Source organism: Acomys russatus, chromosome 6 (genome assembly GCF_903995435.1).
Source record: "Acomys russatus chromosome 6, mAcoRus1.1, whole genome shotgun sequence".
NCBI lineage: Eukaryota > Metazoa > Chordata > Mammalia > Rodentia > Muridae > Acomys > Acomys russatus.
In genome coordinates this window covers 51,669,266-51,957,623 of record NC_067142.1, presented here as the reverse complement: position 1 = coordinate 51,957,623, position 288,358 = coordinate 51,669,266, and the positions used below count along the sequence as shown (strand labels likewise).

The following is a 288,358-nucleotide window of genomic DNA, read 5'->3' as shown; positions in this document are numbered from 1 at the left end:
AGGTCAGGGACCTTAAAATTTCAAGATCGGCTGCAAGTCAGAGCAGTGCCTGTTTGGGCAGACTCCTGGTCAGGCCTGTAGTCTGGTAAAGGATACAATACCAAAGGTTCATCTTGTCTCCAAAACCCTCCCTGAGACTTTCTTCCTTGCTTAACAAAGGCACAAAGACCTAAACACTTTTGGTCATCTTCAGCCTGATTGATCAAAGGCAGTGCTTCTTGGCCTTTCTTGACACTTCCTGCTTACTAAGCACTGACAGCACACTGCCCACTGCTTACACGCTGGCATGTTTGTGGACGCAGAGCATCCATGACATTACCTGGTTCCAAGTTCTCAGATTCTCAGTTTAGCAAGAACAGAGATCTCATCTGGAAAGTCCACCCTCTCACCTGTGGGACCTTTCGGAGTGAGGGCTGGCCCGCAAAGATGGCACCTAAGCTGAAGGCTACCTTAGATTCTGTCCTTTGGGTGAGAGGTAAGGATGAGGGAGAGTTAGGCATTCCGAGCCTAAAGAGCAGTTTGAGTTAGGAAAGACACAGGAGGCCATGACGCATTTAGAGCATTCCTGTCAGTATCACTGGGCTGCAGAATGTGTGAGGCTAGGCAAGCCTTGAAAACGAGACTACTGGATAGGCAAAGATCATGAGTAACTGAGGTTGAGGCAGGAAGATTACAAGGTCAAGGTCAGCCTGGTTGACAAAGTGAGTCCAGGACAGCCAAGGCTACACAGTGAGTGTAGCCTGTTTCAAAAAAGAAAAAAGAAAGAGAGAGAGAAAAAAAAGCTGTGATCCCTAGGAAAAGGCAAAGACATCAAACACAGACGTGGTCCGACTGGATGAGCTTTTTGTTGGTTTGGGTTTTTTTGGTTTGGTTTGGTTTGGTTTTTTCTGAGACAGGGTTTCTCTGTGGAGACTTGGCAGTCCTGGACTCACTCTGTAGACCAGGCTGACCTTCTCTTCCATGTCCTGAAGGTGGGTGGTGGGCTTCTGAGACCCTCCGCATGCTGTGTACCCCTCAGCATGCTGTGTACCCCCTCCGCATGCTGTGTACCCCCTCAGCATGCTGTGCACCCCCTCCGCATGCTGTGTACCCCCTCAGCATGCTGTGCACCCCCTCCGCATGCTGTGTACCCCTCTCCGCATGCTGTGCACCCCCTCCGCATGCTGTGCACCCCCCTCCGCATGCTGTGTACCCCCCTCCTCATGCTGTGCACCCCCTGCATGCTGTGCCCCCCCTCCGCATGCTGTGCTCCCCCTCCGCATGCTGTGCCCCCTTCCGCATGCTGTGCACCCCTCCGCATGCTGTGCTCCCCCTCCGCATGCTGTGCCCCCCTCCGCATGCTGTGCCCCCTCCGCATGCTGTGCCCCCCTTCTGCATGCTGTGCACCCCTCAGCATGCTGTGCACCCCTTCTGCATGCTGTGTACCCCCTCTGCATGCTGTGCACCCCCTCCGCATGCTGTGCCCCCCTTCTGCATGCTGTGCACCCCTCAGCATGCTGTGTACCCCCTCCACATGCTGTGCCCCCCTCCTCATGCTGTGCCCCCTTCCACATGCTGTGCACCCCCTGCATGCTGTGCACCCCCCTCCGCATGCTGTGCACCCCTCAGCATGCTGTGCACCCCTTCCGCATGCTGTGCCCCCCTCCGCATGCTATGTACCCCCCTCCGCATGCTGTGCACCCCTCTCCTCATGCTGTGCAGCCCCTTCCTCATGCTGTGCGTGTGCGTGCGTGCGTGCGTGCGTGCGTGTGTGTGTTTTCTTTCTTCCTTTGGAAGTACGGAGAATAAAGAGTAAGCGCCTTCTCTCAACCTAAACAGTTTGCCCTGTGGCCTCTAAACTGCTTTTTGGGTTTGCACAACTAGGTAGGAGATCCTAACTACTAAGTAGACAGATGATAGGCCATTCTGAGACGCAGAACACAAGATTTGACATTTTTTTCCCCACTAGGGTGGAGTTTATCCTCCCTTCCTGTAACTAGGACATGCTATGACTGCTATGACCCCATGGAATCTAGCTTGTGACTTCTGGGGCAGGGTCATGAGAGATTGAGAGAATTTTACTCCCTGGGGTGACACTGCACCTGAGGTACGGAGCTACCACGAGACAAACATGCCTACCCTGAAGCAGTGGGGGGGGGGGGTGCTGTCCCTCACCATCCAGTTCTTCAGCACCCCAGACCAGGGAGGAGTTCAAGCAAACAGAGGGGACACTGCCCAACCCCTGCACTCTGTCTCCAGAGCTCAGGTCGCGAGAGGCCTAGTTAATAAGGGCAGAGAAAAGCTGCCTGGGGTTCTGCCTGCTCAGAATTCCTGACCTGCGGCATCTGCGAGCACTCTAGCCTGATGGCTGCTTTGGGCCAATGTGTTTTTGGGTGGATTGTCACACCAAGACAGTAAATAAAAACAGACTTCATATCAGGAAGGGCCTTTTAACGGCCACTGGGGAGAGAGAGAGAGTAGAAGAGAGCAACTCCGAGGCAGGAAGACAAGATGTCTGGCTTTTGCAGAAATTCACATGTGAAACGAGGGTCAAGCTCAGCAGGGAAGAGAGAGGGACCTATTGAGAAATACTGAGGCTAGCCCTTCCGACCCACATCCTAAGTAGGAAACATGAGAGGTGTGGTGGCACATGACTAATCCTAACTCTTGGGAGGTGGAGGTAGGAGGATCTGCTTCAAAACTAACCTGAACTCCAGGAGCGCCTGACTACAAAACAAAAAACAAAACGTGCTGGCCACCGCTCTTACAGCTCAGCAGGAAGATCATGAGTTCAAGGCTAGCCTGAGCTGTGTAGCTAGATTTCCCATCTCAAAAAGGGGTGGGGGTGGGGGTGGGGTATAAGACATAAAAGATAGGACACTGGGCTTTAAGGCAGGAACTTTTGTTCCCACTAGGAATGCATCACTCCCTCCATGTGTCTCAGCTTTTCTCTCCACCTGTGCAGTTGGCTTTCTTAGCCCCAGGCTATGATTATAAGGTTTAGTTTCACAAATGGGATGCTCTGAACGTTTAGGCTGTAGATCACACCAATCGATCTGTTGTATTTCATCTTACATGCTTGCTTAAAAGCCTCTTATGCTTAGAAGGAAAATATATGCAAAGTGAGGTACAAAGCAGAGCCTTGTTATTATTTTAGGCTGAACCATTTACCCTGTCAATGAACAAGGGGCTCCTGGGTCAGTCGACAGCAATCAGCCTTGGTGACAGTGACCTCCTGTACCCCAGCAAGCACGTGGGGTGGGAGAGAGGAAGTATACAGAAATCACACAAAGATAACAACTGGTTTATCAGCATGTTTCAAGATACAGCTTGCTAGGCTATAGGACAGTGTGTGTGTGTGTGTGTGTGTGTGTGTGTGTGTAGTATTGTTTACGTTCTTTTATTTATTTATATTTGGTTTTTCAAGACAAGGTTTCTCTGTGTAGCCTTGACTCTCTTGGTCTCCGTTGTAGACAAGGCTGGTCAGAGGTCTCCTGCCTCTGACTCCCTGAGTGCTGGGATCAAAGGCGTGCACCACCACGCCCGGATTCTTTCACATTCTTATAGTAATCTGTACACAAACAAATATAGGGAGACAGGGGACCAGAGACCTATATGCCCCAAATGGCAACGATTTTTACCTTCTGTTTTTGCTACTTTATTGGTTCCTTTGTGCTTCCTATGTTTTCCAAGTTTTCTGCATACACATTATCTGAAACAACGGAACAGTCCTGTTGGGAATCCTGCAGAGGGCGATTCATTAGTACTGCAGTGCTGTGGGGAGATTGGGATGTTGCAGGTCCACAGGCTAGTTACTCTCTCTTGGGCTACTTCCAGCTCCCTGGAACAGCCATTCCTTGCCCACCTCTATGTCAGAGCTATCTATCATCCTGTCACTAATAGCTTAAAAGTTATTTGGAATCTGTTAATCTAGCAGATCACTAGCTTCCACTGACCCAAAAGCTCAGATAGCATCTTGGGCCTAGAGAAAAGATGCTCCCGTCTCGCTGTACTTGCCTCCCTGATGTGCCCACCAACTTATTTTAAACTTGCTGGGGCTTTTTGTTTGTTTGTTAATTTCAAGACAGGGGTTCTCTGTGTGATCCTGGTTGTCCTGGAACTAGCTCTGTAGACCTCATGAGTGCTGGGATTAAAGGCGGCGCCACCACCGCTCAGTTGACCTTGATTAATGGTTTCCTTTTTTTCTGTAAAACTAGAAAAACTGTATAAAACTGCTATGAAACTTGGAACATGGAATTCTGGGTAACCTAAATCAGTGTTCCTGGGCCATTATCAGTCGAAATGGCTCTAGAATAAACTGTTTGTTATTCATACCTTTAAGGTGAGAGCTGTGGGCCAGGCGGTGGTGGCACATGCCTTTAATCCCAGCACTCAGAGGCAGAGGTAGGCAGCTTCCTGTGAATTCAAGGCCAGCCTGGTCTACAAAGCGAGTCTAGGACAGGCAAGGCTACACACAGAGAAATCTTGTCTTGAAAAACAAGCAAACAAACAAACAAAGATGAGAGGTGTGGTTTTTGCATTCACAATTTCATCCATCCTGTCCGTGTTTGACAGCGATTCCTGTAGCTTCCACCTTAGATCACGTTGCATTTATTTTATCTAGGTGATCACAGAGCCAATAAGGGAGACCTTTGCACACAGCTGGGGCCCCTTCTGCTTCTTTCAGAATTGCCAACATTTCTCCACTACTCATCTTCTGTCCCAAGTGCTCAGCACAGACCCTACCCCTATTCTCCCCGAGTCCCTTCAGAGCTGGTGCGGTGGTCTTTAATAATTCCTGTGTCTCCAAATCACTTTGTGTCCGGCACTCCCCGCTTTCCCACTCTCCACTGGCTTCCGGGTCGGACATCAGTTTGATGTTAGAATCAGGAGCCAATACATAGTAAGTGTATTTGAGTAGTTAATAGCTTCATACTCCCTGGGTTTTTAAAAGACGTTGCCCAGTTCACATTACAGTGTCTCTAATTAGTAATGTTAAAGCTTCAGTCCAATGCAGATTTTCACGCTCCCATTGAATTTGTGTGCAAATAGGTCACAACCTCTTTTAGCAAAGCAGGAAGGTTGCCTGTAGCCAGGCGCCATCACTATTAATATCAGATGGTGAAGCAACTAATTCAGTCCCGTGGACGGATGCCGAGATAGTGTCCCAGACTCCTGCAGTGGGGGCGACTGAATATGAGAAACCAATTTCCTCCCAGCCTGAAGTGCTCCAGTTCACCCTGGTTGCAGAGAAATGACTGTGTCTCCTAAGCTATCTTAGCCAGAATGGTGTGTACGGCTGGGCAACAGCAAACCAAAACCAAAACCAAAACCAAAGCCAACAACACTAGGTGTATGTGGAATCCAGGATGTGTTCAAAAATCTACTCCAATTTCTCAGGGTGGGGAAAGCAATACTCAACAGAGCCAGCAATATGGAGCAACTTCTGAGCTCTAGCCACTGAGCCAGCCGACTCAGAGCAAGGATGATCGTGCCCTAGCGAATTCCTTCCCTGAGGGACAGGCGTAATAGTTTGAAGGTTTCTCTATCCCCGCCTGTCTGCACCCACCATCTCACACCACAAAGTAAAACGTGAGGTTTATGTAAACATCCTGGCATATGGGGACATCTCCAAACATCTCTAGGTTTTGTTCATTAAACAACCCGTTCTTAGGACCCACTATATATATGCTCTGCCCCTACTGCGAGCGAAGTGATGATGATCTCGTTAGCAGGTGCCAAAGGGGACTGGTGCACATGATAAACCGCGAGCTTCATCGATGGAGTCCTGCAAAGACGGAAGAGCGCTTCAGTCTCTATGCCTGGCCTGGCGGGAGCTGGGTGGTGGAGAGCACGGAAGCTGTGAGGGAGTGAGGGACAGGGGAACCTGCAGTAATGACTCCAAGGATAATTAGTGACAAAGTGCGGAAGTGAGGTGCAAGAGAGGAGGGGGAGATGTGCAGCCGGCGTGAGTTCCCACTGAGAGAAGAGCCAATTGTACTTTTTATATCCCTTTTTCATTCATTGCTCTACTCTAAAATCAGAGCTGAGTGGAAGTCACATTCTGTAGCCCTTGAAACTGGAGATGGGACAAGCTAATCCAGGGCTGTCACACAGCCATTTCCTGGAGTCTTCATTTGTCTCTCAGCCTTTTGGATTTGCCCTTGTCCTGCAAGCTAGATCAGAGAAAGGGCAGGAAAAGGTGACAGACACCCCCTCTTAATTCCTTGGTTTATGTTTTCATGGTCCACTTCTAAAGAGACTTAGAGGAAACGGTTCGTGTATGTGTTCAACTGATTGGGTTACAATGGCCAGGGCAAGGTTGGAAAGGACAGACTACATTTCCTGGCTGTCCTAAAACTTGATTTGTAGACCAGACTGGCCATGTCCTACCACTGCCTAGCACAAAAAAATTTTTAGTGTTAAAATGTCAATGAGCCATGAGTTTTTTGTTTGTTTGTTTGGTTTGGTTTGGTTTTAGGTTTTTTCGAGACAGGGTTTCTCTGTAGAGCCCTGGCTGTCCTGGACTTACTTTGTAGACCAGGCTGGCCTCCAACTCACAGAGTTCCTCCTGCCTCTGCTTCCCGAGTGCTGGAACTAAAGGCGTGTGCTACCAATGTAGCCATGTTTAAGACCCAAATAGATTGGTCTTTCTTGGCTGTAAAGCTGCAAGATTCTGGGAATCTCAGGGCATGTTAACTTCATATTTATGAAAGCTTGTCTTAACCCCCTTGTGACTGTGGCTTTATCTTCCCAGCCTCTGATCTTACCCAATTCCCCTCCTGAAGTACCTGTGAGAAACCCTGTGACCACTGTAACTAAAATTGTATACATGGCTGTTGTTAAGATATGAAGTGCAGAACACTCACAGAAGCCATGCCTATCCGTGAGTGTGTTCTTTCTTTCTTTCTTTCTTTCTTTTTTTTTTTTTTTGGTTTTTTGAGACAGGGCTTCTCTGTGTAGTCTTGGCTGTCGTGGACTCACTTTGTAGACCAGGCTGGCCTTGAACTCACAACATTCTGCCTGCCTCTGCCTCCTGAGTGCTGGGATTAAAGGCGTGCACTGGCTTTGTGCACTTTCTTATGCAGCTCACCTTCCACTAACACAGGCGCTTAAATCTGTCAGGAATTTCCTAACAGTCTCCACCCGTGCTTCAGACTGAGGGGCCCTGCTCTTTTTTGTAGTGCATGGCAGCTAAACCAGAAGACATCTGAGAGAGAGGGTAGATGCCACTACTTATCACACTGGAAACACATGCATGCACCAGGACAATGTAGAGCAGAAAGGAACGATTCCTTTCCCAAATAATTGCCAATACAAGCGCTAATGAAAATAAAGTCTCTGAAAAATCTGGCAGCTCCTCGGAAACAGCTTAAGAAACTTCAAGTGTTTCCCTTCTGGCCTCCAAACCTACTTTGTTTCTTCCAGAACATTGAAAGAGTATATGAACCTTCTAGCGATCTGCTTGTTGGAACTTGTGTTAATGGCACAAACAAAACATTTAGTGATGAGTGGGTATAATTAGCTTTTAAATATATTTGCGCTATTAAACTTCTCAGTTAAGAGAAGGGAGATTCACAAACCACGGATTACAGTAGAATATAAAATTTTTCCATGGGATGAAAACATAAGGAGGGGCTGGAGAGATGGCTCAGTGGTTAAGAGCACTGGCTGCTCTTCCAGAGGTCCTAAGTTCAATTCCCAGCAACCACACGGTGGCTCACAACCATCTATACTGGGGTCTGATATCCTCTTCTGTCCTGCAAGTACACATGCAAATAGAGCACCCATATACATAAAATAAATAAATATTTTAAAAAACATAATAAGGGGAGGTATTTGGGAAAATTGTAATAGAATACTGCCACAAAAAAAATATTTATTTCCCCTGTCACTGCCCTTCAGCATCTTCCATAAGCACAGACAAGAACATAACAGATCCTGTATCTACCGTCTATGGCTTGGAGGTGTTAGCAGGCCAGATTTCAGGTATTCCTCAGACCGATGTTGATTTTGGGGTGCTCAACTGAGAACCTGCATTCTGGTTGGCTGGTTTCTTTTGGTTCTTTGTGGGCAGGTCTCGCTACCCTCTGTGTGTTCTAGCAAATAAATAGATCGCTTCTCCTTTCCAAGACAGCTGAGGGGTGGGTGGGCTTATTTGGCTCCCAGGCAGGATCAATTCTTGTTGGAAATCTGTGTGATTTTAAGGGACAACTGGTCATTCCAGATGGGAGAGGAAAGCCCATCTCGAGTCTTGTCTGTGTGTGTTCCCTCCAGCAGCTCTCCTTATTTCTTGTTAAGGATTACTTTCTTTTCTCCATGGGTTATCCCCTGCTCAAGAAGAAAAGCCCTTGATGGGTTAATGAATTGCCTTGCGGGGGTGCGGGGGCGGGGGAGGGGAGGCTGGGCGGACGGGTGGGCGGGTGCGTGCGGCGCACTGAATCATCTGTCTTGTGTTTCTCACTAAAGAGAAGCTTTAACAGCTCAGCGCTGAGGTGTTGAGAAGTGTGCTTCTAGCTGAGAGCAAGCTGCTGAAAATGCCGGAGCCTGTCACCCTACCACCTCAAGGCAATTCCACAGGAGGGTATTTTCCAAAGTAGTCCTCATTTCAGCTTTTGTCCATTGGCTGTTAATTCAATAGGCATATTTAATTGCCTGGGCTTTCAGAGTCTTAGTTACTACAGCTTACTGTTTTGCATTAGCAACTAGTAATCTACTTTGAGCCTCCTCCCCCAGGATGGTGACTGGTACAATAGACGACTACATCGTCGCTTTCTTTTTCATTCTTGCTACATTGTTATTTATTTTCTCCCCCTCCCACCTTCCCGCTCTCCTGTCTCTCCCTCCCTTTCTCCTCTCCTCTCCTCTCTCTCCTCCCCCTTCTCTCTCTCTCTCTCTCTCTCTCTCTCTCTCTCTCTCTCTCTCTCTCTCTCTCTCTCTCTCTCTCTCCCCTCCCCCCACTCTCTCTCTCTCTCTCTCTGCGCGCACGCTTGCCATAATGTACGTGTGCGCAGGTTCCAGAGACAGAGCTTAGGTTAGCTGGCTTGCAGACAGGTGCCTTTAGCTGTTTGGCCCCCAATAGCATTAGTTTCTCATCTGGACCTTACTTTAATTAAGGCATACATTGGTAAAATATTAGCCATGTATTCTGTTTTTATTAAGTGTCAAAAAGCTGAGATTAGTCTATAGGTCCTGACAAAGATAGTTAAGCTGTTGGGTGAAAAATAAACAAAAATGGCCAAACAGTATGCACGGCAGATGCCATTTATATAAAATATGTGAAAATACAATATGTGTTAGTATACATGAATAGAGGAAATGTGGGGAAACTGCATACCATATTATTAATAGCTGTTAGTCTGGGGTGGGATTGTCGGGGCTTTTTACTTCCTAAGACAGCTGGAATGTTTGCCTTTTTACAATAAACGTCTGCTATTTTTCTAATCCAAAAAGAAGGAGGGACACCAAAATAAACTTACTCAGAAGGATTCGATTGATTTCTTAGCCTTATAACCAAACTGGCTGAACTAACTAAATGCAATTAAAAGCAGTTCACCAGTGGAGCGTGAACAGACACGATGTGGAAGGCAGCATGGGTACATGCTAATGGATATTATGTATATGTCTATCTGGGCAGAAGAAAGAGACAAATGCCATAGAAGAACTTTCTGTAGGTGTTTTTCATGAAAAATAAAATAAACTTAGAGCTGGAAAGATGGCTCCCTGGTTAAGAGCACTCTGTCGTTCCTGCAAGAGTATTCAGGTTTGGTTTCGTTTCCAGCATCCATATGGTGGCTTATAACTGTCTATAAGGCCAGTTCTAGGAATCCAGTGCCCTCTTCTGCCCTCTGAGGGCACCAGGCACACACCTGGTGCACATACAGACAGGCATGTCAAGCATCCATACACATAAAATACAATGAATAAATCTAAGAAAATAGTTTTTAATTTAAAAAATTGCCTGCATGTATGTGTCCATGTTTCTGTCATATATGTGCATGGGTACCTGAGGAGGCCAGAGAAAGGTGCAGGAACCCTGGGAGCTGGAGTTTCAGGCGGTTGGGAGCCATCTGATGTGGGTGCCTGGGAGAGAATTCAGGTTGTCTGCAGAGCAGCAAGAGCTCTTAATTGCTGAGCCATCTCTCCTACTGTGAAAAATGTAAAAGAAATATACTGTCTTTTCTATCAAAGGGTTACATAAAACAAACTTTTTATTAAAAAAAATTGTAAAGAAGCTGCATTGCAAATTCAAATTCCTCCAAGGTCAGTTAACTAATTATGTGCTCAGAGCTGTTGCGTTCTGCTCATCAACTGCATTGCTTTAGGTTAATCAATAGCATAAGAATGTGAGGCTGGAGCCAGGCAGAGGTGGTGCATGCAGAGGCTGGCGGATCTCTGAGTTCAAGGCCAACCTAGTCTACAAACCAAGTCCAGGACAGCCAGGGCTAAAGCAGAGAAACCCTGTCATGAAAAAAACGAAAACCAAAACAAACAAGGAGTGTGAGGCTGAGCTCTGACCTGGAGGGCGTGGCACAGGACTCCTGCTGTATGTGCTGGCTGGCTTGATTTGGCGTAGTTACATACTCTTCTGCAGAAACAACACTGAAATACTTTGGATTCCGGAGTTGCCTTTGTGGGATCCCAGACCATTTCTCTCTGTCTCATTCTCTCTCTTCTCTCTTTTCTCCTTTCTCCTCTTCTCTTTCCTCTCTCTCTCTTTCTCTCTCCCTCTCTCTCTGGGGAGGGGGCTGTCTGTCTGTCTCAGATTCTCTTTGTCTCTGTCTTTCTTTCTTTTTTTTTTTTTTTTTTTCAAGACAAGGTTTTTCTGTGTAGCCTTGGATGTTCTGGAACTTGCTCTGCAGACCAGGCTGGCCTCAAACTCATAGATTTCTGCCTGCCTCTGCCTCCTGAGTGCTGAGATTAAAGGCGTGCGCCACTCAGCTCCAGACTTGTTTTCTTTTCTTTTTCTTTTTCTTTCTTTCTTTCTTCTTTCTTTTTTTTTTTTTTTTTGAGACAGGGTTTCTCTGTGTAGTCTTGGATGTCCTGGACACCCTTTGTAGACCAGGCTGGCCTCGAACTCACAGTGATCTGACGGTCTCTGCCTCCCAAATGCTGGGATTAAGATATGTGCCACCCCCTCCTGGCTTCCAGACCCATTTCTAACACCTCAGCCCCAGGGAGCATTTTAAGTCAAAAATTATTTGGCTTATGGTGTGTGTGTGTGTGTGTGTGTGTGTGTGTGTGTGTGTATGTGCAAGCGTGAAGATCTTAGTTTAATTCCTAGGAATCATGTGATAGGAAGGAACAAACTGACTCCACAAATTTGTGGACTGACTCCACACCAATTTCTGCTTAGGAAAATGTCCAGTTAGAAAATGTCAGATACTGGTCCATAGTACCTAGTGGCAATTGATAGGCTTAGTTCAGTTACTTATATCAGGTCTAACAGACTGTTTTTCTATGTTTTGTGATTTATTTCCATATGGAGTCATACTTGCTTTTAAAGACTTGAACCTGGGCTGGAGAGAAGACTCAGTGATTGAGAGCACTGACTGCTCTTCCAGAGATCCTGAGTTCAATTTCCAGCAACCACATGGTGGCTCACAACCATCTATAATGTGATCTGATGCCCATTTCTGGCCTGCAGGTGTACATGCAGGCAGAACACTGTATACATAATAATAAATAAATAAATCTTTAAAGAAACTCATTTTTAAAAAAAAAAAGACTTGAACCTGTTTTCTCCCCTTACTATTCTTGCAATTTGCTTTTGGACAAATTCTTAACTCCCTTGAGTTTCAGGTTTTGAAACCAGTGCATTATGGTGAATGATATTGCGTAGGGTTGTTATAAGGCTTAAACAAAGCAGCCTGTAAATAACCAAAGTGGCCTGTCTTTCAGAGAAATTAAACAATTTGCCTGTTGACATTTGTAGAGTGAGTTTCCTTAGTGATAATGCCCCAGGGTGAGCATTCCATGAACCAAGTTTGTAGGAAGGATCTTCTGTTTTATTGTTTTAATTTCTGAATGAAACAGTAATTGTACATACTTAGAGAGCAGCAGTTATCCTTGTACATACCTACAGAGTACAATCTTATGATATACATACACTTTTGCTAATGATCAGTTGGCAGGATGACAGAGGCAGCATTCAAAGAAATCGAACGGTGGTCATTGGTAACCTCTTTGAAGATTGCCAGACAGGCTCGCCATCCTCATCTCTCCTTCCTCTGTAGGGTATGTGCCATGCACCTTGAACTCCTTCAGTAGCTTGGGAGTCTTTCTGCTGGGGTCCTCACCCAGGCCCATCTGGGATCTATTTCTGTCTTTATTTACAGATCCTTAAACCCATGCCTTTTCCCCTCTCTGCCTAGAACATTTTGGATTGCTACAGAACATGACTGTCATGTTCTCATCCTATTTTTCTTGGGACACTGGCTCCAATTCCTTTTTTTGTTTTATGAATGAATTATCACCCCTCACACACACATGAGCAGTTGAGGCTTGCCCCTGAGTCTTCACGGTGCCCAAATTTAAAGAATATTTGGTTCCTAAGAGAGTATGTAGGGCACACAGTAGGGAAGAGTCAAAGAAGGGGTCTGCTTGAGACCGGGCAAGAGAAACGAACACTAGATGAAGAATGGAAAAAAGAGCAAAGATTGATGGGACAAGCACGTGTCCAGGGAGAGAAGAGGCTTAAGGATGCAGGTAAGTGGACAAAAGGGAAAGATATGACAGGATAGGTAGAGTTAAATTTGTAGATGAGGGTTCTCCTGAGAGTGAGGGCTATAAGAGGCTGGGGACTATGTTCAAGGGCTTGTTAAGGTTAAAGCAGGGGCTCGTGGGAAAGGCAGAGTGACCTAAACAAGAAACAAGGTTGTAGGCAGCACCCCGAGGCTGGTGGAACTGAAGGCTTAACGTTTGCAGAGGTGAGCAATATTCTGAGGACTTTGGGGATTGTCTCCTACAACCCTGGCTGCCTCAGTGTTCCTGGTGAAAGTTCACAGGGCCTGCCCAAGGGCCAGACTCTGCAGGAGCCCAAATGAAAAGAGTCGTAATGCCCCTGCAGCTCGACTCTGTGCTGAGTGAAAGGAAGCAGGCGCTCTGCTGGCAACATACAGGAACCTGGGTGAACAGTACATGATATGTAGGAATCGTTATTTTTCACCTGATTGAGGCCTCACTTGGGGCATAACTGGTCCCATTCCAGTTAAGCCCAAATCTAGACCCTGCCTGCTTCCTGCTACAACTGGAAATTCTCATGGTTCTCATGACTCAGCTGCTTCTTTCTTAACGGAGGTGAAGCATATGGCTTTCCTGTTCTCTCTGTCACACAGAAGAACACGGGTGCTTTTTTTTTTTTTTTTTTTTTTTTTTTTCATAGGCCAAGCGTCAAGTGCCGAAGGATGACTCAATTGGCATGCACTGGCCTGGCCGTTAACAAGCTCCAGCAGGTTAAACCCAGGTCAGCTGCTCTGCAGCAGGACTCTGGATCCTGGCCCATGACCTGCCTGGAAGAGCAAGTGCTGACTGTTATTCCTCCCTAGCCTGGCTGAACCCTCATGATGAGCTTTGTGAGAATGCCCAAGGGCTGAAGGCATAGCCACTGTCATTTGCTGGGCCCATGTACTGCTCTACACAAGGGTGCCCTGTCTGGAGGAAAACCTACATCCACCACCTAGAAATACGGTGCTTCCTCAGTAGGAAAGAAATGCCAGCTAGAACTGAGGGGATCCTGCCTGCTTCCTTTGACTGTCCACATTACCTTCCTAAGAATGACACTCCTAGCCGGGCGTGGTGGCGCACGCCTTTAATCTCAGCACTCGGGAGGCAGAGGCAGGTGGATCGCTGTGAGTTCGAGGCCAGCCTGGACTACAAAGCGAGTCCAGGGCAGCCAAGGCTACACAGAGAGACCCTGTCTCAAAAACCAAAAAAAAAAAAAAAAAAAAGAATGCCACTCCTGTGGCTGCCCGAGGCCCAGTGAGCTCAGCAGTTGCCCTTTGCTATTTATTGCATGCTGATCTGGATACACAATTACTTGCTTACCAGAATTTATGGCCTCCTTCTCCTCTACCTCTTTTGTGTGATTGAATGCCTATGTTTATGACCACCCTGACGGTCAGAGAAGATCAAAATGTATTAGCCACATTTTTGACAGTGTTACGCCTAAATTCTGGCGAGCCCAGCATGGCTTCCTCTGAATAGACATACCATATCTTGTATCCTGAGCAGTCAGGTACACAACTTAAAAATTCCCCAAACATATGAGGCCGGTTCTATCCAGACTGACCTGGCTTCTGAGTCGATGAGCAACATAGGAACGTGATGAGAAAAGGGCCAACGAGGCTTACCACTCACGTGAAAGCAGACTGGAGGCGAGGAAGGCAGCTCAATATACAAGGTGCTTTCCACACAAAAATGAGGATCAGAGTTTGCCTTCCAGAACCCATATTGAAAAGTTTGGCAAGGTGGCAGGTGCTTATAATCCCTATGCTGTGGAGTCTGAGACAGGCAGGCCTGTGGGGCTTGCTAGGCAGTCAGCCCGGCCTAATGGTGGAACTCAGGCCAGTGAGAGGCTTTGCCTCCAAACATACAAGTATGCAGGTAGAAAGAGGAGCTGGGAAGAAAGTGAGCTGGTGCATGCACAACTCTACTATAAGGCTATAGGGTATATAAGTGTGTTTCTCTCATCTGCATATGCAATAAGTTACCTATGTAATCTATTTGACCGTTTGACCAGACATGGCGGTGCACACCTTTATTCCCAGCCTCGGAAGGGAGGGACAGGTAGATCTCTGAGTTTGAGGCCAGCCTGGTCTACAAAGTGAGTTCCAGGACAGCTAGAGATGTGTAGAGAATCTCTGTGTCAAACCAAACCAAACCAAAACCAAAACCAAATCCAAATCAAACCCGATGCTACTGGGCTCTTGGTGAGATGTTTCAGCAGTTTAAGGGTGAGGTTGTTGGCCTGGAGAGATGGCTCAGGAGTTAAGAACACTGTCTGCTCTTCCAGAGGTCCTGAGTTCAATTCCCAGCAGCCGCATGGTGCTCATAACTGGCTATAGAGAGAAATGGTGCCCTCTTCTGGTGGGCAGGGACTCATGCAGGTGGTACACTGTATACATAATAAGAGAGAGAGAGAGAGAGAGAGAGAGAGAGAGAGAGAGAGAGAGAGAGAGAGAGAGAGAGAGATGTTGCTCTTGCAGAAGACCTGGATTCAGTTCCCAGCACCTACATCAGCTCACACTCACCTATAACTCTGGTTCCAGGGAATCTGGCACCCTCTTACAGCTTCTGCAGGTCCTTGGACACACGCTGTGCCCATAAACTCACATAGTCATTCATGTGTATATGTAAATGAATAAATGTATAAAAGGGAGCTGGAGAGGTGTCTCAGGAAGTAAAGTTTTTGCCACACTAGCATGAGGACCAGACTCTGGATTCCCGGCAGCCATTCAAAAAAGCTGAGAGTGGCGACACATGTCTGAGGAGGCAAAGACAGGAGAATCCCTGATAGTCACTGTTCAGCCAGTCTAGCCAAACCTATGAGCTCTAGGTTAAGTGAGAGACAACCCCCCCATCTCAAAACAAACAAAAACAAACAAACAAGCTATATATAGCAATCAAGAAAGACACCAAACTTTTCTTGGGGTTAGAAAATAGCCTGCACTGACCACTCAGACACCAGACTCAGAAAGATGATAAGTTTACTGAATGCTAAACAAAGATTGACTTGGTAGTGGGCTCGGGGGCCAAACTGTGGCACTGGTCTCTTTCTAAGGCAGGCTTTTTATAAAAACAAAAAACAAACAAAGAAAAAAATGTAACCAGGTAACAAGGTATAGGAAGCACAGAGAGCAGCATTACATTGTTTTGTTTGTTTGTTTGTTTTGTTTTTTAGCTTAAACAAAGCATCTTAAGCTGCTTGGCTAGGATATAAGGTAGGGGAGCAATTTGGGGACTTTCCAGTTCCCCACCATTCCTAGGGAAAGGAACATAGCAGGGTATTGTGGTTTTGTTTAAGTAGAACATATATCATTAATTCAAGCAGAATGTTCAATAAGTATTGAATTGTAAGTAAAAGGCAGAGCCTGAGAACTTGAGCTTAATTTCACCTTATGACCAAAATTAAAAATTAAAAATAAAGCGGCAAAAAATAAAAAATAAAAACAAACAAACAAACCGAAATGGCTGCAGTTATGCTAGCAGTAAGGCCTAGACATGTCTGGACATATCTCAGTGTTGGTGTGCCTCAACATTTTGACCTCCAGCCTTCACATGCACAGCCACAATGCACCCAGGTGCACATGTCCATGTGTGTGCACACACACCAGATAATATGGAGCTTAATTTCCACTGTGTAAGCAGCTAATTTTCATGTGTTTATTCCTATATGCAAACATACTCAGAAAGCCTCCCGAAATGTTTCCTCTTTCTCCTTTCCCTCCCTTTTCTCTGTCTTTGTCTTCTCTCTCTTTCCCCGTGTTATACCATGTAGCCCACATAAGCCTAGAATTTACTATGTGACCCAGCTGACCTTGCAGTTCTTCTTCTTTTGCTTCCCAAGCGATGAGGTTACAGGCATGCACCTTGCCAAGCACCTTCCTCTAGTACACTCAATTATAGAGTTCCAGTCCTTTAGGGTCTTACATATATGGAGGGTTTCTATATATCAAGGAGTAACAAGATACTTAAAATGGAATTCATTTGTCACTGGTTCAAGGTTTGCAATGAGAAGGTGAAAAGAAGAAGGAAGAAGAAGAAGAAGGAGGAGGAGGAGAAGAAGAAGGTCAAGTATCCCCACATCCCAAAACAAAGTGCTGGGTCACCCATTGAACCTGCCAGCCCAGCCATCACCCCTCTCTGTCCTAGACAGGGGTTTAGTGGTCAGGAGGGCTGACTATGAAAGAATGGGCAGTGTGATGTGCACCCGCCCCATTCCTGTGGTCATTCTCCTTGGTCTCAGGCACAGGGAAGAGACCTCAAAGGCAACAAAGTTAGGTTGACACTTCCTGATAGATGGCTAACTGATTTGTGATGCCCAGGGGGAAATGACAACTCTTGATGAAAAAGTAGAAGGGAGAAATGGTATTAAGAGTACTAAATTAGTAAGGGAAAAAAAAAAAAAAAAATGGGCAGCGCCCTTAGAAACAAGGCCTGGCCTTGAGGCTCAGTTCTGGCAAAATTCCAAGGCATTCAGAGATGAAAAGCAAGCACTCTTCCTATTCATCGTTTGCAGTGGCTTGAGGGCTATAGGTATCTTGGCTGTGTTGCTCTGTTTAGCCTTCGCATGAATACTGGTTGAGTTTCTGGTATGTTTTGTAAGATCCCACAGAAACCATAGATAGATAGAGATGGGATATGGGCTCAGAAGAGACAGGCTGCAGCCTCTGTGCTCTCTCTACTGTATTTCTCTCATTGCCCTTAGAGGAGGAGACATCATAGAAGACTGACAGTGTCTGAGCATCCGCAGTGTGCTTAAGGCCATTAGTCCTCCCTCTGGCTGCTGGAGAAGAAACCTCAGCTTCTGAAGGAGCCTTTCTTGGCTGTTCAGATATGCACATAATCTCCACTGTTGACCTCAGCAGGCTAACCATTAAGGCAGAGCAGCTAGCCACCTGATGGAGAAGAGTCTCGTCGTGTCCTTCGCGCTCTCATCCGTGTCCTTCCATTCATGTATTTAACTGATCTCTCCCCCTTTGCACCCCTGAATTCCCAAAGCAATTCTTCTTCCTTCTCTTTCCTCCTCCTCCTCCTCCTTCCTTTCTCTGTCTCTGTCTCTCTCTTGTCTCTGTCTCTCTCTAAATCTTTGTCCAGGGCCAGCAGAATTTAATGAAAAGGCAACTTAGAGGTTATACACATGATGAAAGGAAAATAAATTATTTCAGGATAACAGGCTTTCTAAAATGAGATTTCAATGTATTAAACAAAATTTTTAAAAAATGAGCTGTCTGGCCAATTATCATTTTGTCCAGGAATTATTTTCTTCCTCCATTTAGCCATGCGGTCCGTGTGTAATGGCTAATGCATACAACAGAAAGAGTCACAATTAGGCACCTGCTGAGCAGTGAGGTTGGTGATCTTTTCCCTTAAGGTTATGATCTTGGAATATGTGTAAATTCATGGCCACGTTTGCCGTCTTGTCTGAAATATGTTCAGAAAGAATAGAGCTGCCAGTAACCTTGGCAACAAAAAAGACAAGGAGATTGGCTTGTAGAAACCAAAGATCCTACAGCTGAAAGCATCACAGTGTGGCCATTTGGTCCTGTGCTCTCTTTTGACAGACAAGGAAACTGTGAATGAGAGAAGCCAGATGGCTTTTTTAAAGACACAGAGGTCCTTAAGGCAAAGTTGGGCCAGGACACCACTTCCTAAGCTACAAGTCCTTTTCCTATTACACCCGGGAAACTTGCCTATGCTTTATTTTCAGCTTGTATATTCACTAGCTTATTTATGTTGGAATGCTTTTGTTTTCATTTTGTTGATCTCAAAATTATGAAAGTGATATATTTCTTACTGTAAAAAATTTTTTTTCAAAACAGAAGCATAGAGAGTAAAATGTGAGTTTCTCAAATGTATTTTTCTTTCTAAGAGAAACCCCTGCTGGTGGATCAGTGTGTGCTCTTCCTGATTTTCCTCTGTGCAATTACAAGCACATCTGTCTTTTCTGTTTCATAAGGGGAAGCTTGCCTATTTCATTTACTACTTCTTTTTTTTTTTTTTTAGCTTGCAGTTACACTGCTCTTTTCTTTCTGGATGGAAGTGAAGGGTTCAAGACAGGATTTTTCTGTGTAGCCCTGGATATCCTGGAACTCATTCTGTAGATCAGGCAGGCCTGGACCACAGGGATCTGCCAGCCTCCACTTCCCAAGTGCTGGAATTAAAGTCGCGTGCCACCACTGTCGGGCTGTTTTTGTCTTTTGATACCAGGGTCTCTCTATGTAGTCCTGATTGTTCTAGAACTTGATCTGTAGACCAGGCTAACCTCAAAACTCAGAGATCCTCCTGCCTCTGTCTCCTGAACACTGAGATTAAAGGTATGTGCCACCACACCCAGCTCTTTATTATTTTGAAAAGTGAGATATTATTCATAGAACATAAAATTCATCTTTAAATGTACAATTCAATGACTTTTAGTACGCTGTTCAGTCACCACAGTAATTCCAGAACATTTTGAAAACACACACACACACACACACACACACACACGCACACGAGCAGCAGCAGCACCATGGTATATATTAGATTTTTCCAGAGAAACAAAACCAATAAGATAAATATAGATAGGTTGTGGGTAAATGTAGGCAAGGGGGAATTTCGGGCATAATCAGCTTACAGAATCCCCGGAGACCTAGATGTTCTGCAGTGTACTTTCTGTAAGCTAGAGGAACAGAAAGGCTGGAGGGACACTTATCCCAGTACTGTGATAGCTTTCCTAGGGAGATGTGAATAGGCTTTTGTTTACCCAAGGTCAGACATGAAAAACCAAAAAAAAAAAAAAAGCTTTTCACCAGAGTTCATCTTAAAACCGATGCATTTAGCGGAACTAACTTACATCGCATGCAGGGGCCGTTCATTACAGGCCTGTGGTTGGTGCCAGAACAGCTGCGCATCTTCACAAAGTCCCATCCTATCCCAGATGAGGACCTCACAGGAGCTGAAACGAGGGCTCTCATCTTCAGTGAACCTGCCGCCTCCTACATAGTCTGCTGCCTCCCAAAATCATTTGCAACTAGTGGGGAGTAGAGTGATGGAGGGAATAAAGGTGGGAGATTTCCAGATGAGGGTGCTGTGACCCTACTTCTCTACCATAACCTTGGTTATCACTGTAGTGTTGATTATTTTGTTGCCATGGCTACCGGGCCAAGGAAGTATGCATTCTAAAATGGCCATAGGATGATGCCGTGACTGGATAAAAAAGCTGTGCTGTCACTCCCAGTCAGGCTGACACATAAAATTAACCATTCCTTGTGTCTGTTAGCTGTTAGTCCCTGTTCTCAACTGACCACTACTAAACTAGTCTGCTTTTCTGGATTTGCCTGTTCTGAACGCTTCATACAAATATGGCAACAAAACATGGCTTCTGTGCCTGACTTTTTCCCCTTTGCATAATGTTTTCAAGACTCATCCATATTGTAGTATGTAATAATATTTCATTCCTTTTTACAGCTGACTAATATCCATTGCATATACACACTAGTTTTTTGTTTGTTTTCTTTCTTTCTTTTTTTATCCACTTGTTAGTGACATTTGAGCTGACCCAAGTTTGGGCTTGTATGGATAATGCTACTATGAATTTGTGTGACTAGTACTTTAAATTCTTTGGGTTTTGTTTTGTTTTGTTTTGTTTTTCGAGACAGGGTTTCTCTGTGTAGTCTTGACTGTCCTGAACTTGCTTTGTAGACCAGGCTGTCCTTGAACTCACATCGATCCGCCTGCCTCTGTCTCCCAAGTGCTGGGATTAAAGGCGTGCACCACCGCCGCCCGGCTAATTCTTTGGGTTTTAATCTTCTGAATTGCTGCCTAGTGTTTGAATGTTCTGTGATAAATTGTTGTATAGCCATTTCTCAGGTCTGCGGATGTTCACATTCGATATTTTACTTGTTACAAGTAATAATGCAATAAATACCTATGCATATTTACTTGAGAGTGACAGTACAAGGATAAAGACCATGTTTTGTACTGGAGTCCTTCCATCATTGCTTCCTGGTTCTGTTAACTAAAGTGACTTGCTCAGCCTCTGTTTCCTCATCTGTAAAATGGGACATAAATTGAACTTGGCTCGCAGGGCTGGTTAATGTAAGCAAAGCAGTTACAAGGGACTTTATGCATGACTTATTTTCAAATGTTAATATTAGATATAAATATTTCTACAAATTAGGGATCAAATGTTTATTTTATGATTTTGAAAGATAATATAAATAATTACCATCCAATAAAATTCTAACAGCAGTAAGAAGAAAAATGTCTATTTTCCCACAGCTTAGTCAATTGTGGAAATTTTAATTTTATCTGCCTCCTAGATAAGGATGGCATCTTGTTGGCATATGCATGTGTGTGTGTGTGGTGTTTTACATGTGTGTGTTTGTGTGGGGCTGTGCATGTATGTGTGTGGGTGCCCACACGTGTGTGCCAACTAGAGGTTGATGTTGACTGTCTTGTTCAATTACTCTCTATTTTTACTAAACCTACAGCTCACCACTTGGCTAGGCTGACTGGCCAATGAGCTCCTCAGATGTACCTCTCTCTGCCCTCCCTTTCTCTACCTTTGTGCTGGGATTGCATGCATACCATTGCTTCAAGGTTTTATATGAGTTCTGGGGTTTTGAACTTATGCCCTCCTGCATGCACAGCAGATACTTTACCAATAGAGCCATGTCTCCGGTCCCTTGCTGCTATGCTTTCTGTTTCTCTAGTTATTCCTGAATTGTGTCTTTTGATATGTTTATTGACTATATATTTCTCCTACAGTAAAAACTCCTATGACTGAGGCAAACTTTCTGTTACTAATGTTTCACCATACAATTTAAAAGTCTCTTCACCCAGTTCTGTTCTCAGCATCCATGTCAGATGGCTCACAACTGCCTGTAACTCTAGTTTTGGGGGATCTGGCACCCTCTTCTGGCCTCCTCAGGCCCCCCCCTCCACATATGGTATGTATTCAAACACACACACACACACGCACGTGTGCGCGCACACACATATGTAAAATTAATTCTTAAAAAACTAAATACAAAAATATACTGAATTTTTCCTGATTCTTCTAAAATTCTGTTTTTACATTTGGCCTTTACAATCTAGTTTGGAGTTTTTGTGTTAAGATTAGAATTTATCTAATTTTTTAATGGAAATAGCCAATTGTTCCAATCTATTTCTCCTTAATTATTTAAGTCATTTATACTATGTAATTACTTATTTATTTATTGGTTTTTTTGAGACTGGTTTTCTCTGTGTAGCCCTGAATGTTCTGGAGCTCACAATGTAGACCAGGCTGGCCTCAAACCCACAGATAGCCACCTGCCTCTGCCTTCTGAGTGCTGGGGAATACAGTTGTGAGTCACCACTGCCCGGCTTATATCCAGTATTTTTAAAAGGTTTATTTATTGTGTTCTAGATACTATGAACATTCTAAAACTGTCATTCTATTCATGTAGTAGAGTTTTCTCTTTTGACAAAGCTTATATCTAAGCAGATTAAGTATTGATGTTATAATTTGATACATACAAATGCATGCAGACCTACTAGATGGGACGTGTATTTATATTCTATTCAGACCATATTTTACCCAGCTTATTCTATTAAGACTATACTTTCATAATAGTGAAGTTTTCAAAATCAGAATTATTGTTTTTGTTTTGTTTTGTTTTTTGTTTTAAGACAGGGTCTCAGAACTATTGTTTAGACCACAGTTAGACCTACATCTGAGTATATGAATATGTGGCATTTTGGGTGAAAATTACTTGATTAAAATGCTCTTTTTAGTTTTCAAAATACTTTGCAACTCCCTCTAATTTAGACTTATGTCAACTTTAGCAACAACCAAAAATGAAGAAATTATCTGTGAAAGTTTGAGATGAGAGCCAGGCATGGCAGCATGTGCCTTTAATCCCAGCACTCAGGAGGCAGAGGCAGGTGGATCTTCGTGAGCTCAAGGCCAGCCCGGTCTACAAAATGAGTCCAGGACAGGCAGGGATATTACATAGAGAAACCCTGTCTTGAAAAACAAAAACAAAACGAAACAAAACAAAACAAAAAAAGGAGACGAAGAAGAAAAAAAAGAAAGATAAAAACTGACATCATGAGAAGAGGTAAGATCTCTCTTCTGATTTTTTTTTTTTTAAGATTTATTTATTTATTGTGTACACAGTGTTCTGCCTGCATGACAGAAGAGGGCACCAGATCTCATTGTAGATGGCTGTGAGCCACCATGTGGTTGCTGGGAATTGAATTCAGGACGTTTGGAAGAGCAGCCAGTGCTCTAAACCTCTGAGCCATCTCTCCAGCCCTCTCTTGTGATTTGTTAGAATAAGAGAGAGAAAGCCTGAGGAATACAAACCTGTGTGGCTTCTGGCAGGGGGGCCCCTTTGAAGGTTGGGTCATCAGGGGTTTCTCTTCTCTTAAACCACTCTTGCCCTCACCTCACCTTTGTTCCTTCTTTCTTACCAGCTTGCAGGATCGTCATGGAAGTCCGACAGCTGGTGTCCTCACCCAGGGAGTCCCACACATCAGGCATAAACTCTGTCCTCAAAAACTCTCAGGTCTCAGGCTGATGGAAGGTCTACTATTTTGAAATTTTCCAGTTGCCTCAGCAAAGGAAAGGGAAGAGATTTCTAGAAGGTCTCACAACTGCCTGTTGAAGATTAACTTGAAAATGACATAGATAATAACTGCTTACAACTCATTGATCAGGAGTGGACACACAATCACACCCTCCCCTAGAGGGCTTAGGAAGTCGTATAGTCGTAGCCTGAATCCAGAAGGGGAGAAGTAGAAACCGCTAACGGCTGTTGTAATGATCTAAATTAGAAAGAGGCAGCCGCAAACAAGGAAGAGCTGATAGAGACAGAAACATACAGGAGGCGTTTCCATGACTGCAGCTGTTGGGTGAAAAGGCCATGATCCAGTGATATAGGACTGATTCTATATTGTGTCAGGATGATGTACCTTCAGGAAGGCATTTTGCATGAACTAGCTGTAACAAGATTTCAATGAAGGCCTCTTTCTCTGAAATGTCCCCGATTCAGAGACGGTTCTTAGCATTCAGAGTGCACGGAGGAATTGCTGGTTTTGCTCATCAGCCATTGATTTATTCCCTATGTGAGGAGTTTATATAGATCACCCAAATATGAAGTCACCAAGCCAGAGGGTATTTTGAATGCATTTGGGGAATGGCAGAGTTATCTGTTCTTGAATAAGTGTCTGCCCAACCCCCATCTTCCGTAAGCTCTCTTTGTATGTGTGTGTGTGCTTCTGTGAGCGAAAAATCAATACCCTCTTGGATAGATGGAAATCGAGCTGTGTCAAGGCATACATGCATTGTCTGATAGCATCTTCCTGCCAGGAATCTAATATATTGATCAAATTTTCCTCACAGAGTATCCATTCAATATACAATAACAAGACAAGTGAATGGTAGAATATAAGCTGTGCATTAAAAAAAAAAATGTCTCCTAAAAAAAAAAAAAAAAGAAAGAAAGAAAAGATACTAATATGTTGGAGACTTCCATGCAGGGCACTGCCCCTCCCAATGAATGTCCTGCCCGCCTTGTAATTTCTGGCAGAGGGTCACCAACGCTGTGCAATCTGCTTCCGTGTTATACCTGCTTCTTGCTGCGAGTGAGAAATGATTTTCTCAGTTGGAGTACTCCCTCCAAACACAAGCGTCTATCTCCTGCCCTCCTTTCCCTCCCCCCTCTTAGAACCAAAGCAACATTCTCTCCCCTCCCCCTCCCCCATACCCCCATGCCCCCTCCCCACCCCCAAGCTAGCAGCAGTCAATGCGTGGGAGGCTATCTGTCTGCAGCTCTGTACAGCTACAGAGAGGTTGTACCTCTGTATGCTGATTCTAATCGCAGTTAACGCTTTTGCTATTATTGTCGTCGTCGTTAGAAGGCTAGCACGACAAGGAGAGCAGGAGGACGACTCTGTGCGGCTCTTTTAGACCTGTGGTTCCTTGCTCAGAATGGTGACACACAAGCACAAGGGGCACTGGCTGGCTGACACTCTGGCTATCGCTGAGGAAGAGACATGAGGAAGCAGCGGAGGGGGCTGTGTCTGTGTTTTTAAATAAAGTGCCTTGTGATACAAAAGGCAAGGGAAGCATCTAAGATATGGAATCTCAGATACATGGAAAATTACTCACATGGTTTTTTTTCTTTTCTTTCTTTTTCTTTTTTTGGTCTCTAATGACTCTAGTAATCCAAAGGAAAATAATTCCAGCTAAATGACTCATCTGGAACACATTTTCCAACTGTATCTTGGGCTAGGAAGAGTCTATTCTGAGATAACAATTTATTATTTAGCATTTTGACAGGTCCAAAGAAGTACAAGTCAATTGAACAAATGAAAAAAAAACTGTTCTATTTTTAGCAATTTCTGGATGTTCTCACAGAACCCAGGTCAGCCTTTGTTAGAGGAAAGAACAGGTTTGGAATTTGCTTTGCTTTGTTTATTTGTTGTTGTTTTTTTATTCACATTTTTATTGAGATTTGATAAGCAGAATCTTATTTTAAAGGAAAAGTTAAGAAATAGAAATGTTTATTAAAATATAATGGAAGTGCTAGCAGGAGAAAAAAGTAGTAGGAAAATGCTATGCCAGGGAATCAGAAATAGATGCTCTTGTACTTTTATTGGTTCATCTCTATTACTGGATAAGTTGCTAGAAAAGATCATAAGCATTATAATATGATTTTGTTGCTCTACAATAAGGGAATTTTGTTCAGGAAGGTGAAAAAAATACTGTCCCATCAGAACTTGTCATTTAAATGTGCAAAACAAATTAATAGGATTTTTATATTCAATATTTTCATGTGTTCAGATATTATTGTTATGTTATATAAAGGTTGTGCATTCTTGTCAGATACATGGATATATGTTAATATCATTGTTTTATTGATGAAGCAATAGTCACATGGAAAGCTGTCATAAAATTGGATCATACCTCGAATTTATTATAACATACATAGGCCTTTTAGACACTAAAACCAGATTTGGGGGCAAACACACCCTTCATTTTCTTCCCTTTTCCTTGGCATCAATCCCATAGAAGACTTTGAGAGTTTTGTTTGATGCATGAAGTTTTTAATCTTCCTTCTGAGGGAGTAACAAATGAAAGCTTGATCCCCACCAAAGTGAAGATGGATATTATATGTATTTTTAAGGCTTATAGGAGACAGATTGGCCCAAATTTGCATTATATCACCTTTTAGTGGTATAATTTGACTTTATCTAAGGTTAATTTTAACACCAAATGAAGCAATTAATACAAGGGCGTCCTAATAATTGAACATAACATTCATAAAGCCAGTTAAGAGCTTAGTGGTAAACACAGAACTGATTTTGCTTACATTCTGCTTAAGTCATTTTCCTCATAAATGAAACGTTTGAAATATTTGAAAGAACATGACTGTCATCTGACTTAAGCTTAAACAACGATTGCCACGTACAAGATCGTCCTTAGACAAAGGCAACCAATAAATTTGGGGAGGTGGCTGGATACTGAATGCTCCTGAAGCTGTTAAATATTTTATCAATATGCTTAGTTTTTTCAATAGGTTGATATATGCTTGTCATAATGTCAGGAAGCCATAGGTGGGAATCAATATACACTCTAAATGGCAGCAGAATTAACAGAAAAATTAAAAAAAAAAAAAGTGCATAATTGTTTCTATTTTTGTTTGAAAGTCTGCCTCTGGTTAAGCCGAGAAACCTTCTTGGGAAGCACTGGGGCTGTACTAACATGCGCTAACCGCTTTTGCTTGCTGAATTTTTCATTTGCAAAGATAATCCGTGCTTTAAAACCTGGAAAGCTTTGAAATATGCATCAGGCAGGAGGCTGGTGTGGGGACTGCCTTGAGGTCAGGGCTTTCAGTTCCTTGGCTGCTGAATCTGAGGTTTGTGCCGAAGGCCACGAAACATCCCTTCATTAGCTGGCTCTTGGCTGCAAATGTAATCAAGAGCTAGCCAGAGATCAGGATTTTGTAAAAGGGTAGACGCCTCCTGTGGTGTGAAAAGAGGACCAAAGATGCTGGTCCTATGGCAAGAGTCCTGAACAACTACTACCCTTTAGTTGGCAGGGATGCGATTTTGCAAGATGTGTGGAATAAAGCACCTGAGTGAGGCTCGTGATAACGCAGTCTGTGGTTCTCGCAGTGGTCGGGTACAGTTGATGGCGCCACGTGTTGACAGTTCCTCGGTTTTCCTAAATCTCCTTTCCAGAGGACACCCACAGCAGGCCAGTTAGGTGTGTGTTTATGGAGGTGGTGGGTCAGCTGCTGTCACTGGAAGTCATCCTCTTTTTTTTTTTTTTTTTAATGTATTTATTTATTATGTATACAGTGCTCTGCCTGCATGTACACCTGCAAGCCAGGAGAGAGCATCAGATCACATTATGGATGGTCATGAACCACACTATGTGGTTGCTGGGAATTGAACTCAGGACCTTTGGAAGAGCAGCCAGTGCTCTTAACCTCTGAGCCATCCTCTTTTTTTTCCAATTTTCCCATTGAGGGTCACTCAGAGGTGAGAAGTTTATGCTCCTTGAAGGCTGAGCCGGCTGTGGCTGCCAAAGCACAGCCCAAAAGAAATACTGGGCTGAACCTGGCTTGCCTACTGCTGCCTCTAGACTCCCTGGCACCACTGAGTTTGGAGAACAAAAAAAAAAAAAAAAAAGTAGCAGGTAGCACTCCAGACTAGAATTGTGACGAATTTAGAGTGCCCAGATGCATCCTTTCAGAAGGATCAAGCGGGTACCCAGGAAGCCCTTTGAGGATAATACATTATTTACTTTTTCCAAAGCTTGTAGGAGTAGGAAATCTTCAATTGTGCTCATAGAGATTTTTTTTTTTTTTTTTTTTTTTTTTTTTGAGTAGGACGTGGCTGTTTGTGTTAAACAGAGTACACCACAATTGATCTTTGTTTTCACCTGGGTCATTAGTGCACGGTTCTGATTATGGCCAGATCCCCTGAGTACACCAATTACACTTTGCCAGAGTCTGCAATAACAAAGTTGGACCCTGTGGTTAAATGAAAATCCAAAACCATCTTGGCCTGGGAAGGAGGCATTTTGAAATGCTAATATTTGCCTTTGTAAGATTATATACCGTTGATAATCTCTTTTACCGTGCACCTTCATTTGCTTGCTGTGCATACTTGAATCAAACCCTTGCTATTACTCCAACTCCCTGCCATTTCCTGCACATAATAGCCAATAAATACTTATCAAGTCCATATCTTGTTCCAGATACTATGTTGTATGTCCTAGATACACAGAAGTGCTGCAAGGTAATTAAAATTATCTATCCTTTAATTTAATCAGAAAATCCTTAATGGCCGTCTACTCCATGTCAGGAAGTCTAGATGTGGATGTGAATACAGCGGACAAGGAACTTTGGACAAGGAACTTACCAAATTGATAAGAGAAGACAAATGTTAAGTAACAGTAAGGGAAGAAAAGGAAGACATAGGATGCAGGAAAAGGAGGTCTGACCTCAAAGAAGAGATGTTTTCTCTGAGATGGGAAGTTACGGGAAGCAGGCAAGTGAGGAGGGCAGAGATGCTGCTGCACAGGGAACGGTCCTGAGGGACAGAGACAAAGACAGAGAGTGACAGTGATGTGAACTGTACAAACACTGTTCTTGATTCAAAACCTGGCTTGTCATACCCGAGGCAGGTCACTTAGTTCTGTGCCTCTGTTTCCTTGTTTGCTTTTGTTTTGCTTTGAGATAGTTTCCCATAGCCCACGCTGACCTCGCTATCCAGCAGAGGACAAACTAGAAGACACACTTGCTATGTGGCAGCAGATGACCTTGAACTCCTGATCCTCAGGCCTCCACCTGGAGTGCTAAGGTCGCAGGTGTGCACCACCTTGCCCAGCTATTCCCTTTTCTATAAAGCAGCAGCATTAAGCTAGCTGTTGTCCCGGTAAATGAGTTGCTATGTGCCCAAGATACAGCAAGCATCGTACAAAATATAAACAAGACAGTGAAAGTATATTGAGTTACCCGTAGCCTAGAGTGTAGTGCGCAGGCGCTACAGAGTAAGAGCTGAGTTTAGGAAAGGAAAGGATAGAGTTAGGATTGTGAGAACCCAGCCTAGAGGGCGGTCAGGTAAACCATGCGGAGGATCTTATTGCTATGTGAGGCATATTGATATGGTTTAAGCAGCCAGCGACACAATATGATTTGTATAGGGCGAGGGGGATAGGCCAGTGCGTAGATTGCAGATACCTAAAACAGAGAACTAACCACTTTTGGCTATGGGTTGAAATTGTGAATGAAGGAGAGGAAAAAATAAAAGGAGCCAGCACTTTTCAAAGTTGTTTAACTACAAGGGGACAATTCCAGCCATCGGGAGACACAGGCTGTCAAGAAACAGCTGGAGTTTTCTTTGGTTACCTCCCACCTAAAGATTTATCCACCTGGTCTTTTGTTAGTTCCGATGTCCAAATCATGGAGAAAGACAAGACAACTGTGGCTCCATATGGGTTGATAGATTAGGGGAACTCTGTTTTTGTTTGTTTGTTTCATTTTTGTTTGTTTTTTGAGACAGGGTTTCTCTTTGTGGCCTTGGCTGTCCTAGACTTGGTTTGTAGACCAGGCTGGCCTCGAACTCACAGCGATCCACCTGCCTCTGCCTCCCGAGTGCTGGGATTAAAAATGTGCGCCACTATGCCCGGTTTCCTTTCTTTTTTAGCCGCGTGTCTCTCAGAGGTGGGCATGCTCCTAATGCAGCTGCCGGGGTGAACGAGTGGTGGTGGGAGTAGAGTTATGAGCAACTATCGAAAGCCACGCTATAAAGAATGGACAAGAGGGTTTACTAGAGAAAGTGAGGGAGGCTGGAAAACGGCGGCGAGGCTGCTGGTGTTTGGTTTTTAGTGGCACTATATTGCCTAGGTGTGAGGTTTGACCAACTGGTCTCAGCAGCGGCTGGTTGTAGAGGAGACAGAAGCATCCTTAGCCGAGAACAACACCACTGACAGGTACTGTGACACTTACTAAGGATTTACACCACGCTCAGTGCTGTTTTAAGACCCTCATAGACATTATCTCACTTAATTAGGTGCAGACACGTCTTTCAGGTGTTTCTGTATGAGGCCAGGTGGGTAGGACTTTAAATACAAGGTAACTAAAGAAAACAGCTGCTTCTTGCCAGCCTATGTCTCCCAATGGCTGAAGTGTCTCCTTCATAGTTAAACAACTTTGAAAACTGCAGTTAGGTTCTTCCTGTTAGAGTGGAAACTAAGACACCGGGGCACTTTCTCAATTGTCATAAGTGCATGGGTTTTTGTTTTGTTTTGTTGGGGTGTTCGTTTGTTTGTTTTCTGAGGCAGGGTTTCTCTGTGTGGTACAGTCCTGGCTGTACTTGTCCGGTAGACCAAGCTGGCTTCAAACTTACGTTCTATCTGCCTGCCTCTGTCTCCTGAGTACTGGGACTAAAGTCATGCACCGTTATGCCGCGTGGCACCCAGGCATACTAAGAAGTCTCTGTATCCTCAAAACAGCCTGGCTTTATTAAAATATCATTTGCATTGTGATTTTAATGCAACCCCACTCCTACCTCTTTTAGGCTTTCCAAGGGGATTAAGGAAAGAATTACTCTAAATGAGAGATCTGGTCCACCATAATTTAAGAAGGGAAAGGGTCACCTGATCCATATAAGTATACTACTCACCTCATAAATATTCCAAAAACCTGTTAATAATCTACTACACAGGCCAGACTTGGTAGCACACGACTTTAAGGCCGGCACTGGGGAGGCAGAGGCAGGTGGTGGATCTCTGTGAGATCAAGGCCAGCCTGGTCTATGTAGCAAGTTTCAGGCCAATCAGAGTAACATAGTAAGACCCTGTCTCAAAAACAACAGTAACAATAACGACGACAACAAAAATCTATAGTTCAGAACTTAATGCACCGCTAAATTCCCCCAATGTCCCACATCTCTGGAGAGTATGCTTAAAAAAATATTTTTGATTATGTGTATAGGTATGTGCACACAAGTGCCAGTATCCACAAATGCTAGAGTCACCGGGGTTCCCCAGAGCTGGAGTTACAGGCAGTTGTGAATTGACTTCCTGATACGGGTCCTGGGACTCAAACTTGGGTCCTCTGCAAGAGCAGTTAGTGCTTTTATACTCAATCTTGATTGGTGAGTCACCTCTCTGTCCCTCAAGTGTACTGTTGCTTCGTAAACAATGTGCTATGATTTAAGTGGCTTAAAACCGGGGCAAGTTATTGTTTTTCAGCTTTGGAGTCTAGACATTTGAAAGCAAGGCGCAGCAGCAGTGTTCCCTCGGAAGAGATTAAGAAGATGTTTCTTAGCTCTCGTGCTGGCTGTCTGTCACTAGGCTCACAGCTGAACTGCTCAGTTCTCTGTTTCTGCTGACACAGCCATGCTTCCTGTGTTTTTGTTGTCAAATAGCATTTCCTTGTTCTCCTCTGTATGGGAGTATGTGTGTAGGCTAGAGTTCAAGTCAGGTGTCTTGCTCAGTTACTCGCCACCTTAGTTTTTGAGACAGAGTTTCTCACTGAACCTGGAGCTTGCTCTTTAGGCTAGGCCGCCTGGGTATCCTCCTGTCTCAATCCTCCCAGGTTTGGGAATGCCTGGCTTTTTCTTTCTTTCTTTCTTTCTTTCTTTCTTTCTTTTTTTTTTTTTTTTTTTTTTCTTTTTCTTCCTTTCCTATGGACTCTGAGGAATTGAACTCTGGTCTTTTTGTTTGTTTTCCTTTTTTTTTAGACCGGGTTTCTCTGTGTGACAGAGCCCTTGCTGTCTTGGACTTACTTTGTAGACCAGGCTAGCCTTGAACTCACATAGATCTGCCTTCCTCTGCTTCCGGAGTGCTGAGATTAAAGGCTTGCACCACCATGCACCTTTGAACTCGGGTTTTAATGTTTACACAACAAACACTTTACTGAGAAAGATCTGTCTTGCCAATCTCCATTCCCTTATTCTTACCAGGAACATAAGATTAGGGTCCACCCTAAAGCCTCATCATAACTTGATTACATCCACATTGACCCTATTTCCAAAGTCACATTAGGAGGTTGTAGGACTCAGGTCTCTGATACATTTCTCTAGGGCATGCCACGTAATGCAAAACCAATTCCTTCCAATTATCTCTGCAGGCACACACAGGAGGGCTCCTGCACGGTTCTGAGCAGAACTCTTTGTGTCATTGTGCATGTCTCTCTCCTGCTTTTGTTTGTTGCAGTGGTGTCTTTCAGGGTGGTACCCAGGTCAATGTGCTGCAGACCTACAAAGAAGCTTTGGATGGATGAAACTCTCTCCTTGATGTCCTTGCATCCTCTTGTGCTGTCCTGAGCTGTTTCTGCTCCGGCTCTCGGTCGTCTCCTTTGGCAAGTCTGAACTCCTACATTTCCCACATCACTGCCCTGCCGCCCCCACACTTACACATCTCCACTCCCTTTGTAGATGGCAGAGTAGTGTTCTACCTCCTGTTGAACTTCTGTCCACACTTCTGTGGGTCCCAGTCCCTAAGCTCAGCTGGGCTAGAAACCAAGGCTTACTCCTCCCTCCTGCTGATACTGACTTTGAACCAGAGTCCTTGAAGCAACCCTGTGAGTCTCATCTTTCTTTTCCCCTGGTACTGGTAGTAGTTATGTGATCAGTTGGTACAAACAAAACCTCAGCTGTTCGCCCAGACATCATAGGCGTTGAGGCAGTGTCACATAAGGGTCTAACTCTTGGGGTAAAACAAGTATGTTTGATCTTTTCTGAAGAGATCTAATGTTTATTTTTATTTATTTATTTATTTATTTTGAGACAGAGTCTCACTTTGTAGCTCTGGCTGTCCTGGAGCCAGGGTGGCCTCAACCTCCCAGAGATCCACCTGCCTCTGCCTCCTGGGCAGTGGGACTGAAGATGTGTGCCACCACACCCATCTGAGTTCTAGCATTTTCTCCTTATTTCCTAGCACAGCAAATCTGTTATGGAAAAGGAACGCAGAGCTTTTGTCTCAGTCTTTTACAGGACTCACACAAAGCCCGAGATGGGTTTTTTGACCCTATTAACTCAGAGCAGAACACAAAGAAGAGACAAATAGATGTTATTACTCCATGACCACGTGTCGTTTTCAGCATTTTCTTTGCTGCTTCCAGCCAGGGACCGTAGGTCTAATTAGCACATCTTACACATGCGTACACTGTTCTGAATCAGGGGCGTGAATGGGTCAGGAAGGAGAAGCAGGGAACATGGGATAGGATTGAAGCATTCAACTGAGCACAGCAAGACTGGTTATATTGTTTCTTTTCAAAGGTCAGTTAATTCTAAACAGGATATTATTAGCTGGGTTATTGGCTGAGTTGAGAGTTTGATTAGTAAAAGCAAGCTACAAGAGACGTTTCTCAGAAAAATCGCTGTCACCAGGAGTCCTACGCTGAGTAGCAATTAGCTTCTCAAGCTACAACTATGGCTTCCTTCCTCTGATAGCCGTTTGGACTAATTTCACTAAAAATGGAACTGTAGCCTGAGGTTTCTCATTGACAACCATTAGGTTGTGCTAGTTATTGGGTCTGCTGCTGAAGAGATGAAAAGAATTGCTCCCTTTTAGAAAGCCTCCACCCTGCCAGGTGTTCTGGCACATGCCTGTGATCCCAGCACTCAGGGAGACAGAGGCAGGCGGATCGCTGTGAGTTCGAGTCCAGCCTGATCTACAAAGCGAGTCCAGGATAGCCAAGGCTTCATAGAGAAACCCTGTCTGGAAAAAACAAAACAAAAGGAAGGAAGGAAGGAAGGAAGGAAGAAAGGAAGTCTTTTCTTATGCACCTCACATTTAGTTTTAACACTTCGCTTGCCAAGACTGCTAGATCCACTGACTGGGATGTTTGATACCAGGCCATAACCCTTTCAGCCAATCATAGTGCCTCACCATAGGACAAGACGAGCATGTCCAGCAATATGTAACGAGAGTATGTTTTGATTTGTTCTTTTTATAAGTATCCCTGTTATTAAACTAATTATAAATGTCTGTACCTAGTTCTCAACTATGACAATTTCACCACACTAAGAAAAGAATTGATTATAATTCTACCTGCACGCCTTTGTTCCTATCTGCCTCTAAGATGTGATGCCTCTCTTCCCATGCACGGTGTCAGTTTACAGTTAGTTATTTAGTCTATGTACAAAGATCTATTGAGGGCTCCTCGTGTACCTTGGTTTTTTGGGTTTTGTTTTGTTTTGTTATTGTTGTTTTTAAAAAAGATTTATTTGTTATTTTGTATACAGTGTACACCTGCAGGCCAGAAGAGGGCATCAGATCATGATGTAGATGGTTGTCAGCCACCATGTGGTTGCTGGGAATTGAACTCAGGACCTCTGGAAGAGCAGTCCGTGGTCCTAACTTCTGAGCCATCTCTCCAACCCCCTTGTTGTTGTTTTTGAGACAGGGTTTCTTTGTGTAGCCTTGGCTGTTGTGGACTCGATTTGTAAACCATGGTGGCCTCTAACAGAAATCTGCCTGTCTGTGCCTCCCAGAGTGCTGGGATCACAGGAGTGCTCCACGGTACCTGGCTTTGTTTGTTGTTTTTAAATGCTGTCATCAGAGTTCACTTTCCAGAGGTATTCAGACAGATGGAAATAATGTTTTTGTTAATAAATTAAATGAGCTGGGTGTCGTGGCACGCGCCTTTAATCTCAGCACTCGGGAGACAGAGGCAGGCGGATCATTGTGAGTTCAAGGTCAGCCTGGTCTACTAGGACAGGCAAGGCTACACAGAGAAACCCTGTCTTGAAAGACAAACAAACAAATAAATTAGATGTTTCCCTTCTTGCTGTCTATTCCTTTATTCTAGGCTTCTTCCTTGATTCTCATTAGCAAGAACCTACAGAAATTGTCTTCAAAATATACCTGGCCAGTAAACTCCTTTCACAGTACCAATCACATAGACACACTCCTTTTTATATAGGTGCACACTTCTCCCTGTCTGCCCAGATCTAGCTGATTTTTTTCAAGCCTTCTTCTCCACAACTTCTACCCAGGTCTTGGCTCTCATGATACAGCTAAGACAAACAAAACAAACAAACAAACAAACAAACCTGTGTGTTGTGAGGAATTGTAAAATGTTTGCCAGACATGCTGGGCTTCCCCAACAGGTTTTCTCTAAGGCTAGTCTGCTATAAAAGAGCCTTCTTTTCCCTGCAGTCCAGACATGACTGACTTGGTTTCAGGTTCAAGTCAGAGGCTTGTGGTAGCTTGTGGGGGTATCTACGAAGGGGGAGGCTCTTCCCTGGACACTTGTACCCTGGTGTCAGGGTCACTAAAGATTTTCCTAACTCTGAAACCCTGTAAGCCCAAAAAGACAAAACTACGCCCAAAGGTTGATATTTATTTCCTTCTAGATGATGCAATGGGAGCTTACTGTGTAGTGTGTTAATGTGTGTACGTGTGTGTGCGTGAATGAGTGTGTGTGTATATATGTGTGTGTGTGTGTGGTGTGTGTGGTATGTGTGTGTATGTGTGTGTACATGTGTCTGCCCGCACACTTGTGTGTGTGTGTGTGTGTATGTGTGTGTGTGTGTATGTGTGTGTGTGTGTATGTGTGTGTGTGGTGTGTGTGGTAGTGGTATGTGTGTGTATGTGTGTGTACATGTGTCTGCCCGCACACTTGTGTGTGTGTGTGTGTGTGTATGTGTGTGTGTGTGTATGTGTGTGTGTGTGTATGTGTGTGTGTGGTGTGTGTGGTAGTGGTATGTGTGTGCATATGGTGCTTTATACTTTCTAGACACTCAAAATTCTCTACAACTAAGATATATTAGCATTAACATGATCACTGAGAAACAGCCTAAACATTATAGCCAAGTGAGATCAGGACTTTTAATTAATTAAGTTGTTAATCAATTAATTTATTTGTGTGTGTTAAGGATCCAACCCAGGGCTTTGCTCTGCTACTGAGACCTTAATTTTATTTGTATATTTATTCATTTATTTAGTGTGCATATGTGTGTGTACACACATGCTTAGGTACGGCGCTCATGTGGAGGCGGAGGACAATTGTGGGAGAGGTTTTCTCTTGCTGTCTTATGTAATTCATGGCTAGAACTCAGGTCATGAGGATTGGTGACAAACAGCTTAACCCACTGAGCTAGTTTGTCAGCCTCAGCTCTTTTAAAACATTTGATAGTGGAAGAGTTTTTTTGTTTTTGCTTTTGTTTTGTTTTTATTGAATATACTGGCAGCTAAATATGATGCTTCATGAGTTTTAGTAAATTTGGTCCAAGACTTCCCACCCGAAGTGCTTCAGACTTCTGGCTTTCTAGAGTGTCTCTTTTCCTCCCTGTGCTTGTAGCTATCTCACTCTAGCAATTTCCATCTGTCCTCAGAGCTGGGAAAGGACACAGATTCTGATGACATATCTCTGTGAAAAGAGTGGATCTTCATAGATTCAAAAATTGTCACTCTGATCACTCCTGGAGGGGAAAAGAGAAAGAACAAGCGAAGCTTCCAATGTTAGAGAGCCTACTTGTGTTGCTACGCGGCCTCTACTATGTTAAGCGCTGTTAAAAGTGACTAAGATAGGCATGGTGTCTGTCCCTAAGGAGCCAACTGCAATTCGGGAAAGGTTAACGTTAAAGCATTAGCAGAAAATAGTGATTCTTCTCCTTTGATCGAGACATCTGTGAGCGTAATGAAAGACAGAGCCCTGTCAAAGCGAGCTGCATGATGGCCTGCCGCAGCTTTCATTACCTGAATAGAAAGCAAAAGGCTCCCGTTAGTAGCCCAAAACAAATAAGCTAGGCCACTGCTTCCTAATCATTTTGATCTAAAACCAAAATAACCTGACGTATGCCTTTTCATTCATGCAGGGTTGTTTTATTTGTTTTACTCTTCCTATCTGGGCTTGTGTGCAGATAACAGAAAGCTACCTTAGCGATTTAAGGCAGGCGGGACTAACTTTAGGGAATGGCGTGTTTACAGCTTCCTTGGAAAGGCTGGGGGAATGGGCTGCCGGCTAAGAGGAACTTTTAGGGGACCTGCAGTTTGGTCTCAATACCTTTAAACTAAGGGTTGACAAAAAAGTTTACAGATTTGAACAAAATCATAAGAAATATTACAAGGCTAGGAATAGCTCAATGGTAGAGTGCTTGCCTGTCATGTGAAATGCCTTGGGTTTGATCCTGGCAACACACACACACACACACACACACACACACACACACACACACACACACCAGGAAAGCTAGGGAAAAGAGAGTGATGTGATTAACCTGTTCCCTTGTTACTGATTGGCCAAACCCCGCTCTACTGTAAACCTGTGTTAAGGACTCAGCACTGGTCCCTGTTGGCTGTCAGATTTGCACTGATGCAGGACTCCTCCATCCTTGTTACAATGGCTACTTTATTCCTGAGCCCCTAGCCAAACCACAGAGTGACCGGTGAAATGGACTGACTGACATCCATAGAAAATCACTGTATGTGTGTGTGTGACTATTAACTCTTTGGTAGCAGCCATGGGTGCATTTCCTTAATCCCTATGACCCGTTCAGGATTCTTGGCTACAAGCAGAATAAGCTGACTCTGGTTACCTTAAAAAGAAATAGGTTTCATTGCATGGCTTTGGGCAGCTCATAATATCAATGTGGAAGCAGGTTAACAAATTTAAGAAAAAGGCAGAAGCCAAGAAAAGCTTACAGCCAAGAGCAGAGCTGAAATGCAGCAGCAATGGTACCCTATCTTTAGCAGTCGACTTTGGACACTTCCTTTCTCACTGAAGGACTCCTAAGTCTGCCTCACCCTCTAAGGATCTGATCTAGTTGTTGCCATGTTTTTGGCTACTTCCCCATGAGGCAAGATCCCAGCAGGAGCATGCATGTGACCAAATCCATGCTCCTTGTTGAGAGCTGGGGTATGGTATGCTTATTTTAAGCCTAGAGAGAACAGTGGTTCTCTCTGGCATTAGACTTAACAGATGAGGAACTTACCGTCTAAGTAGACAGGTGCAGTGAAGATAGCCCAAACCTGGTAAGTGTCTAGCATGTCCTCTAAGCCTCAGTTTCCTTATCTACACAATGGAGACCAGAATAGCCTTTTAAGATCCTTGCCCTTTGTTGCAATTCTTTATTCTAATATTAGTTTCATCATCCATCAGCACGATTAAAGAATGAATACAAAATACAACAAATCTTAGCTATTAGCATCCGTCATTCCCTCTTTGTTTCTTTGCCTTGAAGGATGGTTTGCAATTTCTAATCTCAGATCAATCTACCCTTTCCCTCAATGTCTGTTCTGAAATGCTCAGGCAATTCTGTTACAATCAGATAGTCCCTTACTTCAGGAGACTTCAGAGGGCTCCCACAACCCCTGCTCAACTCAACTCTCACTCCCATGAGCAAGTGGTTCCATTGTGTCCTTCAGAGAGAATTTATATGTGAACTGTTTTGGCTTCCCTCCCGACCATCAGTTAACGTTTGCCCTGATTCTTATCATCATCATCATCATCGTCGTCGTCGTCGTCATCATTATCCCCACCCCCAAGACTGAACTGGAGTCAGGTCTCTCCTCTCAAGCTGGTCCCCTCCTTTGGCTGTGCTTGGCGTTTGTATGTCCTGAGCCATGCTTAAGCCCTAGCTTGAGCTTATGTGCCTGGATTGTCTCTCCATCCACTGGCTTCTGCCCTGTAGCTTGTGCAATCAAATGCTACAGGGGCACATTTCTACACTCATTGGATGTCACTGACTCTGCAGTTATTAAAATTGAACTCATTGCTTTTGTAGATTTAATTAAAAACAATGCCCGAAACGTGCAAAGAATAAAAATTACTTGGACTCTCTAACCCAAAGAAAGCCTTGCTCCTGTCTGTCTAGACAAACACATAGATATTTATGGCTGGTTTCATGTCGAGAAAATTTATGTTTCCTCTCTCTCCTGCATAATCACTATCCCCCTCTCTACACTAAATCATTCCCATCAATACACACACACACACACACACACACACACACACTATTATTTCTCCTATCTTGAATGATTATCTATTATTACATTCTAACCTGACTATCACCTTATTACTCTTCTCCCTTTTAAGGAGACGTTTCTTAAAGCAATGATGAGTTCGTGCTGTATTGAATTCCTCTCTCTTGTGCAATCAGTCAGCCCGGGAGTGCCCCAAGGATCAGTCTTTAGTGGTCTACTCTTCTCTATCCACACTCACTTCCCTGAGTGATCCCATGGAGACTCATAGCTTTAAATACCATTTTTATCCTGTTGACTCATGAGATTATGAGTTTATATCTCCATCCAGGGCTTGCATCTCTGTTGACATCCAAACTCCAAGTTGCCTGTTGGACATGCCCACCTAGATGTCTGACCAGCATTCTCAATACAGCACATCCAAAGCAGAATCTGTGCGTCCACCCTCTACCTCAAACTTACCCTTTCTGCAGTGTTTCCCAGGCCCCATCCTTCTAAATACTCATGCAAAAGGCCTTGGAATCTTCCTTGGTACCTCTCTTTTTATTAATTTTTAAATTTTAAAAAATTTATTTATTTATCTACATCCCAGCTGCATCCCCCCCCCCTTTCCTTTCTACCCAGAACTCCCTCCCTCCCTCCCATCCCCATCCATTCCTCCTCCCTTTTTGTCTTTAGAAAAGAGAAAACCTTCTTTGGCCCTTGATATCTCTCGTTGACTCACATCCACTACATCAGCAAGTCTTATTCCCTCTGTCTTCAAAATATATTTCAATTTCTTGCTGCTTCACATCACCTTCCCTGTTTGCTTCCTGGCTGCCCTAGGAGAGGGTATGCTTATAATCTCTGCATGTTGTGAGTTGACTTGCCTCAAAAGGATATGTTGAAGAATCTGAGACTGTGATCAGTAAGACTGGTATTTTTGTGAGAAAGCAGAAAGAAGAATGGCCTGTGAAACACAAACTCAGGCAGGTGAAAGGTCATGTGACAATAGAGACAGAGAGGGGCTGGTGTGTAGTAAGTCAAGAAACACTGAACACCTCTCCTCCTCCTCCTCCTCCTCCTCTTCCTTCTTCTTCTTCTTCTTCTCCTTCTTCTTCTTCAGTTTTAGCAGAAGCTCAGGGAGGATACAGCACAGATTTCCACCAATGTCACTGAGTGAATACAGACCTACTGAAACCTGGGATTTTTTTTACTCCTAGCCCCCCACAATTGTGAGGTAAATTTCAGTTACACACTCACCTCACTTTTTTCTTTTCCCTCCTCTTTGGAGACTTGTTTTTCACACAATAGAAACAGAAACAGATATGCCTTATCTGGTTGATGATATAAAATTTTTTTTCTCCAGAAAGTTCAACATAGAAGCATTACAGGATTCAAGAAATCTGCTAGAGGCCCACAGAAGTTTAAAGCAGGGACTCAGGTAGGTGTGTGGACATCAGCATGCACAGCAGCAGTATGCATCATAGTCAAAGCACAATAACAGTCAAAATGCATCAGCAGGTGACTAGGTCAGCAGTGCATGCAATGGAACATGTTCAGCCTTTAAGGAGAGTGAAATGCTGACGTATACTACAACCTGGATAAACCGTAGAAAGAACATGCCAAGCAGGAAAAACAAAACAAAACAGCTGAAACTAAAAAGAGAAAAATTCATAAAGTCACAAAGTACAACAGAGATTTCCAGGGGTTTGGGGAAGGAAGAATGGAGAGGTATTGTTTAACAGAGAGAGGTTTCAGTTTGAAACTGACAAAAGGTTCTGGACATCGATGCTGGTGATGGCTGTGCAACATTGTAAACATACTTAATAATGTATTGAGTATCATTATGTACAATACATCATTACAATACAAACATATATAATGTATACATTGATGTATACGTGCAAATAAAATGGTAAACTGTTACGTGCTACTATTTTTAAATGCATAGATGCATTAAAAGAGGTGTTATTGTGACATGTAAAGTTTCTCCTCCCCCTAAAAGGTGAACATGGACAAGGCCCCAAAGGCCTCACTTCATTCCTCTCTAGCCTAGCCCGTGCAGCTCCCTCCTCTCCGTGTGGCATTACCGCTTTCCCGGGGACACTCTCGGGGACACTCTCGTCATACTGATATTCTTGCTGTTCTGCCAACACTGCACATCTCAGTCTCAGGGCTTTGCCCTTTGCAGAATCCTCGGCGTTGCAGACTCTTGTCACCTCCCACTGCCATCTCCACCCTCTCTTTCCGTAGTTCTCACTCTGCCTTCCTTCAGCTCTCTCACTCGAACTAACCTTATCAGGAGGCCTTGCCTCATCACCCTATATAAACTTGTACAATGTCCTTTCTTCCTCCACCCTCTCTTCTTTTCCTCCACAGTGTATTTCCAGGTAACCGGTTATACAGTGCTCTGTTTTGTTTGTGTCTCAAATTTCAGCAAACTCCTTTCAGTCCTGCCCTACCCACAGTGCCCTGTAGATAGCCTGGTAGCTAGTACTTTTTATGAGGATTTGCTGAATGGATGTTGAGTAAAAGTACATATCATAAACATTGTGTGTGTGTGTGTGCGCGCGCGCGTGCGCGTGCGTGTTATAGTTCAAAACTAGGGGCATATGTATGCTAAGAAGGCATTCTGTTATGGAACTGTGACCCTGTCCATGAATGCTCTTTTACAACTTGCAAAATACCTTACAACAACAACACACCCAAGTGACTGGGGCATGAGTTTGAATTTCCAACACCCATTTAAAAGCTTAGCTGGGCAGGGGAGTGGTGGCACACACCTTTAATCCCAGCACTTGGGAGGCAAAGGCAGGCAGATAGCTGTGAGTTTGAGGCTAGCCTGGTCTACAAAAAGAGTCCAGGACAGTCAAGGCTACACAGACAGACCCTGTCTCGAAACAACAACAACAACAACAATAACAACAACAGCTTGGCCAGGCATGGTGGTGCATGATTGTAATCCCAGAACTCTTGGAGGCAGAGGCAGGAAGATCTCTGTGAGTTCGAGGCCAGCTTGATCTATAAAGTGAGTCCAGGATAGCCAAGGCTACACAGAGAAACCCTGTCTTGAAAAACTAAATATAAAAAAAATAAAATAAAAATAAAAGCTAGGTCTTACACGTTGTGTCTGTAACCCCAGTGCTGGTTACCAGGAGCTCATTAGCAAAATAAATGAGCTCCAGGTTTAGTGAGAGACTCTGTCTCAAAAAATAAGGTGAGGAGCAATAGAAAAAGACAAATTATGGCAACCTCTAGCATAAATAGGCACACAGCACACATACAAACATACATGCATATATACCACACAGACCTACAGACACAGACCCTCCTGCCCCAGAGACGTATACCTAATTTCAGTTGTGTTAAAAATAAAAGTATTTCCAGAAATTACCACTGACTGACTACTTTGAAACTGTATTTGAAATTCCTAGCGCTGTTTTGTTTTTTAATTATTTTTTGAGATTTATTTATTTTTATTTTGTTTGCATTGGTTTTTGGCCTACATGTATGTCTGTGTTAGATTCCCTGGAACTAATTATAGATTGTTGTGAGCTGACATGTGGGTGCAGGGAATTGAACTCGGGTTCTCTGGAAGACCAGTCAGTGTTCTTAAACGTGCTTTTGCTTTAGAGGAAGGCATAGGGAAATTAACGCCCTATTGGTCTCAAAATTATTTTACTGGGCAAACTTCTGAGATTTCAGTCTTTCCAGGAAAATGTTCAAATAACAGGAAAAATTGTGCATTTTTTCCATGTCATTATAACGGAGCAGCTGATCACTTAAAACCCTTGTATCGAAGCTCAACCGAGTCTGTAAAGCGACCATATTTTAAAGCTGCATCAGGCCTTGCAGGAACATGAATCTGGACTGCACCTGGCCCTGCATGAGCGCAAATCTGGGCTGTACTTTGAACACGAGCTGTACTCTTACGATACCATGGCTTGTTCAGCCTCAACGGGAGGCATACCACAAGACTTGCGTTCCCAGCAGCTTGGTCCCTCTGCTTTCAGCATGATCGCCAGTCTGTTTTCTGTTTTCTTTTCTTTTTTTCTTTCAAGCAACAGTTTGGCTTTATATTTATCACACATAATTCTAAGGTTTAAAACAGTTACTTTGTGGTAAGTGTAATTGTTCCCAAACTTAGAATTATGTGTGATAAATATAAAGTGTCCCGAGTCGATACTTATGAATTTCTAGATAAATTGCTGGGTATACTATTAAGCCCTCCCTCCCGGTCTCACTCTGCAACAGGCACACAGAGTAAGTACAATGTAGGACAGACAGAAACAAAGCGCTTTGCATCACCCACTCTCCGCCAGCTCTTCACGTTATCTTTTTATGAGGTTATTAACAACATTCGGCTTGTTAAAGCAAGGAGCTTAGAAGTCGTACAGCTCAACTTCTCTGACATTTGGCTTATCGATTAGTGTCTCTTTTATGAAACTTCCATATTTTTTTTTTTAAAGATTTATTTATTATTCTGTATACAGTGCTCTGCTTGCATGCACACCTGCAGGCCAGAAGAGGGCATCAGATCACATTACAGATGGTTGTGAGTCACCATGTGGTTGCTGGGAATTGAACTCAGGACCTCTGGAAGAGGAGTCAATGCCCTTAGCCTCTGAGCCATCTCTCCAGCCCGAAACTTCGGTCTTTTTACAGCTTTCTTGACATCATTCACATCATTGACGTCATTCAGAGCTGCCCGCTCTGGCCACATCTCGGCCTCCATCCTTGATCCTTCATCAGCTTCGGCCTCTTTTCCCTTCCAGTCTACGCTTTATCTCTGGGCAGCCTTCTTGCACTTCATTTTCACTGAAACGTGAATCACTTCCCAGTCTTCAGTCTCAACCTGTTAGAAGCTCTAGATCTCAGCTGGAGATGTCCACATACTGAACACATCCAGTGATACCCCTCCCCCCAAACGCCCTCTCTACTTGCATTCCTCATCTCAGTGTTCCGGAAACATCATCTCCCCTGTCCTTAGATCCATATGCCACATCTGGCTTGAACTTTTCCATCAACAGACGCATGATGCGATGCTCAAAGTTACTCTGGAGCTGAGTGGCAGTGGCTCAAATGGAGGTCTACCAACTTACTAGGTGGATGATCTCCTCCTGTAAAATGTTTCACCCTCCTCTCAGCTCCAAAGTGAGGATAACGATAGCTACCTTTTTCAGGTTCCTGTGAGGATTCAATTTGCATTTGCAAAGTGCTCAGACCAGTGCCAGTACATAGTAAGTGCTTGCTGATACATCAAGTCTTGAGTTTGTGCCCCCTGTAGTCCCTCCCTCGCCCTGCTGACAGAGGTTTTTGAGAGGCTACCAGTTACGGGAATGATCAACCAGGGCCCATCTTCACATAACCACATTGTCAATGCTGAATCTCACCTAATCCTCAAAATAGTCTATTAGCGAGGTGTTCGAATTGCCTTTGGAGAAATGTGAAAGCTGGGGCTTTAAAGGCTAACGTACCTTGCTCAAGGCCCTATGGCGTGTGAATATGAGAGTTACTGCAGTTTATTCCAGTTCTAGGCCTGGAGCCAGTGTTGGGAGCCTTCATAGGCACTGCTCACCCAGAACCTAGTTAGGCACTTACTAAAAAGTCTGCCAAGACTCCATGTTGGTGTTGTGATCAATTTCTTTACAGTATTGCGGTCCTGTTTTCTATTTCCATCCTTCCTCTCTTCCTTCTCCCTTCTCCTCATCCTTCCTTCTTCTCCTGCATCTTTCCTCCCCTACTTTCTTTTCCAATGCTTACCGAGTGCCCAAGTGCCAGGCACTAGGCTCAATTTTAGAAGACAAGAAAAACGAGCAATTTGTCCTCAAGGGCTCACGGTCTGATCAGCTATTGATGGTAATAACAGAGAAGCAGGAACACTCAGACCAGGGAGGAGAGGGGACGAAGCAGACAGTTTCAACCTTTTGGAGGATATTTGGGTCAGGTAACGTTGGGTCACTTTAGCAATCCTGACACCCTGCTATTTGCCCTCGAGGTCTCTGAGGTGTCCCTTCTCACATGTCAGACCATTGTCTAAGAACGGACTTCAAAATCATCTCCGTGACACCATTTTTTAAATTTTCTCCTCAGCTAGCTATTTGTTTCCTTATTAAACCTTACTCACAGCATAGATCACACTGTAGGCTTTTAGTCTGGCTGCGCGTGACTTTGACTAGCCTGTGATTTCCTTCAAGGAAAAGGCAGTTTTATGTAGTTTTGAGCTGTCCTTCATTCCCAAAGGGCATGACTGGAATATTATAATGCTCCCTAGGCAGAGAGTCAGTAAGGAAAAGTTATGTTCACAAGGGAGGTCTTAAGCATAGGGCCCTTCTGGTTCAGAGCAATATTTGTAATAATGGTAGGAGAAAAGATACTCTGCTGGACTTCGCGGTGTGTGCCTTGAATCCCAGCACTCAGGAGGCAGAGGGTTTCTGTTGAGCTAGAGGCCAACCTGGTCTACATAGAGAATTCTAGGCCAGTTAGGGCTACATAATGAGACTCCTGCCTCATTTTTTCTCCTTTCTTTCTTTCTTCCTTCCTTCCTAGACAAGGCTGGCCTCGAACTCCCAGAGATCTGCCTGCCTCTGCCTCCCTGAGTGCTGGGATTAAAAGAGTGTGCCACCATGCCCAGCTTTTTTTTTTTTCTTCCCCTTATCTACTTTGTGGACAAATAAAGACTTTGTGTCTGGCTAGGTGGCTGGGCTTTGAGTCAGACAGGAAGAAAACTACGAATTACTGGTTTTAGAGCTAGTACTAAGGATTTCATTTTTTCCCCCAACTGGACCACAGTTCCTGCATCTTATATACAATCAAGGCAGGAAGGACTGTGCTGTGAAGCAGTGTACTCAGTGTGTGATGTTCCCCTTTGCCTGTGGTTTCCTCCTGGCACTGTACTGTTATAGAAGAGGGGGCATTTTTCAGTGGGCAGAGTGGTACCAGGCTGCAGAGGACTCTTCCTTCTCCTCTGGACTTTCTCTTTAGCCTTGGCTATCCTTTCTTTCTTTAAAAAAAAAAAAAAAAAAAGATCTACTTTTATTATTTTTAGTTATGAATAAGTTTGTGGGTCTGTGTGTGGGTATGTGCACACGTGTGCAGGTCGGTGCCACAAATCCCCTGGGAGTTGGAGTTACAGGTGGCTGTGAGCTGCTTGGCATGGATGCTGGGGATCAAGTTGAGGCCTGCTCTTAATTGCTGAACTTTCTCTCTAGGCTCTGATTACCCTTTCACCAGAGGTTGACACTTTTGGGCAAACACTGCCAGGAAGACTTAGGCTTTCTTCTGGAGCCTCAGGCCTTATCTTTCTCCTAGAGACACATTTATAGAACGTTATTGGTCAAAATTTAGTGGAAGGAAAGGACAAAAGAAATATGGTGTGTGTGTGCGTATGTATAAGTTAGGTGAAAGGGGTTTAGAACATATTTGGTACAGGGGCAAGGACAGAAGTACTCAAAAAACTTTGAGCTACTTATATTATTCAGGGCTCCTTCACTCAGGGTGGAACCTGTGCTTTTGCCTCAAATAAGGCCTGTCACTTTCACACTGAATGTGGTACTTTGCTGTCTGAGTGTATCTTTCCAGAGGTCAGCCTGGATACCGGACTGTCCGGAAGTGGATGCGAATAAGATTCTCTTTCCTTTCAGGCTTGTTTTCCCTCTCAACCCTCGCCCCCAGTCCCAGTCCACTGGATCACAGACTAGTTTCAGTCCTGGTTTGTATCCAGGTGTTTTGGCCTTTCTGATAGTTCTAGGACTAACTAGACAATTATACTAAAATACAGGAACAGCACAAACTTTTTAGCACAGACATTTTCAATTGAATTCAACAAGCATTTATGGAGCACCTCGAGCGTACAACTACAGTTCCTTTAAATACATTTGGCTCTCTTAACTGTTTCAACTACTCAATTTGGATTAGTGCTGATTCATCTTTAAGGGTTTTATGAAGAATCAATATTAAAATGGAAAAAATATTCTCACAGTTCTCTGCAAATATAAGCGTCTTGCGTGGATTATTGTTGCGCCAGTACTTATATTAACTGCAATAACAACAGCGTTGCTTCCCAGGCAGGCTGGAGAAAGCAGCCACGCGGAAGAGGTCAGGGGAGGTGCCTTCACCACGTCCGGCCCAAAGGGGCGGAGCATGAAGGAAAGCCCCTTGAGGCCCCACCTTGCACTCCGCCCCCTCCGTCGGAGCGGCGTAGGCGGTTACCATGGCGATGACGTCTAGAGGGCGGGGCGGGGCGGGGCTATGAAGAGGAGGAGGAAGATGGCGGGAGGGCGGCTCTGAAGAGACCTCGGCGGCGGCGGAGGAGGAGAGAAGCGCAGCTTCGCGCAGCGCCAGGGCCCATGTGGGGAGGAGTCGGAGTCGCTGTTGCCGCCGCCGCCAGTAGCTGCCGGAGCCGGGTGGGAGTGAGGGGAACACGGCAGGATGAAGTTCGCCGAGCACCTCTCCGCGCACATCACTCCCGAGTGGAGGAAGCAGTACATCCAGTATGAGGTACCCGTGGCGTCCGGGTTTGGGGCGGGCGCCGAGGGGCTGCCGTGTCCCCAGCCGCGACCTCCGCCGCCGCCTTGAGCTCCCGGGCCGGAGCGGACTTTGACCCACCGCCGCGGGGAGCCACTGCGGCATCCCGGGCGCTGCTGGTCCCCGGCGGCAGGCCGTCCTTCCCCTCCCCCGCAGCCCTCTGCCGCTGGGGTAACGGATATGCAGGCGGCGGGGAGAGGAAGGGCACAGCCGGGCTGGGGCTGGGGAATGGTTGGTGGGAGGCCGAGCCGCAGGTGCGACGGCGGCCCCGGGTCGCGGCGGTTCGGCGCCACCCCCTCCCCACTCACCCTGATCTCCGGTCCCCACCGCCGGAGATCACCCTCTTGTCAAGGTTAGGTGCTTCTCGCTGCTCACCTCTCGCCTAGGAATCTTCCTCTTGTAAGATAAGCCCCTTGAGCGATTGCCATTCCACCGAGCCCGTCGGCTCATCCCCACTTGCCCACTGTTGACAAAGGCTTTGTAACAGGGTTGAAACTTGGTGAACTGTGTATCACCTAATGCAGTGGTTATAGTTTCCAAACGCGTTGAACCAGTAGTTGTGTTTTGATAAGGAGAGGGTGTCTCAGTCTTTGTACTGATTGCACGAACTATGCAGAATAATCACATCTTTGGATTTTTCACTCTCTTTTGGAATGGAGGGAAGAGGATGGAGGAAAGAGAATTATTGACAATTTCAGGGTTTCTTCTAAGTTTTTGTTAGGGACAAAAAAAAAAAACCCACTGTAATATAAATACTGTACCTTACTTGTGTATTGCACGAGACACGTCCCTTCTTTCCTTTCAGTTTCTTCTTCTTGCACAGCTTTTAGAGGGTATTTAATAGATAGTGTAAGAGACCTTGCATCAATATTGGGAAAAGTAAAGACAGTGAAAACCACTTACATACTTAGAAGGTAAGATGCCTGAAGGGTTTTCAGCCTGAAACAGGTTATTCTCAGAAGCTAGTAGGTCCAGCTCCTGAAGAGAGAGACACAGCGGATCTGTAACCACCAGGAATTCACAACTATGGTATGAACAGAAACAAAGAGTATAAAATCAATAGGAACATGCACACACATACTAGCTAGGCTTTATGAATTCAAATATTTTGGATCTCTTTTTAACCATTATCTAAATTTAGTGATAGGATGTTTAAGCAGCAACAGTCAGTTAATTTATTCATGTGGCCACTAACTGAAGATGGAGAAAGGGTGGAGTTAGTGTAAACACAATCTTGACGATTGTAAAATAAGTTTACTTGTAATATACTGTATTTAATGGCTTATTATTAATACTCTCTTGTCAGCTTCCTTGTAGTCTTCCTTAGCCACACTCTGTAAGAAAAGGGTCTAACATTTCAGGCTGTGGAATTGTTGATTTATTGTTTGTAATAACGTTCAGTCAGTTTTAAAACCTTGGCTAGAATCCAGATGGTGGGTTTCATTGAAAGAAGGCCACTGGCTTTCCATCTTTCTACCATCTTCAGCACCACTGCCAGCTCTTCACAGAGGTTAGGCTGGAGCATGCCAAAGCACGTACTAGTATAAAGTATGGAATGCTTGATTTTTGGTCAAAGTAATCATAGGTGAGTCTTACGATTCGTTTCAAGTATTTCAACATTTGACTATTTTATAGAATTAGCATGGGATATCTTGGACTGGAAAAGGAGGCATAATTCAGTTTAAAAATGCAATTAACCCCTGATTTATAATGTCAGCATTGTGGCTAGAGTAACCACAGTGACCCTGAGCCTCCTCACAGAGGGACAGAATTCCTATGCTTCTGAGTGACTGCAATTATCTTTCTCTCACCAATTATAAATTACTTTTTGAAAGATTCGGTTATTGTAGATAATTGAAATTGGATTCTACAAAGATTCCCCTACTAGTATGTAACTTCTCTTCTTGATAAATTCATTGTTCCATAGGCAAGATGAAAAATACAGTTTTTTTTTTTCCTCCTTTGTAAATTGGAACCATTAAAGACATTTGCATGGGATTGCAGTCTTTTGTGTTGTGGATTATTTCTAAAGATCTGGTGCTATCCCTCTAAACATAGCTTAAAGGTATGAGTAAGAAATTTTGAGGTCTGGAAATGTTAGCTATTTAAAAATGTCAGGGAAGAGACCCCATCTTGAAAAATGTCAGGGGAAAAAAGGTGGCTATATTAAAAAGTTAGCTTTTGCTAGAGAAAAAGACCTTTGCTTAATTTTTTTGTAATATGCATTTTCACATAGTTGAAAATGATGCTCTCTAAAACAGTTAGCAGAACAGACTTGGATTTGTTTTTCAAGCATTGGTGAGGAAATTTTCATGTACTGCCCTTAATTCAAGCCTAGGCTGCCTTCTAGTGCCCTAAACCAACATGAACTGTTCAGCTTCTTTGTTTATGTCAGTTTATTAAGTACTACCTGAATCATGTGGAGCTTTAGATAGAATTGCTTACATCTGTAATTCTACATAATATTTAATTAGCTACAACATTATGGATGCATTGTAAGTATTTCTTGTGTATGTTAGCTGTTAGGCCCTGGAGAGGATGTTTTTGCTCTTGTTTTTTTTTTTTTTTCCAATTTAAAAAAAACAAAACAACAACAACAACAAAAACCATATGTGGCCAAAGCCTTTTAAGGCCCATTCTATTTCCTAAGTGTTTGGTTTAAACTTTTAATTTTTTTATTTCTTGAATTGCTAAAATTATTAATGTAGTAGCACATCAGTATCCTGAAATCATTAGTCTTCACCTGAAAACAGTTGTGGCATTTAGAGGCAGAATAAACACAAAAGAGGAGAATCATGGGGAAGACCATATTCAGGACCTCTAGTCGGTGCTTTGTGAGTAGTTTTGCTAGGAATAACCACAAATGAGCAGAGACCATCTTTGTTTTTAATAACCTGAGTACAAATCTCAGTGTGGAAAATAGAACAATAACTATTCCTAACAGTACTTGCAAAAAAAATTGGAGTCAGTGGTTGTGTATTTTAAAGACCTGTAATAGGTTAATCAAAATCAAGCCAGGCCAGTTTCATCCAACTAGACTGGTATGATCAGTTAATATTTTACATAGTATTTGTAAAAGAAGCAAATATATTTGATGCTGTTGATTGCCGATGTGATTTTTCTCTCCCGAGGGGGCTGTTGGTTGGTATCTCAGGAACTAAGAACGACCTTTTTCAGTGTATACTGTAGTAAGCATAGGATGCTAATACAGTGAGCTCTCCAGTGTTCAGAGATTGGAAGGAAGTGTTTTTGTTTTGTTTTGGTTTTTCCGAGACAGGGTTACTCTGTGTAATCGTGGCTGTCCTAGAATCCCTTTGTAGACTGGGCTGGCCTTGAACTCACAGCAATCCACCTGCCTCTGCCTCCTGAGTGCTGGGATTAAAGGTGTGTGCCACCACACCCAGCCTGGAAAGAAATTTTAAACATTATCTACCTCCTTGGTTTTTCAGGCAAAGAAACTAAGGTGTAGAGTTAAGCCACTTGGCATCATGTAAACGTGTGGGGACACACACACACACGCACACACACACACACACACACACACACACTGCTAGTTTCTTGAGCACTGTATACTTTAATATTGGAAACAGGTCACATTAGCTGTGTGACACTGATGAAGTCACTTCCTCCTCCTGGGCTTTCAGGTTGTTGATCTGCATGTGGTGTTGGAGAACTGAACGTTGATGGTTTCTCCGTAAGCCTCATGTGATCTTCCATTCAACTCTTCATTTCTGTACTTTGTTATAGTTTAATTATGTTTATGAGGAGAGAATATAAGAAACTATTTTAAAATTTAATATAAAATTAATGTTCAAAAATTACCTTTTCAGAAAATGTAATGAAAAGTCAGACATAGTGGTGCACATATTTAATCCCTGCACTTGGAAGGCAGAGGCAGGAGGATCTTTGTGAGTTCAGGTCAGTGTGGTCTTCATGGTGAGTTCCAGGACAGCCAGAACTACATGGTGAGACCTTATCTCAAAACCAAACCAAACCAAAAACCAGAACCCAAAATAAATAAATAATTTAATAAATTTAAAAAAGCTAAATTTCTAAATTGAGATTTTGTTCTGTGACTAGAAAACCCAGTGAAACTGTTTGTTTCCATTGAACCGAGGGCTTTGGGCTTGCTAAGCAAGCCACTGTCCCACTGAGCTACATTGCCAGCATAAGAGTTTTATTTAACTTAAATAAGCAAAAAGTAATGGTCATGACATGGAAAGAACACTGCATAAACTGCACTTCCCTCATTTCCCAAGATAAGGAAGCATTGCCATAGTGTTGTTATGACTTTCTTTTCCAGAGTCCTCCCATGGGAAACTCGTGTTGCAGGCTGCAGTGTCTCAAAGGCACTATGTTGATTAGCTACGGTTCACTTGCCTTGCTGAGACATGTTTGAAATTTCCAGTTTGACCACCCGATGGAGCACAAGCCACACTCTTCCTTTTGGGCCTTCTGCAAATAAAAATACAGTACATGTATTTTAAATAATTCTTGTACATGAGTGTTAGTGAGATGCCTGACATTTACAAACATGGTTTAAATGAGTGAGTAAAAATAGAGACCGGAAGCCATGACTGTTCTTTATTGTCTCTGTAAAGTGTGTTAGGGTGAATACCCTGGTCAGACCATACATGCCCATCCATCCCTGAGGTTGGCTTTGGATCTGCTTTTGGGTGAAGGCCCAGATCATAAGAACCCAAGAGTCTTACTTGACCTGGGGTGACCATGGAAAACTAGTCCTGGCTTCACTCCTCATTTGGGAAGACATTTGCGAGTATGAGTTATACTAGCTGAGGGTTTCAGGTGTATTTGAATTTTAGGCCCCAAACCAGTGTGTTCCAAATTCTGTGGAGTGAGAAATGATAGTGTTAGAACTGTTAGTTTAGTTAATTTTATGCATATGAGAAGGAGGAAATAAAGATTTCCAAATGTATAGTAAATGGATTGGTGGCCTACTCTGCTAAGGAGGGGCTCAGGGTTGTCAATGACTTGCCCACTTCTTTGTTGCTCACTGCCAGCAGGTAGCAGTTAGTGCTTTGTGGGTGCCTAGGTAAATGCTGTGTAAGTCTCAGCTCCATCAGCCCCTCACAAAGTAAATAAGACTTAAAAAGACCCACATAGAGGCGCTGGGGCCCTAGTGCCAGTAACGCAAGCACCGTGAACAATGGCAGCTGACAAAAGGCCACCAAACTGTCTCAGCTGTGACATCAGGGTCACCTTTAAGCCAGGATTTGCATCCTCTGGCATCCACAACTACCTTATATCTCAAGTATGCCTTGTTAAGTTCTGTTTTTGGTTCATATCCATCACAGTTAAGTTTAAAATGTAAACAGTCCTGAGCCTCAGACTAGCCCTTTGAAATACTACGATGCATTATTAGATCAAAATATTCATACAGGAAATGTTTTTAAAAAGCTTTATTTATTAAATGAGGCCTGTACTATTATAAATAACTTAGATCAGAAACAAGGAGCTATTAATCTTCATTGAATATTCATAAATAGAGAATAAATGATCGTGTGTGCGTGTGTGTGTGTGTGTGTGTGTATTGTTCATGTGTACAGGTATGCATCCACATATGTGTACTTGTGTTTAGAAGCCAGAGGTTAACATCAGTTATCTTCTATTGCTTCATCTTACTTATTTTTGAGATGGTCTCAAAATGTGGCTCTAGCTGGTCTAGAACTCACAGAGATCCACCTACCTCTGCTTCAAGAGTGCTGGAATTAATGGCCTGGCTTCTCCTTGTTTGTTTGTTTATATAGTCTCTCTACCTTGCCCTGGCTGTACTGGAACTCACTATGTAGATCAGGCTGGCCTCTCAAGTGCTGAGATTAAAGGTGTGCACCACCAACCCAGCTCCACCTTAATTTTTGAAGACTGGTCTCTCTAAACCCTGGACCTTGTGGATTTGGCTAGACTGGCTGGCCAGAACACCCTAAAGACCACCATGCTTTCCTTGCCCTATGCCCTGGAGTTACACACACATGTTGTCATATCAGGCTTTTACATGGATGTTGGGGATCCAAACTCAGGTCTTCATGATTGTGCAGTGAGCTCTCTATCCACTGTGCCACGTCCCCAGTCCTTAGCCCCAACAAGTGGTCTTTTGAAGATAGAAAGACGGGAGGCAATCACAGGGCAGTCTCTCTCTGTCCTCCTCTCCCTCCCTCCTCCCCCTGACTCTCCTTCCTTCTTCCTCCCTTCCCCCTTCCCAGAAAGGATTTCATGTGTTTCAGGTTGACCTTTACTCTCTTTGTTATCAAGGATGACCTTGAACTTCTGATCTTCGTGCCTCTATCAATGGGATTATAGGCCTGAGCTCCCACTCCCAGTGTATGCCTTACTAGAGATGGACCCAGGGTTTTCACATGAGCTAGATAAGCACTCTTAGCAACTGAGCTGCATCTCTAGCCCCAGAAGTGCGCTTTTTGGGATTTTATTTTAATGCCTTAGAACAATAGTTTTCAAGCTTTTTATCCTCAGACAGTTTGAAACTCTTAAAATTATAGAGGATGCCTGTGTCTACTGCTATACTATATTAGACATTAAAACTGAGGAATATTTAATATACAGTATATAAGTGCATCTTTTACTAGCTACTTGGCTTATAACCACTTCCTACAGCCCAAAACTACTTTTTGTACCTGTGGGAGAAGGAAAAAAAACCCAAAAAACAAAAAACAAATGAGTGATAGGGTTATGAAGGGTTATTTTGTTTTGTTTTGTTTTAGCGTTGGAATTAAAGTCATTTGCCATCATGCCAAGCTCAGAAGTGGCTCCTTTGAGCACAGGACTTCTTTTAGGAAGTTAGGAGATGGCCTGAAAAAGGTGTTCTGTTCTTGCAAAGCATGTGACAGGATGAAAAAGACTTTGTAGGTTGAGGATTTCTTGGTGTCTGCCATCCAGCGAAGGGCCATAGAGAAGAAAAATTTGGCTTCTCTGGATTTCATTGTGTTTAGTTCCCCGCTCTCCTTTGAATGAGCAGAAACATGGTCAGCCTGTCTTAAGAAGAGCAGTTACCCATTGCTGAGTACTTAGGAACTAGATATTGGCTGCTTTAGGTCATGGTAGCATGGTGTACTTGATGAGCTAACCCAGCATGGAGAAGTTAGTCAGTTTGCACAGGCCTAGCCACCTATTAACTTACGGTGCTAGAATTTGAAATCAAGCCTGTCATACTGTGCGCTCTCGGCTTTTGTGAGGGAGTTAAATAGGAACAGTGGGGGTAGTGAACGGCTGTAATAGCAACAGCTGCTGCTTATTGATTGCTTTGTTGATTGACTGATTGAGGGTTTATTATGTCAGGCATTGTGGTAAACACTTCTAAAAGCCGGCTGGTAGGTAGGACTTTACCAGCTATAGGCTGAGCCTGTAAGTAGCTATGTTGGTCCTCCTAGTTACAGGTAGCACAGATGAGACAAGACGAGCCCATGCTCTTAACTCCCATGTGGTATTGCTTCATGAAAATAAATGTTTATACTACATACACACACACACACACACACACACACACACACACACACACACACACACACATGCATGCTACATAATACATACATTCAGGCCTCTTCTGACCTGTTCTTCAGTACCATTGACCTGTTTGTGTAGCCTATTCTATAGCACGGTGAAATAATGTCACTAATAGGTTTGGAAGGTAGTAGAGTCCTCAGGAGGACAGAAGTCACCTGTTAATTATGTTTCCTCAAAGTGATCATACCATTATGAATAAACAGCTAACAAAGCACCGTATGACAAACATAAGATAAGGGAATGTTATGGAACAGAGAAAGGTGAAAGTGGATATAGCTATGGCCTCGTTTGCGGCCGTTGCCTTCAAGGCTTATGTCAGGATGTTAGACCTGTAAGGAACCGTCAAGTTATATTATAGTTCAATTCCCATTTCTGTTCAAGTGAGAATGGACTCATAGAGATTAAGTGATGAAGGTCTCTTGGCTTGGTCAGTGGCTGAGCTAACCATTACCCTGATTTATATTATTAGTTTATAGCACAGGCTCTGTGTGTTAACGCAGAGAACAGTCCCTGAAGCCAGACTGTAGGTTCAAATTGAAGCTCACCAGCTTAGTGCCTTCAGACAAATCACTTGACATTTTTTTCTCTATTAATAAGTGTGTGTGTGTGTGTGTGTGTGTGTGTGTGTGTGTGTGTGTTGTGAGTGCACTTGTGGAGCTCAGAGGACAACTTTTAGGAGTTGGTTGGTTGCCTGTTTCTACCTGGGGATTGAGCTTAACATTGTCAGGCGTCATGGCAAGTGCTTTTAACTGCTGAGCCATCTCCCTAGCCCAAACCACTTGACATTTTTGTGCTTTGGTTTCCTTTTGTGTAAATTAGCAATGGTGATGGTAGGTTTCTTGTAGGACTACAATGAAACTTGTCATTTCCAGTGCTGATTTGTTCAGTTGACATTTCCAGAGTCATTCCAGAGACAGTCTCACTATGTAATGCAGGCTGGCTGTGACATGCTAGGTAAGAACTCCACTACTGAACTACAGTTGTAGCTGGCTTTGAACTCTTGATACTCCAGTCTCAGCCTCCTAAGAAAATGCTGGTATTGAAGATATGTGCATGTGCTTAGCTGTTGAGGATTAAATGGGCTGAACATGAATAGTTCTTAGAACAATGCCTGGCACAAAATAAGAAGGTTATATTAAAATAATTTTTTTGGAAAGAGCTCAAGGTTATGTAGTGCTTGGTTAGCTGTGTTTATAGTAGGGGAATGGAGCCACAAGCTTTATCTGTCTGATGTCAGATGTGGGGTTTTCTAGGAAATGACTGTGTTCATTTGAGCTAATACTTCAGCCCTATATAGTATTTGTTCTAATTAATTGTTCTTAGCTATTTTTGTGTACATTAAGGAAGCCAGGCATAAGCAATGATGTGGCTGCAAAATAAATTAGGTGCGATGGTCATTTGTGACATGCGTTTATTTTTGGCTATCCTGTGTCAAGGTAGTCTTAATTTTTAAATTGAGGTGCAAATCACATGTGCATTGCTAAATGTGTCCAGGTGGTATAAGTGAGCCTCAAGTAGCTGCCTAACTTTAGTTCTTTGCTGTTTTATAGTAGAAACAATATTTTATCTTAAAATTAGTTTTGGAATTGAAAAAGACCTTCTCAATGGCTTTGGTTTTTGAATGGATAAATAGAGGACATACAGGTGATGGCATGGGATCAGTCTTACAAATAGCTGCTGGTAGAGCCTGCTCTAGGAGTGTGGTCTTCTGCTTATGCCTGGCCCTCACTGAGGCTTAGCAAGGCCATATAAATAGTGCCTTTTGTTGTTGTTTTGGCTTAAAAATTCAAGGGTGAATTTTCTTTGTAGGAATTAATAGATGTTCTGTACTGATACATTTATCTGAATCTAATCTATTATATCAAACCAACAACCTAAAAGGTTTTTCTGTATGCTAATTGACTCAGTAAACAATGAGACTCAGATATTAATGACGCTACTTACCTACATAAAATTAACCATTGCCCCATTTATAAGGTATGATCACAAGTAAAAAGCCATTTGATTTAGGAGATAGGTTTGAGTGATTATAGTAAGGCTTGAGGGGTCAGGTAGAAATCAGAGGAAGACTCAAGGTTAAAAACGACTTGCCTGTACCTCCATAACATACCTCTGTTTTGAAGCATAGGTTACAATGTGCCATTTGGACACTATATCTCCTTTCTTCTATAGCCCAAGTTCTTAGCCAAAGTTAGGCAAATGTGTTTAGAGCAGTGGTTCTCAACCTGTGAGTCATGACCCCTTTGGCAAACCTCTGTCTCCAAAAATATTTACATTATGATTCATACCAGTAGCAAAATTACAGTTGTGAAGTAGCAACAAAAATAATTTTATGATTGGGGTCACCACAACATAAGGAGCTATATTAAGGAGCTGTAGCATTAGCAAGGTTGAGAAACACTGGTCTAGAGGGTGTTAGAGTATTTATTAAGCATATTTATTATTCATGAGTGCTCCTCTTCCTTTTAAAAGAACAGTAAAACAATAATGATGATAATAACCATAGCTAATGTTTATTGAGTACTCTGGTTTGCCAGGCATTTTACATTTAATCCTTATTATCCAAAGTAGGCTGTATTATTTCTGTTAGGAGAAAACATCAAATTTTATGCTGAGTAGGTTGACCAAGGTAGCATAGCTACAAAGTGCTTAGTGCTAGAAAGCAAAAGCAGGTGTGTTTTATTTTAGAGGCTAGGTTCCTAACATGGTGATACACACTTGGGATCATGTGGGTGTCATTGAACACTAACTAGTCTTTACCTCTGAGGAGTTTTTTTTAACTTACATGGTCTTCTAAATATACACATATGTAAGTATACATATACATAATACATATACATAAGTATATATATACTTATATACACATATATACACATATAAACACATAAGTATTATATTTAAGTATTATATATATAAACACATATAAAGATTATGTGTAAACATATGTACATATTTGCATATATAATTTTATTACAGAAGAATGGCCAGTTGCTTTTCTCATAGAGAGCAAAGGCATTCCATTAGAAAGTTGTATAGTGGTATTATTTCAGTAGGCTACAAGAGATTGAGCATAATTTTATTATACAGTTAAGAGGGGAAAGGACACTAGAGCAGTGTAGGCAGAAAGAATGAAGTTGAACAGTGGCATTGGTGGGAATATCCAGATGTACATAATGGAATTTGATTTTAGTAGATACATTCGACAGTTTTTGTTGTTGTTGTTTGTTGTTTGTTTTTCGAGATAGGGTCTCTCTGTGTAGCCTTGGCTGTCCTGGACTGGCTTTGTAGACCAGCTGGCCTTGAACTCACAGCGATCCGCCTGCCTCTGCACATTTGACAATTTATAGAAAGGATCTTGGGAGGAATTAAAGGGCCTAGAACGCTTTGTGAAAACACTAAGATATTTTCCTGGATGTGAATTGTAAATATTTATTTACATACTGACAGGATCCTAGTAAGTAGGCCAGAGTTGCCATTCTCCTGCCTCAGCCTCCTAAGTGCTGTGATGATAAGCATGTATTACCATTCTTGGCCTGTACAAGATTTTAAAGGGGTAACACAAAGTGATTGTGTGTGATTTTTTGTGTGTGTGTGTGTGTGTGTGTGTGTGTGTGTGTGTGCGTGTGTGTGTGTGTGCATGTGTGTGTGATTTATATCTTAGACGATGCTTTATATAAATTATGATCAAAGATAGGAAAACTAAGTAGTATAGTAAAAAAATGTTGAAGACTTGAATCAATGCTTTCTTTAATCAGTTTTATATGTAGTCCACATCTTAAATGAAACCGGGGTGTGTTAAAATTAATGCCATATCGTTTTCCAGTTGGTCTATAGTGTTTTAGTCTTAGAAGTCGATGGGACAATGATGTGTGCTGTCAGTAGTGGCTGTTCAGATCTGACGTTATCATGTAACACTGGCCAGATGCTTGCTGTGTCTCAGGCAGTAGATACTGTCCATCTAGCGTCTAGCTCACTGCCTGTCACATTTAACTGCTCCTGTGCTCCTTGAATGAGTTATTTATGATCTTGACAGCAGGCTTGTTGACATAATAGGTGTTTGTCCTAATTTTGAAGAAAGATAATTTCATACTTTAGGTGTACAGATCACACAAGTGGTTTAGGATGGATCAAGATTATGAACTCAGATTGTCTCAATTCAGATTCTCTTCTTTTTTTGATAGATTTTTTTGAGATTATAATTGTCATTCCTTTTTCTCTCTCCTCCCTGCACTCCCTTCCATGTACCACATCCCTTGCTGTCCATCAGGTGCGAGTCTCCTATTATCATGGTAGGTTTCCTGGGCAGTGGTTCTCCTGAGTGGGAACAGGGTTAAAAGGAAGAAATGGTTTGTGAGAAATTTGGTAGTTAGGACTCTCAGGGCATTTGCTACTGGGACAAATAAGTGCTGCTGGAATTTGAATAAAAAGTGTCATTTGAGGTCAGTGGCTTGTTTGGGAACACTATTTCACGGCTGCCAAGAAGCTTCACAGGATGTCTGTACTTTGGTGGATTCACTGTGCCCCAAGTTCCGATCTGAATTTGATCTTTTCAGTGACCCTAGATTGATGGGGCTTGGCCAATGGTATACAATTAAATGCCTGACTGAATACTGTAAGCTCACAAAGGAGTGATGTTTAAATCCCCGTGTGCCAAATGGCTCATTACAATTGGAGATACGCTTAGCACTCAAAACAGGTGTTCCTTGTCATCCTCTTGTTTCTCTGTTCTTTCCACTTGCCTATTGAGAGGAGATAAATTGTGAGACTGGCTGAGTATGTGATTAGAAAGCTGGCCTTAATGATGCACTCATTTCAATGTACAAGGCCAAGGTCCCAAGGTCTTGCACTGTTTGGATGGTTCTGTTCTTTGTGTGAGATGTCTTTTTTACTGGAATATGCCTGGATATGCTTCCATAGTTATTGTTTTCACGTGTCCTTTCACCTTTCCTCTTACTGCTGACCTCCCTTACTCTCTCTCTCTTTTTTTTTTTTTAAGATACTGTTAATGCTGGGCTAGAGAGACAGGTCCGAGGGTAAAGGCACCTACAACTAGCCTAGAGATGATCCAGCTCTTTTAGGTTGCCCTTTGACCTCTACACATGTGCTCACACACATAAATTTTGAAGAGTGTTTTAAAAAGACAATGTTAATATCTGCACTGGTATTTGAGTGCTTTGTTCACAGCTTTGTTTTTTTTCCGGTACTAGGACTTGAACTGAGGGTCTTGTGTGTGTTATGCAGACATTCTATCACTGACTTACACCCAGCTTCAGCCTAGTTGGAGTTCAAGAGATTAACTTGAAGGCTTTATTATTTAATAGTTATAACCTTTTCGAATCTTAGATTCTACCTGCAGAACAGTGTAAATGGCTTTCTCAGTAATAGTGATACTCTATGTTAAACACCTGGCCTGTATATTGTAGGCAGTGATAATTTAGTATATTTTTATCTAACCAGGGCAGACACTTGACTGTTACAGGTTTTATCACTGGAAGGCATTATTGGGTTCTAAGGAAAGTAGCACTGGCAGTTATCTTGATAGGTAAGCTGCAGCACAGCACCATTCAGTAGATTTTTCAGTGATAAAGGAGATGTTCTGTATCTTTGAATCCAGGATGTGGCCACAAGTCACATATGACTGATGAGGCCTTAAAATGTGGTTTTTGAGACTGCAGAACTGAATATTTAATTTTAGCCAATTAAAATTTTAATAGTAACATGTGGCTAGTGGCTATTGCAAAGCTCTCAGACTTTTATTATTCATGCTATGACAAGGACAGAGTATCCCAATTTAGATTCCTTTTACTACTAATTCACCTTTTTTCTGTCCCAAATCTGGGTTTCCCAGCATCCATGGTAGCAGAGGCCAGTGTTGTAAGTTTGTTGAATCAAGGTCTCATTTTTGAATTATTATAGGTTGTTTCCCAAAGATTGGTCCAATGACTCTTTGCTTTAGAGTTTCCCAGGCTTTTTGTAAAAACAGCAATGCAGTCTAGAGAGATGGTTCAGCCTGCAAAAGCACCTGCTGCCAAGCCTGATTACCAGAGTTTGCTACCTGGGACCCACACATGAAAGTAGAGAACTGACTCTTGGAAATTTGGAAATTGTCCTATGACCTCCACTGGCACACTGTGGCACTTGTGTGCTCCCAACCCTGGAGACACACACACACACACACACACACACACACACCCACACACACACACTGAGTAAAAACTAACAGTCCCTATAAGCCAAATCAAGCAGGCTTGAGTTCTAATTCTGACTCAGAAAGATGTAGTGCTCCCTTTTCAGATTCTGTTCAGTCTTTTTCAGCTGCTGGCCAAAACTTAAGCACAGCCTCTTTGCGCTCTCTTAGGCTTCCTCACCTCCATTTGGCTGTTGCCTCCATGGCAAGTGGCATGGCTTTTATCCCTTGCTCCTCCATTTCCTTCCTCTGGGTAGCTGCTTAGATGGACAGCTTGTCTACTCCAGGGTGTTTTTCTTTTAGACGCTAATAAAATTGTTCTTGGGTTTCAAAAAAAATTAAATAGTGTAATTTTAAAACTTCAGAAATGCAAGTATCTGGATTCCACGAAATTCTGTGGAGAGCAGAATTTCTGGAATTCAGACCACATATTCTGATTTAAAAAAAAAAAAAAAACTTTTTGTAAACCCCTGAGATGAATCTGATTATTAAACTAATTACACCTGCTCTTTTCTCTTCTGAAAACTTACGACAACAAGACTTAATGTTTGTTATTTCAGTGTGTGTGTGAGTAACTTTACAGCTAGCATTTTTATTAGGAAGACTTAGTTTGTGATATTGCTCATGTACTGGGTCGTGTTTCTCACAGTTCTTAGAGGTGTACAGGAGAAACAAACAAATCTCCCTTGTTTGTAAAACTAGAATAGCATTTTCTAGTACCAAGTCAGTGGCCTCTATACTTTGATTAAAGACTTGAAGATGGATAACTACTTTATAGCAAACTCACAGGAGAATTCTTCATCTAAAATAAAATAGTAAGTGCTTGACTTTAGAGATCACGCTTGAGTGATATATGCAAATGAGCTCTGTTGAGGCTGTTAGCTAATTGCCATCATATTCGTGTCATTGTTTAAATAATGGATATTGGAACAGAGAGACAAAGAAGCAATATCCTAGTTTTCTTCCAGTTGTATTCATTCTCTCTCTCTCTCTCTCTCTCTCTCTCTCTCTCTCTCTCTCTCTCTCTCTCTCGTGTGTCCGTGTGTCCGTCCGTGTGTGTGTGTGTTGTTTGCTTGTTTGTGCACATGTGCCAGTGGGTGCTTGTACCTGTGTGTGCTCAGAGGTCAGAGGAAGTTGCCAGTGTTCTGCTCTAACACTCTACTTTATTCCCCTGAGACACAGGGTCTGCTCTCTGAACCTGGAGCTTGGGGATCCTCTTGTTTCTATCCGCTACAGTTCTGGGATTACAGGTGCATGTAACTACATCTCACTTTTCACATAGGTGTGGGAATTTGACCTCAGGTCTTCATGCTTGCCCAGCAAGCACTTTTACCACTGATCCTGTTCCCACCCCCTGCACTTATATTTTCTTAGTCGGCATGCTTTTAGTTATGAGAGTTAGGGGAGGAATTGGTTTGGGATCCTACTGATAGTGTATACACTTCATTTTCAGTCTCTGCCTGGCACCTCTGTCCTCTGCTTGGTTTTGAGTCAATATCCTAATCTTTCCTTTCTCCTTTAATTCAGTTTCTTGGTCTAAATGATGTTAGTGTCTGGTGAGGTGTGTATGGAAAGTGTTGTGGTAAGCCAGGAGTAGACTTGTTAACTACTTTATTCAAGCAACCCTATATTTAGCCTTTTAAAAAACTCTGCCTTCTGAACCACATGGTACTTTCAATTCCTGGCCTGTTACAGACTTGTATTGGCTTGCTTCCTGCTAGAATCCTACTCTAAAGGTATTTGAAATTTTCCATGTTGTGTGCTAAGTCAGTTTACTCTTCTACCTGCTCTCCGGTTTTGGCAGATGTATTAAGCCTGCTGCCTACTGTCTCCTTCATGCTTTTTTTCCTATAGCTTTATACTTAAACTAATTCCTACATTGTCATTAAGCTTTGAGAGGGAAAGGAGATAAATATATGTAGTCAACAAGTCCTATTACTGGAATACACATGCCCTCACTGTTAACTTAGAGTTACTCTGTTACCTATATTACTACTGTTACTTGGCACAGCTAGGAGAGCCATTTAAAAAGTACTTTTGGGGCTGGGAATCATAGCTGGTAGATCATGTGTCTAACAGTAGACCTCCTGGCCCCAGTGCCCCACCCTCCTCAAGTAGAGAGTGGTGCTATCTTTCATGATTTATGTTACAAGTATTTTCATCTAGTGTTAGTTAAATGTAAACTAGTTAGTAATTTGCTCTAAATTAGTATGGAATCTTCCATACATAGTTTGGCTTGTTTGACAAAATTTAGTACATTGAACATGAAGGGAAAAGTGAACAAAAAATTATCATGGGATTTGTTGACAGCTGGAGATGTGAGATTGTCTGTCTAACCTGGGCAGGGGCCTGGGTCCAATCTCCAGCTCCAAAATCAGAAATGGAAAGTGAGGAGTTGGGGGGAAAGGAGGGGGAAAAGGGGAAGGAAAGAGGGAGTAGGAAGGAGGGAGGGAGGAGGAGGAGAAAAGGAAGAAGAAGACGGAGAAGAAGTTGTTGTTAATCTGATTTTACGTGGAAACTTTAAATTTCTTTTAAAATGACTAAATGTCAATAAGCTCTGATGTTATGAGGAAGAGCGATTTAGAAGAGGAAGAGAGGTTGAAGGCAGTGAGCAGCACAGGGCACATTTCATAATTTTTTTTCCAAGACAGGATTTTTCTCTATCTCTGGCTGGCCTGGAATTCACCTGGTAGACCAGGCTGGCCTCATAGCCAGAGATCCACCTGCCTCTGCCTCCTGAGCACTGGGATTAAATGCGTGCTTCACCATTGCCCAACCAAAATCAAATATCTTCCCTACTAAGAACTACATTTTTCACTCCAGAGGCAGAAACAGTCAGATCTCTGTAAGTTCTAGGCCAGCCTGGTCTACGTACTAAGTTCTAAGACAGCCAAGATTACATAGTAAGACTGTCTTAGAAATTAAACCAAAAAAAAAAAAAAAAAAAAAAAAAATTTAAAGGGCCCTTGGTATATTCTGTCCTTTCCAGGAAATACTCAGTAGCAGAACAGTTTGACACAGCACTGAAATTAAAGTTATGGGAGCTCATCTAGGGCAGGTCATTGTGCCAACTGTGTCACAGTTTTCTCATCCATAAATTGTAGATAGCAAGGATGTCTTTTAGGAGGGTTATATGGAATGAAATGATTGATAAATATGAGACATGCAGCCAGTGTCTGGGTACATAGTATGTATATTTGCCTTGCTGGATTGTTGTAAGAAATAGATGTAATGATACTTGAAAGTGCTGAAAGAGCTGACCTATAGAAGGGTACAGTGTATGTTTATATACTGTAATAGACCTGACCTATAGAAGGGTACAGTGTATGTTTATATACTGTAATAGACCTGACCTATATATAGAAGGTTATAGTATATGTTTAGGCATGTTGCTACTCAATCTTTTTATATAATAGTACCCCTTTTCAATGTCAAAATGGTTCTTAGAAACCAATTGTTGACTGCTGGGCATTTAGACTCCATTCACTATGCTGGGGATGTAGCAAAGCTTCATGTGGTGGAAGCTCGGTTTCTGGTGGTGGGATGGGGTTTTAGAACCTTTAAGAGGTGTTTAGGTCATTGAGGATGCCATCTTTGGGAGAGATTAATGTAGTTCTCATGTGATTCAGGTTAGCTCTTGTGAGAACATTGTTATAAAAAGACCAAGCCTGCCTTCTTCTCTGGCTTCCTGTATCATCATGTGCTCTTTCCCTGTTATGTGCTCCAACACAGTACCATCTGCCATGCTTTGATGCAGCCAAAATGTCTTCACCCCAGCTAAGCAGATGCTGGCACTGGCTTTTGCATCTCCAGAACTGTGAGCTTTAATGAACTCTTAAAAATGGAAATCCCTGTACCAATGCATTTCCTAAACCAACAACAGTGGCATTGCCACATTCGAATGTCTTCAACCTTGGGACATATCTTACATATGCCATGGTTTAATTGGTAATGTTTTCCTTTACTAACAGTGTCTCAGGTTTGATGAGGTAGTATTTTATTAATACAAATATTGTAATATATCTTGAAATGTAGTACTAAGTTTGTAGGAAGCAGTACCTTACAGGTAATACCTAATCTCTTAAATGATTTTAACATTTAAACTTGAGGCATGAAGTAGTCTGAGATCCTGGATTAAAAAGAGAATTTATAGGCATTTAGGCAATAGCATTGTAAAATTTAGTTCCTTTTAAAATTTATTTTTACTTTTTTGGTTTTCTCACCTATAAAATGACAAACTTTTACTAAGAAGAGCAGTTAGCAGTGTTATGTTGTGATAACTATTATATTTGACCAAAATCCAACATCTTTTACTAAATTGAATAGTCTTAGTATCTATTTAGGAAGTCTAGAAGGCAGAACCTTGGAAATTTTCCTGTGTCTAGTGAATGAAAGAGATCTGAATTTTATATAAAAATGAAATTTGGGATTACTGAGAAATACTTTGTAATACATCTCATGAAATTGGAAACACTGTAAAATATTTTAATAAAAGTAATGATCAGGGATATTCAATATAGTTTATAATATAATTTGAACTTATACTATGTTAGATACTATGGCTCAGTACCATAGGAATATATGAATGAGCCATATAGATTTCAATGGTAGAAGAATGTATTTTACCAGTTTTATGTTTTTCATCAGAATAAGATCCTTAGTCAAAGACAGTGTTGTTTATGTCTTCTGCAGATCTGTTCTAGCTCGGGAGTGAGTGACTTTTCAAGGGCACTTGAATTGATGTGAGTTAAATTATGGTACTGGTAGCTTTGATATAGGGATGTATTTTTTTCATTATTATTAAATAAATAACTTGAAGTCGCCATAGTTTTCCTTTCTGACTTTTTGTTTTTTGTTTGTTTGTTTTTTGTTGTTGTTGTTTTTTAGTTAAACGTTTTTTTACATAATATATGAGTGTTTTACTTGTATATATCTATGCATTATGTGTGTGCCTGATACCTGCAGCCAGAAGGAGGCATCAAATTTACCAAATCCACTAGGATTGGACATACAGTAGGTTATAATACACCATGTGGGTGCTGGGGATCAAGCCAGGTCCTCTGGAAGAGCAGCCAGTGCTCTTAATTGCTGACCCATCACATCTGCCCAGACCCAACAGTTTTTTTTTTTTTTTAATTTAAAATTTTAGATCTTATTTATTTATTTTATGTGTATATGTGAGCACCTGCATATATGTCCTTGTACCATATGTGTGCAGGTACCCATAGAGGCCATAAGACGATGGGGATCTCCTGAGCTGGTGCTGTAGGCAGTTGTGAGTTATGTGATGTGGGTACTGGAAAGTGAGTCTGTACAGGAGCAGCAAGTGCTCTGAGCCACTGAGCCTACTTTCCAGACTTACTTTTTAAAAATAGTCTTTAATTTTATAGAATTAAAACTTTTAGCTACTTTGATCAGAACAAACCAAAGATGTTACGATGTATTAACAGGTACATTTGGGGCTGGGCATGGTGGCACATGCCTTTAATCCCAGTACTTGGGTGGCAGAGGCAGGAAGAGCTCTGTGAATTTGAGGCCAGCCTGGCCTACAAAGTGAGTCCAAGACAGCCAAGGCTGCACAGAGAAACCCTGTCTCAAAAAACAAAACAAAACAAGCAAACAAAAAACCCCCTTAAAACCCCCAAACAGGTACATTTGGTTATATAACATTTTTTCAAATCTAGCTTATTATATTATCTATTACATTATGGCAAGTTGCTACAAAACGTGCTGGCTTAAATTAATAAACCTGTCTCGTCTCACAGTTTCTGTGTGGCAAGAGTTTGGGAGCAGCTAACCAGGTGGTTCTGTGAAATTGCCAGTGCCTATCTGAGCTGAGAATGCAGTGTGTGGGAAAGAGTTTGGAGGTTTTTGCTATATTTTTTACGAGGCCTCAGCTCCACCACATGGAGTTCTTGATAGGGCTACTTGAGTTTTCTTGGCTGCCTTTCTCCAGAGTGGGTGATACTAGACAGACAGGAAGGAAAACACTGTATCTTATGATCTGTCTTTGGAAGGCCTGGCCTGGCATCTTTGCAGTATTGGGTTGTTTCACAAGCCTGCTGTCTGCAGTGTTGGAGGGCTGTGGCCCTGTAGTACATAAAGGGCTACTTCCAGGAAGCAAGGGTCACCACACCCGTTACAAATAAAACAAAACAAAAACAACCAAAGACAGAAAAAAAAAAAAAAAAAAAAAAAAAGAACTATATGGGAACAACTAGAAAAAAATTGAGGCCAAAATAGAAGCTTGTTTTAAGAAATAAGATATTATTCTTAATCATGAGCTATTTATTATCTTTCTCAAAGAAATGTTGATTGTAAAGTAAATAACACTTATCAATAGTTGGGCAAAATAATTTAATAACCTTTCTGAGGCTCAGGTCTTTAATTGGTTAAATGAGAGTCACATACTTACAAGTTTCTCTTAAAATAGTAAATTACAATATTCATAATATCCGATGGCAGGCATTCAGTAAATGTAACTATTTTTACTTTTATAATATTGATGGTAATCTTCATTGACGGCTTAACTGAATTTCTTTTCTTTTCTTTTTTTTAAAATTTATTTTATATATATGAATGCTGTGTCTTCATGTACACCTGCAGGCCAGAAGAGGGCATCAGATCTCATTATAGATGGTTGTGAGCCACCATGTGGTTGCTGGGAATTGAACTCAGGACCTCTGGAAGACCGGCCAGTCCTCTTAACCTCTGAGCCACCTCTTCAGTCCTGACTGAATTTATTTTCACCCAAAAGATATACCTCTGTAGGAGTGTTGGTTAGGATATTTCTAGAAAGGTTTAGCTGAGTAGGGCAGACCCACCATGACAGTTGGTGTACCATTCCATGGGCTGCAGTTCTAGACTGAATGAAGGGGATAAAAGAGGAAGCCCCAGAGCAACAGCTCTGTCCTTGACTGACTTCTGGCTGTGGATGTCATGAGACCAGCCACCTCAAGTTCCTGCTGCTGTCTCTTCCCTCTGTAACGAACTATGTCACCTTAGCCTCTTTCCCCTTAAGTTGCTTTTGTTACAGCAATTAAAAAAAAAAAAAAAAAGTAATACAGAAAATTAGTTCACAGAGTAATTGCTGCCATGAGCTGACAGTGTGAGTTGTCGGCTGCTAGGAGTTATTTGTGGGAGAGATGTCCAAGTGTTTGGAGCTATGGACTAGAAACAAACCGTATATATGCAGCTATATGCTGTAAGTGGAGCTTACGGGGCCACGTTGGTAGGAGTTCAGAAAATCAGAATTCTAGGAGAGATGTGGACAATGGAGGCATGGCAGGTTTCAGAGGGGGAACTAAATTCTATTGGGGAGCTATTTAGGGGTCACACGTTATATCCTGGCAAAGAATCTGTTTGCATGTATGTATTTGAAATATTCATAGATGTCAGGAAACTAGTAAGGAGCCATAGGGGGAGCTTTCAAGGGAGCTGTCTCAGTTTCGTTTCTGTTGCTGTGAAGAGACACCATGACCAAGGCAACATACGAAAGAAGCACTTAGTTGGGTCTTGCTTTCAGTTTCAGAGGGTGAGTCCATGACCATCATGGTGGGGAGCATGGCAACAGGCAAGCAGGCAGGCATGGTACTGGAGCAGTAGTTGAGAGTTCACATCTCATCTATAAGAGAAGTGGGGGAAGAGAAGTGGGGGGTGAGGAAGGGAGGGCAGGAGGGGCGGGGAACAGGAATGAGACTGAATGAAAGAGAATGAAGTTGGGCCTGGCATGGCAAAAGCCCATCCCCACTGACACTCCTGCTTCCAACAAGACCACACCGGATCCTTCCCTCAACAGTTCTATGTGCTAGGAGGCAAGCACTCACATCTATCAACCTTTGAGGGCCTTTCTCATTCAAACCACTATATAAGGGGAGATAGAATGTAGTGGTATTAAGGGTTAATGAGGAATAATGGAACAAGAAGAGTTATTTTCAGTGGAAGAGGGAATGCAGGGTAAAGTAACAAAGATTGTTCAAAAAAGTCACCTGGAAACCTAACATGCAAGTTTCCACATATGTATATGTATGTATGTATGTATGTTAACACAGAAAAACAGTGTCCCTACTAGGTACCACAGGCTAACAAAAATCCAGTACCATGTTTATTTGTTTTGGCATTGTTGGTAGGTGAGGTCCCATGGATGCCGAAGATATTATAGGTTATAGCTGAAGATGCCACATTCATTCCTTCTTCTCTCCCTCCCTTCCTTCCTCCCTCCCCTCCCTTCCTCCTCTTCTTCCTTCTTTTTTTCTTTTTTTGAGACAGTGTTTCCCTTTGTAGCCCTGGGTGTCCTGGAATTCTCTCTGCACACTAGGCTGGCCTTAAACTCTGAGATCTGCCTGCCTTTGCCTCCTGAATGATAGGATTAAAGGCTTGTGCCACCACTGCTCTGTAACACCACATTCTTGAGTCATAGAACATGGAGAAAATCAAGTTGGTACTGACTTGGAAGCTTTCTTCCCACTGGCTAGCTTTCATAGTGATGGAAGGTACTGTGCATGCTACCAGAGGAGCAAAAAATCATCAATCTTACCTAGCTGTGAACCCTGCAAGTTGCAATAACAAGTGGCCTGGTGAGCCATATCCACTGGTGCAATAGTGGCATGAACATTGTGGGAGGAACCACCACTTTCTGTTTGCATCTCAAGACCCACCCCACTAGGTAAAACTCATACTTGGTACCATTATTAGGCTGAGAACCTATGGCTAGGCAAGTCATAGGCCTTAAGGGAGAACTTTTCTGTTATTCTGCTAAATGGACATAGTATTCAGCCGACTACTAGTGACCTATTGTTAAACCCATGGTTAAGTGTATCTCTCAAGCCTTATTAGAAGAGCTTTTATTTGCAGTACAGAGTGATTAACATAGAATAAGAGGCCATGGAATGCTCATCCCTAAGTGAGGGTTTAAGACTCATGGATCACTGTGGAAGAGTAGGTGGAAAGAATGCGGAAGCCGGAGGTGGTGGATGACTGCAAAGAAACAATGCCTTCCAGACACAGTGAGGAAGCTGTATATATGAGCTCACAGTGGTTGTGACATGTGCATGTGACAACATGCACAGAATCTGTGAATGCTCAAGCCAGATCGAACCCCAGCATGAGGAAGAGAGTTGGGCACATAATCTTACTCTTAGCTGTGGAACAGTTGTTAGCTTCTGGGAGAGGGGGAAACAAAGAGTATAGCCCCTGGGAAGTTGACCACGTTCCAGTGGAAGAGCATGCATGCAAGAACATATGAGTAGCACAGATTGAATGTGATGGATGAAAGCTTTTTGAAAAGGACATAAAGTTGGGCCAGTAGGGAAGGGGGAAGTGGATCTGGGAGGAATTGGGGAAGGGAGGGTAAATATCATTAAAACACATTGTAGAAAATTCTCCAAAAACTTAAAAAAGACATACAAATACAAATTAATTTAAAAGGAGAGAGACTAAATTGAGGATGCCATTGAGGGGGGGCCTTGCTCCAAAATAACTGCCAAGGCAAGTGTTTTCCCAGATTCAGCTGCCAAGGTGTACAGAGGGCACTACAGCTGTGATAGGAGGGGGCAGACTATGGCCTGAGCTGAGAGCAGGACTTGGCAGTGTTGTGCATGCATGCAGAATATTAGACAGAGAGTCAGAGAAGCTCCTACAAAGGCTCCACACAGCCACATGGACCTCATGTGGCAGGCTAGATTACCTGTAAGGATGCTTTGGGAGGCCATTTCATAACATTGTGAAGGTGAAGCTGAAGTTGCAATGTTACATCAAAGAAGTGAGAAAAGTGCTTGATAACTGTTTTGTTTTGTTTTCTCAAGACAGGGTTTATCTGTGTATCCTTGGCTGTCCTGGACTCACTTTGTAGAACTCACAGTGATCTACCTGCCTCTGCTAGGATTAAAGGCATGCGCCACCACCCCCTGATGACTGATATATTATTGACAGTTTTTGTGTCTGTCATTTCTTTAGCTCCAACACATACAAAAGAGTCTCCTATAGCAATGATTCTCAGACATAATTATTTTTAGTTGTTTTGGTTTCTAAATAACTTTTGATTTCTTTCTATATTTATATCTATTTGTCTGTCTATCTGTCTATCTATCTATCTATCTATCTATCTATCTATCTATCTATCTATTTCCGGGTGTACACATCTGTTTAGAAGCCAGAGATTGATGTCAGGTGTCTTTCTCTATTGTTCTCCATCTTATTTTTTGAGGTAAGTGTTTCGCTCAATCTAGTGCTGGTAGATTCTGACTGATTGCTGCTCAACAAATCCCAGAATCTGCTTTGCCCCTGTGTCCCCAGTGCTAGGATTGCAAATGTGCACTACTTTTATGTGAGCTCTGGGTGACTGAACTCAGGGTTTCATGCTTGGAGAGCAAGTACTAGCTCCCCAGCTTCTCCATTTGTCATTCTCACCAATAGTGTACATTCCTGCTAACAGTTGCCACCAACAGTGCACAAGTTATCTATGTTTTTTCCAGAACAGCTGTTGATGTTGTGATAATAACGCTATCTTGCTGTGGCTTTGTTTTGTATCCTTTGTCAAAGAAGCATTGTTGCTTTCATTGGATTTTCTCTTGTTTTCCCATTCTATGTCATTTGCTTATTCTAATAATTTTACTTTTTTATGCTAGCCTTGGATTTAGTTTGTTCTCCTCTTTATAGTTCCTTAGGTTGTAAAGTTAGGTTAATTGTTTGAGCTTTTTAAGCTTTTGTAGGTATAAATCTTTCTCTTTGCAACTGTTATCACTATGTCTCATAAATTTGTGCTTTCCTTTTCTAATTTACTTTGTGATTTGTTTGATTTGTTTAAGGGAATGTTCTAAATTTTTAAGTTTTATTAATTTTTTTTGCTGCCTTCTAATTTTATTATATTATAATCAAAGAAGATACTTTGTCCACCATCTTTTAACATATGTTGTGTCTTGAGTTTGCCACATAAATAACGTGAGAGCCAGATTGACCCTGAGACACTAAGAGGGACAGTAGCTGCTGTGCAGACAGCTCTGGAGGACCCCAGGTGCTTGTCCAGTAGAGACAGAGCATCAACAGAGACCAACAGAAAGACAAGTGTCTACAAGCTGAGCTGGTCTTCCTAGCCTTCTGTGTGTATAACTAGCAATTTCCAGTTCTCAAGGACCCAGAAAAGATGCTCCCTAGCTCCTTCCCTCCTCCCAAGCACGTCTCTTTTCTACACATTTGGGAGGTATCATTGCACAGGCATGGCTGCCTGTAGGGAATGGATTGGAGTTTTTTACAATACCTGCCCTCCCCAGAGGTTTGGCGCTGGGGCTGAGAGTTTTAACCTGCTAGTCACTTCCTATTTCCATCGACCAGCCTCCATCCTGATGCTGTCTGAGAGTCTCCTCTAACCTCTTGAATGATCTTAGTGTGTAAAAAACAGTGAAGTCTAAAGCTTCAGTAGTGTTTGCCGAGAAGTATAAGTATGCTGCTGCTGCTGCTTCTTCTTCTTCTTCTTCTTCTTCTTCTTCTTCTTCTTCTTCTTCTTCTTCTTCTTCTTCTTCTTCTTCTTTTTCTCCTTCTCCTTCTCCTTCTTCCTTCTTCCTTCTTCCTTCTTCCTTCTTTTCGAGACAGAGTTTCTCAGCGTAGCTTTGGCTGTCCTGGACTCACTTTGTAGACTAGGCTAGCCTTGAACTCACATTGACCCACCTGCTTCCGGAACACTGGGATTAAAGGCATGAACCACTATGCCCAGCCCAAGTATGCATTTTAAAAATTATACCTCAGCCGCATTACTATAATGTCTCAAATTCTACTTATTTATTTATTTATTTTGGTTTTTCGAGACAAGGTTTCTCTGTGTAGCCTTGACTGTCCTGGACTTGCTTTTGTAGACCATGCTGGCCTTGAACTCTCCGAGATCCACCTGCCTCTGCCTGTGGAGTGCTGGGATTAAAGGCGTGCGCCACCACCACCTGGCTCAAATTCTTTTTTAATTTTTTATTTTATGTGCATTGGTGTTTTGCTTACATGCTCATCTGTGTAAGGGTGTCAGATCCTCTGGAACTAAAGCCATAGACAGTTGTGAACTGCCATGTTGGTGCTGGGAATTGAACCTGGGTCCTTTGAAAAAGCAGCCAGTATGCTTAACCTCTGAACCATTTCTCCAGCCTCCAACATTGCAGCAAATTCTACACAGCGCATCTTCCTGAATACTTAAACATGTGAAAAAGTTTTTGTATAGGTAATTTTCTTACACTTTTATAAAACAAATTAAAGTGAACAAAGATGAATTTAAGAATTTTAATTTTTCTTGTTTTGTCAGAGAACTTTTTACTCTATATAGACTTGGATAGATGTAGAACAACAGGCTGATTATTAAAACAAAGCAGGTAGTAAATGCACTTGGGAAGACTAACGTGCTAGATGTGAATACTCTTTAAAGAAGGCGGGCCACCCTGGAGGTTTATTTTTTCCTTTTCAGTATTTATGTGCTTGAAAGTGTAGGTGGGTAGTGCTGGGGAAGTGTGATTTTGTTTGCCAGGAGACATTTAGCAGTATTGCAGCTGGGCGGTGAGGCCTGATGCTGGTGTCTCTAGATGCCACTAGAGATGCTGAGAACGCCTCCCCTTAAATTATCTAGCCCCAAATGTCAATTATATTAAGGTTGAAGAACTCTGTCATATACCAGTTTGGGAACTGGCAGTAGTTAGCTGGTATTTGAAACTTGAATTGTTCAATTAAAGTCACTCAGCTTATGGCTGGTTCTTCAGCCCTGGAACCTTGGCCACTTGATAGGTTAGATATTTTGATTTATATGGAGAAATGCATCTCTCTCTCTCTCTCTCTCTCTTTTCTCTCTCTCTCAAATTATTGATCTTTTAAAAACATTTTATTTATTTTTTGTGAGAGGGAAGCATGTGCCACAGTTCGTCTGTGGAGATCAGGGGACAGCTTGGGGAGTTGTTCTCTCCTTCCACCACGTGGGTCCTGGGGTTTGAACTCAGGCCACCTGGTTTTGCAGCAGTAGCATTTACCTGCTGAGCCATCCCTTTGGCCTGAGAAGTGCGTCTTATTACAGTTCCCACCTACTTACTGAGAAACTACACTGTCACTACCCAAATTACCTAGATGTGGTTGTTAGCTAAGCTGGTATGTAATTTTGGGGGGAAACTGTATAATCTTGGCTTTTTTTTTTTTTTTTAATAGTTCTAAGCTTGTAAGAGTTTCACTGATGAGCCAGGCAGTGGTGGCACATGCCTTTAATCCCGGCACTCGGGAGGCAGAGGCAGGAGGATCGCTGTGAGTTCAAGACCAGCCTGGTCTACAAAGTGAGTCCAGGGCAGCTAAGGCCACACAGAGAAACCCTGTCTCAAAAAACAAAAAGCAAACAAACAAACAAACAAACAGTTTCATTGATGAAAATTTGCATCTAAAATAGAGATATCTGGGGATTAGGTATGGTGGCTCAAGCCTGCAGTCCCTGCACTCAGGAGGCCGAGCCAGGACTGCCATGACTTCTAGGCAAGCTCAGCCTACAGGGTTTTTTTAGTGTTACACATTTTAGTATGTAGATCTGGTGTTTATCTTTAGGACCTTTTTATTACTACATTTTGTTTTTTTAGTGTGCATGTGCATATGCAGGCATGTGGAGATCAGGCAACAAACAACTTTTGGGAATTAGTTCTCTCTAGTATTTGGGTTCAAGGGATAGAGCTCAGGTCACTGGGCTAGGAAGCATATGTCTGTCCAGCAAGCCGTCCCACCAGGGCATTTTTCTTAGTCCAGAGGGTTTTTGATCTTTCAGGTGTGTCTTCATTTTAAAACGTATGAATGAGCGCTCATCCTAAAGATTGCACAATAGTGGATGGATCACTAAAGTTACCTGAAATAGTTCACTAAATTCTTAATTTAGAAAACTAAATGTAGTTACTGGATAAAGAAAAAGAATTGTTGAGCCTAGATGCTTTCAGCATAATGTTAACTTGGGATTTCATGTATGATTTTTCCTTCTTTCTGATAGGCGTTCAAGGATATGCTGTATTCAGCTCAGGACCAGGCACCTTCTGTCGAAGGTAAGATGGGTGAACTGACTCACAGAACAACTTCTTTTTAAGGAAAAATACTTTAAATATCAAACTATGAAATGAATACTGTAACCTTATTATGCATATCTTTCTGGTTTTGGGGTATGTTTTGGGGGTTGTATTTTAGCGTTTGTTTGTTTTCTTCCCACCCAATCTTATGATGGACTTTTTATTATATTCTTAAATCATCTGCTATTTGGATATGAAGTGCCTCTCATAGGCTTTATCCTAGCTGATGACACTGTTGTGGAAAGTTCTGGCAACTTTTGGAGGTGGGCTGGGATCTATTTGGAGCAAGCACGTCACCGCGAATGTGTCTTGGAATGACAGATCTTGTCCTCAGCCCTTTCTAGCCTGTCAGCTAGTTTCTGCCATGGACTGAGCTGCTGTGTTCCACCAGATGCTGCCTGCCATGACCCATGGCCAGAAACAACAGAGCTAGCCAGTCATGGACTAAAGCCTCAGAAGCTGTGAGCGAAATAAATTTGTCTTCTTTTTAAATTATTTGTCTTGGATATTTGGCACAGTGACCCCTCAAAAAACAGAACAAACAAACAAACAAAAAACCCCAAAAACCTAATGAACACATCATCTTAGGATTGTAAAACATACTGGTTTAGTCCATTTTTTTCTCTGTTACTTTCCTCCCACAGTGCTTATATTCATTGTCCGTCCGTCCGTCCGTCCGTCCGTCCGTCCATCCATCCATCCATCCATCCATCCATCCAGTGTTAGTCCATAATTAGACAATACAACTTTCCTGTGTATGCAGCATATGAAATTTTATCAGCAAAGTCTAAGACAAGATTTTAACTTCAACATTTTAAAAACATTTATGTATTGTAGTAGCAGGGTATGCCATTGCATGCGTATACAGAAGTCACAATGTGGATCCCAGGGATTGAACTAAGGTTATCAGACTTGGCAGCAAATGTCTTCACCTACTGAGCTAGTTCACCAGCCTCAACAGTTTTAAAGGGCAAATATTTAGTAGAACTAGATGATATCTAAAAAGTACTTCTGTCTTCATTTTCTTTTTCTTTTCCACACAGACCTTAAGTTTTAGTATAGTTAAAAGCTTTGGTGCCAGAGAGTTAATATTTTTATCTTAAACTCATGATACCCAGTTTGTCTCACATTCAGGAAACCTGAGGGTCTTTCTGTTTAACGTAAACAATACTTTTTTTAAAAAAGTGACCCTTTGTCCCTATCTCAGACCAATTGAGATAGGATCTTGGGATGGGCCACAGGGTTTGTAATGCTCGGGATAGGCACAGATCCCCCTCCCCCCCCCCCCCCATCCCCCAGACAAGGTCTCTCTGTGTTTCCCTGGCTGTCCTGGACTTGCTTTGTAGACCAGGCTGGCCTCAAACTCACAGCAATCCGCCTGCCTCTGCCTCCCAAGTGCTGGGACTAAAGGTGTGTGCCACCACACCCGGCTTCAGATTCTTAAATTTTTAAACCATCTCCCAATGATTCTTATGTATATTTGTATAAGCATAGTTGAGACCTTTTGCTATAAATCTTAAATTCTTTTAGGTCAGTAACCCTCCTTTAGACATTAATTAACTAATAGATTAGTAGGTTTTTGTTTTGGTTAGTAGGTTTCTTAAGTTAATTGATATATAACTATTTTTTATTTTTATTTTATATTGATTGAGGCAGAGTCTCATGTAGCCCCTAGCTGGCCTCAAACTCACCAGATACCCCAAACTACCTTAAGTTGGATCCCTTCTTCCTCTGTTCCCTGAACACTGGGATTATAACCATGTGTCACTACATCTGGTTATAGAAAGAATTTTTGAATAGTATATAGTGGCATTTATTTTTTAAATGCTTATTATTGATGTAACTGATGGCTATACCTCATTATTTAGATATGTTAAATGTTTATAGCTTATTGTTAAGATTAAAGAACATTTATAAAATTTCAGAATTTGTCTTATTCTCCAATCTGAAATCTTTGAGGCAGCACTAAATCAAGCTTTTAAAAAGTTATAAAAAGTTATATAACAATAACTACCATAAATATAAAAAAGTGAAAGCCGAGGAAATCTCAGTAAATTATGAACTTTGACTAATAATGTGCCATTATTACTAATTACTAATTGTGATAAAGTGTTATATAAGATGTTCATGACAGGAAATGGGTGGAGGTGTATGTGAGTGCTCTGTACTATTTTTGTAACTTTTTGGTAAATTTAAAACTATTCTAAAGTGAACTTTTTATGTAAAAAGAAAATAGATACCATAAGGTTTTATATAGCCGCCACAGCTAAATGTAGATTCAACTCTGAGGTTTTCTAGAGTTCCAAGGATAAGGCAGAGGAGAGCAGAATTTCAAAGTGCACATGAGAGGGCTGGGACCTCAAACTCACAGAGCCCAGCCTGCCTCTGGCTCCAGCGCTGGCATTAAAGGTGTGTGCCACCACACCTGGCAAGATATTTTTTCCAAACAGATTTATCTAACAGATGTATTTAAAATATACATGACTTTTACACATTTACTTGAATCACAAAAAAGTAGAAATACGTGAATTCTTACCTTCAATTTTATAGAAAGCCAGACTATTGTTATTAGAGAAAAAGAACAAACCTAGTTTGTTTCTGTATGTAGTGATTTGTTTGTTTGTTTTCCTTTACAGTACAACATTTCATCTGCTGGTTAGATGATCAGACATTTTGTTTGTTGTTTAGTGTTTTATAATGTTGACATTGTAGTGTCATAAAATATTGTCTGATGTGACAAGTAGCTTTTTAAAAAAATGAGTAAAGCATATGAGACAAGATATTAATTTTAAATTTCTTAAGTTTTTTGGGCATTATATTGTTTTGATGCCCAAGGCATGACATTATTAAGACTATTTTCTTTGATGGGCACTATTTCTTTTTATATGTTTGTTATGTCTCCTTTCAAAGATACGTGAAATGTAGGTCAGGATTTGAAAGATTACATGTAAATTATTAGTTTTTGTTTTGTTTTGTTTTTGCATGTGTTCACTCAGTTAAGTTAAAGGTTTAAATGATACTGAGTTAAGCTAGAAAGGGCTGGTGCGATGCAGGCCTTTAATCCAAGCACATGGAGGCAGAGGAAGGTGGGTCTCTCTGAGCCAACCTGGGCTACAAAGTGAGTCCAGGACAGCCAAGGCTATTACACAAAGAAACCCTGTCAAGGCCCCCACCCTTGGTGGGAACATACTTGGCCACCCTTAGCTAAATACAGCTGGTTGGTTATTGTGACACAGCTGTCTGCCTGCCAGACTGTTGTGCTTTCCTACCACCTTTTTTTACTCTCCCCACCTTCTCTCCAGTCTTACACATGGGCTTTGTTGGAACATTTCACTTTCCAAGTGTTTATTTTTCATTAGCAGATGCGTTACAGTTTCCCTAAGTGCCGTAGGATTGAGCTTCTATTGGCATTGAAGATAAAAATATGCTTGTAAATAATTCATTCTGATTATCTGGTTGAGTGAACAGAGTCCACTTTAGGCATTTTCTCGAGTCTCACCTCTGTCCCTAGATCTTTGTTGTTTTCACAGATGTGAGCCTTTTCTCTCTGAAGATTCGATTGCATTTCTAAATTCATGAAGTAGTTTCTGCATGTGTAGGTTTACTGTCGAGTGTACATTCATAATACATTACTTTTTCATGATGTTTATAATCTAGTCTCTTAGTCTCCATTTCACTTTTGGTTAAGTTGTCTCATTATCTCTGAAAATTATTTTTCATAGGTTTTATGACCTAGAAAGAAACTCACTGACATTTCTAAAAGAAAGAGCTGTATTAATCTGCTACCTTTTAAGCTGGGCAGCTGCAAAGACTAGCTTTTCCTGTTTTGGTTGGCATTATTTTGTCATTATGTTTTCAAACATCTTTTTGCTTGAGTCGAATTTGCTGCCTAAGAACACTAAGCTAGGGAGTGGTAATGGAAAGCTCGGATTATTTCTAGCAATTTTGAGGGCCATGAAGAAATAAATGACTAAGAATTAGAAATTGAGATAAGAGCCAAACCATCTATTGTCATTTATTTAAAAATAAAATAAAATCTTTCACTGACTTCCATTAGAAAGGATATAAGGTCCTGATTGATACTTTGAGTCTTGGAAGTAGAGTTAAGGTTATGCCTTATTTATCCTTATTTCATGTTTGTATTGAAAAGGATTTCATATTTATTTTATTTTCATTGTAAACGACAGCTTGTAGATGAAAGCAATTATTCTCTGGAAAACTGGGCTTATATGTTCTTTGAAAATGCTACAACCTCAGTGTGTTCCGATAATAGAGTGTTTCTGAAGAACAAATAGCATTACTGCTCTCTCATAGAAAATGAATTAGAGATAATTTAATGTTCATTCTTAGACATTAGCTAATCATATAAATAGGTAACAGAATTCTATTATAAAAATAAATGCAACTGAGTAGACTATAGATGGGATGCTGGAGGAAATGAAATGTTCCTAATGCAGGTTTTTAATCTTGCTGGTCCTGGAGAGTAAAGTATTTTCAGTATAACATACAGAGTCACTGTTAATCATACAGTGTTGTTTTCTCACTTATGAACACAACAGAACAGACGACATTAAACCATATACTTGCATGTAGGGAAGGCATTTATAAAAATAAAGTGAGTGGATGGGATCTTCTGTATGATAAAATGCCACAAGCACCATTTGTTGGCCATTAGTGCAAAATTTATGTTTGAAAAATAATCCAGAGCTGGCAAGATGGCTCAGCAGGTGCCATGCAAGCCCGATGACCTGCTTGATGTCCGTAACCACATAAAGGTTGAAGCAGAGAACGCACTCCTGAAAGTTGTCCTCTGACCTCCACATGCATGTGTATGTGCACATGTATACACACAAACGCACACCAATAAAATACGTTTTAAAAATCTTTAAAAATCCAAATGCTGGCACTATCTAGAAAACTGTAGCAGGCATAACAGTTAATATTAGTTCTCAATTTGACAGAATCTATAGTCACCCGGGATATAGGTGTCTGGACATGTCTATGGGGGACTGTTTTACATCTACATTAATAGATGTAAGAAGCCCACTTTTTGTTTGTTCGTTTGTTTTGTTTTTAAGTAATGGTCTTATTATGTAGTCCTTGAACTTACTATGTAGACCAGGATGTCTTGAACTCACAGAGATCTGCCTCTGCCTCCTGATCATCATCATGCCTGGCTGAGAAGACTTTTTTTTAGGGGGCCGCAGTTGAGACAGGGTTTCTCTGTGTAGCCTTGCCTGTCCTGGACTCACTTTGTAGACCAGGCTGGCCTCGAACTCACAGTGATCGGCCTATCTCTGCCATCAGAGTGCTGGGATTAAAGGCGTGCACCACCTCACCTGGCTGAGAAGACTCATCTTAATTGTGTACACAGCTTGAGCTAGAAAAGTGAAGAAAGAGAACTGAGCCCTAGATTACTTGTAGGAATTCCTCTTTCCTGATTGTAGGTGTCAAGTTACCACTCCCTTAAGCTCTCTTGCCTATGGCTTCCAGGCTATGCTAGACTGTAACCACCAGCAGATCGAGTTGTGATCTAAAATAAGCTCTTTCTCCTCTAATTTGTATTTGTCAGAGTATTTTATTACAGTGATGGGAAAAGAAACAAGACAGCAAGTTTATTTATAATTGTTAGGAAGTTTGAACCAAGCTCAAGGAAACATTTTGATTTGCATTAGTGCTTTACACCCCATATTTATATTAAAAATCCACACACAAATGAAACCACAGCCTGCTTTCTGTCCCCTGCTTCCATATACCTGGGTACCTTTTGACCCCATGGGCAGAGGAATCTTAACATTTAGAACTATCAGTAACAGGAAGACTATGAAAAAATTGTTTTAGATTGAATTGTTTCCCTCAGTGTATTCTTCAGCATGTTCTCCCTAGTGTGGCTGTGCCAGCTGGATGGGTCTTGGCATAATTGCTACATTTGGCATGGATAACACACAGGTTGATATCTTCAAAGAGGCCACTGGCCTCCTGCAAAACACCAGTTGGCTGATCTATTTTTGAGGCCTTGATCAATTTTTCAGACCAGAGGCTGGAAGTAGTACTTGTGAGTTTTGGGCAGTGCCATGGCAGCAAGCCTGTCGGTGGAGATTTTTTCACCCCCCCACTGGAGGGAGTAGTCTTGATAGCAGCTTTTGTAGCCAGTTGCTTTCCGTGGGTGCTCTACGGCTCTGGGTCTGCCAGAAGGCTGCTGTGTAGGAGCTATGGCAAAGAGACCTTTTCACCCATTCTCCTTCGGCCAGAGCTTGGTGAGCTAGAGGAAGCCCTGGCTTTAGAGAGTGGCAGTGGCTATGGACACACCCTTCTGTTTGAAGTAGGGTCAGCAAACAGAGAAGGAATAACTACAGAGCGTCACACAATGAAACAAAGAAAATGACCAAACAAACATGAGAATTATTGGTGTCGACAGTATTACAGAGAACATGGAAACAAGCCAGACAGATAGATGTGATGGCTTCAGGTACAATGTTCTGTGCTAGTGCTGACAACCTGCTGCTCCCTGCTTTTAACTTCATGCCTTGTTCCACCTTTCTTGATGTTCCTGATTTACTGAACACTCGTGGTATCTGTACCTGAGGGAAACGAAGTAGTCCGAAGTCCTTCTGCTTAAACCTGACTGACTAAGCTCTCACAGCTGCAGGCTCTTAGTGCCTAATGCAGGACACTCCCTTGAAATAGTCAGTTACACTTTAAAAATCATTTAGTAGAGCTTAGTTTTAAAGGGTAAAAATCAAAAGTAGATCCTTCAAACATAATTTCTTGTGGATGCTGTACAGTTTGCCACAAACTGCATGGCTTAAAATAACAGAAAATTACTCTCTAACAATTCTGGATGGCGTGTGCACACATATGATAATCAAGGGTTTCTCCCCTCATTTTGTCTTATTGTTACTAGTTATTCAGTGCAACTGCCTGACATGAGGGCCATTAATTAAGAGGTGCAGAGTGAGTCAGTTCTAATGATCCTATGTGCACCAGCTCGACCTCTGTAAAGAGAAACTTACTTTTGTCAGTGGATTATTCTTAGATACAGGTTGTCTTAAGAAATGTAGTGTAAATGTTTGTTTCTTTGTCTTTAGTTAAATTTTTTGGTGTGTGTTTCTTTGGTTTTCAAGATAAAGTTTCTCTGTGTAACAGAGCCCTGGCTTGTCCTGGACTCGTTTTTGTAGACCAAGATGGCCTTGAACTAACAGATTCTCTTGCCTCTGCCTCCATCAGCTCTGGAATTAAAGGCCTGCACCACCATACCCGGTTTGTTTACAATTTTAAAAGCAATTTTGGTTATCTAATATTTTACCCAAATTAACAGTGAAAAGTTTTATTTTTAAAGTATTTTAACAAATCTATATATCTAAGCATACTTAGAAAGTTTTATTCCCGTGTAGTTTTATGCCTATTAATTATCAAATTCTCAACCCTTGCCATTGGTAGTTTTCTTTTATGTCACTTCCAAAGGCCTTTTGATATAATCTTACAGTCTTCAATAGCCTTTCTGTATATGACAAACTGATCACACTTCACTCCAGTCGGGACCCAGATAGATCTTACCATTTGATCATGGAGACCATCTTTTGAAACTGTCGCTGCTGCTGGGCTATTCGTTAGGATGAATACTTGCATATATACCGAAAACATACAAAGATAGATGCATGTGCATCTGTTTAAAAAACAAACTGCTTTATTTGTTAAATGTTAGATTCTTAGTAAGTCCACTTTGGATTTGAAAAATATGATTTAGATGATTTGTGACTTCATTTTTTTATTTTTTAAGATTGGTAATATTCTCAAACATGGCAACCGCAAGCACAGCTCTTTAGGGCTGAAGTGTTGAGGATAGGGAACCTGTATTGATTGAAATTTCATTTTCTTAGTCCTAGGGTGAGAGGTGAAACACTGTTTATCACCTAGGATATTGAGTGGCAATTTATGCCTCCTAATGAGAAACTGACCTGATATATGCTTGTTATAAGAGATGCAAACAATGGGATTGGAAAAGGAAATTGAATTTATATTGGTGTGTTATCACATACAATTAATTTTGCTTATACACCAGAGGCCCATGAATCTTTTCCAGGTTGAAATAACTAAGCTCTGACACACCATGACAGATATATTTTAGATTTCTTTTCTTCTACAGCTGTTGTACAACCTTAGAATATGAAGTTCTCACTAGGCTTTCTATAAAGGAATGGTTTTATCATTCTATGAAAAAAAAACCGGGTGTATGCATTTCTCTTTAGAAAAAGATAACTCATATTCTAAAATGTATTACTTTATATTTCTTTTCTATAAGAAATAAAAAAAATGCAGATCTCTGTTGTGTTAGTAAAATATGTTGTCATCATTTAAGACTAGCTACTTTTCACTTTAAAAATGACATGGTATATAAGTTGAGTAAATAGCATTATGATAGAAAATCAAAATACAAAAATAATATTGTAGATTAGGAAGATATCTTATGGGAATTGTATCCAGTGACCACAGAATCCCCTTGTCTTTATAGGTGAAGTAGTAAGAGAGTGCTTAGTAGAGGAGATGGGAACTTAATTGGGTCTTGAAGTCTAGGTAGTGTTTTGAAACACCTAGGCACAGAGAAACTATACACAGACCACTTCCATGCGTAGGGAGACTGAGATAAGAAGATTGTGAGTTCAAGGTCAAACCTCAGCCGCACTATGCCTCAAAAACAATTGTAGTTTTTTAAGAGGCAGGTTATAAAAAAATTAAAACTATTCTAATTAAGCAAATTAGTAACTGTGAAACTTGTCAAACCATTTTGTTGCGTGGCATTTTAACTTTCTTTTATGATCTTACATCTTGTTAAACAGATTTGTAGTTAGGTGGAAATAATTGTACCTTTGGCATAGTTAGTATAATCATTGGCCCCTGTAACTGATTCCATATATACTGTGAATGTAGCTCACATTCACATTACAGTTCTGGTCTGTGGACAAATGAATTACTTTTGTATTTTTAAACATTCATGCATGGCTAGCTGTGTTTTATAGAATACACTTTCTCTAGAAATGCTACTAGCAACTGCTACTCCTTTAAGACTCAGCTAAAAGTCCTACCCTTTTTGATCTTTAAGGAGTTTATGATGAACTGTGTTACCATATATTTTTAATGCCGCTGCTGTTATATAATGTGGAGGTAGACCAGAAAAATGAATGAAATTACAATGTACAGTTACATCTGGTATCTCAGGCCTGTAATCTCAGCCCATTAGAAATGGAGGCAGGAGGATCCTGATTTGAAGCCAGCCTGGGCTACCGTAAATAAAAAGTTAGTCTGGGGGCTATATCTGAGAGTCTGTCTAACCTAGCTTCATCTTTAAAAATGTTCAGGGTACTGTAATAGCTGACATGGCCTCATACCATTCACGCCACACCGATTTCTAAACAAAGTGGCTGACAAAGCCTGGAGAACTGCAAACCATTGCCCAAGCCTTTAGAATAGTTGGCCTCAGGAAAAGTTTTTATACATGTCTCTTTCTGTCTCTGTCTCTGTGTCTGTCTCTCTGTGTCTGTTTCTCTGCCTCTGTATTCCTTGTCTCTATCTGTCTCTGTCTGTCTGTCTGTCTGTCTGTCTCTCTCTCTCTCTCTCTGTCTGTGTGTGTGTGTGTGTGTGTGTGTGTGTGTGTGTGTGTGCGCGCGTGTTGGTTTTTCAAGACAGGATTTCTTTGTATAGCCCTGGCTGTTCTGGAACTTGATTTGTAGACCAGGCTGGCCGGCCTTGAACTCACAGAGATCTGCCTGCCTCAGCCTCCTAAGTGCTGGGATTAAAGGCATGCACCACCACTGCCCAGTATATCTTTAAATGCATAAGGGAAAATGTGAGTGTCCAGTTATGAGAAAACAAACACTATGGAGGAAAATAGAGATTTGAGGATACAAATAGATAATCAAAATAATGAAAAGTAGTAAACTAGTCTTTCTTTATACTGCTGCATGGTGAGCAATTACTAGCTGGCAGAGCAGATTGAGTGCTAGGAAGCACTTAGTGATGTGTCCACATATTTAATGCTGTCCAAGAGATCCAATTTTGAGCAACAACTATTGCTCATGTTTACCTGAATATTAGATTGTCTCCCCGAGGAGATTGTCAGTTTATTGGGCATGGCAGGGGTGTAATTTAAACTTTATTATGCCTCCTTTGGTTTGTGTTGAGGCCATGATAACTGCCAACCAATTAATTTTGTTGATCAGCAAGGTTCCTGATGGGATTTAGATCTTTGGCTCTGAGAAGGCCAATAATTACCCTGGCCGCTCACACCTTTTGTTCTGGGAGTCAAGTTTAAGACCTAGAGGATAACAACAATTTATTTATTTATTTTTTTTTTGGGTAAGAAATATGACCCAGGCGTGGTGGTGCACGCCTTTAATCCCAGCACTCAGGAGGCAGAGGCAGTGAGTTCGAGGCCAGCATGGTCTACCGAGTGAGTCCAGGACAGCCAAGGCTAACACAGAGAGACCCTGTCTTGAGGGGAAAAAAAGAAAGAAAGAAAGAAAGAAATCTGAGACTGTAAGGAGCAGAGATAAGGAGTTTGTAAGGGGCTTACAATTCTTACAGTGCTCTTGTCTTACAGGAATATGTTTCAGCTTCCAGTGTGGGCTTTTAATCTATTGCTGCAGGTATTACTGTTATTACTCTGGCTTTCAAATCTGTTTCGTATCTCCTGAATATCACTTTGAAGAGTAACATGTTTGTTACATAAACTAGAAATGAATATGGATTCATGATGGAAGGGTGATGCTGGTTCATGGATGCCGTATCCCATTAAGAACTCTGATCCTGCTTTGTCGGAGGTTTTATCAGCACCGTATGTTGTACATGCTCAGATATTTTTCTTATACTTAATTGGGACAGTCCTAAGTATTTTTTATTTTATAAGATATAAATTAAATTTATTATGTATCTGTTTCTGCAAAATGCTTTATTTGCATTTGGTTTAGGTTTTGGATAAGACTCCAGAGTAATTTAAAAAAACTGTTCAGAAGCAGGGCAATGTACGCCTTTAATCTTAGCACTCAGGAGGCAGAAGTTCAAGGCCAGCCTGGTCTACAGAGTGAGTCCATGACAGCCAGGCTACACAGAGAAACCCTCTCTCAAAACACACACACACACACACACACACACAAAACCAAACCCCAATTAAACAGAGGCTGTGTTTGTGATAGCCTGCATGCTGTAGTAAGACCCAGTCTCAACAGAAGTTTTTTTCTTTGTTTTTCAAGACAGGGTTCCTCTGTGTAAGCCTTGTCTGTGCTGGACTCACTTTGTAGATCAGGTTGGCCTTGAATTCACAGCGATCTGGCAGCCTCTGCCTCTTGAGTGCTGGGATTAAAGGCATGTGCCCCCACGCCCAGCCTCAACAGACTTTTTTTTTTTTTTTTTTTTTTTAAAGAAAAACAGGAAAAACGCTTTCTGGGGGGATAGAGAGGAGATCAGGAAGAAGCCCTGGCACCTGAAGATGCAGAACAATTAATTTCCCTGGGGTCACTGGACTGTAGTGGCTTAGTCTTGCGTGCGGGAGAGCATTACTAACATGTCTCGGGGCTGTCAGTTTGTGGAGTGAGTCAGATGGTCATTCATCCTCTTGATGCTGTTGTAGGAAGTCACAGAGTTGGGGTCCAGGTGGACAGAACCGAGGGTAGGAAGATTGACAAGGTTCAGGTTCTTCTTCAAGCCACAGTGGATTCTGTGGTACTGAGGGGCTGGGTTTTTATTGTTTGTTCCTTTCTTGTTTTTTCCCTTCAAGACAGGGTTTCTCTGTGCAGCTCTGGCTGTCCTGGAACTCACTCTGTAGACCAGGCTGGCTTCAAACTCAGAGCAATCCACCTGCCTCTGCCTCCCAAATGCTGGGATTAAAGGTGTGTGCTGCTGTGCCCAGCAGTACTGAAGGTTTTGACTCAAATCTTAAAGAAGTGCATGAGGAAGCCTTTAATTCCAGCACTTGGAAGGCTGAGGCAGGTGGATCTGTTCGAGGCCAGCCTGGTCTACAAAGTGAGTCCAGGACAGGCAAAGGTACCCAGAGAAACCCTGTCTCAGGAAGTCCCTGAACATTCTGGAAGAGGGAACAGCTGGTTTTTTATGCTAAAGAGATGCTTGGTGTCTTTGGTTTCCACACATGGTAGAATAATTCCAGTAATCTGAGAGGTCATGGTTGTTTCACCATAAGGAAGTCAGCCAAATACATGGATACCCATCTGTTTGCATGAGGGTGAGTGTGTGTGTGTGTGTGTGTGTGTGTGTGTGTGTGTGTGTGTGTGTGTAAGTAAGGCACAGTGGTCTACAGTTTCATGTTATTTTGCTTTTAACTCCTCCTTTTTTGAATTGGGTAAATGTTGGTGGCATATCATGAGTTGGTATTTTCCCTCCATTTTGTGTTGAATTCTTTGTACAGAGTAGTGTTTTCCTTGTAGCTTTCTTTTCTTTTCCTTTCCTTTCCTCCTCCTCCTTTCTTCTTTTTCTTTTCTTTTCTTTCTTTCTTTTTGTTTTTTTGGTTTTCCGAGACAGGGTTTCTCTGTGTAAAAGCCCTAGCTGCCCCGGAACTCTCTCTGTAGACCAGGCTGGCCTCGAACTCACAGCAATCCACCTGCCTCTGCTGCCCAAGTGCTGAGATTAAAGGCGTGTACCACCACTGCCCATCTGTAGTTTTCTTTATAGTAAGTGTCCCCTCCAGGTTCTCAATACCCCTGAGCTACATCCTCCTTTCTAAATGCTGGTTTTCCAGGCTGGCCTCCCACTGCTTGCTTTCTTTCTCTCTTTCTTTCTTCCTTCCTTTCTTTCTTTCTTTCCTCCTCCTCCTTTTTAATGCCTCTAAGATCTGTAGTTATAGACTTTTGTTTCCTTTTTCTATCATCAGGTGTTTTTTTATTTTTCTTTTATTGATTTTTGCTTTTTAATATTTACTTTCCTTTTTTGGATTTAATTTACCTTTATTTTCCTATTTTTTTAAAGTTTTTGTCTGCTAAAAATTCTTGCTGTGTGTGCTCTCTGTGCATGTACAGAGTCCAGGTTTCATGCTTGGTAAGCATGCCAGGCTGAGTGCGCAGAAGGGCAGCTTGCCTCTCTTTGATTCTCTCTCTCTGGAATTAGGTGCTTCACCTATAGTTTTTGCTCTTCAGTTATTTGCTACTTTGAAGTAGATGCCTGAAGTAAATTCCACTCTCTAGTTGTAACCATGTGAGTGCTGATTGGGCTTGAGCCTGCTTCTTACCTGGACGTAACCCTTCTAAAACAGATGAATTTTGGACTTTCAGCAATGTGTTCAACTTCTAGCAGTTCATACTGGCTCACAAAAGCAAATCATGTGACTGTTGACCTAATTTTCTTTTGAAGTTGGTTTTTCTAATTGCCTGGGTGAATGCTAGAGGCATGTCATCTCAGGTCAGATCCTTCAAGCCTGTCAGGCTCTGCTTAGGGAGGATAAAATGTGAGCTTAGTGAAAATATAATTAGAGGGACTCTTAGCTAACTGGACAAATTCCATTCAAGGAGTATTGGCAGTTTCATGGCAGCAAAAAGTGTTTTTATCTGATGTATGCGTGCCTTAGAGATACCCGATGAGTATTCAAAGTGCCCAAGAGCCTGAGTCCCGGCCTGTACTCGCTGTAGCAGTCTCTTGGAGACCAGTTGCGAAATGTTAGTTTCAAAATGCATTTGGGGAAACTGTAATGGGAACTTCAAGCTAAAATAGTGAATTGACTTAGTGTAGTCCCTGAGCCTTCTCACACAGCTGTGGTCATTGCTTGCATCTCTTGTTAACCTTGTATTTAGTGTTGGTAGCTTGAAATTAGACATGATGGAGTTATTTCTATCATAGGAATCGGTAAAGTCTGCAGGCTAGTTCGTCACACTGGAGAACAGCTACTAGGACAGTATTAGTTAAATTGAGTAAGATTGAATAGAGTGAAGCTATAAAAGCCTGTGGGAATGAAGAATAATAGCATGGTTACGTAGAACTTAAAGATGTCTAGGGATTTCCTGTCTCCTTGGTTTGAGCCAAGAGTAAAGGCCTAGTCATTGCTATATAGTTTTACAGAACAACAGTAACAAAAAGTGCAGTGCTCTCCACCCATGCCTGGAATATTGGGTGTGATAATGGGTACCATGGCTGAAAAGATTACTGATCTTTTCTAGAAATGAGCCATCAGCACATGGGAATATGCGTGGAGTAGCGTGGTTGAAGAAAAGCTTAGCACAGAGTACTCGGGGATACATGGGTGATGAGCAGAGCCTGGACGGTGAGCAAGAAGGAGGGCTATTCTGTATGGCCACACAAAATGCAAGCTTTGAAGCGGGGAATGTGGAGTAGTAATTTTTGCTTTTCAGAACTTCCAGAAAGTTAAAATTGCTCCAAACTTAATTTGATGGATATATAATAGGTTTACAGATTGTATGTTGGGTAGATGCTGCAAATGGATTTTAGAGAAAATTTTTGCTTTAGGTAGGGAGATGGATAAAATTGGTGACTCTTAGCTGTGGTTGCACATCAGAATCACCAGAGAATGTCTAAAAAAAGAAACTGGATGTAGTCTGGTATGGTGGCACATGTCTTTAAACCCAGTGTTCCTGTGGCAAGTGAAATGGGAGACAGGGGCAGGCAGATTGCTGAGTTCAAGGCTAGCCTGGTCCGCATAGTGAAACCCTCTCTCAAAAACTAAAACCAGAACCAAACCAAACCAAACCAACCAACTACCAACCAAACAACCAACCAAACAAAAAAGAAGCTTAATGAAGCTGATAAAGCTGACTAAAGCAGAGTCTATGGACTTGGCATCTCTGTCTTTTATAGGGCTTTTCAGGTCACTGTAATGTACCACAAAGTTTGAGGATCATCAGAACAGATAGAGCATAGCGTAATTCTATCTATACAATGGTCCTACTTTGTTTTCTAGGACAGACTTTGAATAATGTGTTTTGTAAATACTTAGAAACACGAATATTATAAGTACCTAGAAAATGCTAGAAACTACATACGTATCTGCATGATGGTTTCATAATGAATAACAAAAGTAATTGATTTTTAAGGTTCCTGTTTAAATAAAAAATGTATTTATAATCAGTGAAACTATTATAAAGAAAAGATTTTATTTTTAGACTTTTATTTTCTCAGTATAAACTGTGATGGGATAACATTTGCAAAATATTGATTAATATCAGCATTGGTCAAGTTTAGGCTTAAATATCCACAACTTTTTTCTTTTTTGGTTTTAAAATTTGATAGAAAAATAAAAACAACAATAATAACATACACGCATGCAAACACACATTCACACCACACACACACAATCACACACACACACACACACACACACATCTCCCAGCAAGATGAAGTTCTAATCTGGTCTTACAGCACAGTGAAGCAGGATGTGAGACTGATATGTCCTAGAGATTAAATTGCTTTATTATTCGTTATTTTCCTCTTTTAAAAAGTGGTTCCTATATAATTTTATGTGGTTATAATCTTTCTAGAGAAAAATGAATTATTGATATACTATATTGAGTGCTTGGAGCAGAAACCCTTGGAAGCACACACACCTTCTCCCTGAGAGTATTAATATCCGAAATAAGAAACTGTGGATTATAGTTGATAGTAATATGCAGAAAGAGACCCTCTGGGCAGAGAAATACTTAAGTGTACAGAGCTCAGTGCCACTGATAATGGTTTTGATAATTCAGAGTTCTTTTTCATGCACTAGTGGACTATAGGGATCATGCTTTTAAGTAATGAATTAATAGGTTCCCCAGGGTGGAGGGGGTGGACAGAGAAGCTCTCCCACTCCAAGTTCCTTGCTCCTTCCTATTCAAGTACTGGCCAGCCTGACCCTGCTTATCTTCCAGGATTAGATGAAATTGGTGCTTTCACTGTGGTGTAGCCTTACCCAACCTGTGTTCTTTTCTTCTTCCTCTCTCTCAGGTTGTGTCCCCTGGCTGTCTTTCTCCAGCTATTCCTGCTCTGTTCTAATGTCTGCATTGACTTGTTTGTTTTTCTCTTCTCTGTTTTTTTTTTTTTTTTATTATTCTGTATCTCCTTTGTCTGATCCTCTTTTGTTTCTTCAATTTGTCCATCTGTTTCAGTCTGTGTTTCTGCCTCCTTGACTGTTGCTCGGTCTCTTTGTGTCTGTCCTTATCTTTGGGTTTTCTGTCTCACCTAGTCTGGCCATTGTCTTTGTGGTTGTTTTCACTCTCGTTTGTCTTTCTCTTTCTCCTCGGCCCCCTGTCTCTTTGTGGGGTTCCCCTTATTATTTTCCCTTCTGTGCTCTGCTGTAAGATCTCCTTGAACTCATGCATGCCCCAGCACCCTTGATTGCTTTCCCTTTTTGAATATCCTTTTTCTGTCTCCTTATACTGATACCCTGATACGTCATGTGTGCTTTCATGGCTTAGAGGCATTTCTGAGAAGTACTTCAAGTGCTCAAACTGAGACTTGTCCTGGGGTGGCAAACGAAGGAGTATTAGTGGAATGCTTACATTGTGCAAAGTGCTAATAAAAGATAGTTTTACAATTTCAGTATTATATTTTACTGTGTTCCTTTTGTTGCTTTCATTTATTTGAAAGATGGAATTTGGGGGATAAAATGTGGGTACTGTGTAAAAATGATCAGGATATGTGATTGGTGATTTTAAAGTTTCAGAAGTTATGCAGAATATTACTGGCTGGCTGTAGCTACTAAGCTGTGCACTGAACTGCTTTAAGTAAGCAGAAACAGCCATTTCTTGAGCTTAGAGTTACCATAAAAAATTAGGAAAAATTAGTATGCTTCAGAGAGGTAATAAAGCTATGTCCTTGGCCCTGGGTCATAGTTTTAAATTGGGTAAAGTGGTTCAGTGCTTACCATTGCAAGTATGAGTTTGGATTCCCAGAACTCATTCAAAGCTGGGCAACTGACTTGTCACTACTGTACAGTGCAGGCTGCAGTCTTGAATTATTGTCAGGTCTCATAGGAATTATTGCTTTTAAATTTACTTTCCGGTACAATCTGGGCATGGTGATACATGCCTTTAATCCCAGCTCTCAGGGAGAGAGAAGCAGGTGGATCTCTGTGAGTTCAAAGCCAGCCTGATCTACAAAGTGAGCCCAGGACAGCCAGGGGTACACAGAGAAACCCTGTCTCAACAAAACAAACAACAACAAAACAAAACCCCCAAATTTTTTTCCTATACAAATTCAGAACCTTTACCTTTGTCAGGCACAGATTTAGTTCTACATATTAAATTCCTGAGAGCACTATAGCCTTTACAGTTAATATTCATTTATACTTTTCTTGTATCCTTTCTTTTTAGTGAACTTCTGTTTTTCACTTGGGATAACTTTCCTTAAAGAACTGCCCTTTGTGACTCTTTCACTGAAGGTCTTGTGGCAACAAATTCTTTAGGTTTTCTCTCAAAAGAAAGAAAAATAATAAAACACCTTTATTTCATCATTATTTTTGTTTTGTTTTTGTTTTTTGAGACAAGGTTTCTCTGTGTATTTTGGCTGTCCTAGACCTCACTCTGTAGATCAGGCTGGCCTTGAACTCAGAGATCAGCTTGCCTCTGCCTCCCAAGTGTTGGGATTAAAAGTGTGGACCATTACTGTCTGATTCACCATCACTTTTTAAAGATACTTTCACCATGATTGTAAGGCAAGCTGCTAGCTGGTTTGTGGGCACTCCACAGACTGACCCACAGCCACCAGTCTTAACATTGCTGCCTTGAAGATGATGCATCTTTTTTCCTATTTTTTATTTTATTTTATTTTTTTGTTAAATTTCTAGCAGTTTTATTATAATGAATCTGAATGTGAAATTTATTGAGCAAGTCTTCCCCTACCTCTCAGTTTTCTTAGATATTACCTCTTCAAATATTGCTCTATCCCACTCTTTACCCCTCATGTTTTCTTTGCTATTTTCCTGGATCCAAGGGTTACCTGAGAGTTTTATCACTTATTTTATAAGTAGCTGTGATTTCTAAAATCATTTTTATTACTGACTTCTCATTTTATTGGGCTGATTTGTAGAATATGGATTTGAGAATGTTTTATAGATACATGAAAGTTGTTCATGATAACTGAAAAATGTGAAGATCTTTGTATCTTTGTTGAATTATAGTTACCTATTTCCTTCATCTACTTTTGGCTGTTTCTTGTTTATCTTTTGGTCTTTTAATTCTGGATATGGTATCTTAGTCTGTTTGGGTTGCTTAACCAAATGATTTGGCCTAAGTGACTTCAAGATGACACACATTTATTGTCTATGGCTGAGGTGGCAGTGTATTTTGTGTCTGATAAGAGCTTATTTTTCTAGCTCATTGATGGTGACTTCAAGTTGTGTCTTCATATGGTAGAGGGGGCAAATAGAATTTCCCTCTTATTTAAAATGAGTCCTCTTAATCTATAAATTTAGGTATTTGTGTAATTTGTTTAAGACTGGGTTTCCTTTAGACACCTGCTATTTACATGTAGATCTCCTGAACTTGTTCATTGCATCTGTTGTCTTTGCTGTCTTGTTTTCTGCTCTGTGCTTTGATACCTACCCTGTCTTCTTTGCAGCTGTAGTTTGGATTTGAATGTTAAATATCTGCTTTATCCTAAATAAAGGAAATAATAATTTTTAGAAATTGAAAATATTTCTTCAACCTATCTAATTATATTACTCCTTTGTCCTCTCACAGCATTTTATTTCACTTAATGTTCTCATCATTATGTTTTCTGATTATTCTGCTTGGTTTTGGCTGTGTATCCAGGGACCCCACCCCATCTTTGGTGGTCTGTCTGAATTTAGTTCAAAAGCTTGGACACTGTGAGTTGGTGGGACCCTCATGCTGGTGGAAAGCAGAGGCGTTCCATCCCTGTGGCTATGTGCTAGTGAAGACAGGTGATTGTCAGCTTCTTTGCTGTGCAGTTGGTGCTGCTCTCTGTTCTTTCTAGGGAGACTTGATCTATACATTAATTTGCTTGGGGAGCAGAAGGGGATGTGAACCATTAATGTTTAATAACTGGTGTCCATGTCTTCCCAGAACTCCCACTTCTGAATGCTGAGGACCTCCCACAGTGACTGGTGTGTGTTTGTGTGTTTTCTATTCCTTATGTCTAGTAGTGTTTTTCTGTGATTGTTTGTCCTGGTCACAGAGGAGAAGATACCAGGCCAAGTGTCTGCCAAGGAGACTCTTCAGTTAAACTCAGTTGAGATGAGTCACAGCACTCATGGTTCTGAAAAGGCACATATCTCAGAGCTTAGGAATGAGCTAAAGAAACCCTACATTGAACTGTGTTCCTACAGTCTGATCACTGAAAGCATTGCTGTCCTATGCAACGTCCCATTGCCCCAGTCTCAACTCAAGGAGAAATGGCTTCATAGTGACCATGACAGAAGCTTAACAAATTGCAATACTTTGAAAGTTATTTTCAGTTTTCCTAAAAAATATAGCATGAATATTCATCTTACAGATGTTTAATTGATGCTTTTACATTTGATAATGTGTACTGACCAAACTTTCTAAGTGATAGTGTCCTCATCTGCACAGTTGTGTATATTTTTAAATTGTAAGAACAGATGACAGGCAGACTATAGTTGTCCACATTTGGATATTTGGCAGACATTTTCTCAAAAAAGGAGTAAAGTAAGTCTCTCACTTCAAGAAAACCCTATAGTATTGCTGCCAATAATAAGATTTGATGTTTTAAGTGAAATTTTTAGTTTTGGGATATTTTTATCTTCCACTGTGAGTTTGGTAGATACCTCCTACTTTCCTCTTGAGACCAATGGTTCTGTTCCCCAGTGTCATTGTCTCCAATAGCTGGGAAGCATGGACTTTAACGTGGACTACAGCATAGTTGGGTGTAGTGAGGGCGGCTCCCAGGCGCAGAGCTGACATCCGTGTCCTCTATTCTCACATAGCAGAGAGAGCAATAGAGCACGCTTTGCTGTCTCCTACAAGAGTCTTCTTCAAAACAGTTATTTCTCATGAAGTTTGTGATATGCAATGTTTCTGTTCGCTTGTTTCTTTTTGTTTTTGAGACAGAACCTTACATATCTCAGGCTAATTTCAAGTCAGATATGTATCCCATGACTTTGAACTCCTGCTCCTCTTTCCTCTAGCCTTTGGTTTATTATTTTTTAAAGATTTATTTATTTATTTATTTATTATGTATACAGTGGTCTGCCTGCATGTACACCTGCATGACAGAAGAGGGAACCAGACCTCATTATAGATGGTTGTGAGCCTCCATGTGTTTGCTGTGAATTGAACTCAGCAGTCAGTGCTCTTAACCTCTGAGCCGTCTCTCCAGCCCTGGTTTGTTACTTTAAATGGGTTGATCACTAATGAATTATTAATCTTGAGGATAGGATCCTGTTTTTGTAACTGACCATTCCCCAGAGGCCGTAGATCCTAATATACTATCACATTGGGGGCTAGGATTTCAACATATGAATTTTGAGGGGATCACAAATATTCAATCCATAACTATCACTTAAAAATATTACGTAAGCTGGTGCAATGGTGCGTGCCTGTAACTCCAGCACTCAGTAGGTTTTGCTAGGAGGATTGGAAATTCAGGGTTTCTCTAGGCTAGGTAGCAAGTTCAGGGCCCGTCCAGGCAACTTAACTAAATAGTGTCTCAGACTAAAATATAGACGCTGGGTGGAGGCTGGAGAGGTGACTTAGTGAATAAGAGCACTTAGTACTCTTGCAGAGGACCTGGGTTCAGTTCCCAGAACCCACATGGCAAGTTGTGACCATCTTAACTGAAGTTCCAGGGGAACTGAGGGAACCAGGCACACACATGGTTCTCTGCCATACATGCAGGAAAAACACTCATGCACATAAAAGGAAAATAATTTTTGTTAAGGAGCTGGGAATGCAACTAATTTTCTTTCTTTTCTTTTCTTCTTTCTTTCTTTCTTTCTTTCTTTCTTTCTTTCTTTCTTTCTTTCTTTCTTTCTTTCTGTGGTGGGGTTGAGACAGGGTTCCTCTGTGTAACCTTGGCTGCCCTAGACTCACTTTGTTGACCAGACTGGCCTTAAAATTCACAGAGATCTGCCTGCCTCTGCCTCCCCGAGTGCTGGGCTTACAGGCGTGTGCCACTGCACCCAGCTGGTAGAGCACTTTTCAAGCAAGCACAAGTCCCAGGGCTCACATTTTCAGCCCTGGCAGGAAATACATATATGGTGAACTATGTCAACTTTTGGAAGAATTACATAATTCAGTAAATAAATATCTTCCAAATGACAGATATGGCAATATTATAAAATTATAGGTGAATATAAGATTCGTTCAAAATATAACAATTTTATAAAATTATAGGTGAATGTAAGATTCGTTCAAATTGTAGAATAAGCAAGGGACTTTACTTGCCATGCCAACACACTCATCATGTAGATACACACGGTAATAAATACATTTTAACAAGTGTGATACATTTGTGTGCTCAGGCAGAAGAGGAGACAACTACACTAGTTAGCAGTAATATTTTCTTCCACACTATTTAGTAAACTTGCTTATTTGTTTAAAAATTACTATATTCAGCTAGCATTTATTAAATGTCTTTTTTTTTAATCGAATAAAGTTTTCCTTAAATGAAGGAATGAAAGAATTTCAGGTCTTGCGAGGAATAGGGGAAACATAATGCATACAGAGTCACATAAAAGCATTTTTCAAAAAGCAAATTAATAGTTCAAAGTCAATATATATTTACAGATGAAGAATATTGAGGTGACTATATGAGATCAGTGAATATAGTAAGAGGAGCGTGGACTGGTACTTGGTTCAGATGTACTAATTGTACATTGTACATCAGTAGAACTGATGCCAATTGAAAGACGATTGAGAAGGATAATATCTAAGAGATGTCAGCTGTTGGGCTAGAAATTAGATCTGTGGGAATTGGAGAGATGTATTGGACTCATCTAGTTTGTTATTTAATACTGGTTCATTTTACCATCCAGCCATAGTTTATTTTATAGAAATCAGTAGAGTATTTACATTAGTTTATAAAAAGGTTAGTGGCTCTGGTAGGTCGGAAGGAAAGGGCTAGTGCGTGGGGAAGAACACTTTTAATCCATTCCTAGACTCTGCAGGAATTGCCAGAGGCACTTTAAAATAATAATAAAGATTATTAGATTATCTTTCAAGAGTTACTAAGAGGAAAAAAGTACAATTGTAGTTCATCTGAATTATACTGTAATGTTTTAAAGATTAAATATGATTAATAAGAAATGACAAAATATATTTGCTTAATGAGCAATGACAAATATAATATACTGGCAATACAATAGTTTTAGAGATGTTTTCAAGATGTGGTGTCTTGAAGTAGTTGGTCTCTTAGCTTTGGGGAAACTTTTCTTCTCTTGAACCTTTCCTTTATCACGTTTCTTTATTTTTATTTGAGAAAATGTTTCTCTGTGTAGTCCTGGCTGTCCTGGAACTGAACTTACTCTTAGACCAGGCTGGCTTCCATCTCAAAGATCCACCTGTCTCTGCCTCTCAAGTGCTGAGATTAAAAATCTGTGCCACCATGACCTAGCTTTTTATTTTATTTTAAATTTTATGTGTATAGGTGTTTTGCCTGCATGTATGTCTGTGTACCACATGTGTGTCTGGTGCGCAAGGAGGCTAGGAGAGGGTATTGGGTTCTCTGGAACTGGAGTGACAGACATTTTTGAGCCACCAAATGGATGCTGGTGATCAACCTGGCCCCCTGGAAGAATAGCCCATGCTCTTAGCTGCGGAGCCATCTTTGCAGGGTCCCCAGCCCTTATGTTCTAGAGAGAGTCTTATTTTGTTGCTCATGCTGGCCTTAAACTCATTGGAACCCTCCTGCATGAGGCATCAATTGTTAGCATTCCTGGTGTGTACCACCTTTTCTGCTTGGAGCTGCTCATTTTGATAGAGGAGTATATCATAAAATTCTTAGGAGCTAGAGCATGTTAATTTTATATTATCTAATAAAATAAATATGAAAACATTATCATGAAGCAACATTTGTAAGTTGGCAAGCTAGTAGAATAAGCAGATGTATGACATGAAATTCATGTTTAACATTTACCAGATGATAATTTTCCTCATGCATCTTTGGACCGACTGAAGTCCTAGTGTGTCTTGATATTAGAGTGTCCAGCAGAGGCAGGAGGGTCTTTGTGAGTTTAAGGCCAGCCTGATCGATGAAGCTAGTTCCAGGACAGCCAAAGCTACAATATGACCAGAGAGAAAATTTATAGCATATTAGATGTCATTTAAACTGAGACAGCCCCTCCCCCCATTCTGCTCCCATACTTGAGAAAACAGATGGTCAGGTTTTGGTGTTTTGGTTAAGTTTGTCATTTCATTTTTCCCTATGGTACTATTTGTTGACTGATAGAGCTCCTGGGTTGACAGACTGAAGGTAGTACACTCTGTTAGCTGATCTTGCTTAGTCTGGAATGTCATTTGGGATGGTGTCAGAGTTAAGTCCTGAGGGAGATGAGGGAAGAGATTATTCTCGTCCTGATCTTGAGCAAGCATTGGGGTCGTTGTTTTTCCCATGGTATGCGGGTCTTAATTTGAAATCGTTGTCCTAATCTGAGTAAAATATATATCTTAAAAACATTGGGTTAGAATTTATGGAGAGAGTTAAACTAGAAATGTTTGTCTTTTATTTTACCTAGAAGGGTGAAATGAAACTACAGAAGTAGGCAAGTGAAGCTGTCCATTTCGAGCTGGCTTCTGGTAAAATGACCTGGTATAGGATGTAGCCTGAACACAGGTGTGATTTTATTAGATTTGTTTTTAATTTGTAAATTCATTGTTTTCCTAGACAAGAAAGATAAATGCTTGACCATCAGAATACTGGTCCCAAAATAGGGTTCAGACTGTTTTTCAACTTGATACATTTCTTCCTGAAATGTTTCCATTAGGGACTGTGATTATTTATAGACTAGTGTGCTTTGGACAGGTGCTGTGTTTACATAGATCAGTAGAATTATCAAATGTCCCTGAGACCTTTTAATGTCAGAGCATTTCATTTTATTATCACATTTTATAATTAAAAGACAAGAGTAACTATGTGTGTAGATCAAGGATACCATTTTGGGTTTTTTGTTTCTTCTCTTCTCTCTCTCTCTCTCTCTCTCTCTCTCTCTCTCTCTCTCTCTCTCTCTCTCTCTCTGTTTTATTTTGTTTTGAGACAGTCTCGTTATGTTGCCTAGATCTCAGAGGTCTGCTGGCATTAGAGGTGTGCACCACTGTTCCTGGCCTTATCATGAGGTTCTTAGAGACTGTTTTTGTATCATTTCAAAGAAAATATTGGTTCCAAACATTTTCTTTCCCCTCATAGTTTTGATGATAGGAATATTTAAAAGAAATTAACCTATAGAAACAGGATATTTATCATGCATTATTGAAACTCTTAGTAAAATTACTTTTTTTTTTTAACCTCCAACATCCAGGTCCACCCTCTTACCTTGTAGCCCCCTAAACTCCCCCCCCCCCACCATATTCTAAATCCAGTTTATTACCCACTGGAGCATGGTCAAACTTCCAGTGGCCAGCTCCTTAAAGATAATTGAGTCCTTCCCCATTCCCCCACCCCCACCAGAAGCCATTAACTGTGATAAGCTACACTTCAGTAGCTTTATCACAATTTTTAAAAATTATTTATTTTATATCCATTAGTGTTTTGCCTGTATATGTCTGTGTAATAGTATTAGACCCCCCTGGAGCTACTGACAATTTTGAGTTGCCATGTGGATGCTCAGAATCTAACACTGGTCCTCTGGAAGAACACTGAGCCATCTTTCCAGCCCTTTATCATAATTTTTAAAGACTCAGTAGTTTACTGTCTGCCTGTCTGAACTCTTTGTTTATTTTGTTTTTTGTGGAAGGGAGGGAACCACAGCAGCCTTCAATATCTCTCATTCTTAGAGGAGTCTATAAACATCAAAAATCTAAATCACTGCATTGTACTAAAACTAATACTGTGCTAATTAACATATAACTAGAGCTTTTATTTTATTTTATTTTTTGGTTTTTTGAGACAGAGTTTCTCTGCGTAGCCTTAGCTGTCCTAGACTCACTTTGTAGACCAGGCTGGCCTTTAACTCACAGCGATCCGCCTGCCTCTACCTCCCAAGTGCTGGTGTTAAAGACGTGCGCCAACATGCCCGGCTAACTAGAGCTTTTAAACATAAAAAAAATTTACCCTTTGAAGCCGGGTGGCGGTAGCACACGCCTTTAATCCCAGCACTTGGGAGGCTGAGTCTGGCGGATCGCTGTGAGTTCAAGGCCAGCCTGGTCTACAAAGCGAGTCCAGGATAGCCAAGGCTACACAGAGAAACCCTGTCTCGAAAAAAAAAAAATACCCTTTGAACCAATTGTTTATATTTAAAACTATTGACATATTAATTAGGCAAGTTTAGAATTGATCCTCTAATTATTACACCAGGACATCAAATAGCACCAAAGTAAACTCTTGTAGTCTGCCTGTGTTTAGTAACTGTCTCCCTTGATAAGAGTCTGGAGCTTCCATTTCCTTCCTCTGCTTTGCTGTTTTTGAAAGCTCAGAGTCTATTCCCATCTAGTCAGGAGGTTAGGTGACACACTGTAAAATACGCTTCCATGTCTCTCCTCCGTCCTGTGTCAGTGAACATGGTCACCAGAGCCATCTGAAGGCTCCATTATGTTCCTTTTTGTAACACAATTTCCAGAAGAAGCCGCTTGTGTCTTGAGACATTGGCTCTTTTGTAATCTTGCATTACATGATCGAAAATCTCTTTGTTCATAATATTTATGATCTTTAGTGTTCATCAATCCTTTCTTTTTAAAGATTTATTTAATTATTAAATTATAGGTATTATTAAATTATAAGTATTGGTGTATTGGAAGGGTGTACACATGTGAGTACAGGTGTCTGAGGAGGCCAGAAGAGAGTGTCAGATCCCCAGGAGCTAGAGGTACAGGTTGTGAGCCACTCAGAATGGGTGCTGGGACCCAAATGCAGGTCCTCAGCAAATGCTCATCACAATCTCTCCAGCCCCACCTGCCTCTCTCCCTCGCTTCCTTTTCTTCTTGATCATATAATTCTTATTTTATTCTTATCTCTACGAAGATGGAGAGGACTGTGGGCACTCTGAGGCTATATGCATCTCTTCTTAGTGTATCAAGTTAACAACTTCAAATTTGTCACCAACAATTATACCAAAGAGAAATAAAAATGATAAACTTATCTAAAAACACTAAAATACGACAATAGAGGTTTTTGAGACAGATAGTGTTAAGGAAAAAGAGCCACTATAACATGGGCACAAAGCTGCAATGGCATCTTCAGGTGGCTTTGGGAGGAGATCAAAGAAGAACTTAAAAAAAAAACTGATTTATTTACTTATTTTATTTATTTATCTTGCTCAAGGCCTTGAAGCCAAGCCATACAGTGAACTGCCTCATGGTAGCCCCACAAACAAAGGAACCAGTGACCATGGGTGAATTCCGGAACCTGTTTCAGTGGTTTCTCTCAGATGTTTGTCACGCGGTGAAGGCTAACATGATGGGGAAACAAACTGCATAAAGTCTGTGGGTGATTTTTGATAAGGATCCCAAAAGATAGCCTGTAAACCAGAAACCTAGACATGCTGACTGGATGTTCAATTTTAGCCCATTGTTTCTCAAAAAATGGCTTCTAAAGCATTTCAGAATTCTTGTTAAAATCATAAACATACTAATCTTTTGTTTAATGTATTATACTGGCAAACTTACAGGAACAGCACAGAAGACAGTCATTAAGCACATGCATTTGCAAGTAAGACAACTCAGAAAACTATAGTGAATGGGTAGGATCTAGTATGGTACAGATGCTACAGACACTATTCAGTCGTTGTTAATCAGCAATTTACCTTTTTTTTATTGGTTGGTAAGCCTCTACAGGTAGCGCCCACAGTGAGTTTTGGTGTGTGGAAATGAGTGTGTAAAGGAGCACGGCCAAGAACTGTGAGTGGCCAGAACTATGGAATGCGGCATTCGGTCCATCAGCTTAGCAATAAAGATGTTACTTTGTGATAAGAAAGTGACTGCAATCCAAGTAGAGTGAGCTAGTTACCTTGACTGCTCATGAGAATATTGTAGCTCCTCTAAGTAACGCCTTCTAGAGTGCAGATACACACTCTAGCTCAGAAACACACATTGCCAAACAGGCTGGGTCTGTTCTGTATCTAACAGTTCAAGTCTGTTTGAAAACTGATTAACTTGTGTTTTTAAAATGGTTTTAAACAGATTTGAGTATTGCATTCTGGTTCTCTCTAGACATTTAATTTGTTTAGACGTAAGAAAAATTGATTTCCAATTAACACCAGATTTCATAAGAAAGAAAATATTAGCTAAACAATTCCATCAAGTAGCTTGTATTCCAAACAAAGCCAGGCACGTCTGTTAATTCTGCTGGGAAGACAAGACTGAGCTTGATCCTGTTACTTTTTGTTTTGTTTTAACTAGAATAGTTTTGAGTTTAATAAATAAGTGTAGTATAAGTGGGGGTAAAATCCTTGTGAGTTTTTAATTATTGTTGTTTTATTTCAAGTATGCTTTTTATTCATTTATTATTTTGGATCTGTATGAGGCCAGCCTGGTCTGCATAGTGAGATCTTATCTTAAATTTTATATATAAAATATTATATTATATTATGTGTGTGTGAGTGTTTTGCCTGCATTATGTATATGTACCACTTGCTTACTTGGTACACAAGGAGTTAAAAAGAGGGCATCATCTCCCCTGGAACTAGAGTGACAGATGGTTGTGACCTGACAGGTGGGTGCTGGCAATCAAACCCAGGTCCTCTAAAAGAGTAAGTGCTCTTAATGCTGGGCCATCTTTCCTGCCACAACTTAAAAGTGTAGCCCCACCCAATTCTGTTTCTCTCTGTCACTTCTCTGTCTGTCTCGGTCTCTCTCTCTTTCTCCCTCTTAGAAAAGGTCTCACTCCAGTTCATAGAGTCCCACCTGCCTCTGCCTTCCAATGCTGGGATTAAAGACATGTGCCACCACACGCTGTCTAATCATGTATGTGTCTTTTAATAGCAGAAATACTTTTAAGAAATGTGTCTTTAGGTGATATCATTGTACAGATGTATTTATTATAAGAATACATGATATAAGACATATAAGATGGTATAGGTCAGTTACCTGTTGCAGCCTCTTGATAAAATGAAAAAGCCTGATGGCACAGTGGGTAAAGCACTGCCATGCAAGTGTGGGGACCTGAGTTTGTGTCCCCAGAACTCAGGTAAAGGTGGATGCAGTCAGTGCATGCCTGTGTTTCCAGGGCTCTTGTGGCAGGTGAGGTGGCAGGCTGAGACAGGAGAGTGCCTGGAACAGCAGGAGGTCCTGTCTCAAAACAAAGGTAGGTGACAAAGGCAAGGACCAACACCTAAGGTTATTCTATGGTAACGTGTGCACACACACACCAGTCCTCTAGAAAGAATCTGGGAGCCAGGGGCCATATAGTCTTGTGCCTTTGGCATGAGTTGCCTAAATGTAGACATTAAGCTTTTAGTTTGAACTTTCCTACACACAGACTGATTCACTTGATGACAGAGACTTAACATGGATGTAGGACATCAATTCTCCTTGGACTCAAGGCTTAGTGTATTCAAGTGTGGCAATAAGGTGTGTTCTGTAAACAAGCTGAATGACCAAGGAAAATGGTTTACCGAAGGGTAAATATGGTTGTATCTAGAATGGAAGGAACAAATGAATTCAAGCAGCAAGAAAGAAAAGAATCTGCACTTGGTGCTCCCAGCAGTGTGGTCCTGGAAGCACCTTCAGAGAAAGCATATCAGACTGTCTACAGCCACATGTATCTATACCTGTGTTTCAACTCAGATGATTATGTGCGGTTTTGAGCTAATAACTGTTTATATGTAAAGACTATTTCATTTGGGTAGTTTTGTTACTTCACTAGTCAGCATTGTCTCTAGTCACCTTTGATGTATAGCCCTTTGTTTCAGTGCTCAGTAAAGTTCCAGGTTTTTTTTTTCTCCGTGTTTTTGATACTGTTCTTTCGTAGTTACACATGTAATGTGATGGCAGCTTAGCTTAGGCTACTGAAACAAGTTATCACAGACTCACTAGCTTAAACAGTATACATCTATTTTTCATAGTTTTGGAGGCTAGAAGTCCAAGATCAAGGTACAGAAATGGCCAGGTTCTATTGAAGTCTCTATTCCTGGTTATGGTGTCATATGGCATGTACTTGGTTTGTGCCAGCAGTTCCACCCTCTTGATGTTACCTGAACCCACTTAATTGAAAATGTCTTAATTCTGAATAATATATTGGGGGTTAGAGATTCAACGTGTGAATTTTTGTGAGGAAAGGCACCAGCACTTTAAGCTTTTCTATACTATGGGGTTCCTTGAGGTATTGAGTCCCTTTATGACCCTGAAATGCAAGGCTCAGTCTCTTTGCCTTCTGTATTCATAATGACTTTGCTAAAAATGCTTCAGACCATATTTATTAGTCTGCCCTGGTCTCATTTCTCTTCTTTCTATCCACATCCTTCAGTTTCTCCTTCATGCTTAAACTGTAATGTCACTTCCTCTGATTGGCTTGCTTCAACTCTTTGTAATGGGCTAACTCCTGTTGGCATGTGTCTTCACATCTGTGCTTTCCTTTTTATTAATACATGGCTCTTCTGATTACTTACTTAGTGTCTCCTTTCTCTCAAAGTATAGGGACTGAGTTTGTTTTCTCCATTACTATGTCCCTAACCAACAGGTTAGTTAGTGCCTGGCACATAGTCAACATTGACTCTAGAGATTTACAGAAAATGGCATTTAATAATAAAGGGATTTTATGACAGAGAGACACATCTACTCCTGGCAGCACCTTTAGTCTGATTATGAGGGCATCAAGAAATGATAGTGGCAGATAGCCACTAGACTGAGGAATCGTGTTTATCTTTACTGTTGATGACAGACTGGCTATCCACAATGATCAAGCCAGATACTGAGAGACTGACTACCCAGCCTTGTAGAGACTGGTGGGCCAGTCCATCGGGGGAGGGGTGTCTTCTTTTTCTTTCTTTTGTAATTATTTGCATGTATGTACTAATCACTTGTATGTGCAGAGCTTCTCCTCACATGGATACAATTTCTAAAATGGGATAGATGATCTTCTTCCACGCTATTCATAATGTGCTGACAATGTAATATCCATAATTCTTGCAAGTGATATAATATATATCTCTCTAGTAACTGTGTACCATTTACCAAGGGATATCTGAACTCGTTGGGAGGAGCTCCATCTATTTAAATGTGAGATTTATTTTCAGATCTTTAATAATGTTATTTTATGTTTAGTATTTGTAAATATTAATATTGTTTTGATATAGTTCATTCTAATAATTGTAATGATAGCTCAGTGCAGGAGAAATTTTAATATTTAAAGCATAGTAGTTAGAAAAGTTTGGGTATTTAAATTTTAATTCATATGAATATTTAATGCCCAGGAAATATGGTAGTGTGTTCAGTAAATGATTAAACATAAAAATAAATTAACATGAATTTTATAATCTAAATAGAATGGAAAAATAAGTTCAAGAAGAACACATAGTGATATGAATTTCAGCTCTAAAAGATTTTATTTTTATGTGTTTGACAAGTACTTTTGGTTTTGTGCAGTACTGAGTAGAGAGTCCAAGGACTTAGGCTTGCTCGGCAAGCACCCTACTGCTAACCTGTGTCTATAGTCCTTTTATTTATGTACTTTCAAGTGAGTAATAGTGAATTTTAATAGTAGTGATGGCATTAGTGTGGCTTTTAAGTTCTACTATTTTTTTTCTCAAAGTGTCATTCTAATCACAACGAAACGGAAATTCCATTGTCTTTAACTACTTAAATGTGTTAAAATCCTTCGTCTTAACTTCAAAGTATGTAAAATAGTTATTCAGAATTCTTTCAGAGGTTACAGGAGCAAAAACACTTCTGAAAAATCATAGGCTTTCCAGTTCATTTTAATATTGAATTATGCCCTATTTGTCAGTGTTTTCATATGTTAGCTTTGTAGCTAGTAGGGCAGTACTTAGCATAATTAATACCTTAGATTTTATTAGAGCTACTACAAATGAGATTAATTTAATCTGTTTTGTATATCACCACTACAATTTAAAAGATTTTTTTTGTTTTGTTTTGTTTTGTTTTGTTTTTTTTTTTTTTTTTTTTTTTTTTTTTTGGTCTGTGTTCTGCCAAGAATATTTATTTATTTATTTATTTTTAACATAAATTAGTATTTTGATTGCCTGTATGTCTCTGTGAGGGTGTCAGGTCCCCTGGAACAGGAGTTACAGACAGGTGTGAGCAGCCATGTGGGTGTTGGGAATTGAACCCAGGTCCTCTGGAAGAGCAGTCAGTTCTTGATTGCTGAGCCATCTGTCCAGCTCTTGCCAAGAATATTTTAAAACATATTTGGTTAAAACTTTATGTGATAAAACCTCAAAAACAGAATCAGGTCAGAGGACCACAAAAGCCAGGCTGAATTCAGACATTTTTTTGCACAAGTTAGAAATTTTAAGTATGGAATATATAAAATTTGAAAATAAGAGAGACTTTTTGGATTACCTTTTCAAATATCCTCTCTTTTAAAGAGAGTGTAGAGAACCATCAAACTCATACAGGCAATAGGCAACAAGACCTGTCATGAAGTCTATTGATTTGACCTTTAAAACATCTCTCTCTTTTTTTAAAGATTTATTTATTTATTATATATACAGTGCTCTGCCTGCATGTACACCTGCAGGCCAGAAGAGGGCACCAGATCACATTATAGATGGTTGTGAGCACCATGTGGTTGCTGGGAACTGAACTCAGGACCTCTGGAAGAGCCGGCTGTGCTCTAAACCGCTGAGCCGTCTCTCCAGCCTCCTAAAACATCTCTTAATGTGAAGCAAAGAAAGGATTTATTCAGTGTGGCTACATTGAAGAAAGGAACAGATAAGAGGTTCATTGATAACAAACTCCTTACCCTGCATCCAGGCCCCACCCCCACCCAACCCATCGTGGGGATTTCTCTACTTCTTGTCCTCACCCTAGTTCAGGCTACCTTGGTTTCTATCTTGATATTTTCTGCACTGTGCCTGGTTGGTCTCCCTTCGCCCTCGCTTAGAAAGCACATCTTCTCATAATCACCCTCTGGGATTACTCACTCTTCTCAGAAAGAAGGCTAGGCTTTCTGAGGCCCTGCCTGGGCAGGCCTTGCTTGCCTTGCAGCTTCAACAGTCACCGTCTGGTCCCTCACAAATTCATCTCTCACAAATTCATCTCTCAGATTTACTTTATTATCCCTTTCTTTCTTTGGCATCTTTTTATTTGATGTCGGGGGAAGGTTGAAACAGGGTTTCTCTGTGTAGCCTTGGGTATCCTGGACTTAATTTGTAGATCAGGCTGGTCTTGAACTCACAGCAATCCCCCTGCTTCTGCCTCCCTGAGTACTGGGACTAAAGGCGTGTGCCATCATGCCCAGCTTCCTTTATCATCTCATTAGCTGCTGCTCTTGCTGCTTGGACCATCATTACTGCTGCTCTACTTGTCCTTCAGATTTCATCTCTAAGAACACTTCTGTAGGACCCCACATTGCTTCTCCCAGTCCTTTTAGACTTGGTTTGGTCTCATTACTGGGGTTTTGTTGTTGTTGTTGTTTTTGGAGAGGGGTTGTTTTTACCTTTGCTTTTTCTTCAGCATCCATATTAACGTGTATACTTTTGTGTTGTTACTTGATTGGCATGTTTTTCCTAAGTAGGCTATATTCTCTGTGTGCAGAATTGATGTATTTTGCTCATCACTCTGTTGCTGTACCTGCCATGTTGCTTGGTATGTAGGAGGGACTTAGTATTATTGAATGGATGACTCCTAGTCTATTCCCATTTCTTCTACACCAATGATTTCAGAGTAACATTTTTTATCTTTGGAATCTTATTTGCAATATGCTTTTTATAATTTACACTCCCATCTGTGGATATAGTGTAGTATCTGGGAAAAAATAGAATTTCAAGCTAGTTATTCCCACTTATAAATTTCACACTCTTAAGAACTCAAACTAGTTTTCTTAAGAGCACGAAACTAGTAATATTAAATATTCTTCCTATTTTTGATCTAGTCACACATTTAAATTTTACTTTTTAAGCTTTCTCAAAGGAAAAACTGAGATGTCGGTGCATGTTCACTACAATAAAGATGCAGAGGTGGTCATGGTGACATTAAAGCCACCATCTCCAGAAGGAGTGTTCTCCGGAGTACCGATCTGCGGGTTTCCTCAGGACTGTGTTGTTTGTTATGTGTCCTGAGTCCCTTGTTAGTTTAGTAAAGCTGCTTTGCTTTAAAGCAGAGTTTTTCAGCCTTGACTGTTAACATTCAGGGTATTGTTTAGGAGGGGAAGGCGGGGGAATGACTGCTGTCCTGGGCATTAACGGATGTTTTGTCAGTGTCCTGGCCTCCACCCATTAGACTGCAGTACCCTGTTAAGTCAATTACCACAATCAACAAGCTCTCTAGATTCACCTTCACCGTAATGGCCGCAGTTGGGTTCTTGGAACCCATAAGATACAAGGAGAGAACCAACTCCCATAAGCTGCCCTCACCAGTTCCAGATACCAGATACCCAGCTTGCCTCACGGGTCCTCTTACTTTGTCTCCCTCCCACATGCTGTGATAATAAGCAGCAGCATGTTCACCCAGACTTTACACAGGCTCTGGGCATCCACACAGCAGTCCCCAGGCTTATGTGGCCTTGTCCATTGAGCCGCTCCTGCAGTAGTTGTTGACTTTTAACCTTAATAAATCATCACAAAATCAATTGTCCTCATAACATTAATATGTTTCCAGCATTTACATTTCAGAAATAATATATGGCACACATACTGTATAAGATAGTATGTTGGACATAGAACTTATAAAAATAAAGGAGGTATAGTCGCTAGCCCAGGTATCTAGCAAATCTGGAAATTAGGACTGTTCTTTATGTAAGAATATCACAAAAGTCTTATTTAAATACCAGAAATGAAATGGGATTCCCAGAAGCTGTAAGTTGGTGGTATTGGTGTAGATAACCAAGGTGCCACAATAGAAGATTAAATGGCCTCTTTGGCATAAAATTAAATTTTTCTGAGCGTGGTTGTAAAGCACTTGATGGTGATTTCTGCACAGTGAGTAGTTTGCCTTGATTAGTGCTCTTCAAGCGAATGGCGAGCTGGATGAGAAACGTCTATTATCCACGTGTGAAGTAGGCATAAGGCAACTGTAGAATCGGCAAATCAGACTCTGGGCTGCTGACTGCTTAACTGAGCGCTTAGCCCCAGCAGAAGGGTCTCTACAGCATCACTCTCTGAACCAGTCCTCTTCAGTCGTCAAGTTTTACACACTTCACTGTTCCCTGCCAATGCTGATCAGCATAAAGTGTTGATGTGTCTTACCAAGATTTATACTTTTTTTATGCCAGCTCTCTTTGACTTAAGCGCTGTGTGTGTGTGTGTGTGTGTGTGTGTGTGTGTGTGTGTGTGTGTGTAATCATTGAGTTTAGGACATATTTGACCCATTTTTATTAGTCTGCTCAGGCTGCTATTACAAAAGGTATTGACTGGATATGACTGTTATACCTTAAAAGGACAAGGCAGGAAGATCATGAATTTAGGACCCTTGGGTGCATAGTAGGGGACACACATGAAAAATTAGTTGGTTTAAGGTCTTATTAGTTAGTCAAGTTTTTGTTACTGTGGTAAATACCTGGGAGAAACAGTTTAAAGGAAGAAAATAATTATTTGTTTTAGGGCATGCTTTTACAGGTTTCTGTCCAAGCTTGGCTGAATCCTCCTTGCTGGGCCCACCTAATATGAGGCAGGCCATCATGACAGAGCATGCTTTGAAACAAAGCAGCTCCACCTACCGCAGACCCAAAGCAGGGATGGGAGACGGGAGGGCAAGGTCTGCCCTTCAAGTACCCACACAGACACCTGCTTCCTCCAGACAGACTCCACCTCTCACTAAATACGAGTTTATCAATGAAATAACCAAAGACTTATTTTTAACTGAAGTCAGACTTAGAAGTAGAAGTTGTCAGCAAAGACAAAGCCCAAGTCTCTTGGCAGTGTGTTCCTGGCACTTTTCTTTGGCATTCTTCATTATCTTGGCCAAAAGTTTAGCACGTTGTGCAGCCTCCTCCTTATTATTTTTCTTAGTGTGTGTTTCTTCAGAGCACTTAGGTTGCAGGACACATAGAGTAACAAGATAAAGAATATTGGGGGCTTTCGTCCTGGGCTTCTTACATTCTTTGTTTAAGGGCTTTCTGACAGCTTACTGGAGGACATTTTTAGAGAGACTGGAAAATTTCAGATTCTGCTGGCTCTTTTGGGGCTCCATCCACCAAGGCATAGCAGTATCTGTCAACCCAGGAATATTGTCATCATCGCCGTCCTCCTCTTCCCCCCTAATCAAGTTGAGTACACGCAGTTGGCGTCCACAAATAGACTTGTGCTTCTTTTCTCCAGTTCTCCTTGGTCTATTACTCACACTGTGCTGTGGGTCAGGACACTGTGATTCATGGGAGACTGTTTGTCATTTCCACCACTGACCAGACCATACAACCCATCCACGTTTCACCCAGAGGATCATACTCTGTGGCCATTTGCTTTTCGTAGACAGTACAAAGCTTGTGTTCGTGGTCCCCTCCAGTGAGTTTTTGAAGGCTGGTGCCTGGAAAGGAGATTCTCAGTAGCTTTATCTGACACAGTTAACATCCTAAGAGCTATCACAAAAAAGAGCCCATCTACTTCATATATATGTATGCTGCTGTAGTGTAACTGGACTCATTTGCTTTTTTTCCTCCTCATTGAAAATAATGGTGTATGAAATCCACACAAATGCATTACTTTGTGTAGATTCCTTCGTTTCCTACATGTGGGATTGAACATTTTGATAACTACTGCCAAACTGTCTTCCTATAAAGACTGCGGCTCCACATAGCCCTCGACAGGGGGTCTTGATTTACCCTTGTCATTGCCAAAGCAATATCACTATTTCAAAATTGCTTCAAGTTTGATGCTGAAATTTCATTTTCTATTTTAGATCTTGAGTTTATTTGAAATTTTGATGTTGAGCCTCCTTTCACTAATCATCATCATCTTCTTCTTCCTCTTCCTCCTCCTCCTCTTCCTCCTCCTCTTGTGGCCACTTGTTATTTTTCTATGAATTGCTTTAATTGGCCTATTTTATTAAGAAATTAAAAATCAGCTGGGCATGGTGTAACTCAGAGAGAAAAAGGCAGGCGGATCACTGTGAGTTCTAGGCCAGCTAGTCCAGGACAGCCAAGGCTACACAGAGAAACCCTGTCTTGGAAACAACAACAACAACAACAAGAAATTAAAAATGATTTTAATATTGACTTATAAACATTTTTAAAAATAAATGGATTTGGGGATCTGAACTCAAGTGTTCTTACTTTCTGAGCCATTTCCCAGCCTGAATATAAATTTTGAATATGAATCTTTTATCAAATGCTGCACATATAAATTTCCCTATTGCCTACTTCTCATTTGACTGCACTAATGGCATCTTTTAAAATGATATACTTCATTTTGTAGACATGTTAATAATTTATTTATGGTTTCTATATTTTGTGTAGTATTTAAGAGAGACTTCTGTATAATCTATTCTTTTATGTGCAGCTCTATTTTGAGTCTGTTCTTTCTGTTGTTTTCTAATCCTCCACCAGTAGTGTGCTTCTAGTTCCTGTGTGTATCAAGTCTTTGAAATCTGAGGGCAAAACAGCATCATTTGTTCGTCTCTTCTGCACAGCTGCTCTCGCTGTTTTTACTTATGGCTTCTCCTCTTTACTGTTACTTCCCTGTGCTGTTGTACGTTGCTGTATTCGGCTAAGATTTGTGGCCGTTAAGTTGTATGTGAACAGCGATAACAGAGTGCTGGCATTTTAGATGTAACAGCCTTTGAAGTAAGAAAGTAGAGTGTTCATAGTTAATGCATAGGTGGATGGTTTTGTTTCCTTGGTGATATCTTATACGGTTGAAGTTTCTCAGTACGTAACTTCTATATAAACGTTAATATGTGTTAAAAATATTTTTAAGAATAGAAGTTATATTTAAACTACCTTGTTGGACTTTGCTACTTTATCTTAATGTCACTAGGGAAGTGAAGTAAATATAGCCAAGCTCCCTTTTTGCTTTTGGAATTTCTTTTTTAACAATAGGGAAGAAAATGAAAGTATAGGGAATTAATTTATTGCTCTTATTTTCAATTAGGTGGAGCTAGATGCTATTCTAAGCACAGTGTCTGTTACCATGGAGTTTGCTTAACTCAGGGTCAGCTTCCTTTAAAAGCTGGGGCCTGCTTCATGCTTTGAAAGAAATAATTCTCAGTGGCCTTGAGCAGCTGCAGACTTTGTTGTACCTGTATTGAGACTTTTACATGAAGAACACAAAGTAGTCATCCCTGTATTTCTCAAAAATCAATACAACGTTCCACAATATGTGCTTAGACTTAAAGCATGTGAAATAGAGTAGTGGATAGATAGAAATACATTTTCACAAGTAAAAAAGTGTGCAATGTGAATTTGTTCTACAATTATGTTGTGCAAATAAAATGAGTAGATTTATTTGATCATCTTTTGTTTAAAAAGTTCTTCTATTATACTTATTTGTTTATGGGTGCACCATGCTACCATGTAGACAACTTGAAAGAGCCTGTTCCCTCTTTCCACTGTTTTTACCCAGGCATTATAAGGCTGATGGCCAGCACCTCCACCTACTGAGCTAGCTCACTGATCAGATGTAACAATGCTTTTAAAACTATGTTAGGCTTTTTATCTCTAAAGTATTTCTAGTGCTCTGAGTTTTATATATGTGTGTCATATATTTTAGGGGAATGCCATGTCATATATTCTTAAACGTGGAATGTTTAAGGATTTCTGGGATTGCACTAAGATTCTAGGGATCTGGGGGATGGAAAGGGACCTATTCTTTGTCTGCACATCTCAAGTTAAGGTACCTTAGATCTTAAATGGAAGGTTTCTATATTTTGTTTAGGATCTGGGAAGTCTAGTCATATCTCACATGAAAAAAAATGGTCTTGGGGACCTCTGAAGCTACTTTTATTCTGCATTTTTGGTAGATTTAATAGTTTGTAGGTTCTAGGACAAAACTCAAAAAATAGATCTAGCCTACAGAAATACATATGTTATTGGCCCACATGGTGTTTTTAAACTATCTAGGTTTATGATATCTCCTAGAAAAGGCCATATTAACACACAAAAATGACTAAATGAGCATCTTCAGAAGTCATCACACTGTACAGGTGACTTGTTTGAGTCATTATGTTACCTAATGACATGCTTCTGACCCTGTGGAGTCATCAGTCCACACTACCTTCTCCCTGCATATGGCTAAGATAAAAATGAGTAAGGTACTGACAGAATATATTCCAGAAATGCCTTTGTTGTAGTTTTTCTTCTCTAAAACATTTAATTTCCCTTTTTATTAAGTGAATTCTACTCATCTTGATTGGCAGCGCTTTGAGCCTTCTTTGAGTTCTCTCTCTCCTGAAGTCTTAGAGCATTTCTCATGCTCCAAGTTTTCGTGGTAACTTCCATTATAGCAGTAGTGCTTGGATTAGCCATGTACTTACATATAGGCGTCTACTTGCTATTCCAAAGACCAAGAAACTAGTCCTATTTTTACCCTACTTTCCCCAGTTGGCCTTCTGCCTTAAATTTGAATGTTTTTTCTTGCATTTCAGTTACAGATGAAGATACAGTTAAGAGATATTTTGCCAAGTTTGAAGAAAAGTTTTTCCAAACCTGTGAGAAGGAACTTGCCAAAATCAACACATTTTATTCAGGTGAGTAGGTGAGAAAGGAACCATTCTGTGATGTCCTTGAGACTTGTCCAGTGTCATCCGAGGCTTGCTTTCCTTGCCTATGCTGCAGTATGAATTTGTTTGTGTGGATTAAGGACATGTCTGGGATCTTAGTGCTTACACTTTATATGAGCATTGCCTAGGTTCCCTTATAGTACAGAGGCCTTTGGAGTTATAAATTTAATCTTATCTTTTTATAATTTTTTTATGCCTACCTCCAGATTAGCACTTAGGTTAATTTTATGCCCTTTCATTAGGTAGAACACTCATTTGCAGCTCTCTAAAGCACTGATTCCCAGAGTGTCGTCTGCAAGGTGTTTTAAAAACAACACTCATCAATTCTTATTGACCTGTAACATGCACATCTATGCCACCTTTCCAAAATGTCTGCAGATAGTCTTTGTTTTTCTCTGTAGCATTGCTTGAATTCAGTTTCTGAGGCTTGTTTCAGCAATGATTTCCTCTGAGAGTAATTGAATAAATAGATTTAACTTTCCTTTAAACCAATTCAGTTTTCTTAGCAAGGCACTCCTTTCAAACCAAAGAAAATAAGCAGGTTCTTTAACTGTAGCCTCCTCCTTTTTCATTTATGTCAGGCTCTTCTTCCTCAGCAGAGAGAAGCATTTATAAAAGGACATAGCATCTGTGCATGCATTTATTGGGAGATTACAAGTACCTTCAAAGGCAGAGACCAAATTGAAATATTGTTTGAAAGCATAAAAATGATTAGATGTTCAGGAGAGAATTGTGCAGAAAGAATTGCAGTGTCCCAAGGACACATGTGATTTCCAGTTAGAAGAAGGTCAGGGAAGAACGACCAGTTTAGACAGAGAAAGAGGCAGCTGTTGTGGAAGGGTGCTGTGGTTTGAAGCTGAACTGCCCTCACAAACTGGTGTTTAAGCCTTTGTTCCTGAGCTGGTGGTGCTGTTTTGAGAGGCTGTGGAATGAGCCTTCAGGAGGTGCATCACGGACATCAAGACAGGCCAGTGGGATGGACCTTCGATGGCTAGCCTTAGCCCTGGTTGTAGTCTACTTTCTCCACTTCCTGTTTCTGGGTGACGTGAGCAACCTCCCCTCACACTGCTCTGCCATCCCTTCCCACTGCTGGGCTCAAATCTGAATCCTTGAGCCAGAACAGACTTTCCTCCTGTTTTCTGTTGGGTGTTTTGGTTACCATGATCCAGAAGTAAGAGCTTTGGAAAGACTGTATCTCCATTAAAAAAAAAAAAAAAAACCATTAGGTAAGACCTAAGGTTGTAAATGAAAAGTATGTAAGATGAGGTTTCTAGCATTTTCTGTTACTTTGATGTTTTTCGAAGGGATCCCTAATCTCAAATCTAAGTTGGTGATTTGTGTTATAGAGCATAGATAGTGCTTCTTAGTTTACAAAGGAAAATAAATACCTACTTTATGACTAAGCATGTAAATACACAGACCCTCTCCTTTTGTTCCTGTTTTTGAGGCAGGGTTTCTCTATGTAACCCTGGCTGTCCTGGGACTCACTCTGTAGACTTAGAGATACCCCTGCCTCTGCTGGGATTAGATGCAGGGGCCACCACATCTGGATAGGCTTTTGCACTCGTGTGTGTACTTAAATGCACCTATGAGTGTGAATATACAAATGTTTAAATAATTTAAATGCTTTTAATCAAACAATATTTTGTCTGCTTTTAGTCTAAACTGTTTTTATATTTTTCTGATTGATTTTTAAGATATTGATTGTAGTTTACTAAATTGTATTTTTTACATTGTTTTGTTTTTAAGACAAGGTATCTATGCAGTTCCATCTTACTTAAAACTTGCTAGATAGGCCTTGAACTCACAAGATTGGATTGTCCCCACCTCCTGAGTGCTGGGATTAAAGCCGTGTACCACCACATCCAAGTTGGTTTTGAACATTGGTTTTAACCCATATTGGGTTGCAGGATTCAGTTTGAAAAATGATATCTTTGAGAAGGTCAATTTTCAAAAATTATTTTGGGTTGGCTATTATTAAATATTGTGGATGCTGTGAGTAAGGACTTGTCTTGTGTATGGGCAGGGCCATTGGAGTACAAATTGATAGTCACTAACTGAATTTTTGCCAGGTCAGGAAGTGGTAATATGAAGACATGATTGGCAGAAATAGAATTTGGCCCTTGTTGTAGACAGTATCACTTTCCTCTCTATGCAGCTGCCTCCTGCCCAGCAGGTTGTCTGGTAGACTGCAGTCCTCAGACACTCATGCCCAAGAGAAGCCATAAGTACCACTGAGTTACGTTTTGCTAAGTGTTGAGAGAAGATCTCACTGTTTAGCCCAGGCTAGCCTCAGACGCTCGGTCCTGACTAGGGCTTTCCAGTGCTGGGTATAGTAGTGTACACTACCTATTTGAGCTTATTTTTATCAGCTCACCTTCATACACTTAGATCTCACAGATTACTTAATATGAAAAATGGTCAGTCCTTTCTAAAATATTTATTTTATTTTTATTTTTTATGTACATTGGTGTTTTGTTTGCATATATGCCTGTGTTAGGGTATCAGCTTCCCTGGAAACTGGAGTTACGGACAGTTGTGAGCTGCCATGTGTACTGAGAACCCAAGTCACCTGAAGAATAGCCAGTGCTCTTAACCCCTAAGCTGTCTCTCCAGCCCCAAATGGTCAGTCTTTAAGTGACACATACTCTGGATTTGAACATCTAAATACCTCACAAATTTGTGTCTTTTCTAATCATACCAAAAAGCAAAGATAAATAATAAAAGTGCTTATTCCATCAATTAATTGCATTTTGAATTTTTTAACCTTAATTTTTTGTTTTTGTTTAATTTTAAGACTTTTACAAAACAGCTGGATGCAGTGGTGTGCACCTGTAATCTAACAACTCAGGGAGGCAGAGGCAGGTGGATCTCTGTGAGTTCGAGGCCATCCTGGTCTACAAAATGAGTCCAGGACAGCCAAGGCTACACAGAGAAACCCTGTCTCTCTCGAAAAGACAAAACAAAACAAAGCAAAGAAACAACAACAAAAGATTTTTGAACACTATTTAACCTCCCTAAGCCAATGTACACTTGCTTATAAAATAATCAAATTAACTTCTAGACCTCTTAGGATGCCCCTTGTTAAGAGTAAGAAGCCATTTTCAATTGAAAACCTGATGTAAAGTACTTTCTTAAATTTTACTATATTTTTGTTTAATTTTAAAAGAGCATTTATTTATAGAAAAAGGTTTTCATAATTGAAAGACCATGGGGAAAGGGGAATATTAAAAATGAGGCTATTAAAAATTTATGTTCTAACATGAACTTAAATGCAAACATCTTTAATAAAATACTTGTAAGGCAGATTCAGCAGTGCATTACAAATGTTTATACATGATCAAGTTAGTTTAATTCTAAGAATGCAAGGATGGCTCAACATATGCAAATCAATAAGTGTAATATAGCATATAAATAGATTCAAGGACTCCAAATCACATGATCATTTCAATAAATGTAGAAAAAAATCCTTTGATAAAATTCAACATCTCTTCATTATAAAAAAAAACCCTGAATAAAACAATAGAAGGATCACACCTCAACATAATGAAGGTGGAATACGACAGACCTATACATAGCCAATATAGTAAATGGGGACAAACTAAGAGCATTTCCTTTAAAGTGAGAGGTGGCATCTCCCCCTCATCACTCCTATTCAGTGTGGTGCTTGGAATCTTAGCCAGACCTTTAAGGCAAGAGAAAGGGAAAAGAATGTAAAGAGAAAAGGAAGAAGTCAAATTGTCCTTGTTTTCAGATGATACTAGCTTTATTTTATAAAGAATTATTTTTTTAATTTTTAACTTTTTATTGATTCTTTGTGAATTTCACTTCATGTGCCCTAGTCTTGCTCCTCTCCCCATCCCCTCATATTTCCCTTTGCTTTGCTGGTCTAGTAAAAACTCGTTAGGATCATTGGAGTACATATATATTTATCCCTATGATCTGGATGATGATACAGAGGTGGTTTAATTGATCTTGAATGTTACTGGAAACTTGCCAGTGTAATCAACCTGCTCCTAAGTGTCTAGACAGTCCCAGTGGGTAGTGGGGCCATGTCTGAGGGCACTGGGTGAGTACCTGCATTGCCAAGAGTGTAGTTGAATACTTATATTCGGTGTGCAGATGCATACCAGGTACTAGGAGCTGTATTGATTTGTTCCAGTGAAGACACTGTATCCAGAAGAGCTGCTGCTATGGGAGAGAACACTTGGTTAAGTTAAAGGTACTCTCAGAAACTAGCTACTGGTTCATGTCTTGCTTGATTTGGATTTAAATTTTGGTCGTTACATGTTCAGAAAGCTTTTACTGTTATCAGATGTTTTGAAGACCCCATATTCAACCATACAATACCATCTAGTTGTGACTCGCACTTTAAAAGGCTGTCTAAATATAAGTAACCTATGGGTGTTTGTCTAGGTCATGTGCAAGTATTACTCTATTTTATAGAAATAGTTGCAGTCCTTGTTGTCCTGAGGTGCAAAGGTATATGACTGAAAAATGCATCTGTCCAGAATTAGTCTATATTTTGGTTCTTATTGCTGATTTGGTTTGGTTTTTCAGGACAGGGTTTCTCTTGTAGTCCTGGCTGTCCTGGACTTGCTTTGTCAACCAGGCTGGCATCAAAATCACAGAGATCCGCCTGCCTCTGCCTCCTGAATGCTGGGATTAAAGGCGTGCGCCACCATACCTGGCTAAGTGTCTAGTTTTTAACACATCATATATTAGTTTCAGTCTGTGTATGGAACACTTGTTTTAGAGAAGTGATGAGGCACAACGGGAAACATGGCCATCATAGCCTAAAGCTGTTTGTGTATGAAGTTGTAGAACCAGGAACATTTCTATAAGCAATTTTTAAAACTGCATTTGTTTAGTCTGTCCACATGTGCCTCAGTGTGTTTGTTGAGGTTAGAGGACAGCTTGGGGGAGTTGGTTCTTTTTGTCTCACCATGTGGGTCTTGGGGATTGAACTTAGATTGTCAGGCTTGGCAGCAAGTGCCTCTAGCCCATTTGCTGGACCTTCAGAAACATGTCTTACATATAATATAACACAAAAATTTATTGTTTGTTTGTTTAAAGGGGATAAACACCAGGGCCTCATGCGTGTAGGCAAGGACCTCACATACTGGGCTATATCCCTAGCCCCAATGCTTACTCTTTCAGAATGTGCAATTTTAAATACAGTCACAATATTGTTCAATCACCCCTATCTAATTCCAGAACATTCTTGTCATCCTTCAAAGACCTACTACCCCTTGCTCTTGCTCTTGCTCATGTCGCGCTATATTCTCCTTCGCTGCTGCTAATCTACTTTTGTCTCTGGTTTCCCCTATTCTGGACACTTCACATAAGTGGAGTCTAATACTTACTTTTCTGTGTGGCTGATGCTTCATTGTGTATGTGTTTGTGTATACAGCACACTGCCTCTGTTTATCCATTCATCAGTTGACGGACATTTGGCTGGTAATGAGAACATATTTGTGTGTGTGTACAAGGGTTTGTATGGGTGCCTTATGTTCAGCTCTTTTAGATATATGCCTAGGATGGTTGTTGCTGGTCATATGGAAAATACCATGTTTAACTTTTTGAGAACTCCAAACTGTTTACCAAATTTATAGTAGTTACACCGTTTTACATTTTCACTCTTAGTGACTCTACATTTTCTTATCTATGTAAAGAAAGGTGCAGTAACAGTTTTGTAGGAAGGAAAGTATAAGATAGAATGCATGAATTCCATGTCAAAATTTTTCTCCTATCCAGTTCTGCATATCACTTGCAATGTTTTCCCTAGATATTCCAGAGAAGCAAATTAGTATAATCAGTAGAAAATTAGAATTCAATAAAATAAAAATGACTCAGAATTGAATGTTTACCACATTTTAATGCAAGCTTAGTAGAGTACATTTTATTTTGTTTTTAGAGTTCTAAAGCTATTTTCTGTGTATGGGTGTTTTGTTTGCATGTGTATCTCTAAGCTGCTTGGACAATGTTCTTTCCTTATAGAGAAGCTAGCAGAGGCTCAGCGCAGGTTTGCTACACTTCAGAATGAGCTTCAGTCATCCCTGGATGTGCAGAAAGACAGCACTGGAGTCACTGCATTGCGACAGCGCAGAAAGCCAGTGTTCCACCTGTCTCATGAGGAGCGCGTCCAACATAGGAATATCAAAGACCTTAAACTGGCCTTCAGCGAGTTCTACCTCAGTCTCATCCTGCTGCAGAACTATCAGGTGCTTAGCCTTACCCTAGAGAATTACACTAAAATAAATCCCAGTGAGTAGAGTTACCTTGATCACCCTGTGTCCCCTAAAGGAGGAAATCATCTTTATTCTTGGGGTTCTTGTTGTACTTAAATGTCTATGTTAAAAAAGCAAACAAACGTGTATTAGAAGGATTAAAACTATTAACGAAACTTTTGCTTGTTAAGTAGTGTGTGTGTGTGTGTGTGTGTGTGTACACAACATAACTTTTATAGGACTGAGGAGGTGGCTCAGCTGACATAACACTTGTCACTCAAATCTAAGCACCAGAGCTCAGGTTCTCAGAGCCCAGAGTATTAGCCTTGTGAGTTAGGGAGTTGGCTCAACTGTTCCGAGCACTTGCTGCTCTTCTAGGGAACCGGAGTTGTTTTACCAGTAGCCACATCAGGTTTACAACTCTCTGATAAGTCTAGTTCCAGGCATCTATGGTCCTCTTCTGCCTACCAGAGGCACCTTTACATGTGTGACATCTAGTTACACAGACACACATACAAAAAATAAAAATAAATCTTTTTTTTAAGTAATAGGAAATATCCATATTTCCAGCAACTTTTGTGTTGGACAATTATTGAAACAAACACACAACAGACAAAGCACTACTTTGAATCCCTTGAACTGGAATTACAAACATTTGTAGCTACCATGTAGGTGCTAGGAATCCAACCCAGGACTTCTGCAAGAACACCAAGTGCTCTTAACTGCTGAACCATCTCTCCAGCCCCAACAGTAATTATAAAAGTTGTGTGCTGGAGCTGGAAAGATGGCCCAATGCTTAGAAGCATGGGCTGCTCATCCAGAAGAACCTAGTGGCCTCTGAGGGCATCTGACATGCACACTTTGCGTTTACATACGTGCAGGCAGAGTTCCCACAAGTACAAATAAATGCATCTTTTAAAAAAACATCTGTTCTATTGATTCTGTAAGAATATATTTATATTTTTAAATTTTTAGTTTATATATGTTTGTGTGCCTGGTTGTCTGTCTGTATGTTATGTGTATGCAGTGCCTTTGAAGACCCAAGAGGGCAGCCGATCTCCAGAACTGGAGTTACAGGCAATGTGACTGCCTGATGTAGGTGCTGGGACCTGAATCCAGTCCTCTGCGAGAACACCACATATACATAACCACTGGGCAATCTCTTCAACCTCAAGAATGTACTTGTTTCAAAATGACGAAGAAAGATAAATTTAAAAGCCATGGCCATGGTTGGGAAGTGTGCTTTTCATGAAAACATAAAGAACTGACTTTAGATTCCTTACACTAAAGTAAAAGGCCAGGTTTGTCTACACTGTCTTATAATCCCAGGTCAGGGGAGGAAGATAAGAAGTTCTCTGGGGCTAGCCAGTCTGGCCAAATTGGTAAGCTCCAGGTTCACTGAAAGACCCTGTCTTAAGAAAGGAAAAGAAAAACTGGAAGGAATAGAATATACTCCAGGTCAGGCTCTGACCAGCACTCTATCCATACAAATGCATGAACACACACTACACTGCGTGCAAACACACACACACACACACACACGTTTCTACATTGAGCTGCATGCTGCACCCAAGAAGAGTTTAAGATCATGCATTATGGTATGAGGAATAAATTCTAAGATGAGCAAGAACCCTTAGCAAATGCAGATGGCCCCGGGTTGTAGATCTAATCTAGACTTGCAAATCTCTGTTTTTCTGCCATTTCAGATGATAGGCAAGCAACAAGTGAATGAGAGTATAGGAAAAATAGTCTTGATTTTGTAGCAATTGAAGGAAAGTGGAGCTCCTACCCATTGTCACCTGCCTTGTGCAGTGGTCCTTCCTTTCTTCCTTTCTGCTGGGATCTCCTTTTCACTTCCATCCCTAAACTGAGATAAATGGTAAGAAAATGAAAGAAGAGAGCAAGATATGTGCCCGTTGTTCTCACAGGTGTCCGTGACTGTGTGAGTGAAAATATTGTTCTTTTCCATTCCCAATAAAGCAAAGAATTGAAAGAAAACGTATTCAGTGTAGCGTGAATACAGAACATTTTCTGAAAAAATTCCTTTGGCCAAAGCAGCAAAGCAATCTATTTTGAAATGGTTATATGTGGAAAGTTGGAGATAAAAATGTTCTGAGCTTAGGATTCCCAGTAATTTACTTGGAAGAAAGATAACGGAGTTGTGTTCCTGGTGGGGTGCTATGCTGGAACCAGGGGCCAGAGATCCTTACCCTGCCGGCAGTGAAGGAACGCTTCTAGGAAGGCACTGTTGCTCCCAGGCTCTTAGTATTTGCTCAGGCAGCTCTGTCAGCGTCTGCCACTTCGCTGTTTTAATCTTTAATGATGGTAGGAATGATAATTTTATTTCTCTTTTCTTCCTGTAGAATCTGAATTTTACAGGGTTTCGAAAAATCCTTAAAAAGCATGACAAGATCCTGGAAACATCTCGTGGAGCAGATTGGCGAGTGGCTCATGTGGAAGTGGCCCCATTCTATACGTGCAAGAAAATCAACCAGCTCATTTCTGAGACTGAGGTACAGCCTCTCTGCTTGCTTGCCACATGTGCTCAATATCACTTGTATGTGATTTAAAGAAATAACACACCATTTTTGTCCTCCTTTTGTAAATTGCTGGCTTAGAATACCTATGCTCGTATTTAAGGTCCTTTTCTTTTGCTTTATCAGTGTGCTTACCCAGAGGCTACGAGAACATTATACACCTGTGTGTGTGTCACTTTCACTCAGAATAACTTACACAAAACTTGGTAACTTACCTTTCCAGGCTGTAGTAACCAATGAGCTTGAAGATGGTGATAGACAGAAGGCTATGAAGCGATTGCGTGTCCCTCCTCTGGGAGCTGCTCAGGTTAGTGTTTGCTTCCGGTGGTTTCTTTTCTTTCTCATATCTAATAATTAATACAATATTGTTGCTATCTGGTGTCATTACCTTAGAAGATTTTCTAAGTAGTTGCTACTATTCTTATTAAAAACAAAAATAAAAACAAAACAAAACAAAAAAACAGATACCAGGTTCCAGGCATGGTGGCATGTGTTTAAATCCAGTTTATAGGAAGCAAAGGCAGAATAACCACTAGTTCGAGGCCAGGCTGGGTTACAAATAAGATCCCATGTCAAGAAATGAAAGGGGAAAGGAAAGATGGAAAAACTTAGCCTTCATATTGTAATGAATTGCAGTGTGTTGCACCTATCTCCTAATGCTCCCTCATCACCTCCCTCCTTGTTTGTTCTTACACTAATTTGCTTCTTGATATTAGCAACAAAGATAAGGTATTGTTGTTGTTGTTCAGGATATAGAAGGGTCAGATACAGCTTTTTCCAAAATAGCAGTTACAGTCCCTGTAAAAGAGGAAGTGGGGAGGATTTATTAAATGCTATTTACATAGCATTTATGTAATATCCTGTCTCATAAAACATGTCTCATTAAGTTAAAAGAATTTTTATCATTTTCTGTGATTACAATGTGTTGAAGTGAATAATAAAGAGCTTCTATATAATAACTGGCATATGAAAATTATAATTAGTGTCATACTTAACAGAAAGACACTGAGACTTTACAAGACCAGAAACAAATTGTGTATTCAGTCTTCAGACTGTCATTGAACCTTGTTCTGGTGATTATAGCCAGTGTGATAAGGTCAGAAAAAGACATAGAAGGCATTCGAGTTAGAAAGAAAGAAGTAAAGATGCTGGAGGTTTTGTTGTTTGTTTGTTATCAGTGACTTGATGCTTCTATGGAAACATGATGATTCATATAGCTACTACAGCTAATTGGGGATAGCAAGCGTGCAGAGGACGGCTCCAGCTTAGAAGGAATCAAGTGTGTGTCACTACACAACTCCAGTTAAAAGTCAAAACTTCCCAGTAATACTGCTTATAATATTACAGAAATAAGAATGTGTAGTAACAGTTCTGCCAAGACCTTTATGTTAGAAGTTACAGAACATTGCCAAAATAAATTACAGATCACTTTAATGAAAGGCATGCTGAATTATGAATGAAAGGCATATTAGGTAAGCTCAGTGTTTCTAAGAAGCTATTTCTTAATTTTAGATATGCAACATAATCCATCTAAAAAAATACCAGTAAAGGTGGTGTGTGTGGTTTTTGTATGTGTGTGTGTGTTTGAGAGTGGGAGTGAGAATGGTGGGGGAAGCTGGAAGGGAGAGGGAGGTAGAGAGAGAGAGAAAGAGAGGGAGAGGGAGGGTGGGGGGAGAGAGAAAGGAGGGGGAAGGAGAGGAATAGGGGGCAAGGGAGGGAGGGAGAGAGAAAGAGAGAGGCGGGGAGGGAGAATTGATAAGCTAGTTTTAAAATGCAAAAGACCTAGGGTAGCCAATACATCTTTGGAGCAAATTAAAAGGTTAAAATACTAGCACTGCTTGGAATAAAAACCCATTAGACCTGCAGCAATCAAGGTAGAGTCAAGATAGACACTTCAGTGGAACAGAATAGAATCTAAATATACATGAATATATGTATATAACTAATTTTTAATACAGACACTAGAGAAAGAAGAACGTTTTCAACAAATAGCCTGGACATTGGATTCTCATAAAATGACAATATGAGCCTTTGTTTGTATTTTATACATGTTTCTAGATGTAACATGGACTTAAAGTAGACCTAAAACTACAAAGTTTTAGAAGAAAATATAGAAGACAGTCAGTCATAGCAACTTTGAGTGACTCAAAGACTTCTTAGAAATGACATCAAAAATATTTCACCAAAGTATAAACATCTTTAAAAGATTCTATTAAAGAGAATGGAGAATACTAAACAGGAGAAAAATTTTATAAAAGTATGCCTGGTAAAAGATATATTTTACTAAGAACATAGAAAACAACCTGAACTTCATCAAAACTGCAAGGCAGAAAATGAGAGTATAGCAAGTGCTCAACTTCAGTGGGCCACCAAGACACACAAACCAAACCCACAGAGACACGCACCCCTGTCCTTGGAGGAACAAAACCCCATCTCATAGGCTGCGGGTGGAAAAATTGATAGAACCCATTAGCATACAGTTGGGGAGTTTCCTAAACAGTTAGATGTACCTCTACCACATGATCAAGCTGTTATATTTCTAGGTATTTATCCATGACAAATACAAACATATGTTTACAAAAAGACTTCTACATAAGTGTTCATAGGAACTTTATTCATAATAGCCAAAGCTGGAAAGTCTCGTGTCTATCAGTAGGTTAATGGATAAACAGTTATGCTGTATCTGTACAGTGCATTACTACTCAATCTGAAAAACAACTTGTTGAGACATGCCACAACATAGGTGAATCAAGAGAGAGAAAAAGGCAGATTAAAAAAAAAAAAGTATGCACTGACTCCATTTATTTGTTTGTTTGTTTGTTTCCTTTATTATGTATACAGTGCTCTGCTTGCACAACAGATGAGGGCATTAGGTCACATTCTAGATGGTTGTGAGCACCATGTGGGTGCTGGGAGTTGAACTCAGGACCTCTGGAAGGGCAGGCGGTGCTCTAACCACTGAGCCATCTCTCCAGCCTGACTCCGTTTACTTAACGCTCTGGAAAATGTTAGGGTATTTGTCTTGTTCACTTTCCTTTACTTGTTTGGTTTATTTCTTTTGTATTTTGAGACACGGTTGCCTATAGCCCAGGCTGACCTCAGACTCACTATGTAGCCAAGGCTGGCCTTGAACACCTGGTGCCCCGGCTTTTACCTCTGGAGTGCTGGGAATATAGGCATGTACTACCATGCCTTGCTCAGTTTACTGTCTTGATAGTCTTCATTGTGGTTGTGAGTTCATAAATATCTGTATGTACTAAATCTTGTAAAATCTTTTTGTTATGTGCTTTAAATCTAGTGTATGTATGATTCATTGTATGCCAGTGTATTCAGTAAAACAGCATTTTAAAAAGCCAATGACATATCATTGTTAAACTGATTGAAAGAGAAACTATAAAAGCATCAGAAGAACAAACCCAGAAACTTTGTTTTAAATGTATATGGTGTATTATATAATTCATATCAGAATAAAACTTTAAAGTGATAAAATTAATTTTTAAAAAACTAATGTGTTTAAGAATGTGTTTAGAGAAGACATGAAGAAAACATGGAAATGGTTAGCTGGTGAGGAGAGGGGAGGGACTTCAGGGAGCATGGAGTCTAAAGACAGAGCAGTTACTACATGCATTCACTTTGCCAGCTATTTCTAACACTAAATATATGGTGTATATTTGTTTGTAAATAGAATATATTGGACATTTTTAAAAACTAAAGTAGCATTTAAGAAAGGATAAATTAGGCCAGGTGTGGTAGTGCATGCCTTTAATCCTACCACTCGGGAGACAAAAGCAGATGGATCGCTGTGAGTTCAAGGCCAGCCTCATCTACAAAGCAAGTCCATGGCAGCCCAAAAAGAAGGACCTACACAGAAGACACAAAACCACCTTAACTCCAATTTTAGAAGGATCTGATGCTGTATGGCCTCTGTGGGTACTTGCACACACATGGTGCACATACATTCACACAGACACACACACATGTAAATAAATAAATAAACCTGTGTGGTGTTTGAAGTTTTCTCAGTATAAAAGCATAAGTATTACCAGAAAGTGAGTGTTCTTGTCTTTGCCACTGACTCTCATTTTTCATAGTACCAAACAGTAAGCTCAAACTGAGTAATTCTTACTCACAAAATGTAGAGATAAAATGTAATTGTATTCTAAATCACTTAAAGAAAACCTACTTCATTGTATCAGCCCGAAGCCTAAAATTTCCATCTTATTTCATAACTCCTGTTTCTCCCCTCCCCAACCCCCTGCCTCTGTGTTCATGTGTATATGCAAGAAGTGACATTGGGGTGTGCTCCTTAGTCACTTCCCACCTCGTTTTTGGAAAAGTCTCTCACTGAACCAGGAGCTCAGCAGTTTGTCTAGGATCACTGTCCAGCGAGTTCCAGGATTCTGTCTGCCTTTGCCCACCTGGCACTAGGATTGCAAACTTCCACCATGCCCAGTCCTTTGCATTGGGTCTGCCTGGTTTTTGATGTAGGTGCTGAGTACCTAGCTTAGGTCCTCATGCCAACACAGCAAGTGCTGTGCAGATGAGCATCTCTCCCTCCCATGATTCAGACTTCTGTAAACAAACTCAGGACAGTCCCTGTTCTAGTAATAGGATGATGGAGTGTACATGATCCTCTGTTTCAGACTTATAAAAGTAAGGCTAGTGAAGTAGATTTTCCGCCTACAACTGTGAGGTTCATACTACTTAGTTACCATGCTGTAGCATGCGTACATGTGTTTGATGGCTCGTCTTTGACTCAGAGTTCTGCTTTCTGTCTACAGCCTGCACCAGCATGGACTACTTTTAGAGTTGGCCTGTTTTGTGGAATATTCATTGTGCTGACTATCACTCTTGTACTTGCAGGTAATTCTTGACTTCTTAACTCATTTGTTCTTATATGTTCTTTACACATACGTAAAGCATCAAGCATATCTACCAAAAGTACTGAAAGAAGTTTTATGAAAGGTTTTGGACATTTGTTTATTTCTCCTTTGGGATATAATTTTTAGAATCTCAGCTTCTATTTACTATCATTTTCTAGTCTTTAACTTCAGGATTTTTAGAGTTCAGTTATCAAGAACTTAAGCTTGGGCCAGCAAGATAGCCCAGTGGATAAAGTAGCCAAGTCTGACTACATGAATTTTAACCCCAGATTCCACACAGTGGAAGAAGAAAACTGACTCTGAAATCATCCCCTGACATATCCTATCTATGATGGGGCACATCTGCACATGCACACATACACACAAACACACACTAAGTAAATTGTAATTAAAACTGTACGTGACAATGCATGCCTTTAATCCCAGCACTCAGGGAGGCAGAGGCAGGCAGATCTCTGTGAGGTCAAACAGTGAGTCCAGGATAGCCAAGGCTACACAGAAACCCTGTCTCAAAAAACAAAAACAAAAAGAAAAGAAAGAAAAAAGAAAAAATGTAATTAAAAACTTGTTTCCTTGGTCATAGATGAAAATAAATGTTACAGAGTTTATGCACTAAACCTTGTTTACTCTGCATATTATGGAGACCCCTCATGTTTCCCTGGAATCTGCTTATAGCTGCTCTGCATGCAGTCTTTAGAGGCATGGCTATGTTTTTAATTCAGTGAAAGCTAAAAGTAGGGCTGGGGAAGTACGTATGCATGCTTAGCATGCATGAAGTCCTGTGTTCAGTTCTCAGCACTGCATAAAGCCAGGCATAGTACCACACACCTATAATACCAGCATTTGGGAAGGAGAGGCACAAAGATCAGGAGTTCAAGAATTTCCTCAACTTCATTGTGTGTGTGTGCGCATGTGTGTGCTTGGAGAGGCCAGCCAAAGATAAATGAGATCCTATCTCAAAAAACAAATAAAATCCACACCCAAAGAAGTTAAAATTCAGGAAAGATTTCTATAGGAGCAATTATAGCCCCAACATTAAGAAATAATACAGTGTCAAGGAATAGGTAGCCTTACTGAGCCTGCCTAAGAATTGGAGGAGCCCTTCAGTAGCATTTCACCTTATCTCCATTTTTTTTCTTCAGTATTTCGTTTCTAGTTTCTTTCCCAAGTCATGCTGTTCTTTATGGCATTGAGATGGTGGATAGTCCCAATACATTCAGTCCTTGCATCTCTTCTTTCTATGTTCATTTTCTATATAGGCGAATTATTCAAGCCTTTGGCTACAAATACTATCTATATGCTAATGACTCACAAGAACATATCTTTTCTCCTCTGAAAAAGATCTAATTGGCTGTTTGAATACCTAATAAGCATTTCACATTTAAATAGATCCTTAATTTTTTTTTTTTAAGTTCTCCAAATAGAGCCTAACCCTTTAAGTCCTTGTTTACCTTTGTGTTAACTAAAATCAACTTTAAAAGAAGAAAGAGTAGCCGGGCAGTGGTGGTGCAAACCTTTATCCCAGTGCTTGAAGGGCAGAGGAAGGTAGATCTGAGTTTGAGGCCAGCCTGGTTGGTCTACAGAATGAATTCCAGGACAGCCAAGGCTACACAGAGAAACCCTGTCTTAAAAAAAGGAGGAGGAGGAAGATTTATTCTGGCTTATTATTGTAAAGATTTTAGTCCTTGTGGCAAGGCAAAAAAAAAAAAAAAAAAAAAATCATGGTAGTGACTATTGGAGAGCAAAGTTGCTACTGGGCCCGACCTCTTAAAGTTTCTGCCTCCCAGTAACACCAGGACCTGGGAACCAGCACACATGATACTTGAGCTTTGACCAACACTTAGATTCCAAACAGCATCCCTCATATTTTATCATATTGCTCTGTCTTCGTACTGTGCTTGAATTTGATCACTTTTCATGACTTCGATTAGTACTGCCTTTGTCTCAAGAGTCATTTGGTTTTAGGGGGCAAATATACCTTAAGATATGTATTTATTGTTTATATGAAATACAAATTTATCTTGGCATCTAATTTGTGTTTTATTTGCTCAATTTGGTAATGCTATCATAATCTATTACAAATATTTTTATTGGTTCTTTGTGAATTTTACATCATGGACCCCAGTCCCACTCATCTCCCCAACCCCTCGTACCTGCCCTCCACTCTTGCAACCTTTCCCACAAAAGAAAAAAAAAATCTCATTGTAGAAGCTGTAGTATGTCACACTGTGTCACACAGTACACCCTTTTGTCCACACTTCTTTGCTTGCAAATGTTCATTGCAGTGAGCCATTGGTTTGGTTTTGAGGCCTCCTGATACACTATCAATATTGGAACCTCACTGGGACTCACTCCTTTTGAATATCTATCCTGTTGTTGCCCTGTGTCATGGAGGTCCTACAGTTTCACCATCACATGCTCCAGCAGCTCATCAATGGGCTAGGTGTTAGGGTAGGCCAACTCAAAGCCCTGGACCTGGGTCTGAGAGGTATATGAGGAGCTGATCAGCCTGCCCTCTCTCCTGCACCCACACCACTGGGGCGAGTTCCCCAGCCCTGCCCGTATAGCTCATTTAATGCTGCAGCCAACAAGGGACAGAGCCAGCTCTTCTGCTTTCAGGCCCTTGGGGCCAGCTTACCCACAACCCCACCACCAGGGTCAGCTCTGCTATGCAGGGGCAGCTCTCCTGCCCTCATGACCCCAGAGCCAGGTCTCTTACCTGCCGCAGGTGGTGAGGCTCAGGGGAGGGCATCTCTCCCTTGTCGGTGCCACTGCACAGGAGAGGAGTGGCAGGGCTAGTTCTTGGCCTTTGGTGATAACAGACCCCTGTTGCTACAGAACTATGGACCCAGACATGGGCCTTGTTGGTAGCACAGGCCAGGCCTTCACCTGATCACATGGTCTTGATGGCATCACTGGCTCCTCACATCACCCTAACCCTCACTACCCTTGAGTCTCCAGTTTTGCCTTTCTTCATTGTGCACGCATTCTGTCTGCTTCTATTTCTCCACCATTTACTTGCTCGTTAGTGGTACCCAGGTTCATTTCAGGAGTAGTGTCAGGAGTGCTATAAGCCATCCATGCAGTGTGACACTGGGCAGGGGTCATCTCGGGTGTAGTCTGCCCAGTCGGGTCTGCAGGGCACTGGACTGGTAGTTATCCCAAGTTAGCTCCCTGTCCAGCCCTGTGGTGCCAGACTGGTGGCTGTCTCAGGCAAAGTGGTTGTCTGGGCTCCCATAGCACTGGACTGGTGATCAGTCCTCTGGGGCTTGCTTCCACTAGGGCCTCAGGGCCTCAGGAGGGAGTTGTCTTGTCTTGGGCTCGCCCTTGGCCCTGGCCACATGGCCTAGAAAGAGCCGTTTCTTGCTTAATGTACAACTGCCTTCGGAACTTGTCTCTGTGCATCCACTGTGCTCTCTTCTAACAACAAGTTTTCAGGAGGGTGTTTTCTTTTCCCTTTCTCTTTCCCTCAGCCTCCCTTTCATCAGCCTATATCCCTATTTAAAATCTATCTATGGCTTCTCTTACAATGCAGACTCTTTCTATAATATACAAGACATTCAAGGCTTTAGCACCCTCATTTGTTTCTTACTTCCTATCCTGCCTTTCTCCCCTGTGCCTAGTTTCACTTCCTATTCTTTGGACACATCTGTTGCCTACAGCGCTCTTTCCCAGTGTGTCTGTCTGTCCTGAGATCTGTACTCAGATGCTGTCTCTTCAGGGAGGCCTTCTCTGATCGCCCTGCACTAAAGTAGTCTGCTCTGTATGTTCTGTCCCTTTAGCCCTCATCAGTTTTCTTCAGAATGCTTGTGACATGACAGTGCATCACGTTCTTATGTCTCTGCTTTCCCACTAAATGTAAGCAATATTTGGACTTGATACTACAGACTTTAATGCCTGGGCTCTTGTCTCTAGCCCTAGAAGACTACATGAAACATAATAGGAGTTTTTAAAATATGGGAAATTGAATGGATGGAAGGAGAAAAACAGCTGAATTAAATGATGTGCAGAGCTTTAATTATTCCTTGCAAGCATTCTCCTCAGCACTGCCTATTTTACATTATTAAGTTATATCCCAAGTTGCAAGGGCTTTTACATGAACTTTTACTTTTACATGACAGTATGTTTTCATTGTATTATTAGAGCTCTCTAGCTAGAGAGACAGCTCAACCATTAAAGACTAGGCTCACAACTAAAACACCAAGAGTGCTCCTCCCACTAGTTGCTAAAGAGTATTAGGGACTCATAGTACAATTTAATATTAATGAAGCTTATGTTCATTTTAGAACCTAATTATAATTAGGTTATAACTATAATAATTATAATTATTATAAATATATACTTTATTATACAGTATATATTATAATATATAATAAATGCATAATTATAGTCTACTTATATAAAATATATGGAAATTATACAGTACGAACCTTGACCTGGATTATCAAGCTAGCTGCCCTGGAAAGAACAGAAATTGAAATTCTGTATGAGTTTCAGTTCCAGCTCCACCATTGGCTGTTAGTTGTTATACAAATAACCATTGGGTTTTCTAAAACAGCTTCCTCGTCTATTAAATGAACTCAGTATATTACATTTATAGGATTACTTAAGAATTTATTTTTGTTTGCTCAGCCACAAGTAACTTTAACATCTGGGGTGTGTGTGTGTGTGTGTGTTTGTGTGTGTGTGAGAGAGAATGTAAGCATGATCACATGCAGCTGTACATGCAGGGGATCAGAGGACAACATCCAGCATCGTGTGTTTTGAGGCAAGGTTTCTTTATTGCTTACCTCTGCTATGGCAGACTAGCTGCCTTCGAGCGTTCGCGATTCTCCTATCCCCACCTGCTGTCTTGTTGCTGGTTTCATAGGGATTACACATTAATGTCAGTCTTGCTTTTTTTTTTTTAAACGGGTTCCTAGAGTTCAAGTTCAAGTCTTCTTACTTGCACCACAAGCACTTTGCTCACTGAGCCATCTTCCCAGTCCATCCGCAAGTCACTCGTGTGTAACTCACGACTGCGTTTGTGTCAGGGAGGGGGGATTGAGTTGTGTAGTTCAGTAGTAGGATTGCTTGACTATCATAAATGGACTCCAGGCCTCAGTCCTCAGTACTGCAAAACTAGGAGAAATGAGTCTTTAAGAGGGTTCGTGTATGGGATGCTTGTAATCAGCATTTGGTGATGGGAGCGGGAGGACCAGGAGGTCAGTGTTGAGCTAATAGTTGAAGGCCACCTGGGCTACGTGCTACATGGAACAATGTCTCCCAAAGATTGGCTGTATTAAATGTTCTAAGCACTCAGTGAAACAACTGAGTAGTTTTACATTAGAAAGACACCATGGAAGAAATGATATTTAAGTTGGTGAAGTTAACAACATTCCCAGAGAAGTGAAGAGAGATTGATTTAGTTGGCCTAGGATGAGGGTCAGCTGCAGGAGGAGGGAATGGCTACCAGACAGGCAATGCAGTCACCTAGGCTGATGAAGGGACACTTGGTAGAAGAGGGTGAAAGGTCAGCTTTGAGAGAAGCTCACATCTGATGAAGCACATCAGAACAAGTGTATATTGCACGTGTGGCTCTTTCTTGAGGAAGACATTGTTACTCTTTTATGAGGGGATTTACTTGTCTAATTTCCAAGATGTATGTGCTGGTGTTTTCCTCACTCACTTAAGTAAGGCCAGGGAAGCAAGTCTCTTTCTTCTCATGTGAATTAAATAGAGATGTTTTTTGCTTGTGTATTTTATTTTTTCATTTAGGTCAAGCTGTTTAGTTAATATAGACTATTATTGTGATAGTTTGATTTTTTAAATGCATGCAATCTATACACTTAGCATTGTGCACTAAGTTCTAACCTCAGAGGCCTTCTTTGTTTGGTTTCCGTGGGTATTGGTGTGGGGGAGGGTAAACAGATAAAGCCAGCTGTCTATCCTTATTTATCTCCCCTGGGTACTGAGAGGATAGCAGTGTTGAGAGTCAGAGGGAAACATAGTAGTAATGCATGTACAAGCACGATTCTTTTCTTTGAGCATCCACATAAAAAATGATGTGCATAATTGCTGTGGTTTCTCAAGGGAACATGGCCCAGTGTTCAGTAATTTGCTAGAAAAATCTAATATTCCAGAATTTCAGTTTCATGAAAATAGAATTTTTTTCTGTATAGGTTTTTTTTTTTTTTCAGTTTTTCTTCTTGTAACCTTTGCTCAATTTGAAACAATCACAGTATGCCATATTTCACGTACTAGTTTACTATTTACAGTAGATATAAGGTATAAAATAAGCACTTTTGATACCATTAATTATTGAAATCTCTTGAGAATAATGTAGTATACATAAAATTTTTATAATACTCTTCATTAACTTATTTTTTATACATTTAGCTTACAACCTAGGATCCTATAATGCAAAGAAATTATTTATTGCTCTGTTGTTTATAACAGTAATGTCTTTGAAACTGCTCACATAATACTGATTGTGAGCCGTATACATGAGTTGTGTTGCCCTGTACAATGACACATCAAAGGGGTGCTGCTGAAAATGAATGATAGGCATAGCACTGTGGAGAACTGTTTGGCACGACTTAACAAAACTGACTGTGTGACCTATGGTCCATTTCTAGTAATAGAAATGAGTACATATATGTACCAGAAAACAGTCAAGAACATTAGTAATTGTAGTATTTTAATGTCTCAAAACTAGAACAACCCAAGTGTTCCTCAGCAATCTTAGCAGATGTTTTTGCCCAGTGGAATGGTGTGTAGTAGTGAGGAGAGTGAAATGTAGCCCATGCAGGAACATAGATGAATCCCACAAGCAAATGAGAGTGAGGCGTATAGACACCAAAAGCACACACTATATGACGTAAAGTATAACAGGGTCAATTAGGGTTAGAAAAGAAGGCTTACAGTGGCTGCAAAGAGGGTGTAAGGCCAGGCGTCTGGGGTGTCAGGCAGGCACTGTTTCGTATGATAAATTTCAGCAGTGAATCAGAACCAAGGGCAACAAAAGAAAACAGATTTGGCAACCTGATTGAATACTGTGAGGACTGCAATTTCATAAAGTTTAGACTAGGCTTCTGTTTGGGTTGTTGGCTTTGTTTTGTTTTAACAGACACAAGGTGGTTTATATGTAACTTAGCCCCACTGTTAAGTGCAGCAGGCTCTGGAGCTGTGTCCTTAGACAGGGGGCTTGATTTAACTCTGCTTCTTCATGTGTCTCCTGTAGAAAACCAATGTGTGGTTTTGCTGTGAAAATTAATGAAATTATGCACATCGAGCACCAACCACACAACATTGCTTAGTCCAAGACAGCTACCTGATGAGTGTTAGAATCTACATGAGTGTTTACAAGAGAACAGTGGGGCTGGAGAGATGGCTTAAGAGCATGGTCTACTCTTTTAGAGGTCCTGAGTTCAATTTCTGGCAACCACACGGTGGCTCACAACCATCTATAATGTGATCTGGCACCCTCTTCTGTCATACAGGCAGAATACTGTATACATAATAAATAAATAAATAAATAAATAAATAAATAAATAAATAAATAAATAAATCTTTAGACTGGAACAATGTGTAGCTTTTATTGGATGGACCCATTAGTCACAGAAGTTACATGCTTATTTTTAAATAGAAATTATACTAACTCTTGTTATTTCTTAATTCCTTGAGTTTTTTTTTTTTATGATGACCATATCTAGCAAAAAATGCTGTATTTTATTCCTCAGCCTACTTAAAGAAGGGCTGCACTGGAGAGACTGCCAGAAAGAAGTTGGTGTATTGTAAATAGGTGCACTTACCTCTTAGATATTGTATAATTCAAAGTTTGTATTCTTGAATGAATAACCGGACCATTAGCTGTTAAAACTGCTATGTGTCTTTGCAACATTTGAAAACTAAATCAGTTCATTAACAACTGTGTTTTCATTCAGAATGCTATTTCGTTAGCACTTATTAGCTTACAGAATGTTCTCAGGGTTTGTTGTTGCTGTTGTAGCTGTTGCTACTGATGATGATGATGATGATGATGATGATGATGATGATTACATTTTAAAACATTTTTAATAAATGCGTGGAGTTCAAGGATGTTCTTTTATTCAACATCAATATTCTAATTTACCTCTCTGTTGCTGTAATAAAGCACTCTGATCAAAAGCAATCTAAGAATAAAAGAATTTATTTGGCTTACACTTTCAAGTCAAAATTCGTCATTGAGGGTAGTCAGGGCTGTAGCTCAGTCACGAACCAGGAGCAGAAACCATAGAGGAACACTGCTTACTGGCTCATTCTCGGGATGGCTTTCTTCTACAGCCCAGGCCCACCTGACTAGGAATGGTACTGCCCAAAGTGGTCTGGGCCCTCTTGCTCAGTCACCAGTCAGGACAATCTCCTACAGATATGGCCACAAGCAAGTCCAAGCTGAGTAGTTTCTCAATTGGGAATCCCTCTTCCCAGGTGACTCAGGGTTTTGTCAAATTGACAATAAAAACTGACCTGCATAGCTAAAATAATTAGAAGCTGTTTCTTTGTTTTTTCTTTCTTTCTTTTCTTCCTTCCTTTGTTTTCTTTTCTTTTCTTTCTTTTTTCCTTGAGGCAGGATTTCTCTATCCTGAGCTCACTTTGTAGACCAGACTGGCCCCAAACTCACAGAGATCTGCCTGCCTCTGCCTCCTGAGTGCTGGGATTAATGGTGTGAGCCACAATGCCCAGTTTAGAAGCATTTTCTATGATGTAATCAAGTAGAACAGAGTCTTTATATGACTATGCATTACAGTTTCCTGTTCTAGACAATTTTCTTCATATGTTGATCTATTCCTGTAAGGGTCATAAATATTTGTATCCTAGAACTATGACCATATATGTTAACTAGACAGAATTAGAAATTCATGGAATGATAGAACAAATCTATGAGTGGTAAAACAGTTTAAATAGTTAAACTTAAGAGAGGAATAGCAATGTCAATTTCAATATTTTATTACTTCCCCCTCTGAAATTATTTCTTTTAATGAAATGAAGTATACATAAGATTAACACTCTGTGTGTGTGTGTATGTGTGTGTGTGTGTGTGTGTGTGTGTGTTATGCATGTATACAGGTATACTCAGTATGTGTGCATGTAGAAAGGCCAGAAGAGGACGGCAGCTGTCCTTTCTTGCCTTAGGCCAGATTGCTCACTGAACTTGAGGCTGCTGGTTAGTGTGCTTTCCAGGCCCACCTGGCTGCCTCCACAATGCAGCGCCAGTACTATAAGCACACCTGACTATGTCTGGCTTTATTTATTTATTTATGACTTTTGCCTTTTGTTTGTTTGTTTGTTTGTTTGTTTAATCACTTTACAGCCTGATCCCAGCCCCCTCCGGCCTCTCCTCTCAGTCCCATCCTCATGCCCCCTCCCCCATTCCTTTCCTCTCCTCCTTCTCAGAGAAGGGGAGGCCCCCTGGCATCTCAAGTCACGGTAGGACTAAATGTATCCTATCCCATTGAGGCCTGACAGAGCAGCCCAGCTAGGGAAAGGGATCCAAAGGCAGGCAGCAGAGTCAGAGACAGCTACTACTCCCATTGTTAGGGGATCCACAGGTTGACCAGGCTGCACATCTGCTACATATGTGTAGGGGGTCTAGGTCTCGCCTGTGCATGCTCTTTGCTTGGTGGTTCAGTCTCTGTGAGCCCCCATGGGCCCAGGCTAGGTTACTCTGTAGGTCTTCTTGTGGGGTCCTTGACCCCTCCAGCTCCTTCTATCCTTCCTCCCACTGTCACAAGATTCCCTGGGCTTGGCCTATTGTTTGGCTGTGGATCTCTGCATCTGTTTCCATCAGCTGCTGGATGAAACCTCTCTCAAGATAGTTATGTTAGACTTCTGTCTACAAGCCGACAGGGGTCGGCTCTCTCCCATGTGGTGGGTACCAAGTTGGACCAGTCATTGGTTTGCTATTTCTTCAATCTCTGCTCCATCTATACTTCTTGTGGGCAGGATAAATTTGGGGTTGAAGGTTTTATGGGTGGGTTGGTGTCCCCCTTCCTCCACTAGAAGTCCCACCTGGCTGCAGGAGGTGGTGACTTCAAGCTCCTTTACCCCTGCAGCTAGGAGTCTTAACTAGAGTCACCTCCATAGACTCCCAGGAGCCTCTCCTGTCCCAGAGATGCCCCCCCGCCCCCTGACACCAATTTCCATTTTGTAGTAGACTGCTGTTTTGTTCTATTGTCAGTGTTCTTTGCCTTGTAGAGGCTTTTCAGTTTCATGAGGTCCTATTTATTAATTGTTGATCTTAGAGTCTGAGTTGTTGGCATCTGCTCAGAAAGTTGTCTCCTATGCCAGTGAGTTCAAGGCTATGCCTGGCTTTAATATGGGTGCTGAGAATTCAAACTCACTTCCTTGTGCTTGCTTACACAAAGCCATTTCCCTAGCCTCAAAGAGTCACCATTTTACAGCAAGCAATCAGTATTGTTGTACAATCTACCTAAACATTCCATCATCTTAAAGGAAGTCCAGTCCCGATTCCTGTCGCTCCAGCTGTTGACAACTACTGTCTGATTTCTGTCTGTATGGATATACCTAGCCTGGGCAGTTCATGTGACTGAAATCATCATTTCGAACATGTTTTTTGTATGTGGCTTCTTCACTTAGCATGTTGTCAACACTCATTCATGTTGTGGCACTATTTAGTACTTCATTCCACATACCGCAGTTTCCTTATCCATTCATCTATTAATACATATGTTATTCTCCTTAAACTGAAGTTTTTTATTTGTTTATTTATATTATTCTGTTGGGTATGAGCATGTGCTTGCCGTGGCTCACATATGAGGGTCAGAACTGTATGGGTGACTTGGCTGAGGGAGAAGAATGGGACTCAGATCTGCAGGGGTGGGGCATGGTTAACTTTATAAAAAAGCACCAGATTGTTTTCTATAGACGTTAGACCATTTTCGATTTCTACTAGTAATGTGTGAGAGTCCTGTTACATCCATCCAAGTGGATGTGAGGTATTTTAGCTTGTGTTTTCCTAGTAACTAATCATTTCAAGTATTTTCTTCTTGGCTTGTTAGTCATTTATGTATGCTTTGAGTAAATATCTAAATCTTTTGCCCACATTTTTACTTTGCTTTTTTCTGAAGTTAGAAGAATTCTTTATATATTTTAAATAGTTACTTACCAGATAGAAGATTTACAGCTTTTCCCCTGTTCTTCAAAAATTTTAGTTCGATTTATCTGCTTTTTTCTTTTTTGTACTTACTTACATATATATGTATGTATGTATGCATATATATTTAAATACTACATTGTGATTTTTGTTGCCATACTTTTAGCCAACTATTTTTATTTTGAGCTCCTTAACTCTTTCTCCCTTTTCCACCCTAATCTCTTCCAACACCCCAACACCCAGTAGGGGAGAAAGAGGGTTAAATGGGGAGAGAGGGTGTCGTTTTCCTTAGCTGTTTCCTGTTTAGGGTCTTCGGGTTTCTTGGGGCAGGTCCAGTCTTCCTTTCAGGACATCTCTGGCTTCTTGTCACACTGCAGCAGCAGCAGCCAGAAGCAGCAGGGGAGCACCAGCAGCCTTCTTCTTTGAGCCCTCGGTCTCTTTTTGGGTCTGGCTTTTATCCCAACTGACAAAGACGGTGCCCCCGCATGAGATAGTTCACAGCTGACAAACATTATGTGTCTTCTCAGGAGGCAGTTAGTTATCAGCTGTGGCCAACTGGAGCCGCTCACATATCCCACACCTAGGATTAAAACACAAACATACAATCCAAACTTCCACAAGATTTTTTTTTCAAAGAGTGTTTTATAGTTTTAGTTCATGTATTAGGGTCTTTGGAAAAAAAAAAGTCTGACTCTAGCGTGAGCTCACCACAGAGACTGGCCTGGTGCCTTCTGGGTGCTGGTTAAAAGTCCTGTGCTACCATCCAAATCTTACCATCAACTTTGAAATAACTTTTTGTCTGTGTTGTGGATGAGGGCTCTCACTTCCTGTTTTTGTATGTGGATGTCAAGTCGTCCCAACACCAGCTGAAGAGTGTGTTGGTACATTTGTTGAAGGTGAACTGGTCATTAATACGTAGTTTATTACATATTTTGAATCTTTTATTTGCATATAAGTCTCTTTTATGCCCTTGTACACTGTTTTGATTATTGTACCGTTCTAGTATGAATTTTCCAACTCAATTTTTATTACTATTTTGGTTACTAGAGACCATTTCCTTACAAATCTTAGGTTTGACTTTTCTAATTTTTTTCTGAAAACAAAGTGGCCATTGGAATTTTGACAGGGATTCCATTAATTGTGTAGATTGATTTGCTGCCATTGCTACAATATCAAATCTTCTAATCTATGAGTATGGCATTCTTCCTATACTTAAGTCTACTTTAATTTCTAAATGTTTTCTTACTCTTGACATATGAACCTTTCACTTCCTTGGTTAAAATTGCCGCTAAATGTTTAATACTCTTAGATACTGTTAAAATTAAACTGTTCTCCTATTTTCAGAATGCTTATTGCTGATGTGTATAAGCACAACTGAATTTTGTGTGCTGGTTGACCTTGTATTCTGCATCTTTGCGGTGGCTGGTAACTCTTAGAGTTTTATTGTAGATTCCGTGGAATCTACATTTTGTTTTCTGACTTTGTAATATGTGTGGATTTTTGCTTAGGATTCATGAGGTAAAACTACAAATGTGGGTTTCTATGCATCTAATTTTCTAGCTAATCCTGACTCTGTGCTGATTCTCTTAGGGTCCATTTGTCACATAACAGCTAGAACAGTCCTTTAAAGTGATTATGTGCGTGTTGACACTTACATTGGGAACCCTCCACCAGTTTGTACATCAGAATAAAAGCATGAGTCCAAACAAAGCACTACAAAGCCCTGTCTGGTATGGCACTGGGAGCTTTATCTCTAGTTCACTCCGGTTGTGACCTTGGCCTTTCATCACTGAGCTCTTTGTGCTTCCTCTCTACCTGGACTCATTTCCAGGTGCCAGGGTTCATTCTTCATTCCTTAGTAGGGCAAGCATAATCTCCTAAGAGTCTAACCTGTGCTTTACCCATCCCTCTCACTATATACTGCTAAAAGATGTTAGTGGAGGTTGATACCTTGTGTGTTATTCACTTTTGAATTCCCAGTTCTTAGGATGATGTTGGGTTTAAAAGATAGGTAATAAATATTTGTTGTATAAACGTTTCCTACCCCCCAAGTAGTAGAAACCAGTATATAGTGAATACTCTTCATGGGTCAAACATTTGGCATTTGGTGTGGTCTTCACTTTTAATCTTAACAAGCTTGTGAAAGTATGTTGGTTGTTTCTGTTTTTAATAGATCTCATGTAGTTCAGGTGAATTCAAGCTACTATGTATCTGAGGATGACTATGAACTTCTCATCCTCCTGCCTCCACCTCCCAACTGTTTGGATAACTGGTATGAATGATCTCAGTTAGGTGCTGTACTTGGGGTCAAGTCCAGTGTGAGAACAGACATTATTTCCATTGACCAAGAGGAAATGGAGAACTAGAAACTCTTAAGTTAAATAATTTATCCCACTAGGATTTGATACCTGGCTTATATAGTATTTGATCCCAAAGCAAACACTTCCTCTACGCTGTTATTTTTAAGTTATTAGGTATTTTTATACTGTAGAGAATACAAAGATAAATAATTGGTTATTTAAGTAAGTGTATAAATTTGTAGAAATTAAATAAAAGAACACTCTAGGTGCTTCGGGGGGAACTAACATTTTTAAAAGATGAGATTTATTGGTGTTGGTTATTGGGTTTATTGTAGAATGGGTTGGGAGAAGTATTAAAAGAGTTCAAGTTTGCAGAGCTAAAGTGTGTGTGCATGAAAATCCTAGGAAAGCTGTAGAACAGTGATGGTACTGAGTGCTCATATGGGCATATGGGCAATATAGTACTTGAGAGCACAAGCTTTGCACAAAATTATAAAAATTGCAGCCAGGTATGGTGGTGCATACCATTAGTCCCAGTAGAGGTAGGTGGATACCTTTAAGTTCAAGGCCAGACCAGCCACAGGGTACATTTTAGCTCTGCCTTGTACTAGCTCAATAACCTTGAGCAAATTACTTAACCTATCTGTGCTCCAATTTTCTCAGTCAACATGGACACAGTAATTTTAACTCATGGGACAATTATAATGATTTAAACTAATTATTACATGTGAAAGCACTAAGAATAAGGCTAAGAACCATATTGCACATTCCATACATGTGAACTATTGTCTACTTATACGACATTTCCATTCCCACATTGTCTTCTTGTGTTTTGTATCTTTTACAACAACTCTGTGATGTAGAAGTTACTGTATCTAGTTTAATGATAGAGAAAGCAATGTTGAAGAGGTTGTGTCACTCAAGAAGCTCCCATTGACAAAACTAGTCTTATATTGGGCATGGTGGCACACATCTGTAATGCCAGCATACAGGAGGCAGAAGCAAGGGATCTCTGTGAATTTTAGGCCAGCGTGACCACATAGCATGCTCCACGATAGCCTGGACTATATGTCTCAAAATAAAAGCAAAAACTGGTCTTAGTGTTCAAAGTCATTTAACCATGTTGTACTATAATTAAAAAAAAAAAAACAATAAAAAACTTATAGAACAAATTGGAGACACCAGAATTCATGTCAGAGGCAGTCCCCGCTCTCCCCACAACTGTGAAGAATGAGCTGCCCTTTGCCTAGATCTGAACAGGGGGTCTAGGTTTACTACATGCATTGTGCTTGGTTGGTGCAACAGTTTGTGCAGTTCTGTCCTGAGGTCTAGGGGAGGGGAATAGGGTCGAAGAAGGAGGGAGGATGGGAACAGGAAGATAAAAGCGAGAGTATAACATTCAGGATGTAATCTGAATAAATTATATTTTTAAAAAAAGATTTTGCATATGCAAGAAAATTTTTATAAACTTATAGAACAATGGAATAACATGATAAAAACCAAGTTTTGAGGGAAATTATTCTAATGGTATTCTGCAGAGTAAAGAGGCAGAAGAGGGAGGAGCCTAGAGGCAAGTTTATCAGACTCCTAAAGTAATCTTGATACAGATTATATGCCAGGGCTGTGTGTCAGAGAATGAAGAAAAAAGATAATTAAAGGGAACATTGGAGGTTTTATAACTAACCAATACATGTTCTTTCAGCTGTATTTAAACTTGAAACAGATAGAACTGTGTGGCCCCTGATACGAATCTATCGGGGTGGCTTTCTTCTGATTGAATTCCTTTTTCTACTGGGCATCAACACTTACGGTTGGAGACAGGCTGGAGTAAATCATGTTCTCATCTTTGAACTTAATCCAAGAAACAATTTGTCTCATCAGCATCTCTTTGAGGTAACAAATCAGAGTCTTGTGAATGTGCCTGCTCTAACTGAATGGCTGGCTTTTGACATTGTTGTGTTGTTAACTGGTTTTTCTTATCTTTGTTTACTAAAGGTTTTTCTGTATAATGATACAAAGTAACTTTCTTTCTTTCTGTGTTCCCTCTGCTTTATAGATTGCTGGATTCCTGGGGATACTATGGTGCCTGAGCCTTCTGGCATGCTTCTTCGCTCCAATTAGCGTCATCCCTATATATGTGTATCCACTTGCCCTTTATGGATTTATGGTCTTCTTTCTCATCAACCCCACCAAAACTTTCTACTATAAATCCAGATTCTGGCTGCTTAAACTTCTGGTGAGTCGAGGAGGTGTGTGCTGTGTTCTTAGAGGAGTGCGCTCGTCATTCGTTGGCTTCCTCAAAGGTCACGTGGCTGCTGGTTGGCATGGCCTTGGAAGCAGCTCACACTGCAGCATGTGAGTGGTGCCCAGCTGCAGGAGCAAAGGCGCTTCTGACAGACACTGGGTAGCTGGAAAGGTTACAACATGGCAGCCCTGGGGAAGTGCTTGGCCTTTTTTAACCCTCCTAAAACGAAGTATAAAGTGACCAGAGAGTGAATTGGTTTTGCAAATTGTGATTACTTAACCAGTGTGATGATAATATAGAACTTTTTGTTCCTTTCTAAAGAAAGGAAAGCCGGGCACAGTGGCCCCGTGTAACCCCTGTACTTAGTGGAGATACAGCAGAAGGATCAGAAGCTCACGGGCACTTTAGACTGCATTTACCTCTTGACTATACTAAAAGTATCGTCTTAGATTAGCTACAATGTAACATTCCTATAGAGTGTTTACTCCTTTAAAGATTTGTTTATTTTTATCTGATGCATATATGTGGGTGCCTACATATATGAATTGTACCACATGTGTGGCTGACACTCGTGGAAACCAGACGGAGGTGTTGGTCCCCTGGAGCTTGAGTTACCGACAGTTGAGAGCCACTATGTGGGTGCTGGGAAGTGAACCCACATCCTCCACAAGAGCTGCAAGTACTGTTAACTTCTGAGGCACCTCTCTAGTTGGCCTATAAAATTACTTCTAAATGAGGGATTTGGGGAGATCAGAAAGCGTACTGTGATAATATTGCAATAACAGAAAGATGTAGGTGTGTACATTGTATGCCGTTCCCCAGTGCGTCCTTCGTTTAAGTAGAAAGCCATGATTTCATGCATGGCTACTCACTCTGATTAGTAGAGTGATCCCTGGTGAGTGGATGTTTATGTCTGGGTCTGCAGTGTGTGTTAATAAATGCAGACCTGCTTGATTGAATAGGCTGGTAGTATGTACAAGAAGGATTAACAGACTAGTAAAAGCACTCTTAAAAGCAGTGAGATGTAGAAAGAAACATGATATGTTGCTTTTGTAATAGTGTTACTAAAGCAAGAGTGTTATTGGCTATAGGTCATTTAAAATCATTTCATCAATTAATTTATTTTATTCAAACTTCACTGATAAAATCAGTAAAGTATGTCAGAGAATTAATAGAATGTTTTCAGTATAGTTATATTTCTTTGAAAATGGTTTTTAAAGATTTGTCCTAAGATAAAATTCTTATATCCCATGTTTCTCACCTCCATTTTTTTTTTTTTAGTGTGAAAAATACTTGGTCATAATAGTAAAGAATGCTTACCATTTATATTCATAGTTTTATGGGCATCTTTGAAATTGACATATGCTACCTTCCCTTCCAAAAAAAAAAGCTTAAGAACTTTAAGGGACTAACTTTATGCAATGTTAATATGTCTAGTCTAGTGGGCTCTATTTATACCCATTAGCTCTTTGTCCTCTTCCCTACATCTGCGTTTGCCTCAACTAGAAATCCAATTAGAAAGCATAAGCAAAACCCCAGAGTTTCCAACCTTATCTTCTAATGAGCTAACTAAAGCTTTAAAATAGAGTCCTTAGTTATATCATTTAGAGATCAGTTTTTAGCCAATATTTTCTTTAGCTCTATAGTAAAAAATATGTGTAATGCACATGAACTTAGGGGCTGGAGAGATGGCTCAGTGTTTAAGAGCACAAGCTGATCTTCTAGAGGACCCGGGTTTGATTCCAGCACTCATGACTGCTCACAACTGCTTTTAATTCCAGTTCCAGAAGATCCAATACCTTCTTCTTCCCTCTGAGAGCATCAGACACACAAATGATGCACAGGCGTGCATGCAGGCAAAAACATCCATACACATAAAATAAGTAGAGCTTAAACTTCGTGTTCTTAGCTCTTTGTCAGTAGTAGCATATTCTTTGCACAAGCTAACCATCCTTAATCTGAAATCTGAAATGCTTCAAAATGCAAAATATTTGGGCATTAACATCTCATCTGTAGGAAGCCATTTCCTCCGATGTGAGGTCGGAAGAGCAGTCACAGTAAGTCTAGTGTATGATGCATGCCTTCAGCTCTCATGGATTCCACGTGTAGACTAGCTCCCATGCCTGAGACAGCTCATAGAGGATTTGCAACTATTCCAGATTTTTAAAGTGCTGGGACCCAGGTCAGTAACTTACCAGTGGTATTTTTTTTTTTTTTTTTTGTGCATGTGGATAAACACTCAGAATTAATTCTAGATTTCACAATGCCATTACTCCAGGAATCAGTCATTTTAATCAAAATCAGAGTAGAGGTAGAGAATTGGGAAGGCTTTGGCTGGAATAAGCAAAGAAGAGTGGGTTACATGATACCCATTTAGAAGGAAGATTCAGGTAAACCTGAAATGAAGTTGGTTGTGTATAAATGTCAGTTAGGTATGGCCTGTCCTCCCTCGAGCCCCACCTGTGATAGCACTGTGTCTCTGTGGTGGCACTTGTCTTGGGTGCTGTCACATCTCTGTACATTTATTCGCCCAACTAGACTACGGGTCTTGTAGTCCTTGGAGGTCACCGAGAGTAGATACTATGTTTTATTAATCTACACTTCCACAATCCTTGACCAACCCTTCTTTCTCTTTTCTGAAAATTTCCCTTCATTCCAGTTTGTTTTTAATTTTCACACCCCCCCCCCCTTTGGCTGCATTGCATTCATTTGCTGCACTTACAGAAACGTTTTGTACTGGCCAGATTTTGAGGATGCAGTTGGCAATTATATAAGAGTAATGGGAGTTTGTCACATATCAGAAGGAACAAATTTCCCCCAGGCTGCCGGTTTTGAAAAAGTCAACTACTAGAGATTTAGACTTTCTGATCTTTTGGTATTACATTGGAAATTATCCTCATGCCTTTGTTTCTTTGAAATATTTAAGTCTATTCTACGCCCTAGAGTATCTCAAAATATTACAAAGGCTCACACCAGAATCTCCTACATCACTGGCTAAGACTTCTTTCTCCCTCTGCATTCTACCCCCAGCCTGTAAAGAAGTGTCCTCCATCTGGACCCTATGGTGCAATAATATAGCTGGTGACCTGGCTTTTTAAACTCATAGAAATATAAAAGAGATCTCAAGAGAATGAGTCATGGAATCAAAAGATGCCAGCTTCAGAACCAGCATCGTAAAGCCTGTTATTACTGTTTCCTCGTCTGGTTTCATACCCTATCTGCTATAGCAGTCCAGGGTTGGTTCATACTATGTAATCATATATCTTCTGAAGCGAATGCTTATGGAATGAATAGAAAGGACCAGCCATCTCTGAGAAAGGGGTTGCTATACATTCCTAGGTTGAATTTCTCTACTAAATGAATACAGCTATACATCCAGAGAGCTAAAAATTTAAATTCATTTTCAAAATTGCTACTGTGTCAGAGGAATGCATTATTATACATTTTCTTCTGTATGTATAATAAAATCAAGGGAGTCTGACAGGACAAAGATAAAAGCTCTCTGCGCCCATACTCCGATCATACAGGTTCATCTGAACACCTTGAGTTTATTTCTGGTGATTGCACTGGTGCCTAATGCTTCTCTTCTCTGCAATGCCAGGATGTCCTTAACAGGTTTATACAGAACAAGTCAAGATGAGTTTGTGTTTATGGGAATAACAGCAGGACTTAGCTTTGGAATTGCTATGAGAAAGTTGGGCATGGTGCTAATGCCTGTGAGATCCTAGCACTTAATGGGTAAAGGCAGAAGTTAGAAGCCAGCCTGGGCTACATTGTGAGGTCTGTCTCAACTTAGTCCCCTTAAGAAAAGAACTGTTATAAAGATTGAGCTGTCCTATTCCATAAAGCCTCAGAACATATATTGCATGAGTTAGTGTTCATTATGCTTGCTTAATAGATTTATCATTGTTTGCAGAACAGTGGCAAGAAGGATGATTTTGTGGAAATTACAGGGTGAAAACAGCCATTACCATTACATTAGTGAAATCAATATTGCATAGGCTAGGAATGCAACTCAGTATAGAATGCTTGTCTTATTTGCATAAGATTCTGGGTTAGAAACCCAGCGCTGTAAGACTGTCATTTGGGTTAGAAGATGTGTTGTGCCACCAATGATGTAATCGCCCTTCTCTGCCTGTCTTTTTTTGTTTTTCTGGTTTTTCTGAGACAGAATTTCTCTGTGTAGTCCTGGCTGTCCTGGAACTAGCTCTGGAGACCAGGCTGGCCTTAAACTAGAGATCGCCTGCCTCTGCCTCCTGAATGCTGGGATTAAAGGTGTGTGCCACCACCTGGCCCTTCCTGTCTTTTATAGGTTAAAAAAAAAAAAAAAGAGCTTGTGTTCCCCTGTCCAGCAAATTTAGCTTTGTAGCCTAACATTAGCTTTCCTCTCTGTACTTCCAACACTTTGTGTGCGTGTGGTGGGGGAGCTCCAGGGTCTTACTCTGTAGCTCAGGCTGGCCTCAAGTGTGTGCCTTTTCAATGCTGGGCCAACAGGACTGAACCGCTGTGCCTAGTCTATCCTCCCTCCTCTTGCTGTCTGTTTTTTACGTGTGGTTATTCCTATCAACACCCCCATACACTCAGCACATACACAGTTTTCCTTTCAGTGTTGCATTCAGCATTTCCTTTCCTACTTAACCCAGCCTTGCTGTCTGGGCTTTGTGTAGATCTATGCTTTATTGGCTCCTTTTTTATCAGTAGTCAGTCTGAATGGTCAGCCGTGAACTGGAGAAATGAATACCGGTTTTCCTGTTTCTATGTTTTCTCAGTTTTTTTGTTCTCTCTCTCTCTCTCTCTCTCTCTCTCTCTCTCTCTTTTTCTCAGTTTCGAGTATTTACAGCTCCCTTTCATAAGGTAGGCTTTGCTGATTTCTGGCTGGCCGATCAGCTGAACAGCCTGTCAGTGATACTCATGGACCTGGAATATATGATCTGCTTCTACAGTTTTGAGCTCAAATGGGATGAGAGTAAGGGCCTGTTGCCAAATAATTCACAAGGTAGGGTATGATTTTATATTCACACTACTCAATTGCCAGCATAAACCAAGAAATACGGGAATGAGAACTGCGACAGTTAAGGTCATGATGAAAATGCATCCAATAACATTACAGATTTAATTAAATGTGCTTGGCACTCTGTTAGCAATCTCCTTGTCTGAAATAATTTGGCGCTTAAATTGTGTTATGATTTTAGCCATCCATTTGCCAAGAAATTTACAACTTACACTTAAAGAATTCTGCAGTTATTTCTCAACATTCCTATCTGTTGGCAGCTGTATCACAAATGCTAGTGTGCTAACAATTTGTCCTCGCAGAAATGCTCAGGATGCCATTGTAAGAGCCAGTGATCGAAGTACTGATTGCTTAGAATCAGGTCAGGTCAAGAGCCCTGAGAAAGTTGTGGTCAATTCAGAAATCTTATTTGAAACCTTGACTCTTCTGGCTCTTTTCCCACTCTTAGCTAATGCCGCTTGTGTAGTTAGGAGGTTTGCATTCCTAACAAAGATCCAGTGTAGACAGATGATGTAGCATGCATTCAGTAAAGATAATGACAAATTGGGTGTGGCGGCCTCCCATGCACCTGCAGTCCCAGCACTTCAGGAGGCTGAACCCACAGGACAGTAAGTCCCAGTTCAGCCTGAGCTGCACAATGAAATCCTGTCTCCAAAACAGAGACCACACCAAAGAAGCCATGACGACCATGAATGAGCCCTAGGCTTGTGCTCGGTTAGAAGGGAAGCCACGGGACATGGACTCTGGGTGTATGCTTCATAGGAACTTACAGCATTCACAAAACTGTCAGGGTACCTGTGTATTTGTAGATCTCCCATGTGTTTAAAGTCACGGAACAGAGCAGGTTTTTATGGGCCTGTGATGGGAAGCTGTCTTGTGTGGCTAAATGTGTCAACAGTTCGTTCTTTTAGATTGTGATTGTTGTTCTTTGACTTCTTCACAGAGCCAGAGTTTTGCCACAGATATACCTATGGTGTGCGAGCCATTGTTCAGTGCATTCCTGCCTGGCTTCGCTTCATCCAGTGCCTGCGCCGGTACCGTGACACCAAGAGGGCCTTTCCTCATTTAGTGAACGCTGGCAAATACTCCACGACGTTTTTCACCGTGACGTTTGCAGCGCTTTACAGCACTCACAAAGGTATGCTGGGACTTTAAAATCTGAGGTGTTACTGTTTGAATCTGTTGCTCTGGACTTTACCATCTGTGCTGCTGGTTTCCGCTGTGGCTCCAGCCCCTGGTTACTGCAGTTTTACCTTGAACACAGTTTTAGTCCCATTTCAATGAATACTACCAAATATCATCAACAAAAATCACAGTCAATCAAATAGGAAGAACTGTGATAATGTTTGAAATCCTGACTTATGCTCAGTGGTAGTTTTACCTTTACCTTGGGTTTTGCCTTGGGTTTTCATTTACTGGTTTTGAGGGTTTGGTTTTTTTTTTTTAGATTTTCTTGTTCATTAATGAGGTTAAGAAATTTCTAGGTGAACAAGATTCCCTCTGGCAATCAAATATATTTTTAATCGTTTCCTTTCACCAACTAGTAAGGATTGTTTCCAGCCCATTTAACTGCAAATTGAGTTCTCTGATCCCTCTAGTTTCTTGTCTCCATGGCAACCTGCTATTACTTGCCACTGCTCTTCTGTTGGGAAGAAAGAAAAAGCTTTTAAGTTCTGAGCTACACGCAGACGCTCCTTTTGAATTTTTAACCTTTTCCCAAGAACTGTCAATCAGTGTTTTCCCTTCTTTTCACTAACATGCATTCCTTCTTTGTCTGCTGAGTGGACACTATCAGCCCACACCTTCTCATCCGTGGGTGGCGAAGAACTCTTGACTAACGGAAATTAGTAGAATGCTTTAAAAATACCCTGATAAATTGTTTTCAGTAACCTTTTTTCTAGAGGCTGTATCTTGGAGGTGTATTCAGTGGTACAAAACTGCTGTTGCTCTAACATATATCTGATGTCATGACAGGTGAAAGCATTGTTAATACCATGAGATTGGTGCCACTGAGCATACACACTATGACATAAATTCTGTGCTTAGAATAGTATTGATAAATGTAGCCAATAATTTTGGTACCATGTAGCCATTCTTGTTAAATGGTAGAATTTAATTGAGTACCTCAGTAAAGGAAACACATCCCCAAAGCTCCCGTAATTCTAATTCTTGATGAGGAATGCCACTAGTCAGTACCAGGATGCACCATGATTTATAAAGTTACTGTTAGAGAACTTATAAATTTGACAATTATACAAGATGCTTTATGGCTCCTTTTACTAAATTTTTAGTAACATTTTCCTCCCGCCTTAGGTAAAAACTAGTACTATTATTTTGGGTGAATATTTTATACTAATAATACATTCATTAAGAAGCTGAAAGTTGCCAGGGCTGTTGTTGCTATTGACAGAAAACAGCCCTCACCTCAGGAAATAAAAGATAATTTATTCTTTAGTCAAATATAAGTGGCAGTAGCCTGGGAGTACAGAGTCAGGTTGTCTTGAAAGATGTGTTTCCCTGGCAGTGGTTACATGAGATTTTATTAGTTACAGAATAAAGGAAAATCCTAAATCAAACAACTTACTGAATACATGGTGGTGATTGCAGGTAAGCAGGCTCCATCAGACCAAAGGAAACTCTATATGGGTCTGGGATGTTGTCTGATGACATTTTAGCTTATAGGTTGCTAGGGGCTAGTGTTCTGCTAAGAATACATTTCCAGGCTATAGTGATAACTCATTCTGTAAAGTGCTTTCTGCATAAACTTGAGGGTCCGAGTGTGGTCCCCAGTGCCTATGTGAAGATGGGCATGGCAACAGATACCTACAATCCCAGCACTGGGGAGATAGACACGGTGGCTGGCCTGCCGCTTAGGTTAATCATATCATTGAGTTCCAGGTTAAATTAGGGACCCTATCTCAAAAAATAAGGTAGAGAGTGATATAGGAAGATACTGATGCCAAACTCTCTACACACACAAAGAATTCATTTGAAAAATTTTGATAGTCACAGGGACGTTCAGACACAGGAGTAGACAGGGAGTGGCCTTTAAAGGGACTAACGGCAGGCTAAGGTAATCTAGTTCCCCGTCCCCAACACTATCTGCAACCACGAAATTCAGCCATTCAGCCTCATAGAATCTTTTTAACGCCAGTATGGCTTTTCTTTTCTTTCCTGGGAACTTTAAGTTATACAGAGACCAATAACAAAAGGACCACAAGCTCAAGGCCTCCCTTAGTTACAGAGTGAGTTTAGGCCAGCCTAGCAACATAGTGAGAGACCCTGTCTCAAAACAAGAAGTGTAATGGGCAGCAACCATAGCTCACCTACCATACATGAAGCCCTGTCCTCAGTCCTCAGCAGAGCATAAACTAGGCATGCATGAGATTCTTCAAATAAATTAATAAGAAAAAGTACAAAGGCTAGGATGGGCCAGTAAATGGCTTCTCAGGTAAAGGCACCTGCTGCTAAGCCAAGTTCAGTCCCTGAGTACCACATACTAGAAGGAGAGAACTGGCTCCCTCGCGTTGTTGTCTGACCTCTGCATTGCACAGTGGCATGTATGGAAATAATAAGTTCTGTCCCCAATATCATAGGGCCTTTGATCCATCATAATTTTTTTAAACATATATATTTCCTATCAAATTATATTTTAATATGACAGAATTTTACATTGATATATTTTTATATTTTGATGACTTATCTGCTACACATATATGTAAACTGATATTAAATTATATCCTTTTCTCAAACAAACAAACAAAAAGATAGCAAATTGTATCCTTTCACTACAAGGTGCTACGACAATTTTTCCCCACATCTGTTTTAGAACAATTGAGCTTTGTTGAGCTGCTATACTAAGGAATGGTTAAAATGGTAAAATTTCCTGTCCCGAAAAACCTTAAAAAAAAAAAAAAAAAGTACATTTTATGGGGGCTTAAAACTGCATGTTTTGAAAGGCTTCAAAATAGAGTTCTATTTTGATAGGTAGAATGCCAGAAAAACTCTTATCACAGATCTCTGACCCAGCCTGATGGGCCACAGGTGAGCAATGACGTCCAGATGACATGTAGCTAAGAGTGAACCTGAACTTCTAATGCCCCTGCCTCTCCCACCCAAGTGCTGGGATTGCAGATGTGAGCCACCATACCTGGGCTCTTATTTCTATTTTGTGATCATGCTCAGGGCTCAGAGTGTGGAGTGCCAGGCAATCACTGTTTCGCAGGTCTCATCCCAGCCCCACCTTGCAGTCTGAGGGTAGAAGCAGTCCTATTTCCTACTTCCGTTCACCCTGGCCTCATTTGTCATGGCTGCTTTTGTTTTGCACGAAGCCCACCCAGTCTTTGAAGTGGAGACAATAAGGCCTATGTCCATTTACTTCACAGATTTATTGTAAGCATTGCTTCTGAAATCACATTATAGACTCTGATGTGCTACATGAGTCAGGTAGATAGGAAGATGAAAGGCCACTCCCTTTGCTGACTATGTGGTGATGTACACTTCCTTTATACAGATTCCTAAGAGAAGCTTCTGGGACCTGCGTTGAGGGTTGAAAGAGCAGGTGTCAGCCAGGAAGGGTTTCTCCTTCAGCTCATACAAGTACAGCAGCTCACGCACTGAGTGCACATGTGTCCACTCTTTAGAGAGACCATTTATTATTTATGTTGATCATATCCCTAAAGTCTTTAAAATAGTTTATGATTGCTGCATATTGAATATATCATTAAATTTTTGTGCCAAAAAGCCTAGAACTTAGAATGACAAAATTTTGACATTAGAATTGTGATCAAGTTTAATTCTCTCTCTCTCTCTCTCTCTCTCTCTCTCTCTCTCTCTCTCTCTCTCTCTCTCTCTCTCTCTCATCTTTTGTTTGTTTGTTTGTTTAAGTTGGGGTCTCATGATGGGTGGTGGTACATGCCTTTAATCCCAGCATAGGCAGGCAGATCTCTGAGTTTGAGGCCAGCCTGGTCTACAGAGACAGTTCCAGGATAGCCAGGGCTACACTGAGAATCCCTGCCTCAAAAACAAACAAACAAACAAAACCAAAAAAACAGACAAGGTCTCACATGAAAGAATTTTTTTAAAGACAGGGCCTCACATAGCTCAGGCTAACTTCAAATTCATTATGTAGCAAGGATGGCTTTGGGCTTCTGGTCCTCTTGTCTCCGCCTCCTTGAGTGCTGAGATTACAGGAATGCACAACAACACCCAGTTTGATGAGGCGATGGGACATCAAACTCGGGGCTTCGTGTATGCTAGACACACATTCTACAGCTGAGCTGTGTCCCCAGCCCTACGTTATCTTATTTTCTTGGACAGAATTGTAAGAAAACAAAGACTTTAGAAATAATGACTGAGTCAAAAGAATCAATTCAAAATGACTAATTATGTAGATACTTTTCTATTGATTGTGTGTGCTGTTGCAGAAGATTCATTTATGAGGAGAGAAGAGTAAAAGATCATGACATAACCTTGTTCAGATTCTGATCTAAGTCTTTTCAAAGAACTAGCCTGCAGGGTTACCATAGTAACAGCAGTATATTAAGTACACTTTCAAAATTGCTACCCAGGTTGTTTCTTATGTTATGCTTCATGATTTGTAAAAATGGAGGTGTATGCACCTAGAATCCTTTTTTAGAAGGTGAGGGCTTAGGTAGCCCATTTAGGAAGATTAATCATATTTCATTTAGGCCTCTTTTGTTGTATTAAAAAAGAAGCACATTTGAAATAAGTCAGTACATTTTCTTTTGTATCATTGATTTTTTTTAGAGACAAAGGAATTCAGCTAGCAGACAACCTTTGTGTTTAAAAATTTGTATTTCATTACATGACCACATTTTCAACAACTCCTACAAGTGTTTTCTTGGAATTGGGATTGGAGGAGGTGGGGACGTATTTTAAATGGATTTTGGTTTCCCTGAGGTTGGCGTTATAAGTAAAGGTCTTTGGGAAGCACAGTAGCAGGAAGACGTGATGTTACTGCTTCTAACAAGTTGTAAAGAGAGAGAACTTCATCAGATTGTATTGCATTTGTAACCTCCAACAGTCTATAACACTCATAAATTCTTAGTGGTGTTAGAACCTCGCTTCTCATGTAAATATATGAAGGGGGATCTACACTTCACATTTCCTGAGACTTTTCAGAGTTGGGGGTGAGATTGGCTACTAAAAATTTTGAAAGAGTTTGTCTCTAGAGTTCATTTTCATCAGTATTATTGGTGCCCAGATCTCGTCTGGATTTCTTTGTGCATTCTGAAAGGTGCTGAGCCTCCCAGTGAGGTTTCCTCGGCAGCAGGCAGTACCTTCGGAGCAGTGCCCGCTTCATTATTTTGAGGGGGCACACACAGTCCTGATGTGCTGCTTCTCTGGGGTACAGCCAGTTGCTACCCTCTTGCTGCCCTGAATAATAGGCTTCTAGTCCACATTTTAATCTTCTTTTATTAAAATAGAAACAGTAATTGTGTTTTTTAATTCTCTAAGGAAATTTTTATTCCATTAACTTTAAAAGACATACGTTTTATTAAAAAAATTCACTTGTATAATTGTTCTCGTTTTGTCTTACTATTGAAAGTAGCTCAAAATAGTAGCCATTTTGGAAGTTAATATATTTCTGTTGTAATTTCCTCACAGAGGAAAAACTGTTTTATGGTCTATCTAAATAAGATGGGCTAAAGACCTGTTGATAACAGAAAACCAAAAATAAGATCATTTTCTTCTAATTAATAATTTAATAAATGTTCTTTGCCATTTTCTGCTGCCATTGTGCTGATTTTCAAATGGCTATAATTGTTTCTATATATAAGTCATTTATATAAAAATTGTTTTTATATAAATTGCTTTAAATATTCATTGTAGCTTTGAATAAATTAAACCTTTACCTTTCTTGTCACTTTAAAGACTTTTAAAAAGTAACACACATACTGACACCTTAATGCCATTTTAGTTCTTTTGTCACTTGGTTTTCATAATTGTCATTATATCTCATAAAAACAGCAGTTTTATATAAATTATGTTGCTTCAGCAATATGTATGCATAATAGTTTAAATTTTTTAAAGTGCTATAATATTTTATTGCTCAGAAGTCATAAGATTTTTGCTGCTTAAAGGACGCAAAGGTGAAAATTACTTGAATCAACTTACACAATAGTGTATGATTGGAGAGAATTTTCAGACTAGAGAAGAATTTAAAATTTTCATTTTTAATCTATACATACAACTTTACATTGATACTGTCACTAACAAACAATGAATTTACTGCTTCTGTCCTATTTTGTCTGTGCTTAGCTCGCCCTATCAGTTGGGAGTGGGTCTGTCCCGTGTGTGTTCGTTCTGTAGCTCCACCTCATGGAGCAGCACTTACCAAGGGAGGCCCCTCACATGGCGCTGAGGAGAGCAAGTCTTGTTACACATGTACATTTAAAGCTTCTTTCCTTGCTGTCTGCTGACTTCTTGTTAGCCAAAGGAAGCCACTCGGGGTAGGTCCAAAGGAAGCCTGTCCTGTCTAAGGCTAAAGCTAATAAGAAACCCAACATCACTGAGGCAAAGAATCTTCTTGCCTTGGAAATAAGAATGAGCTAAAGAGAGGCTGGAGAGATGGCTCAGTGGATAAGAGCACTGACTGCTCTTCCAGAGGTCCTGAGTTCAGTTCCCAGCAACCACATGGTGGCTCACAACCATCTATAATATTACCCAATGCCTTCTTCTGGCCTGCAGATGTATATGTAGATAGAGCACTCACACATAAAATAAAATTTTAAAAGAATCTTTTAAAAAAAACTTTAAAAAAAAGAAGAATGAGCTGAAGGGAAGCAATATTTTTCAGCTGTAATCTCATCTACCATTATATGTAAAACAATTTAAATTGATTCCTTAATTGATGGAGGACATAAACATAATTTTGCAAAAAGAAAAAGAAGCATGAACAATGTTTCAGTTCACTGATGGCAGAATAATGCAAATTAAAGTATTATTTGATGAGTGATGATGTTCATTTTGAGTAAAGGTATAGAATAGTGAATATTCACTCTCAAGCAATTGGTTATTTTGTTTAAGAGTCTTAAAAATATACCTTTTAGCCAGATGTAGTGGTGCATGCCTTTAATCCCAGCAGCTGGGAGGCAGAGGCAGGCAGATCTCTGTGAGTTCGAGGCCAGCCCAGTGTACAGAGTGAGTTCCAGGATACCCAGGGCTTCAAGGAGAAACCCTGTCTCAAAAAACAAAATATGTACTTTTTGTTCTAGTAAATCCCTTTCCATAACTAGAATAAGTAGCATACTTGGGAAAAATTAAGACATGTGCATGGCATTATATAGTAAAAAAAATAATGTAACACATTTACAACAGGCTTAGTAGCTGCAGTACATGAAACATTACTCAGTAGCTTGCCAGAGGATAATGCCATCACCTACAAAAACTAGATAAAGAACAGTGAGTGGCAGTATCACAATCTAAAGTCAGGTGTGATGGCACACACTTGTAATCCCAGACATCCTATGGAGAAGGAAATTCAAACAGTGGTTAAGATATTGTCAAAGTCCTCCACCTAGGAAGTAGACGACCCTAGGGTATGAACATGCGTAATGGTGTACCTCCACCATGAGCCAGCACAGGCTGACAAAGTTGGAATTCACAGCACACTTTGGGATTTTTTGTGTTGTACCATCCTTCCTTCAAAGTTTGTAGAATGCCCTGTGCACTACCCAGTGACACTGGGTAAACGCAACAGAGCCAGTCAGGTAAAGTGGTGTGACACTTTGTCATTCATGTGACAAAGCTGTAGTTGAGAAAGTGCACAAATACAGTGAGCAAGAATAATGCAAGCTCTGTTTATTAAAAAAAATACACCATATCTGGATTCTTTGTCTTAATCACCACATCCACAGAGCACCGAGCCAGGAGCTTGCCTGTCACACTGACAGGATTAGCATTTTTTTTTTTTTTTCCAAAACGTGCGGGATCAGCTCAGATATGAAAACAAGTTCCCCTCTTCCAGAAAAGAAAAGTTACCTATGAGTTAGAGGAAAACAGAAACACTAATGCTATTTCAAGTAGGAGGGAAATGATTTAGCATGCTTAATTTGCTTAGCATTGTGTTCTTTTTAAATTTTTATTTCAGTATTATTGTTTGTAATAAGGGAGCATGTGCGTGCTGTTGTGTGCGTGTCATAAGACAACTCTGTGGAGTATGCTTTCTCCTCCTACCTTTACGTGGGTTCTGGGCATCAAACTCAGGTGGTCAGGCTTTCATAACAAATGTTTTTGCCTACTGAGTCTTTCTGTTTTTGTTTTTCAAGACAAGGTTTCTCTATGTAGCTTTGGCTGTCCTGGACTCACTTTGTAGACTAGGCTGGCCTCGAACTTGCATAGATCTGCCTCCCTGAGTGCTGGAATTACAGGTGTATGCCCTCGCTCCCTACGCTAATGAGTCATCTTACTGGCCAGAGCTCTGGTTTTTTGTTTGTTTGTTTGTTTTGTTTTCTGTTTTTTGTTTTTGGTTTGGTTTGGTTTGGTTTTTCAAGACAGGGTTTCTCTATGTAGCCTTGGCCATCCTGGACTCCCTTTGTAGACCAGGCTGGCCTCGAACTCTCAGAGATCCGCCTGCCTCTGCCTCCCAAGTGCTGGGATTAAAGGCGTGCGCCACCACATCCGGCTTCTGTTGTTTCTTTTTATGGTCTTAAATATCAGGGGCTGGAGAGATGGCTTGACTGTTAAAAGCACTGGCCTTTTCCAGTAGACCCAGGTTTGATGCCCAGCATCTATATGGATCCGTACAAGTAGTCTGTAACTCAAGTTCCAAAGGATCCTATGTCCTAGGCTCCACGGCACCAGGCACACAGGTAGTACGCGGACATACATGCAGGCAAAACACCCACACACATAAAACAAAAGAAATATGTGTGTGTGTGTGTGTGTGTGTGTGTGTGTGTGTGTGTGTGTGTGTGTGTGCGCGCGCGTGTATGCATATTGGTGTGAAGGTATCAGAGTCCCCTGGACCTGGAGTTGCAGACAGTTGTGAGCTGCCGTGTGGGTACTGGGAATTGAACTCAAGTCTTCTGGAAGAGCAGCCAGTGCTCTTAACCACTGAGCCATCTCTCCAGCTTCAATAAAATATGTCTTAAAGCAAATATCAGAAAAATTAGGGGAAGTTGCTATTATGCTAATAAACAAAGACCTGTCACCTATATTCCTCTTAGAATGCACGCGTGCGCGCGCGCGCGCGCGCACACACACACACACACACACACACACACACACACACACACACACACACACACACACACACGGGGCTACACCCAAAGTCTTGAGCATGCTAACACATACTTAGACTGAGCTACAACATTGGCCTGTTCAGTGATACCTTGAATAAGGTACAGGATATGATTTCTATCAAAAATTTGAAGGAATGTTTGTTTAATATAGTAAAATGGTGCTTCAATTCCAGTTAATAGGAAAACATAAAAATCTTCTCATCACCCAAATATCTCATTGACACAGCATTTGCATTTGTGTCTTTCTATATATTTTTTAACGGTTTTGAATGAAACCCTAGAGCATATTCTCTTTAAAGGCAGAATTTCACCTGTTTACATGGGAAAAACAACACTTAGGAAATAAAGGAGGATATTAAAGCCATTCAACACATTTCACAACTGGTACAGAAAGACTAAACCGAAGAAAACTGAATTAAAAATCTAAATCTGTTGCGTGGCCCTCCCTGTCCTTGTCACTTACACACACACTATTCTGTTTCCGTCATCAAGAGCTGTACAGCTGGTTGTGGTCACACACACCAGTAATCACAGCACGTGGAAGTTGAGTCAGGAGGATTCTGAGTTTGAGGTTAGCCTGGTCTACAGATTGAGTTCCAGGGTGGCTATGCAACCCCTGTCTCAGAAAAAAACAAACAAACAAATAAACAAACAACAAATTGTGTGTGTGTTCCCATTTGCACCCTTTCCATGTGTTTTAGTCTTAAGACTAACAACGTTTGCCTAGGCCTAAGTCTGAGGTTTTCTTTTTTATCTCAGGCTTATGTTTTTATCTGTGTCCTACTTTGATGTTTTGCAAGTTTATCTGTGGTCTGTTTTGACCTAACTTCTGTGTTTAAGTTATGAAGCAAAGTTTATATGGCACTAGTATTTATGTGGCACTAATGTTGTTGGGAAGGGCTGGCAGTGTTCTGTTGAATGTCAGCTTTCACACCTGTCAAAATCAACTGGGCATTTTTGTGTGGGTCCATTCTGGGGCTCTTCTTTGTGTTTGGTGTTTGCCAGTACCACACTGACGTGATTTCTGGAACTGCATACTAAATCTCAAAATTGGTAGACTGAGCTAGGCGTAGTTGGGCACACCTTTGATCCTAGCACTTGGGAGGCTAAGACAGGCGGATCTCTGTGAGTTGAAGGCCAACCTGGTCTATAAAAACGAGTCCAGGATAGCCAGGGCTACCCAGAGAAACCCTGTCTCGAAAAACAAAAAAGCAAACAAACAAAAAATTGTTTGGTAGACTACTTTACTATTCTTTTTCTAGGTTGTTTGCCTATTTTAATTCCTTTGCCTTTTGTTATTAATTTTAGAATTATGTTGAACCTGCTTATCAGTTTAAGAACATCTTGTCTGTGAACATACTATACCATATGTTTATTTAGACATTCTTTTATTTCTTTAATCAAAAATCTGTAATTTTTACTTTATGATTGTGCATGCATATTTTATATGTGGAGAGGTTTTTTTTGAGAGTTTGTAAATAATACCATATTTTGGGAATTTTACTTTTTTGACAGTTTTAAAATATTTAAAATATTTAAAACTGTAGCTTTACAGTAATGTTTTAAATAGATATATTTACTGTGGCTGGAGAGATGGGTTGGCAGCTAAGAACACTTGATACTCTTTCCAAGTACCAGAGTTTAGTTCCACCTGTAACTCCAGCTCCAGGGAATCTAGTGTCTATTTCTGACCTCCACAGGTGCTCACACACGTGTGACAGATACACACATACACATAAATAACTTTTTATATCTTAGTATATATTTATTATATATTCTAAAGTGTGTATATACAATTTGTATATGTTGTACCCTTTACAGTTTTCTCCAACATTGTAATTAGGATATTAGTACAGTCAAGATAGAAAATATGTTCATTTGCACAAGTATACCCTGTATTTTATAGCAGTGTATTTATCATAGAGATGGATAACAACACCTGGTAGTTGTGATTTTAAAAAACAAAACAAAGCAAACAAAAAACAATCAGGGTCTCTGTATTGTCCTGACTGTCCTGGAACTCACTCTGTAGACCAGGCTGGCCTCAAACTCACAGAGATGCATCTGTCTCTGCCTCTCAAGTGCTGGGATTAAAGCCACTTCTGGCTCTGTTAGCTTCCCCCACCCCAACCCCCATTAGGTAACCCTGTCACATCTCTAGTCCTTTTGACAGGTGTACCTTTTGTTTCTTCAGCTGTCTTACTGAAGTGGCTGATAAACTTAGTACTGTGTTAGAGTGGTGAGAGTAGACGTGCTTGCTCTATTTGAGAGCTCAGAAGACTGACATGACAGTCTTGCTAGCGGGAGGGGTCTTATTAGGAAATCCTTTTCTATTGATCTTTTCTGAGAGTCCTTTACTATGAATAGATGAAAGTCATCAATGACTTATTTGTACATTACCTTGATTAATTTTTAAATATAGAATCAGCTTTATGTCCATAGAATAAATCCACCTCAATCGTGGTATAGAATTTGTCATATATTACTGAGTTCAATTTCCTATTATTTTCTTAAAGATTTCTCCTCCATATGCATGAGAAATAATGGTCTGTATTTTTCTTTTTTCATACAGCCCTTGATTTCATTCTTAGAGTGAAGCTGGCTTCGTAAAATTAATAGAAAAGTATTCTCTGCTTTCTGGAAGGAATTGTACAAAAATGTGTGTTCTTTAAATATTTGGTAGTTTTTCCCCCAGTAAAACCATCTTGGAAGTCTCCATTGTTGCTGTTTGGGGTTTTTTGTTTTTGAGGGGACAGGGGTGTCTCTGTGTGGCTTAGGTCTCCCAAATGCTGGGGTTCATGGCATTGTAGATATGTACATGTGTCAGGAGTTTGTAAATTTACAAGTGTTGCTTGTTTAAGCTCAAGCCCAGTGTTTCCCTCTTGGTTCTTACAGACCATTTTGTTGTCTTCCATTTTGAAACTGACAGGAATCATTTGCTGTCAACTCCTTTCTGTGTCTATTTCTCTAAAACAAAAGCTCCATGCAGCCAGTCAAGAAACAGGGTGTCTGCCCTGTGCTGTGCTGCCACTCTTCCTGTGTCAGCTCTGGGAGTCAGCCCTTGGCCCTCCCCTCTAAACTCCACCCATCAAGGTGCTCAGGAGATACCCACCTTAAAAAATACTTACTGTATCTCACTAAACCATCCAACATTATTCCCGTTTCTCTTCTCAAAATAGTAGCATGTTTCTGCACTCCATCCTCATTGCCTTAGTCAGCCACGTTGAGTAATTAAAGCATACTTGGGAACTGGAGCTGTCGCTCTTGATAGAGTCCCTCGCACCCACAGGGGCAATCCCAGCACCCCAACAATGTTCAGGAATAAAACAGAGGGTGGCGCTTACTTAACAGACTGATGGCCTCTCAGCTGCGTGCGTGAGTTACCTCAGCTATCTTTTCTTTTCTCTCTCTTCCTATCTTTCCCTCACCATCTATTTATCTTTTTGTCGCTCCTCTTTCTGTTCTATTCTTTTTCTTTCCCATGCCCACCTTCCCTCCCTAACTCTTCATTCCATCTTTAGTGCTGGGTTTAAATCTAGGATTTCATGTGCTGGACACTTTATAACCCAAGTCCCCAAATGTGTCTACTGTAAATTAAAATATTCCATAAGTGTAAAACACAAACTAGATGTGAAAGGCTTAGTATAAAAAAAGAGTATAAAATGCCTCAGTAATTTTATATTGACTAAAATATTTACTAAAATGTTTTTATATGATGGAGTAAATAAGATATATTGTTTAAATTAACGTTGCCTGTTTGTTTTTCTTTCTTTCTTTCTTTTTTAAACATGGTGGCTAGAAAAACACTGCACCATAGCTTGAGTTTTTCATATCTCTCTCTCTCTCTCTCTCTCTCTCTCTCTCTCTCTCTCTCTCTCTCTCTCTCTCACTCTCACTCACTCACTCACTCACTCACTCACTCATGCTCTCTCTCTCGCGCGCGCGCAGTCCTCCTCTTGCCTGGGCACTGTGCTGCAACCCTGACTGAGGGCTCACCTGTCATATCAGCCTCCTCTGCTTTCATCATGGTTCTCCTCAGAGGCCGCAATCATCCTGTTCATCCGTGCATATGGTAATTACCTGCCCACACTAAACAGCAAGACTCAACGAGGCAGGAAATTTGTCTGCCCTTCAGTAAAAAGATTCACTGCTGTGTAGCTAGCATCTAGGATACTATCTGCTTCACATTCAGCAGACGGTCGTATCTTGAATCAGTGGTTTCCACTCACTGGAAATGGTTTTCTCTGCACCCGTAAGCCCATTCACCTGAAGGCTCTTCGGGAGTCTGTTCAAGTAGCAGCTCCATCATGAAGCCGCTCCTGGCTGTTGCTTCTCCTAAACGCTGCTTTCTTTCTCCACACACAGATCTCTGCTTGTACTTACAATTGTGTCTGTCTACACCATCTCTCCTCTTTAGACATAGCATTTACTTGTTCTTCAGCACATTCGTGATTCTTCTTTGAAGTTCATCTTCAAATAATGTAAGTTATAACCCTTTATTGAATAAAGGAATTCCTATATAATTTAATATTATAAAAACAACACATCATTTAGAAATATCACCATGATAACTATTTTTTCTTTGCCTACTTTCTTCCCTACTCCTTTTAAAGAAATTTACAAGCTTCTGGCCTCCATGGGTACTGCGTGCATGTGGTGGTCATACATAGTGCAGCAAGCATCGTACACTGAAAATAAAAATAAATCATATAGAAATTTTACAAGTAAAACATGGATAAATATACACACAAACACATATATATACACATATGCACATATATATATGTATATGTTACTATAATTATCACATATGCAGCAGTAAAGCTAAATGAGTTCCCTCGTCTGGAATAATCGTCTTTGTCATCTGCTGTAATCATCATTTTATATACAATAATAATTTGAAATAATATGTGTATAGTTTGTTTGTTTTGGGGTGGGCATGGCTTTTTTGAGACCGAGTCTCACTGGATAACCCTGTCTTGCCTGGAAAAGACCAAGATCCGCCTGCCTCTGCCTTCTGAGTACTTGGATTAAAGGTGTGTGACATCACTGCCCGGCTGGGTCATGCTTTGTTGTGAAGGTTGAATCCAGGTCTCACACACGCAGAGCATCACTCTACCACAGAGCCGCTCCCTTAGGCTCTGTATATAGTTTTAAATTATTTTTCTGCATTATCTTAGAAATATTTTTAATGACACTATTTAGCTCCTAGAATTTCCCTGTCACTGTGAATGTGAGAGGGGCTCTGAGGTACAAAAATTTTTCAAATAGGATTGCTATTTCTCTTTCCCTCTTTCACTCTTAGGCTTAGTTAGTCCCATTTTTGTCTTAATGTGTACGTACTGAGACTATTGTAAGCGGAAATGTGGTGGGTGCACTCAGCCAAGCAGACATCATGGCTGTGTGCTGGGGAGGCGCAGCTGCTTGAAGTCATGCCCTCATGTCTGCTGGGCTGTACCCACTGCCGCTACCTGTTGGGAGAGTGTCATGAAGCATACAGCCTGTCAAAACGCACACTATAATGTCTTCTGAGCGTGTATGGCTTTTACATTATTATATGTTGCAGGTTATCTGTATATTTAGTGGTTTGATTTGTGGGCTATAAGAATAAATGTAGATTTTGTAGGTGCTAAGCTCAGGTATAATTCAGTTTACTCCAAGGCTTGGGCTTTGAAAACAATGCCCACTCTGTACACTGCTCTATTTTATTTTTATTTTTATTTACTTTTAGGATAAAATGTGTTCATTATCAGAGCAGATCCATCTTCGAGTGAAAAGACTGTTCACTCCCTTCACGTGGTGTCACTGTAACGACCCTTCCTGAGAGAGAGTGGTTGCTGTGTGGTGCTCTTGTTCTCTGGCTATCACACTTCACCTTCCACTCCTCTCATGGCTGTGGCTATGTAACTCTTACGAAATTTATTTTTATTTCAAATTCAATAGCTGTCATTTCTACAAATTTATTCCATCTATTCTGCTTCTAATGTGACAGATGTGTAAAGGAGACTCTTCTGGTAGAATAGCAATGACTTTATTTTCTGTGAGTCTCACCATTGCTAAAGTGGACTAGCAGGGTAAGCCAAGAGAGAATAAGGGGTAATTGCTTGCCTGAAGTGATAACGTCTTCAGTGTGTTCCCTGAATATTGATGAAGGAGGAGGACTTAGGGGAAGCATTCTTTAATTAGGAAATGGAGAAGATAAAAAATGAGACCAAACTGTAGTACATGCACACCATAGAAGTCTGGGAGGTAAAATATCACTGACTCTGAAATATTCTATAAGAATATGTGTTTCTTTTAAAAGTCAGCAAGTCTACATGTGTATGTCTCCTAGAAATTACATAGAATAAATGGGCTTAGAAAGAGGGAGCTATTTGAACCATTGTACCATTTAAAAAATTGTACTGTCAAGACACGAGAAAAAAAGTCTAGAAATGCAGGAAAATTAGCACACTGTGTTTTGTTTCAGTATTAGTTTATTTTCTGCTGACAATAATTTGCATTTAATTATTTCTTCAGTAAGTAATAAAGAGCATCAACTTTCAGTCACAAGCCTTGCACAACGTACACTCATTTGACAAGCACCGATTTGTGACCCCATGAATATATACCTGTGCAAATCCTCACTTACTAGCAAACTAATTAATAGGTTATTATTGGAAACGTTGAAGTAATACTTGTAGAGTACACAGCTTATCATAAACATTTTATTTTAAACGTGGCTAGCATAATTTACCGTTAAACTACTTGTCTTTTAATCTCTATGTTCATCTTATTTTTGAAATATAAAAAGTCGGTTCCGTTCCATTCCTGAATTTGCTTTACTTTTACAAACCTTGGTAGATGAATTGTCTGCATGTTTTAATGCATCCGTGAAGCATAATTGATAATTGATACTACTTAGCTGACCTCTAAACAGATCCAAATACAGCTAGATAATTTATAATGTGTTAGGCACTTACAATTCATAGTCAGTGTTCTAATATAAATATTCAAACCAATATGCTTCTGAAGAAAGCTTTTTTTGTGTGTGTGTGAGACAGGGTTTCTCTGCAAAATAACTCTACCTGTCCTCCTGTCCTAGACTTGCTTTGTAGACCAGGCTGGCCTCGAACTCTCAGAGATCTGCCTGCCCCTGCCTCCTGAGTGCTGAGACTAGAGGTGTGTGTTACCACGCCCAGCCTTGAAAAAAACTTTTATGACTATAATTTAAACCTGAAAATTAGTTTTTATCTAAGAAGAGCCTTTCTGCTTTTCTGGATAGATTCAATCAGAATCACGTGTCTTTCCCTCCTACTGACTGACGAAGGAAAGCTAAAGAAGTGATATGCTGCTGTGTATTTGTCTAATAAGCCAGCTCTTGGGTAGGGGTGGAGACTGGGGACTCTGAGTTTAGTGTTTGCTGATTTCCATGATATAAATACTTCTGTCAGACCCAGTTTTAGGCTGCTGACTGTTGAGTGTGGATTTGAAAAAAAGATGCATAGTAGACCAACATTGTACAGGGCTTCCATCACACAGATAGAATGTATACAACCTTGGAAGGGTGTAGAAGAATAAAGTGTAACACCATGAAGATATGGTGAATTCTGAGTATCAACTCCTTTTAATATACCTAATTATAAGTTTACATAACTTGCTGCTTAATAATGATTCTTTCAGCAAACAGTATGTATCTCATGAGCTGATTCATACTGAGTTGTTCTAGATCCGCAAGGTATCAGTTTTTTATAACTATGCAATTTTGGAGTCAGTAAATGTCTGAGAATTTATTTTTCTAAAATGGAGCGCTGATTCTAAGGCCCAAGAAGGCATTCTGAAGTCAAGTCCCACATGTCTTCACCAAGTCCTTTCAAGTCATTACGAGCTGTCTTACGTGCTGTATCTCCTGCCCTAGATGAGATGACTTTTAACTTTTTAAGCATAGCATACTTTCTCACCCCATGCCTTTCCAAAAGTGTCTTCAGCCTTGAATGACCTCACTTCATCCGCCTGGCTTTTACAATACTGTTTATTTCTTTTTCTAGAAATATCACAAATGCTACTGATGCTCATTTCCTTCTGTGGGAAACTCCCATTCTCCTTGATTTTTTCAGTTCTTTGTACTTCATTTGAACTCAGATTTACTCTTGTAGCAAATGTCTGTCACTCCGTAGATTATTAATTACCTTTGGGGCATATTATATCGAACACATTAAGAACCTTAAGATGATTAATAAATACTTGTTTATTTTAATAAAACAAATTGTGGTGAGTACATGATAACCATCTGAGAAACTGACCAAAATTTAAAAGATTTTGAATTTAGATCATGTGTGTTATCTTTCCTGATAACTCAGAACCAGATCCTCGGTTATCTAACCGTATCTTGAAACTGGAGAACATCATGGGAACTCTGGGAGTTACTGAAGAAGAACAAAGGAGGCACTGAAGACCGAAAAGATTACATTGTACAACTATGCTACAAATCAGTTTTATTCTCAATGTGCTCATGGTGTTCTCAGAATAAAGCCAAGAGTACTGTTGGTAGCGTGAAGACAGATTAGGCCTTTGTATTAGCGATGTCTCTTAAAAAAAAAGCAAAAATAATCAGGCTCCGTTTTCATGAGCATAAAGGGTAAATGCGTCAAGGGTCTGTTGTGTTTTCAGGCATTTTCTCTGGAGCAATCTGATTGCCCTCATAGTAAGTGTTGAGGGAATCAAATGTGTGAAGGAAATGCTTCAGAGTAAAAAACCCAAGAGTTCCTGGAGAAAAAGCTGCAGTCTTTGTGATGGTTCTTTCCTATCTCTTACCCTAAGCTGCCACCTAATGGCAAAAGTTTAAATGACAAGTTTATAACATCCAACATTGAAATGGAACAGATTTCGTTATAGATCTGCCCAAACTCCTGGTAAACATATAATTAGTTTATATTAGTCTATTAGTTCAATGATTTTTTTGTACCTAAAAGGAGTCATATTTATTACTAGCCTTTGTTAGACAATGATTCTTCTAAGAATGATTGCTTATGGAAGCACTATCAAGAATCTATCTTTAATTGGTCTTAGGAACTTTAGTTCAATCTGGTAAGTTTCTCTTTCCCTTTTGCTTTTTCCTTTTCTTTCTCCAGAACGAGGTCACTCTGACAGCAAGGTGTTCTTTTACCTATGGGTCGTCTTTTATGTCATTAGTTCCTGCTATACCCTCATCTGGGATCTCAAGATGGACTGGGGTCTCTTTGATAAGAATGCAGGAGAAAATACTTTCCTCCGGGAAGAAATTGTGTACCCTCAAAAGGTATGTATGGAATGTTCATGCTTAAGGAAAAAATATTTAAAATTTAGATATATCAATCAGTAGTTATGTCATAGAACACTACTGACTCAAGATCTAATTATATTAACAAATATAATTTAAAAATAATTATCCAAGATATCGGCCTAGTTCACAACAAAAAAATTTCATGTTTGCTATTTGGTAGATGCAGTGGGAAATTTGTTAGAAGCTAGTGTCAACCCAGCCGGGGGAGGGGGATATATATATGTATATATGTATGTGTGTGTGTGTGTGTGTGTGTGTGTGTGTGTGTGTGTGTGTGTGTGTGTGTGTGTGTGTGTGTGTGTATAATTTTAGGATTTTACTGGCATTTTAGAATATAGGAATATGGGAAGCTGAATTTTAAATCAAAGAAACAAAAGTGTCTTTACACAGATGACTTAGTAAAGGTAAATACCACGATTAGACCTTGAAAAAAACTTAAACAGTAAATTGGGAATCTGAGTGTGTGCATTCCAATCCCAGTTGTGCCCTAACTAAGCTAGTTAATGGGCCAGCATGCAGGGGACTCACAGGTCAGGGTGTTGGATGACATTAACTCTTGGCATGTTCTCAGGACTGAAGTCCTGCTATGGAGAACATATAGACTGAGTCACTAATGTTTTATCCTATACCAAAGTGTCACTATTATGTCAAATTTGTGTTTGAAAAGTATTAGGTTGTGTAGCATTGAATAGATAAGGCTGTTTGCAAGAACTGGAGAATAGTGGGTATGCAGAAAGTGCTACACATGAGGTAACTTCAGGTGAGCCAGTGAGTGAGAGCGGAGATCCTGTGTGAAAACTGTGAGGCATTCAACAAATTTGTATAATTCTCAATGAAAAGGAAACAAAAGGGCCTGGGCCAGGCAATAGCATACTGGTAAAGCACTAGCAGGGGCAAGACACAGATTTCAATCCCTAGTATCATTTTAAAAGAGAAAAAAAGGCCAGGTAAAGCTACGTTCATGTTCACCACATGTGTGCTTTTTATTACTGCTTGTGGTGTACAGTAAACACTGCAGCACATTTCTTTCTCATGCTGATTGCTTAAGTTCAGTGTATCTTTACATAAATGTTAGTCTGTTTTCTCTTATAAAGAGATCTCATTTACTGGTTTCTATGTAATGAGATTAGTGAATAGAATCTTTCAGTTACTTTCTTTATTATATGTTTCAAAGTCCTAGAAAATAAAGTATATACTTTCTTAAATTATAATTGCAAATTGATAAGAAAAAAGTGAAGAAACCATCTGTGAAATCTAATGAACCTTCATTATAAAATCCTGTTACAGTCCTTATAAAAATTCTGCCTGCTTTCTCTCATGTGGGGAACCCACGTTGGTGTGTGTATGTGTTAAGACACTAGTAAGGGGACCATAAGAGGGTTCTAAAGAGATTGTGAGAGAGGAGGGGATGGGAGTGATGACACACATGTGACATGAAAATAAAAGCAGAGCTGTTGTTGGGGAAGAAAAGGGGGTGAGTGCAGGGAGTAGGGCAGGGGTGAGAAGAGTAAAGATGCTGACAGTGCCCCCTGAAGCCTATTGCTCATTGTACACTAACTTGAATCTTTAAATTAAAAACTAATCAGTAGTCTAAACTGACTAGTTAAAACAGTAATCACATAGTATTTAAAATTCAGAAGGTAAATAGAATAGAATAGAATAAATGTTTGTCTCTAGGGAATGGAAAAGAAGGAAGTGCAAGGGGATTGATTGTAGGCTCCTGTTAACCTTCTAATGGTGACTCATGTAGTTTGCTAAAATTAAATAAAGTAGGGTTGGAGTGATGGCTCAGTGGTTAAAAACACTTCCTGATGTTAGAGAGGGCCTGTATTCAGTCCTAGCACATCATGACAGCTCACAACCATCTGTGTCTCCAGTGCCAGAGGATTCATTGTCCCCTTCTGGTTTCCAAGGGCACCACACACACACACACACACACACACACACACACACACACACACACAGTACACATAGGTACATGCCAGCAAACACTCAAACACATAAAAGAACAATACTTTTTAAAAGTAAATTAAATAAGTACTACAGCTTAATACCTAGCAGTTCTAGTTACCAAAATGCCACGGCCTTTAAAAAACACTTTAAAATGCTATTTTGCTTAATAATAAGTAAATCCATGAGTTTTAGGATCTATTGGCAGTTATATATTTAAGGCTTTTGGATAATTAAGCTAGATTAGTTGAATATTATGTTTAGTCATGTTTCTGAAATCAATGCCTCATTTTATTAACATCAAAAAACAAGACAACTCTGTATTATATGTGGATTAAATTTTTTGAAAATTTAAGTATAAATGGTACAATGAGTAAATCTGTTAATATCCTTTAGTGTTAGGAATTTTGGCACTGTCTTACCTTGTTTCTCCTAGAATGCCATCTCAGTTGATAGGGTTCTCATTTAGCTTAGAGGACAGTCTCATGTACAGTGTGGGCATGGACTGTATGTGTCAAATGGTTTCTGAAACTCAGTACTGTTTCATTTTGAGTACTGCACTATTTAGGAAAACTAAAACCTATATACCATTTTCTCCGTGAATCTGTTGGTGGGACAGCTGTAGGTCTCAACAGCTCATAGACTGTTGAGTGCTTTGTGAGAAAAAGAATGAGAAATGTCCTCTGTCTGCTTGTATTCCTTAGGCTTACTACTACTGTGCCATCATAGAAGATGTGATACTGCGCTTTGCTTGGACTATCCAAATCTCTATTACTGTTACATCTCTTCAGCCTAATGTTGGGGACATCATTGCTACTGTCTTTGCCCCCCTTGAGGTTTTCCGGTAAGCAAACCATTGAACAATCTATCAAGGAGTCATTTAAAAGACTCCCAGTCCTGGGCCATCAAGCTGACTCAACAGGTGAGGCACTTACTACCTAGTCTAATGATCCTAGAACTCAGATGATAAAAGGAAATTGTGCTTGACCTCCGCACATGAGCTATGGCATACATGTCCACACACATACACACAAGACAATTAAATGAAATAAAAATTTTATTTGGGCATAATTCAAGTACTCAGAAAAACGGAGGCTAGTATATCTCTGTGCATTCAAGGCTAGCTTCATTTACATAAAGAGTTCTAGACCAGCCAGAGATACATGGTCAAACTGTGTCTTTCGTATCTTCATCATCATCATCACCACCACCACAAAAAGATAGATTTAAAAATAGCAGACATTTATAAATGAACCAAAACATGTTTGTATCTCTTGCTTTTTTTCACTGTGAAAGAAAACCAATGGGCACAGGGTGGAAAGGAAGGTTTCTGAGAATCTTGAGTCTGGCAGGGATGGCATGGCAGGGCAAGGTAACATAGCACGTGATGGAGACTCCTCCATCACAGTGAGCCTGGGACCAGAAGACAGAGGCCAGAACTAGGGGCAAGTATAAATTTCAAAGGTCCCAAATAACCTTTTCTGGCTGGGCCCCACCTCCTATGTGTTCCACAGCCTTCAAAGTAGTGCTGGAAAGACTCAACACATGAGCCTTTGGGAGCAATTCAGAGTCAAACCATTATGATGGCTGATGGCAATGAGTCATTGCTTTGGTTTGAGGTCTCTGGCTTCTGTGGCACCATCAATATTAGCTCCTCATGTAGACTCCTCCCTGTCACCCTGTTGTTGCCCTGTGTCATGGAGATCCTACAGCTCTGGATCAGCAGGACTGGCCCTTTCATGTCCTCCAACAGTTCACAGATGATGTAGATTTTGGAGTGGGACAACTCAAGGCCTAGATCTGGGCCTAAGTGACAGCTGAGCTGGTCAGCCTGCTAGCTTTCTCTTATCCACACCACCAACATTGCTCCAGCTAGGCCACCCAGTGCTGCCATTGGCAGGAAGCAGGGTCAGCTCTCATGCTGTCAGGGCCAGCTTACCTGCATCTATGCTCCCAGAGCCAGAGCACCTATGCTGCCCATTGGAGAAGGGGGGCCTGCTCTCCCAGGGAGGGGCTGGGCCAGCTCTCCTACTCTCACAACATCAGGCCTGGCCTACTTGTGCCTTTGCTTCTGGAGGTTTTTTGGTTTTTGTTGTTTTTTGTTTTTAAGATACTATAAGTACCGTTATATGAAATAATTAAAGTCCTCCAAAAACAAACCATAGTTAATCATAATCAATAACAAAATAGACTCAGGAAGGCAGATTGCTGTGAGTTCAAGGCCAATGAGGTCTATAAAATTAGTCCAGGACAGCCAAGGCTACACAGAAACCTGTCTCGAAAAACCAAAAAAAAAAAAAAATATGAGAAATCTATATCTTTTGAAGACATAAAAATTTTAATCTATGCCAAAATAGTTTTCATGACGAGAACTCCAGACCCAGGAAATTCTTTCAGATAGTTAAAGTTAAAATTTTAATGTTTTTTTTTTTTACAAAGTGCTTCAAAGGAGAATGACAAAGAAAGAAATGCCTCAGTTTATGTGGCCAGCATAGACCTCACAGGATACTCCAGAAAGACTGTGTGCTGTTACTATGTTGTCTTGTAGCATAGTTGCAGAAACCCTGAATACATTAGACAGTGAGTCCAATAGTATCTAAAAAGGTTAATACTTCAAAATTTAGCATCATTCTATGAATTAAGGTTTAATGTCTGTCTCAGTTACTGTTTTCTTACTGTGAAGCGACACCATGGCCCATGCAGCTTATAAAAGGAAGCATCTAATTGGAGCCTCGCTAGGATCATGCTAGGAAGCATGGCGGCAGCCAGGCACGGTGCAGGAGCTACATTTTGACCCGCAGGCAGAGAAAACAAGACTTAAAGCCCATCCCCAGTGTGTGTGTGTGTGTGTGTGTGTGTGTGTGTGTGTGTGTGTGTGTGTGTGTGTGTGTGTGTGTGTGTTGATCCTTCTGCCTGCCTCCCAAGTACTGAGAGAGTACAGGTATATGCCAACCATGCCTGGCAGTTCTGTAATTTATATAGAAGCACAAAGGATAGCCAAAACTGTTCTGACAAAAACAAAGTTAGAGTAATATTCTGAGCAGCAGACTGGCCATAGAGAAAGAACAAGGCAGTCACTATGTTTGAAAGAGGTTAGACAGGTAGTGCACTGAGACAGAATGTGTCAACAGGACACCACCTGTTGACAAAAGTAGCTGCATTGAACATGAGGCACCTGACATATCTGTATGGAAGAAAATAAATCCTGACTCCTATCACATTCAGTATACAGAATCCATTACAGGTAGATCACAGAACTAAATAACTACAACAAATATGATCTCTAGAAGTTGGTAGGGAGCCCTATAGGTGGCATTCTGTGTAGTAATGTATTTCATGCTGCAGAATAGCAGTTACACAATGTATTTTTATATACTAATCAAGCTATACTCTAAGACACAGTCTTTAAGGTATATGCGATATACTTCTTTTTAATTACATACTTACTATTATCTTGTGTGCATGTATGTACGTGTGTGGGTACATGTGTGTGATGTGCATGTGGAGGTCAGAGGACAGCTTGTAGAAATGTGCTCTCTCCTTCATGTGCCCATTTGTCGATGCCATTGTTTTCTCTAGACCATCTGTCAGCTCTTCCCACTTCTCTTCCCCAAGTATGTAGGTCTAAGACTGAAACCCTCCACGGTAGCCATTCTCTGTACTCTTGGCTGTCTCTACTCTCATTTCTCCTTGTTCTTCCTCTCACAATTCTGAAATTAGGCCATTTTTAAAGACTACTTTTATGTGTCTGTGTATGTGCATGGTGAGCATAGACACAAACATGCCATTGGCATTGCACATGTGAAGGTCAGAGTAACACACACACACACACACACACACACACACACACACACACACACACACACACACACCACACACCCCCGAGTCAGTGTTCTCCTACCACCTTGTGGGATCCTGGGATCAAACCCAGTTTATCTGGCCTGTACTCAAGCACCTCTACATGCTGATCCATCTAACTGTTGTGGGTAATTTACAAGTATGGCCTAATAATGTTTATTATCAGGCCTGTAATTATTACGGCGGCATTTTCTAACCCACTAACAGTCAAGCTACAGACACCTATTATATTTTAAAATAGCCTTAGTTAACCCGGAGCAAGGCAGATATTAATCCTCTAAACTGCTTCCCATATTGAGGCAGGTATGGGATACCTGGCCCAATCCCATGCCATCTGCTTCTAATAATTTCTGTTGAGCTACCTACCATCCATAGTCCCAAATACTTGCTAATTATCATCATCTGGGCCAAATCTCTATCCACACCAGCCATGTGCTTCTCCTCCACCTAACCCATGGCACAGCCTTCTTCTTGTCTCCCTTCCACCAAAATTCTGTCTCCCCAAGCCTGGGAACCTTAGCCATGCCCATCCCATTTGTCCTACCCAGGTGTGATGGCTTTTTATTGGTCAAACAGGTTTGGCTCTTAGGCAAGGTATAGATGGGGCAGAGACAGCAAGCAGTAATTAGCATTAAAATACATCTGACCAACCTCCAACACCAATCCTCAAACTAATCCAATTTTTGAATTAGCTGTAATAAAAGTACAGACCAAATATTCTGTGACACCAGTTATACCTCTGTTACTGTTCTTTAGTCTGCACAGCCAGGATGAAGTTCCATTGTTATCCCATTTCCTGGTGACACAGAAGCGTAGGCAGAAGAACTTATCCATCATCTTACAGCTAGTAACTGATGGAGCCGTGATTCGAACCTACATAGTCTTCAGAGCCTGAAGCCCCTGGATCGTGCAGTTTTGAGAACTCTTGCCTTTGGTTCTCTGCTTATCTTCTGTCTCTCAGCAAAGCACAAAACTCAGCTCCTCAGAAATGGTGTTCTCCATTCTCCCCAGCTTGTCTTCTCCTTCACTGACTCTTAAGTGTTGGGATGGTGCTCTGCACTCTTGTCTCCTCTAATCACATTAGTCTAAAGCCCTAAATTCCGCCCTGATCTCCATGCCCATCTGCCTGCTGAGTTCTCCATGTGGGTGTCTAGTAAGTAGCGAGCTGTAGCCTTACAGGAAGAAATCTGCTTCTTTGCTCCTCGTAAATGATGTCACCTTCACTCAGACCACTTGCCAAGTCCTGCCCGCTTCATCTCCATAGTAGGCCTCCAGTGTCAGCTTCCCGTCACCATCCATCTTCCTGGACTACTGCCCTGGCCTTCTGACTGGTCCCCTCTGCTTTTCTCCCTTTTCTAGTCACTCGCACCAGTAGAATAATCCATTTAGAATAAATCTTGTCAGTCTCCTCAGACCCCCAGTATGAAATGAGGGCTCTTTCCGGTGCACTTGAGGCCATGTCGATGGCTCCTCTCCTAACTCTCCATCTTATTTCCTGCTGTTTTAACCAGCTTTTCCTCTTTGGCCCCACAGACTTTGGCTTCCATTCTAATACACCAAAAGAGCTTTCTTAGTCGGCCTTGTTGTCCTTGAGTCCCCCCTGCGTGAGCACTTGTCTCCAGGAGTTTCCTGTGACTTCCCTCTGGTGGTGTTCAGACTTTTGGCTGTCGTCTGTCGAAGTCAGTTTCCCTAAATAGTCTTAGGGTGAGGTACTCTGTGTTTCTCTTCTGCTCAGATGGCTACAGAGCACCTAACAGCTGATTATTTACTCACCTGTGTTCAGTACTAGAATAAAGGCAGAGACTATATCTGTGTCACTCAGTGCCATTTCTTCCTTTTTAATAAACATTCAGTAAATACTTATTGGATAAAGAAAGGTTATATTCCAGAAGTCAACTCATATTCCCCACTGCCCATCGTACGCCATCTTTCTCTTTCATTTTGTCTATTGTGTGTGCATGCGTGGGGCAGGGGCACATGTGGAGGTCAGGGGTAAACTCATGGGTTATTCCTCAGGTACCTTCCTCCTTTTGTTTGAGGCAGAGTCTCTCATTGGCCTGGAACTTCACCAGGTAGGCTAGACTGGCTCTAGGGATCCACCTCTCTCTGCTTTCTGTCTTGCCATTACTGCCATGACAAATGCACTCCACTGGGTATCCAGACTCAAGACCTCAGACTTGTGAGGCAGGTGCTTTCCTAGCTGAGTCGTCATCTCCTTAGCCCTCTCTTTGATGTCAGTACTCTAGCCTCTAATTGTTTTGTTTTTTTTCTCAGCAGGAACTTGAGCTTCCTGGAGGTTTACAGGTGGTGATGTATTCAGATCTTAACATGAATGTATGTACCCCATTTTGTTCAGGCGATTTGTGTGGAACTTCTTCCGCCTGGAGAATGAGCATCTAAATAACTGTGGTGAATTTCGTGCCGTGCGGGACATCTCTGTGGCCCCCCTGAACGCGGATGACCAGACACTCCTTGAGCAGATGATGGACCAGGAGGATGGGGTGCGAAATCGCCAGAAGAACCGTTCATGGAAGTACAACCAGAGCATATCCCTGCGCCGGCCTCGCCTCGCTTCCCAGTACGTAGAACCCCCACTTCTGAGTAGAGTGCTCCTGTGGTCTTTAACCTTGGGTAACATTAGCTAAGCAGCTACTAGACTGGACCAAGTGCAGTTGCTGACATTCGGCCATATTTTCTCTCCAGACAGCAGTAACAAACCACTCCATGCAATCAGGCCTCTGGCATGTTTCATGAGCACATCAGAAATGCCAGTGCATTGTCTACTAAGTGTGGATGTAAAAGACCATAGGAAAATATCTGTTGGAAAATGATTTACCTGATTTTTCAGTATGGTATGCTTTGTGTGCAGATAAACTTCGAGTTAGTTTAGAAATCCTATCATTTGTGCAACCTTGACCAAATTCTTTAATTTCTCTGTTACCACTGTTCTGTCCACTGGGATGGACAGCTCAAAGGGAGAGTAAGAAGAGTAAATTCATTATTTATGACACTTACCCAGTATCATCACAGAAAGAAAGAACCAGCAAGCAGAAGCCATCTTATTAAATACATAACTAGGAGTCTTACTGGCCATTTACTTTGTGTTCCTAAGAGTAGTAGTAAACGGAGAACATAGGGTGCCTACACTAAAATTTAGAGAGACCAGATAGCAGAGTACATTACACTGAAAGAGACTTAAGTTGAACATTTTTCTGATGGTAAGGCAATGTTTGGATAAGATAAAGACTATGTATGTGGAAATGGAAGAGTGGAAAGGAAAAGCATGTGTCCAGAAGAGCAGTGAGAAAATATAATTGGCTGTACACACCTGAACTGTCAAAGATGGGCCACGCCTGCTGGCCCGTGTCCATAATCCCTGCATTCAGTGGAAGCAGGAAGGTCCTAGCTACATAGCAAGCTCAAGGCCAGCCTGGTCTACACTAGAGCCAAAGACTGAAAACTCCAAGCTTTGACTTGTAGGCAAGAAAGAAACATTTTCTTTCAAAGAAGAGTGTCAAGAAAGAAAATTTTAGTGGCACTGCACAATGTGGCAGTAAAGAGCAGTGTGAAGGCCAGAAGACTGCAGGGGGGGCTGTTGCAGGCTTGGGTGGGGATCTTCAAGTCCGACTAAAAGGAGCACAAAGGGAGTGAGCAGGAGGTGCTGTGACCCAGAGCACAGCAAAGTAGAGTACAGCCTCCAAGGCTTTAGTTAGAGACTGGGAATTTTCTGGAAAGAAAGAGTAGAGAAGAGAAAAGACAAAAAGCAGGAAACTGAGTCTTAGGCAGGAGGAAAAGTAAAGAGGCAGAAACCACAGTGAAAAGAGCATGCGCATGCATTCTTCTGTGAAGAAGGCCTTGGCAAGCTCTCTGCTGGCTGAAGAAAATGCTGGCAGGCCGGAGCAGCTCACTGTGAAGGTCTCATAGCTACCAGCAGAGGGCAGTCTAAACACAGTTCTGCTTCAGAAGGGAGGCTCTTTGCCACTGGATTCTGGTTTCAGGTGTTTAAAGGGAAACCCTGGGAAGGTAGATGTCACCCAGAGGGAGACATTTCGAGGAACAGGCTTATGCTACAGAGAGCGTGGGGATCTAGAGTGAGAGCTGAGCCCCAACTCTGACAGTACAGTTCATTGCAATCTTACACATTCTCAGCCTCCCCCAGCTGTCAAGTGGGACACCTCTCCTTTCACAGGCACTACCTTCACTCTTGGGGTTAATGACTTGCAGGACATTTTCAGGTTACCTACTCTATTTTTCTACAGTACACGAATTTTGCACAGCCCTCTAAGTGGCCGATTGACAGTCAGCAGCACTAACAGTCTCGCCAAGGCTCCTGGCGCTGTCATTGGGTGGCCAGTCCTCCAACTCAGATGTTTGGTTTTGAGCACTGCTCTGTCTGTTTAAGCATAACCTACTGCTGTTCCTACTAGCTCACCATCTGTAGGAGATCGTTCCTGTTGAGTGTGCATGCTTTATGGTGGCAAGAGTGGACGTAATGCAGCTGCATGTTTATTTCCTGGTCACCCTAGGTCCAAGACCCGCGACACTAAGGTATTGATAGAAGACACAGATGACGAAGCTAACACTTGAATTCTCTGAAGTCTAGATTAACATCCTTGGTTTCTACTCTACAATTCTTTCCTCGACCAACGCAACCTCCAGCACCTTTTTCCAGCTGAGAACAGGAGAAAACAGAACACGTTCCCGGGCTCTTCAGATCGGGTCCTATGGACTCCGAGCAGGCTCACTGTGTTTCTTTTCTTTTCTTCTGGTTTAATCTTCATTTTCTATTTTTAAAACAATATACTTCATTTTGCCAATCAGAGGATGTTTTAAGGAACAAAAACCTACTATCTTATGGATTGTTTACAATCACAAAGACACAGAAGCCCGTCAGGGTAAAGAGCAGGCATTGGAAGGAGCCTCTGATGGACGCATGGAGACAACTCAACCTCCGCCTGGCCTGGTTTTCACTGTCGAAAGCTGGGCGCTGGTTTTTAAATTTTCTGTCAGTTTCTATGGAGCGTTTTTTTCCCTTCCTTCCTAGCCAGCACAGAGGCACTGGCAGCACTTGCAGGGAAAGTGCAGCTTGGAGTAGCACCCTCCTCCACAAAGCTACTTTTTAATTTGGGGTGACTTTTCTCATTTGGGATGAACTTCGGGTGGGTGGGGAATAGGATGTATTCGTTACATAGTTTTCTCATTATTTATGAAACTTAACCATAAAGGAATGATACTACTCCTGTGAGGGGCAGGGGGAACTAAGGCTGGCTGGCATTTCAGAGGGTCAAGCTCACATACCTCTTTCAGGAAACAACTTGTACCACTTTGATTCTCCCTCTTTCGTTTTAACTTTAAGCCAAAGTTTTATTGCTAAATTTTAAGTTGCTGCTCTAGAGTCCCAAGCGTCACTGTCATGACCAGGCATCACACTTGCTTCCCATTGGTGGACATTCAGAGAAGGGCTTCTGACGGTTGTGTCTTTAGGAACAGTGCAGATGCGTTCACCACATGCTACTCACAGCAGTGAAGTTCTGCCCCGCACTTGTGCATGGAAAATTGTAGTCTTTACTGACCACATGGAGAGACAGGCTGTTTAGACTCCTCACACCTTTGTTAGATGTTTCCCCTTCTGGTCTCATCTACTTTAGCCAGAATTTGATCAGGTTAAGTTTTGTGGGGACTGTATTTTTGAGCATGTAGAACAAACCCTTCCTCCTTCGTATTGCATTGACACAAAATATCTTAGCAGCCATTTTTAAGCCCAGCAGTATTAAAAGGTGAATGTTGGATTTTTATGACCTCCGGTGATAGAAATCTGTTTTTAAATTGGGGCCCTCTAAACCTTGGTGTACTTTTAAAACTATATTTATTAGAAAATCCAGGGTATAAATACCCGTTTTTACTTCTTTATCTCACCCCCTTCCTTCCTGAATTCTCTAGAGAAGCTTAAAAACACTCAGCATTTGACTTTCTTGAAAATGGTTGGTATCAAATTTAGTATTCTTCAGGACTGGCAATATAGATCATTGGTAGTAATGATTGCCCAGCATTCTTGAGACCCTGGGGTTTCTCTCCAACACTGGTGGGGGTGAGGGAAGAGTCATTATTTAATAAAATTAATGTAAGTGCCAGGAAAAAGTAAAGTCTGCATCAATGCCCCCTCCCCTCCGAGCTGGATGAAGTCCCACAGAGGAGCCTAGTGAGGGTCCCTTTGCCTGCACCCTTCTCAGATTAACTTTAGACAAACAAGTGACTAGAAGACAGCAGTTAACACTTGCTTTATTTTTTCAAGAAAACGTGTCTACTGTCCTTTAACTCGCCCTCCTGTCATTAGCCCTCCTGGGTTAAAGTTACTGCATTGCTAAAATCCAAATGATTAACTCATCAACTTCCTTTTAGAAAGTTTCTTCCATTTGTACTCTGACAAGGTTCCAGTTTTTTTCTCCTTTCTGAATTGAGATTTTTTAGCACCCACACACACTCCAAAAGCTCACACAATGTTGTAGATTCTGTTGCTTTCTGTGTTTTGCCAAGCATGTCCCTTCCCCAAAACTAAAGCGCAAACATTATTTAAAATAAAAACAAAATTTTAAATAAGTTGTATACTTTGTAATAATCAGTGGTAACAATTTAGAGACCCTTGGTAGATTAAAGGTTGCATTATTTCTGTTTAGAATTTTTTTCCCTAACTTTTCTGGGGTTCTGTACTTTAAAGCTGGGGGTAAATCGATTTCACAGGTTTCTGAGGTAACAGCAGCAATGATTAAGAATACATAGGAAAGTTCAGTGAGCAGTTATTTCTAGTACAAATAAAGTCAGTGGTACTGTGTATCCAGAGCCATCTGAATTGTAAACTTCTGTTTCTGGTAGTGAGTGTGTGGTGACACACACAGACTCACACAGTTGACCCCTACTATGTGGCCAGTTTGGTCTTTCTCTGCCCATTAGGATCCCAGGCCCTCATCAGTATTATTTCTTTCATCAATGATGCAGTGATAGGAGTGTATTCCTTTTCTGGTGTTTGTGCTGTTGACTACTCAAAAGTAAGACTTACATGCTGCCTAGCTTACCACGGCAGATGCCCCAGTATGTAGTTAAATACACCAGCTGCATCTCCTTCTAGCTCTGAAGAGATAACTTCATCAAAACAATCTGGGAAACAACATATGCATTAATATTTTTCCTTTGAAAAAGTTAATGTGCATTTTTCCCTCCTTGGTTTCATCTGTCCTAGGCACTGTGAACAGTGGCCTGCTGACATTCTCTTGAACTCGCCTATACCCTGAAACTCTCGATGGAACATACCACTGTCGCGTTGTAGACTAACCAGAAGTAACAGTGCATCTGATCACGGCCTTAGAACTCCTCATTTTAGCTTTATTTGAAAAGGACCCCATTTTTTAATAGTGTTTAAAATACTCCCAACGGGAATGAAAAAGAATAAAATCCACTTTTCATTTTATACTAATGTAGAAAGTGATGCAGTGCAAAGAGATAGTAGGAGTTTGTTGTTAGCAAGTGAATGCCTGAGCTGCCATATCGTGCCAGTGTGACCCTGATGGTGTCCTCTCATACAGAGGCAGTGGTGTGCTCAGAGAGGAGGCCGTCATCCCAGAGTTGGCTGTAATGGCCGTGCGCAGACTTTTTAATCTCCAGCCGCCCACTGTTAGACTCCTTAGACAAGCTGCTTAGTTAGCTGTAGATTCAGGGAATGCAGTGGCAAAGAATGCCAGTACCTCCACAGGGACCCGGATGAACTCTCAGAGGGGGCCTCACCTCCTAGGAGCCATGACTCCCCAATGTTCTAAGTAAGGTCTCTGCGGTTTTAGCTGCATCTCCCTACAGGTTGCCTGTCAGTAGGTGGTGTCTTTCCAGCGTGGTTCCCTAGTTTCTAAACAGGAACCTAAGGCAAGGTAAGAACTAAAGCCCATTAGCAGTGAGTCAGAGAGTGTAGAGGAATCCTGTAGCTGGCCAAGAGGACGTGGGCCTTGGCAGCAGGAACAGGGCACTAGGTAGATCACATGACTCAGGGCTGTGTCTTTCTGTCCCTCTGACTCCATTTCCTATCACTTTGCATCATTTGAAAACAGTTCTGTATTCCCAATTCATTTTTCCAAGCAGTAACTTACCGAGACTTCTTATTCTGAGGAAAAGAATCTAGAATCTAGAAATAACACTCTCTGTGACATTATTATATTAAAACCCTGGGGTTCTCTGAAGTGATTATAAACTATTTCATAAATATGTTTTAGGCTGTCATTCTTTTACTAGTTTAATAAAAATTTCCTCCTTCTCAATAGGAACTTTTTACTGTAAACAATATGCTTGGGTATCTAAAATTAAGATAGCTTCTTCGACTAAAAGTTGATTGTATTGAATCTTGATCTCCCTCAACTACAGAAACCATACTTTGTCCACTCTAATAAGCCAGTGTCATCACTAACCAGGTGAAAATAGAGCCCAGCTTGAATTTTGAAAACAGTAATTACTTGGTCTAATTGGTTTTTGCTGGTCATTCACTTAAACATGCGTTTCAGGTTATCAGTGATGAGAAAGAACCCTGACGCTCCCAGCCCGCCTACTTCACATTCATACAATGTGAGCACACACGGCTACGTGAGTTAGAGTTGCTTACATCATAGCATCAGTTTGTGGTATTCAGGGTTACAAATCAGCCCTCTAGCCAGCATTGACCACACTCTGCTCAATAAATATTTAAAAAACAAAAGCATTTCATTTCATTAGACTTGAAAGAGCTGAACAGTACTAAGTTGGCCTGATGGAGAAGAGGTGCCGGTGGGCGTGTCCCCCATGCCTCCTTACATGGACTTTCAGAACTGATACTGCGTTGCCTCTAGAAACAACCTTCAGGATATATTTTCTTTCTTACAGTGGATGAGGAAGTGAGGGGACAAGATGAGTTTACCCTGAAGTGGGGAAAACCGTATCACTTTACAACTGACTATGTTTCCTTGTAGCAAGCCTTCGGTTTATTTTATTAAACCAATGCCAGCTTCAGTTTTTTGTACGGTGCCATCCACCTATGGAGGACAATCACGACCTATTGTTTGCCTTGGATTCAGCGTCTATTGATTGAGTCCCATCTTGTGTACCTTTGAGCTTAATTTCCACTTGACTCCTGTCCATCTGTATTACTGTGAGACAGAGGGCAGCCAGCAGCACTGCTAGACAGATGTGGACTTGTAAGAAAGGGCAGGGCCCCACCTCACTGTCTCTCCAACGCTCTCTCTTAAACTTCTTGCCTGCACTCCTCCCATTGTCCTTAGCAACACTAGTGTACTGTGGACAGGGAGAAGGACTGTTCGTGACGTTGTTATTGTTTTGAACTGTTAAGGTAAAATTGTAACAGCCACTCCTAGTTCAGTTGAAAAATGAACAAACCCCTTGAAGGTTTATTACATTGTGAAGATTCATTTTGTGGGGTTTCTGGGTTAGCACAGATGCTTGTATCAGTGAAGAGTATTTAGGGGGGAAATAGGGTAAAACTTGTTATTTTTCTCTTCAAACCCTCTCCCTCTACTGTGTTTCCCTTACACACATACAACCCTCTCCACACTGTGTTGGTCAAATGACGCTGTCCTATGACTCCCTGAACTATAGTTGTCAAGAGTAACACTGATTGTGATTAGTCCTCTGTAGGTGACTCTTGCCCCGTTTGCCCCTTGCTTTCTTTCCTACTCTCCACTCTGGTAAATGGAAAAGGTGACGTCAAAGAATCAGTGCTTGCTTGGACTCACGTTGTACCTGTGACTATGCTATTAGCTGTCTCCTTTTTCCTTATATGGGTAGATTCTTATGACATGTGGAGTTCCCTTCTGGATAAGTAGGTTAAATGCACAATGTGGTACTGTTCTATAGTTTCTAGATGGTGTAAAAAGCAAAACGTTAATGTGCTTATGTGTTTTTAAAAGAAAATAAGTGATTGGTTACAAAACTCTGGCCTTTTTCATTATTACAAGCTCTGTTTTCCAACAGTTTGCTGACTCATCACTCGTGAGTGGTCCGTGTCAGTGTGCGCCTTTCTGTGTGTCTTGGATCCTAACCATCATTCCCGTCAGCACTAACATGAATATGGACCTAACACAAGCAGCTTACAGTGGTGAATTAAAAAACATAGTTTACTAAGTTTAAAAGCACCCAGGAGGCTGAGGCAAGAGAATTGCTGCAAGTTTGAGACAAGCCCTGGCTACATACTTCTAGGTTAGAGAGAGACCCTGCCCCCTCAAATAAAATAATCTTAAATGGCTTTTTTTTTTTTTTTTTTTTTTAACCACAAAGACTCTCCAACATCAAATGAGTCACTGTGCGGCTGCATGCTGAAGAGCAGTGCCTGGTGGCCTCTGAGCCCATGTCCACAGTGGGAGCGCTGCTCTTCCTGCTAGGTTCCTGAGTTAGTACTACTGATGTCTGACTAGGCAGCTAAAACGTTAACTGGCCCTAAGTGGAGTGTGTCCAGAGTGAGGGGGAAGTGACTTGCTGACTGGGCAGTAAAGCCTTTGCCTTTCATTTTGTGGTTACCCTCCATTCTTCCTGATTCCGTGCAGGCTGAGTTTATAGCAATGGAGGTTTCTAAGCCATGGGGCTAGGCTGTAAATGGGTATGAACCACTGAAGACTCAACCCCGTGTGTCTGTGCCCTCCTGTTTGCCAAATACACAGCACTGCAGTTATGAGTGAACAAGTGGGCAATTTTAATTAAGACCTCGAGCAAATGAATCTGTAATCCTAGAAAATTCCAGGAGCCACTCCAGACACATCCAGAATCCCTGGACTTTTAGTTACCTGTATCTTTTCCTTTTTTTTTTTTTTTTTTTTAAACCTTTTCAAAGGTTGTGAGAATAATAGTCAGTTTATCCTTTCTGACTCATTTTCCCATGAGGGCACTGGAGTGTGTGTGTGTGTGTGTGTGTGTGTGTGTGTTGGTTCTTGTATATTTGATTTTGGTTTTTCAAGATAGGGTTTCTCTGTGTATCTCTGGCTGTCCTGGTACTTACTCTGTAGACCAGGCTGGCTTTGAACTCACCGAGGTCTGCTTGCCTCTGTCTCCCAAGTGCTGGGATTAAAGGTGTGTGCCACCACCTTCCAGGTGAGTTCTTGTATTTTTAAATGTTAATTTACTGCATGTTTAACAAGCTCCTGTCAGGTGCTTGATCAACATCACTTGGTTTCTACTAAAGTTGGTTTCATTAATTTTATGAACCAGAGATGGTTATAAAGTTGTTTCTAAGTTACTTTATGAAGCCATTGGCAAAATAAGCCAGATTCTTGGATGTCTGCACCCAAGATAAACTGGATTTGTCTTCTACCAGATTAGAGGGGCTCTTTGCTCTTTCCTGGCAATTAGTGAAACTTATTCTGGTTACTTTTCATCCCTTAAAAAACAAAGTGGTAGCCGGGCAGAACAAGATGGTAGCCAAGACGCTGCAGTTATCACCTCCCTGTGGGCATAGCAAGTTGAACAGCTGTTCACACACCAAAACCACCACACTCATAGCTAAGGAAATCCAGTGAGATGCCATAGTGCTTGGTGTTAGCATGACAATGAAACGACAGAAGAAATGTCCTTGCCATCACACACCTCTTACACTTCAAGCAGCCCAGCAAAGGCATTCCCCACTTACTGAAGGGAGCCCTCCTTAGCTAATTCCCATGAAGTCCATAGACCTGAGACTTGAAACCCAGTACCAGGCTTTCCATGGTAAAATCCAGGGATAACCTAACCTCATGTGAGTAGGGAAATGCCTCCACTACCCTCCTCCAGCCTCAGGCAGCACAGTCATTAGCAGGTGCCCACAGGCTCTAAAACCATAGAGACCTGCACCTGAATGGGATGGGTCCATGTTGGCCTACATCACTACCAGTTGTGCTCTAGGCTCTGATGCCACTCCCCAGACAGTGTAGTGTGCTTCAGTAGCTATTTCTTGAGGGCAGGATAAGCACAAGACTTTGCTCTGGACTTCTGCTGGCAAATGAAACCCCCTCCCAGGCCTGCCTGTGCACAGAGCTGTTGGAGGTTGGTCTGATGTATTTTGATACTAATTACTGCTTACTGTCTCTGTGTCCCACCTTGTACCTTGCCTAAGAGCCTAACCTGTTTGACCAATAAAAGGCCATCACACCTGGGCTGGGCAAATGGGAGAGGTGTGGCTAAGGCTTTGGGAGACAGAATCTTGGGAAGAGGAGAGGATAGGAAGAAGAAAGCTGTACCATGGGTTAGGTGGAGGAGAAGCACATGGTCAGCGTGGATGGGGATTTGGCCCAGATGATGATAATTAGCAAGTATTTGGGATTATGGATGGGAGGTAGCTTGATAGAAATTATCAGAAGCAGATGGCATAAGAAGTAGTTTAGGGGATTAATATCTGCCCTGTCCCAGGTTAACTAAGGCTATTTTAAAATATAGCAGGTGTCTGTGTCTTGATTGATTGCTAGCAGGTTAGAAAATACCACTGAAATAATAATTATAGGCCTGATAATAAACATTAGGCCATACTGATAAATCAGCCACAACACAGAGCCTTAGGAAGAGTACCAAGAGGCTACATACAACCCCAGTATGTTGGCCTAAGAGTGCAGCTTGCACCACCTATGACCGGTTGCAGGACTCTTGAGCCACAAGTCCCTAGCAATAGGCAATCTAAAGCAATATGGCTCTTGGTCCTACCCCACTGTTGTAATGGTCTTGACTGGCTGTGTGCTCACACTGTGGCACAGTTTGGTAGGGTGGTCACGGCTATGACACTATATGTCATAACATTGAAATAATCCTGCCCTAACAAAGATGCCTTGCAAACCAGGAACCAACCAGTGTGGAAATGGTGAGTATAGCCAGCTTAGAAATTTGGAAAAGACGTGCACAAACAAAGCCAGATGAAGAACAGTGGAATAAATACCTGCTCCTTCAATGCACAGATGACCCCAGGATGTGCTTGAGGAAAGCATGACCTCATCTCATGTAATGGAGAGTCAAGGGGAAGTGAGAACATTTAAAGCAGCTATGTTAAGGATACTCCTGTGAGTTGAAGAAAGCACATTTCAATACTAAAAGAACCTAACACAGATGGAAGCAATTTTTAAAAATGAACACTTGCAGAAATTCAGAGCCGTAGAAGGAAGCCATAGCCAGGGCAGATCAAATAGAAGGGAGACTCCTGCTGGGCGGTGGTGTCACGCACCTGTAATCCCAGTGCTTGGGAGGAAGAGGCAGGTGGATCTCTGTGAGTTCAAGGCCAGCCTGGACTACAGAGTGAGTTCCTAGACAGCCAAGGCTATATAGAGAAACCCTGTCTCAGAGAGAGAGAGAGAGAGAGAGAGAGAGAGAGAGAGAGAGAGAGAGAGAGAGAGAGAGAAAGACTGAGACTCCAAGCTTAAAGATAGGTCATGTAGCCAGGCGTGGTGCCGCATGCCTTTAATCCCAGCACTCAGGAGGCAGAGACAGGCAGATCTCTTGAGTTTGAGGCCAGCCTGGTCCACAGAGTGATTCCAGGACAGCAGAGGCAACACAGAGAAACCCTGTCTAAAAGTAAATAAATAAATAAAAAATAAAAAGATGGGCTATGTAAAAATATACATCTGAGAAGGATGAAAGAGAAATAGAAAATATTACAGGAATTTTGTGACAGCATTAAGAGAAAATATTTTGGTTGTTGAGATAAGAAAATGCCAATGGCATAGAAACCTCATCCAAAGAAATAATAGAAAAAAATCCCCTGAACCTAGAAAAGGGCATGTGTCTGACTAAAGGAAAGTCAAAGTCAGTTTAACCTATAAAATAATTAAGCTCTTAAAGGGAAAGAATAAAGAGAAAGTTCTTAAGACTACAAGAGGAAAAAGCAACACTTAAGGGTGACTCTGTTCACCAGTCAGCAGTAATTTGACAGGACAGTAAAGAATGGCATGAGAGTCTCTTAAGTGCTGAAGAGAAAAAACAAAACCAAGATTACTGTACCCAGGAAAGCTTTCATCTGTAAATACAAGAAAAACAAACACATTCCCAGACAGACAAAAGCTGAGCGCTCAGCAAGGCCTGCACTGTAAGAATGTTAGCCTGGCATGGCAGCTGATCTGTACAATATCACACCAGAGAGGCTACGGATGAGCCAAAAGTGAGGACAGCCTAGTTTACAACTGAATTAAAAGTCAGCCTGGGCTTCAGCGTGAGACTGTCTCATCCCGACAGAAAAGATGCTGAGGACAATGAAAACCATGGGAGAGTATAAACTTGCTGGTGTAATTGTACAGACATGTTCCGAATGCTCCAGGATTCTAAACATGTTGCATAGGCCACACCTTTAGCTTCAAGACTAAAAAAAGTAAAGAATACTAATGACCTACAGGCAATATAGGAAGATGCAAAAGTTCAAAATGCTAGAAGGAGTGGAGGTGTAGAACTCACTCGTTTTGTGCTTCTGTCTTTATGGTAATGTTAAACTTTTATTTAAAATTTTTTTATTACAATCCACATACGTTTTGTGGGCCTGATAAGTAACCAGAAAGCAAAAAGCTATAGGAGACAAACCAAACATAACAATTAACCAAGACACAGTACTAGAGTAAATTACTTACCCACTGTCAGAACGAAGCAAACACACCAATGTGAGGCAGATGTCAGTAGACCTCAGGGAAGAGAGAGACTCCAACAGAGAACAGGTGAGCACCCCAAAGTCAGCAAACGTCAGAGTAAAAGTGTACCCCAGACCAAATGGACCTTACAGATACCCACAGAACATCCTGTCCAACAACTGCATCCTCTACAACAGATCAGAGAAAGCAATGCAGAGAAAGCATCTAGCTCTATGTCCGTAACAAGAGAAAAGGCCTATGGTGAAAACTGCAGGTTGCTCACGGATGTTGCAGTGCAAACAGAGGCTGAGCTTAAAATAGCAGGGTGAGGGCAAAGGAAGGTGGATATATGAGGGCTTGCTGCTGGGTATGGGACAACAAAACTGCATACGAGGGAGGGACAGGGCTCCAGGCAGGGATGGTAGACCAGCTTTCCTCCACTCCGAAGCCCTTGAGGAACATAAGTAAGGCACTATTATCCTTTCATATATTCTCTCATGTGTTTAATTTCATTTTATGAGTGTTTTGCCTATGTACACATGTACACCATGTCTGTGCCAGGTGCCCACAGGGGTCAACAGAGGATATCGGATCCCCTGGAACCGGAGTTACAGATGGTTGTAAGCTGTCCTGTGGGTGTTGGGTCCTCTGCAAGAGCAACAAGTTTTCTTAGTCGCTGAGCCATCTCCCCAGCCGCTGCTGTCATATGTTCTTGCTTCTAATGCAATTAATTATAACAGACCAAATTGTAAGTCACTTCCACCTCGGCGGCCTCCATAGACAAGGAGCTAAATACGGAGTAACCGAAACAGACTGCAGAGTCATTTCGGTGGCTGTGGTAAAGTGAACTCGTAGTCATGGCGCAGCTACAAGCTCTTTGTGAGAACGTGAGACCCAAGAAAACAGAATGTACTCAATAGCCAGAAAGACACCTGCAACGTCAACACTGGCAACACAAACCAGGGCTAACAGCTAGCACACAGTCAAGGTCAGCAGCTAGCAAAGCGCAAGTGAGAGGTGGGGAGGTCAACCACCGCTAGCTGGGCGAGCCCTGCACAGGCAGCATGTGATCATCTTCCTGACAGGGCCATGGCGGACAGACACAGAGCATGGGCCCTCCAGAGATTTGGCCCATGAGAGCCCAGAGAGCTAACCAATCTCTTAGCAATGACCTCAGCCTTGTCTAGTTTCTGCAGTGGTTCTATGGAAATGGCAGAGAAGGAAGTTCAAGGCTGTCCTCTCTTGGATGCCCCTCTCTAAGTTTACCTCCCCTTTCCACTTTTTTATAATCCTCCTTGCTAAAGCTTGCTTCCACTTCATACCCCATGAGTGTCTGCATCTTTTCATCTATTGATGTGAGACGATGAACTCAGAGTCACTGCCCTGGTCAACCATTAGGGACCATGAGTGCTCACCCTAGATCCCTGCCCTGGTTCACCTTAGATCCCTGGGTCACAAGCAACTAGGCTGTGGACAGTCCTCTTGCACTCACACTCTGCACCCATAGTTCATAAAAACAATTCTCAAAAAATGTAAACGGCCATGTGAAATCTTCTACCTTAAATGTGGACCAGGCACCGAGCATAGTAATCCATTCCTGTGACTCCAGCAATCAGGAGTGGGAGGGGGAGCTGTGAACACTAGACCAGCCTGGACTATGAAGTAACAGCTTGTCTCAAGGGCCAAGAAAAAGAATGAATGGGGCAGAGGGAAGGAAGGGATGAAAAGAAAGAGCAAAACAGGAATAAATAAAATTGAGACAAAAATATACAGTATCTATTGTAGGCTCTGAACTTTTTCAAATCTACTTTATTTGGGTTTTTTTAGTTGGTGTGTGTGTGTGTGTGTGCGCGCGCGCGCGCACTTATACCTTCCTTCCATCTCACCTACCTTAGATAGGAGAGAAAAGAGGTTGGCTAATGGGAATAGGAGAAGTAAACCTTTTTAGACTCAGTTCCTTGAAGCAATTCCACTCTTCATAGTCAGGATTTCAGCAGACCTGTTAAACAGCAAGCCAGCAATCCAACAAAGGTGACTGCAACCACAGCATCCAGAACCTGGAGCAGCAGCTGGAACCTTGAAGCATTTTCTGGAGTGGTTCTCTCTAGTAACGCCTCGATGTGAAGCAATGAAGAGCCAAACAATAAGAAGCAAAACTCAAAAGTCATAAAAGCCAAGCCTCTTGTTTGGGGGCATATATTATATATGTCTGTCTGTCTGTGTATATATATGTATATATACGTGTGTGTGTGTGTGTGTGTGTGTGTGTGTGTGTGTGTGTGTGTGTGTGTATCCTCTCAGAGTCCATACTGTTGGCAAAGACCATGGCCCAACAAGAAGTGGTTCCTCTTCTAGTGGACAATCATCATCTGTTCTCTCACAAGTCGGTTTCCAGTGGGAAAACACCATACACCCTCACACAAGTCTGTTTCCCATCCCACACTTGGGATCAAAACAAAAACATGTTTACATCCACTACAATCTATGAAACAGTTATCGTTTCAGAAAGATGAAATGTGGCAAATGCTTTGCTAAACTAATTACTAAAAAGAGACTCAGGAGGCTAAGGGGAAAGCTCAGCCGGTAAAATGTGTGAGAACCTGAACTCAGTTCCCAGAATCCACATAAAAGCCAGGCATCATCAGGCAGTGGTGGCGCACACCTTTAATCCCAGCACTCAGGAGGCAGAGGCAGGCTGATCTCAGTGAGTTCGAGGCCAGCCTGGCCTACAAAGTAAGTCCAGGATAGCTAGGGCTACATAGTGAGACCCTACTAAAACAAATACAAAAACAAAGAAACCAAACAAACAGAAAATAAATCAATCAAAGCAAAAGGGTGGTGATTAAGAAAGAGCATTTGCTCTTCTTACAGAAGGCCCAGGGTCTGTTCCCATCACTCACATGGTAGCTCACAACCAACCATAGGTATGTACATGGTACATACACATACATGCAAGCAAAACACCCATACACATAAATGAAAAATAAGTCTAAAAAGGTAATATTTTTAAAAGTGAAAACAAAGACATTCACCTAATGCTACAGAAAGATAAAAGATCATTAGATTGAGCAGCTTATGTCAATGAATGTAAATTTAAAAAGTAGAAATTTCTAGACACACATGCCTCCCTAATACTGAGTCATAGTGAAATAGAAAACCTGAGCGAACCAATAAAGAATAATAAAAAAAATTGTATTTAATTAGTAATTAAACATCTTCCATTAAAAAAAAAAAAAAGCCCAGGTCAAGAAGCTTCACTGATGAATTCTACCAGACATTTAAAGAGGGACAAACACCATTTTTTATTCTTTGTTTGTTTGTTTGTTTGTTTTTTGAGACAGGGTTTCTCTGTGTAGCCCTAGCTGTCCTGGAGCTCTCTTTGTAAACCAGGGTGGCCTTGAACTCACAGAGATCAGCTTGCCTCTGCCTCCTTCATGCTGGGATTAAAGGAATGCACCCCCACCAACCAGCTCACCAATTTTTTATTTATTTATTTATTTATTTTATTTTATTTTATTTTATTTTATTTTTGGTTTTTCAAGGTAGGGTTTCTCTGGGTAGCCTTGGCTGTCCTGGACTCACTTTGTAGACCAGGCTGACCTCAAACTCACAGTGATCCACCTGCCTCTGCCTCCTGAGTGCTGGAATTAAAGGCATGTGCCACCACTGCCTGGCTTCAGATCACCAATTCTTAAACAATAGATCTTTGAGGTTTTGGCGTAACTACCATCTCATTGCAGATTGCATCATCCACAAGTGAAGCTGACCCATCTTGGGCTTTCTTCTTTTGCTTCAGCTGGCCTCACAGGGTCCACACTCATAGCTATGCCCCTAGAGAGGAGCAAGGGACTCAGAGGGCTGCTCTGCCTCCTGAAGCCTGCTTGTGCGCAGCCCTGTGTCTTGGGTGTCCTGAGATGTTGCTAAGCCTGTCTGGTAGGACCCGGCATGTATTGGGCAGTTGTAGTCACGAAGTCCTTTTTGGCCCAGTGATTGGACATTCTCCACCAGGCTCCCACGAACAGATTCAGCTGGTAGCGGCACTGAAGATTCACACATGGGAAGCCTTAAAGAACAGTATGGATGAAGCGTTGGGTAGTACTCAGGCTCGTCTACTTGGTGAGGAAAGACCAACACTTGCAGGGCTGGGGAGGAATGGTCTGACACACTGGTCAGAGAAAACCGGAAGTCTTAAGGGGTCTGGGAAGACGGCTGTAGGTAGACTTAACGGAAGTGGGCATACAGTGAGAAGTCTTCCCATCACATTAGCTCCCATAAAACAGCATCCATCACTGATAACAAAGCAGACAAGTGCCCAGTGGCTTAGCTTACAGGCCACAGGAAGCCTGTGTTGGTTCAATAGCAAGCAGGATCAAAGTGTCTATCAAAGTAGAGAGGAGACAGGCTATTGGTCAACAGCATACAGTCTACAGAAAAAAGACGTACTGAAGGCTGGAGAGATGGCTCAGTGGTTAAGAATACTGCAGCTCTCCCAGAAGACCGGGGTTCAATTCCCAGCACTCACATGGCAACTCACAGCCATCTGTAACTCCAGTTCCAGGGGATCTGGCACCCTCACACAGACATGCATGCAGGCAAAACACCAATGCACATAAAAATAAAATAAAAAGACTTACGGACCTGTCACCAAGGTCCAACCTGCCTGATTCAGCTTTGAGAGTGCTGGGCTTGATCTACTGGCAAGGACTCCACAGAATGTCACCATAGGCCAGAAAGCCAGCTTTGCAGCACAGAAGGAAGAGCAGCAGGCCCATGGCCGCTCCATTCACTGATGGGAGCACGGAGGCACCATCTAGAAGCTTCCAGGTTGAATGAACATTGGGCGAACACACTGAGAACAAACCTGCTGTGCCCAGATCAAAAGCATGTGCCGCCGGCATGAGTGACATCTTTCAGAACGTAATACATGCTTTGGATAAAGGCCCAGGTCTGGTACTGTACCCTCAAGAAGGACACACATGGGACCTGAAGATCAGCAAGTGGACTCCGGAGCCCTGCTTCCGCATGCCCGTGCCTTTACTTTCTCTTTTCTGTCCCTCTCACTCTGAATCCACAGGATCCCAAGAGCTAGAAAACTCTAGATTTTCTCCAGGGCTCAGTCAACCCTTCAGAAGAGAGGGGGAGTTGAGTGTGGTATAGTGGGACTATCCCTTGAGCCAAACTGTTAAGATGCTCAGGGGTTCAGCTGTGTCTGCTTAAAGAGGAACAGCACAGCACAGATGGACTTCTTGATTGGTGATTGGTGATGGTTCCTCAGAGGAGGAGGGGTGTGAAGGGTCTTAGGGCTCTCACCTGACTATCTAGCCACTCCAGACCTATTGTGGCAACACTGCCTGCATTGCACTTGGCCTCAGGGGATGGCTAGCCTTATACAGGTGGGAAGACCTATGGAGGGAGGCTCCATCTATCTGGATCTGGAGGAGGCGTTATCCATGCTGGGTGCGGACCTTATCTAAGTCACTAATGAGAGGTCCATTAATTATTATAATTTGAGCCAGGCTCGGTGGCACATGCCTTTAATCTTAGTGCTCAGGGAGGCAGAGGCAGGAGGACCTCTGTGAATTCAAAGCCAGCCTGGTCTACAAAGTGAGACCAGGACAGACAGGCTACACAGAGAAACCCTGTCTCAGGGTGGGGGAAAGTATTACAACTTGTTCAAGAGCTGATCCCAAGTGTTCAACATCAGAAATACTGAGAACTTATAAGCAAATGGAAAGCGCTCAAAACAGGTCAGTATTGGTGAAGCAGTGTCACCAAACACAATTTGCATTATTATGGCAAAATTCTTCCTATGATTCTGAAGTTTCTCGAATCATAAAACAGCAGCCAGACATGATGGGTGCATTCCTGCACTCCCAGCTGCTCAGAAAGCTAAGGCAGGAAAGTGAGTTCATCTTGTCTGGACAACTTAGCAAAAGCCCTGTCTTCAAGTAAAATTGTAAATGTTAAAAAGGCTGCGGATGTAGCTCAGTGGTAACGTTTGCCTAACGTGCAGTGCCCTGGGCCTGCCACCCAGCTCACTTCAGCTGGCAAACGTTGCCTGTACATAGCACTGGCAAGATGAATTAAACAGAACACTCACAAATCTTTTCAGTTCATTCCAAAGCCTTTCATTAGTTCCCCTTATATTTCAGTTGCTGGTTGGCCCCTCCACCCAAAATCATGCATTTAAATGTCAGAAGGTAGCTCAGCTGGCTGGTTGGCAGACAGCCTGCCTAGTATGCACAAAGCCCTGGATTCAATGCCAGACATTGCATGAAAACAGGCACAGTGCTGTAGGCCTGTATCTTGAGCACTCGGGTCAGAGCAGGAGGAAGGATCAGACGTTCACTGTTCCTTGGGGGCTGGAAAGATGGCTCAGAGGTTAGGAGCACTGACTGCTCTTCCGCAGGTCCTGAGTTCAATTCCCAGCAACCACATGGTGGCTCACAACCATCTCTAATGAGATCTGGTGCCCTCTTCTGGCCTGCAGGCACACATGCAGGCAGAACACTGTAAACATAATAAATAAATAAATCTTTTAAAAATAAAATAAAATAAAAGAAGTTCACTGTTCCCCTTAGCTAATTGAGTAGGCTTAATAGTGACTTAGAGGACAACCTGGGATAGAGGAGACCCTGTCTTGAAAAACATTTTAAATGCATTGTTCCAGACAACCTTGAGAGAAAGATGGCCAGCTAACCATCTTTGAAGTCTTTACAGAAGGTCGGCACTCTTCAAAACGCATATTAGCAACAGCAAGATTAGCAAGAGAATACTGAAGCAAAAGCTGACTTCCCAAACAGCCTCCGTCCACGCCCACTGCTGGCCCTCAGCTGTGTTCAGGTGGGCTGAAGCCTCTCACCTGGGGCCTTCTCCTCCTTTCTCCCTGGGAGGCCGTTGGTGGCCTCCTTCCTGCTACCTCAATACCTGGTGTGGCTGCAGCAAAGCAGTGACCCTGGTAAAATGGTCCCTGTCGCAGGAGAGCGCCAGCAGTCGGGCTTGGCTGCGTGAAGATGCAGAAGGGACCAATGCCAAACTGGACAAAGTCGTCACAAGATATGGTGGCCTGGCGGTAGCTTCAAGTGAGAGAACCCAAACAGACCAACTGGGGCCCGAGTAAATACTTCTCCTCCCCTGGGCCAGGCCCCGAGCTTACCCTGACAAGTCAGCGGGGCAGCAGATGTGATGTCATACCACCGGTGCACCTGTAAAAAGAGATAAAGAGGGGAGGTGGTCAGTAGAGAATCACCAAGCCCAGGATGTGCTGTCTTACAAGCCTGGACCCCAGAACTTGAGAGGTAGACACAGGAAAATTGAGAGTTCAAGGCCAGCTTCTGCTAGCCTGGGCTACAAGTGACAGACACAGAGAAGAAATTAAAAGTTAATAATAATAATAACAACAACAAAAACAACAACCAATTAGGATTCCCACACATGGTCTCCTGGGAGCCAGAGAGATTTCCCTTTACTGTCCTCCAAGACTGCTTAAAATGGAGGCCAGTGTTGGTCAAGAGCTGACATGGAGTGGAGTAGTGACTGTGAATAGATAGAGAAATCAGCGTCTCCAGACAAGACCACTTCCACAGAGAGGACGTGCCTGGCCTCACTACTTCAAAGCACATTTGGTGATGTGATGTTGGAGCCAGTGCTAAGCAACAGGGCTGGAATGGCAGGAGCTATCAGGGTTCGGCTGCTTTTCACCTTGGAACTCAGCAATGTGATGCTGGATCAGCGCCTGAGGACTGTCCCAGGGGCCGGCAGAGGAGGTGGGAGGAAGCATCCTCAGGCAAGATGGTGGGCAAGAGCTTGTACTCACCGTACCCACCCACCACCATGAGGCTTCATTCATATGGCTCCCACAGGCTCCCAGGCATTTTTTTAAATTGTGAAAAAAACGGCCATTTTCTGTGAACGGAGGAATGGAGCTGGCCAGAGTCCATCATTTCGGCCAGTATTAAATTAAAGCTTGCTTCAAATTTGGTTCAGAAAAAAAAAATGTGAAAAAATACAGGCACAGAGATATGTTACAACATAAGGTAATACCTCACTCAGCTTTACAAAGTATCTCCTTGCAATGTGTGTGTCTATCTTTAAGATTCAAAAATGGAACCCAGGACTCTTCTGAGCTAGACCCCCTGCCCCACCTTTGCCTTTAGAACTCTCTAGTCCTTCTGCCCAGCTGCCAGCCCCCCTTCTCTTCTCACACGGAGAATGACACTTAGATCTCATTTTCCACAATAGTTGTACCCCACATGCATGAATCTTAGTTGTTGTTGGTTTTTGAGACAAGGTTTCTCTGTGTAGCCTTGGCTGTCCCATACTCCCTTTGTAGACCAGGCTGGCCTTAAACTCACATGGATCCTCCTGCCTCTGCCTCCCGAGTGCTGGGATTGCAGGCGTGTGCCACCATGCCCGGCCATGTGCATGAGTCTTTAAGGGATGTATCATTTAGTCTGTGTGTGAGGTCATGTGCTCATGAATACAAGTGCAGAAGCTGGGATTGTCCTGAGTGCCTTCCTCAACCTCCTCCCATCTTAATGTGTCATTATGTTTGTTTGTTTTTGAGACTGAGGTGCTCACTGAACCAGACTCACCTATTGGCTACACTGGCTGTCCACCAAGCTCTGATCCCCTTGTCTACACCTCCCAACACTAGATTACAGGCCTGTGCTACCACTTCGAACTTCCTGTATGGTTTCTGGAGATCCGAACTCAGATCCTCTTGCTTGCGTGGTCAACACTTTACCCACTGAGCCATCTTGTGTGCGTTATTTAACTTTGTTCAACAAAATGTTAGTGAGGCTCTGTCATGTTTGATCGTGACCATTATTTGTCCAACATTTCATTTTATATTTATGACAAAATTAATCGTTCTGTCATCCATGGGCGTTTGGGCTGTTTTCAGTTAGATGTATTATATGCACTGTCACTATCAACACTCTTATAAATGGCTTCTGGTGTAAAGATTATTTCTAAATGGGTTATTATTATTTTAGTTCATTTGCCCTACCTGGCCTTGAGCTTGAGCTCCTCCTCCTCGGCCTCTAGAGCACTGACTTTGCAGCTGCGCACAAACAAACCTGACTCTGAATGCATTCCTGCATACTCTTTTCTTCCAGCTCTGCATATTTGAGTAGTGCTGGTATTTAAGGACATCACATTTTAACATTTACCTTGTGTCCAATTTGCCTCAGTTTTTACATGGGAAACAATCATGTAAAGAAGGAGGGTTATTTGGGAGGAGGGAGGTGACTAGCAAAGGGTGAGAGGGATGGGGAGAAGGGAGGGGGAGGGTGAGGGAGGGGGAGGGAGAGGGGAAGGGGGAGGGGAGGGGAACAGGAGGGGGAGGGGAGAGAGAGAAGAGGGAAGGGAATGAATAAGAGCAAAGTAAAACGTATGCAAAACCCATAAAAAGTATGACCATATCCACCACCGACTGATAAGCATGGTGAGCTTGGCTGCACCTTCTAAGGGATCACACATTTTTACAGACCACCGTAAAATGACTATGGCGAATCTGAGAGTCCTCACTCAGCCTCGACCTCTGATGGGGCCACCGTGGAGTGCACCATTTGTAAGGTGTTGGCTGTTGCATGGAGGATTTGAGAAAGATATTTTTATCCTGTTTAGGCAGACTCTCCTCAGCATAGTGTCGAATCCTGTCAAATATACCTTTTTTAGCTTTCCCTGAAATAGTCATAGTTTTCTACTGAACTACTGGTGTGAGAATGCCAGTATAGTTTTTACTTAGTCTCTGCTACATATTAAGCCAATTAGTAATATAGCACAGAGCATTTTCTGTCTTTTCTCAAGGTCAAAACTATCACAGTAACAACTTCTACGTCAGTTATGCTCCAAGGTTTTTCTTCTCTCTGAGTCTTTTGTTAATAGCAGAGAAGATAGAGTAGCCTGAGATTAGGTGATGTGCTACTGACTGAGAGGCTAAAGGTCAGAAATCTTTTCTTAAGCTAATGATAGCATCTTGCTGAGTAGGGGAGGCAGGGCCTTAAAATGCTTTCCTAATCCCAGTCATCTCCCTGTGATGAGGATTATGAAATAAAAAGTTGCAATTAGACTCTGCCTTGGGAGAAACCGCCTGGTAGAGGCAGCATCCATTCCCCTCAGGGTGAGAAGCAGCCAAGCCAATGAGGTCTGGAGCTAAAGTCCCGTGGAAGGTTCCTGCCAATCTTGGGGAGCAGGAGGTGCTGAGTATGGGCAGATGAGAACCACATGTCTGCTCTCCTTGGGTTTTAGCTGCAGCCACTGTGGCATGGGAGACCTGGTGTGTGTGGTGTGTGTGTGTGGTGTATGTGTGGTGTGTGTGTGTGTGTGTGTGTGCACGCGCGTGTGCATGCGCTCCTGTGCATGAGTATGTGTGTACACAGCTATGTGTGTGCACTGGTGCATGTAGTGTGCAAGAAAGCATAGCAGAGAATATAATGGCAGCTATCTGGAGGTGCCCAATGGCCACACTGCTGACTGCACACTTCTGTTCTCCTCCAGCTTGTCTTTGTCTTTCTCTCATTGCCTCATCCCCCTCTCCACTATCTTACCTGATGGCTACTTTGCCTCCAAATCACCACGCTGTCTTAGAACTGGAGCGTAAGGACACCACCACCCTCTGTGATCCCTGGCCTTTTTGGGGAAGGGGGACAATGTGAGAAATCTTAAGCCAGCATGAGGTCAGAAGTCTGAATGCCCATCCTGGCCGGGCCCCTAAACACCTTTCTCAGAGTCTAGGGCAGGACTGAGTGGATGCTCAAGGCCCTTGAAAGCAATCCAAGTCTATTTGGCAAGCAGCAGTCCTTAAGCATCTGTGTCTAGTAGGTAGGTCTGTCTGTCTGTCTGTCTGTCTCTCTCGTACTCAGGGATCAGACATCATGCTACCATCATGAGTTTTCACATGGGAAAACCTGTGTAGTCAGTGCTGCCATAGGAGTGGGCGGACCAGGATAGGATGCTATGGATGATCGTCGTGCACACCCGTAACCTCAGTGAGCTATCGGCAGGGGATGAACAAGCAGTTCAACACTGTGGGGATTTGAGGGCAGCTGCCACGGCTTGTGAGAGTGGAGGCTGGAAGGACCTGTGTGTATGCCTCAAATTGCCCAGCAAGAGTATTGAGTGACACCCCTTCCCACACTATATCTTCCCCGCACTCAGCTGCCCTGCAAGCAAATCTACACCGCTCTGTGCTAGACTGACGCAAAGCTCCAACCCAGAAAGTGTGTAGCCTGTCCCCGCTCCCACTTCAGTTCTGCTGGAAATTCCTCAAGGTCATAGTCTACGATGTTTAGTTTTGTTCCCTAGGCCCCTGACACACCAAACGTGTATGGAAACAAGCAGAATCCAGAGGAGGAGAAAGGCGCCCTTGGAAATGTGGATCGCATGATGAAACTTGGTTGGTTGGTTGGTTGGTTTTTTTGAGCTATGTCTTGCTGTGTATCCCTAGTAGGCCTGGTACGTGCTACTTAGGGCCCAGGTTAGTGTCAAACTCGCTTGGTGTTCCTGAGTGCTGGGATTATAGGCACGCCTCACCACACCCCCACGGACAAAATGACTTAACAGAGCATTTTAAGAATTTGCTCTTTGGTATGTTTAGGGTTGGAGGCTCCTCCTCTTCCTCAAACAAATTTAATGCGTAAACTGAAGGTGATAGTTTGTATTTTAGAGGCCTGGGACGGGTGTGTGTGTGTGTGTGGGGGGGGGGTGTCAAGGTTCCTTTAAACATTAAACCTTCACTGAAACTTTCCAGAAATCTGCCTTACAGATCATTAACTTTTGCAGGAGGAAGGGACCAGGTGCCCTGTGGGAGTCTGAGTTCGGAGAAGAAGTAAAGCAGACCACAGTGGAGCCAGATAGATGCGGCTGGGTTCATGTTCTGGCTATACCAGCTATGTGGCCCAGAGCAAGCCAATGAATCTGTACCCCAGATTCCCACGTTACCAAGGCGGGGGCACACCATTCCCCTTTGTAAAGGTTTAGGAGAGCCGATGAAGTGCCTTAATTTTGTGCTATCCCATATATAGCAAGCAGCACCCAGGAAGAGGCCTAACCTGTCTTCGGGGTTTACCTCAGACATCAGGACTAAGGTAAGACAGGCAGATAGATCCAGAGAGGAAGGACCACCCACCCCTGCCGCACATTTTGGTATTAAAAAAATTTATCTCCATCCCCCACACATAATTTAAGGTTTACTATCATTATTTCATTTTATTTTAAGTGTGTGCCTGCATGTATGTCTATGTACTACTGCATGTCTGGTGCCCTCAGAGCCCAGAAGAGGGTGTCTGATCCTCTGGAATTGGAGTTACAGACAGTTGTGAGCTGCCATGTGGGTGCTGGGCCTTGAGCTCAGGTCCTCCAGGAAAGCGTCCAGTGTTCTTAACTGCTGAGCCATCTCTCCTGCCCTGATCAGAGGCTTTGTCTAGGCCTCATGTTTGCAAGGCTGGCAATGAATGTCCTATGTAAACTGAGGATGATCTTGAACTTGTGATCTTCCTGCCTCTACTTCCCCTCCCCGCAAGACAGGGTTTCCGTGTATAGCCTTGGCTGTCCTGTCCTCCCACTCAATCTGTAAACCAGCTTGGCCTTGAACTCACAGAAACCCATCTGCCTCTGCCTCCCAAGTGCTGGGATTAAAGGCGTGTACCATGACCAACGGCTGCCTCTACTTTCTTAAGTGCTAGGAGTCAAGTAAGTATGTATCACCACGCCCAGTTTATGTGCTGCTAGGGATCAAAGCCAAACCCAACACTTCGTGCTTGCTAGGGGAACACTGCCAATTGGGCTACATCCCAACCTGATTTGAGGAGTTCAGTTTATTTATTTTTTGAGAGGGTCTCACTGTGTACCACTGGCTGACCTGGGACTCACCAAGTAGACAAGGCTAGCCCAGAATTCACTTAAAGATTCACCTTTGTGGTGGCACACACCTTTAATCTCAGCACTCAGGAGGCAGAGGCAGGCAGATCTCTGAGTTCCAGAGTGAATTCTAGGACAGCCAAGGCTACACACACACACACACACACACACACACACACACACACACACACACACAGAGAGAGAGAGAGAGAGAGAGAGAGAGAGAGAGAGAGAGAGAGAGATCCAACTACCTCTACTTCCCAAGAGCTGGAGTTAAAGATGTATTGCCACCACCACTTGATTTGAGGATTGTTTATTTTTTAATTTAATTATTTTTAATTTAATTTTTTAAAAATTTATTATGTATACAGTATTATGCCTGCATGTACTGCATGCCAGAAGAGGGCACCAGATCTCATTGTGGATGGTTGTGAGCCACCATGTGGTTGCTGGGAATTGAACTCATGACCTCTGGAAGAGCAGCCAGTGCTCTTAACCACTGAGCCATCTCTCCAGCCCCTATTTTTAATTTTTATTTGTGTATATATGCCATGTGTGTGAAGGTGCCCTTGAAAGTCAGAAGGGGGCATCACATTCCCTAAAGCTGGGGTAACAAGCCCAGCCGACTGACTCTACCATGCGCGAACAGATGACGGGAACCCAGGCCTCTACAGGAACAGCAGCAAGTTCCCTTGAAAGCTGAGGCATCTTTCTTTCTTTCTTTCTTTCTTTTTAAATACATATTTTTGAGGCATCTTTCTAACCCCTCGACTTGAGTTTTTAAAAACTAGGTATTTTGCCAGGTGTGGTGGTGCATGCACTCCTGTAATCCCAGCACTCGGGAAGTAGAGACAGGCAGATCTCTGTGAGTTTGAGGCCAGCCTGGTCTATAAAGTGAGTTCAGGAAAGCCAGGGCTATACAGAGAAACCCTGTCTGGAAAAAAACCAAACCAAAACTAAGTATCTCCTGGTATGTGGCTACCGATGCTGACAAGCTCCCTGGTCAGGGTGTTGATGGAGGTCCTTGACGCCCCCCACTCACTAGCTTTGTTCTTACTGTTCACCTCATTTGTGTAAAGGGACAACAGTGCTGGACGCCTGAGGCTGTAGCAAGATGAGTGAGTGTCCAGTGCTTAGAGCAGTGCCTGAGACCCTCCATGGACCGGGTTGTCACTGGATTGTGTGTGATCAGCATTAAACCAGAGCAGGAAGTGCCTCCTCCGAGGAACTGCTTATTCTGGGAACACAGTAGGAAGGTACCTCAGACTCTGCTCACCAAAGCTGTGTGACTTGGACCTGATCACTTACAAGCTATGTCCTGGATGACCTCTTGGGTTCCTAAATTGGTCCTGGGCCAATCTGCTGGCAGTTTCCGACAGTCTGCTCAGATCTAGGCTGGGTTACCTGCCCAGGTGCTCCCTCCCCATCCTGGTCACTTAAGGGGAGGTCGGCATCCTTTTTGTTTCCATTGGACTCAGTTTGAGGACCTGTAGCACACTAGGCAAATTCTCCACCACGGCACTACATCCTCGGCCCGTTTCTCCACTTTTCATTTTAAGAAATGGTCTCACTAAATTGCCTAGGCTGGCCTTGAACTTGAATCTCTAGAACAACTGGGATTACAGGCCTACACCAGCAGAAGAGGCAGAACTGTTGCTTCCCGTACTCTGTGCTCTGCTCTGACCAGCCCTTCCTGTAGCCATGTAGCAGCAGAAAAGATTAAGTACTTGGGGCTGGGCGTGGTGGCGCACACCTTTAATCCCAGCACTTGGGAGGCAGAGGCAGGCGGATCCATGTGAGCTCGAGGCCAGCCTGGTCTACAACGTGAGTCCAAGATAGCCAAGGCTACACAGGGAAACCCTGTCTCGAAAAACAAAAACAAACAAACAAAAATTAAGTACTTGAGGTGAAACTTACTGGCCAAAGGAAAGAAGAGTGAGCACTTTGTATTTTCAGAGATGTCTGAAATGTCCCGGATGAAAAAAAAAGGGAGGGGGGGGTTTGACATAGGAGAGACTTGGTTAGACAGAGAGAGCTCTATGGATTCAGCCGAGGCCTGTACCCAGGTCTGTTCTGTAACCCTCAAGGCCCTGAGAACCGGTCCCTTCCCAATGCAAGGGCCCTTTTTGGTGGACTGGGTGAGCAGAGCACTCCCGCTTACCCTGCCGCCTTAAAAGAGCAGATCGGCCAAAGACCTAGGAGGGCGCCCAAGGGCGACGGGGCGGCCCTGCGGAGAAGTCCACCGACTCATCTCTACACAAAGCTCCAGTGCGGCTGTAGCGTGGCGCCTTTTGCACTCTGGCTGCGCCCCGCAGTCACCCGGACGCCCCTCCGCATTTGCGTATGGCCCGGGAGCAGCTGGTGCGCCCCAAACTCAGGGCGCATCCTCCGGCCGTCTGGGCGGCCCTCGCTCCGGGGCGGGAGCGGAGCCACGGCTGCTCAGGGCTCCCGGGGGCCGTGCGCCCCGTTGAGCGGCCACGACCCCGGGAGGACGCGGGAGGCTGGGGGTGGGGACAGGCCGAGGTCGCGGCTCCTCCAGCTCCTTCCGCCGCCCCTCCTCTAGCCTTCCTCGCCCTCTGTTTCCCGGCCGGCCCACGAGGCCGCGGGCTGGGCCTTTCCCCTTCAAGCAAAGCCATGAACTAGAGGTCGATGCGGCTCCTCGCACCCGGCGGGGCCTGGGGCACCGCGCTCTCTCTCCAGCCCAGGCTCGCCTCGCGGCCCCGGGGCGGGGCGAGGCCTGCGGGCCACACTCCCGCCCGCTCCGGTTCAGGGATAGTCCTTCCCGGGACTCTGCAGCGGCCCTGGACGGGGAGAGTGGGCCAGGGCCTCGCCTCTCCGAGGGACGGAGGGGATGGAGACGGCAGCGAAGCCTGCGCGCCGCTCTCAGTGAGTACCGGGAGGAGCCGGGCGGGGTGGCGGGGTGGCGGGGTGCATTGGGGACCTTGGCCGCCGAGACCCGATCTCCCACCGGCACAGAGCCCGGAGGGTCAAGGAGGCCCGCCTTTCACGTCCATTTTCATTCCAGTTTTTCTGAGTTAGAGCATCGGTGCTAGGAGTTAGGACGTTTTCCCGGAAGCTCTTCCGGAGACCTTCAAGGGGAGGGTCTTATTCTTTAAGGTCTGAGGACTAGGATGTCTGGAGCGCAGTTCCAGAGTTTACCGTCACTTTTCACGAAAGAGCTCATGTTACTATTGCAACCTTGGCTTCTGGCTTGGACCTCAGAGGAGAAGAGGTAGCTGCAAAAAGAAGCCTGGTACATTCTAGATCAGCGGTTCTCAACCTGCCTAACGCTGCGACCCTTTAATACAGTTCCTCATGTTGTGGTGACCCCCAACCATAAAATTATTTTTGTTGCCACTCCATAACTGTATATTTGCTACTGTTATGATTCATAACGTAACTATCTGATACGTGGGGTATATGATATTCGACCCACAGATTGAGAACCGCTGCTCTAGGAACTACAGGAGAGGAAATTATTTCTGTCCTAAAGATGATCCTTAAACCTCACAGATTTACTGTGAATTTTTATATTATATATGTATCTTGCTTTATAAAATACTCATATCCCTGGAAAGCATATAAATTGAATTGTAATCAGCAGCTGTCTTATGGTGGACCCTTTCTGTGTGAATAGTTAAGTCCTAATCTGTAGCTTATGCACGGATTCTTACACCCTGAGTTTACTTCAGATGGGACACGTGTAGACCAGGGTGACCTCCAAGTAATTCTAACAGAGCAATCACTAAGACGCAGTAGCTTGTGCAGTGAGTAAACCAGCTGTTACTTCACTTTCTGTAAAGCCATTGGAATCATCGCAGCCACCCAGAGGCTGTGTAAGATTAGTGAGTCCTGTGGCCTCTGTGAGCTCAGGTCTTACCTAAGAATAAGGGAGTGCAGTTCAACATTCACTGTTCTGGAGGAGCCCTGGGCCTGGAATGAAAAGCTTTTGGTTACAAACGTGGCTCTCCCATGATATCTACGAGGCATAATTTCTCCATGCCTCGGTTTCCTCATCTGTTAAAAAAGAGGATATTCTAATAACATTCTAATAATTCTAATAATTCTCCAGAATTATTTTGGAGAATGTTAAAGTGTTTGGAAAGTCTGTGGCTGAGCCGCCAGCTGACAGTTTGTTGAGTGTCACTGTCATCTTTTGAGTACAGCTTGACTCTTGTCTAAGGCTTTTGCACTGGGCTGGCATGAGGCTGGTGGGCAGCACCTTCTACTGGAGGCGCAGGTCCTTTACCCATGAGGAAGAGTACTAACCATTAGCCAACACTGCTATTCTCCTCTGAAGCCATCCTTTACCCAGGACTGGCGAATCACACTGCCTTTCACTGTGGTTCATAATTGGCATTGGGTTAATTGTCTGAGGCCTTGTTTTGCTCACCTTAAACACAGGGATAGAAAAGCTAGGAACACGGCACCCATGAGGCCCCGGACCCTCTGAGGGACTATTGGGAGTTAATGGTTGCTAGGGAAGCAGTGTTATTTTCTTCAATGGTGTTTATTGTCCGTGCTTCAATTAACCCCTCCCCCCCCAAGTCCCCTCCTCACTCCCCGAAGGAACGTTACTCATGCCAGGAGAATCTAAGCTCGGGAGTAACCTGTGCGTTGTGTCTTGTGACTTGTCCTTTCCGATGTGTGTCCACGCTGTGTAGAGGATGCCCCCTCTGCTTCAGGTTCCTCATCCGAGCAGGGTTCTGTATCAGGACACCCTGCAGACCGAGCAGGTTACTGGGGCCATCCAGGAACAAGGTCTCAGCTCCTCCTTTTTCCTGCAGAGCATCCAGGTCAGGGAGCAGGACGAGCCCCGTGCAAATGACCTCAGCTGTGGCTAGACATGGCCCTGAGCAGCCAGCCAGCAGACCCCTCCTGAAGCCCACACTCTGCCCACAGGAAGACCGAATGCCTAACCTAATGGCCCCCAAGCCTCCCGGGACATGGAGGTTGCAGCTCCAAGGCCCTTCTGTGCTAGAGTCCAAGGTGAAGGACTTGAAGGAGAAAATGACAGCAGGTAAACAGGGACCGAATCCCTGTGCCACTTCCTATGAGCGTCCATCCCCCACGAAATCCACGTGCCATCAAGGCAAGCCTGGAGCAGTCTGGAGCCTACCAGATGCCCTGGTGGTCCCCTATGCCCAGAACCCTACTGATGGGCAGCTGGCCAGCCATGTTAATGAGAAGAAGCCTGCCAGGAATGGCGGATCCAAGCCACCCACCCCTGAGAGCTGGGATAAGCAAAGCCTGTGGCCTCCAGAAGCAAGATGGATGCTGGCTGATCATGAAGGGGACCCAGCACCAGGGTCTGGCTCTTCACAAGAGAGCCCCAACAGCCAGGTTTGTGCGGGCCAGCCACTGGAGCCTGGTCCCTGTAAAACCACTCACTTGGCCAGCATGAGAAGACCACCACACCCACCTGGAGATGGTATGATCCCAGAGAGAGATCTGGATAGCACAGCCCTAACCTCCAAGGAGGACTTAGTCCCCAGAACAGACCTGTCAGAGATGCTCTGGAGAGCTGATGGCCTGGAGGCTCGGGGCACTGGGGCAAATCCATTGCCCCTGTCTGACCGGGTGGAGAGGAACCGCCTCCTGCTACAGGAGATGCTGAAGGTTTCCGGACCGAGTCACTCCAAGATGGGAAGCCCAGACTGGACTCCATCCTGGGACAGGGCTGCAGCAGGTGAGCCTCACTTTGCAGGCCTGGGTTAGAGCAATGGGAAATGGCAGGGTGCTGGAAAGATGGGAGGGCACAATAATGTCACCGGAATAAGCACTGTCCAGCTGGGACATAACGTCCTCTATAACTCACAGGCAGCCCTAACTGCCACAAGCCGCATGGCTCTCCAGATCAGTGGGAGGCCATCCTTTGTGCTTGGGGACAGAGGCTATGTGACTCTCTCCTGTACCTTGTAGCTCTTTGCAGAGTGGCCTCTTGTACTCCCTCTAATGGTCTTGCTCCATACACTCCCTGGTGTACTATAGTGCCCTCTGCTGGGCTAGTAGGCCGGAGCGTTTCCCTGCAGAGGCCAAGCGTCCTGCCCTCTGGGTGGAGCACCACAGTCTGTTCTTCAGACTCCAGAAGCTGTCCTCTCTTCCTTACCTTACCTGAGGGCAAGTGTGAGATCCGCTTAGTCTACTCTGAGTTCACTCACAGTCTGTCTGACAGCCTGTGCTTCCACTTCTCAGACGACCAGAACGTGGGTCCCAGCCCCCACTGTCTCACCCCATCATACTGGAGATTAGGTTTCAGTGTGTGAGTGTGGAGAGTGCAGGCATTTGGCCCAATTAGGGAGTAGAGCATCTCTTCTCTGTGTTCACCAGTCGGGTGACTCTGTCCTGATCTCTGCTTCTGCTCTGGGCCCTAGAGCGACCAGCGGGAGCCGTGGACTGGGACTCGGGCACCCCCCTGCAGGACTCAGGTCAGAGCAGGTAAGGGCCCTTCCCTACCACCATTCCTACCTTTACTCTGCACCAGAGCAGTAGGAAACCTTGCAAAGGCCAGAGGAGAGAGAACCCGTCACTAGTGCATAGGAGCCACAGGCAACCATCGTCCTGGAGGCCCTGTAATGAGCCTTGCAATCACCCGTGTCCTGGAGGCCACGCCCTCTGCCTAGGCTTCTACCTCTCTAAAGCAGGAGAAACTGAGCAGTCACAGCTGTCTGATCAGTTCCCATGGTTACTGTGAAGCTAAAGGGCATGGATGCGCTACTCCGTGGGGAAAGTTCAGGAGCACAAAACTTCAACTCCACCTTCTCTTTTCCTAACCAGAGGAGTGTGCTGGACCAGGGCCAAGGATTTCCCCTCCAGCCTCTCCCTTTGGCCACAGGCTTGTGCTGGCCCTTCTGTCGCTGTTTTTGGGAAGCTGGTGTCCAGAGAGTATGGTAGGAGAAGGGAGGCAGTGTCCTGAGGCAGGAGGAGTGGGGAGAGGGTATACCCCTGAGGTGTGGTAGGGGCCACATGAGGGTCTGAGCCTCTGCTGGTGCCCACTCAGAGGCTGGCCTCAGCCTCAGCCTTTGCTAGGGCCTTGGCACCATGAGGCTGCTCGCCTTGGGACCGGAAGTGTCTCCACTTTTCAAAACTGCAAATGACATTGTCTCAGGGGATTCTCGTGATATCTGCCGTCAGTGGTCTGCCTTCTCTCTTCTCACTGGTCAAGGTGCTCCCTGTGTACCCCACTAAAGTTGACCTGTCCTCCCCCAAAACACGGGTAAGACCTCTGTCTTAGTCCATGCCAGCTGCTATAACAAAATACAGCAGGTGACTTATAAGGCACAGAAATGCCCTTCCTGCAGGTCAGGAGGCTGGGAACCCAAGGACGAGAAGGTAGAAGAGTCAGCGTGTGGTGGGGACCTGTTTCCTCATGGATGGCGTGTTCTTACCATGTCCTCACAGTGCAGAAAGGGACAAGAAGGCTTTCTGGTGTCCCTTTTATAAGGGTGGCGAGGAGGAGTCCTTACTTGCTAATCCCATCACACCAGATTTCAACATGCAAATCCTGAGAAAGATAGCCCCATCTCTGCTCCTGCTTTAGCAAAATGAGGGTGCCCAGAGTCATGTAATCAGGGTTGCACTCAGCTGGGGTGGGGAGGGGGTTGGAGACAGGGACCACTGGCTCGTTAGTCCCTCCATGTGTATTCTGGCCTCCTCCTGCCTTCCTGGCTGTTCTTCACAGCCTCTCATCACATCCTTATCTGGCCCTGCCTGCCACTGTGATGCTCAGTGGCGCTCTGCTCCCTCTGTCCTCTCTACCTGCATCCCTGTGGAGCTGTCTTGACAGAGCTTGAGGAAAGGCACCTCTGTGCTGTGGAGACAGAGCCCCTTTCCCTGCAGCCGCCGCTGCTCTCTCCCAGTCTCAGCCCTTCAGCCCGTCCCAGTTCCCTCACAAGGAAGTGCAGCTGCTGGGATTTTGCTCAGAGTTCTTGTAACCCTTGACTTGCACTGAGATAATAAGTAACAAAGGCTGGTTCTCTTAAAGGAGCCTCTTGACCAGGGCTAAGGAAGGACTTCCAGACATGCTGGTGAGGATGTTTAGAACTCTACAGACTAGACTCCTAGACAAGCCATCTGTAGCCATGGGCTATATGTCAGAATTCAAGTATGAGGGTGTGATGGCACATACCCTGGAGCCCCATCACCTGGGAGGCTGAGGCAATAGGAGCGCAAGTTCCATGACTGTCTGGGCTACATAGTGAAACCTTATCTTGACAGACAAAGGTCAAGAATGGCATGTGTGCATGTATATTGTATCATTCACATATATTTGTATGTGTGTGTATGATGAATTGATGTGTGTGCCTGAGGGGAGATATGCACACAGAGAGAAAGAAGGACCGATTTTAGGACCCTGTTCTAGTAGAATTCATCCTTAGAGTATCTGGTATAGAGCTGCAGGCATGTCCCAGTCAAGTCCCTGATAGGTAGACACCTGGGCTGAAGGGTCAGGGAACATAGCCAGGTTCAAGGAAGAGAAAGTGCCAGCCCTGCTGTGATGCCCCAAGACATAGCAGGGCTCCCCTCTGAGTGAGATGGACTTATTGATGAACGCTACAGCTGCCGAAGGAACCCACATGGCCCAGAGTCTTGGCTTCCCTTGCCTCTGTGCCCCGGGAGCGCCACAGAATGCTCAGGTCCTGGGCTTAGAGCCGGAAGAGTGCTCTGAGGTTGTAGCTGACCATGTCAGTGGCCACCCATCTGTATGTGCTATGGCACTTCATTTTTTGAGCACAGCAAACCTCCTCAGGACGAGAAGAGCAAAAGACACAGCTTCCTGCTCAGTCAAGTCTAGAATCTGAATAATTCATGTTACAATAAAAGAGCCATGACAGCCAGGTTAACCCAACATGGGCCTAATCATGCTAATTGCTACTGTTCTGCAAGGTGGAAAGTTCATGGAATGACATTGATTGCAGAGGCTACTGCTTGGGTCTGGGGTTATCTGGGCAGGCTTGTTTACAAGGTGACCTTAAGGAATCAATCATGGAAGTGAGCCACCTGAAGACTCGGGACCTCAAATGCTGCAGAAGACCTCTGTCCCCAACCCCCAGGGTTGTTTTCTGTTAAGGGCCAGGCTTTTGATTGGTGCTATAGTGCTAAAATACACCAGTGGCCAGTTGAAAGAGCAGGCCAGCAACTGCCATTTTCATCCTCTGGTTATGTGCCAGGTGCTGTGTAAATGTGGCTTCTGCATCTGGCTTTATCTGTGGACAGATCTCAGCCATCGCTCCTGCTTTACTGACAGTTTTCTAGGGGAGGCTGAGTGACTGACTTGCCCAGGGCTTGGAGTCAGGACTTGCACTCGGGCCCCAAGGCTTATGCTCTGGTTGCTATGGAACTCTGCCCCGAGCTAATCCTTTCCAAGACTCCACAGACCATCCCTTCCATAAGCAACGCCTCGGGCTGGGGATCTGGGGCCTCCTGCTTCCCTCCAGCCTGATATGTTCTCCGCTGTGGGAAAAGAAAGATGGACAAGCCAGCTTGTGCGGGTCAGTATGCTTTCAGATGGAATTGGCCCACTTTGCTCTCAGCACTCACTGCCTACTGGCCCTGCCTGCCCCTACTGCCACCAAGGCCATTACTGGTATCTTTCTCCCTGAGGTCCTGGAGGCAGGAACTATGCCATTCTGAAACAGGTGCTCATAAAATGTCTGGCAAAGGCAGGTAGAAAAGAGCTGATTGAGGGCGCCATCCCTCCCCCATCCCCCCCCCCACCTCCACAGCTAGAGGCTGTGTGGGCTTGCAAGGGTCTGGAGAGAAGCAGGAGGAACATTCCAGATGGGTGAGGCTGCAGAAAGGCTTGCAAGCATCTGAGGTGGAATGTGTGGCGATCCTTAGAGGGTGGCCTGGACTGGAGATCTCATGTGAGTGCAGAGGCATTTGACTGCCTCCTTCCCGCTCCAGCCGCTGCCCCATACACAGAGATGATCTTATCTCCTGGAAACATGGGATGGTTTGAGTCCCGTGGGCTAAGCAGCATCGAGGAGCTGGGAAGAGGGCTTGGAGGTCATCTTGAGTCACTGGCCATGTTTTGTGTCTTCTGGGCTCAGACCATTAGGGAGTTAGTTATGAGATGCCCTCCAGCAAGCCTTGGGGAGGACACTGGCCATTCTTGGAGCCACAGAGGTCACTGAGGAGTGCCCTCAGGGAAAGATGTCACTGAAAGTGGTTGAGCCCTGTGCTTGCTTACCCACATCACCCATAGCCGGCACCAGCCATGCAGTTATTCAGACACAAAGGAAGCTCTGCTCTGCGCCTGCAGTACCAAGATACTCCAAGGAAAAAGAAAACAAAACAAAAACAAACAAACAAAAAAACAGAGGAGCAACACACCAGCCTTTAATGTTTAACCCACTTCCAAGTGCCCACTCTCCTGTCCCCTGGGTTGATCCCACACAAAGCTAATGCTTTGGAACCTTCAGGTGCTCTGTCCCTGGCCACACTTGTCACCATCCTCAGGTTCACTCCACACAGGAAATCCTTGTCACGGCTCAGCCCTGTGCAGGGAAGAACACATGGAAGTCAACACCTTCAAGGTGGTAGGCTAACTTCAAGAGAAGTCCCTCCAGGGTGTGTCTCAGACATCCTCCTGGCTGCCTGCCTGTGTACCCCATACTGAGCCCAGGCAGTGCTGACCTGGTCATGTTCTGGGCCTCAGTGCGGGATTTGTCATCACTCTTTGGGAACATGGGACAGAGCTGGTCTACCCTCTCCAGAAGGTAGCATTACAGGTGTTCAGTTCTGACTTGCCTCTGGCCTTTTCTAAAGACCCCTTTGCCTTGCCCTGCTCTCCACCAGCCTCTTCCTGTCCCCTGTGCTGTGGAGGTCACCTTTTCCACAGAGCCCGCCAAAGTCTTTTGAAAGTCTAGAGCACACCCAGAAAGCCCTCTGGAGCTGCATACCGACTGTCACTTCTAAACATGCCTTCCCTTGCCAGCAGCACAGTGGCCTCATTGGCAGGTGACCTAGATCCCCTGCCCCCACCCCAGAGTGAGGGGGTGGCAGTAACACCAGGGCTAATAATAGAAGCAACAATAATAAATATTAACATTTGTGGAACTTTACCGTGTTTGAAGCGGTGGGCTGTTTCTCGCCATCTTTTAACAGCTGAGCCCTTATTAGCATGTGAGGAGACTGAGACTTACCCCTGAAGGCACTCACCAGGGTCACACGGCTAGGAAGAGATGGTCCAGGGGTGAGGATTTGTGCAGGTCACCCCGAGGCACACTGTAAACCACTTCTTTAGGTCTCATTCTGTGAGTGTCCCACAGGCTGAAGAAGGGTGTGCTCTCACAAACCCAGGCTCTATGGCCAGTACAGACCCACGCTTCTTCCTCCCTCCCTTAGACAGCTGCACACTGCCTGACCTTGGCTGTCACACAAGTGGAGCGATGCTAACTAAGCAAAGGCTTTGGGTATCTTCTGCCCCATACTGTGTACTTTCTCTTCACTGGCTGCCGCCTGGAAGTAGTCAGATCTGTCTGCATTCTGTATTTCTTGATTCATGATCCTCACACGAAGGGGTTAACTCCAGACTTGCTGGAGTTTATCACTGTAATCCAGGATTATGATGGCTGTAAAGTAATGTCTCCGTCTCCCCTTGACTGAGAGAAGACAGAGCTCTCCTAACCTGCCTAGCTGGAGGGGTGCTGAAGTGACTGCTAAACTTGTCCCCACTCCTAAGAACCTAGCCTAGAGCAGAGGGCAGGGGTCACAGGCTCCCTTTGTCCTCAGGATGCAGGTGGTGTGAAGGTGAGAGGCGAGGGCCTGGACATAGCCTCTAGCTTCCCCCCAGTGACCACTCCAGAAGAGCCAGTCCTGTGGTCCAGAAGGCCCCTAAGTGGGAACCTCAGGGCCCTTCCTCGCCGTGGCCAAAGACCCAGACACCCAGGATAGCAGTGTGAGCCCTCTCTCCTGAAGGCTCATGCTTACAGACAGGAAACTGAGACCCTGGAGGAAAAGTACTCAGTCCCCGTATTCCTACCCCTGCCCCGGAGGTAATGGGCCTCAGGAACACAGGCTTAAAGATGGTGATACATGCTATTTGTTTGCAGGTGGTATTGCCTGTGCTGGCTGCACACTGCCTGACTTTGCCAGGAAATTTCCAAAGGAATTGGAAGAGCTGGGACTGTAGGGTTTAGGTCATGAGAGGATGGGCTGGCTGGCTGGGGGCTCTGTGCCTCTTTCTAGTTCAGGGTCATGCCCCGGCCTGCGGGGTTCAACTAAAACTCGGGAGGAAGTTCACCTGTTGAAAATGCAAGACACAAAGAAGGAGAGGAAGTCTGATTGATCAAACTCTCAAACTTTATTAGTCAGGCAGCAACTTTTATAAGTCAGAAGGCAGGGGAGCATATTGCTATAGCAACCGAACTGCGGGCTTTTCTCAAAACATAGGGAATTCCAGACAGGGTCATAATGCCCTGCCACACAGGGCATCTTGCTCTGTCTTCATCTAGCTTTAGTCTAGCTGCTAAACCACAACAGGGTCGCTCCATCTCTATCTGTCTTTAGTCTAACTGCTGACTCACAACAGGGTCAGCTAGTTTCTGGTGAAAGGCAAGCTCTGGGAAAAACAGAGACTTAAAGATGCAGACTCTGACAAGATGGCTGAGCATTGGCCATATGGCCTATTGTCCCCAACAGGGTCAAAGTAGAGATCTTCCTCAGTTGGGAGAGTGCACACCTGTCTTTCTGGAATGGCTGGCGACCTTTGGTGTGGTGCTAGGAGGTGAACAATAGCAGGGACAGGTACCCCACAATGCTATACCAGCTTGCTCACAGAGAGAGAGAGAGAGAGAGAGAGAGAGAGAGAGAGACAGAGAGAGAGAGAGAGAGAGAGAGAGAGAGAGAGAGAGACAGAGAGACAGAGAGAAACAGACACAGAGAGAGACAGAGAGAGAGATCACCCACTCTTCCAAAGCTGGCAGAGCCACTATCTCCAGGGTGCACAGTGATGGTGTCCTTGCTTTGCTGACCTTGGCTGCAGCCTGTGAAGGTGGCTGCCACTCTCCTCTCAGCTTGGTGTGTTGCTGCACAGATGCCTCCGGGCTGCCAGAAAGCCTGCCTTTCTAATCAGTGGAGAAACTAGCTTTGTCTGCCAGACTGCAGCGGGGCAGTTGATGAGGGGGGGGGGGTGGGGGGGGGGGGTGGACAGCTGTTCTGAAAAGGAGACAGCAAAGCTGGAAACGGCTTAGGAACCCGGGGGCCTGGGGGGCTGGGCAAGGCTGATCGAGGCAGCATCTGGCCAGCTGCCGAGGGGGCTCTCCTGCCTGCCCACCAGGCCTTGTGACAAATGCCCCCCGACAGTCGCAGAGGCACAGCTGTCACCGGAAGGCTGTGAGGGTGTCGGCTGGCAGCCAGAGGCCCGCGGCTGCAGGGGCACCTCTGTGCGTGGTAACCTCATTATCTCTGCTTTTGGAACTGGAGCCCTCGGGAGCACAGCTGCTCTCAGCTGCGATCTGGGGAGCTGCCTGCTCTGGAAGCCGTGTCGGGGGAGCCTGTCCTGCCAATGGAGGCCTCGTGGGGCAGCAGGCCTGCCTGGAGAAGTGCTTCTGCATCACTCCGGTGAAGCCCTCCTTCCAAACTGAGCCTGGCTCTGCCAGAGCTCATGGCACAGATGGTGTCTTTATGCTAGCAGCCTTTCCCCCTCTGGCCCAAAGCAGTGTTCAAAACATGACAAAAAGAAAAAAAAAATCATCTACTCAGAACCAGCTGAAGGGTGTCCCGAGGAGCCTTGTCCTGGAAGCCTTTGTCCACTCCTGTCAGGAGACTCCCTAGTACCTTCCTGTGGTCAGGGTGAGGCCCTTTCCCCCATGCAGCATATGGAGGGGGTTAGAGGCACCCCAGGTGTGAGCCTTTGGCTGAGCTCTCTTTCTGGGGACCCTCCCGTATGTGACAGAATGAATGCTGGAATTACATCAAAGCCTGTCTGACCTCAGCCACAGACATCCTTGCCCACCCTGGCACCCACGGAGGAAGAGGGCAGGATGCGGAATGAGGCTAGGAGCAACGGGATTAGCTGTTGTCTGCATCACTGCCCAGCTCTCAACTGATGTTCGACCTTGAGCAGTGTGTCCGTATTCCTCTCCAATCCAGACACCTTCATTTGTCAAGCGCAGGGACCACCTGCCCTTGTCCAGCCTGGCTGTAAAGAGCGAACTCTGCGGAGAAAGCCATCTTGTCATGGGGAAGTGTGGGCTGTTCTTACTTCCATAAGCCGGAACAGGTGGGCTGTCGCTGTCTGGGAGGCAGCTTTGGAAAGAGGTGCCTGTCATTCCTGCGGCTCTGGACTGGCCAGGGAGGCAGTGCATCTGGTTGGTGGTTCACCACCAGAGGACTCTTATTATAATGAAAATCAGGCCATGTGCTGATTTGGTTTGGGTCCAGCTTAATTTCTTTCTGCCCCAAGTCTGTGAGCCCGAGCTGCCTCCTGACAGACAGGTCTGGGTTGAGACTATGACAAGAAAAACACCAGGATCTATAACATGCTATCCCCCTAGAGGACCAAGACTGTGACAGGCAGTGCACAGTGTGGCCCTGTGTCTGTGACGGTAGCTGGGGACAGTGCTGTGTGGGCTCCAGTGGGGCCGGGGGTGGGGGTGGGGGAGGTGTAGGTGTTAAGGGACAGACAGACACAGGGAGGCCATGCATGGAAAAACCATGTGTCTGGGCACAGGCCCAGATCCATAACCCCGGGACCTTCCCTTCTGTCCTCCCCAAAGCTCCTGCTTCTGCCAAGGGAGGAACAATAGAATAGCCAGACTCCCTGAGCAGATGTCCCACGTCAGGTTGTCTCCCCAGCTCCTGGCTGAGTTCAGGGTGTTCCCCAGGCCATGGGGCGGGGCTTGCAGGAGAGGAGCAAGCCTTGTGCGTGAGTTAGAAGGGGGAGGCTGCATATAGAAGGCTTTTCCTGGCAGAGCTGGGGCTTGATACCATTAAAGCCTCCTAAGCTGTGTTATTTTCTTTTAATCCCCCTACTGTCCATCCTGGCCTGTGCTACCCTGCAGGACCTCTGTTCCCAAGCTGGAGCCCGTGCTGAGTGCCAGGCATGAGGAAGCCAAGCATCTGCTACGGCGTGCTCGTATGAAGGCCAGGACCAAACCTCTCCGTGCCAGCCATGATATTGTGCCCACCATTGCTCAGAGCAGCCGGTGAGTGGGGCCTAAGCCAGGCTGGCCTGGGAGGACTTGTGGCAGGGAAGGCTCAGGAGCACAGATAGTTGAAATGTGGCCAAAATGCCTCTGTTCTTCCTGCGTGCATGTGTGCATGTGTGCATGTGTGTGCGCCTGTGTTTTCTGTGTCAGGCACTTGCGGTGAATCATTTAGTCAGTCAACACACCAATACCCAGTAGGGTGTCGTACCCTGAGATATAAAGAAAACCAAAACGTGTGACCTGAGCTCTCTGGGGGCATAGAGATCACAGTCTCCGGGGAGAGAGACGTCCAACCGCCTCCCCCTTCAGTTCTGTGAGCTGTAGTGGAGGAGGAGAAGCATGTGTGGAGAGCTGGCGATGCATCGCTCCACCTGGAAGGACAGGTGAGGCTCTCCAGAGGAGGTACTTCCCAGATGGGGCTTCCAGGACCTGTGAGTGTTCACTGAGCAGGCACAGGGAGGATGTGATGGTGGGAGAGGGTGGGATGGGAAGGGGACGGGGGGGGGGATATGCTAAGGGGTGGCAGCTGTGACAGGAAGCACTGTGCTCCAGAGCTCAGTCAGCCTGGAAGAGAGAAATCTATGAAGGGAGGCATGAAGGCCAGAGAACATCCTAGAGGCTGCCATGGAGGAACCACAGGTCTACTGAACAACAGCTCATTTGCTCCTGCACCGCACTGGTGTGGGGCCTCAGAGATGGGTAAACATGTAGGTTAAACAGATAGCAATAGATAGGCTTTTCTACAATTCCCTCTGGCTGGGCGGAGTGGAACTTGACAGAAGAGAAAGGCTGTGACTATGGTCCTGGTAGAAGGTTTTAGAAAGCAGGCATGGTAACTTCTCAGAAACCCCTATGAACCAGAACCACGCTGGATTACCAGGCAGCAAGCAAGCGCTACCCAGTTGAAATTCTGTCCCTGCCAGTGGTTAGCATGTGCCTTGGGGAGGTCTCTGAATTATCCGTATCATCCTCCAGGTTCCGAGAGTATATGAGCTGATGCACAGAAGGCTCACTTAGTATACTGAGTCCTGTGGGCACATGGACTGCCAGCTCCAGGGCCCCAGCATCTGGTTAGTCAGCTTTGAGGGGAAGAGAAGAGGAGGCACTCAGGACAAAGGCCAGATTTCTGACTTGTATTAGCCTGCTCATGGACCCCTAGCCAAAGGATGCTGCCTAGGTTCAGGGCCAGGCTTGAGAGGGGAGGAGCTCCAGAGCAGCCACTGTGATGTCCACTGAGCAGCCGGATACAGGATCATTAGAGGTGAGGCCAGAACTGGAGATGTGGGGACTATGCTCAACCCATCATGCTGGGGCTGCAAGAGTGAGTGCAGCCAGAGCGAAGAGACTGAAAAGAAGAGGCTCGGGACTCCTGGGACCAGCTACATGCCTTACCCCAGCCTTGTGCTTGTTCTTTTTATGGTACACCCTAAAGAGCTACTTACACACGGGATTCTCCCCCACACAAATGCAGTGCCAAGCCGTGCTCCGCACTGTCCAGCCATGCCAGATCTTGCCAGGCCAAGCAGGCCCACCTCTGGAGATGGCAAGGCCCATCCACAGGTATGGTGGGCACATTGGATCTGCTTCTCTTATTCATCACCAAGTGGTACCAGCAGTGATGAGGACTCAGTGAAACTGAGCCTTGTGCTCTTTGATGGGGATGCTGAGCCTGCTCAGTACAGGCTCAGCACATCCACAGAACCACTGCAATGACTCCATTACAAGCAAAGGCCTCTCTGTTTGTGTCACACTGTGACCCTTTAGAGAGGGGCACAATGGGCGGTGGTGGCGTGTGCCTTTAATACCAGCACTTGGGAGTCAGGCAGATCTCTGTGAGTTCGAGGCCCGCCTGGTTGACAAAAAGAGTCCTGGACAGTCAATGCTACACAGAGAAACCCTGTATCAACAAAATAAAACAAACAAAACACATACACAGAGATAGAGAGAGAGATAGATAGAGAGAGAGAGAGAGAGAGAGAGAGAGAGAGAGAGAAACAACAACAACAAAGAGAGAAAGAGAGAAGGGTCTAAGAGACTGTAAAATCCTAGTGAATGTGCCCATCATGTTTCTTTTTCATTTCCACATGTATGCTTACCTTCCTCTCACTACAAAGGACTCCCCGGAATGGCATGACTTCTTTGAGGTATCCTGGCTATTCTCCACATGCACAGAGAGATGCCTTAGACATCCAAGGTACCCCTGCCTGGTTTTTCTATAGGCATTACATTGGAGTGCTGAGGCACACGTGGGCAAGACTCCACAAAACAGACTTCCCTGTGCCTTGTCCTCTCAGGCACCTCCTTCTCTGGTTCATTCCATCTAGTCTTAACACCCCAATAGCTATTGTAAAGTAGGTTCCCCCTTTCTTGGCCATAAAAAAAATGCTATAAAAATGCAAGGTGACCTACTTCAGCAGCTGCTGTGTCCAGAAAGGAATTACTACGACTTGGCAGCGCCGGTGAATCCTCAGAGGGTAGAGCTGAAAAATCCACACCAGATGGCTTGCTGCAGCTGCTTAAAAAGGTTACGCTCCATCAGAGCACCCTGGAGGGCACGCGGAGTTAACGCGGTGATGCCATGCAGGCCCCAGGCCTCGGCTAGAAGCAGGAGGTCCTGCCCCAGCCTCGCCTTATCATCCCTTCCAAAGAACAGCTTGCAAAAGAGGAAGGAGGAGGAGGGGCAGGCAGAGCAATCTGCAGAAGGCCAGGTATACCTAGAGGTAACCAGCTGAGCCTGAATCCAGGCCTTTCCCAGGAGGGAAGAGGTGGAGACAGTCTACATGGAAAGCAAGGCGCTCCTAGAAATGTAATCTTGGGAAGTAGGCAGACTCAGGTTGGTCTTTGTAATCCCGAGAGCACCCTAGGGAGGTTTGTTTGTCCTGTGTGACCAGAAGCTGTGTGAGGCTGCAGAGCTTGCAGGCATCACCTCCATTGGGTGTCTAGGGCCGCACTGTCTTGGGGACTGTGGGAAGGGACTCTCCTCCCAAAGACTATGCAATTTCACCACTACACGGAGGCTCCGAGCTTGGCTGGGATCCTGTCCGCCAGGGACCTTGTCTTGAGAGGCAAAGCTCTGGGCTCTGCTTTTGGCCTGACTGCCTCAAGTGCACATCTTCCGAGGCCTCCCACTGCTTTTCTGCGCTGGTGTCTGTATGGCTGCCTAGGGCTTTGGAGTCTGAATAATTGCACTGAGGACTCTTACATGATTAGCTTGTCTTTAATTTTATTCTACTTAGGATGATGATGAATTTGGTTTTGTGGAGTTTGGGATTTTGCGTTTGGTTTGGTTTGGGTTTTTTGTTTGTTTGTTTGTTTGTTTTTCAAGACAGGGTTTCTCTGTGTATCCTTGGCTGTCTTGGACTCACTTTGTAGACCAGGCTGGCCTCGAACTCACAGTGATCCACCTGCCATTGCCTCCCAGAGTGCTCGGATTACAGGCATGAGCCACCATTCCCGACCTGCCTAGACTTTCTTGAACTCAGAATCCCCCTGCCTCTGCATCTTGAGTGCTAAGATTGGGGATATATATTACCACACACCAGCTTTTGTTTTTTCTTTTAAAATAAAAATAGTACTTCTCTTTTTAGAGTGAATTCTGAGATGGCTCAGTTCAGCATCTGTGTGTAAACTTAGGGCCACTGCTGTAGCTCATGGGGCACAGACTGTTACTATATACTGCCCAGAGAACAGATGTATGTTTTCCTTACCAGAACTTAGAGACCACTTCCCTCCTGTAGAGCAGGGCGTTGGCCCTGGAGCCCAGGAGGAGGAAGGGGATGGTTACCAATGAGCCACACTTATATTGTATAGACCTGGCTGCCCAGCTTGTCCCGCCTCTCTGCTTGATGACATAGCACCTGTTTGCTGTTGTTCAATACCCCCTTACAACACTAGCATCTAAGTCTCTGACAGTAGGTGGGTGGCAGGTATTCAGGGCAGGGACACATCATCAAAGTTTATTCTGAGTTCTCCAGAAAAGCGCAACAGATAGGACGTGTCTGTATATAGAGAGGCTCACTTTAAGGAGTTGGCTCACAGATTTGTAGAAGCCTGAACCTTCAGGACAGGCCAGCAGTTCAATTCCAAAGTCAGCTTGCAGGCAGAATTCCCTTCTTGTTCCAGAGAGGTCAGAGGTCAGCCTTGGTTTTCCACAGGCCTTTAACTGATAGGCCCACCACATGATGGAAGGTAATGTGCTTTATTCAAAATCTGTTAATTTAAATGTGAATTTTGTCTATTGAAAAAAATTTAAAAGACCCAGGGCTAGAAAGATGGCTTAGAGGTTAAGAACACCAGCTGCTCTACTAGAGGTCCTGAGTTCAATTCCCAGCAACCACATGGTGGCTCACAATCATCTATAATGTGATCTGATGCCCTCTTCTGGCCTGCAGGTGTACATGCAGATAGAGCACATAGATAGATAGATAGATAGATCGATCTTTAAAAAGCAAAACAAAATCCACCCTGTCTCGAAACAAAACAAAGCCCTGTGCTACTGTTTGGCCAAGTTGCCACTGGGTCAACCACTGTGTTGCCAACCATGGGAGACGCTACCTGTGCAATCTGAAGACTTCTCAGAGACCTCCACTCAGGTTCAGCTGAGCGCTTGACTTACTCTGTAGAAAAGGATTTTAGGATAAGTCTTTGTGAAACAAAAGTTGGAGCTTACTAAACAAAGGTGGGCACAGGTTCAAAGAGACAGATTTGAGTGTGGCACTGAGAGAACTACACATTTAAATATCCCATCACTAGATATGATGTGATTTGTGGCCTTTGGAGTTGCAAAGGATAGGAGCCATAGCTGGAGAGGAGATGGGAGGCCTTGTTTGTTTCCCCCAAAGGCTGTCACTATATAGATGTTGTGATAGTGGCTGTGTTCTGTGAGGAACCAAGTCAGGAGGTGTGAAGGAACTAGGATAAGAGGCCAGCACACTGTGAGAGAAAAGGGATGACTGGGAGAAACTAAGTCAGCCTAAAGGCTTAGCTGTAGATCGGTGGGGAAGGCTCCAGAGGGAAAAGGAAGAAGTATGGGCCTTGGGCCTGGGCCCGTTTGGATAGCTCTGTTACCTGGCTCCTAGGGTCCTGAGATGAGGTTCCCGTGCCACTGAGCAGGATGAGCTGGAAGCCACCAGCCAGTGGGTTCCAGAGATTTCCCGGCACGGCAATGGGCATCTGAAGGCAGATGTGCTGTGTGAGGCGGGATCGGGGCAGGAGCTCTGCGGCTGTGTAAGGAACAGCCCCAGGTTCATCCCAGCAAGGTCTGGAGGATCCCAAGTGGGAACCTCGGTCAGGAACACTCTGAGTCCGAGACTTCCAGGCCCACAGAATACCCAAGGAGGCTTTGCAGCATTTCAAACTGCTCCTTAGTGTTCACAGGGGGCCTGGTTCTAGGAGCCCCGCTGGATACTAGAGCCCACAAATGGTCAGACTGTTGATATAAAAGAGAGTAGCTTTTGCACCTAGATTATCCACTTCCTCCTCTGCACATTAAACATCGGTAGATCACCCACGCCCGTTACTGTGATGGAAATGCTTTGCAGCAGTAGCTACTTTGTAGTGTTTAGAGCAGTGGTTCTCAACCTGTGGGTCACAATCCCTTTGGGGTCGAATGACCCTTTCTCAGGGTCACATATCAGATATCCTGTGCATCAGATATTTATATTATGATTCAAAACAGTAGCGAAATTACAGGTATAAAATAGCAAAATCATTGAATGGAAGCCAGGCGTGGTGGCGCACACCTTTGATCCTAACACTTGGAAGGTAGAGGCAGGTGGATCTCTGTAATCCAGCCTGGCCTACAAGGCGAGTCTAGGACAGAGAGGGCTACACAGAGAAACCCTGTCTCATCATCCATAATTAATAATAATAATATGATTATGATTATCATCATCGTCATCACCACAACATGAAGAACTATACTAAAGGGTCGCAGCGTTAGGAAGGTGGAGAGCCACTGCTTTTAAGAGATGACAAAGAGAATGAAGTCACTGCATGTTCAGTACAGATTCACAGATAAGGGTTTTATTTTCAAATATTTTTACTAGGTGACTGGTTGAATCCCCAGATGTAGAGGTGACTCACACAGGAGTGACTGTACGTGTGTTTGCAATGTATCACTGCCAAGTCAGACCACTTCCTCACCCTAGACACACACACACACACACACACACACACACACACGCGCGCACGCACATAGAGTACACATATAAGGCCTCTCTTCTGCACAGTCTCTAGTTTAGCAGCTTTTCTTGTTAACTCATGTTGAGCCCAGCAACAGAGAGCAAGTTAAAAATAAAGGAAGCTGTATCAGTCTTGATGAGCAGTGTGTACTAGCATGTATTTGGGATGTAGACATCCTATAGGGCTTGAGGCTTGTCACATGGCTTTCCAGGAGCCTGACTGAGGGTAACCTTGTGGGGTGTAGCTACCTCCTCCTCTCCACCTTCCTGCATGTGACTTCTCTCCTGTCTCTTCTAGAAATGACCAGAGAAGCCCAGCCTTGGATGAGAGGACCACCTGTGCCTACAGAGAGAGCCTCCAGAATAGTAACTTGAATGACCCCTGCCGTGTAGCATCTGGCAATGGGCAGTGGTCCAAGCAGGAGATGCCCCTGTCTCACGTCCGTTTTGAAGACGAGTCTGCCTACCAGGCCGAGTCCCGGTACCTGGAGCGGCTCCAGCTTCAGCAGCGGCAGCGGCAGGTATTAAGCGCAGTGCTACATGCTGTGGACCAAGGACCTCTGCACTCTAAGCCGGACCTAACCAGCTACATTAACCGCAGCGTGGGCAACAGCTCATTCCATAGGCCTGTGGGCTCGCTGGACCACAGTAACTTCTCGGCACCACCACCTCTATGGGGCAATGAGAGGAAGTGTCCAGCCTGTGGCAGCTGTCTTGAGGAGCGTTGCCCTGCTGAGGGAAGGGCAGCCCCTGATCTGAGGGAACTCCGGAGTCTCCAGGCTGCCTGTGAGGCAGAAGTACTGCTGGCACCTTGTCATCTCCATGGTTTGGACTCCCCATTCCCAGGGCTCCACACAGACTGGATTCGGGAAACACACATCACAGACACGGTTGCCACACGCCCTGAAGAGGGGGACTCTGTCTTTGACAGCACCAACAGTTCAGACAGCTGGATAGATAGTAAGGATGTCAGGACCTCTCAGTCCAGCAAGGCAGGTGATCAGGCCCTAGTCAGTAGCCCCCAGCAGCGGCAGCATGGTTCTAGGCCTCAGGGAGGTCCCAGGTGGTCTAGAAAGGCTGAGGCTGAGCTGCCCTGCAGCCTTCAGGCCTGGCCTCACCTGGTTGTAGGAGAGGAGGTAAAAGGAGCCAGAGGACACATACCCCAGGAGACTTTATTTCTAAAGGAAGATGCTGTGCCTAACCCTGCCTTAGAACCTAAAAGGCCGTGGTCCCAGGGGCAGCTTGGACCCCGGTTAGGAAGTTACGCTGAGGACTGCTGGGCTCCATGCAGAACAGCCTATGTTGTGTCGTTTTCTAAGAAGCTTGGGTCTTCAGGACCAGGTCAACCAGACCAAGTTACTGAAAGCCATGGACTTCTGGAAACTATCTGCACCTCTTCTCTCCAACAGAGTAGTGAAGAGCCCTCTGTGCTCCTCCCAGCCCTGAAGCCAACTCTGTCCCTCTCCCTTGAAGTGCCAACCCCTCCTTCTGCAAGGAAATCCCTCTGCCCTCCGTCTCCACCTCCGCCTCTGAGGAAGTCGCCCTGGACTGGACACCACAGGCTGGAACGCCAGGTGGAGCCTCTGTCCCTTGCAAGAGCTGCCCCACCCCAGACCGAGGCGTATAGCCCTCGAGTCAAACATCCACTACTGGGCCTGTCCAACGACAGCAGTGTCTCTCTGGGGCTGCAGGAGCCCTCGGGAGCAGCTGTCCACAAGAGTAGAGCTGGAAAGGACCAGTGTTGTCAGGAGACTGGAGTGCCTCTGCAGAGTGGGGGAAACGGTAAGGAGTGCTGTGGCTTCGTGTTTAGCCCAGGCCAGGTCTGTGGCTCGCATTTGCTCCCCATCCTGATTACCTTATGGTAAGGCCACATACCACCCCGGAGCAGCAGCAGGTGCCAGGGAGGTGGGGGGAGCGTGGGTGGGGTACAAGATTGAGCATGAGCATGGAGCGAGCTAGCCAATTTTCTGTGACTGGGGGATGGGGAGCTGGGGTCTGGACCACGGGGAAGGCAAGAATGGTGCCCTTTCTCTGTTGGCAATTCTGAGGTAAGTAGGGAAGCTGCCAGAAGCCAGGCTTTGTGGGAATTTGACTCCTGTCAACTATGAAGACTCTACTGTTGTTTAGAACAGTAACTATTCTTTAGTCACCAGCCCTCTCCCACCACATGCCTTTTGTGCCTTGCACTGTTTCATTCACTATTGACCAGGCACCTGGTACAAGCTCAGACCTGTCCTGGGCACTGTGGGGAACACATAAGAAAATCACTCAAGCAGGATCCCTGCCCTTAACGCTCACTGCGGCCACCCCTGTCTGTGGCACGTGGTGACCAGCAGGGGGAGTGCTACAGCGAGGTGCTGCTCTGAGCTCTCTTGACCCTGCTTACCCAGCATGAGGGTAGGTTGGGGTGGGCGAGGCTGCCAAAGCTCCTCGCTCTTGGGAGAGGTCATCATGCTGTAGTTAGATTCCATGTGTTTGCAGAGCCAGGCTCTGATCCCCTCGGCTGTAATCCCAGGTGGCAGCAATGAAGTTACTGAGGCAAAGCCTGTCTCCCCCAGGTGCTCTGCCTCCATCCCTCTCCTGCCCTCCACCCCATGCTCAGCTGCTGCTCCCTCTCTTTTGTGCGGGCTCCAGGCTGGTGGTTGGTTTGCACCTAGCTACTTCCCGCAGTGGCTTCTGAGATCCAGTGAGCTTTGTGGGAAGCCTGGGTCTGCACCTCCTTGAGAGCGTGGTGAATATTCTCTTGTTAGTGACAAGGCCCGGGGTGACCACTTCCTCTCTTCACATTCACGTTTTCTTATCTAGAAAGTGAGGGTTAAAATACAGCCTGTCTCGTGGGAAACATGAGGCCAAGTCTGGGGAGGGACCAACGTCACCAAGCGCACACAGTGCTCCCAAGGTGGAAGTGTTGTAAAAGCTGTGGCAAATCTAGATGGCTTCCCCTGTTCTCCACTGTGGAAGGGGCATAGGAGGGGCATGGCACATGACAAGTCACCCACTGTGTACCAGTTACTATGGTGGGTGATGAGGTGACAGTAGGTGCACAAGACCCCACCCTTGTCCTCAGTTTCCAGTTTAGAGGATACTTGAGGGTGACCCTGGCCACCTTCACTGACTGCCTCCTAGGGCTCCTACCTCTGCCCAGTGTCCCCTGCCTCTAAAAGTGGGGAATGGGTCTTCTCCCATTGTGACCTGTGGCTGTGCAGCAGGAAAGGCACTGTGGCTCTTGCAGGAACCCTCCAGGACTCTCTCCAGTCAGGAGATGTCGCCACTATCAATTCTACAGCCATCACTCTCTCCCTCACCTCAGAGGAGCCTGAGTGCAGCCAGGAGCTGGGAGGAGGTCTACAGAGGACAGAATACTGTGCTGAAGGCTGCATGCCCACTGGGTGAGTGACAGGATCAAGCCCTGACTACAGTGGGTATGCTGGATGGGGAAATACCACCTGCAGCAGTAGCATCCCTAACCTTCCACTCCCAAAATCTAGAGGGTTCCTAGACTACATCCTGGCACCCCTAAACCACCCTTCCCAATCCTTTTTATGTGTGACTATGTGTGCAGGCCAGATGTTGACACTGGGTATCTTACTTAGTGGCTCCGCACCTTGGTTTTGAACCCAAGGATTTCCTTGACTCTGCCTCCTCAGAACTGGGGTTATGGGCATGCTCTGCCATGTGCCTGGCTCTTAAATGGGTGCTGGGATTCGAACCCAGGTCCTCATGCTTGTGCGCCGGGCACATTACCCTCTCCCCACCCCCACCTTCTCCAGCTCATTTCATCTGAGGTACCTCACTGACTCACTGAGTTATCTGCCCACCCTTAGCCCTAGCTATTAATGCTACAGCTGAGGGCCACAGTCCCCAGGGTGCTCTCAGGACGCAAATTGTTTCCCTTCTTTGCCGCAGCTGGGGTTAGACATCTGTGACCTTGCCTTGGGACCTCCTTGGGCAGAGTTCAAAGCCTTGGTAAACCTGGTAGTTCCCAGCTCCATATTGTACCCTGTGACCAAATGGCTGCATGTAGCCTCCCTATGGCCCTGCGAGGCCTGGATGTTTGCCAGAAGGCTAGTGTCTGGCAGTTTCTCCTGGACATCTCTCCCAGGTATCTAGCTGTCCCCTCAACAAAAACTCCACAGTTGCTTCCCTGCTTCCCCCCGACCCCATACACCCCTTTTCCAGCAGCGGTGCTGCCACCCACACAGTGTTCAGACCCTGTATCTGCCTCCTCCTAGTCCCCCCCATTCTACTCCCTGGCAACCCTCTGCAGCCCCCAGCCCCTCTTTCTACCATCTGCTCTAAGCTGCCTCACTTCTTAGATGCATGAGGGAATATTTTTTTTTAAACCCAATTAAATGTTATCATTGTCCTACTTAAAGCCCCACGGCAGTTTTTCCTCTCCTTCACATCCTGAGGACGACAGTGCCTGGTGGCGTGCTGGGACCTGCCTGCCTGCCTGGCCTCCTATTACATCTCTTCCTGCCTTTCTCACTGGCTGCTGCTGTTGAACATAGCAACCTTGTTCCTGCTCAGACAGAGGTCCCAGCTGTTCTGTGCACCTGCCGGTCTCACCTCCAGGGCTTAATGGCCTGACTCCTGCCTGTCATTGGTCCTTGGTATAAAGACTGTTTTCTCCCAAAGAGATGTTCCCTGGAAACTACAAGTGCCTGATCACGCCCTGCTTTCCCCACACACCGCTGTGAGTGCCTTTTCTCCTTCATGTGGTCTGTGGTTGACACGCTCCTATATACCCTTAGCTGAGAGCTGTGAGACATCCCAAGGGGGATGAGGACCCCACGACTGTGTGCTATGGCAGGGGTTATCCTGGATGTTCTCCCCAAAACTGCTTTCACAGAGTACCTGGCAGAGTCTGCCTGGCTCCCCTTGCTACAGCCTGATTGCTAGTTCCTCTCTGGGGACATTGGTACTGGTCTATGTGGGGACTGTGGGTCCCTAGGATGCAGGAGACAGCCAGTTCTTGCCTTCCTTGAAGCTACCTTATGGCCACCCCTACCCCCTTGTGTTTCAGAGCATCACCTGAAGCCAGCACAGAGCACAAGCCACCCTCAGCTGCCCATAGTGATGGGAACAAGAAAAGGAGGAGGAGCATCACCTCCACCCTAGGGCTCACAAAGCTCTTCTCAGCCCTGGGCCACGCCTCCCGGCCCAAACTTGGCACATCCCGAAGCTACAGTGTGGAACAGCTGCAGCCCTCAGTGCCGGCTCCACAGGCCAGCACCTCCAAGATAAAGAGAGCCCCATCGTTACAAATCCTGCATCTGGTGAGTCCCTGGGGCCCTGGGCAATAAGGTGTGGTCCCAGTAGTGCAGTCTGTTGGAATGCTGGAGTCCAAGGCACAGAAGTGGGGGCTGCTACTGTCCTCCCACTGACTCACAGGACGTGGGCTCCCTGTGTGTGCAGTACTCCCCAGTTCTGTTCTTCCAACCCACCACCTGCTGTCTTCTTTCTCCCTCTCCCTTAAATGTGTTGTCTCTGCTTCCTGGAGAGCTTATGCCCTGATGTTCTTTAACCTTCTCCTTGGCCACAGCGATTTTCTTAACCCAAATGCAGTTTCTTCTTTCTTTTTTGTTTTCTCTATGTGCCCACAGAATCCAGAAGAGGGTATTGAATCAATTCCCTAGGACTGGGGTTAGAAACAGTTATGAGCTGTCATGTGGGCACTGGAGATTGAACCCGGGTCCTCTGGCAGAGCAGCCAGTGCTCTTAACGGCCATCTCTCCTTCCGCCAAACATTTTCAATCTGTATAGTCACAGCAAGCCTTGACTGGCATTTTTTTTTCCTGGTCTTTCTCTGTGGCTTCCATAGTGGTATTTCTGAGGACTCACAAACCAGCCATGCAACTTCCCCTTCCCATGAATGCATCTCTCTTTGGACATTTATCATGTTCAAGATGAAGTTGAGAGCACTTAGTCTTGTGAGGGACCTGCAGTGTGTCTGCTCTTGTGTCCAACTGCTCTGCCAGAACACTCTGGGCCTCCACTGGATAGACCCCCTTTGCTCTTCTACAGTCAGCTCACATCGTCCGACTGAGTCTTCACTCGAATGTGTGCCGACTGTACCTGCGGACGGCTGCCCTTTCGTCAGTACCCTAGGCGTGCCTCTTTTAGAAGCCATCACAGTCTTCAGGCTGAGGGGTGTCTGCTCTGTGCGCCCTCTCACTCAGTGCTACAGTCCTCCGTGCTGCCCTCCCCTCACTGGAGCAGGACGTCTGCACTCCCAGCGCCTGTCTCAGTGGCTCGTGTGCCCAGGTGACTCTGAGTGAGCACAAGGCACCAGCTAAACGCCTCCCTCTCCGTGTGCCAGGCTACGAAATCACCTCCGCATACTCGCCCCTACCAGGCCTCCGGGCCTCCTGCTCTGTGTGAGGAGCTCGTAGCTCTTCTGTTCCTTCTGTCCTCTACCTCCTCCCCCGTGCAGGGTGAGGGAGAGAACCAAGGTCCAAGGCGTTGGAGCCTTTTGTTTCCAAGGCAGAGGAAGGAAGAGAATAGAGGGTGAGCTCTCTCAGCAGGGCAGTGTCTAGGAGTGGCACTCCATGTGTGGTGAGTGTCTGCTGGCTGATGAGGAGACAAGAGGGAGAACCAGCAGCAGGTGAGCTGGGAATGAAGACAACATGGCTTTCTTGCACCCAGGACTTCTCTGGTGTTGAGCTGTGGCACTTGCATCTACTACCACTGTACTTTCTCCTTGAACCTCTCAATGGAAGTGACAGTGTCTCTTGTGTCTCAGAGGTCTGGCTGCAGTTTAAGCTGAATGACTGAAGGTAGAAGGAAGCCTGGCTAAGAAAGGACAGAACATGCAGGAAGAGCTGGGGGGAAATTCAAGAAGCTAAAAGGAACAACCAGTCTCTCCCAGAAGTGCAAATGCCTTGAGCATCCACCCCTCACCAAGAATACACCAGCACATGCCACACCTTCTTCCATGTCCCCATGCCTCCTGTCACCTCTCTGTGCCTCTCCCATGTCCCCACGCCTCCTGTCACCTCTCCATGCCTCTCCCATGTCCCCACACCTCCTGTCACCTCTCCATGCCTCTCCCATGTCCTCACACCTCCTGTCACCTCTCCATGCCTCTCCCATGTCCCCACACCTCCTGTCACCTCTCCATGCCTCTCCCATGTCCCCACACCTCCTGTCACCTCTCCATGCCTCTCCCATGTCCTCACACCTCCTGTCACCTCTCCATGCCTCTCCCATGTCCCCACACCTCCTGTCACCTCTCCATGCCTCTCCCATGTCCCCACACCTCCTGTCACCTCTCCCACGTCCCCACACTTTCTCTCACACACCTCTCATGCCTTCTCTCATATTGTGTTTCTTTTGTCTGGCCACCTGTGCCTCTCTTTCCAGCCTCACTCAAGCACCAACTCCTCCTCTGTCCTCATTCCTTCTGGGTGAAAGCCTCTGTGTCCTGGAACTTGTTCCAAGCTCCCGGAACTATCAGGCTAGCCGGGCTCCTCCCCACTCCCGGCTGGAAGGCTTCTGCTCCAAGGTGTATCAAGTCAAGGATGTTGCCCGTGAGCCACACCTCAAACCCCTCCCCTTGGACAGGCTCTCCTATGTGACTCAGGCTGGCCTTAAGTTCCGTGATCATCCTGCCTCGGCTGCTGAGTGCAGGGCAGATGCTTGTAGGCAGTGAGATAAGAGCAAACATGGTGCTGAGTTGTCAGAATGCTTTGGATGCCTGTGCAGTCCCTTCTCTTGGAGCGGGTTCTGATGACTCCTGCTAGACATCCAGACGTGCTGACCAAAGCTTGCACCATGACTTTCTTAGAGCTACTTCAGGATTATGGTTTCCAGAAAATCCTTGGTAAGGACACCTTCCCAGGCTGTTTTTTCTCACCTGCAATATTGGGCCTTTCCCACTAGGTGTCACCCTCTCATCAGCATCGGAAAGCAACTTCCTTTCAGAGCCTCCATTCTCTGCTAGGTGGCAAGGGAGACCGGTCCAGCCTCTACCTGGTAGAGGGGTCAGGGGACCCCAGTGCACCCAGCAGGTAAGTGTGGCACAAATGACCTGAAGGATAACCTGAGTGGCCACTGTATCTACACGCTTAGTCTTTTCTTCTCTCAGTACCGCAGCCCTGGGCCGGTCTGTCCCTTTAAGAGGAAGTAAGGTGGAGTAGCTGAGTCTTGCCCTCAACACATCTCCGATATGGAGAGACAAAGTGACACTGCAGTCTCAGAATGGCACCTCTGTGCCCTTGCCATGTGTGGGTGAGGACTGAAGGTGGTGCTGGCAGACTTGAAGCCTCTCTCCTTTGGCTGTCTGATGACACCCTGAAATCAATATTCAGAGTTTCTTGAACACAGCTAAAGCTCCTGCAAAACACTCCAAGTCAAGAACCCCCAAAGAGGTCCTTGATTCCTGACCTCTCTGCCAGGTCCTCTTGGCTATCTGCATGTACCGAGGGCTTCATGGAGGGACTTTGGGGGAACAGGGAGGCTCCTGGCAACACTTTATAAAATTATAGCCTTCCTCAGGTCTCTTCCTAAAAGTGTTAGAAAACACCATCCTTGCTTCAAGGCACTGTGGCCTGAGGAGCTGCCAGCAGATGAGGAAACTGCCTGTCTCTACCCTAAGGAGCACGTTTTGCTGGCTGAGGTCAGAGAGACCCTAGCCTCTAGGGTCAGGTTCCTACGTCAGAGATGCAAGAAAGAGGCCCAAGAAAGAACAGTCCCTGGTACCTGACCCTACCGTTACTGTCTTGTAGGCCAGCCAAGGCCTTTCCCCGCCAGGCTCTCAGCGTGGAAGATGTGGGTGCCCCTAGCCTGGCTCGCACTGTGGGCCGTGTGGTGGAGGTGTTCCCAGATGGCACAAGTCAGCTGCAGCTGCAACGCCCCGCAGAGGGCACCTTTGGTTTCTGTGTGGCCTACGGCAATGGCCGTCGAGACTCAGGTATGCCACTGGTATCCTAGGCACAGTACCTGAGGTGTGGTTAGTTTCCTTCCGAGCTTTGGCTGGGCAATGGAGAAAGGCTCCCCTCGTCCCTCCAGAAGCTCTTCCTGGGTGCCAGATGCCTGGAGCCCTTGCTACTGAGGGGCTGGAACTGGCAGATTGGACTTTACTGTCCCCCTGCTGTCCTGTGACATCTTAAAATCAAAGTCCTCAAGGGTTTTCCAGGGGGGCAGAGGAAAACCGTCTGTGCTTGCCAGTGCTCAGCTATTCCTTTGATGTGGTTGGTGCATTTCAACGGTCCCGTCCTGCAGCTGCTGCTGTGTCTGGGCATGTGGAGTGGGCCTGCCTGGCTGCAGTCCTGGCCACAGCCCTCCCTCAGCAGCTCCGGAGGGCTTTGTTAGAAGCGATTGTCTCACTGAGGAGAACGGGAATGGAGATTTTAGAACAGAGGGGTGATACCTGGCTGTGTTGAGAATACACAGTGGGACAGGGAAGGGCACTGAATTGATTTCCGTCGTCCAGGGGACAGATGAAATAACAGGTGGCCCTAGGGTGGCTGTGGAGGTGGCCTGCAGGGGCTATGATCTGGGCGATTTGCAGTAGTGTGACCTGAAGTTCCTGATGGGTTAAAGGAGAGAGAAGGGGAGGGGGGAAAGGAGGGAGGGAGGAGAAAACATGTGTGATGGGGAGCGGGGTGGGCCTCCCCCAGTCTAGACCTAGGGAGGGTCGGATGTCAGCGCACGCAGGGAGCTGACATTTGGGGAGCCAGACTGAGTGCCATCCAGGCTGTCTCCGTGTCCCTCACTTGGTGGTCCTGTCCAGGTGGTGTCTCCCCACTCTTGCTGCCATATTTGGCCACCAGATGTCACCTGGGGATCTCTCACTAGGCAGCGTGGTGGCTGCTGGTGCTCCAACCACAGGCCCTCTACTAGCGGCTTTGGGTCCAGTTTGTTCCCCTGAGCCTCCATGGAGCCATGGCCCCAGCCTGCTCCAGCTCCTTGCTAAGCATCAGTCAGGATGTCAGTGTGTACCTCATCTGACACCACACCCACGAACACAGCAGGCCCTGCCTTCTGCTTCTAACTGGCTACAACATCCTTGACAAAGGCTGTCTCCAGCAGACTATAAATGCCAGAGTTGCCTCACAGTCACGATTTCAGCTGGGAAGCCACCCCAAGCCTCCTCAAAATGGCTGGAGTGACGTCAGTGTCTGGTCTGGCTTAGCTACATTCTTTCAGGTTTTGTCATTTCTCCCCACCTGCCGCACACCAAACACTTCTGTGGGTTCACATGAGGAGGCAGGGGGTGGCTCCCTCTCTTCATGCCGCCAGCATGTAGACCCAGCAGGTAAGCTGTTCAAGCATTAGAGAAAGGAGATCAGGGATAGGGCAGGATCTCTGTGGACAAGCCTTCTGCTGAAGGATGGAAAACACTTGGTCATTAGAGATAGCATCACTGGAAAGGCTCATATTGGCCAAGAAGCACCAAAAGGTTTATCCACACTTCGGACAGGAGAGGAAGTGTGTATGCAGCCCGGTTTACACAAATGGCCACAAACCTTTAGGTGCCTTTGGTGAAGGAGTTTTAGACTCCATATTCAGAGCCTGGTTTCTCTGAGGCCTGTGGGCTGCAATGAAGGGGGATCCTCCGGGTCCATAGGCCAAGGTACCACTCCCCACAGCGCATGATGCTTCAAGCCAGAGAGCGAGGCACCAGGACAGACATCCTGCCCAGCCCCTGATAAGCACCTGGCTAGGGAAAGGTCTTGGAGAAGGAATCATGTGGGCAGCTCTGTGTGTTTCTCAGCCAGCTGGTGAAGGCGCCAGGACTGTGCTCAGCTGTCCCCAAATTCCATTGTGTTGTCAGGTGCAAGAAGGTCACCCACAAAGGCTGCCCCCCACTGTCCTCTAGAAGGCTGGCTATGCTCCCACAGCACAGCGTTTCCCCTGAGGAACCTACCCATGTCTGCTGTCAGGTGGGGCAGCTGACAGAGAACCCGAGAGTTGCCTAGCTCTCAGCTGCACACTCTGGGCTGTGGCAGCAGTGGCTAGAGGCCTGTCTTGTCAGCCCGAGCCCCCATAGCCTCTCCTATAACACTCCCGAGCCACGTGTCCCTGATAGGCTTGATCGGTACATTTACAACCCAAGGAATTGATCATGTTGGCAGGGCTGAGCCTCTTGGATTGGCAGAGAGGGCTGGGTGCAAGAAAAGGAGGCTGGACTTTGGTCCACATGCCACCAAATCCCGAGGTGGAAGTGTGTCAGTGAGGCTGGGGCCAGAGCCAATCCTGGACAGTACCGTGAAACAGATTTGGTCTCAGCCACTTCCAGTACTCTAGTGACACTGTCCCCTGCCTAGGCTTTTGGGGCTGAGCCTGGGTCACTGGAGCTATCAACCACATCTATTTATGAACCCTAAGCAGCACAGTGCAGGCCACACTGCAGGTACTTGTCTTCGTTTTTTAAAACAACTCCCTCTATCCTAAAAGCTGATATCAGATTAGTTCATTCTTACAAAACCACAGATGAATAACGTCTTCAGATTAGTTCATTCTTATGAAACCGAAGATGAATAGCATCTTCAAGAGTCATTTACATGGGTTTTCCTGTTTTGAAAGAGGCTACAGAGAAATGAAGCTATACACAGGGAGGCGGGGGAGAGGGCATGGGAAATGTTTCTATAGCCAGTTGTGAGGGGGGCATGTGACTGTGTCTTGCATGATTTCTTACTCCCCTCTCCTCTTTGCCTTTGCAGGGCTCTATGTGCAGGCCATGGCTGACCTGGACACCGCCAAGCTGTACTCGGGGCTGCTTGGGGTGGGGGATGAGATCCTGGAGGTTAACGGGGCCAAGGTTGCTGGGCTGAGCTTGACTCACATCAAGGCACTACTGGCCCGTGTGGAGAGCTTGTCAATCCGAGTCTTGAGACAGAGGCCTGTCCCCCAGTGACCTGGAAGTACTGCTGCTCTTGCTGACACTCCCTCAGTAGTCCTGACCCCCAACACATGGCGGTAGGGGCTGGAAATGTACCCCTCAGAGACAATGCATGGATGGGAAACGCAGTTCACAGATCAGCGTGGCATCTAGTTTTCTAGCAGAAGCCGTTCTGATTGGCCACACGCAGGAAGAAGCAAAGAACCTGCATGTCCATTCAGCTAAGGCCACTAATATGTACAGATCTGGAAAGAAAATACTGCTTTCTTTCATCACAAAAGCAATCATGTCCCTTTGTTGGAGTGAGAGGAGAGCAACTGCGTATGTCCTTGGGCTGGTCCCTGGGAGCTGACTTCACCTCCCTACACTCACCCACCCAGAAGGCGCCCTAGCCCCCAGCACATCAGAGACAACGCGGCCACATTGGCCTTGTGACCCATCTCTTGCCTGGTTTCCATTGTGACGCTTTGCTTCTGATTCAGGAGGGTCTCAGTGTCTTGGCACAGCCTGACAGCCAGGGGCACACGTTCCTAACCAAGCCCTGGGAAGGATGGCCTGTCAAGAGTTCTGTGCCCCTTCCGGGTGCGAACTTCTGCGAGGTTTTGGGAGCCAGAATATTAAGAATTTCTAGAAATTTTTATGACAGGCATGAAGTTGAAAAATGATGCTACTGCCATTCGCAGCAAGTGTGGCCATTCTACTAAGGATGTGAGAGGCGGCCAAACCCTTCACCTCTGCCGCTGCCTAGACCTCAGTTGTTGCAGCCCGGCCTGGGCGGGCCATGCCTTTGTTCTCTTGTCCAGCTTGGAGACAGGGCTGCAGCTGGTGTCTGGCTGTCCCCCAGCTGCAGGCTTTCTATCCAGACCTCCCTGGTGGCAGCTGTGGGTGGGCAGCAAGCAGGGAGGCTGTGAGCTGGGGGTGGCCATCCCACCTAGGCACAGCCTGCTTAACTTAGATCCCACCCAAGGGTTCAGGACTGTAGATGCCCCACAGGTGTCAGTCTTAAATTATTAAAACAAAGCCAAAGCTGCTTCAGCTGGAGTCGGTGGATTCTGTCTTCACTTGACCTCTACCAGCCCTGAGAGGCCTGAGGCGGGCAGGGGCTGAAGGGCACAGGTATGTCCAGAAGGCATTCGCAGGGAAGTGGGGAGGCCTGCAGGGGTAGGGTCATGACCAGGGTAGCTGCAGAAGGATCCACTGCCCTTGACTCAGGAGAGGAGCTCTGGCAAGGATGGTGGTCGGAGAGAACAGCGCTCGGAGCCTTGGGTAGGTGCGTGGAGGGCTGGAGTGTGCAACTCACTGCTGGTTTGGAACTTGCTGCAGTGCCAGCCCTGGTTAAACAGACAACTGCTTTCAACTAAATGGGACTGACATGAGTGTCACAGGCAGCTTTCATCCAGACAGGGGGGACATTGAGGGAGCACTGCCTGTGGAGAGGTGACAAAGGAAGCAGCGGTAGGGGTTGGGGGGATGGGACCTCAGCAGTAGTCAGTTAAACCCCCACCCCACCCTCTCCCTTCCCACCCCAACCACACTCCCCAGTTCCTCCCCCTACCCCCATCCACTCCATACCCCCACCCCAGCCCCTGCTGCTCTTACCCCAGAGGCTGGGGAGGGGAAGAGAAGTGGGGGAGTGTTGCAGAGCCCCAAGAGTGCAGGAAGGGATGACTTGCCCCAGGCTGGAGAAAGAGCTGAGTTCTAGCAAGTGGGGAGAACAGCCAGTGTCACAAGTGCATGAAACTTGAGGGTGTAAAGAGGGCACTGGAGCAGCCCAGAGAAAAATGTGTCCCCGTCCCCTGCAGAAATAGCACTCCCCAGCAGGAAACACTGCCAACGGGACCCCTCCTTGGTGGTGTTCCTCAACCTGTAGGGTTGCTTTAGCAAACCTGTCTCAAAATGGTTATGAGCCCAGCGAGGTGGCGCATGCCTGTGATCCTAGCACCGAGGAGGCAGAGGTAGGTGGATCTCTGTGAGTTTGAGGCCAGCCTGGTCTACAAAGGGAGCCCAGGACAGCCAGGGCTGTTGCACAAAGAAACTCTGTTCTCTCCCCACCCACAACACAACACAAAAACAAAAGTAGCAAAATTACAGTGAAGTATCAAGGAAAATAATTTTATGATTGGGGTTTACCACAACATGAGGAAATGTATTTAAGGGCTGCAGTGTTAGGAAGGTTGAGACCAGCTGCCCTATAGGCTATTTCCTACCCTGGAGCTGCAGCTGGAGAAATTTCACCTTGAAAAAAAAAAAGCATCGGTAGTAAAAACCACCTCTGTTTTCAGTGTAGCAAGGTCACTTGTCTTCTGGAGAAATGCAGTGAAGGACTGGGCCTGGGAGAGGACAGAAAAAGGCTGAAGTGATGGGAGTTTCTGAAGTCCTGGCAGGTGCCAGCCAAGCCCCATATACCTTAATCTTTAAAAAGGTCCTTTAAAAGGGCTCCCTATCCTTTCAGAGGTGGGAAACCCAGTTCAGTGACGCCACTGGTGTCAGGCTCTCCAGCCTTGCCTGCCTGGTGTGGGGTCTACATGTCACTCTCTAGCCTTCCTTCCCCTATTTTTCCTCCCCCAGTGCTGGAAAAGGATAGAATCAGATGTGAGAGACAGTGAAGGGCAGAGGCTCACCAGCCTCTGATCTGAGGTGCCCACTGTGGCCTCTGCTCCCTCTCCCCTGGGGTAAAGTGATGCTGAGGTCCCTTGCATGGTGTGTGCGTGTGCGTGTCAGTGCTTTGCTTTCTCCAGCATCTTGTCTGATCTCTGTCATCTGCTTTACCTAGAGAGCTACTGACCTAGCAGGCCTGGCTTAGCCCTTCCCAAAGTACTGAACGATCAGAACCTTTTAGAACTTGGTTAAATGCCACATTGCCACAAGCCAGGCCTAGTGTAGGCTGTAGGGCAGGGTAAATGAGGAAGATTCCATCAACACACAGTACAGGGAGGAGCAGTGCAGCAGAGAACCTGGCGTGGTGCAGAGCCAGAGGGCTGCTGATTAGAAGAGAAAGGTGCACCTCAGAAGGGTTTTGGGACCTTCCAGTGAGAGCAAGGATGCTCAGGCATAAAAAACACACAACTCCCCTGAGTAACCTGTCCCCTTAAGCTCACAGAAACGATGTGGGGGACTGCAGAACAGGGGGTACCAACTTTGGCTTCAGACATGCCACTCTCTGGAGGGGTTGCAGGGCAGGGATGGGTGGAGCTTCAGGGAATTTCAGAAGGCGCCATTATTTGATTCCAGAAAGAAGAAACTAGGTGACTTCAAGGCTGCATAGGAGCTGGCAGGAGTTGAGAGCAGGATTCCTGTCACTAGGCCCTGTTGGTGCTGGGTTCACCTTGGAGAGAAGACAGGTGTGCCGTAGGCTTTGCAGCTGGTAGGTAACTGTCAGCCTGCTAGCCAGCCAGAGGCAGCTTTGCTGCAACTCAGTATACATCCTAGGATGCAACAGGAGAGCAGAGCGCAAGTCTGGCAAGGCTAGATGTCCCTGAGGGTCTAGGCAGGCCACAGGCTAGTTGTCAGCTGCACCTGCAAGGTCAATGGCCATTAAGGAAGGTTCCCAGCCTGCTCCTGTGCAAGACTAAGGACACCACACAGCCTTGTGTGCAGTGGCCTGAATGAAGACCTCAATCTGCTCTGAGGAATAATAATACAGTGAAGGGTTGGGGAGGGGCAGGTGAGCAGAGCCCCTTGAGTGAAGGTACTGCTTGTGGGGGAGGGGCTAAAGTTGACCCAAGGCAAATCCTGGGCAGAGAATTAGCATCGGGCGCATGCAGTTGTCCCCAGATCTTAGAGCATGGCTCCAGGGTTGAAGAGAGCTAGGGGGTGCAGTGACAGGCAGTGATGTCACCCTATCGGCTGACCTTTCCGGGATAGGGGCTCTGGTACTTCACTTTTGGGTTTGAGGTCCTTTGGGAAAATGAGGTCTAACCTTCCGTCTTGCCGCCTGCAGGAGGGAGGGTTTCCCCTGGCAGATGATAAATTTGTAAAGCCAGATGTGTTGGAGCCGGGGCTTGGGAAGCAAAGAGTACATCCCAGGGGCGACGGTAAGCTCTCTACCACTTTAGTCTTTAGAGAAAGATACTGTTGGCTCTAGATCCAAGTCACTAAAAGCCAAAGACCTAGAAGCAGATATGCTGACATAAGGACTTCCGGGCTTCACAATGTCTTAGGGGGAGGGGACTAAGCACTGCGGGTATTCCCAGCAGCAGTGTGGGTTGCTGGTCACCCTTCCACTGGCCTCCAGCTCCACACATTGTCATTTATCCTCTCACTCTGTTTATCTAGCTTTGGCTGGACTGCTCTCCCACCTACCTACTGCCTGGCAACCTTTGCAAGGATCAGAGAAGGGTCTGTCCTGGGGAGCAAACCAAGACACTGCATGCTGGCACTGGTTCCCCCTTCCTTTAACTCTTCACACAGCTGTGCCATCAGGGACTTAGGTTGTGACTTTTCTTCAGTGAAATGAGCCTTCAGACTTACCTGGCAGCAACTGGTGCACCCGCCCTGGCACACCTGCCCAAGCTATTTCTTCCATCCTCGGGCTCACTCTGGCGCTACTGAAAGCCCCGACTGTGCCCAAATCCCTGCCCAGCCTGTTCTGTGAAGTCTCTTTCCAATGCAGCCAGAACACCTGCTCAGAAACGGCATAAGCCTTCCTTGGCAAACTCTGCCTAGCCCTCAGAGGCTGTGGGTTTGGCCAGGTCGCTGTGCTGGGCCCGAGGAAGGGAGCTGCGGGGACTGGCTCAGATACTGTGCCCACAGAGCCAGGGCTCAACAGCTGCCCTGCCAGCCCTGGAGGGTATCCGGAGTTGTTCTGTAGATGCCCAGCCACCTGCCAGGCCCGCCTTTGTCCTGTCCTTCTGCAGTCTGGGCTCAGGCCTCCATCACAGTGCAGGGCTGCCCTTGGGGCTCTGGCTAGGTGCCAGGCACTGAGGGGAGACCTGCTCTGTCCTTTGGGATGCCCACACCTCCTGAACAGAGTCAGCTATAGCTGTGAGATAAGACAAATTATGCCACAAGCTGGAAGAGACCCCAAGGCATGGGGGCCCATCCCACCTGGGGACAACAAAAGCTTCCGGGGAGGGCCAGTCTCAGCCCTGTGACTCCCCAAGTTCCCCATCCAGCCCTGGAGCTAAATTGGGAGGAAGAAATATGGATGTGGTAGGAGCTCTTGTGCTACCATCATTGCCATTGTGGGCTCCTGTGGATGACTCAGTCTCCAGGTTTTCTTGGGTAACTGTACAGTTTGGTTCACTTTTCTTAAAACAAAATCCAAATATTAGTGAGACTGGCTTCTCCTCCTCCCCCTCCCCTTTCTTCTTTCTTCTCTTCCTCCTACTCCCTTTGGTATTTCAAGATAGGGTTTCTTTGCATAGCATTGGTTGTCCTGGCTTTGTAGACCAGGTTGGCCTCAAACTCAAAGAGATCCTCTTGCTTCTCCCTCCTCAGTGCTATGATTAAAGGCATGTGCCGCTGCTGCCACCTGACTTCTTGAGCTCCTGAACCAGAAGCATTATTTTGGGTAGCCCAGGCTGGCCTACAACTCCTCAGCCTCCTGAATGCCCAGGCCTACAGTGCATTTCCTGACTGGACGGTAGACTGTATACTACAGGCTCCAAGATATGGTGAAGACCAAGGCAACTGTCATCACGCTTTACTTAGGACTGAAGGGTTTACTGTTTTAGGAGTGGGGAAGTGGCTTGGTCAGTGTCTGTCATGGAAAGTGTGAGGACCCCAGCTTGATCCTCAGTGCCCACAGTTTTTTAAGAGCCAGCTATGGTGATCGATGCTTGTAATCCTAGGGCTGGGAAGGCAGAGATGGGAGGGTCCCTGCAATCTGTTGGCTGACCAGGCCCCAGCTGGAGACCTTGTTTCAAAAAACAAGGTGGATGTTTCTTGAGAAACATGTCAGGATAGAGGCAGCTTTAGCAAAACACCTGCTTGCCATCATAGAAATCAGACTGGCATCTTTTTCCTAAAGCAAAAACCTGTAGTCTAATCAGAATTAGTTCCAGCTGTATCTTTTGTGTGAATTTTTTTCCAGTACCAGAGACTGAAGTTGGTCTCACATATTAGGCAGGCACTCTGAACTGTTATGTCCTTGGCCTTTTTTTCCAATATACATACGTACATACATACATACATACATACATACGTACATATATATATGTATGTATATATATACGTGTATGTGTGTGTGTATGTATATATAAAACATTTAGTCTCTGTGTGTGGGTATGCATGTACCACAGCGCCCATGTGAACGTCAGAGGCTGCCAGGATTGGACAGGTCATCAGGCTTGATGGCACATGCCTTTACCACTGTACCATTTCATACTTCTTTATTTATATATTATTTATTTGTATTTCTTTATTATTTATATTTCTCAGGCTGCTCTTGACTTTTAAATCCTCCTGCCTCAGCCTTTGGAATAGCTGCGAATTACAGACCTCTGACATTAATTTCTAAGATTTGTGTGTCTATGTAAGGGCCTGCATGCACGTATGTGTGCACACCTGTGCATGCCTGGGGCCCAAGAGGCCAGCAAGAGAGGTTGGGTCCCCTGAAGGCGCTGTTATAGGCAGTTGTGAGCTGCCAAGTGGATGCTGGGAAGAGAACACAGGACTCAGAGAGCAGGTGCTCCCTGCCAAGCCTTCTCTCCAGCCCCACGCTGCTGCACTTCTTAGTGGCTTCATGCCTCAGTCTTCAGGCTGAGGCTCGCAGTCCTGGCTACTTAGGAAGCAGAGGCTGGGAGGGCGGCCATTCTGGTCCTCCTGTTCCTCTTCCCTCTCTGCTGGGACTCCAGGCAGACACATCTGGCTTCATGTGGTACCAGGGCTTGGGCTTGCTAGGCAAGCACTCCACTAACTGGGCTGCCTACCTCTTGAGCTCTCACGACTCAGAATTCTGATCTTCTAGTATCTGGAAGCTTTCTCTGCCCCTGGCAGAGGTCAGTTTTATTTAAAATTTTCATGTATTTTGATCATATACTTCCTCTCCCCCATTCCCCCCAGACTTCCTCACCCCCCCATTCCCCCCAGATCTTCCTCACGCCCCCATACCAACTTCATGCTCATTATCTCTCTCTCAAGGAAAGAAAAATCTAAACAAGCTAAAAAGAGGAAGAAAAAAATCCAGTAAGAATAAAAGTATAGAATCCATCTTGTGTTGGCTAGCTACTGGGCATGGCCCTGCCTTGAAAGTGTGGTGTTACAGTGACACTCCATTGGGGAAAATGGGTTTTTTTTCCCCCAATACCAGGCAGGTATCAATTGCAGATTCCTTCATATGCCGGCAATCTGTAAGTGTACGTGTGCTGTGGTATGTGTGTGAATACATCCGTGTGTGTGTGTGTGTGTGTGTGTGTGTGTACAGAAAGCAGAGGGCATCCTCAGCTGCCACCCTCTACCAGCTCCTTTGCCTCCTCTAGACGGGGTCTCTCACTGAGTCTGGAGCACGCTGGGTTTCCAGCTACATTGGCCAGCAAGCCCCAGAGATCCTCCCCCCATACCCCCAGTGCTGGAGCTGCAGCCAGGAGCAACCATTCCCAGCACTTACGTGAGTACTAGAGAATCTGAGCCCAGGTCCTCATGCCTGCACAGTGAGTGCTCTTGGCCACTGTGCCATCTCCCCAGCCTCACTATGTCCTATTAACTAGTACAGAAGGGAAGGAGGAAGAACCTCTATTTATATGTGAAAAAGACTAAAAACAAGAAGAGGAATGGGCTGAGGATGTGGCAAAACACTTACATAGCATGGTGATAGCGTTAGCTCAATCCTCCATTAAGGGGGGGGGGGGCAGAGGAGACAAGAGAAGAAAGAAAAACACCAGGACAAAGTTCTGGTCTCTTCATCTTGCTTTAATACTGAACAGAATTCTTTTACACGCTGCAACACAGCTTCAAGAGCAGAAGGAAGAAGTGGACTCTAAGGTATAAAAACATCACTTTTATGGATGGCTAGTTAAGTTTATTTTACACAAGTATGTCTTAGAAGTTTTCAAGTGTGTGATGTGGTCAGATTTTAGGCTTATTATCAAAGCCTAGATGACTCTTTGAGGACTGTTTCCCTGTAGATGGAGGCCCACAGTGTAGCAACAGTAGTCCTTGGTGGCGTGCACTGGAGCCTGGGGTAGGGGTGGTGGGTCTGGCCTCATCTCTGGACCTAATGATCCCACAGAAAATGCATTTCACAAGCATCTTAACTTGGGAGAGCCACCATATAGATATAGTGGCAGAGGTGACAGAACACTCTTTCCATGCTGTGGGGAAGCAAGACCTGGAAGCCATCCAGGTAAAGTTCTGATAGTGACCCCACAACCAGCGTGTACATCCTATTATTTAAAAGTAAAGCCCAGTAAAGCTATTTATCTTTGGAAAAATATATAAGGGTTCACTCCTCACTATTTTGCCACTTATATATTCTATTTCTGAATTATACCAATTTTTTATTAAAATGAGCCAGGGAAGCTTACTTCTGCTTCTAAACTCCAATCTGCCATCATCTGCAGCTTGGCTCCATTGGCCTCTTCCTAGCTGACCCTCCTAGCTGCTAGCATGCTGAGGGCTAAGCCCAGCCTGGGCCAGTTAGGAAATGGCATCCTGAGCTGAAAGCACTCGCCAAAGCTGAGGTGTGACTCACTGGTACCCAATGTGCTGCGTAGGCAAGGTCCTGGGTTCAAAAAGACAAGAGCAGAACAAAACAGAAAAGCAACTCCAAAGCCTCGGCAGTGGGTGGGTGGGTGGGTGGCTGCCCTCCCCCGCGCTCCCCCCCCCCCCCCTCCCCGCAGACAAGCAGGGTGCAGGCACTCTGTGCTCTCAGGCAATAGACAGCTGCTTCTCCTGGGTCAGACCTCAGCTTCAGGGTCACACTTGCTGTTCATAAGTGGATTCCGGCTGAATCTACATTCTGCTGAGCTGGAAGGAAAAGTGTGATCTTGGTCCCAACCCAGTGCTTATGAAAGTTCAGACAGAGCAGGGGGCAGGGTCCAGACAGCTGGTCAGCAATGATGACGAGTGGTCTTATTCCCAAACAGCCACTGAGGACCAAGTGGCCTTTCAGTAGAAATTTCATAACCATAAGGAAACAAACCGTAAGATACACTTTCTCAGAAAGCTCTGACTGCAGTTAGCAAACCAGATCCATGAACTGTTCCTGTGAAACCCCAGCAGGCATTGCCCGGGCAGCTGGTGCACTCAGCTGTAAGAGCATTTCTGGATTAAGGTCATATCAGAAGAAAAATAGCACCAACATGTTAGCTGATGACAGGGACACGTGCACACACAATCACATCCATGCACTACATGGGCACACGCATACGCATACACACTCTTTTCTTCCTTTCGCCCTGCCTTGACAGCTGGCTTGGCAAAGGCTATACCATATGGAGGCCCTCCAAATGCAGCCAGTCTGCAGCCACCTGACCAGGCACCATGCAACTCTAAGAGCTTCAGTGTTTGTCCACAGGCAAAACACAACACGATGAGGAGTTGAGCACAAGTTAGCATGGCTGAGTCCTGTTACCAAGGCCAGCTTCAACAGCCTTGACTTGTCCTAAAAGTGTCTGGGCTCCCAATGGCTAAGTCCTGCAGTGGCTATTCATCTTCTGCAAGGGACAGCGAGTCTCACTGAGCCGACAGCTCAGTGATGGCAGAGGCAGCTCTTTCAGAGATTCACTCCTGCCCTGGGTCGCAGCCCTGCTGCTAGGGTCACAGGAGCTGTTTCACTCCAAACTCACACTTTTCTGGATTAAAAATCAGACAGCAAAGCTGCCAGTGAGCGTTAATGGAGATAGGAGACCCTGGCATCCATGTTTATATATAACAGACCAACATCATCTTTCTGTTCTTAAAAAATATATATTAGATGACAACTTGTGGGAGCTGGTTTTCTCCTTCCCCCAGGTGGGTTCTGGGAATTAGAACTGGGTCATCTGGCTTGGCAGCAGGCCCTTCCCATCTCCCCCGTCCCGATGCTGCATTCTTAAGAGAAAGGCCATTTTCAGGGTAAGCTGGGTTTTGATAGTTGGGAGTTCAGTAAGGGCAGCTGGGCACTTAAGACAGACCACTTCCTGTATTACCAGGCTCTCCCACGAGTGAGGGTCCAGGAAGGATGCTGTGGCTGGGTCTCCAGTGGTCCAGTAAGGTCTCTTGTTGGGGAGTCTTTTCTTTAGGAACTAACTGGGTGCACAGTGAGGGACTGATACATTTGGGAACTCTGATTTTATGTTCTCTCTACTGTTGATAAAGTACACTTTTAGAAAATAAACAAAAACCCATCATTCCTACGAATTTGGGAGGGAGGCTCTACGTTGGAGGAGGCAGAGGGAGCTGACAGGTGCTGCACTCCACATATTGTAACTTGCTTTCCAGACCATCCACTTCTGGTCCGTTTACAAATTCACTTTGTGGCACAAGGTGAAGCCAAACCGCACCAAGTCCTCCCTGGAGCTTTAGACCTGCAGATGCTATGAATGCCCCTCTGGTCTCACTCTGTGGGCAGAGAGATTACCAGAAGAAAACCCTTGGCTCCAGCACCTTTACTTACAGAAGGTAAACACTTAACAGAGACAGATTTCTGTTGGAGTCAGACTGGATTTCTCTTCACAGCCCTTACTCGCACGAGGTGAGAAGGCACGGAAGTTGCCAAGTTGTTGGCTACCAGACCCATCAGTCTGTTTAACTCTGGCTAAAGGCAGAGAATAACAGGCAAGTTACCAAGTTTCCCGGCTTCAGCTCTAGTGTGAATTCTGAAATTGAAGAAAGTACAACATGCGTGCTCAGACATCCATGACACTTGCACTTGCCCCACAGTCCAGAGCATGACAGCACTGTGACTTCCCAGCCCAAACAAAGGCAAGATCAGAAAGGAGGGCTGAGAAGCACAGGTATTTTGGGTTTCCAGTTGGATCTGCACTCTGGCAAGTGCTCTCCGTGGAGTGTCCTCTTTCTCGCCCCCAAGCAGTCAGTCAAATGTCCTTCAGTAAACACACTGAGCTCTTTTCCTTAACCAGCACACTCTGCCAGGTCTTTAAAAGGGATGAGTATGAGACCAAGTGCAAGGGGCAGGCTGGGGGCTGGGGTAGAGCACATCTGTAAGAGCCACTCCTAAGCAGCATGGGCCATCTGGGCTGTCCCTTCCCTATTCTAGGACACATGGTGGAAGGACACCGTCAGCTCTCTGGTCACTGAGGAAGAAAGATGTGTCCCTGTTCTCTTGGCTATGCAGTAATTGCCCAGGCAGGCACAACATGGCGGGCCTGGGCTTAAGCCAGCTGCTGCAGGAGTATGTGCTCTGGGGAGACAGCACCTGCATGTGGCGCTGGCCATCCCTCTGCTCACTCGCCACTCAGCTCCAGCCTGTTTCAGGTCTACAACACTGTTCAGCAAATACTATAAGTCAGTGAGGTCAACAGACCAACTCAAAACAGATCTGAGAAAACTAAGCCCGGGGTCACAGACATCACCCCTGACCCGATGGGGAAATCTTACTAAAGGGGCGGTGCTTCTGACACGCTTCTGCCAGCAGAGAACATAGCTTTACACTGGGTCATTTTAATTCTTGAACTGCCCACGGCTTTGTACTGTGGATGTGGGTTACAGTACTCAGACAAGGCCCACATTGATTTTTAACAAAAGGCTTCTATATTTTAATGCAAATCTAAGGACTACCCATGGTCTAAGTTCACAGAAGACTATTCAAAACCTTAAAACTTCGTGAAATATAAATAACACAGGACCTACATTGAAGCCCTTTGTAATATTCACATTTTCTCCTATTCTGAAAAGAAATAACATCTCTGTATCAACCACCAGAGCTGAATGTAAACGCAGTGCTGACCACCCTTTCGGTTTTACAAGTCTTCTTTTAGCTTCTACCAACAAGTAGATTTCCTTACCTATCATGATCCTAAGGGAGATAAAATATCCTTCTTTTAAAAACTGTTACAAATATTTATTTAAAAGTGCAATTTAAAAGTTAGCTGGGCAAGCACATCATTGGGAATAACAAAAGAAAAAAGGGACCCCAAAATCAAAATCCCAAGGAATATGAACAACCCAGGATTTTTTTTCTTAAGTTGTCGTGCTAAGGAATGCACAGAAAGGCAAAGCAAGGGAGGTCAAAGGTCAAACTGTCCAGATGCTGCTCTTTCCAGCACAGAAGAGGACGAAGCAGCAGCCTCCACTGTCAAAGGCTGGCTCTGACTGCACTACCAGTTACTGCTCAGGGATGTTATAAAAACGTTCCACATATATGTGCACATCTGAGGCATTTAAAAAGTCACCCAAAGTCTGAAGTTTAGTGTCAGCATTTTCAGCTACTTCAACCCAATAAACCAACTGTCAGTGAATTTGGACTGGCTCAGTTATTCAAATGGATGATGACATCATGTAGTCATCAAAGAGAACAGAGCATCGAGTTCTCTTACCCACCCATGCTATTACTCACAGAGTAAGGGACCTGTGGTCCAGAACCAGCCTTTTTGTGTCAGGATAGTTTCTGCTTAAACATAATAAATGTGCTAATTCCTCCACCTCACCTCTGAGTGCCATTAAGTAAAAGCACCAGGGGAGAAGGTGGCGTGCTCCACCTAGCTGAGTGTTGCTATGCTGTTCCACACTGCATGTAGGGGCACTCTGAATATGCAAGCTGCACCTCTGTGGATCAGCAGGCCTGGCCTGGCCTCTGGAAATGTCACCAGCTCTTCAATAAACTGGACAACACAAGTGCTGATGCTCTCAACTGCTCCTGTCCACTGAAGCCATTTGTCACCAGCACCCCTAAGACCCCAGGGCTTTCACTATTTCCTATTGCTTAACCCTGCCACGAAACACCTGGAAAAGCAATTTAATCTCAGCTCTTACCCAACAAAGTCAAACACTGCATTTCTGTCACGAAGTGTTTCTGAGCCTTCAGTCCTTAGCAATAGCCAGCTCTCGGGGGCTAAGAAACGCGACAGCAATGAGAAATGTCCATCCCAGATGCGCTCATTCTTGCCAGGTTTCTTTTGCAGGGACAGTGGCACCCATCTAAGCAGGGAAAGGGTCTGAGCAGAAGGAAAGGGCTGCCAGAGACCAGCAGAGTGAGAACAGAGCAACTGGGTCCTCTCTTTCTTCTGGTCCTCTGAGTCCTTCCTTCCTCAAGGAGCGAGGTCCCGTAAGGGAAAGCAGTGGCTCGCTGTCCTCAGGAAGGATGGCAGCTGAGGCTTCTGCTGTCCAGCCAGGAGCGTGGTCAATTCTTCCTCTTCCAAGCTTGCCCTTCCAGGGCAGGGGCAGAGGGCTGTCTCAGTGGTGGCGTCACAGAGGAAGCAGGGCAGAGGCACGGCTCTGGGAGAGGAATGTGAATGGTGGAGTGCTTGCTTCTCCTCTCCCCTGGGTCCAAGTACAGAAGGGCCTGAGGAGGGCCGTCATCACAGCACTAGGAAGAGGACCAGCACAACCAACAAGATGGCCAAGAGGATGGCTATGGCACACCACTGGCGCCGATCTGGAAGGCAGGACACAGAGATGACCTTCCCAGGATTAGGCACTCCCCTCCCTGAAACACAGGTCCTTAGACTTTAGGACAGCATCGCTGAAGCAGAGGAGGAACAGAGCGTGCACATGACGGGCAAAGCGGCTCTTGACTCTGCCCAGGCACCAGGCTCCCTATGCTGTTCTGCTGTTCTAGGGGCTGCACTGCAGACACGCCTCCAACTCTGCCATCAAGTGCAGGCTTTGAGTCCCGAGCCGTTAGCTGAGGTCTACAGAGCTTAGCTTTCTGCTGGTGGTCGGTGCGCCAGGGAAAAGGCTGCTAGCACAGGTGTGACAGATCAAAGCCCACCTGCTTTAATCTACCACCAAAGAAATGTACGTCAGCACTGCGTATGCTAATCTCTCAGGGAGCTCTGTGAGAGGGTGAAGAGGAGATGAAAAGCACTGCTGGTCGTTTCATGAAATGAACAGCCAAGAAAGCAAGCTCCCATGGCAGAGAATGATTAATTTCGTATCACACCTAGATTACTTAGCCAGTAAGTGTGTTCAGATGATTTACACAGTGGATCTGTAAATGAAAACCTTCAGCCCAACAGTTGGGAACAATCAGCACAGGAGTGAGAGGCTGGGGCTCCTCTGTGTGAATGGTGAGAGCAGGGAAGCCCTCTGTGAGACACAGGGGCAGACAGGCTGCAGCCCATACTCCTGAGTCTACAGCTGCTGCCCACAGGGCCCTAGCGAGGGCTGAATAACATCTGCGTCACACACTGGCCAGGACAGAGCTTGCGGCACTCACTGAGACACCACCATTATTAGGATGCTTTGGAGAAATGTGGACCACACAAGCGACAGTTCCACTAGCAAGTCCTCCAAAAAGGATGCTACTAAGAAGCTAGGTATGACGGGTATGCCTGTTAAGTCAGCACTGGGAAGGCTCAAACAAGATTCCTACAAGTTGACAGCCAGCCTGGGCTACACAATTACCAAATCAGACAGAGCTATGCAAATCCTGTTAAGGAACAAAAAGCAAAGAGCAGCGACAGGGGATGACAGAGTGTGTAGTTGTCTGCTGCACAGGCATGACATCTGCCTCCCTGAACCCAGGTAAAGCGAAGGCACAGCAGCCGCACCTGGAATCCAGTGCTGGTGGGCAGGGACAGGTAGATCCCTGGACTTTGCTGGCCAGCCATTCTAGCAAAAATTAAATGTTTTAGGTCTCAAAAAATAAAACTACTAAGGTGGAAAGTGATAGAGGAAGACACTCAAGGCTGACCTCTGGTCCACACGCACAGTCATCACCTAGGAAAATGCAGCTGAGTTGGCAGGAGTAACACCACCATAAAGTGTAAAGGTGTAGAGTTGTTAAAGGCTATTGGAGAGCCACGGGTTCCAGCACAGCAATCTTTGTTGAGCATAGTGTAGGTGGTTCTGCATTTAGGGAAATAGTTAGCAAAACTCTCCATAGAGCAAATCATGTACTTAATAACCGCCACGGGATCAGCGTCCTAGAGCTGCTTTGTGGCTAAAAGACATGAACACCAGCAAGCACTTTACTGGACCAACACCTTGTCCTGACACCCCAGGAGCTCGCTGTGTCTACCCACTCCTTGTTGTCTGAAGCGAGACTGCTCTGAAGTGGGCGAAGAGGCCTACCACAGGGAGAGCGCCAGTGATGGGAAAGCACACATGCTCTTAACTCCAAGATACTGGACTGTAGTTTCCATCCAGCATGGAGGACTGCCCCTTATCCTTCTGTCCTAACAAGAAAAGGGTGAACACAGTGACAAAAACAGCCCTTCTTAGACCCTGCAGAGGAGTGAGGCCACAGGGCGGCCTGCTGCCCTGAACAACAGGAAACCTACAGACAAATCGTGGGAAATCACATCTTGGAGTGGCACCCTTCCTCCACTTCAAAGCTGGCAGTGACTGCCACTGGGACCACCGCGGAGCTGGGAAGCATGAGCTGTACCCGGCCAGCTGCTGCTCAGAGAGCCCAAGTGGACAGCTCTAAGATATAACCTGATAACGCAGTGCTTCTCAGCCTTCCTGATGCTGCGACCCTTTAATACAGCTCCATAAAATTATTTTCATTACTACTTCATAACTGTCATTGTGCTGCTGTTATGAATTTTATAAGTATCTGATATGCAGGATAGCTGACATGCATGCCCTTTGAAAAGGGTCCCTTGACCCACGCCCAAAGGGGTCACGACCTAGAGGTTGAGAACCACTGTATTAAAAGGAGCCCAACATTGGTGAGCTTTGCTTCCAAAAGCTCAACCAGCCTGTCAGTGAGCGTGGGAGAGTGGAAACGTGTCAAGGTGCTAGAAATGCCACTTTTTCACACCTGATCACTACCCAGTGTACACACGGACCAAAACATCTCTGTAGTTCAAAAATATGTACAAATATTATGTGTTAATTCCAAAAATTAAATTAACCAAGAATTTTTAAGACACTAAAACTCCAACATGACAACATGATGATGGATATGTCATATTTTTGTCAAAATCCATACAATGGGCCTGATATGGTGACATGCACCTTTAATCCCAGCACTGGGAGGCAGAGGCAGGCAGATCTTGGTGAGATGGAGACCAGTGTAGTCTGTGGTCTACATATCAAATGCCAAGCCATCCAGGCCAGGGTTTCACAGTGATACCCTGCCTCAAAAATAAAAATAAAAATAAAAATAAAAATAAAAATAAAGAAAGAAAGAAAGAAAAAGAAAAAGAAAAAAAGAAAAAAGAAAAGAAAGAAAGAAAAACAAAAAGAAAAGGAAATCAATGCCAGATATGATGGTGTACACCTTTAATCCTAGAACTTGGGAGGCAAAGGCAGGCAGATCTCAGTGAATTCTAGTATAGACAGGGTTATGTAGAGAGACTCTGTCTCAAAAAAAAAGAAAAGAAGGAAGAAAGCTTATTAATATAAAATTGCAATAATAAATCATGGAGACCAGTGCAGAAACTAACACAGCCCAGGCCAGCATTTTAGAGCCACTTTCCTTTGAAGCGGTTAAGTTGCTTCTGTGAGACATGAACTAGGCTGCCCTAGGGAGCTATTACCCCAGCACACATCTGAGTGCACACAAGGAAGGGGGCCTGGCTAGAGTTTTCTGGTACCAGGCATGGAACCAGAGCTAGCCTCTGCTCCACCACTGGCCTGCATGTCCAGCCGGAAGCAAGCTCGGAACAAGAGGAAGTCCAATGGTAGTTCCTTCCTCAAGGTGTTCCCCTGCTTTCAGGAGAAAGCATGAATCCCAGATCGTTGAAGGAGAAGGGGAATTTGGCATTATTCAAGAGCATTTTTCTCTGGGTAAGAAAAAGGCAAGTTACTGTCTCTCTTGGGTCATTTATAAAAGTGAGTGTGGGGTCTTGGCCCATTTCTTCCCCAAAATGATCAGCCAAGAAGGGATGGGAGGGCCTGACCCTCAGGAACTAGTGGCGTGTGCCCGGAGCTGCTCAACCAAACCCTGACGTTTAGAGACTGCCTTGATGTACAGGTTTGATAACAAAGCAATCAACTTAACCAAAAGTTATGGAAGAGAAAAGAGACATACAGACTGCCTGGTCAATAAACTGAAGCAGACATCATAGCAGTGTTAAAGCCAAGGGTATCTCACGCTCACTGTTCTGTTAGCATACAAGAGCACAGTCATTTGCTCTCTTCTGTATACAAATATAACCAAATATCTCACGTTGTTTCCCAAACTTCTCTTTCAGGAGAAACAGAATAAAGCAAAAGAAAGCTTCAGTGCCACAGCTACTCTGCAAGGCTTCCTACACTACTCACACCCAGAATGCTAGACAACACACACACAGATCCCCTTTGTTCACCCACTTGTCCCTGACAGAGCTGATGCTGAAGGAGCCACTTGACTGCACGGCTCACATACACGCCAGGCCAGCCTGGCTTAAACTGGTTACATAACGCTTCCTTACAGCAACCTTTTTTTTTTTTTTTTTTTTAAGTACAAGGGTTCTGAGGAGACGACTCAGAGTTTGGATCCCCATACTCACGTAAAAGCCATGCATGTGCCTATAACCTCCCCCCAACCCCTCCACAGGTTGGGGGAAAGGCAAGGGAGCACTGGTCAGCCAGGCTAGCCAAAATGCTGAGGTTCAGGTTAGTGAGTGACTTAGTCTCAAAAGAATAAGGCTGAGGGCTGAAGGGATGGCTCCGAGGTTAAGAGCACTTCCAGAGGACCACGGTTTAGTTCCCAGCACCCACGTGGCAGCTCACAACTGTCCTAACTCCAGTTCCAGGAGACCCAAAACCCTGATACAGACATACATGCAGGCAAAACACCAATGCACATAAAAAATAAACTAAGAGTAATAGTAATAATTGTAGTAGCAGTAGTAGCAGCATCAGGAGCAGCAGCAGCAGTAATAATAATAATAAGGTTGAGAGGCTGGTGAGATGGTAGAGTGAGGAAAGTACTTGCTGCCAAGTCTGACAACTTGACTTAGATCTCCAGAACCTACATGGTGGAAGAAACCAACTCCCTCAAGTTGTCTTCTGACAGACACACACATTGTGCACACAAGCTCACAGATAGATAGATAGATAGATAGATAGATAGATAGATAGATAGATAGATAGATAGGCAGGCAGGCAGGCAGGCAGGCAGGCAGACAGGCAGACAGACAGACAGACAGACAGACAGACAGAATAAATAGATAAACAGTAAAGTAAAAATGACCTCTGGTTTCCACAGATGCACACACATGTAAGAACACATGTACACACATGTACAGCACACACTCATACATAAAATTTAACAACAGACAGATAAATGAAGCAGAGAAGCGTAGGTAGAAGAGGCGAGAACAGAGGAGCCCTTCTCTAGTCACAGGGAAGCGACCCTGAGCTGGTGCCTGCTTCCCGCATATGCACAGCTTCAGGCCAAGAACCTGCCTGAAGCGTAAAAGCATTCGGCCTACAGAAAGGAGTAACTCAGATAGGAGTTTCCTTCTGGTCTAGATATTTACAGAGCACAGATACACTATTACACACCCTTGCATTCTTATTCATTCAGTGCCCACTGTTCTGTGGTGCTTGGCATAGAGCATGGGGCCTCACCCATGCCTGGTGAAGTACTCTACCACTGAGTCACACCCACCACCCTCAATTTTTTAGTTAAGAAATGAAGGCCAGACAGTAGTCTGAAACTTAGCTAGTCCATGGCATTTGTATTTCAATCTTCCATGTCACATGTACCTGACGAGGACACCACAGGGGAATGAGGTGTCAGGAGATGGGAGGTGTTTTTTAATAAGGGGGCATCCTATGGTCCTAAAGGACTCAAATTATGCAAGAAATGTCTCTAGTCTTCCTTTCAGCAAGCAACCCCCTCCAGATAAAGAGGAGATACTGGGTTTTGACTTGAAATATGTCATTTCCTGTCTGACAGGGGAGGTGATTTGTAGTAATTAAAAAAAAAAAGTCATGAGAAAACATCTTCAAACATAGTAATTGACCTGAAAACTTACTTCTTCATCACCGTCCTGGCACACACTTGCCAGAACAGCACTCTACAAGGTCACTATAGTCTGAAGTAGTAGGTATTTTTCTAATGATGAAAGGAAGAAAGTTCAGAGAAGACAGCAACTGGTACATCAACTGCAACCTTAAATAAGCTCCCTAGGGCTGTTGAGCAAAAGTGCCTGCTGCACACATGTGCCATGGAAAGTGTACACACAGACAGACAGACAGACAGACACACACACACACACACACACACACACACACACACACACAGAGATAAAAATACCAGAAGACAAGAGAAACAAGAAAAAGTAAGGAAGGGCTGGGAGAAGTCTCCAAACTGTGGCCCACAAGCACAAGCCTTTGCATGCTCGTATTCCATTTCTGACCCTAAAGCAGCACAGGCAGGAGACTGTCACAGACAGAGCTAAGTAGGAACACCTAGGAGTCACTCGTACATACCACTGGTCATGTGAGACACTTTTGCAAGTTTCTTCATCACGTTGTCCAGTCGAGACTGAGTGCTCTCCAGTTCATGAGAGAAATCATCCAGCATGCTGGAGAGGAGAGGAGAGAGTAGGTGGTAAGCAGAGCTTTGCATCTGCCACGTGATTAAGCTGGGCCTGGGCCTCCATTTCAGTAGAGATAACAAGGGACTTCCAGAACTCAGGATTCCACTCTAATACCCCAAACTGTTGAGACAAGTTAGGTCTTTTTATAAATTTGGGAGATCTATGCCTTTAAAAAAAAGCTAAGTTGCATATGCTTCAGATTAGTCAACACTCCTTACAGGGCCTGGGGTATTCCCATAACCAAGCATGCTTGCATTTCTGCAGAAGAACCCTTGAGAATCACAGCTCCAGTCTGAGGTTTTCTATCACATGAGTTTCCTGCACATTAAACACTTGGATCTGTAGATTTCCGAACTGCAGATGAGGCAGTGTGGCTCTCACTATGCAACACTGCCAGCTTAGGCTCAGTGCCATCAGAGAGCCAGGCTTTGCCACTTGAGCAAGGCACCCCACACAACTCTGAAACTCTTTTGGTACCTGTTAAACAGGGTGATTCTACTAAACCAATTCCTGCCAGGGGCCTGCCAGGAGCACGTAATACACAAAAGCACTTTATGTTGGTGTGAGTTAAGGAGTGCACTTTAAATCAGACAGATTCCCCTGGAAAGCACTCCGCCTTATTTATGTTAAAAGCCAGAGACCTGATGTCCCTGATGGGGTTGGGTAGGGTGTGTATATGTGTGTGTGTGTGTGTGTGTGTCTCACAGACAGACAGACAGACAGACAGACAGACAGACAGACAGACAGACACCATCACTGCAGACAAGCTGCATTTCTCCAAGAACTAGAGATATCTCTGAAGCTGGGTGGTGGCGCGCACCTTTGATGGCAGCACTTGGGAGGCAGAAGCAGGCAGATCATTGTGAGTTCAAGGCCAGCCTGGTTTACAAAGCAACTCCAGACCAGCCAGAGCTGCTTTACAGAGAAACCCTGTCTCAAAAAAAATGGGGTAGGTTGGGGATGGTGTGTGTGTGTGTGTGCGCACACACGCGCACTTAATACACTATATCTACAGACAAGCAGTGCTTTTCCAAGGAGAACTGGAGAACCAGCTCATGAGGCCTCCACTATTTGCTGTCCAACCCGCTGCTGGAAGACACAGCAGTGAATACTGTATTTGTATTCTAGCAACCCTTATTTCATAAATTACTACACATTCCAGCCTTCAACTTCTGACTAGTTTGAGGCTAAAATTAACACTCCAATTAGTGCCACAGCCTTCCTACAAAGGCCTTATTTACTTTGACAATGTCACTGGCAGCTATAAACTGTTGTTCTGGGTGCAAGCCCTCAGAGGACACACGACATACCCTCAGGATGGAGCCACCAAATCCTCATTAAGTTAGCTATCATACTGTACACTGACAACTATAAGTAAATAAGCCTTTGTTCTACACCTGAGCTTTCAAATTAAAACATGCTTAGCTCATCTCAGACCCTGGGAGCACTTTGCTCCTGTGGCTGGCAGGCAGCTCCAGGCAAAGCACTGAAAAGATTGGGAATGAATGCTGGACCATGTGATTTCCACCCCTGCATCCTTCCCACCTCTCTGATATAGTTGTGTCACAATTTGATGAGGTCAATGTTGTGTGTGCTGGGCGTAACTTTTCTCACTAAAGCTAAACAGACATATTGCTCAAATTTCAGCCAAGTATAGCCACAACCAAGCTTCTGTCCAACAAAGTCACTAATGCCACTTTGCATTTTCTGGCAGCTATGCCTTTTAAAGGGTTTTTTAAATTGAGCCAGGATCTCTCATGTAGTTCAGGCTGGCCTTAAACTTATAAAGATGACTCTTAACTCCTGGCCCAATACTTCTATCCACACCCCCCAAGTGTGTGGCCCACCCCACCTGGCTAATGCAAGGCTAGAGACTGCATACTAGTTCAGCACCACACCACTGGCCTCTGGAGTTAATTTTTAACTATCTTTTCTCTACTCTACTATATCCAACATGTAACATAAAGTTTATTACTATACTTCTCTGCCCCTTTGCTTCAAACTTGAGCAGTCACTTTCCGCTCACAGCACATGGCAGTTCAGACTGGCCATACCCCGCATGCTCAGTGGCTATTCTATGCAGCATATGTAACAGTTCAAGGCCTGTATCTCTTCCCTTTCATTTTCTTCAATACACAAACACCTATAAGGATTTTGCTTAGCTATAATTCTCTTCTGTTCCCATCACTTCAGCTTCTGCTGGTACTGTCTCCCCTTCTGAAGGAGCACATGTGTGTGTGTTATGATGCTACTTTTGTCCTCAGATTGCACTTGCTGGTGCAGCATTATCAGATTGGGATTGGGCCCTAGATCATGTGATTCCCATCCCTGTATCTTTCCCACATCTCTGAAATAGTTGTGTCACAATTTGATGAGGTCAATATTCAACATTAGCATTAAGCCGCCTAAGACCCAGCTAGTCACAGCTGAGAGGTCTGCGGTGGAAGTCACATTACTTCACGTTCACTCCCCAGCTTTCTTTGGCCTACTGAACCCATAGCCAGCCACGTGCCTGCTTTCTGTCATCTAGACTGGGATAACTGATGTTCCCTGTTCTATGTTCTCCAGAAGTTTTATAACTTTGCAAAACCATTTCTGTTCTTGCTGCAGTGACTTTGAAGGGAATGGATACAGACCATCGTCACTCAGCATCTTTGACTAGGTGTATCTCAGGTCGTCTGTTCTCAAGCTGCCTCACTAACAAATTAGCTAAAGCCCCTTTCCATTTTAAGTGGGAACTCACCCCGTGTGGTTGGGCTCTGATACTCTAGATTCCCACCTGACATAACCACCTGGCTCCTATCTGGATACCATGTGAAAACCAGCATCTGCTCACATCACCACTCCAAACCCATCTCCCTGCCCCCTCTCCACACTGGGAAGGGAAAGTCCTGCCTCCTCATCACACTGACAAGGCCCTCCCTGCTGGCCTGACTTTCCATCAGGACTTCCACTCCCTCTTTCCCCATGCCAGACACTCAGCCCCTTGCTCTGTGCACACCTGCGCCTCTGGCTCCCCACGCGCCTCTTCCCGCCCACACACACAGCTATCGTGTGCACAGTCACTTGCTCCCTCTCAGCCACATATCATGTAATCATCCAGGTTTCAGCTGAGCCTCTTTCTTGGGAAAGACAGGGCTCTCCAACCAGCTGTACCAGCCTACTGCAGTGACAGCAGCTCTCTCCCCAGTGCCACCACGGAACTATTTCTCTTCATTTGTACAGTATGTGTTGTCCCTGGGGTGCGGCAAGCAATCTGAATGGTAGGCAGAGCCCACCCTGCTCACTTCTACATCCCCAGGGCCTCCCACACTGCGTGGTGCAGAACCAAGTGCCCAGAAGAACTGATAACGAGCATGTGTAACGGTGAACATTAAGACTGGGGCACAGCTTCTGAAACATCGTGCTAGATGTCCCCCCCACCCAGGAAAAGAAAAGTAGAATGGCCTATGGCAGCACTCAAGAAAGCTGTCCTTACTTCTCACACGTTAGACTGCGAAAGACATGTTCTTCTGCAAAAACAATTTTAAAGAGTTATGTTTTGGTTTTGGTTTTTTTCTTGTTCTGAGAGGGAATATGCTTTTGCTAATGAAGATAAAAATGTTCTTTTATAATATTATGTTTTATGTTCAATGTAGGAGGGTCCTGGGATGACAGCTGAGAGTCCTAACACCACCGTCTCCTGTCTCCCTTCAGGCCTGCCACCTCTTCAGAGCACTGGCTCCAGAGGCTGTGGCCCTATCTTCTTGCCATCTTAACCATGCCTCATGATTCTGCTCAGAGAAATTTGTGACAACTTTGCCTAAACCATAGTTGTGAACTATATCTGGTAGGTTTCTTCTTTGGGGGAAGTTTCTCTGTATAACAAAGTAAAAACTGCAGCTTTTCTCCTCTGGAGCCCTGTAATTCGCTGCCAGGCTTTCCAGGCGCCCCTCCCCCAGCGTCACTGCAGATAAGGGCCTCTTACTACTCACACTGCCTGTTCCTCCAGCTCCCCTCCGATGCGCTGGGACATGTTCTTCAGCACCCCGATGCTGCCAGAGACCAGCTCCAACTGCTCATCCTGCTGTTCCACAATCAACTGGTGCCAGAGAAACGGAAATAAGCAATTAAAATCCATCTTACCTGGTTCCAAGCCCAGCACTCCAGCAGCTGCTAGTTTCTTTGCCAGCTTGGGACAATTCACATTCAAAAGCAAAGCCCAGAAATCAAAGAACCAGGCCATTGCCTCTGAGGAGCACACTGCTCCGAAGACTGGATTGTCAAAGCTACTGCTGTCCCCTGCTGATCCAACTTGTGAGCAGTCAGAGGGCCTTGAAACCACCAAGACAGATTTACTCTGCTTGGCTGAGGTCCAATAAGGGAACAGACAGTGGCCGAAAGCACAGAAACATATGACCACCACCTCAGGGGTGGTTAGGAAGAGGAAGCCCACTGCCAAAGTCTCTGTCTACAACACAGTGCCACAGCATCAGGGAACGACAGTCTGGCAAATCTCTGGGTGTGAGAGGACTGCATTGAGTCCTTTTTGTCAAGGACAGTAAGTTACCTCAATGGCAACTGTTGGCTAACAAAGACACACTTTTAATTGTGCTGTGGTTCCATTACTCTATTAAAAACTTTGCTTCATTGTAACATTTGAGAGCAAAAACTAGTTAGGCCAACATGATAACATAAATGGAACAAAATAACACAAAGCCTACATATGCACATAAAACACAGTATCTATGAACCAAAGTTTCAGTGGACAGCTGACTCTCATATCCTGATAGATAGTTTAATCATTAGCTTCCTTTTACTACATAGCTATCCATAAAAGCAACACAAACTGGCGTGGGGGCCCAGGCCTACACTCTCAACATACACAAAGCTGAGGCAGAAGGATTTTGAGTTCAAAGCAGCCTGGACCACATAGCATCATCTGGCTCAATAAAATAAAAACAATAAATAAATAAGTAAATGCAACAACATGGAGACAATTAAATTCATTTTCCTTCTGTACTTCAGCCTCTATCAAAGCAACTGTTTTTTTTTAATATATTGGAACAAATTAACAACTTTAATGGACTTTCTGAAAGCATCTTTGTTAAAAATAGACAAAAATCTGAATGTACAAATAAGAGGTTGGAGAAGAGGGACTGTTTTGTTTTTTTAAATCCTTGGCCTCAGCTGGGGTAGCATACACTTTTAAACGCTGCACCCAGAAGACAGAAGCAGGCGCAGGTCCTTAAGTTGGAGGCCAGCCAGCCAACCACAGATAGTTACACAGTGAGAGCCTGTCTCAAAACAACAGCAACAAAAACAAGACCTGCACATATCCTTAGCCTTGTCAGGTTAGATGTCAGCTTTGTTTTTCCTGAGATCTAGCAAGTCTGGTTCTTTTAGATACCACATTCTCAAGATATTAAACAGTGTATATGACCATTACACACTGGGCGCCCAAGCATAGGACGTGCTCAGGTCTAGACTGCTTGTCATCAGGTAACAAGCCTGTGGCTAGCAGAGGAATCAAGGGAGGCACCCTCCCTGCTACCCGCTGTTCTCCACCAGCTGCTCTCAGGTACCTGCTGCTGGGCCTGCTGCTCCTCTATGAAATGGGAGTTGGCTAGCTGCAGCTCTCGATCAAGGCGCCCGTAGCGATCCGTCACTCCAGCATTCCACTTCTGGCTGCTGCTGTCTCCTAGCAGTGCCTGTGTGAGCAGGGACAAGCAGTCAGGAGAGACAACCAGGAGCTACCAGGTCCTCAAACCTGGACCAGGCTTTGATGTGGACATGCAGGTTAGTGGCTGGTTTGAGGACCATCAGGAAGGGGCCTCTCTGTCTTCAAGACCTCTGGACCAGCCTCACAGATGGATGCAACTCCTAAGAAAGAGAGTGGCTGGGGAAGATGAGAGGGAGCAAAGGGGGTGGGCATGCTAGGGCAAGCTAGCTACAGTTTGGTTAAGTATGTGCCAAAGGCCCATGAGGTAAAGGCCACCTTGGCCACTGGCTAGCTTCTTTGAAGGGTTCAAGGTAGATGAGATGAGCTGGTTGATAGCTTTTCCTAGCTATAGCTCCAAAAAAGAACAAGAGAGGGGGAGAAAAATTAGAAAACAAGAACAAAACAAAACAAAAGCAAACCCAAGCAAGCAAGCAAACAAACAAAAACCAGACATGAAGGAATGAATATTCTACCTCACCAAAAGAAATGTCAAACAAATCAGAACTTGAACTCAAGTTTAAGTTCTAGGTGCCAGCTGCCATCCTTTAAGGAGTTTCTTTTCATTTACATGTGTTAGTGTGTGTGTACACGTGGGTATGTGCATGTAAAGGAAGGCACTGGATCCCCGCAGCTAGGGTTACAGGCATCTGTGAGTGCCTCATATGGATGCTGAAAGCTGATTCGGGTCGCAGTCCACTGGAAGAACAGCAGTGCTGGTAACTGCAGGCCTGTCTCCAGCCCAAAAATGAGTTTCTTTCATAAAAAGCATGCAATTTCTTAAAATACTTTCAACAACCAGGCATGGTGGCTCATGCCTGTAATCCCAGCACTCAGAAAGCCATAGCAGGAAGGTTTTGTTTTTGTTATTCAGTTTCAGGACAACCTGGGCTACTTAGCAGCAAAACCCTTACTTAGACAGCAAACCCCTGTCTCAAAGCAAACAAAACAATCCCCTCCCAAAAAAACGAGCTTTGGGGGGGGGGGGTGGCGGGGGCGAGGGCTGGCTCAGGTCTTTGATTCTTGCACTTGGGAAGCGGAGGAAGGTGGATCTCTGTGAGTTCAAGGCCTACTCATTGTGAGTTCTAAGACAGCCTGGACTATGTAGAAAGACCTTGTCTCAAAAAAAACAAAGATTAAATAAAATAAAATAAAATAAAAATTTGAAACATGTTAAAGATTCCTCAAATGTCTATATAAATTTCATTTATTTATTTATGTTTGAGACAGAGTTTCACTATATATCCTAGACTGGTTCTCAGCTTGCACTGTGTGGGACAGATTGACCCTGAACTTGTAGCCATCCTAGAGGTACAAGGAAGTTGCTGGCTACATCAAATCCAAATATAACCTTGTCATTATCAAGAGCCTGGAGTCCTCTTAAAAAGACATAAGTAGTCAAGAGTCTTTAGCAGATGCCTGGCACGCAGAGGTGCCAGCAGAACAGCACAAGGTGCTGTGGGGCTCAGCAGCTAGGAGCAGGGGAACTGAGGAATGCTGGCTAAGGTTTGTCTAAATGTCTGCCATAGGCCATGTGGTAAATACTAGCCTGTGGCACCCCTGAGAGGTAATGGAACCTTCTAGAAGTATAGCTAATACCCACAGATCAGTGCACTGGTCAGTCCTCATCAGAGAAGCCTCTTCTTGCAGTAGATGGTGATTAAACTGGACAGTGTGCAGAATCAGAAACTTTGGAGCACTCATCCCTAAGGGGGATGCCTGTATCACACCCCTGCCCTCACAGCACAGTACCTGTGTGGAGGAGGACGTTAAGAGCCAGAGAGAGTGGTGACTCCAAGGAGATAGTGTTTTTGAGACATAACGGGGTGATACACATGAACTCACAGGGACTATGACAGCACAGCACAGACAAGGGTTACACAGGTTCAAACCAGACAAAACCCCAGCATGGTAAAGAGGAAGTAGGCACAAGGTCCCATCCCAAACAAAAAGCTATTTGCCACTGAATGATGCCGGTTGAATGAAAATCAATCCAAAAGAGTGACACTGGGCATTCTTCACCAAGTCTAGGACAGGCCACACACTCAGGAGCAGTTCACCAACATAAAACGGACCACACCTTGGTTTTGTGTGTGCTTGCTTTTGTGTTTGGTTTTGCTTTTTTAAGAGGAAAAGAGGCAGCTGGGGGCGGGGGGATGTGCACACCTTTAATCCCAGCAGTGTACACAGGTCTTGTTCTTGACCATATAATCCAGGGTGTTCAGCAATTGCACATTTCAACTATCTAGCAGGCATTTCTTTCCTGGACACTTACATTCTGGTGGTTTCTCACCTGTCTGTTTTTCCTTTCAGCCAGTGCCTGCACGGAGGAAGCTGACATCTGATCCTTCATGTCCTAATGAGACAGAAAAGGCAGAAAACAAATGAAAATACTCTTAAGGGAAAGCATGGCCAGTATTTCCCTTATTACCAAAATACCCGACTTACTGTCTATCTTTAGGCAAAATGACAGCATTCTTTGGCCTTTATTTTCAATTTTAAACATAAGGAAATAGGAAAGACCTTCCCTTAAAAACAGATAATGCAGACACTAAATTTAAGTTGAAAGAGAAAGGCAACTGCCAGTCAGAAGCTCTCCTGAACTTCCCCGAGCCTCGCATGAGCTGATGCCATCTGTTTGCAGGTTGAGGGGATGCAGGTCCAGAGTGACTGATAACGTCTCAAAGTCACACAGCCGACCGATGACAAAGTGAGGATAGCACCAAAGGCCTGTGCGCAAGGACTAGCACCCTCTAAAACACATTTAGAGCCTGTTCTTCCTGAAGTACATTTACCATTAATGCGAAACACCTGTGTGTTCAGTTGTCTCTGAGCTGTGTATATTCGCAGTACAGGCTACTTCTAATGCTGAAGCAAATTTCTAAAGTCCTATAAAAAATAATGTATAGGAAAAAAAAATCAGTGGATATACTATGTTAAATAATGTATTTATTTAATAACATAGACTTCATTAAATATGAGCCACTTTAATTCTTACACTTAACTATAATGGAAAACACTGAAAAATATCTAAAACTGTATTGTACTTGAAATATAATTTTCCTTAAAAAAAAAAGTCAGCATACTTTGAAATTTTCTGTTGATAAGTAGACTAATTTTTGTTTTGTTTTGTTTTTCAAGTCAGAGTTTCTCTGTGTAGCCTTGGCTGTCCAGGACTCACTTTGTAGACGAGGCTGGCCTGTAACTCACAGAGATCTGCCTGCCTCTGCCTCCCTGAGTGCTAGGATTAAAGGCTTGTACCACCACGTCCAGCTTTTATAGATGAAAATCTTAAGACATTCAACTTTTGCTGTTTTAAAGCAAGGTCTTACTCCATAGCCTTGACTGGCATGGAATTCACTATGCAGTCCGGGCTAATCCTAAAACAGAGATCTGCCTGTCTCTGCTCCTCTGTACTGGGATAAAAGGTGTGCAGCATCACACCCAGCCAGTATCAAGAGAGTGTTAGATCAGGTGTGCCACAGCCTCAGAATTCCAACTAGGGTTAACCCTGAGTAACCACCTTGCTTCAACCTTCAAAGTACCCAATCATTCCCTCAGCAAGTGCGTACTGACGTCTCATACGTAGCAAGCATGCAGCAGGTCCTCCGCTCCCACAGAGTGCACACGGTGACTTACCTGACTTGGAAACCCTGGAAGTTACTAAAGTGCACTTCCCCAGCCCATCCTGGCTCTTTATGGCACACTTTAACCAGCCTCTCTGGGGAATCTTAAGACTGAACCTTGAGAACCTCTGCTACATACAAATTCTAGAAACCTCAAAACAAGTGTCCTGAACTGTAGAATCCCCTATTTATCAACTGAATTAGTTTAAGGTAACACTTATTCAATCCAGAAATTAAATTTATTTAATATACATTACTAACAAGAGTCTGTTTAACAACTTTATAACAGTCTTTCTAAAATCACAATGAGCAAGATACTTCCACACTGGAACCACCACCAACATGTACAGAGAAGAACTGGCGCCTTAGCCTTCAGATGCTGTGTGTGTGGAGAATGCTCGCTGTCTACAGTTGGGTGGCGGGCGTAGGCAATGACTCGGACAGCCCTCCAACCGGCTCCTGAAGTGCTGGGTGAGCCCGCTTGGGCTTCGTGCTTCTAGGTGCTGCTCAAGTGGAGTAGCCCCTGATAAACTCATCAAACTGAATGCTTAGACTAGGTGGCTCTTTCTACATTGCTGTATGTCAACAAAGTGTTTTAGAAACTACCAGTGTTCCCATATAATGGATGGGTGGGTAACAGGACAAACTCTTTGGAAATTAATTTTGTTGTTTTGTATTGAACAATTTAAGAATATTCACTGCCCTGACCCCATTAATATCAAATTAACTAAAACAGATGTGTAAAAAAAATTCTGCAGTGTCACTTATAATATAAAATTAGAAATAAAGACTGTGTCCAAATAAGGGGGAGAAAACTGATAGTAAAGTCATGCACTAGAGCGCTATGGCAGACACCGCTCATCAGGCTTTTTTCTGAAAGCAGACCGTACACAAATGATCACGCAGAGAATGAGCCACTAGCCCGCTGGTGACCAAATTGAGGCTAGAGGCCGCTTCCCAATTAGCCCAGGAAAAAAATAACCGAGTTCAAGATTTAGCAGAGCTTTTTAGCTAGCTGGACTACGTTACGCATTTCACTAACATTCTATTTCTCCTATCCATTTGCAAGAGCGTCTCCCAGGGCCACTGTGGCGGTTAACCCTGACCACTGAATCAGACACTATCGTCACGTAAGTATGCAGCCCTGAAAAAGATGATCAGAATTCGCTTCTGTCCAATACAGTGGCCATAAAAGCCCTGGTTCCTCATCCCTTCAAACAAGGTCAGTGCATTATTTTAATTAACTAAAACGTAAATTCAGTTACTGGTAAACTCTTTTAAACATGCTTAGAAAAAAAAAATTGGGTTTCTAAATCTACTTTTCGATTGCAAGTTTTATAAAGTTTAAATGATAGCTAAGTTATTTTCAATAAAAATTTCAAATTTGAACTGAAAATTTAAACTTTTTAGTATGACAAATTAAAAAACTTTAACCTCTAATATTTCTTAAATTGGTTATATGTTCAAATGATAATCTTTTGTGTATATTAAGTTAAATAAGGTATATTAAACTCATTTTTTTTAAATGTGGCTATGAGACAGAAATGGTTCACACTTATTTCAATGGACAGAGCTGTTCTACATATATCTGCATTTATACACACGTATGTTGTTGTCTGAGACAGTTTTCACTACATAGCCCAGGTTGGTCTTGAACTCATGATCTTCCTGCCTCTGCCTCCCAAGTGCTAAGGTACCAAATACAAGTCACAATATACCCTCTTCCCTTTTTCTTTACTCTCCTCTCTCCCTGAGGTGTCTGGGATTTAACTCAGGACAGCTTGCATGCTGGGCACTCTCTGCAATGAAACTCTTCATAGAAAAAACAAAACAAAACAGGGTATCATATCATTTGTTCCTAGTTTGCATTCCAATACCCAGAAAACAGACAGAAAATGATTATTTCTTTAAAATATTCAGTGTGTGTGTGTGTGTGTGTGTGCATGCGCGCGTGCATGTGTTGTCTGCATGCATGTCTATGCACCATGCACGTGGCTAGTGCCTGTGGAAACCAGAAGGAAGGTGTCAGATTCCTGGGACTGGAGTTACAAACAGCTGGGAGTCACCAGGTGGGTGCTGGGAGTCTGAGCCCCTGCCCTTTGAAAGAGCAGCCAGTGCTCTAAACCACTGAGACCTTTCCCTAGCTCCAGAAACTGTTTCTAGAGAGTAAATTACAGAATGGAGGGGCATTTTTACCTCACAGGCAGAATTATTTACATTTAAAAACCAGCAAGCAGAGAGTATTCTAACAGTTTGTAAACACACACTTGATTAACAGCAGGGTTCCAGCTACACAGCCACAGGAGACTTCAACAGCGGGTTGGATCAGGGGTTATTCTGAGTTATAGGTTGCTTTTTTCCTCTTATAAAAAAGCTACTCTAGTTTTCTTTAATAAAATGCAATAGATGAGCCCAGCATGGTGGCTCACGCCTTTAATCCCAGCACTAGGGAGCCAGAGGCAGGCAGATTGCTGTGAGTTCGAGGCCAGCCTGGTCTACAAAGTGAGTCTAGGACAGCCAAAGCTACACAGAGAAACCCTGTCTTGAAAAACCAAAAAAAAAAAAAAAAAAAAAAAAAAAAAGCAATAGATGAATGAAATATGCTTTAATGTCAGATTCTTAAAGTTTGTATTTGATGAGAGGGAGATTGTGTGTGTGTGTGTGTGTGTGTGTGTGTGTGTGTGTGTGTGCGTGCGTGCGCGCGCGCCACACACACAGGCGCATCCTGTACTTGCTCACTGCTGCAGTGGAGTACAACTTTCATGTGTGGATGGCATTTTATCTGTGTAGGCTAGTCACCAGACACCACACAGCAGATCACCTTCACACTGGGATATGAAAATTTAAGCTGTGTTACTAAACAGTTTTAAACATCTTGTAACAATCTATCATGCCAAAAATATAATTACTCATCCTCTTTCTAACACATGAAGCTTAGGATCAGCAGTTAGTCCCAATAAAACATGATCCATCTGCCAAAAGAACAACAAATGTCCTGGTTATTTACACTTCTGCTCTCATTTCAACTGTCTCCGAGCTGAATAAGTGAGACACTGTCAATCCCAGCGCTCTCCACTCATGGCCCCTGTCCTAATGTTACCTGTATACCGATGCTTACCTTAGCCTCTTAGGCTGACCAAAGTCATTTCTGCTCTAACTGATAGCAAAAAGGTCTTGGGGTGAAACATACTGTGGATTGTTGGGTGCAGGGTACAGGTGCAGTTCTGATTTTCCTTGCAAAATTTTAATCAGAGACTGTGAGTAAGCGCCGTTTCACTGATAAAACAGAAGTCCAGGGAGGCTCACTGACATGACGAAATCTACTATGGTCAGAGCTTCGCTTGCAGCTCAGGTTCCTTGGTGTCTTATTCAATGACCTCCCAGAATATGCTGCAAAACTAGATTGCCAGAGGACCCCAGAGTCACTTGAGGGACAGCTCCAAAACAAACTTCCCCAGTGACGCCTCTGTCGAGCAGATGACTCCACAATGTAGAGGATAAATAGCTGGATACAGATGAGCCAGGATGTAGCTCAGTGCTCAAGTACCTACCCTACGTGCATGAGAACCTGCTCAAATCGCCAGCTCTAAGCCAGAGGAAAAGGAACAGGGGAGGAAGGACTATTTTACAGATGTATTTTTCATCTAAAAATTACCATGAAAACGGAACAAAACTTGGATACCCTCAGGCTCTTTAAACAAGAGAGGAGTAGAAAGTGAATATTAAGCATGAAGTCACGTGGGAGAAGGGCTGTTGCTGTAGCTCAACGTGCTTGTCCAGTATGCACTATTACCTCACGGAAAAGCACACAGGACAAAGAGCGCTTCTTCATGTGAAAGAAGAGTTATTATTTATCACTGACTTCTCTGCAAGAAGAAGCAACTCAATCAAATTAGCATATGCTCTTTTAAAAATAAAGTAGAAGGCTAGACGTGGTGGCACACACCTTTAATCCTAACACTTGGGAGTCAGAAGCAGGTGGATCTCTGAGTTTGAGGCCAGCCAGGGCTGTGTAATGAGACCCTGCTGCAAAAAAAGCAAAAACAAACAAAATATAAGGCAATAACTTTCCTAACCAGTGACACTCCCTAAAGCATTCTAAATGCTATCCTACCCCATAGATAACCATCACTCTCGCTCTCATCAAAGAAGCTTCATCTACAGCAGCTGGAGGCCATTACAGGGAGCCACAGCTGGTCACAATGCAGAGAACAACCGACCGTGCGGTGCCCACACCTACCACATAACCCTACACCTAAGGTTCAAGAACATCATGGAAGAAGGGGCAGAAAGACTGTAAGAGCCAGAGGACCAGGATGCGCGATATAAGACAGTGTCTTCTGTGAATGACAGGGAAATGCACCCCTGAAGCTTTAACAACACAGTCACTTAAACAAGACCCGCACAATGACGACACCAGGTGACAAGCTAATGTGGATGGGGGGACATGTCACAGGCTGCACTCCTAGATGAAGAAAGGTAATGGCTGGCGGCTGAGAGGGAGATCCAGTCTTCTCCGGGCACAAAGCCCTGTGACAGGCTATCCGATCCCAGGTGGTCAGGCCAAAACAAATACACACAAACGATACTAAACAGAAACTGCAGGTTGCAGTTATATATTCATGTGTGTGCACATATATGTGTGTGTGTTTATAAATGTATATATGTATTTGTGTGTATGTGTGTAACAATGGACAAAGAAGAGGGCACAAATGTGAGAGTCAGTGAGGGGGACAAAGGAGGAAGCAGGGAGAGGGACAGGTGGAAATGATATAAATACAGCACTTACACATAAAATTCTTTAAAAAATTAAAAAGTAGGGCACTAGTAATGAAAGGTCAGTAAGACCAATGCTACCTAAGCCTGTGATTTCAAAGTCTCCGTGTCAAGTCCACCTTGTCACATTTCCCAAATCTGCTATCTCCCTGTCCCTTCTCCAGTTTCTACTAGGAGCCTGAGGTCTCTTTGACTGAACACACATAATAAAGTCACCACCTGCCACTTTTTTTGTTTTCAATCAAGGTAACTCCGCTGCCATTTCCTTCTTTTCTGTAAGACTTTCAATTAAAGTCACTAAAACCAAGCCAGCAAAAGTTCAGATATAGTAACTCCATCTCTGGCAAATACTAAGTGTGGGGGCTGGGGGAGAGAGCGGGGCAGGGATGAATTAAAACAACATAGCTAAAACGTCCACCAAGCAGTCAGTTGAAAGCATAGCTGAGTGTGGTTCAGGTATCTGCTATGATTTAAAATAATTCTAAGATGTACTTTAAATAGATTTTCAAACATTAAGAAATGAACTTCAGCTGGGTATGGTGGTGGCACATGCCTGTAATCCCAGCACTTGAAATCAGAGGCAGGCTGATCTCTGGGAGTTTGAGGTCAGCCTGGTCTACTAAGCGAGTCCTAGGACAGCCAGAGCTACACAGAGATCCTGCCTAGAAAAAACAAGGGAGGAAAAAAAGAAAAGAAAAAAGAAATGAACATCAGTATCTATTTCCAGTCATAGAATAATTTTCAATATACAGAGATCCAATTTTCAAAACTCACAAGTACCACCTTACAAAAAGAATAAATGCACTGATTAAAGAATATATGCTTTACAGCAACCCACTGTGAAATATTAAGGTCAATAGGAGCATCCTTCAGAAAAACCATTACAAAAAAAAAGGAGGGAAAAGGAGAGAGGAGAACTGAGGGAAGGATCATGGGACTGCAGAAGCAGGGAGGAAAGGAGAGAAGGAAAATGGAACTACATTTAAGAAATAACTGAGAGCTGCAGACAGCTCAGCGGTTAAGAGCCCTTGTGCTGCTCCACACAGCACACATGCTTTAGACTCAGACAGCCACATGTGGTGGTTCACACCTGCAAAGTAGATCACCATGAGTCTGAGGCCAGTGTGGGCTACAGAGTGAGATCGTGTCTAAATTACTAAATAAAAATGACTAAGGGAATTACGCACAAAAGATGTCAACAAGCAATGTGCTTAGCAGAGTGGCATTTACAACTGCTTGGAAAGTCAAAATGTTGAATTCAAGCATTCATTGTCTCCGGGGTGGGGTGGGGGGCCTGAAGTCAAAAAGGTTCCTGCTCTATTATGTGAGCTTATACATAAACAACTTACTTATAAGTACAGAGAAAGCCCACTCCTGAGTGAAACAAGAAACAAGGATGTGTAAGTTCAGTGATAATCTACCATTTGAGATCATTTCAAGAGGAAATCACATGATGAAAGTCTTTGGCAAACACAAGACAAGGTTCCTGCCATATGTCAGCACTGGTCTGATCCCAAGTCTCTTTCTTCAAGGAAGCTACTTTTGAGTACATATGTTAATGGCAGCTGCTTCTCTTACATCTAGTTATGCTAATCAGACAGCTTAGCCATATACTTTCAAAGTACAAAATACATCTGAATGACAAGATTTTATCTAAACTATATTTTCTCTTTTAGATTTTACTAATGGGCAGTATTCATAATAATTTTGTACTAAAGGTGTGTCCATGCTTGTTTTTAATGCCATCCCTGGCTTGCCTGCTCTGGGTGAGTCCTGAGAGGCTGTCATCGCAATAGCAATGGCATGGATGTAGGGGTTCCAGAAGCAACTCAGATGGTAAGGACGGCTCCCAGCCAAACCCAGGCACAGCCACGCCTCAACAATGCACACGATTACCAGCCAGTCAGGAAAGCAAATGGCGTCTACAAGAGACTTTCTTTTGTCCAGAACTAGAGCACATTAGGAGATTTTTAAAATCACTATTTTATAGAAATCAGAGACACAGACAAGTAGAATCAGGCTGTTATAATCACCCACCAGCCAGCAGCTTTTTGTATCGTTTTCATTCTAGCAACACCCAGACAATATTAAAAGTAAATTTCCCCTCCCATCAGAGAGGTTTTATATGGGGCTCTGGCAATGAGTTCATGCTGAAAGGTTGTTTCAGAGTCAAGCTGCTGGGCTGTGACTGAGTGGGGGTTCTGAGAAGTGCCTCTCACGGACAACCCCATAAGGAGTGCTCCTTACCCGGACAGTTTGCCGAGTACTTGTGATGAAGGCTTTTCTTATGCTCAGTTCAGTTGCATCCAGGTTGAACTTTCTAGGATTTGCTTCAACGATGCGTGGGCCAACACGTTAAGGTAAAGCAACCGCACCATCAAAAACCTGATGTCACCCTGTTAAACCACAGGGTGCTGAAACACAAGGAATACACAACCCAAACCTCCTGAAAGGAGCTATGGGGCTCACCATAAACTCATGGCTAACAGACCCCAGGTCAGCTGGGATCTTCCAGATGTTTGCTAACACCGGTGTCTATCCTTTTGTTGACTCCTGATTCATTGACACAGGAAACCTGGAGCGGCCTGGAACTCACTGTGTTTTCGGTTTTTCTTTGCACTTGTAGTGATAACCTGCCTCAGCCTCCTAGGTGCTGGGATCATGAGACTTGCCACAGGCACCTTTTGCAAACCCTTTCAACGGCCATTGCAAAGCTCTTCCTTATGCCAGCGGTAACCCTCCTCCTCAGCCTAAAGAGACCAAGCTTCTTCAGAGAAACTGCCTTTGATCTCTCTATCCTCAGGCCTGGCTCAGTTGCCTGGCATCAGACACTAGAAACCCTTGTGTTCTCCTCGGTCTGTACATTATCTGCATCGCTATTATCTGTTCCCAACCCTAATTCCACAAGGGCCTGGTGGCTACAGTTTCTTCTGACCTAACTTTAAAAAAAAAAAAAAAAAGAAAGAAAGAAAGAAAATGTTTGGTACCCAGAACACTCAGGAAATGGTCACTGAATGAATGATTAATGCTGAAATGTTTGCCCTTCATCTCACAGTTTCCTGAGACAAGGACAGATTATGCAGTCAATGCTAGCCTAACACTCACCACACAGTCCTAGCGTCCAGGCTGGCATTCAACTTGTGAGTCTCCGGCCTCATCCTCTGGACTGCTAGGATTGCAGGTGGGTACCACCGTGCCTAGCTCTTTCTTTCTTGTAGTTTTAAATTTTTCACTTATTTGTATAGTCCTTTAAAAAAAACAAACAAACCAGTTGGCACGCAAAGCAACGAGGCTTCTCTGTAACACTCCATATAAACGCATTATACTTTGCTTGTGTTTGCTCCCCACTGCCTTCCCCTGTTCTTTTGCCTCACAACTTACGTCCTCCAACCTGTCTCAGAGGAAACAATATCCTCTTGAAATTGCTTTTGATCCGATCCCCTCACATTTTATTTTACTTGTCTTTTAGTAATTTAAACGTTACCATATAAGGCAGGGAGTGGTGGCGCCCACCTTTAATCCCAGCATTTGGGAGGTAGAAGCAGGTGGATCTCTGTGAGTTCGAGGCCAGCCTCATCCACAAAGTGAATCCAGGACAGCCAAGGCTACACAGAGAAACCCTGTCTTGAAAAACCAAAAAATAAAAAGAAAGAAAAAAGGTAGCATATATAGTAATATAAGTGCCATAATAATGTAGAGAAAGTACTAGAGCAGCAGTTAAACTCTCCACAGCAACTGCTTATGAGCCCACGCTGCCCAGTGGGTGAGCCTTGCAGAAGCTGCTTTCCTGGATGTATTATTTCAAAGAAAAACATGAACCATACTCAGACATGGAACTGGCCTATCTTCTAAGCAAAGTTTTGGTTACAGAGACTGCGTGGCTGAGGTCAGAAAGCTGCACAACTCGGTTTCAGTAGTTCTTTAGTTCATCAGTCAGATCTGTGGGCCCTTCCCCCGCTCAACATCAACTGCATAAATTAGCATAATGGATCCGCTCGCGCCAAACACAGTCTCATGGTACAAGCAGCTCTTCAGTGGACAGTGGCATTTTAAAACCACTACACTTCAGTGGAAAAGGAGTGTTTGAAGAGATTTTCTTTTGAGCTTTAACTACCAAGTTGTAACGCTGGTTGTATACACTGCTAAGAAGCAATGACAACTGCTGGTGTCTGCATGCACGCAGAACCCTGGTCCTCACATGTTAGGACAGTCAGGGAGCAGCCCAGCCCAACAGCTAACCCTTTAAAGTCAACTACTCTGGGCAGGCCCACTCTAAGCTCTTGATAGCTTTTGACACACACAACTCTGTTGACACTTCTGAGTTGGGCACTCTCCTAGTCCTAGCATTCTTTTGAAGAGGAAACTAAAGTTCGGAGAAGCTCACTAATGTGCAAAAGCCTGTTACTGCTATGACACTGTATCAAAAATCTCTTTCAACTCGGTCTCTGGCCCAGAGCTCCTAAGGCCCTTGGAGTCTCTGGACTCTATATGCGAGTAGATGACTGACGACTCTTACACGGTTTCTCTGATCACTAAACAAACCAACTCTATGATTACTGATACTAACTTCCAGCCACAACTACTCCTGGGAGGAGAATGGGATTAAAGGTTGAGCAAGTCACCAGTGGCCAATGACCTAATCATCCCCGTGGAGCACCACAGGAGGGTAGCAATCCTGGAGACCACACAATGTTCTTTGCCTATCTTCCTCTGGGCATCTGTTCCACACAGAGACTTTATAATACAGGAGCAACCTAAGCAATGCATTTCCCTGAGCTCTGTAAGCTGCTCTAGAAATTAAACAAACAGGAAGTGGGTGTGAGCACAGGTCATATCCTGGGGTTTGCACCTGGCATCTGATACGGTGGTTATGAATGCTGCAGGACCCATGCTCTCTCCAGGGAGATGTGTCAAAATGTAGAACACTCAGATGGTGGCTGCTGGAAAACTGGTGCGTGAAGAAAAGCGCCACACAGACATCAGAAGTATTAGTATCTTACTGTGTGAGAGGGAAGGTTATTTATACTTTTACAATGGTGGAATGAGAAACTGAACACCAGTAGACTGGCTCCGGGGTCCAAAGTAATGGTCACCGCCCTATGAAGAGTGGATAATGCAGGATTCGCCATACCTGGAAGAACAAGGCTGTCCTCCCTGAGATCACTGGGCAATGACTTCAGATGTGTTGCGGTACTGATGAAAGCCAGATCACTATAAAAGCAAATCTCTCATCTATGGCTCAAGACATCCGACTAAAACCTTGTCCTCTTGCCTACGCCCCCAACGCCCTCCGCCCCAGACGACAGAGAAGGATATTGATGGTCTCGTCGAGGTCCTCCAGGTCCCACTCTATGCTGCGGAGGTTGTTCCTCAGCTCGTTGGTGGTCCAGTCGATTTCCTCCCTTGTTGCTGCAGAGGGGCCCTGAAGGAGCTCCGTCCATCTCTGAAACAATCCTTGGGCAGTGTTGACTGCTTTCTGTACCTCTCTGTAGTCAAGGTGAAGGGAAAGGAGAGGTCACACACGACTCATTCCACCAACGAGAGCAACATCACCACACCCATCCCCACAGCACCATGACATCACCACCCTCACAACCCCGGCACACACACACAGACTGGGTGTTATGCTCCCAGCAGATGCAGAACAAACTGGCCATTATTTACGAAACTTTAACATCAAGTTTGTTTGAAGAAGACAATTCTGTTTTTTTCTAAACAGACAATACTAAAGTAACACAAAAAAGCAAGCCTATAAATTAACTAGAGGGTCCTTCACATCCATGAGGCTTTCATTTGGCGTGGTAGTCGATCTCTCTTTTCTTGGGGTGGAAGAGTGGAGGACTATTCTCCCATGGCTCATGTTTTATAGACTTCAAAGTATTTTGATCTGAGATATTTTAAACCCAAAACCTCACTGGAATATTTGTAAACATTTCAGCTTTGCTAAGTATCTACTTCTCTAGATAACATTGATGCTTTTCTTGTTGAGAGTGTGGGATTAGGCCCAGAAACGCTACCATATAGCATGCTTTCACAGCAGATGTAGTTTAAAGGTTCTACAAATGTTCCTTACTATCACTGGGCTTAAATCCCATTTAACTACTGCACCAAAACCTCAGTATGCAGGTGCACTGTATGCACATACAGGCCAAGGCCAAACAACAAGCTCGGCTGTAGTTCCTTAGCAGCTATCCACCTTGGTTTTTGAGACTGTCTCTCTCATTGGCCTGGCACTCATTAATTAAGTTGAGATAGCTAGGGAGCAAGCCCCGGTATCTCCCTGTCTCCACCAACGCATCTGGGATAACAAGCTTAAAAAAAAAAAAAGTTTGCTAAAGATCTAACTAAGGTCCTCACACTTTATGAACTGTCTCCATAGCCCGGCGCAGTATCCTAACTATAGTAATCACATACCTGTGAATTCACGCAATTATGCACAAGTAGACAATAAAGGGGGTGAACTTTATTATAGGTAAAGTATAACCTTAAAAAAGGAAAAGAAAAGGCAGGCATCGGGGTCCACCCTAATCCCAGCACTTGGAAGCAGAGGCATGCAAATCTCTGTGAGTTCTAGGTCAGCCTAGTCTATATAGTGAGTTCCAGGGCAGCCAAGGCTACACGAAGAGGCCCTGTCTCAAAACAAAAACCAACAACAAACAAAAAATAAACAAAGCCTATTTGAGGAGCAAGATCTTATAGAATTAGCCACTCTTACTGTTTGTGAAGGTTCTCTGTAAGAGCATCTGACTCATTTTCCCTCCTGAGGCTCCCGTTGGTAAGCCACCATGAACACAGCAAGGCACAGTGATTTACAGGATCACCCACTACAGCACTATTCATCAGTGCAAATGTCAATATAATGAGAGGCAAAAATGTAATTTGTTATGAAAAGAGTCTGAGTAACAAACAGATCCTACTGTGGCTCATCTCAGGAGCACCTGTAGTCCTAGACCATACTTTCAAGGCTACATGGTCTTGGGGCTGGAAAGATGGCTTTATAGTTGAGAGAGCTTGCTGCTCTTAAAGAGGACCTGAGTTCTGTTCCTAACACCCACACCAGGCTCCAGGGATCAGCGCTCTCTTCTGACCTCCTCAAGCACCTGAATACATGGGGCATACACACAACAGACACACGTATACACTAATCGAAATGACAGATATTAAAAAAGGAAGATGCTGCATGGTCTTATGAAAACTCTCTGGGATGATGGAATATAGAGTGGACCCTGGTGGCTCTGGAGTCCCTAAGTGTGCCAGAACTAAAGCACATGCCAAAGAAGCAGGAAGCAGAAAAATGCTATAGGGCAATCTCAGAATAATGCCCAACACCCACACACCTGACCAGAGGCTTGGCTCATTCCACACTAAAGATCTTGGTATTAAAGAGCCGGGCAGTGGTGGCGTATGCCTTCGCTCCCAGAACTTGGGAGACAGAGGCAAGTGGATCTCTCAATTTGAGGCCAGCTTGGCCTATCAAGAAAGTTCCAGGACAGCCAGGGCTGCACAGAGGAACCCTCTCTCTTGGGGGGAAAAAAAAAATCTTAGTTTCAAATCAGAATTCATTTTTAGTTTTCATTTTAGAGTACAGACATAAGAAAGGTACAACGGGGCTGGAGAGATGGCTCAGCGGTTAAGAGCACTGACTGCTCTTCCAGCGGTCATGAGTTCAATTCCTAGCAACCACATGGTGGCTCACAACCATCTGTAATGTGATCTGGTGCCCTCCTCCGGCCTGCAGATGTACATGCAGGCAGAGCACTGTATACATAATAAATAAATAAATAAATAAATATTAAAAAAAGAAAGAAAGAAAGGAAGGAAGGTACAACAGGGCTGGAGAGATGGCTCAGAGGTTAAGAGCACAGACTGCTCTTGCAGAGGTCCTGAGTTTAGTTCCTAGCACCCACATGGTGGCTCACAGCCATATGTAATGAGATCTAGTGCCCTCTCCTGGCCTGCAATAGAACATGCAGACAAAGCACTCATAAACAAATAAAATTTTTTAAAAAAGCTAACATTTAAAAGAAAGAAAGGAAGGAAGGAAGGAAGGAAGAAAGAAAGAAAGAAAGAAAAAAAGAAAGGTACAACAACCATTAACCATTATTTCACATTTCTAAGGCAGATTTTTTTTTTTTTTAGAGAGACCTCAAAGGTAGGTACCGTCAGCAATGGATTCAAACCTTGAAAGAAAGGCCAAAGCTTGTAGTGTACCCAGGAACCCCAACTTAACAGTACTGAAGAGGCGTTCTAGAGAATCAAACAGTAACCAGCTAGTAACATCCACAACCAAGTTCTCTGACCATGGTGTTGGGTTTTTGTTTTGTTTTCTGTTTTTGCGGGAAGGGGGTGGCTGGGGGCGGGGTTGGGGCTTGTTTTGCTGTTTGTTTTTCAAGACAGGGTTTCTATGTGGTCCTGGCTGTCCTAGAATTCTCTCTGTAGACCAGGCTGGTCTTGAACTTAGCGATCTGCCTGCTTCTGCCTTCCGAGTGCTGGGATTAAAGGCATGTACCACCAAGGCTGGCTGGTGGTGGGTTTTGAGAGAGTCTCAAACTATGTAGCCCAGGTTAAGCCTGAACTGGGTTAATCTTTCTGCCTCAGTTTCCTGAAGGCTGAGGTTATTGTAGGTATATGCAATCAGGCCTTGAAGAGAACTTTTGGAAACACTAGTCAGAATTTCCCAAAGAACTTGAGATTTCCACATAGCCAAGAGCACAAGCCACCTCTTAAAATACCCATGACCAACCAGGATGCCTCTCCACTCACAGCTGCACAAGCACAGAGCTGTAAGCACTGAGAAGCACTCAGCATTTCAACTAAGCCTCAGCACATAATCCTACCATCCAGCCATCTGCCATGGGAAGGTGAAAGGAGAAGGAAGTGTCCTCCTTCTTCCCTTCTCTGACTTCCTGGAAAAGGGAGAGGAGTCTCAGTCAAACCAGTTGAGGGGGGCTGCCTAGGAAACCACCTCCCCACACAGCCAGCCGGGTGAGCATCTTCTGCAATGAGCAGCTGTGGCCAAAATGCTCCCTTGTTTGACAGTCCGCCTTAGCAATTTCCAGACTTTTCTCCCAACTGGGCAGTGGGAAGGATACAGAATATACAATAGCACAATACACTTTGACTTCCAGGGTTGAGCTAAGCTGCGTGCTAAGTAACAGCAGGCTCACCGGGGCCTTTGGAACCACGGCTGGCCCTTCAGTTAAAGCTAGCTTCCTAAGAACTGCAGCTCTAGCTCCTCATGCAGAGAAGCCTTGGTCAAGCATGGATGAAGAGAAGGGATCATCTCCATGTGTGTCAGGCAAGTTTTCTACTCATATGTTTCAAAAAGTCAGCCTTATGCACCATGTCACAGGCAGCAAGGCACTGTGTTAGTAACTTTGAAAGCAGAAAGTTTACCCGCTTGCTGTCTGACAGCCTGTCAAAACCACTGGACCAGACAAGTTCTCATAACCACGAGATGAAGGACCCACAATGAACCCACAACATGACCACGGGATCATTTGTCACACCGTTCTTCTTTGCCGGTTAATAAATGAATGTGCTGTTGCAGAGAAGGGGAGGGGGCTGGGGTGAAAAAAGGAAAAGGCAACCAAACCTCTCCAAACAAGATTCTTTCACCCTCTTTAAACAAAAGCTGACAGCAACAGGAATAGCCTTTTGCAGCTAACTCAACACTGACCCATTGCTACTGACTGTAAAGCCTCTTCTGTACAGCATTGCAATCTGCCACACCACAGTATAAAAGTTCATCATCCCAAGCAACTAGTTTGGGAGGACCACAGGAATATTTCCAAATGTCACCCCCTCTCCCCCCCAAAAAAATCACAGTTTTCTTACTTGTATTTAATTAAGTTTGCTAAGTACAGGCTGGGTGTGGTGGTGCCTTTACCCCCAGCACTTAGAAGGCAGAAGCAGGTGAGTTTGAGGCCAGCCTGGTGGGTGAGACCTTGTCTCAAAAAGGGAAAAAAAAGTTGCCAAATATAAACAGAAACAAGGAATATCTAAGCTAAGAATGAATGTCCCACTTTGGGTGTGGTTTGGGTGTGTCCCTAAGGGTTCACGCATGCTGATGGCAGTATGGCAGTGTGGAGGTGCTGAAAGCTTTCCAAGGCACATCCTAGCGGGAGGTAATCGGATTTTTGGGACATGGCACTCAAACAGTTCTTGAGGGACCCTAGGTAGTTCCTGAAAGAAAGGCTGTTACAAAGGACAGAGCTTTACCCTTCTTCCTTGATTTCGGGATTGTCCCCTGCATAGCATCTGTTTCTCTCATAAATGACTGCATCATGGCATGATGCGGCCAGGGCCTCTCTCTACAGGGCCTAGTCCTGGACTCCGCATGAGCTGAGTAAATCTCTTTTCTTTATGAGAATCCAGCCTTGGTGACTGTGTTAGACCAGGAGAGAAGGGTTTGCCTCTTTGTAGCTGCTATTTGCCTGTGTTAACTGCAGTTGCAACTTCCTCTTGGACCCTGCCTTTCTTCTTTGACCATGCAGACACACTCTGAGCTGGCATCTGTTCCTGTGCCTATGCCTGCGCAACAATTACTCCCCAACTTGTTGTAGAACAGTGTCTGGTGTGCTCGCAGATTCTGTGGGTGAGTGATCAGACACAACAGAGATGGCCTGTCCTGGCTGCACACTGTCTTGGGTCTGAGCTGAAGAACGTTGAGAACAGGGGCTCCCCTGTCACTTCTCCCCAGCTCTCTGGGGTCTCTCCCCATCCCTCTGGTGGAGTGGCTTCAGTGTGGTTGACTTCCTGTCAGCTGAGGCATCCTAAGTGTGTGTTCTAAGAGAAGATGATGGCGGAGGGAGCTGCACCAGCTGAGGGACCTTAGAGATCAGGGTCACCACTTTATTTGGTCCGTTGAGGTGGTGACAAAGGTCTGCCAGGTGTAACACAAGGGGTCACAGTCTACTGACAGAAATGAATGCTCGCTTCCCAGTGTTAAGAAGCGAATGGGACAATGTATACATGAGGCAGCCTGTGTCTGGAATAGCACCCATCCCATCAGTCTCCTTACAGAGAAGTTTCTGGCTTGACAAATACAAGAGACTACTAAAGGCAAATAGTTTCTGATCCAGAGGTGCAACCTCAAAGATCCAGGCTGTATGCTGTGCAAGCCTCAGCAATCACTTTACTCAACCACCTCCCACACTCCCCAAGCTGGCTCCTGCCCTGCACCCCACACGCTTCATTCCCCTGCCAACCTCGGGTGAAAGCAGCTCTTTCCCTTGCTTGACTTCCACACATACATCTTTTACATTTCAGGGGAAATCAAAACACTCTTCACTTAGCCTTACTGCCAACCAAATTCAGGGGGAAAGTCTGTACTTAACTATCTACAGTTATATACATTTTTGACCCTAACTCACTGCCGTACATTTGTTACTTCTGCCTTACTATGACCAAAATACTAGAGAGAACGAGAAAGACTTAATTCTGCCTTAGGGTTTCAGAAAGGTCAATCCATGGTCTCTTGGCCTCACCTGCTTGGACAGAGCATGACATCAGTGGGAGAATGTGGCAGAGGGGAGGTGTTCATTTGTGACAGGCAGGAGCAGAGAAAGTGAGACAGGAGCAGAGAAAGTGAGACAGAAGGGCCAGGGACATCATACCCCCAGGAACACACACACACACACGCGCGCGCACACGCACGCACGCACGCACTCACTCACTCACTGACTTCCTCCAGCTAGGTCTCCCCTCCTAAAGTTTTGAGACCTCCCAAACAGCACCTGCAGCTGAGGCCCAGCCTGTAAACACACAGGCCTCTACAGGTGGCACTTCATATCCAAAGCACAGCCTGCTGCTCCCACAATGCCCTGTGGTGGTACTCAACCATTGACACTGCAGGAGGGTCAGAGGGACTGACTTGTCCTCACTTTCACTATACTTGACTCTAGCTAGACCCATCACCCTTATTTTCTGGGAATGGCTTTTATGTCTGTGACTTTGTGCTTTCTTAGTATACCCCCATTTTCTCCCTCTCTCACTGGACCCCAGGGTTTATTCCTCAGTGTCTTTTACAACTTTGGGTGCTCACCAGTGTTCCCAGGTTCAAGGCACCTTTTAAGCTGATGAGCTTCCAACTGTATTTCAGCCCTAACCACTTATCCAGGGTTAACCCCTTCCTTGGTAGCTGCCTACAGAACACCGCCTGGTAGAGCACCTTCTGTGAGCCTGCACTCACACTGCTCCCTCTTGCCTCAGTGCTCCAGCATGTCAGTCCAGTCTGTGTGCTCGCTCTTCCACCTGTTTACCTACTGAGCTCCCATGAGTCACTGTGAGCATCTCCTGGGCCTCCAGTAAGAGCTCCCTTGGCGGCTGTCATTCATTATTGTGCTGCTTCCTCTCACTGTCTTATTACTCTGTGAGCAGAGGGTTGGATCCCCCCCCCCCCCCCCCCGTATTTCCAATCCACTACTGTAAATGCACAGCATAATTGCTGGTATGCATTCTTTACTGGCGGTGTTCCTGGTAGACAAGGTTGGTGCTTCCCAGAAGGCAACACCGTTGGTGAGCCCTCCCACCTTCCCCTGTGGGGGTGAGGCACTGTATGTTTAGAAATCATGGAGGTGAACAGCCAAGTGGGGTAGACAGTTTGTTGAGACATAACAGCTAGCATTTAAAGGATGCATCTCCTGAGCCAGGAGCACTGTATATGAATTGTCACCTTGTAAAGACAGCCAGGTAATGGGGGAATTTCTGTCTCAGTCCAAAGTGAAGCAGCCAAGGAAGTACATAGGGGTCACACAGCTAATAAACAGCTGCAGGCTCCACATTTAAGCAACATAATTTCACTGAGAACAGGTAGAACAGGGTCAAATTATGTCAACCTAAGACCTCATCTTGATGCCATTAAGAGATTTTGGGAACTGGGAAGGGAGAGAAATTAGGGATTTAGGAATACTGGTTTGGTAATAGTGCTGGCTCCATCAGTGTGATGGAAATTGAAAAGGAAGCCTTGGAAAGCACTGACTAAAGTGGGCGATGATCAGCAGGCAGTCCTGCAAAGGTGGCCTGACATACCAGCGCATCTGGTGATAGTTGTCTTTGTCACTGCAGGAGGGACCACTCTGGTTCCTACTAGATGCTCTGCTCCAGGGTGAAGTCTCTCCATCAGAGATAATTGCTCTCATCTTGTGGGTAGCCTGTCCTGCACAGGAGGCCTTGTTGTCCCTTGTAGACCCAGAAGAGCAGTCAGTGGCTGTTGTTTTGTTCTTCAGCAAAAGCAGTTTCTAAGTAACTCACCTGTGTAAATTTTTACTTATAAACATGGTGGCAAGCTACCTCTAGGTTGTTTTCATGGGCTGCACCCCTGTGGCATAACAGTTAATTCAACACACTTGCATGACGCAGCTTGTTGCGAAGATTGCCAGGTGGACCCTAGCATGTGCCTGGGTGTTTTAAGAGGCCTGTTTTATTAGTCCTTCGATACTACATAGATTCGGCACTGATTTGTTGGGTGAAAAAATAAGAGTATAGGAACTAACTCAGTACTGGATGAGTTGATTTGGTCAAGCTTTTGGCTCTTCAGTCCCACCCTCCCTCCTGTTACCAAGCTTTCAGAATTAGCTGTTTTAAATTTGCAACTTCTACTGAAACAAGACACCAAGAAAACCACAAAACTAAGCATGTCTCGATGTGGCAATACACTCATGTGTTGCTTGGTGATTGAGCTACATCTGAGAGATGTCTCATTAGACAATGTTCTCACTGTGAAATGTCACAGATGTACTTACATGAAGTAAGAAGGCTACACAATTAAAGCCATAATCCTATGGGGTTTTGTTTTTAATTTTACAAATTAAATTTGTATTTATTTTGTGTGCATGTGGCAGGGTCCTGCCACACTGTTTGGAAGTCAGATTGTGGGTTTCAGTTCTCTCCTCCCACCATATGTTTCCCAGAGAAGACAGCGACCTCACCCACTGAGTCAGCTCACAGGCTCTGCTTTTGGTTTGCTTGCTTGTTTGTTTTAAGACAAAATTTCACCATATTGCCCAAGATGGCCTGAAATCCAATATGCAGCCCAGCCTGACCTCAAAATCATGGCAATCCTCAGGCCTCTGCCTCCCAAGCATTGGGATTACAGGCACACACCAACCATATATTGCTTAGGAGTTTTGTTTTGTTTTTGCTATTCTCCCTCACTGAGTCAAGTAAGCTTTTGTGGGGAGCACTAAGATCAATTTATTTTACTTTATGTACGTGAATGCTGTGCTCCCATGAATGCCTGGTTCCCATGGAGGTCAGCAGGAGGACATCGGATTCCCTGGAACTAGAGGGTTTTGGTTGGTTGGTTTGTTCCTGTTTTGTTTTTCTCCAGCTTTTAGGAACTTTTATTTTCCTTCCACTTTTTCCCCCTTTGCTCAGGTGTCTGTAGGGCAGCTCAGGACCACTCAGTGGTGACTCCAACCCACTCGGTGGCCTGCGCTCTGGGAGCTGCTGACCAGCCCCCAGTAAGTGGCTGGGCCCTCCAGTCCTTAGTAGGGGACTGCTGGGGAACTGGAGTTCTATGGACAGTTGCGAGCCACCAAGTGTGTGCTGGAAATCAAACCCAGCTCCTTTTCAAGAATAAGGGCTCCTAACTTCTGAGCCATCACTCCAGCTGCCAGGAGGCAGGGTTTTGCTTTGTTTTGTTTTCTAAGAAAAGTTACTGTTCACTAGCTTAAAGCCACCTACTTTTTCAAGGGCTCAAACAAAGATCTTCTGGTTCCATAAGTAATGCAGACTTGTCTAGAGGAGATTAAATAGGTCTTGGTGGCATAACGCTTTTCATACTCAAGGTCAAATGAACTTGAGGCAAGCAGCCAAAATGTCCGAGGCCTCATCTCTTTAGCTGTTCCGTGGGTGAAGGCTAGGTTGTCTTGAACATTTGTGCACGTCTAGAACTCCAGTGTTAGACTTCATGGGGGCTGTGCAGGACGTGAAGTAAAGGAGGAGGCAGTGACTCACACTTAGAGAAGTTCCCAGACTTGGGAAGTGTGGCACTGCTGGCTACCGTAGGAGTTAGGGAAGGAGGCAGGCGTACTTTTTAGTCTATCTTTGCTTGCTTGTTTGAATACCTGTTTTTCTTGTAAGAGAGCTGATGATGTTTGGTTTTAGCAATTGAAATATTCTGTAGGCGGCTACCAAGAAAGGGGTTAACCCTGGATAAGTGGTTAGGGCTGAAATACAGTTGGAAGCTCATCAGCTTAAAAGAGGTGCCTTGAACCTGGGAACACTGGTGAGCACCCAAAGTTGTAAAAGACACTGAGGAATAAACCCTGGGGTCCAGTGAGAGAGGGAGAAAATGGGGGTACACTAAGAAAGCACAAAGTCACAGACATAAAAGCCATTCCCAGAAAATAAGGGTGATGGGTCTAGCTAGAGTCAAGTATAGTGAAAGTGAGGACAAGTCAGAGTCCCTCTGACCCTCCTGCAGTGTCAATGGTTGAGTACCACCACAGGGCATTGTGGGAGCAGCAGGCTGTGCTTTGGATATGAAGTGCCACCTGTAGAGGCCTGTGTGTTTACAGGCTGGGCCTCAGCTGCAGGTGCTGTTTGGGAGGTCTCAAAACTTTAGGAGGGGAGACCTAGCTGGAGGAAGTCAGTGAGTGAGTGAGTGAGTGCGTGCGTGTGCGCGCGCATGTGTGTGTGTGTGTTCCTGGGGGTATGATGTCCCTGGCCCTTCTGTCTCACTTTCTCTGCTCCTGTCTCACTTTCTCTGCTCCTGCCTGTCACAAATGAACACCTCCCCTCTGGCACATTCTCCCACTGATGTCATGCTCTGTCCAAGCAGGTGAGGCCAAGAGACCATGGATTGACCTTTCTGAAACCCTAAGGCAGAATTAAGTCTTTCTCGTTCTCTCTAGTATTTTGGTCATAGTAAGGCAGAAGTAACAAATGTACGGCAGTGAGTTTGTATATAACTGTAGATAGTCAATTACAGACTTCTTTTTTTTTTTAATTTGGCTGAATTTAGGTTGGCAGTAGGTAATTGAAGTCTTTTGATTTTACAGTTTATTCTTTAGGCAACAGGCAGCCATCAAATGTAATTAAGTGGCTTACACCTGCTTGGGCCTTGAAGGCTGTCTAATATGAAATTCACATGTGCCTATTCAGGTATAACTAAGAACTTTAAAAGTAGTGTCATTAAAAAAAAAAAAAAAATAGTGTCACTGACCAGGTGCAGTAGCTCACTCCTGTAAACCCAGCACTTGGGAAGCAGAGGCTGGTGGATCTCTGTGAGTTCGAGGCCAAGGCTACATAGAGAGACCTTGTCTTGGGGGGAAAAAAACCCAAAAACAAACCAACAAAAACCCATAGTGTCACTGAAGAACTAACATTTACTTATTTTAAAAACTGGTATGTTTGGAGCAATTAGGGTTATGTGAATTTCTCTTTCTTTTTTCTTTCTTCTTTGAGACAGAGTCTCATGTAGCCCAGGCTGACCTCAAAGGTCATTCTGAGGCTAGCTTCTGAACACCTGCTCCTTCTGCTCCTGACTTCCAGACTAAAATATTACAAGTGTTTCCTACCACTCAAACTTTGAATATGTCTTTTGAACTCTAAGTTTAATGATTTCTAAATATAGAATATATTCAAATTTTAATGTTCAAATTGAAATAAAATAGAAGTTTAAAATAACAAATTTTGAAGACTTACTCCAAATAATCTTTAATTGCATATTGAAGCCAAGTGCATGCCTATAATGTCTGCACCCAGGAGGCTGAGGAATGACTGTTGAGTTTAAGGGTAGCCTGGGCTACACTGAAAGTACCAGGCCAGTAAGTTCTACATAACAAGATCCTATCTATAAACAAACAAACAAAAACACTACAGCTGATAGCAATGTGTAGGAGTATGTGTAATAATATTTTTGAATCTACTGACAAAGACATTAAATCATTTTCACTTTTTTTTTAGTGCAACTACTGAAAAATATAAAATGATGATGCATGCTCAAATTCCAGCAATCAGAGGGGTAGGGACAGGATCATAGGTTTAAGGCCAGATTGGGACACAAGAGACTTGGCCACAATAAAAGGAAGAAAGAAAGAAAAGAGAGAGAGAGGGAGAGAGATGGAGGAGCAGCGAGGGGAGAAAATGCAGCATGCATTATGTTTCTGCTGAACAATTTTTTATTTGGTTCACCGGTTTGGTTTTGGTTTTTGCTTTCATTTTGTTTTGTTTTGTTTTTTTCTTTTTATTAAATGATTTTTACATATACATTTATATTATTACACACATATATAATAAACTACCTTCAGCAAGAAGAGCCATGAAGCAATCAGGAATTATATAAATGTTACATTGTTAGTGTTTTGGCTATTTGTATTTGGCAGCCTTGATGAAAACATCTTTCGATCTTGGTGCATCTATCGTTTTGGGTTTTGGTTTTGATTTTTTTTTTTTTTTAAACAGGGTTTCTGTGTGTAGCCTTGGTTGTTCTGGAACTTATTCCACAGACTAGGCTGGCCTCAAATTCAGGGATCCACCTGCCTCTGTCTGTGTTGGGATTAAAGATATTAGTTATTACCTCCGCTTCTGTTGGACAGTTTTAAGCAAATATATCAAAAGGCAGAAGAAAGAAAACGGAAGTAGGAACACAATACAAGTCTCTTTCCTAAGCCTCTAGGCAGGAGAGAAGCCTAAAGTGTCTGAACTCTGCTACCTTCAAAACATCCCTGTCCCAATAGCTTTCCCCACCATAGCAATTCCTAAGGCTCTGCCTTTTCCCTGAACACCTGAGATGCTTAAGTGCGTCTCCAATTAATGACCACCTGTCGTTTCTACTTAATTCTGACATGATTTATTCCACTGATAACACTAGAAGCACTTTGTTTAAGAGTCACACTTCAGCTGGGAATGGTGGCACATGCCTTTAATCCCAGCACTCGGGAGGCAGAGGCAGGTGGATCTCTGTGAGTTCAAGGCCAGCCTGGTCTACACAGAGTGAGTTCCAGGAAAGTCACATTTGAGTCATCTTTATTTTTTCTACATTGTAATGCATTTTAATCTTTTTTTTTTAACTTTTCCATTTCATGTGTGTGTGTGCGTGTGTGTGTGTAAATTCCTGCATGAGGAGAGAGGGCAACAAGCAGGACTGCTTCTGCTATGTGGGTTCTGGGGCTCAAACTCAGGTCACCAGGCTCCTCTTTATGTGCCCCATCTACCAAGATGGCTCAGTGGCCTTCAGTGCTGTTTAGAAAGGATCTGCATTAATATGCTATCACACATCTGGAGACAATGGTGTGGCTCTCTTGTTTTTTTTTTTTCCATTTATTTATTCATGCATTTTATGTACATGAGTGCTCTGTCTTCATAAACGCCAGAAGAAGGCATCAGATCTCATTACAGATGGTTGTGAGGCACCATGTGGTGCTGGGAATTGAACTCAGGACCACTGGATGATCAGCTAGTGCTCTTAACCGCTGAGCCATCTCTCCAGCCTACATGCTTGGTTTCTCCTATTGCAATGAGTGACCTATGACAGTGAGTGTTGTGGTACACACATGGAACCCAGCCATACTGGGGGGAAAATACCAATATGGCTGAACAATGAAGAATTTTCAAAATTTTCACTCAAGGCAATCAAAAATTTTTTCAGGTTATCTCCAACATCTACTCTGTGTCAAAAATAACTTCTGCAACTTGAGTGCTAAAAACGTCAATTCTGGGCTGGTGAGATGGCTCAGCAGGCAAAGGTGCCTGCCGCCAAAGCTGAGTTAGATTCCTGCGGACCTCAGAGTGCACACTGTCCTCTGGGTTCCACTATGTGTGCCACAACACTCACATGCCCCAGACACAAAATAAATTAAAACCAAAACCAAAACCAAACAAACAAAACTCCCTTCCATTCAAGGGGAAAGTATACAACTCTAAATTAACTCTTAAAAAAACAAAAAACAACAAAAAAAACCAAAAAACAAAAAAACCTAAAAACCTAAATCAATTCCTTAATAAATAACACATTTTCCGAGTAGGTTAATTTTACTGTTAAATCTATACCTTCCTATTCTCCCATCTAAATTAAAGCAAAGCAAAAGAAAAACCCTTTTACGGAAATGTAGAAGCAATCTTAGCCGGTGGTAGTGGTGCTTTCAATCCCAGCTGAGGCAGGCAAATCTCAAAGCCAGCCTGGTTTACAGAGTGAGTTCCAGGGCAGCCAAGGCTACACAGAGAAACCTTGTCTGTGAAATCACCCGCCCCCGAAAAAAAGAAAAAGCAGTCATAATATATTTGACTGTACACACCATGGTTAATAAAGTATCTCATCTAAAATAACGTTTAAATTTTCTCAGGACCCTTAAATACAAAAACAAACACTCATACAACTGGTTAGCTTTTACCACCATACAAATAAGTTGCAAGAAGCAACTAGTTAAAAGCGAGGAACACTTCTACAGTCAATAGAACTTTGCCGATCTCAGATTTTTGACATTTCTCTGATATTCAAAGCATAAAGCTGACATGTTGTTAGAAGTAAGTAGCGACATAATAATTGCTCTTTCGTGCATTTGTGTAATGGCTACAAAGTTGATACAACAAAGTGCAATTGATGTTTCCAACAATCAAAGATGGAGTCAGGACAGCTGGGTTGCAGAAAGAAGGCAGTTAGCTTCTGGAAGGCAGAACGCGAAGTGAGGCAAAGCTGTCAAATACCCAGGACGCAACCAAGGAGTTCAAAAGAAACACTCATTTCCTTCGATACGGTGGGAAAATCCCGGCTCACGGAAAGCCTTGGAAAGTTTGGTTTGGCTGATTGAATATTGTTTTCCTTCCAACATCAGCACCGGGCCTGGAGGACTTTTCTTCCCCTGGGAAATCCCGCGTCCTCCCGCACCCGGCTCCCGCACCAGCGGGACGCCAGTGGGCAAGGCGCGGGGTGGCCGTCCCGGGCTAGCCCCGCGACTCCACAATGGAGCTCGCCCCCGCGCACGCCCACTCCAGGAGGGCCATTTCCCTTTTCCTGCCCAGATGCTGTCCGCCCGCACCAGCGCGTCGCTCCCCACCTGCGGCGCGCGACCCCGAGGAAGTGCGGTGCGCGCCGAAAGTGGAATCCCGGGGGCCCAGCCACGGACGACGTGTGGCGCCGGGGCGCAGAGGGTGTGCCGCCCTGCCTCGACTTCCCTCCCTTCCCCCAGTGGCGGGAGTCCTCGGCCCACACTCACCCTTTCACCACAAAGAAGGGGTCCTCCATGGACATGGCGCCCGGCTCGGCAGCCCGAGCCCTCCCAGAGGTCTCCCGCGGCCAGCGCCTCGGCCGGGGCGACCCGGAGCAGCGGTGCGCACGGAGCCGGTGCCCGACGGCTGTCGGTCCAGCACTCGGTCAGCGCCGTGGGCCGAATCCCACTCCAAGCCGGCCCCCACGACAGCCTCCACCCCCAGCACCTCCGGCGCCTGGCCCCGCCCCCAGGACCCTGGCCACAACCAATCGTGGAGGTGTACTGAAGCTTCACTTCCGCACTCTTGCTCATGTGACCCAGACCGCCCAGGCGCTGCGCCGAAGAGGGGCGGGGTCTGGGCTTGCGTCACTAGGGCTGAGAGGCGGCACTCTGGGTGGTGGGGGCGGTCTTCTGCCGCTGCTGGAGAAAGCAGAGAGAGTC

The 288,358-nt window shown here is 43.7% G+C and overlaps 3 protein-coding genes across 3 annotated transcripts; 2 read left to right on the top strand and 1 right to left on the bottom strand.

The window, feature by feature from the left end:
- The first annotated feature begins 46,853 nt into the window (after positions 1 to 46,853).
- On the top strand, positions 46,854 to 179,968 carry Xpr1 (xenotropic and polytropic retrovirus receptor 1). The gene is made up of 15 exons (XM_051147614.1): positions 46,854 to 47,101; positions 74,827 to 74,878; positions 113,650 to 113,751; positions 119,785 to 120,008; positions 122,378 to 122,527; positions 122,775 to 122,858; positions 127,333 to 127,414; positions 142,571 to 142,761; positions 142,925 to 143,104; positions 147,938 to 148,109; positions 149,068 to 149,262; positions 167,503 to 167,669; positions 170,348 to 170,487; positions 175,858 to 176,079; positions 178,028 to 179,968. The coding sequence occupies exons 1-15, from the start codon at positions 47,033 to 47,035 to the stop codon at positions 178,086 to 178,088; spliced, it is 2,091 nt and encodes a 696-aa protein (XP_051003571.1). The 5' UTR covers positions 46,854 to 47,032; the 3' UTR covers positions 178,089 to 179,968.
- A 23,628-nt stretch (positions 179,969 to 203,596) lies between these two features.
- Positions 203,597 to 234,408, top strand: Kiaa1614 (KIAA1614 ortholog). Its single transcript, XM_051148326.1, has 10 exons — positions 203,597 to 203,833; positions 205,496 to 206,636; positions 207,322 to 207,385; positions 215,956 to 216,099; positions 222,583 to 224,066; positions 225,517 to 225,673; positions 227,311 to 227,563; positions 230,169 to 230,296; positions 231,014 to 231,198; positions 233,954 to 234,408. Exons 1-10 carry the CDS (start codon positions 203,597 to 203,599, stop codon positions 234,145 to 234,147), a joined length of 3,987 nt encoding a protein of 1,328 aa, XP_051004283.1. The 3' UTR covers positions 234,148 to 234,408.
- Positions 234,409 to 247,397: 12,989 nt separating this feature from the next.
- Stx6 (syntaxin 6) lies at positions 247,398 to 288,099 on the bottom strand. Its single transcript, XM_051147613.1, has 8 exons — positions 287,924 to 288,099; positions 273,078 to 273,247; positions 270,009 to 270,103; positions 261,653 to 261,715; positions 259,226 to 259,351; positions 257,636 to 257,742; positions 253,552 to 253,646; positions 247,398 to 247,609 (listed from the first exon to the last, which is right to left on the bottom strand). Exons 1-8 carry the CDS (start codon positions 287,956 to 287,958, stop codon positions 247,533 to 247,535), a joined length of 768 nt encoding a protein of 255 aa, XP_051003570.1. The 5' UTR covers positions 287,959 to 288,099; the 3' UTR covers positions 247,398 to 247,532.
- Between the last annotated feature and the right edge of the window lie 259 nt (positions 288,100 to 288,358).

What these genes read in the sequence shown, in the direction of transcription:
- Xpr1 (XM_051147614.1), top strand. Translation starts at nt 47,033, where the DNA reads ATGAAGTTCGCCGAGCACCTCTCCGCGCACATCACTCCCGAGTGGAGG. An exon ending in AGCTCATTTCTGAGACTGAG is followed by an intron (nt 122,528 to 122,774) that starts GTACAGCCTCTC and finishes TTACCTTTCCAG; the next exon opens with GCTGTAGTAACCAATGAGCT. An exon ending in GCCCCCCTTGAGGTTTTCCG is followed by an intron (nt 170,488 to 175,857) that starts GTAAGCAAACCA and finishes CATTTTGTTCAG; the next exon opens with GCGATTTGTGTGGAACTTCT.
- Kiaa1614 (XM_051148326.1), top strand. Translation starts at nt 203,597, where the DNA reads ATGCGGCTCCTCGCACCCGGCGGGGCCTGGGGCACCGCGCTCTCTCTC. An exon ending in CTGGGACAGGGCTGCAGCAG is followed by an intron (nt 206,637 to 207,321) that starts GTGAGCCTCACT and finishes TCTGGGCCCTAG; the next exon opens with AGCGACCAGCGGGAGCCGTG. An exon ending in ACCATTGCTCAGAGCAGCCG is followed by an intron (nt 216,100 to 222,582) that starts GTGAGTGGGGCC and finishes TGTCTCTTCTAG; the next exon opens with AAATGACCAGAGAAGCCCAG.
- Stx6 (XM_051147613.1), bottom strand. Translation starts at nt 287,958, where the DNA reads ATGTCCATGGAGGACCCCTTCTTTGTGGTGAAAGG. An exon ending in AGCAGCAGGCCCAGCAGCAG is followed by an intron (nt 257,743 to 259,225) that starts GTACCTGAGAGC and finishes CTCTGGCACCAG; the next exon opens with TTGATTGTGGAACAGCAGGA. An exon ending in GAGCTGGAGGAACAGGCAGT is followed by an intron (nt 253,647 to 257,635) that starts GTGAGTAGTAAG and finishes TCTCCTCTCCAG; the next exon opens with CATGCTGGATGATTTCTCTC.